Source organism: Ochotona curzoniae, unplaced genomic scaffold (genome assembly GCF_017591425.1).
Source record: "Ochotona curzoniae isolate NIBS_2020 unplaced genomic scaffold, NIBS_Ocur_1.0 contig_3622, whole genome shotgun sequence".
NCBI classification, from domain to species: domain Eukaryota; kingdom Metazoa; phylum Chordata; class Mammalia; order Lagomorpha; family Ochotonidae; genus Ochotona; species Ochotona curzoniae.
In genome coordinates this window covers 10,432,856-10,717,868 of record NW_024465926.1, presented here as the reverse complement: position 1 = coordinate 10,717,868, position 285,013 = coordinate 10,432,856, and the positions used below count along the sequence as shown (strand labels likewise).

Genomic DNA, 285,013 nt, shown 5'->3' with positions numbered 1-285,013 from the left:
TCTGTAATTGTACTTTTAATTTCTAAGAATTTCTTTTTATTCTTTTATTGCTCCTTTCTTACAGTATCTTGCCTTATTTATATAAATACAACAACCCCTCAAATCTGAGGATCTGAATTAGTGTTCTGAAAAATTCTTTCCTGATTGCTTAATTAGGTTTTTTATTCAGTATAAATTGCTCTTTTTATATACTTTGAGATTTCTCCTTCATTTTGTTGATTGTCTTCTAGCCAATATTCTTTTATTATCCATGCATCAATTTGGAATTGGGCTCATGGTTTCCTCTATGATTGATATTTCTATTCACTGGAAACCCTTTCCAATAATAAAAATAAAGACTTACTTCCCCTTCTGTCTGAACTACTGTGTATGTTTTAACAGACAAGCACGGAGAAGGTAGATTATTGACTTGACATGTTGTTAAAATCTCTGCAGTTATCCCCAGCATCCCTCTTTCTTCCTTACAATTTACTTGCTGAAGGACCTAACTTGTTTGGCCCATTAACTTTCACTGTTTGAATTTTTTAAAGATTTATTTTATTTTATTTTATTTTATTTTATTGTTAGAAAGACAGATATACAGAAAGAAGGAGACACAAAGAGAAAAATCCTCCATCCACTGGTGGTTCACCCTCCAAGCAACTGCAATGACAGAGCTGAGACAATCTGAAGCCAGGAGCCAAGAGCCTCTTCCAGGTATCCCACACGGGTTCAGGGTCCCAAGGCCCCGCACCATCCTCCACTGCTCTCCCAGGCCACAAACAGGGAGCTGGATGAAAAGTAGCCCACAAGGTGAGGATTTAGCCACTAGACTATCACAGTGGGCCCTATTGTTTGGATTTTGCTGACTACCAACTCACGGTTCATATCAATGTGTTCCTCTATCCTCTATCCTTAGTATTTTCTGTGTGTGGAAGCTAGATCTTAAGGATTGAGCTCTGGAAATTCAAATTTGTTGATAAATTGTAGGAAATTTGGGTTCTTCCATCAGCAGCCATATAATGATTGGGTTTTGTTCTTTATATTGTATATGAGCTACAATTAATATGCAATGCTTACATCCATTAATCTGTTGGACATTCCAAAATGGTGATGTCGCTATTCTATTTTGTTTTCATATACCAACCGGAATAATTGGCTATGTAGTGGAATAATGCCTATGAAAGGGCAAAGCAAAGGGTGATAGTATTGTCAAGATTATTAATTAGTTTCCTGTTACTCTCAGAAAGTGATCAATTGATTGTTTTAAAATATATGTAATTACTAATTCATGGTTTTAAATACATTTGAAATATTCTACTTCATTGCAATTCTTATAGCTATTTAAGCTCAAAATATTCTATGAAGCAAAGTCTCTTGATTTCTTACTGTTTAGATCCTAGCCATTTTAGTAACCTAAAATTATTCTGTAGTAGAGACCTCAGGAAGAATCCATTGAATCCATTTCTCCAGGATCTTACATATCAGTAACTGTTTCTCTATGTCCTCATTGTAAATTGAAGGTCAGTTTTGCTAAATATAACATTCTTGGTTTAAGTGTTCTTGCAGGAAACACTATAGAGTGCTATCATTGACAATGGATGCTAGATAATTCTTTATTGTGAAGGCTGCCCTATGCACTGAAGGGTATTTAATAGTACCTCTGACCCTCAAGTTCCCAGGTGCCATTAAGACCTTCTCCTTGACATCCATTACAGCAACCAAAAATTTCCCCAGATATTATCAAATGTGTTCTGGAGAGGCAAAATCTTTGCTGAACCAGTGCATCACAGAAATTCGTGTCAAATAAAAATGTAGTGAGAACTCCCCACCTTAGTAAATGATATTACTCAATTCCTTGGACCCAAAATATTGGAGTCATTTTTAACTCCTTTTTCTTTCACTCGCATGTCTAATTTATGAGCAGGTCCTGACTCACCAAGATGCATCCTGATTCTGATGCTTGCCACCACCTCTGCTCTTTCACCTCACTTCAGGTCATCACTTCTACCCCAATAACCCAGTACCCTCCTAATCAGCATCTTTCAACTTTTGCTTCCCTGCTCCTTTCTCTACCCAACAGCTAGAATTCACCTTGTATAGTGTATTTTGTGTAATGTCACTCTCTGCCCAAAATGCTCCAGTGATTTCTCATCACCCCTCATATAAAATAGAAGGCCTTATGATCTTACATTTTATGTAGATGGCATGCAGAGTTCCTGGCTACCTCTCTGAACTCTTTTTCTGCTGCTGTTTCCCTTATACATGGTACTTCCGCCACTCTAGCCTGCTTGCTGCTCCTTAAACATGTCAAGCATGCCCCCATCTTTAAGATTTGTACTTGCTAGTCTTGCAGCCAGGAATGCTCCTCTCTGATACTCCCAAAGCTCGCGCTTCTGCAACGAGGTCTCTGTGTAAATGTCACTTGCTCAGAAGACCCTTCTCTCACTGCCCTACCTCAAATAGCAATGCTGTCACTCTTTGTCCTCTAACCCTGTTTTATTTTTCGTCCGCATTGATTACTACTTGATTTTATAGTGTATATCCTTGTTCATTTGCTTATATCTCTTTTCAGGGCCAAAAACAAATCCTAGAACATGGTGAGTCCTCTGGTATCCTTACATAAATGAATGAATGAGGAAAAGTAAGAGAAGGAGAAGAAACCAAAAATGACAGCATCGTCACTGTTTCTTGCTGTGAGGAATCAGTCTACTTGAAAACATCAAGGACAGCTATTTTGGAGAGGATTGTAAGTTAACTAAATGTGAGGGAAGAAGAGGTATTGTGATGTGGCAAGAGGGGGGTGAGAAAATGGTTGTGATAGCCTTTCAAACAGAAGGTCAAATGTTTTAAATAGAGTTTTGTTTATACAGGGCAAATTTAAGGTATCTTTGAAACATCCAGCTTAACTTTGATGGCCATTTAATGACCAGATGGAGGACAAATAGAAAGGAGCCTGATAAAGAAAATGTATATGGAAGCGTGGTTGTAGAAACAAAGTGTGGGAAGAAAGTGTTAATCTAGGTGAGAAACTGGTGGTGTTTCTATGATGAGTAGTGTAGATATTGACCTATTTCCAACCCTGGATGTTAAAATGAAAGAGGCGGGTCAGTTTTATAGCTAAAGAATGGAAGATACCACACAAAATATATACTAGTAGTAAAAGTCAGAGATAACCAGATGGTCAGATCTGGTCTCCATTGTTCACCCATCCAGTTGTCCTCTGAACAACATCTTCCCTGAACACTCTACCTAAATGAAGAGCTGGCCTCCTACCCTTGAGGAGCTTATGGCCCACAGTGAAGTAATCTTCATACAGATAGAAAATTTTTTTAAAAAGATTTATTTATTTTTATTACAAAGTCAGATATACAGAGAGGAGGAGAGATAGAGAGGAAGATCTTCCATCCAATGATTGATTCACTTCCCAAGTGAGCGCAATGGCTAGTGCTGCAGTGATCCGAAGCCGGGAACCAGGAACATCTTTCAGGTCTCCCATGGGGTGCAGGGTCGCAAGGCTTTGGGCTGTCCTCAACTGCTTTCCCAGGCCACAAGCAGGGAGCTGGATGCGAAGTGGAGCTGCCGGGATTAGAACCGGCACCCATATGGGATCCCGGTGCATTCAAGGCGAGGACTTTAACCACTAGCTCACGCCGCCAGGCCCCAGATAGAAAATTAATTTCAAAGGTGATAGAGACCACATAGTTCAAGATTGGATTGTTAGCATAACATTTCCATAGGTAGTGACTTATGAAATAGACCCAATAACTGGGAAAGAAAATGTAACTGCTTTAGGTTCCTATCTATTCACCTATAAAGCAAAACTAATATTTTTACATTTTAGTTTATTTGAAAATCACATATACAGAGATCTACCGGCCACTGGTTCAGTTCACCAGATGCCCTCAACAGCCAAGTCAGACCAAGCTGAATCCAGGAACTAAAAACTCAGTCTGAGTCTCTCTCAAGATTGCAAGGATCTAAGTGCATGAGTCATCACCTGTTTACTTTCAAGGTGCTCATTAATAAGAAATCCAGAGTTAGAGCCATGAGTCAAATCCAGGCATCCTGCTCTGGGATGTGGCATCCCAAGCGCGGTCTTATCTGCTAGGCCAGATGTCTTCCCTGGAAAATAATGCTTTGGGACAGCCCAAAGGCCCACTGAGGTTTTGTTTTGTTTTATTTTGTTTCTTTAAGGATTAAATGAAAGGATATACATAAAGTACTTCGCAAAGCTCATGAGAGGAACACAACAAATGTTTACTTTAAAAAAACATTCCTCACAAAATTCTCACAACCTCCTTGGACTGTGCGCATCGGGAAGTCAAAGAGCACAGGGTTGATTCAGAGAAGGGCCACAGAGAGGGTTGGAGTGAGAACTCTAAGTTAGCTGACATTTTATTGAATGTGTTCTACCTGTTATGAAAAAAAAGGTGGGGGGAGATGTTGTTAAAAGCTAAAACAGACTTTGTGGGGGCTGGAACTCTGTCTCCTACTGTGTCCCTGGTGCCTATAAAAGAGAAGTAAGGCACGTAATGGTGAAACAAGCCTACCTTGTTGGGGAGTTGAGGAGAGTTCTGTAATTCCATCTGCAGACGCAAGGAGAGGAAGAAGGGAAACACTAAAACGTCAAAGCCTCTGTGTGTGTGTGTGTGTGTGTGTGTGTGTGTGTGTGTGTGTGTGTACACATTCCCAAGTGTGTTTCTAAAGGACAGTGACTTTGGCCATATGGATGCAGGCTAGAGCAGCAGAGGACATGGCGAACCCTTGCTTTCTATAGTAGAGTAAGCACAGGTAAATTCCTGTGGGAAGATTCCAGAGGAAGGAGGCTGCAAAAAAAAGGGAAGAGTAACCGCTTTGGAAAGCTAAGAAAGGATGATGTAAAACCCTTATCCTCCCAAAATACAGAATGTTTGCTCACACTGACATCCTCTATGGCTAGTTCATATAAACCCCTTGTATAAAACAGTGTGTGATCCCTAGATTAGTATAGACCAGAGGGAAGGGACAGGCCAGAAGAAGTTTAATATTAACCAGTGACATCACAGGCACAGGAGGAGCTAAACCTCCGCTAGTTCCACCCAGGAATTTTTTAAATATAATTTTATTTTGAATTTTGAATTATGTGGTACAATTTTGTATAGGCTGGGATTAGCCCCAAACTCCCACCCTCCGTTAGATTTTTTCCATTTTGTTACGATATTATAGTCTTTCATAAGGAATCATAATTCTATCAGTCTCTTATTTAAGTGTACCCCGACATTGTTGGTACAGACAATGTCAAGCAGTCCAGCATCCCATTGTCTATACATGTCCAACAGTTTCATTAGGAATCCATCTTTCGTCTGGATGCAGGGATGCATGTTCCATTTTACCCCCACGTCTGTATATGACAGACCCCAGTACCGCATCACTATATATTACCATAAGTGAGAAGCCATGAAACAGGGTCAACAACTCACCCAGGAATTTGTAAAAATTTGAAAAACAGTGTTGAAATTGCCATTTCATGAAGATTGAAAAGAACAAATCACTTGAAATCTGAAATGCAAAATGACCTTTTCTGTTTGAGGATTGTCCCTAGTACTTTGCTGGTCAGTTCTGATCCAGGGATCACCTGCTTTCCAGAAAGGGGACTCATGAGGTTTCTTCTTCTAGGCAGTTCATGCGCTCCTCCTGGGGACTCTCCCCTCACCTTGGCTTTACCGTTATCCTTCCTATATCCTGCATGGTAATTATCTTTGGCTTCCTGCTTCCCTATTAGACCAAGCATTCTGAGCAAAGTCTAAACCCATCATCATCAGAGCAGCTGGGACGATGCAGTTGGAGTTAGATGTGTTTATAAGAAACACCGAGGACCATTAGAGGAAGGATTCAGAGATAACAAATCATGCTAAAAACTACAAGAAGGCAGCAAACACATCAAAGGCATTTCGAGAGTTAAAATACAACACTGCGACATATTTGTGAGACCCTCCCACAAAATCCTATTAATCTCCAAACTGTTAAAATAAGCACTGTGGGGTTGTTCTTATTTGTTTTATTTTGCTTTTCACTTGATTACTCACTTTCATTTCCTGAAAACTGCAGAAGAAAAAATTGAAAAATTTTAAAATCACAATAGAAATAATATGTTAATTCCATTTCAGAAAAGATGTGTGTATTTGAATTTGTCCTGGAGAGGGTGGACATGATCTTCATTCACATAGTCTTGACTACTTAATCTACAAAAAAGAAAGAGAGAGTGAGAAAAATTACAAAAATGAGCACCGGTCTAAACACAAAGCCGAGAGGCTGCTGTGTGTCTTCCTGTTGATGACAGGATTTGTGAAGGTTTTTTTTTTTTTTCCACTATCTTTACTCTCCTGCCATCAAAGGAGAACCAATTAGGCGAAATAATAATATTTAAAACCTGACAGCCCTCAGGAGGCTGAAATGAAAATCTAAATCTGCCATGCGTATGCGTGAGAGCCTGTGTTCTGTGTGTGTGAGCAAGGACCCACCCCAGCCTGCAGCTGTGTACATTAGCAGCCCCTGGACCTAGCAGAACTAATTATAGAGTGAGTCCAAAATTTCTGTATCTAAATGTCACTCCTTATATTTGTTGATGCAGGTTAGAATCTCTCTTCCTGGCCCGTGCCATATGAAAACAAAACCAGAATAGCCTAGAACACAGTGAATAGTGTAGAAATACACAACTTATCCTTGCAGCCGCCTACACAAAGCGAAAAGGGTCTGAGAGGGTTTTAACTTGTGAAGTGTTTGTAGAGACCAAGACTTCTGTGACTACGTGTACAGAAGAATTAAACGACAAAAGCAATTTAAAGAATTTGTGTCTTTTGTTGCTGTGATTTCTTCTGTATCTGCCTTTTTTCTATTTTTGTTTTGAACTGTGGCTTTATCTTTTGGTATGAGAATAAAAATGTTAAGTCTCCTAGAAAAGAAGACACAAATAGAGCTTTTCACATAGGCCAAATATGATGCATTGCTTTTATTGCATTAGCTGAGGTGGGTAGTATTTTTCCCCCTTTGTTGCGGCAGCTCTGGATGCATGCACATTTATCAGGATTAAGCGCCACGTGAACGCTCTCCTGCATAGCCATCATGTGTGTGGCTGCCCTCACACAGCCATTTGTGCAAGTGTGTGTGTGTGCCTAAATGTGGCCGCACGCACAGCAAAGGACTTGTGCTCCTAACGTTATTGCAAGCAATTAAACCCCTACAGCACAGGGCTGGAGAGGAGGCCCTGATTTTCTCTTCCTTTGCAGTAATTGCCTCAGCAATCATCTTTGATCAGGGAAGAGCAGAGGAGGAGAGTCCTGCAAGTTGACATCCCTGATATAAATATATACATTTACATACGCAGGGGTAGCACAGCTCTGCAGCCTCCTCACTGACGTCTCTGACCTGAAACCGTTGTAGCTCCATTGACACCTCATTTAATTGAATCCTTGCCAAGCAGTGAAGAAGCCCCAGGACTTGAAAGGGGGAGGGAAGAGGGAGGAAGGGTAATCAAGGCAGACTTTTCTGCCTGAATGTCTAGAAATGACATGGAAGTAATTGCTTTTGAAAAGCAAAAAAACAGAAATAGCACAATTTGTTCTATTTAGCAAGATGCTAAAAGGGGATAAAGATATGGGGATTTTTGCCCCAAACAGACAAAATCCCAACTGCAGGGATGAAATTGATTAGGATTTCTATGCAAATAGGAATGAAAGGGGTGGTTAAGCAGAACAAAGAAATACAATAAAATCCTAAAAAAGAAAACTCCAGAGTCTTTCCTGGTTCAAAATGGGCAGAGACAACAGTAAGATGATTCTGAGCCCAGAGCCGCAGAACAGCCCCCTTTGTCAGCTTCAGATCAGCAAGTCAGAGGGTCGAATCAGTTTAACCTGCTTCTGTGACACATCACCCACTCGCTTGACCCGAGAGCAGCCTCATTTTTATGGATGCAGAGGCTCATGGTGTAATTCATTCCCTGGCACACCCCACTCATTCACTTGCCTGCCTTTGCCACAAAGGTACACTGAACATCCTCTGCTGGCTGCTCCGATGAGATACCGGTCTGCTTCCTGCTGAATGCGGGAGTCAGCGCGGTACAGCCAGAGCAGTATCTCTCTCACACACAGCGTCAGGCTGGCAGTCCAGATCACCCATGCAAATTAGCACACGTGCATAAACTCAGAGGCTTAGAGAAATCAACCTACACCTGGAAGAATGAGCAGGTTAAAGAAAACATAAAATCTAAAGAGGGTTGTATAACCTTTGTCTTTTCCATCATCAGTGCTCTGCTTTTTGTTCTTTGTGTGTTATTTTTGTTTTTGCCTCTTGTCTGTTAATGAAACATGAGAACACAGGTATAGCAGGCATCTGCTTTGCCCATCGGTCTTGTATGTGGTAAAATGGAACACACACACACACACACACAGTAGTTACATCACATTGCTAGCAGACAACATCTTCAGAAATCACTCTGACAGACTTGACTGGATGGGCTTAGATCTCTCAAGGACCACTTGCCATAGTAACAGCAGTGCTTCATAACCCCGCATGCAGACAGGGAAACTGAGTCTCATATGGCTCAAAGAACTAACACAAATTCTCACTGCTGACAAGCAGGAAAGCAGGAGTCCTGAAATACAACCACTTTGAGACTTATACCAGAGGGTGTTCAAAGACTTTATAGAACTGTTTGGAATACCTTAGGTAGATTACAACAGAAACTTAACTTTTCTAAGTGTATTATATAATCTATAGGTGTTTAGTATCAAATGGTAGGATGTGTGCAGATAACTAGATCCAGGGACTGTTCATTATGACAAACAGATGCTCAGCTATCCTGAAGCATATTGGCAGTTGTTAGAAAAGATTGGATAAATATTGGTGACAGAGGCCCCATCTTCATTGAGAACCGTTATTACTAGCTCTGTCATATTTGGGATATGAGTAAATCAATTTATTATTTTAAGTAGTGGAAGATAACACTGAAAGCATGGAAGAAACATGTTTTTGATGGGTTGATGTCACCACTAAAAGAATATAGTGATCAATGCAGGCCTAAGATACTAAGCTTATGGGAAAACATGATTAGGGAAGGGGTTCAGTTGTGTTTGAGGAATGGTAAGTTAGAAATATCTAGTAGGTAATTGGAACTATGGGAGCGTGAATGTGACAGATACATGTTTGGGGCAGAGATGATTGTGGAAGCTGTGAAGGTGGACACAGCCATGGAAACCTGGAAATCAGACACTCAGATCCCTCCTACTCATGAGCTTTGACTATACCACCTGTCTTGGATGTATTTCACACAACTATGCTGCCATTATTTATTAGTAAATATTTGTCATCCAACTAATATTTACCCTGTTCAGGTGTTTTAACAGCAAATGATATAAACAAAGGGTAAATTGAATGAGAAATAACAAAGTAAGCATAGGACCCAGCGTAATGGCTCAAATTGGCTAATCCACCTCTTACAAGCACCAGAATTCCATATGGATGCTGGCTCATGTCCCGGCTACTCCATTTCCCATCTACTCCCTGCTTGTGGCCTGGGAAAGCAGTTGAGGACGGCCTAAAACCTAGGGACCCTGCACCCACATGGGAGACCCAGAGGAAGCTCCTGGCTCCTGGCTTTGGATCAGCTTGGCTCCAGCTATCGTGGTCATTTGGGGAGTGAACCCGTAGATGGAAGAGCTTCCTCTGTCTCTCCTTCTCTTTGTAAATCTGCCTTTCCAATAAAAATAAATAGATAAATTTTAAAAAAAACCAAAGTAAACATATAAACAAGAATGCTTCAGGAATGGTAAGTTCGGTGAAGAAAATGAGATGGGATAAAGTGAAAACACATGAAGTTGAATGAATCCATGTCAGCTAGGCTGGTCAGAGGACCTGAATGGTGAGAAGGCAGCCATGCAAGTACCTGGGAATGGAGTGAGTGAGGTTCTTGAAAGAGAGGCCATCTTGCTTGCCTTTGAAGACACACCTTTGGTGTCTGTCCCCTAATAAATGCTTATTTAGCGAATGCATCTGTCATGAATGTCTGTACCCTGAGCCTAAGCAGACAGCTTCAAAAAATCCAAAATGATGTCCTCAAAAACTTAAACAAAGAATTATCATATAACCCAGCCATCTGATACATAGTCCTATATTCAAAATAATTGAAAACAGATATGCATACAAGAACATTAGTCACAATAGCCAAGAAGTATAGACAACACACATGCCCATCAGTGGATGAAAGGATAAACAAACTGTGATATGTCCGTATAATGCACTATAACCCAACCAGCAGAAGGAAGTTGATACATGCCACATAATAAATGACCCTCCAAACATTATGGCATCACAGATCACATGTATGTGGTTCAATGTATATGAACTACACGGAACAAGCAAATTCACAGAGGCACAAAGCAGATGAGTGGCTGCCAGGACCTTGCAGAAGGAAGAAATGAGAGGGATTTGTTAGTACGTGCAACGTTTCCTTTAGGAGGTAATGGAAATGTTTTGCAATGAAACAGGTGATAACTGGACAATTTTTTTTTAAAGTTTCATTTTCTATTAGAGTAAGAGAGAGAGAAGGAGATACAGAGAAAAAGATCTTCCATCCACTGGTTCACTCCCCAATTGGCAACAATGGCCAAACCTGAGCTGATCTAAAGCCAGGGGCCAAGTGCGTCTTCCCAATCTCCCACGCTGGTGCAGGGTCCCAAGGCTGTGGGGCATCCTCTTCTGCTTTTCCAGGCCACAAGCAGGGAGTAGATGGGATGTGGAGCAGCTGGGGCATGAACTGGTACTCATATGGGATCCTAGCAGTTGCAAGGTGAACATATAGCCACTAGGCTACTGTGCCAGACCCCTGATACTTGGACAATATTATGGAAATACTAAAAGCCATTGAATTATAACCTTTAAAATAGTTGGTTTTATAGTATGTGAATTCCCTTCAATGAGAGAAAAAGAGATACTAGTCACTTTAAATTACAAGGAGATTAATCCAGTGTTGAGGAATTCGACAGGAAAGGGGAACAGAGAAATATAGGAGGATTGATGGATAGAGCATTGGCTGGGGAGGAGGCAAAGAAGAAAAGGAGGGGTCTGAGGTGCCGAGGTCTTCCCAGGCCTTAGGAATGCAAAGCCTGAAAAAAAAAAAAAAAAGCCTGTAGCAAAGATGTGGCATATGCTTTCAAAAGGTTGCCACGGTTAGGCCACTCCCAAGGAGAAGTGTAACTGGAGGAACACTACATTCAACCTGGAGCATGCTTCCTTTTTACTAAAGCAGCAATGGGCCTGCAAACCCAGCAGTGGGAGCCAACTATTAGGAAGAAAGCCTGCGACTGTTGTTACTGTATCAAGCATCTGAAATTGTCCACCAACTTATCCTTTATTGTCCACTTGTCGCCGCTGCGTACCGGAAATTCAGAAGACGAGTCCCAGAATCCCTAACTGTAGAATATGAGCCATTTACTTGCCATTGCCAGATATAATATTGCCAAGCACCCGTGTGTTAGGGAGTCTAGATCTGAGATCTTAACAAAAGTGAAATTTGGTCATGGTATGTGTATGTGTATGAATGAGTCTTTTTCTATGCATTAGAGTTATTTTTTATTTATTGAACAATTCACTCTTAAAGAAAAAGATCAAAAAAATCATGATAAAAATACTGTTTCCCACCCACCTTCCCAGTTTTCAAATGATAATCCGTTATTGTTTTTAATGTGTCCTTTTAGACATTTATGCATATACAAGCAGACACGTATATGCAACATTCCCATTAGACAAATAACATATATTCTCTTCTACACCTTTTCATTTTTTCTAATCTGTCAAATTCTTAAAAATTATGATCTTTCTGAACCCTTCCCGTCATCTATTTTGTTTTCTGAAATTATCATGAAGGAAGAATTTTAGTGTAGTTAAGTCTTGTGTTTCTACAGCATCCTGGTTTCCTATTTTGTGGGAAAACGATTGTTTATTTTAACTGTCTCCTACTGATGGACATTTAGATGACTTCTAATTATTTACATGTAGCCTTTTCCTTTCTTTCACCTGCATGGAAGTCTCTCTGAGGGATCAAGTCATAGAGCTTGGTTTTCTAGGTCAATGGACATTTGCACATGATTTTAATAGAAAATTATGCTTCAGAACTTATGTAACTTTCCAATTCCAGCAGCAGAATATATAAAAATCTACTTTTCCATACTTTTACAAGTACGTTCTATTATTAGTAACTTGTGGGATTTCTAATATGTTAAGTATGGAGTTCATTTGCATTTCTTTTAGTGTGAGTAATATTGTTTCTTTTAATATGTTAAAAGTCATTTTATTTCTTTTCATATGAATTGTTTGTTTTCCATTAGGTTATTAGATTTTAAACATTGATTTATAGGGGCTTCTTACATATTAGCAAAATTAGCCTTTTGTCTGTTTTATGAATTATAAATTTTTCCCAGAGTGTCATCTCATTTCGCTTTACTCATGGTGGTTGTTTCCAAGCCCCAGCATTGTCGGCATTTGGAGAACGCGATGCTGGGTGGGAGCTCTCTGTCTCTTTGTCTCCCAAAAAAGTCACTTAAAATAAGAATATAAAGAAGTGCAGCTTTCTTGGAAGTCACATGAAGGAAGAAATTCCCTTTCAACCCCTATGCTTCTTGGGGCTCTGAAGGACTTTGCCTTCATGTAAATCTGTTAAGGACATTTATCCTACCCCAGATTTAAATGTAAGATGGGAATATTTGGGCAATTTGATTTTCCTAAGTCTTTCATCCAAGATACGGGGATTATTAATGCCCACTAAGCAGCAGTTTTCTGGCGCTAAAGTGAAATGAGATAATACTCTGTCAGGTAAGCATCAATAAAAGAGCAACAATGGTCAACATTTTATATGAAAAAAATGAAACCGACCTGATTTCATCTGACCTCAGGCTCATCTAGTATCGCCTAATATTTTCCAGTGCCTTCCCATGCAACTCCACCCTAGGCCAATGAAGAAGTGCCTTTAGTTCATGCAGAGCACCAGCTCAGATGATGTGGTACGCCACTGATATTAATCCAATATTTATTCTCAGTTCTGTGGTGGGGCACAAGAATAACTTTTGAAACAGTAGCAAGAAAAAAGGATTCTGATAAAATAATGAGCCTTCCTTATGTTGAGCTTTCCTTTGGTGCTTGCCACCTTCATCCCACTATGGCTTTTGTTGCTGTTGTTCACCACTGTAAAGGCCAGTGTCCTCAACTGGTGCCCAGCTGGAAAGAGAACATGGAGTTGAAGACTGCAAAGAAGCAAAGAAATCACACTGGGACGATGGTTTCCTTTATAAGGCATTTCAGAGAATGTCTTATGAGCTGACCATCAGTTTTAAATACGGAAAACATTTCCTGGCTCTGCACCAGTCATTATGCCTTTATATATTTGATGTCATTAGCAGAGCGCCGAGAGGTTTCTTCCATATAAACACCATATTTAACACAGAGAACAGAATAAAAGTATAGCTGCCTTCTAAATCCTACTGTTTGTCCAAATGTCCTGAACATTTGATTAAAAGTTACATCCTTGATCTTGATACATTACCTTTGCCCTCCTCCAGTTTATCTTTTGTCATAAAGCCTTGTTCTTTTTGCGTGGTTTTGCTAGCTTCTTGTATATCTTTCATTACTTTAAGCATACCAATTGATAGCTTCCACTTGATCTATTACCTGAAATTTTTACACAGTTTGTTTTCTCTCTTACTCTTTTCAGTCACAGGTTTTTAGTTTGTGTATGTGGTACACCATCAGCAAAATTTTACTGGCACAAATCTTAGGTGACCTACATGAAGGTGTAGCATTCCTGATTACTTTCTTGCATTTGCTCCTGCCAAATGCCACAGGGATATTTCTGGCCTGAGATGAAATTTTATTTTGAGTTGTTCAGTCTAAACTTGGTGAATGGTAAACATAAACCCTCAAACCCTATAAGGGATAGTCATCAGTCCCCAGGGAGACTTACTTCCCATTTAGGGGCCGGGAAAAGAATTGTTGTGATAATAGGTCATTTTTTTTTCCCTAAGCTCATCCTTTTCTTCAAAAATATTTCTATTAGAAAGACAGAGAGGCAGAGACAAATCTTCCATCTGCCTATTTACTCCCCAAATATCCACACCATCCTTTTAAGGGTCCCGGTTATGTGTGGGGATCTCAGCTCCGATCTGATGATGATTATGGGACCTTGTCCCCAGACAGGTCCTAAAACCTGAGACCTGGACCATGCTTCTCAAGGCAGATTCAAGTTCATTGCCTTACTTTTCTCACTTTAGGTCTGAACTTCACATTTGTGGAAACATTTGTAAACATAGCTTTTATTGGAAAGATTGTGTTTTGTACTTTATTCAGAGTTTCTTAACATTTTTAGTGGAAGGGCTTTGAGTGATCTTGTCTACCATATGGCTGGAAATAAAACTATTAAGTCATTCTTCATGTTGCGGCCAGAGAGGCCTTTCAACATACAAGTGTGATTTTGTATCAAAGTTACAAAAAAGCTTGGAATAGCTCCCAGTTATCTTAGAACAGAGATTGCAGTCAGTAAGCTCTAAGGCCCTGAGTGGATGAGCCCTTACCTCATGTTGTCTCGTATTCCTTCTCATTCTCTGTGTTCTACATATAATTGAGTTCTTCTGATTCCTTACCGTAGTAACTTTCCTCATTCTTTCTGTTCCCTCTTCCTGGAACTTTCATATTCCCTCCGTTCACTAACCCTTCGTATCTCAGTATGATTGTACAGGGGGCATTGTATGGGTCAGTTTTCTCTGACACATGGGTTCAGGCACCTCTATCTTATATTTATTGCACTTGTGCTTTTGCACTGTTTCTGTGATTTTATGAATAGCTCATGCACTGAGCTACAAGCTCTATGAAGGCAGGGGCCATGCAGGTTTTAGTCTGCCATCTTCACTAGTGAAAGTAACACTAGGTACTATACTGGAATTGGCACAAATAATCCTAAAATCTCAATCATGAATCAAACTTATTCTTCTTACCATAGGTCACAACACTAAGCAAATGTTATCTACCTAGTTCCTCAAATATCCAGATTGTACCTCCATATTCAATATGTCACCATCATCACATCTGAAAGAAAAAGTGAGTGAAGAATCGTGTGGGAGGTTTTTATGAGCCAGGCCAAGATCAGACTAGAACTTAGTCATGTGTCCCTTTGCAAAAGAGCTGTGAAATATAGTTTACCTGAGTGCTCAAGAACAAGAAGATAAAATAGTTTAAAATGAGCGCTCAAGCTTATGCAACATTGTTATTTTAGTAAAGTATAACTTCTAACCAGAGAATGTTCTTGATAAGTACAAAGGAATGAATCAACCAGCAGATGGTTGGGTGAGTGAGTGAATGGATGAATAGATGGTTTTGTTTTCAATGAGTGGCTGCTTGATGCAGGCAGTGACCATGTCTTCATGGCTTCTTATGATATCCTCAAGTGAACTTTTTCACTTGCACAAGTTTGTGCAGGAATGAATTATTACCACTCTTTAAGAGATTTCATGAAGTAAGTGGAATGTGGGGAGTCTTATAGAAGGACATGGAAAAAATTGGAAAAGTAATTTAAGACATGAATTTGTGGAGGCATGTGATAGATAAGAGAAGTAGAACCAGTTATATAGATCAGTGTGCAGAAGGTTGAGATAACCGAAAGAAACAATGGTGAGAATGGAGACCTATACAGGGGTAACAGCTCACCAAGCTGGTGTCATCTAAGCTGATATCTGCAAAGTTGCAAACACCATCATTTTTCTCTTTTGATGTAACCTTAGGTCTAGGAAAAGGGTATCTCTTCAGTGAAATAGCACCTTTCCTCCTCCATCTTCACCTTTAGTATTTAAAATTAGTAAATTGTGCACAGGAAGTCTGTGTTTGGATTGACTGAAAGTTGCTATTACAGAAGGCATGCAGAACGGAAAACCGCACTAGTTCCAGCCCAAGCTGTCAGGCCAGGATTTCGCCCTAACCCTTCTCCAATCAATACCTAGAAATGTCTGGCGCTATTGGGAGGGAGCTGCATTTTTAAAAAATGAGTCAAGTAGGACAGCCAAAATCTTTGCATTCTTTTTTCTCATCTCTGCAGCTTTCTGCCCAGGAATAGATGGAGACCATTGTGATTGCCACAGGCAGGCAGCTTAAGGGTGCCACCTCCCTTGCCTGTAGGATGAGGTCTGGACTACAAGAAGTAGCTGACCCTACTATACAGGCTTCCAGATTGCACTGTCAGAGTTAGTGACAAGGGAGCCGCTCTACCTCTGGGGCTACAGCGGTGCAGTGAGCTTTAGTGGATCAATACTTTAGTCTTGTCATGCTAATTGCTCATTGGTTGACATTCATGATCCTTCCTTGCTCCCTCCCTATGTAAACTCTTTACAGCTGGAACAGCGAGATGCAAAAATCCCGAGCTTTCAAAGCCAGCTCCTGCAGAAGAGAGAGGGCCTGGCAGCTGAGGTATGGTTCTTCTCATCCTCCCACCCCCCGACCCCCATTAAAAAACTTCATGTGTGTCTGCATGTGGTGGCTTGACAGGGAGACGCATGAAGAATGCCTGGGGTAACTCTGTTACAACACATAAATGGTATTACCTTTTCATAACAAAACAACATCACCTCCCTTTATACAAACCCATCCAGCCTCTCTCCTCCCCACTTCTCCCCCACCCCCCCCCCAAAAAAAAAACAGAAAACAAGAAAACATCCACCTGTTCTGTGAGGCTGCTTGCAGCCCTTCTTCCGTTTGGTAAACGTGTTATTCTCCACCAGGTCACAGTGAACAGGTACTTGCACTGTCCCTTTTGCTCCCAGACTAGGGCATGTCAGCCTAAGCTGCTGTGTGTGAGTGTTTGTGTGTGTGTGTGTGTGTGTGTGTGTGTGTGTGTGTGTGTGCGTGTGTGCGTGTGTGTGTGTTCACGCCTACCATATTGGCTTCCTGTCCCTGGAACATCAGCTTTGCTAGCTGGCCGAGCCTGTCCCCACAACCACTATTGCCTCTGAGACCACCCCAACTCCTATGCTATAAGCTTCAGGCCTGTGTTTCACAGGGTTTTGTGAAGCCGTTTAGTATTAATTGATTTTTTTTCCATTTTTTTTTTCTTTCTCTCCCTGGGCGGGTCAATAGCTGGATGCTTCAGGAGCAGAGGATCTATCAACTGCAGACCAAGCCCAGAGAGATGCAGACAAACCTGGAACAGTAACCCAGCCAGCTTCGTTTGCTCTGAAGGTACGCGGTGGCCAGACAGCAGCAGGACAAGTGGCACGAGCCAGGAGGCAACAAATCGACTCTGACCCAATCCTTGCGGTCTGGTAAGTTTCCTCACTTTCAGAAAGTGAGGCAAATAATGACCAAGTCTTTCTTTCCTTCCTCCAAAGAGTCGGCGGCATTTCGGTTCATTTGAGTTAATGAGCTAAAGATCAAAATCGCAAAGCCCCAGCAGATCTGGGAGGCCGGAGGGGCGGCGAGGAGGAATGGGGATCTTGTGGAACATACATGGGCTAACCAAACTCGATCCTAGGGTGAGCCACTGCAGTCCAGCAGATGTCCTGGCATCGATCCCTCAATCCGGTTATTGATTTCCTCTTGGGGCCAAGAATGGGCTGGACCTATGGAGGACTGGAGGGCGAGCGACACCCTCCCGGAGGGCCAGGCAGCCCTAATCGGTGATAACAGTGTTAAGTGGTCAGCCTGGAGATGAGGTTTGCTCAGATCTATTGATCTGTACTCCCCTAGGATATAAATCCTTCTGAATTTGCTTCCGTGGATATAAATATTTATAATTAAAAGAGCCTCAGAGCCTCTTATGGGCACAGACAGCAGGGCCCCTCCCAGGACAAGGCTTGCCATCAGTCCGTTCTGTCTCCCAACTTGGTCCACTCTTCTCACTCTTCTTGCATCTGTTTATACTTCCGTGTTCTCTGTTTTGAACCCTGTTTGGCTCACCCTCTGAGTGACAGACACAATGTCACAGACTACCAGAAACCAGAAAAAAAAAATCTATTCTTTCTGAAGGCAGCCAGCGGAGGGGGAGAGCTGCTCCCCGAGCCAAGGCCACCAGTTTCATATACATTCAGGAGCCTGGACTCAGAAAGGAATGGGTTACAAGTAATTTTGGAAGGATGAGGAGATTTTTTTTAATTTGTTGCTCTGTTTTTCTTTTTGTTTGGAAATCAGAGTGGATCCAGTAACAAACGGGCTTTGCGGTTTACATATGTTAACTGCTGCTGAGCCCCTCAACGCCCAGTTTGTAGTATTAAACCTAAGAGCAGCATGAAGGGCCTCACAATCTCGCATCTCAGCATCTGGTAAACCTAAGCTCCAGTGAAGTGAGCAGAGGATTCCTTAGCTGAGAGAACGGGGGAAAATAGGATTCTGAGAAACTGTCAGGAGGCTTGGGAGGGGCAGAGCCCTTGAACGCAGCTAGCAAGATGCAGACCGTGGACCACAGCTTTGTCGACTGAAAGGACAGTCTCATAGAGGATGGAAACCATTCATTCAGTGTCATTTTTTCCCTTTTTCTTTCTTTCCTTGTTTTGTTTTTGGGGTTTTTTTTGTTTGTTTGTTTGTTTTTCTTTTTAATTTTGGGTTGAAATTGGGTGGGAGGGAAACTAGTGTTTAAAGCCATTTACTGTGTTCACCAAATCCTCACCTGCCACTGTGTCCAGGAGCTTGAGACTGTTTTTATCAGGTGTCTGCCATGCTTGTATCGTAAGCTGAACGGTTTGGTATGTCTGTCCTTAGCCGGCTTCCTTAGTTGGTAATTTATACCTACACAACTGTTTCAGGACTTCCGGATCTTACCCCTGTCATGGTGTGTGAGAATGGGTGTGTATGCACTGTCCAGGATGTAGGGAAAATCCACTGATTTCTGTGTCTCCTCATTTTTAAATAGTCACTCTGATCTGTGTTCTCGAGAGATGCCAGGCTGTGTCTATCTGTGCAGGTGTCTGCACTTAGGAAGCAGTGAAAATAAGCAGGCTAGAGTAATGTTGCACGATTCTCTACTATTTGTACCAACTGTTGTGTTTCCCGGGTGCATATTAAACTTGGCTCTTTTTTCCCCCTTTTTATTCAGAGGTGGTAGCAGTGGAATTCAAATCTAGCTCATTTGTCTCTTTTAGCGCACAATTGAGGGTCAGGGACTATTCCAATTGGCAGGGAAGGGTCAGCATTTTGGACTCCATTTGGTTTAGATAATTTATATAGAATAAAGGTTTAACAGATATAATCACAATAGCCTTGGCTTAAGAATGTTTTCAAGCATACTTGAGGTTGAAAAACACTTGAAACTAAAAGTGGAAGAAGGTTCTGGTGAGTAACTTGTATGCTTCTGTAGTCATGGAAAGAATTAGAATGCAGTTCTCTTGGTTTGATTTATATGGTTTCACTCGGAATGTGAAAGGTGTATTTTACTGTAGAAATCAACTTTCAGCATTGACCTAGAGAATGGACGACCCAGACTGGTGCTTAAATCCTCCTCTGCTGGGTTATAATGAAAAAGTATAATTAGTAAGAATAATTTTTGTTCAGGAAAGAAAATCCTGAAATCTATGTCTTTCTCCTATTGTTTGCGATATTTGTCGATATTCTATGATTATGATTCTTCTATGATTCGTCTGAACTAGCTTATTTGCAGAAAGAGATCTAAATTTTAGAATTGAATACGTTCTACTAATTGAATGCATAAGTCCTGTGATCTTAGTGCCACTAAATCTAAATAGCAATGCATAAATTCCTAGCTGTCTTGCGTTACAGGACATTTTTGAAAGGTTGTTGCCAGCCAAAGGGGAAATGTTTTTATTATGGAATTACCTAGTCACTTAAGATAACAAGTTTTATTGTCTACAGTCTTGTCGAAATCTAACTCCTACATTGTAGCTATATTCATATGCTACATTTTATATTTTACATGCAGAGCTATATTTTTCAGTTCCATTTTTTCTAATGTTTTCTCTTCAATATATTTTATAATCCAAAGACAAAATTTCATTCTTATTTCTGTATTCATAGCACATGTAATGACATTGAAATCTGTTGTTTTCATATTAGTAATGTAAATATATTTAAAATCTTTCTAAGCATCTTCGCTTATTCATCTGTTCCTTAGCAAAAACCTTGTAAGTTAGAGAAAGAGTCATTATCTCTGTTGTACCATTAATAAAACCTGTACAAGATGACACAAATACTAGCGTCAGACTTAAGGGTAAGACCTGACTGCTGCACCACTGCCTTTTCCACTGCCACCAGCTGCCCCTGCCCATGTTCTATAACATTTTAGCATATTCTGCATTCTCAGACTCTATTACAACTGTTAAATAGCATACATAGCAAATATTGGTTGAACTCCAATGATGCTTAGCACTCGATCCACATAAGAAAGGGTAGCAAATAATGCATTTCCGATTTCTTTGGCCTTTATCATGCTACAACCTGCTGGAGTCTGATGTCATAACAGACATCTTTTGTTAGCTTCAGAAATTCTTTTTGAACTGTTAATGTGCCTAATACGTTTTTTTGTAAGAATATGTTCTTATGAAAGCATGGTACATGTATATTAATCACTGAATGTTACAAATCTATTAAGTACATATTTTTGTCTTCATCATTACCAACATTTGCCCTTACAGAAGTGCATAATTTGAAGCATCAAGATAAAGCACTTAAAATCGAATTTAGCTTTTTGTTCTCCTGGGAGTAATTTTATCCATTCCCCAAACTCCTCCCCTATTTCAGATGTTTTAGCTTTCATGGACACGTTCCCAAATTCCTCCCCTATTCCAGATATTTTGATCTTCATGGACAGTGTTGCCAGACTTGCTAGACCTGAAGCTCAAGAACACTTCCAACAATAATTCTTTTAAGTGTATAAGGTTTGGGAAATTATAAAGGAAACCAATATATGTATAGAAATTCAGTTGCCAACATATTGAATCAATTAAATGTTAAACCCAATTTCTGATATGAAAACATACTTTTATTAACAGATTGATGAAGTTTAGAGGTTGCTCTGCTACTGTAATTTCAAGGCAGTGGTGAGCACAAGCAATATTTTGAAATATCTATAATAATATCTGATATGGATATGATGAAAATATCCGGTATGGATGTGATGACAATCTGTGATTTCTGTTACTGATAGTGTCATTGGCACTTTTTTATGCTGTGAATTTTCCCTACATTTATAATGGAAGGAAATGCTAAAATTGTTGTTCAGTGTTAGTGAAAACCATGGTGTGTGATTTTGTTCCCATCCAAGTTCATAGACCCACCAGTCTCTATCCAGCTACTCCTTAGGAAAGAGTGGGTCCCAGGCGAAAGACTCCTACTCTCACTTTTTCAAAACTCAGCTTCAGTATATTCTAAAGAAGTTCTTCCCCCCAAGAGAGTCCTGTTGCTCTTCTGTGCAGCAAAAGCACCCTATATTCTTTCTGATACTTCACAAACCATAGAATCTGTAGCAGCCTAATTGTCCATTCCTTTCACAACAACACATTCTTGAGAACATGGGTTATGGCTTAGGGAATTCTGTATTACTACCACTTAGCACAGCATTTGGCATAGATCAAGGGCTCAGTAGTCACTGGGAGGAGGGGGAGAAATTCAAAGACAAGGAAACCCTAAGCTGGAAAGGATTTCTGCATATCTTGAAATTTTTAGTTTCATCAATCAAAAAGCTAGAACCATTCATTTTAGGGTATGTATGCTGTATGTTAATTCTGTGCACTTAAAAATTATTGTTGCTATGCTTGCTTATAAAATAGAGCACTAATGATAAAAGCCTCCTAAACCCTCAGCACAAATATTTTATGTAGGATAAACAGAGAGGCTTATACACAGAAGGTACGCTTTTAGACACTGGCTCCTCAATATTAATGTCACATAAAGCCTAGGATTTATTCATGCATACTGACTTAATTTTATACATTCCTCTTCCTTTCTAGTAATAAATACTTGTCATTTCTACCCAAATGAATGAATGTTCACATACCAGTGTGAGGTTGCATATCTTTTGGCCACAAGTTGATTTTGCTCTACAATGAACTTATTGCAGGAATATAAAGGTAGAGCTCAGAATGGAGATAAAGTTGGGAAAAATTATGGCCACATTTTATTATCTGCTGTCTTTAATTTTCAATATTCCTGTGCATGAATGAGTGTTAGACCAAAGCCTTTGATTAGCAGTTCAATGACATTTGATGGGTGTCTGTAGAATATCTTCCTGAAATATATCAGTGAACCTCAAGAATTTAAGTAAATAATTGAATCTGTTTTATTCAACCGTCTGGATCTTAACTTGGGCAAAGCTTGTTTCATTCTCACTTCCCAAGAAACTGGCATGTATACTGTGTATGTCCTGAGAGGAGGTATCTTATCAAGGTCTTTGGCAAGTATCCAGGAACGGTTGCTAAAATATCCTTCTGAAGCTACTCTTGTTTCAAAGCTCACAGCCCTCACTCGGCTGTAGCAGAAAGTTGAAATCAGTGTCATTTCCCCCTAACATTTCTCAATGAAGTACTGGCAAAATACAGGGGGAAAATGGCCAGTAATTGTTATGGCAAATAAGGAAAACTTGCTCACTGGGACTATAAACAGAAGGATTTATTTCAAAGGACCAATCCATATTTGAGCCCTATTACCTTTCCTTCAGGAAAACCCAAAAGGCTATAATTTATATTCTTATAACCAGATTTCTTATTTATTTGCTTGCTTGCTTTTTTTTTTTAAGGAAGAGAGAGAGAGAGAGAATATATGAATAAATTATGCTTTACTGGTTCATTCCCTAAAAGGCCACAACAATTAGGCTTCATTCAGCCCGAAACCAGGAGCCCAGAACTCCATGTGGATCTCAAGGACTTGGACCATCTTTTACTGCTTTCTCAGGTGCATTCGTAGGCAGCTGGATCAGAAGCAGAGCAGCTGGGACTCGAACTAGAGCTCCAACAAGGAATGATGGCATTGCAAGCAGTGGCTTAACCCACTGCACCACAATGCTTGCTCCTGTATTTTGGTTTCTAAAGGTTCATAATTTATTGCATACTCTCTTATTTGTTTGTGCCGCTGCTTTCTGACTTTCCATTCTTCCCTTTATTTTATCATTTCACTCATTCCTGTTCTTACTCTTTTGTACAAATCTTACATTTTAAATTTGCTATAACCCTAAACTGATAGATTTCATACATAACACTGAAGTCCTTAGGTGAAAAAAGTCAACCTAAATCTAAACTATGAGAAATGCTTTCAGAAAGGAGACAAAATGATTTATATGGACATGGAGAAACACTAAGACTTTTTGACAAATAAGCATAAGCATTCATAATGGAGATGGTAATATCAGTATTACAGGAAGAATGTGATATTTCTTATCACTTTTAATTTATGCAGTACAGTGTAGATCTTTCCCAGACAGAAGGGAGCCTGGGGTACTAAAAGCACAGTTCCAGTGAGCAGAACAGAAAAGACAACTGAAACACTGTATTATACATTTTAAGAAGATTATTTTAGCAGGTACCATGAAAAAAGCAAAATATGATATTTTCAAAACCATAGTTTGAAGATTGCATTCAAGAAATTTACTTATGAATTTCACCATCAGCAGAAGTTATTTCGAATCTAAATTTCACAGATTATTTAAAAGTTGTAAATGTTTTCTGAACAGGAAGACAAAAAAATGCTCCCAATAATTATCATCTATTGAAATTTCACCCTTGTGCCTAATCATATAATGGATCAAATGTTAAGAGAGGAAAGCTGAAAGGATCTAGAGGGTAATGGAGCCAGTGCACGAGGCGGCTTTGGGGATGGATAAAGGACAAATCATTCCAGACAAATGCGATCACTCTTTTAAATCACATTACAAGATTAATGGTTGGAGAGAATGCACTAGAGGTAATATATATGGATTTTACGAAAGCATTTGATACACTGCTCCATGAATTTCCACTTGTAAAATTAATTCAAATTGAGTAGAATATGTGCGTGGTCACATAGATTGAAAATTGGCTGAAGGACCATAAACAAAAAGCAGTGACAAATGTTGCTCCCTCACATTTAGGTGAAAGACAGCAACCGGTGCATCCGTGAGGGCCGGTGCCCATGTTGGTGTCACATAATCACTTCACTATTGGGCCAGTGAAGGGGCAAGAAATTGAAGAATTTACGGACTTTGATGTGGGAAGTATCATAACGCAAGGCAGGGTTACAGCACAAAAATAGCTAAAGATGATAATAGAAAGCAAAACTATATAGAGGTGATTTTAAGAACTAATACAAAAAAAAAGAACAGTTGAAAATTATGTGTAATTTTCAGTTTAATTATTAAAACACTGGGAAAGCACACTCAAAATCATGCTTTCAAGTAGAGATGTTCTTTAGTTAAAATCTAACATACTGTCCCCTATGTGCTACAAATTTGAATTATTCCAAATGAACCCATAGAAATGCTGAAGGGTCTGAAGGAGTTGGTTTATAAGGGAAACTTTAGTTAAATCTACCTAGATGAGTAATTACTGAGGTGGCAACAATTTTCCCTGTTTGTCCCAATGAGATGAAGACAGGGGAAATAATCATCCTAGGTGAACCTTGGTTTATTATAAAAATCTTTCTGCTTAAAATAGTCCCAGATGCCCCTTTAATAACTGCCAGACCAATCTTCTTATTTCTGATTTTGTTCTTGGACTTTCTGAAATGTAAAATTTTGTATGTTAGAACCAGAATGAACTCTTAAAAACATGAACTAGACAATTTTTTTATTTTCCTCTTATAGAGAGTGGGATCTTTTATAATCAAAGCCCTTCCACATTTCCCATGTCATCCAGTCTTCTCAGCCACCCTCTGAGGGAGGTATTGTCATCTGCAAACTACAGATGTGGAAACTGAGGCTGGAGGAAGTAATTACCTCACACAATACAAAACTGTTAATAAATGACAGTCATTACTAAAGCCCCAATTTTGTGAACATCTAGTCTTGGGGTATATGCCATGAAAGATATATCCTAAATAATATATGTAAGCCATAGACTGATAAATAGGTCATCTGATTGTATTTATTCATTATTTATTTTTATATACAAGATATATGCCATGGTGTAACCTTGACTTTGCTAATCCTGTATTGAATAAGATAAAGTAATGGAAAAGATCCAATATGAAATCTGTGACACACAGAGTATCTAACAATGTTAGCCCCTTTTCTTTGCTTTCACCTTATTTATAAGTTTCTTCCATCAGCTAATAGCTATCAAGTACTTAGTGAGTGCTGGACACTGTCCAGCTGTGCAGGTCAGTCCTTTTAGCTCTTTTTGAGTTCAGGGCTTCCCAGTTAGGCCAGAATGTCCACTGTAGAAGCCCCTTGTGCTTTCCTGATGACCACCTCTCCAAGACTGGACACATTCTCCAGTAACAACTCGGTGAGTTACAGAGAAAACATCAGGCCTAATCTCCCGAAGTTTCCTTGAGCTTTGGCCAAGTTAAAGCTTCCCGTGTCCCCAAAACTTCCTTCATGCTCAGCATCAAGTGAAATGACCCATGTGCCTCTGCAGAGTGGAAGACTTGGGGGGACAGTCCTGGACAGGGACACGAGGAAGCTAGATGGCTAGATGTTTTTCTGGTTTTTGTTTTTGTGTGATTTCCCCAAATCACTCCTGAAGCTTCTATTGCCCTGACTGATGACAAGCACCATCTACAGTATTCCACAGCTGGGTACTCTGTCTAAGGAAAGGAGACACACCTTCTACTTCTGTGCCCATGCAAAGAACACCTTGTAAAGGAGTGTTGAGAGCCCATGCGTTTGCAGCCTTTGAACAGCATCTTTTCCTGCAAATCTGGAAAGAAATGTGAGTAGGGAACACACAGACTAGACAAAAACTCAGATATCCTTTTGGCAGCTAGGTCAGGCAGTGACACGCAATGTAGCAGCCCCACGGGTAACAGCATAGCAGAGGTGAGGACCTGTGGTATGTCTCACTCATTTTCTCAGGCCTCACCCAGTTCACATTCCACAGAACAAAAGCAAATGTGAGCATCCTGCTTGGGAATATTTTACATCAAAGGTACCTCCACCTACGATTGAATTAGCTTATTATTTTCAAAAAGAATACTTTTGTTATTTTCAACCCTTTTCCCATGTATTGGGCTCATTGCAGTTGGGTGGGTACACCGTAAGTCCTCAGTGAAGTGTCAGGTATAATTTAGCACTGGGAGATGAATTATGGTATTGCCCTTTAGGAAAAGGCCAAGAGCTCAGCCCTGCCTGTCAAATAGGTCCCTGCCTTATGGCAAACTCTGCAGGTGAATGAATCAGTATTTGGCATATCAGCATTTCATAAAGCCTCCATGCTAATGCCTTTTTGAAATGAAACCGAGAAAGCTGTTAACCTCAGTTAGCCGGGTGTCCCCTCTGTGACCGGGATAAATCATCAATGCAGAGGCTAACTCTGTTGTGACTGCTTTGGGGAGTGAGAGCCACGGCTATGGGCGAGCTGATGGGAGGAACCTGCAAATATCAGAAAACTGAATCAGGATTTTTATCTCACATAGAAGATGATGTAGATATTACTTCTTGCCTTAGCTGTTATAAAAACATTCTGAATATTTTTATTCAGATAGATTTCATATCTCTACTTGTCCCTTTATCCAAGCCTTTGATCTCTCATACACATGTGAAGGCATATAGATACCGTACATAAAGAGCTTTCAAAAATTCATGGAAAATAAAATTAAAACGTAGGCTTATTTTGCGCAAAAATTAATTTAAAATCTGCATGTTTTCTTCAAAATACACAGAGCCATGTACTTTCTGAAGGTTCCTTGCAAGTATGTATGTGTTTGTAAACTTATGGAATATCTCACAACTGAAAAAAAAAATTTGTCTTAGCAGCAAGGGTAGTTATGGTCAGCTTACTAGGGCCTCTCTACCACTTTTGAATATTTTTTCAAGCTTAAATTCCACACAACATTCATATGAAATCCTTATTTCAATCTTTTGAAACGAAGTCATTATGTCTAGTTTCCCATTTGAAGATACTTAGTAGCAGAGAAGTTAAAGTAATGGAAAAACTTAGGGTTAACCCAAAACATTTTGTCAGTGTGTTCCTCAGTCAGTGGCTGTGTAAGCAGAACAGCCAGATGCAGTGTCAGGTCATGAAAACCTTTTCCTAAACAAATCCAGGCCAGACAGGTGCGTAGGACCTCGGCCAGCAGGCTCTTTGTCCCTGAAGGCTCTTGACCACTTCATCTCCCAGCTGTCCCTAACGAAAGGCTGTTTACACTCACATCTTCAGTCCTAGATATTTATAATAAGCTGTACAATTGCCTTTTGTTAGCTCCAATGTGCACTATGTATATTACTGTAATGTGCACGCTATTCAAGGAAGACTTGGAGAGTTTGAGAGGAAGATGGAGAAAAGCAATAGGATTCCCAATCAGCAAGAGAAGAGACTAGATAAAAATGGACAGCAAGATTTTTTTAAGTGATTACAAATTCATGGTAAAATTTGCTCTTCCCAATTTATTGCATCCTGGGGGAAAATTTTTTTTTTTTACTACATAAGCTACAGAAAAAGTCCAGTAGAGGGCCCACGGGCACTTCTGAGCTTGAAAAACCTTTCTTCTTAGTCATGCTCCTTTGACTGGAAGGAGGAGAGTAATCAGAGTGGGCAGGAAAACTAGTGACAGAATTCAATCGGCTATGGGATCTAAGATGGAAAGATCTGAAGACTACTAATAGGGCCAACCTGGATCATTTTGCAGACATGAACAAACTGGAACTCAGAAGGGTTAACCAACTTGCCTCAGGACACAAAGCATGTTAGGCTGAAGTAATATGACTTGAAGGTCAGCGTTCTTTGTAACACCTGAGATGTGTCTAAGTTCCATTCCTTTATTTAGAGTTCCAAGGGATATTCCAAAGGAAAGGGAAGAAAATGACCGGCCATTGTTACTCAGTTTTGAAAGAAGTCAGCCTTGACTTTGGCCTATTTTTCACTTTTGTTAAGCTGCACCCGGTCTCCCCAGTCCACTGCCATCAAGCCACCTTCCACCAGCCTTTCCTGACTTTCTCAGATCAATTTATGCTTTACTCACACTGCAACCATAATCATAAACATACTTGTGTAGTTTTCCTATGATACTTGTTCAAGGGACTCTGGTCTCTGTGGACATGAATTCCCCAGTCTCTTGCCACACCTGGCATGGTAGGTAGAAAATAGCAGTGCTTCCATAAAATATCGTTTGCCGTCCAGCAAAATGAAATGGTCAGGTAGTTCTGAACGGTACCTACCCCACAAGGATAAAGATCTTTGAAGTTGGAGGGCTTGTCACTGGTTTTCTCATCTCACCAACCTATGTTGACAGACTGATTTGATTACAAAGGCTATACTTGCGACTAACTAGATAGTATTTTTCATTGATTCAAAGACCACCCTTGTCCCCTTCACCAGCGTGTTTTCTCCTGGTGAATCCACAGGAATTATAATTAATTCTTTTTGTTTATACTTCTTGAATGGCAATAAATCAGAAATTCATGGCAACTTGGCTTTTTATATGTATGTATTTCCAGAAATGAAAGTACATACAGAATCAGAAATCATTTCTGAAACTCCCATCAAGGAGTTACAATTATCATAGCAGGTACTTTACTTTTGAACCTACATAAAGGAAAATTGCAGTTTTTCCAATTTGAACATCAAAATTAAATTCAAAAGAATTTAATGTTTTACATGTCCAAAACGTCATTTGTCTGTCAGAAGATGAGTGAGAAAAACTTCTCAGATCAAAAATGTCTTTCAATTGAATACTAGAAATGTATTCATGATAAATTAAGATTTCTTTTTAAACCAGCTTTGTCTTCCTCTTTAATATCGGAGGAAACAAATTAAACCACAGTTGATTCGCATTTCCTCTTATGAAGTATCCCTTAGAAAGAGAGCTAAGCAGAGCATATAATAATCTAGATCCGCATACCCCACCCCGCTTAAAAAAAAATCCCCAAATTAAATTTCAGCTAATGGCTCTGATCTCTGTGTACCCAGCCCTTTAACAGAAAGTAGAGTTGACAAATTGGATCTCCTTGGATTTCTTTGCTACCACTTGAACATGAAAGGACTAAAAGGAAGTAAGATAGGAACGAGAATGAGAGCAAATCCCTAATTTGTCTAGATCCCGACTTGTTGACATTTGATTATATTTACCAGATTGATAACAGTCACAGGTCTTTCACCATCACCTATGGTAGAAGCAAGTGGAAAAGCCCACCATGCTTGCCTGATCCTGTAAAGGAAACAAGATATCTCGTTCTCTCTCTCTCTCTCTCTTTCTCTCTCTCTCTCCACCAAGTATACAGTAGGGATATCCTTTTCCTAAGAACTGTGGTGTCTGATTTGGTTTTCAGAGAAGGACTGCCATCATTCTTTCCTACGGATCCCTCAAGTGAAGGAGATGAAAAGGGGAAAAGCAACTGACACACACTGTTAGAGGGAGGGAACGTGCAGGATTTTGAACAGTTTTTGCTTTCTCAGGTTTTACTAAGATTAGAGGTTAGCAAACCATAGCACACGGGTAAACTAACTTTTTGCTGTAATAAGCTTTATTGGATTCCAATCACACCCATTAAGTTGAATACTGTCTGTGGCTGCTTTCTTACTACAATAACAGAACTGAACAGAACTGACAAAAATTTAACTAGCCAGGTCAGTGCTGTGGCATGGTATATAAGGCAGCCATCTGTGACACTGGCATCTTATGTTTTATTAAAAAAAAAAAAAAGACTGTCTTACCTTTTACAGAAAAGTCAGATTACCTTTGCTAAGGTTATCCATCCTAAGCAAAGAAAATAAATAGAAATCTAAATGAAAACACAGTTCTCAATAGAATTTATTGCAGATGATGAAGGGCCAACAATTGAGATAGTATATACGACATTTGTAATCATAGAAAATGTCTTTTTTAACTAGTTGGGACTTTGTTCAGCTGCAAGTAAGAGCAACAATGATGGGCTAAAGAAATAGTCCCGATTGCCCTCATCTAAGAAGACTTGATGATATTGATACTTTCAAAAGTGTCTTGAAAGAACCAGCCTTTTCTGTCTATGATGTCACAGACAAACATGTTGAGTTTCATCGTATTGCCCTTTTGTACCATACAAATTCCATCATGTCCAGCTAAAGGAAGATAGGATGAAAAAAAGGAGAAGGATCATGCCTTCTGTGTCCACACTGCAAATGCTTTCCTCACAGCTCCCAAGCAGATACAGGCTTACATCTCATAGCCAGGCAAATTTCACAGCTGTTTGTCATCACCTGTGGAAAGGCTGTAAACGATAGGGGCTCAGAAATGGTTTGTGTGTAACCAATCAACAGTGTCCACCGTTTTTCTCTTATATACAGGGGCATGATCAATGAGTACTTCGTAAGTGACCAAATATTTTGGAGGTTAAGTTCAGTAGTTCCTTTTCTCTGTATCAAAGAGGTTATATCCAGATAGGAACTGCAACATATTATCTGAGGATTTCTTAAGGGTACAGTTGAGAAGAGCTTGGGACGGGGCAGGAAGATATTGCACATAACTAGGATCTCTCAAATGCAGATGACACCTGAGTTTTAGGAGATTTTTTTAAAAAGATGTATTTGCTTATTTAAAAAGGGGAGCTGTACCCCAGCTGTAGGCAAGTGTTACACTGCTGGGAGAAAAGCAGCTAATTGCTGGCAGGTATCATGGGCCTGGTTAATGCCAAATTTGTGTTAACTATACCAGTGTGTGAGCATAGTTGCCCATTCTATTTTTTTTTTTTAAGATATGTTGGGAGCAGATGCTGGCATGCCAACAGCCATGGTCTGGGGACCCACGAATAAGTATGCGGGGGCTCTGGGTAGACAGGTAGGGCTCCAGGCTGGCATGGTACACCGTCAGAAGACTGGGCATGGAGGACTATGAATTGCCCAGGAAAACGAGTTTTTGGAGATGTGTGGGAGCAAGGATTACTAAGGGAGAATGTGACAGGTAAGGAGTGACTTCTGGGGGACTTCTACCAGCCAGGCTACTGCATTTGCAGGTAAAAGAGGGGACTGAGACCGGGTGTTTTAGAAGAGGGAAACTGGAGGACCATTTGAGGTCAAACCAATACACCTGCCCATGTGGGAGACCTGAGATGGGATCGTTGATATGAACCACTGCCTACTGGTGCATATGACAGCCATGGCTGGGGGTCTACCTGGCAGGGCTTGACCACAGTACTCACCAGTGAGTATCAAGGCAGAGTGTAGACCCTGCTGTGTTGGGTCATAACACTAATCAGCTCATGACAGAACTGAGTCTGGGAGCAGGGGGATTTGTGGATTCACCCCTGTGGGACTGCCATACCAGCTGCTTTGCCTCAAGGTCTGGGATAGTGATGGGCTGAGCTAGACATGACCATGAAACTGACCAACACTCAGGGATACTAGGATGGGGACAGGCTAGGCTGGTGCAGACTGTATATCTGCAGGTACACCCGTGTATTGGGTGTGGGGTGGGCCAGGCTGCAACATCCAAAACAAACACAAATGCTGACACTGGGGGCAGGTTGCTGGGTCGGAGCCTAGTACCCACTGGCACATGTGAGATCTGGGTCTGGGTGTGGGCCTGTTGGGGGCTATCACTGCCCCTGGTGAGCATATGAGTCAAGGTTGAGTGCTGATCAGGCCAGGCAGGGCTGCTTTGCTTCACTTCTCAGTTGTGTGGGTTGGTTCTGTAGGGGGCAGCTTGGGCAGGGTGAGGCTAAACCATAGCACACTGGCATGCATGGGAGCCAGGATAGTGTGCGGGCCATGCCAGGCTAGGCTAGGCTATCACATCTGCTCATCTGCTTGAAAGCCAGGGATGAAGGCAGGCTGGGCTGGGCTAGGCTGCAGCACCCAACAGCAAGAGTTGGGATTAGAGGCAAACCAGGCCAGGCTGCAGCATCTGATGGCAAAAGCCATGCTGGGTGATGTATTACACCAGGCTGGGAGGGCTAAGAGGAAGCCCTGGCTGGGCTGCAGTTCCCACTGGTGAGCATGAGAGCTGGAATGGGGGTTGTGAACTGGGCTAGGCATGGCTTACAGCTGGCCATTGGCATAAATGTGGACTAGATCTGGGATGTACCAGACTGGGCTAGGCTCCAGCAACTGCTGAACCACATGAGAGCTGAGACTGAGGGTGGACTAGGTGTGGCTAGGCTGTAGCACCCAATAGTAAGAGCTGGAAGAGCTATAGCTGGTCAGGCAAGGCCACTGTTCCCGCCAAGACAGTAAGTGGGCCAACTCAGTGTAGGTCAAGGACCCACTTGTGTGCATGAGATCAGCCACTGGAGGTGACCCAATAGGGGAGCTTGAGAAACTCCTCTGTCAGGACATAGCCCCTGTAGGTAAGCAGGGGAGCAGGCTGACCAAGTTAGGTTTCAGTACCCACTGGCGTACATGTGGGTCAGGTCTGGGGGCAGGCCAGGCTGGGCCAGTCCATAAAACCTACGAGCAGATGTGAGAACCAGGACAGGACACGGGGCAGGTTGTATAGGCCATAACACCAGCCAGTTCACATTAGGGCTGGAACCAGGGGCTGGCTGGGCTGGGCTAGGCTGTAGCACCCACCAGCATGAGCTGGAACTGGGACCAGGTCAGGCTAAACCAGGCTGCAGCACCCGCTGATGGATGCCTAGATGAGGCGAGTCATGCCAGTCTGAGCCAAAGCTTCCTTCAGCATACACAAGACCAGTATAGGGAGTGGGCCCAGCAGGGGAGTTACAGGAGCTGCCTTGCTGGACCACTGCTTTTGCTGGTAAGTGTGAGGGCTGGGAATGGGGGAAGACCAGGCTGAGCAGGGCTATAACACCAGTTGTACTGCATGTGAGCTGGGTTAGGGGGACAGCTAGGCTGGGCTAAGTGACCATATTCACTGGTACATGCATGAGTCCTAGTATGGGCAGGCTGGTTGGGCTTTGCCACAGCATCAGCTGGCAGGTTCTGGGACTGGGGGAAAAATCTTGTCAGGCTAGACTATAAAACTACCTGGAAAGTACCAGATCTGGGCCTAGGAGAGGACTCATTTGGGAAACTATGGGCATCTCTCTAATGGGCTGCAACTCCCACTGGTGACCATGAGAACTGGGGCCAGGCCTGGCACCTACTGGCATGAGTGTGGGCTAAATAATGGAGTCAAGCTAGGCTCTAACACCCATTGATATATATGAAAACTGAATGGGATGTGGGGCAGACTGGACCAGTCTGCTGCACATACTGGCATGCACAGGAACCAAGGCTGAGGATGGACCTAGAGGGAATTACTGGGGGTCACTCCAACTAAGCTTCAGTTCCCACTGGTGTTATGTGAGGGCAAAGTGTGTGGCAGTCAGGGTTGAGCTGAGCTGCAGCATTCATTGGTGTGTGTATGAGATGGGGCTGGGGACAGAACTCACCAAGTGACTGCAACCACCAGTGTGTATATAGGCTGATGTGGGTGATGGACTCAGCTGGACCCCACAATGGTTGGCACATGCATGAGTCAGGTTGGGGTCACCTCTGGCAAAGTTTCTTTGGGAGACCCCCAGATGGATCACCGGACTCAGAACTCCAATGATTGTGAAAATCACAGGGTCTATGGTCTGACCATGGAGTGCCTGTGTCAGAACTGGGTCCCCACAGTTGCTGAGGCCTGTGTGGTGGATAGCATGCTCATGAGAGACATGACGACTAGTTCACTGAGGCCTGCAAAAGACATTTGTACAATGGAGGAAAGAACAAATTGAACAGTTCTCCCAGACAAGTATCTGGGCGAAGAGAGACTCTAAGGTGGACTGTGTCAGCCAGTAAACCTTGGAAGGATTTTCTCAACCTTAAAGCAATAAAACCAACTGCATTTTAGAACTATCAAAGCAGTATCTTAAGCAGTATCCTCAGAACATGCTCCACTTCGGGGACCCTGGGATGACATCAGGCTGGCCTCCCCCATTCCTGGTACTGATGTTTGGGCTGCTGAAAGTGGCCCTTTCCTTTTCTCTCTCCAATTTCACCACACACAGGAAGGAAACAAAAGGAGATTGGAGGCAGTTTACCACTTTCCCCCATACCTCAACCCTCCCCACTTCATTGGTGGTCCGAAATTATCATGCATCCCTCTCAACTTTGTAAACATCATCAAAAATAAAATAAATTTATTATTTTTTTGAAAAAGAAGAAAGTAGAGTTGCAGAGGGACAGACAGAGGGAGACCTTTCATCTGCTGGCTCACTCCCTAAATGGCCACAGTGACCAGGCCAGGAGCCCAACTTCCTCCGGTTCTCCCACATGGGTGGCAGGGGCCCACATACTTGGACCATCTCCAGCTGTTTTCCTGGGGATGCCAGTGCCACAGGCAGCAGCTGAATGTGCTATGCCACAATGCTGGCCCAGATGACACCTGTTCTGTCAGTTCACCAGATGGTTCTAACTGGACTGGCTCAGGATACACTTAATGGTTTATTTAACGGCTTTGTTTTGGAATTTGTATTGAGAATGAAGTGTTTGCACCATTTCCTAATGCAGTATGAATATACCTGCTTTTAGGATAAACATTAAAATAATCCCTTTAAATAGACCAATAAAATGATGATCCTATAGACCATAATCTATAGGATGAGTTAGTCCCGTTTTTGGTCTTTCTACTTTCAGAGCTATCATATCTGTGGCATATGTTCAGATCTTGTTCACAACAGAGAACTTCAGGTTTGAATCACATGACACCAGCAGTATCTTGGAGGCTTAATGCCATATTTGCAGTCGTGTCACCTTCATAAACTTGCTGCATGGGGCTGGATTTTACTTCCCAAGTTAACGAACAGAGGGGAAAAGGAACCATAGCTTGGCAGGGATTTCATTTTAGCATTTGGGATTTTCCATGGTTCTATTAGGATAATTAAAAAAAAAAAAAAGCAAACTAATTTCTTGTTCTTTTCGCAAGGAAAACAGAGGACTTGACAAATCTATCACAGAGGGAATTTAAGACAAGGAATTAAATGAAAAACTGAAAGGCCAGGAGGGGCTAGTGAGTAGTGAATTTACACAGTAGGAAGTCATTCTTTTCCCTGGCTGCAGGGACAAAGGGAGGAGATACTGCCACCAGACCCCAAAGACCAAAGCCACCTTACGGAGACTGGAATCACAGAAGGCCTAGGTGGTGGAGCTGGAGCGACTGAGGGAACACATTCTAAAGCAGGGTTTCTCCTTCCCACACACAACTTTTGCTCGAGCTCTTCCCATCTGCTGCACCTTTCTAAAAGACAGTGGACTTGTGGACCGGGAGATGTGGCTTCTAAGGGATCAGCTCCCCGTCATAAAGGGCAGAACACGAGAGTTGTAGAAGATGGGTTGGCAAACAAGCAGACCTAGAAACAGCACAAAACCCTTCTCCCCCTTCCATAGTTGAAGACCTAGACTTTGGTCCCTAGCTATTATTCAGTTGTGCTGCTCAGCTCTCTGGCTTGAGCTTTTTCCGATGTTGGTTGAGATGGTTGTATCAGGACATCAACAACATGTATTGCTTATCCAGTAGTTGGTAAACACTACTAGACTCTGTAGGTAAATCACAAAATACAAAGACAGAATTTTTTACTAGAAGACTATGAAGAAGATAGAACAGGTAAATACTAAATAAGATAGACAGTTTCCCCGCAGAGGAAATAGAAAGATCTCTTAGGAAAAGGGAATAACCTAAAGATGACGAAAAACATTTGTGCGACACACAGATACCTTTAACTGGAACACAATGTCAAGTGGGCTTGATAGAAAACTTAATGAAAAACCTTGGAAGTCCAATGGAGGACTTTTGAAATTTATCAATAGAGAACTGTAAGCCTATCATGTAAAAGATGCTGTTGACTTCAGCTGATGCTCAGGAAATATTGGTATAATAAGTCAGGCTATAAAGAAGCACGAGAGTGTGATCTTTGAGAATAAAGATTCTGAAGTGAAACAGCCTCAGTTCAAGCCTCAGCCCTACTGCTTGCCCGATCTTTCTCCAGAGGACAAAGATGATGAGAGCAACCACACCGCCCCCTTTGTGGGGTTCCAAGCATCAATTCCATGTCTGACACATGATAAATGTTAGCTATTATTAAAATCATATTAGAGGATGAGCTTACCAAGGAAGGAATAGAGAAAGAGTAAAATGCCCTTCAGGCAGCTCAGATGTGTATTTGGAACCGTTTGTAATCTAAATTGTAGTTGAAGCCACTATGAATGCATAAACTCCCTGCAAGATTGAGCTCAGAGGAAGGAAAAACGGAGGGCTCAGGACGGACAGAGGAAACAATAGAAAAAGCAGTCAGCATATTAAAACCTCAGAGAATAATAAAGCTTTACAAAACAGTGGTCTCTTGGCAGGATATTGAAAATTCTGGATGAATGTCCTCTGTTCAGTTTGCTGAGCTGGTTCTCTACTTGCTCTGGCCTAGGCATTACCATCATTTTTGCAGATTGCAACATTCTAAATAGTGTTACTGGAGTGCCGGCTGAATTGCATGTTAGATAAGTACCTGTCATCAGCGAGCATTAGAAAATGAAGTGATACATTTTTTAAATCATCTACAGAGATTCAAGTGTACATCTCGAAATCTTCCAAGGGGGCTAATTTGGCAACAGCAAGAGCACAGTGTCCTACCCTGGTATCAGGTTCGTGCTGTTGGTACCAATTTTCTTGTTCCTTCCCAAAGTCCACCTCCCGCAACCCCCTGGAAGCTGAAAATAGTAAGGAGTTCAGGACAGAGATGTTACCAATAGCCCCAGAAGAGCCAAAATTGCTGTGAATGGTCTGCCTGATACCAGCTGTAGCTAAAGTACATCTGTATGACGTGTGGTTATCATTTCTGAAGTTTGGAGTGAAAAGTAGAGTGCTGGCCTGAGGATACAGAAAAGGAAAGACCTGGGAAAAGAGAGAGGGCAAGACAGACTGGCTGTAGCAATGTTGTATTCAGCTCCTTTTACTACTTAAAAAAAGAAAGAAAGAAAAACATCTCCTCCTTTCAAAAGTGCAAACTCGTTTTTGTGTTTTCTCACCTGATTAATCTCCAAGTTACATCTCTTCTACTTTCACCCCCTCAAGCTCATCATTTCTTTTTGTTTTATTAATATAAAGAGCACTGATTTCATAGATTTCATAGATATAATTCTATAACAATCATACTTCTCTCCCTCAACCTCCCATCCAAACCCATCACTTTCTCTGAGCATTACCACTGTTTTGATGTCACCTCTGTGTCAGACTCTCCAACAGCCTACAAATACTTTTTCCCTTCTGTTTTTCCACATTGTGTCCCAAACCTCCCATTGTTCCATTTAGTAATAATGCTTCATATACTACAGGTGAAGGTTCCAAACTCCACAATTGGGACTCTCTACTTTTCCTAGAATTAATTACTACTAATCATCTTTCCATACACCATTTTCCACTTATTACAGAGTTCACTTTTTTTCAGAATAAATTCCACATTTCCCACTGCCTGAACCACATCTTGTCCCTTTTTATATAACTTCCTAATGCTGCCATAAAAAAGTACCACAAACTAGGATAGATGAAAATAATGTGAATGTATTATTTCACAGTTCTGGGTATTTGAAATTCAAAATCAAAGTGTCAGCAAGCCTACATCTCTGTGAAGGTTCCAAGAGCAGAATCATTCCCTGCCTCCTCTAACTTCTAGTGGTTTCTGGAAATCCTTCCTGATTCTTGCCTTCTAGGTATATTAATCCAAAGTCTGCATCTACCTCCACAATGGCTTCTCTCCTGGTGTCTGTGTCCAAGTTTCCTGCCCATATGGATACCTCATCCCATTTAGATCAGCCCTAATTCAGTTTTTCTGGTGACTGGGCGATATCTGTAGAACACTCTGCTTTGGATCCAATGTTTATGCCTCCATCCCACTCAAAGTTCATAGGCTTAAATTCTGTTCCCCTCTCCCAAGGTGATGGAACCTACAGGAATTCATCAGTTCATGAAAAGGAAACCCTCATGATGGGATTTATGGCCTGATGCTTCATGAGCATTCAAGAAAAGACAGTGCCCTTACAAGAACCCAATGGTGCTGGGAAAAGAAACCAAGGCCTGTTGCTTTCAGCCATCCCATCTGTGGTGTCCTATTCCTGATGCCCAAGCTGACAAGAGTCCAGGGCTTAGAACTTGAATGTATCTTTTTCGAGAATACAAAGCCACTCGCTGCCTTTCTCTGCAAAGATGGGCACCTCTCTCCATCCAACTTTGTCAATCAAAATCCTTCTCCTGCCTCAAGGTCGGCTGATTTTCACCTCTGTCGGGAATTTTCTCACAGTCTCTCCAAAAGGCTGCTGAGAGAACACCATCTTTTGTTCATTTTTTAGAGCATAGGTATTTTTATACATTTTCTTTCTGCTGTTGAATCCTCAACCCTTCAAGACATAGGCTTCTTCTTTTCATCCATCCCCTAAATGTTTGGCAAAGTGCCTTTTGCTCATGAACTTGCCTTGTTTAACCAAATTAAAATAAATTTTCTTGTAGATAAGAATTTTTATTACCTACAAGAAAAACCATTCTTCTATTTTTGTCAGTTTCTCAATTTCGTTATTGAGTGTAAATGTTGGTCAAGACTGAAGAAATTCAAATTAGACTTAATTTTCACTTAAACATTTCAATACTAATGACATCGCTCTTTTTTCTCCTTAAAAAAAAAAAACAACATTATAAAGTGACTCCAGTAAGTCAATTTTCTATTCATCAATTTCTTCCTCAAATTATTTTCAAATTAATTTTGAAGGTGCCCTGAATTCTGTTGGAAACTAATCATCTGACATCTAGAAAATGTGTCAGGTAGTGATCTAGGATCTTCAACTTGTTTTATAGATAACACATTGAGAATTGAGTCAGTATAGTCAGCTATGGACTCTCTGTGGCCTGGTATTATAAGCATGTAAATGACTCTTTATCATACAGTTGTTATAACTAATATGATATTCCCAATCCCATATTAATTTATTTTTTATTCCTGTAGGTTTTAATTTAGATAAAACTGAAATAACTTGGAATTCTTTTAGACATTCATTAGAATATATAGCCAGACTAGGTTTTCATCTAGAGTGTCTGCATGTGTGTGTATGTCGGGGGTGGGGGGTGTTTATTTGTAGAAAAGCTAGAATCTGATTAATCTCCTAAACAGATTGAACACACACACACAGCAAGACACTCCAGACTATTGGCTTTTAGTCAAGGACATGTTTCTCTTTTTAATGCTTATTTGGGACTGACAGACAGAATTACTAAGGATCAGCAGTTATGGGAAGAAAAGGAAAAACAAGTGAAATGGTAGGTTGAAATGGTGTTTAAGGGCCAGTTTCTCTGCATGTGCTCGCTGTACAGAAAGGGTCCTGGGGCTGTGAGGGAAATAGGCGGCCTCTGGGGCTGGCAGCTAATGTGGCACTGCTGCTGTTTGCATAGCTGCACAGCCCTAGGAGAGACCTGGGAAAGCGAGCTTGAATTCCAATGAATATTTACAATTACACTGCTCCGGAGCAGAATGCAATCACAACGCTCCAGTCTACAGGTTTTATGCATCAAAAGAAAATGAGAGGAGAGCAGCAAAAATGGAGTTGCCTTTGGAGAGACTTATAAACACAGATCTCACTGCTTGTGGCAGAACTAAAATGCTTTATTTCTGATAGGAGCAATTTATACTTCAGGCACCTTCCTTGATAGTAGAAAGCACCCAACTGGGTTTTGAAGTGAGAAAGTCTTCAGTAGATGGTTTTTAATTCCGTGCAAGAGAAAGGCACGGAAGGAATTGTACTGTGTCATTTTGGTTTTCTTTTCTGACAGTAGACCCTTGAGAAGGGTGAGAAAATCCTTAAGTCAGTTCACAAACTTCCTCTTCTTTCCATTTGTGTTTTTGTCCTACTCTCATAGATCGTCACTTTCCTAGGGTACCATCTTGTGTCCCCAGTGTAAAACCTATGGGTAATTGATTGTCAGTGATGTCCATTTTGCAGGCCCCTTGCTCGTTTTCTCTCATTAGCTGTCAGTCCAAAGATCTGGAGAGACTGGATGGTAAAAATTAATCCAAGCTACTTGGACTCAAAGAGGCAATTTTTAACTTTCAGAGGTGCCAAAGTGGATGAAATGGAATATTTTAAAAGGATTTCATCAGAACCTGGTTTTGTGGCTCAGCTGACTAATCTCTCAGACTATGAAGATTTATGTTGGATTACCATTTGCCAGCAGCTTGGGCTACCACACTGAGCAGAGACCCTCTTAGCCACTCACCTGTTCTTTGACCCACTTTCTCTTACCAAGGTCTCATCTGTCCACCTGATTGTTTACCCCTTCTATTTCATCTGTCTTTTTGTGTATCTGCACATCCACTTGCTTACATATATCCAAGCTTGGAACAAATGAGAGTTGTGTGGCCCTAGAATGTGATTGCATTTCCCTGAAGGAGGGATTTAGAGACAGCTTAGCACCAATGTATGGCTGAGAAAATAGAAATCATGCAGAACAAAGAAGAGAACAAAGTTGTTGGGTATCATGGTAAAAGTTTGCCCTTTCCCCAGCCTCTGGTTGGGCAAATCTACTATGTCTGTAACTGTCTGAGAAACTGAGAAAATAGAGTCTGAGAAGAAAACATATGCTCTAAAACCCACTAATGGCCAATCACACAAATACAGAAATACATCAGATAAAATAGAGTTACCACCTGTTTTGGTAAATTCTAGAATCCAGACCAAAAGGTAGAGGACAAATAGCACATTAGTGCTCAGAGAATACCTAGCAGGATGGCTAGTCAACAGAGACATGCATTCCCCCAGGTAAATTCTTTGGCAAATACTCCTCAAGATTTCTAAAACTGCTTTTGGCCAGTGAAAATAGCCAATGGTTATATAATTGTCTCAGCAGTAATTAATGCATTGTTATCACACACTACAGAGAGAAAACCATCTTCAGTTTTTCCCATAATTTCAGGGCCTCCATCGGTAACACTATAATTTTTATGAAGATCATTTCAACTGCCTCTTTCATCTGATGGTAGCTGATAATAATACAACAGGAGAGTATAAATGTTGGTAGCTTCTTTTTAAGTCTTGTCCATTTTGCTAATGATTTGTGGGCAAAGGGGCCATTTGTGTATTTCTATAGAATTATTCTAGGTTTTTGTCATTTTTCCCTGTGCCAAAAATGTGCTAAATAAGTAAAGTTATGATAACTAGCTAACTAATTTACTCCCCCATTGATGTACAACTTCTGTAGTAACTGGGTTTGAGTGGAAACTTAGCCAGAAAATGACTTTATGAACTCAAGTGAAACTCTAATGATACTACCACATAAGAGAAAAACTATCATCATATAAAATAAAGTCAACATAGAACAGATTTGACATCTAACAGAGATCCTTTCAACCCTGCAGGCAATGATGTTTTCAAAAGTTTGTAAGGCAGCCATTTCATCTGGTATTGTTTGAATGTTCAGATGTCCCTCAGAAGAACAGACAGGTTTTTTTTCTAACCTTGAAATAGACATGCAATGGAAATTGGAAATAATGAGATTTGCCTGTATATTTCTATTGCAATATCCATTTCAGTAGTGCCTGATATAACTGCAATGTAGGTCTTTGGTCAACTTCAATCACTAATCCACTTTCCAAAAATATGAGTTTGTATTGGTGACAGTTTAGCTTTTATTATTGAAAAAAAATCCATTTTGTTCTGAAAAGACTTATTTATTTTACTTGAAACAGTTACAGAGAGAGGGTGGTGGAAAAACAGAGAAAGATCTTCTATCCATTGGTTCACTGAACAAATGACCATGGTGGCCAGAGCTGGTCCAAAGTTTGGAGCCAAGAGCATCTTCTATGCTTCACATGGTACAGGGACGCACCCATGTCATCCTCTGCTGCTTTCCCAGGCATTAAACAGGAAGCTGGATCAGAAGCTGAGCAGCAGGATTCTAACTGGCACACACATGGGCTGCCAGTGCCTCAGATGGAGGATTAACCTGACAAGCCACCATGCAAGGCTGCAAAACTCTGAGTTTTGTATTTGTAGACTTAAAATCTACTTGGATTCTTATCTCTGTGACACTACAAGTCAATCACCTTATCTTTCTATTTCTATGCTTGTGTACATATACAAAACATATGTCAAATACATTATGTTGGAGAAATAAGGAAATGAATGTTTGTTGCAAATATGGCACATGCCAGATATGGTGTTTGGTTTTTTACAAACATGATCTCATTTTAATCCCCAAAATAAATATGTGTGATCAATGTGATTCCCATACTATAGATTTTAAAATGAAAGTTAAGATGGTCACTGAACATCTGCCCTTTGGCAAGCCTTCAAACTCAAAGAAAAACCAAAGTCTATAATGTTCAAGGTCTTGCATGTGTACATACCACTTTATTTCTTTCTTTATTTCTTGAAGTTGGCCTTCTGCTAGCTGACCTCCTTGACTCTGCCCCAACCCTGAAGGCCTGCTCCCACTTCCAGGCCTTTGCTCTTACAACTCCTTCAGGGCGAAACCCTCTTCCTCTCATATCTAAATGGTTTCAGGCCAGCACACTGTTTCCACTGGCTAATCCTCTGCCTGCAAGCATCAGCATTCCATATGGGCATTGAGTTATATCTCAACTGCTCCACCTTCAATCCAGTTCTCAGCTTGTGGCCTGGGAAAGAAGTAGAGGATGGCCTAAAGCCTTGGGACCCTGCACTCATGTGGGAAACCCAGAGGAAACTCTTGGCTTCAGTCAGCTCACTCTTACTGTTACAGTTATTCAGTGAGTGAACCAGCAGATGGATGAGCTTTCTCTCTGACTCTTTCTCCCTGTGAATCTACCTTTCCAATAAGAATAAACAAATCTTTAAAACAAAACACAAAAGAATTAAGCCCATTACACTTAGACAAGTGAGGGTTTTAATAAATGATGCATTCTCTCAAACTTCTCGTGATGTGACTTCAATATCATCCTCTTAGTGAGGCTTTTCCTGATCACCCTGTCTGAAGCCATGGTTCAAAACCCGCTCCACCCCCAATCCTTCTTGGCCTGCTCTTCTTTCCCCCCAGACATTTCGCCCTGTATTTTCTGTTCATTTTGATACAAGGTATGCTCCACCTAGATATACTTGCATATTTTTATTTGGTTTTTATTTCATCAGCAACTAGAACTGTGCCTAGCCCATAGAACTCCAAAGCTTATGCTTTTTTCTCACTGGACCCAGTAATGAACTTCTTGAAATTTACTCTTTCAGAATTATTCATCTGCATCTCTTCTGCTGCTCCCTGATTTACCCATTTCACCAAATGATGGAGAGAGAGAGCAAATTGTCCCATCAGGTAGGTGGCTGGTGTTGACATGATTGAGGGTTGGGAAGGGAGGTAGGATGTTATTTGTGTATTTGTATGTGTGTGTGTGTGTGTGCGGGGTGGAAGAATGACTTGCAGTTCTGAGTGATTTCAAGAGGTTAGAGCTGCCATCCTTCCAGTTACTTACAAAGGCAAGGGAAACTTCTTTGCTAGTGAGTCCAAAAGCAGCACGCTGGATGTGCCGAGTAAGGTTGCAGAGTGGAGCCTGTGAGGAAGACAAGTTCTCTAGCCGACTGGCTCTTCCTCCGCACCATGTCCTGGGCCTGAAGACAAGGCCTGTGCTCTGGGTGACATTTGCAGTCTTGAGGGAGGCAAAAGAAATTGGAGCCAGGATTACATTTGTAGGTGGTTGAAACTCAAACTTTCATAATGAAGAGTCACAAAACCCAATGGATTTTGTACTTTGTTCTCACTCTTGGGTATTTGTAGTAATTCACCATGAAACAAATTCATCTTTGAAGCCCTCTTAAACTTTCTAATAACCCATAAGCTTGATGGAAGAAAGGCAGTGACAGAAAACAGGGTCTTATCATTTCATTGGTGTAGCTCTTTGTAGGCCTGAAATGAACCTGCTTTTTTTCACTGTATTAAAAAAAAAATGCACTTATTGGCTTATTTTCCAGAAAAGAAGCTAGATAGAAAGCCTAGATCGAATTTTTTCAATACATATATACATACAAATGTAAATGGCAAGCTACATATCCACCTGTGTCCTTTCAGGCTTTTGTCAAAATGTGTGTCTATAAATAGGCTTGTAAAACTGGCAAGCTATTCAGTGCGGTGCTATTTGGTAACTGTAGGATTCAAGACATTAATTTTTTTGGTATGTCTGCATATTGTTCACATTTTTCTAGCCAATATATTTTGTTTTATTGCCATAAAAGTGATTAATTTATCAACAGTGATAGAATTTTACAGCTTTTATTTTGAAGACCTATAAAAGGCTTTCTCTGTGTTCACCCACTTGGTTTGGATCTGTTTGCTTTGTCTTAAATCCAATCACAAAACTTAAAATAATGGAAGTATTTAACTTCTTCAAAGTACCTCTGACTTTAAGAATTTAATTAGACTTTTAAAGTTTCCCACAATAAAATAATGTTTTAAAAATCATGAGCCCATTTAATCATTGACCTATTGGGATTGCTTAGTGGTTTTTTTTTTTAGAATAGGAAAATATTTATGAAGCAACAACTGAAATGTAGAGTTAATTTGGTTAACACCTTTGTGCCATTCTATACCATCATCCATAATTTCCTAGTTCTATAGCCATGAAAAAGTACATAACACATCATCACACATACCAACATGAAAAGGGGTTTATAACATACTCTTAAGCTGAAAAAAAGGTTATAAATAAGGATAATTGTGACTGCTCCTTCTATTTTTATATATGTAGTTGGAACAAGTCCAAAAGGATATGCATTACATTTCTTAGAATGTCTGTTCTTAGGATTAACGATTTGTCTTTTTCCTAAATTACTAGTAGTCTGCATGTTTTGAAATGCTAAAAGCTAAATGACATTACACTCCTACTTTAAATATGTCCAAAGCTGCTGACGGTATTTCCTCCCCTGGGACCCGGACCTCAGATTACGCTCACTTGTCCTCCCCAAAGTGTGCAGTGTACCTACCTGACATAGAGTAGGCATCTAATTAACAATTACTCAACAAGTACATCAGAATAGTATCTCCTTTTTAGATTGTTTTGAGAAGCAGAGAGACAGAAAGACGGATGGGTGGATGGTTGGATGTTTGGCTAGACAGAGCACTCTTATCCACTGGTTCATTCCGCAGATACACAGCACAAAGCTGGAAGCTGAGTGCCAGGACTCAGCCACTTGATCCATCCTCACTGCCTTCTGTTATTCTACCTTCGCAGGAAGCAGGAGTGCAGAGCTGGGTGTTAAACAGAGTACTGCACGTGAGCACCAGGCATACTAAAGTCCAGGCCACATGCCTGCCACAGGTGTGCTTCTTACAAAGGTTCAAACAACTTACTGAATTTTCCTTTATGGTTTGAGAAAAATACTCTTTGTCTGAAAGAACTAATGAAAATACACAGCACATTCTTAAAAAAAAATTAAAGGAATGAATCCATAACAAATATTTCCTATCTCCATCCCCCCATCTCCTCAAGCCTTCATCTGTGACATATTTTTTCCTGATTTGTTCATATATTTACTGAAGTTCGTAAGGTGACATCCAAACTGCAGGTCTCCTTAACTCCCAGAGAAAAAATAAGGACCAGTTGGAAGACAATAACATGGAAGCACCTACTTCCCAGCTCAGAATTTAAGACAAGGTAAAACCACATACCTAATTTTTCCTAATAGGTTCCAGAAAAAGAAAAAAGAAAGAAAAGGGGAATAAAATGATGAGATTTTCCTTGATCTTTTTTTTTTCTTGCACAAATCTAATACTTTGATCACTTACAACCAAACGCATTATTTAAAGAAACAGCACAGGTCATTTTTATTATATGCAGTTCCATTAGCAAGATACTACCAGGAGTAGCTGTTTAAAGGGATCACACTTCAAAAGGTAATTGACCTAAATTCTTCTTCCTGCTCCGCACTCTGACGAGTCCTCTCCATGTGCAGCCCTCCCGTGGATCTCACACATGGAAGAGATACAGTAGGGTCCTGGGGAGCATGAGAATCTAGGCCACTGTGATTAAAACTAATTCAAACATTATTTTAATGCCTGTGTTTAGTTTGCTTTAAAAAAAAAACCTCAGCTTTAGTAGGTGCCTGAGGCTGAGAGCGCTCCTCTGGAATGAACCAGGGGTTGATTTACAGAGAACACTTTAAAGTGATTACACCTGCCCTGCTCCAGTGCAGTTGGGATATGCTGAAATGGAAGTTCTATGTCTCTGCTTTCAAGCTGTTTTGATAAACATTCATGCAAAACGAAAAAAAACACATATCTGAAAGAAGAAGCTATACTATAATCATGAGTCCCATGAACAGGCTAATGGTATTTATTTTCTTTTGCTAATCTAATAAATACTTTTTTGGTGTATAGATTTTTTTTACTCTGTCCCATTATGCAGTGATATTCATGTTCAAGGACCATATAATTTTTTTTGCCATTTGTAAATGTAAATGATGTCTGCTAATGATATTCTTAGAATCCTTGGTTAAAGTCTTTTTGAGAGTTGTAGGACATGGATCTAAAGTTTTAAGTATCTAACACTTTTCTTGGTTGTAGAAATACCATCAGCATCAACTAACCAAGCATCACTCCATTAAGCATTATGCATCACAAACAAAAAGCATCTTTGGTACATGATCCTCATAGGATATCCTTTTTGGAGCAAGTCCAGAGGCCGATTTGGCCTTGAAGTTCTGATTCATTTGTAAAGCCATATGTTGCAAATCTTAGCTTTCTGTTCTGTAGAGGAGGGAGCAAACAGATGTTTGGTCAGACAATAATTATACCCCTGTATTACCTGAAATTGTTTGCTAGCAAAGAAACGTATGAGAAGTATTCAACTAACTCTCTTCTATTTGTTATGTAGCATCATGTGAGCGAGTTTATCCATTCTATCTTCCTTTAAAACATAGTTACTATGCTTTGAGTTTTATAATTAAGCATGATTTTAAAATAGATTCATGTAAAACTGATACATAAAAAAAGGAATAGTTAAGAAGAGAAAATAAAATAAAGCTGATTGGATCCTGAGTTATAGGAATATGAGCAAAAACCCATAAGAAGTCATTTAATAATGAGGTCAAGAATACTGAATAATTTAGCATACCCTGGGATCTTGATTTGTGATTGTCCAAAACTAATATTTCACAGGCCACATTGCAGCCTGTCACTGAGTCCTATTTCTACCTCAAGATAATGTCCAAGTATTAATTGACTCAATTTGGTGTAAATTACCTAATTGGCTGCAGTCACTTCAACTTGAATGTGACATTTTGGACTGCTCTGTTACAAGGCTACGTTAGAAGCTTGAGCAGCAGACTTGCTCTTTGTGATAATTGTGGCTGAAGCTTGTGTTATCACTGAAGCTTATTATTTTGCAAGTTGTACACTCAGCTTTTCGTAAAAACTGAACTGTAAGGAAAAATCCCTTAGGAGGCTTCTTTGCTCACCTAGCTTCTCTAAAACGCCCAGACAAAAATGACCAAACAAGATGCTATGGGATTGCGTTTAAGAGCAATTAGCCACACACCACCTGATAAAATATCTTAGTACTATGAATTAAACATAGTTCCTCGGGCCTCTGTGTTCTTTATATTTTGTGACTATTCAGCTAACCGTATTACTGCTAGCTAATGAGATTAGCTAAGGGCGCTCTTTCTATTTGGGGAAATTGCAAATCTCTTCATTAGACAGGTAAATGAAGAGTAAGAACTTTGCTACCTGCCAGCATTGCCTTTCCCTCTGTCTTGTGCCTAAGCACTGTGTGTGTGAAAACCCTAAGCTCATTCCTGCAGTGTGAGGGCAGCAAGCAGTGCAAGTCTTTCTCTTGTTAGCAATCCTCACGTTCTTTATTTTTCCCTCTCTGCTTTATTATCTTAATAAGTAAGATAACGCAGGCCCTGTGATAGGCAGTGGATATGTGAGATATAGTCTTGACCCTCAAAGAACTCCCTGGTTAAGAAGTGAAGAAAGTGGAATAACCAGTTACAATCCTGTCCCGGCTATGCTGTGGCACAGCAGCTACAGATGCTTGGGACCCCCACATCTCCTATGGGATTGTCCACTTGGAATCTCATCATCTCTGCTTCCAGTCAAGCTTCCTCCCAGTGTGCATCCTAGGAGGAGACAGTGATAGTTCAAGGTCTTGGGTCCCTGCCATTCACATGCGAGACTGAACCTTGGCCTGACCCGGCCCTGGCTGTTGTGGGCATTTGTGTGGAAGGAGACAGCAGATCAAAGATCTCTCTCTCTCCTCCTCCTCCTCTCTCCCAACCAAATAAAAAGAAAATAAATAAATCGCATATTTTGAGTGTTCTAAACTTTGTGTACTATAGAAATGTTACCTTGCAATTATACCTTGAGAGATGTATTTATAACTGCAGATGGAGGAGAGATGACAGGAGGCTAGAGGAATAGTCATTTCCAGGAGTAGGGACAGCAGATGTGAGGACAAAAGGATGTGAAATTTGTGGTTTAAATGACAGATGAGGTTTTGCCCAAGTGTCTGAAATTTGTCATGAGGCACATTTTTATTTCATCCCAGGTGCTTTTCATAGCAGCCTTAGGAGCCAGGGGTTTTTCCAGTGGCAAATTGCCTCCAGAGTCCTAAGGATGTGTTTTGTTTCTGTTGTTATCAAGTCCCTCCACTTAAGATTCTCAACTCTAGCCAAGTCACCAAGCCTCTTTGAACTTGGAGCGTACGTCATCTATTTAATACTTGTCTGTGTAATAGGGTTTTGATATTAGTGTTATTCTTTCAGAAATAATCATTACTAGATTGATATATATTTTAATTAACTATGCATATTCCTATCTTTCCTAGGCCCTGAGTGCTAGTGGCCAATGAAAGCTGGCGTGACAGATTGCGGTCTCTTTTATACCACTCTGCAACCGGCCTTACTCAGTAAGTGTTACCACACTGTCAAGCGTGGTCTTTTGCAATGCTGCTATTTGTCCTGCTGTATCTTTCTCCACTGCACTCTGCTCTCTCCCTCTCTCCATCTCTGCTTCTTCTCCTCTCCCCACGATCTTCTCTCTCTCCCTCCCTCTGCCATTTTTTTGATCCACAATGGCTAATAAAAGATGTTCAGATGCAGACATCAGAGCAAAGAAACAAAAGCACCATGCTGAGTGTTCTTGAATAAGTGTAATAGCAGCTCAAGTGAATTTCAAGGAAGTGGTCAGAGAGGGAGAGGAAGAGTCCATCACAGATTATTGGAAGGTGACTATAGTCCCACTTGGGGGAAAGTTGTTGTCTGCATCTGGAGAAGCAGATGGGCAGGAGAGAAGCTGTGAGCTTGGAGAACCTGGAGGGAGCCAAGCCACCACTGACAGCCATTGCCAAGGTTCTGGGAACACATCTCTGTAGGGTTTGTATTCTCAGGACCACCTGTAGCACTGTTGCAAGCACTGTACCCTTTTCCTAAAATAAATGTACCTGCTGAGCTCGTCAGCCCCTGCGTGCAGCCAGGCCATCCGGACTGGAAAAGCAGTTGCTCCACTCCACCGCGGATCTTTAGCTTTGCTGAACCTCAGTGTTCCCTCCCACAAAATGGGAATAACAGTACCGCCTACCTAGACGGGTAATTGACGATAACAGGATATTTGCAAAGTGCTTAGAATAGTGCTTCACACATATTAAATGCTAAAAAGAGCAGCTGTAATTATAACCACTATTGTTATCTAGTTCTCCTCCCATGAAATGCGGAAAACTGACTAAATAATGCCCAAGATCCTTTCCAGTTCTAACATTACATAAATTCATGCATTAACTGTATTTTATTTTTAAATACTTTTTAAGATTTATTTTTATTGGAAAGGCAGATTTATGAAAGAAGAAACTGAAAAAGACCTTTGTTTCTCTGCTTTACTCCCTTAGTGGCCACAACGGTCGGAGCTGACCTGATCTGAAGCCAGGAGTCAGGAGCATCCTTGAGGTCTCCCACACAGGTAGAGGATCCCAAGGCCTTGGGCCATCTTCTGCTTCCTTCCAAGGCCACAGGCAGGGAGCTGCATGGGAAGTAGAGCAGCTGGGACATGAACTGTTACCCATATGGCAAGGATTTAGCCACTGAGCTATTGCACTGGGCCCAGAATTCCCCTCATTTTAAAAGAAAATTGTTACCCTGAGGATTTGGCCACTTTCTGTAGGATTACATAGAGAGCAAGGAGTAAAATACAAAATTGGAACTGGAACCCAAGTCTGCCAGCCGTATGCTCGTGGCTGTTTTGTTTTGCCTTTTGTCGCACCCCAAAACAAGGAGGGCCGCTTGCTCCCTAATACCCAGTACCCCTGCAATCTCAGGTTATTTGTTTTCTTTGGCTTCTTAACCCTTTCCTCTCTTCTGAAAAATCTAGAAGCAAAGTGACAAGCGGGGTTTCTTGTACTGGAAGGAAGAAAATCTAGAAAGAAGCCTAAAGAATATTCTTCCTAGCATGTGCAGCTCAAGCCCCTGCTGTTGGTCCCTGGGCCATTAGGAGATGGATAATCCTTTCAGAGGAGTGAGAGGAAGACACAGCCCGTTGGGCGCAGCCCTTTGTCTTCAGTGCCCTTTGCTCTCCCTTTTTCACGGTGTGCCTGGAATCTTAGCCATATTTGTTTTCCTTCTGCTGCAATTATGGAAACTCTTCCAGGGCTCAGTGAAGATGGGAGGGGAGGAAGGAGAGGCAGGGGATGGGACAAAGTCCCAAGAAACTGACCTGCCGTTTGGTGGCAATTTGGGCCTTTTTTTTTTTTTTTTTTTTTTTGTATCCTCTCTTATAATTTACAGCCCATTTCCACAGAGCAGGGAGCCCTAGTCTTTGCTGGAAGTGTAGCTCTTCTCTTTTGTTTATTATCTCTCTTCTGTCTTGTCTCTGTGCATTTCAATATTAAAATAATCATTACCCTCTTAAATAGCTGAAATAGCTGTGCAGGGTTTTCCATTTCTTTTTTAGATAAGTATTTTTCATTTGACTGAACTGATTTCATCAGAGATTAATGTGATCACTTTCATTTGCAAAATTTCTACCTCCTGTTATTCCTTCTGCATTTGATTCTGAGTACACATTTAATGATTCTGATGGTTTGTGTTTCGGCATCGGCTGGGCATGCAGAATAGACTCTAGACAGACTCAGGATTTCATTATGACCAAGGAGTCACTATTCCATGAACACCAAGGATTGGAAATTATCTCCAGAGCTGTTTGTTAATGAAGCCGAAGGCTAACCTTTAGGGCTCATTGAAATTCCACTGATAAAAAACGCTCACACCGGTCTCTCTTTCACGAATCTATCCCTGTGGTACCAATGCTGGTGTGTGGAAATTGGTCCAGACCCTCCCCTCTTGCCCTCCCTGTTAATCTCTTGCTCAGGTTTAGGCAGAGAATTTTAAAGCTTATAGATTTCTTTTTTCCCTACTCAGAGTATGTGTTGTGAATTCAAACATGACTGACTACGTAACTATGATTGAGCCTGTTGGACCAACAAGTCTGGCTGGGTCTGCCTTTTTCTACCAATAAAGGAATGAAGTCCTTGGTTCCAGGAGTAATTAAGAGGGCAAAAAGAGGGATATGTTTTCATATCTGAGAGTAGACGTTAGCATGGAGGCAGGGCAAAAAAGGACAAAGCCCCAATATACCGCACGATCAGGAGAATGCAGTGAATGGCTTTAATGAAGCTATTGGCTAAATGACGGGTAGAACGCAGTCATTCTTATCAAGAGATCCCTGCCTGGAGACAGTGACCAGCGGCCATTCTCTTGTCCTGCCAGAAAATAAGATGTCCCCTCCCAAATCCTCTCAAGGTGCGGTAGCACCCTCATACAGCACAGCATGTGAATTCTGTTGGCGCATCTCTATAAAAGCAGGATGCCATGGATGGCGTACAGCAGCGCTGATATTATTGCTAAACAGATGGAAAATAATTGTTGATGTTGTGTTTTAATCGCATTAATGTGTTTGGCAGGAAGGTTCACCTAAGTACACAACTCAAAGCTCGTCTTTGATCCAGGCCCCTCTGGGGCATTTTCCATGACTGATAAACTGCTCCTCTGAGTTCATAGGCAAATGATGGAAATGATAAAAAGAAGAAGAAAAAAAAAAAAAGCCAAGCACTAACCTCCCATTTGGGTATTTTGTCTCCTTGGAGAATCAGACAAGCTGGCCAGGCTTGCAGTCAGGCTGGCAATTCAGCATCTATCTTACCCAGTTCTGCACCCACCCACGGCTCGGGAGTAATGCCCTCATCTCTCTCTCCTCCCCCCTTCTCCAGGTCCCTCCTTCGCTTTGCACACAAATACACATGCTTGATGCACGGATTCATGCGCTCTCTTTTCAAAGATCTCTACTGCCTTTTCATATGAGCCAGTTTAGATGCTTATAAAGCATTCATCGACAATAGCCCTCACACATGCTTTCCACTCTTCACCCATCACACGTTTCTTGGTTAATGTTAACAACATGACATGATAGAAATCAGAAGCTTGGGCTTTTTAATGAACATTGTAATTGTGAACTAGTTAATCCTCTAAATACTCTGCTGTAAATAGGACCGGGTCCAGATGTAGACAAGACCTAAGACTTTTAGACAATTTCTCTCCTATGAGACCGCCCCCTGAAAAAAAAACAGCAGCTACTGTAAAAATTTGATAACCACTAGAACATAATGGGTTCCATGGATTCCTGCTTCCACAGTGTAATCCCCATTTCTCTTCTCTTGAGGTGGTGAATCAGACATTTCCCTACCCTCTTTGAATAAAGGGATCTGAGGAGGTTTTAAATTCATGGATGGATTTTTGTTTGTTTGTTTGTTTGGAAGATTTTTCCATCTCATTCTTTCTCCTCCACAGAATACAACTAGTAAATGATTGGATCTTTGACAGAACAAAGGTATTTTTGATGGGCTCTGTAATCTAGTGCGTTAATGCGCCCAGTCCCCTCATTGTCTTGCTGTCTGATCCCATCCCTTCTGCCAGACAGTCACTGCGGGATGAGTCACTTTTAATGTCTGATAATCAAGGTGAATTTTCAAAAAGCTGCCATTTTGGAATTATGCACTATATCACGGAGTCAGGCACAAGAGGAGGAAGGATGAAGGAAAGGCTAAGAGAGACACCTACTGCGCGTTTGCAGAACTGCAGGACACAGCCAGCGCCTGTCAGACCATGTGTCCGGAGGGTACAAGTCGATCAAGGCACACATAATGAGAAGGAGACTATGTTAATTATAAATTAAAAATAACTTCTATGATAATGAAGATTATATGCACAGAAGAAAAACGTCTTAGTTAAAATAGACTGGAGGGATGGAATTAAGCACCAGTCATTTGGGGGTATGAATTCTGTACCTACTGAATAGATTGTGGTCTATTAAATAACCTAATATAAACTTCACATTTGGAAGAGAATAGAAGTGAATTGTAGCTGTCTCCGTGGATGCTGTATTGTCTGCTGTCCTTATTTAAATCAACATCAGCTGAGGGACATTACCTAGCAGATGAACACAGCCTCCCTTCAACAAGGGAGTCTAGATATTTCTACACTGCTTTAGAGGACTGAAGCTCTCCTCCCATCCCCTCCCCACTGGCACAAAGCAAGAGGCAGATATTGGAAACTCTATCACGTATTCGTATGAGGCTTTGAGTATTTAAATAAACAGTGGTCAGTTTCTTCTCCAAGGTGATTAAGTAAACCCACAGTTTGGAAGTATGGCTCTGACTCTATCTTCTTTTTTTTTTTTAATTATTGCCATTGTATTTAATAGTAGTGTAGTTGAAGGAAAATGATGCAATATGAAAATAGCCGGCTACTTCTGTTTATTATTCAGAGAAGTGAACACCTATAAATAGAATCGGGATGTTTTGACTAGGGAAATGCTGTCCTCATTACAGCTGAGAGATGCTGGGACGATTTAAAAGGGAAGCTTCAAAGCTTTGTCCTGTTCGACAAAGCACGAAGGTTTTCATGGCTCTGTCCGTGGCTGGCCAGGGTCTGCAGGTGTAGTCTCCATCCTGAGGAGGGAAGGGATGACTTTTCCGAGAAGACTATTATTGTAACCATGGTGAATGCTTACATATTTCCTCTAACAGGGGCATTTAAATACCTGCATATCTTCTTAAACACTGCTATGTTTCATAAATTATTATACCTTGCTATTGTCTACCAAGGGAGTCTGTTTTCTCCCTACCTCCCCTTACCTTTGTCTGCCTGTCTCTCTCACACGCACACACGTAAAATAAACAGAAAAAAATAATCATATACAGGCATATATTACTCATGTATATTTTGTAAAGATTCAGAATATAGAGAATGTTTGAGGTAAAACTGAGCTTACTCCTTAGAGATCTTTTGGTAAAGCCCCCATTTTTCTAACAAAACAGAAAAGTGACTGTTCCTGAGACACCCAACCAGAGTGGCAGATGCCAGGTGCCTCATGCAGGTGCCTCACCCCCAGCCTCCGGGCTCCCAGCTGCTGCCGCCTCGCTCCCATTCAAAAAAGCAAGCTTCTGCTAAACCATGATTCAAGCACAGGCGTTGTAACGGGGCGGGGAGAGGGGAGCCTGAGAAAAACAGAGATAAAAATCGTAGGCATTCCCTACCGTGGTACAAAAGAATAAAATCGAGTAGGAAATGAAGAAAAGCAGAATATTAATAGAGCATTATCTTTAAACATGATCTGCCTAGGTAGGAATCCTGTTGGAGGGTAGAATGGTTCTTAAAAAAAAGTGGAGGCATTTGGCACCGACTAAGCAAGAAAATGCTTCTTCCGAAAAATCCTCAAGCCTTATTTCTCTATGTGTATTTTCATCAGAAGTATTAGAGTAATTCGGTAATATTCAAGCATGTGATCATTGAGCTATTGTCTAGGCTTTTAAAATTAGTGACACAGCTAAATACAGGAAGGAACCAGCATTTCCTTTCTTCTAGAACTAGATTCTTAGAGGGTACAGCCTGCCTTGCTCGGTGATGTGACATGGTAGATACAGTTGCATCTCTGAGTATAATTTATATTCCCCTTTTAGTGTGTTTATCTGCTGTGGAACAAATGACCTATACATTTTTATTAAAATTTTCCCCTCACCTACTGCTTGAGGACCCTGATATCCAGGACCAGAAGCCCCTATACCCTCAAGTGTATCTCCTATTTTAGTGTTTTATCTCCTGGATTTTCTTCACAAATACCCAATGATAATAGGAACATTCTTGGAGGCACTAGATGATAATAAGGATAAACCACACATTATTATAAACCAGGAAGAGACCTCCCAGTAGCTCTGCTGTTCCTTCTAAAAGGATCTAAAGAAAGGCCTAGCTGAAGAATTAAAAAGTAAAATCCATATAAATTGAGAATGTGTTTTAGCATAATGGGGAATTTTTGGTAGATAAAGGAAGGGATCAAAAGATTGTACATTGTGTAAGAAATCTTAACAAATAAAATGGAGGATGGAAATGTGATAGTCAATAGACAGTGAAAGGATTACAGAAAAGCAGATTTTATTCCTTCAAGTATCAAAAAAAACAAAGGCCTTTTTGTCTTTCTGATCCTCATTCTTACTTCTGAGAAAGGGGAACAAATGTAGAATATACCTGTGGCTGGTGGAGTAAATATTGAAATGCACTGTCTTTATTTTTGCCCTGGAAACTGATCAGGAATATTAATGGAACTTCCTCTTTAAAAGATATGGTGAGGAACGTTTCTCAACGTCAACATTAACAGCATTTAGGTTGAATAATTCCCGATTGAGGCTTTGAAAAGAGATGGGGAATGCATTTTAGGATATTCAGTACTTTCTCTAGCATCTGTTCGCTAGATGCCAGAAACCCCTTTCCCCAATTTTGGCAACTGAGATGTTTTTCAGACTTTTCCCAATGTCTTCTGGAGAGCAAAGACACCCCAGGTTGAAAATCATTAAATTAGAAAGAATGATCCTCATCAGAAAATAGGCTTCGTTGTGGTGTCTCGGAGATTGTTTTTGTCCAAAACCTGTATTCCTGAGGATATACTCAAAGTATGACAGGCATTTCATGGCCCATGATGTCCAAATGGACAAACACTTAGGGCTCCAGATACGTACAGTCAAGCTCAGTCAGGATAGAGCTGTGAACTGGTGACGTGTAGAACAGAACAGGATCCAGAAGATACAATATCAACTACATTTCTGAGAAACATATAATCCCAACCAAGCATTTCGAATTGCATTAAAAACCTAAATAAATAGAAAGATACCACATGATCTTAGATTAGAAGTAAAAAAAAAACACAATACTATCAAGATAGCAATACTTTACAAATTGACCTAACAATTCAATACATTCCAGGATCTAAACTACCAGTTTTCAGAAATTTATAGAATGGTCCTAGTATGTGTATGGAAATGAAAGCAATCCAGAAAGGCAGTTGTAGGAGCTCAAGTGCTCTGGTTTCTGTCACCTAAATGAAAGACTTGGATTGAGTTTTCAGCTCCCGGTCAATGTGGGCATTTGGGGAATGGACCTGCAGATTGGTTTCTCTCTTCTCTCTCTCTCAAATAAGTAAAAAATTAAAAAGCTTTTCAAATAAATGTAAAAGCTTTTGTGTTTGAACTAATATCATAAAGTCAAAAGACAACCCAAAAAAGGGGAAAATATTTGCATATCATCTCTTTGATGAGAAAACTTTACCTAGAATATATTAAGAACTAGTAGAACTCAACAATAAAAAGACAACCCAACTTAAAAATGGACAAAGGATTTGAATAAAAACAGTGAAACACAAGTCCAAAATTGCAGTAAAATATTGTCTAATGCTCACTAAGATGGCTTAAATAAAAAGACAAAAGCAAGTGTTGGTTTTATGAGGATATAGAGAAATTAAAACCTTCACACATTGCTGATGGAATTTAAAATGAAAAACCACTTTGGAAAACAATATGTCTGTCGCTTCCTTAACATGTGAAAATACTCTTACCAATGACCCCAGAAATGTACTCTTAAGTATATACTCAAGAAAACTAAATATATATATATATATACATGAGAAATGGTACATCAAACTTCATAAGAAGATTAGTCATAATAACCAAAACCTAAAAGTACTTAAAATATATCGTGTGGCACATCCCATGTGAGTGCTAGTTTAGGAATTGGCTGCTCCACTTCTGATTCATCTTCCTGCTGATGCTCCTGGAAACCAGCAGAAAATGGCATGAGTGCTTGGGACCCTGCTACCCATGGGAGGCTAATTGCCATTCCAGGCTCTTGGCTGTTATGGCCATTTGGGGAAGGAACCAGCACATTGAAGATTCTCTCTCTCTCTCCTCTGCTTCTCTTTCTCTCTCTCCCACTCTTTCAAATAGATAAATAGATAGATCTTTTTAAAATTTTTTCAAGCAACTTATGTTGATAAACAAAATGTAGTGTACTCATACAATGGAATATTATTTGGCTGTGAAACTGAACGAAGTATTGACATATGTTACAAGATGGACAAACCTTGAAAATATGCTAAGTGAAATAAATCAAACACAAGGGCACATATTATATGATTCCAGTTATGTAAGATGTTAATCTGTACAAATAGAAAACAAAGTGATTAGTTTCCAGGGAATAAAGAATGACTGCCAATAGGTATAAGATTTCTTTCGGAGGAAATAAAAATATTCTAAAATTAGTAGTGATGGTTGTAGTTGTAGAAATATAGAAGTATACCAAAATCATTGAATTATACAATTTAAGTTATTAAATACTACATTGTATGGATTATAGCTCAATGTAGTTGTTACAAAAAACAGAAATGATGAAAGTTATTAGTATTGGTAGGCATTCTTTTTAGATACCAACTGGTCATAAAGATGTTTTATTCTATCCAATCTGTTTGAAGCGTTTATTGCATGTTACAAGAGTCTAAAATATCAGAGACCAACAAGGTTGTAGGGTGACTGCCTCTTCTGAAGGCTTAAATCAAGTCAAGCTTATTCTTTTTATGCATTATTATTTGCCTTTTTGATCCTTCTAGTGCTCACCCAGAATGTTTCATTCCGGGAGACTTGATTCTGTCCGAATGAGAGCTTTGCTAAGTAGTTTTAGCTCAGGAGTAAGGATGTAGGTATGTATACATATAATTTTTTAGAAGAAGGTTGTCCTAGTGGAGGGTTTTTAGCTTTACCAATGGAAGATTTACGTGCACACTTGACTTAAGGTGAATTAGAACTTGTTTTTTATTTTTTTCCTTTAGCAACTTACAGAAATTACTTATGTCGATATTTTGGGAGTCACAGTGTAAATTGTTTTATAAATGTTTATATTTTCTTATGATTCTTTGGTGTGAGCAACTCCTGTACCCTATATGAATTCCTATTTCTGCATATTTCCCACTACTGTGCAATCATTTGGAAATATGGCTGCCTCTGACACCAGACCATGTAAATAGAGAAGGAATTTTGTTAACTTTTATCCTGAGTGCCAAGGATATGATCAAAGTGCCTTTGTGTTTCAAAGGACATGTTTCAAAGTGCCCACTGCACATGGTTCTGTATTGTCCTGCTTGAAGGTGATCTGCCTAAAGTCTTCTCTTCTCTGACCTCTGCATGTCAGTCCTTCCAAATAATGGTTTGGCCTATAAATTAATGCTTGTCTTTCAGATGAATTATATTAATTACCTTATTTCTAAAGTTAGCCTAAACTGTAATTTTACTGCTGGCCACAATGATAAACAGCCTTTATGAGTCATGTTAAATATGCTTTGTGATGTGGTTTCAGGCTCCGGTGTGAGGCCAGATTATCTGTGAAGATTTTAAAGGTAAGGAAAAAAGGATCTCTTTCCATTCCTTCTGTTGACTAGCCTTACTCCATCAGTATTTCTTGGCCCATCTAAGCTAAAACAGTAGTGAATCCCGGACACTAAGATCTACCTTCTAATGTTTAAACACAGACAAGCCACATCTTTTCCAGAGAAAGACAGTTGCCCTTGTATTTAGAATAAGGACAACAAGAAGCCTGCATATAACTTGCACTTGATGGATATTTATTGTTCAATAAAGGCTAAAGAAACCTGCCCTATCACTTGTGTTTCTATCACAGTGACTGTCAGCCTATCAAATCAAACATCATGATAATTGATGGAAATCTGGTGAGGATGGAGGGACATTCTTAATGGTTGATTGACTGGAAAATCCATCACTAAACAATACAGTGTACATTAGAGTCACAGCTTCTGTATTCTCTGATAAGGAAATTTAATGCATACAACCATTGTTTTTCCAAAAGTTTACTTAGGCTCATAAGTTTGATAGGTATTTTTAATGGACATGGTATCAACTTGGCCTCACCAGAGATGGAAGTTTTCCCAGACCCTATCAGCCAAAATGTTTCCATCTTTGTGGGAAAGATTCACCAACATCAATTAACAGGTTGTTGTAGTACTAAGAATGTAACTTTGTAAGGACAGTCTTTTTTTTTTTTTCAGTTTTGAATAAATTCTTAAAAAATAGTGCTACTGAAATTATAGACCAGATATTGCCTTTGGATTATATGTTGGTGGTTTGTGATGAGATAAATATAAAAAACTTAAGAATGAGCACTGGGAAAATTTCATAGTAGCTTGAGAGTAATTTTTTTTTTATTTTTCACACTATCATTCCATTGACAATAATTTTGTCTGTGTAATCAAGTTCTTAAAGCCATGTGTTGGATTTTGTAATTATTTTATATTTCATTTCTCTAATAATAATTTGTTGTAAAGTATTAATTTAAACTTTTTTTTTGAAAACTGATTCTTTGCTACAATTTGAAAAATCTTAGTACAAAATGTCATTTCCCATTTCTACTTACTTAATCATCTTATTTACCTTGTTTCAATCTCCAGACTTCATTCCTGGTCTGTTTGTTGACATTTTCTCTGAATATGCTAAAATGTGAGATTGTCTCCACCATCACCCCCACTTTAACCTACAAACCATAGATGTGCCAAAAACTAGAGCAAACAGTATGCCCCCAGAAAGCCCCTCGTTTGTGTGAGGAGGAAGTGGACCATAAGAGTTGTGAATCTGAAGAAGCCCCCTTTCCGCTACGTTACCAATATATTTTTGCATTTGGACGGCAGAAGAGTTTGTTCCAACAAGTTTGTGACTTGTGCTCCTTAAATGCCCAGCAATAATAGGTTTTTGTCAACAATCCTCTCGCTGGCACATTCATAAAGACCACATGGTTCTTGAGATGCTGAGAAGTTCATCTTCATCTGCCATGCCCTTCCAGCATTATCTCCACATTATCTCTCACAATCCAATAAATGTCGGTTCTCCATGAGTATTTTTTCAAGTGAACTGATATATCGTTCATTGTTATATTTCATTTGAGTCTTGTGCCAAGCAGTCAACCTGTCTCCAGAAGAACTATGTCTAACTGATTATGTCTTAACCTATGACATCATATTTTTTAAAGAACATGACTTGAAGACATTGATATCTATTGCCGTTTACAGTTCCTTTTCATTCAGAATGATGTACGCATATGACAGGGATGTGAATGATGGAGTGGAAGGAGCAAGACAAGAATCACAGGGATCAGCTAGGAGGTTACAGCAATAATCCAGGCAAGAAATAATGAAAGGATGATCTGATAGTGACAATCCTGGGAAAGGGATGAGTAGTAAAGATGTCTAAGCATTAGAACAACAGAATGTGGTCAGTAGTTAGACATGAGGGTAAGAATACAGAGGAGTTAATGATGAGCCCAAATTCTTGCCTTAGAGTAACAGAGTGGTTGGCGATGGGCTAGAATGAGAGCATGAAGGAGACGTTTGGTGAAATACAGAGAGCAGAGTAATGGGTTCAACTTTGAGCACACTGAGTTCTCTATGTCTAGGTCTAAGAGGCAGTTGAATTTATGAGTCAGTTCAGGAAAGAGCTTTGGACAAAAGATTTGGATTTCTGAAGTTATGAACATATGAATAATTAAAACCATAGGACTAAATACATATCTTGAGTTGTCTAAGAGCCGTTTCAATTTATTCTCAGCTTTCCCTTAAAGTATGAGATTTCTATAGTTATGGCATCTCCACCGTGAGATATAATAATCTAGTTATCTCTTAAAAGCTTATGTATGGGGACTCCATGATTTTGTGATAAGTAAAGCCAGACAGAGATCAGTTTGAATGTTTCCTAAACTTGAAACTCTATTCTCTACTACAGCCCAGATTATCCCACCCCACTGCAACAAGCTCTCTTCATTAACAGTTTATAAAAGCACATCAGCATATGTCTCAGGATTTTCTGTGTCATTCCATTTGACTCCATTTAATCATCACGTGGCCCCCTAAGATGTATCATTAAACCGATTTACAAATGAGAAAATAGGCTCAGAAATCACATGACTTCAAGTAACTAAAGTCTCCATCTGTTTAGCCATGTGTCACCAACTAGTAATTGTGGGCTAATATTCTTTAGGGCCTCACTCTGTAGCAGTCACCCTAAATGATGTCTGCCTCAACTGAATGAGAAGGGATCAAAAACAACTAATGTTTGCAGTTCAAACGTTGGCTTCTTTAGTTGTATCTCCAGACACAATTTACAAATGCTAATAATGAACACTAGAGACAGTTGTTTCTCAAATGAGCAATACAGATTTCCTTTTTGTAATACCATCTTACCAAGAGCACAGGAAGAGGCCCTCATTCAATTTCTGTCCCTACTTTTTTGACAAGTAAAGAGAAAAAGAGATAGGGAGAGAAAGCCCATCGACTAGTTCACTTCCCAGATGCCCGGCTGGATGCCCAGCCAGAACTAAAGCTAAGAACCTCAACTCATGTCTCCCATGAGAGCCACCCCCTGTGAGGGTGGCAAGAGTCATCACTAATGTGTCCCAGGAACTGTCATAACAGGAGCTGGAGCCAGGACTTGACCTCATGTGCTCTTAAATGGACATGGGTGTCCTGATCGCCGGGCCAAATAGCCACCCCTCTGTCTTCCTTTTAAGGACATGCCATTCTGCCTTCCGAACTGTGGTAAATCCACATCAAAGACTGCATTACAACTCTTTAAAATTGCATTTTCAAAGACAATGCAATGGAGGACATGCAGGAAATATCTGTAGAATATTATCAAATCTTAAAACACAAATACAAAAATATACAAAATCATCTCAATGTTCTTAAGTACCCTAAAATGTTAAAAAAAAAAAAACACTTATCACTGGATGAGTGAATATAGATAATTTTCATTTTCTTTCTCATATTTTTCTTCAAAATTTTCTGGAATAAAACAAAATTTTTCAAACAAAAATTTATGAAAACAGCATCCAAGTGAATTGCTGCCATTTACCATTCTTAGCCCAGTCTAGGCAAGAAGGACCAGATGTTCAGCTTCTTTCAGAGAAACCACGCAGATGCAAGGGAAATCAGCCCATGCTGATTAGCAGCCATGGAACCTTGATGTTCACGTCTTGAGATCTCAGTTTCTTCACCACTGAAGGAGGAAGTTAAGCGAAATAGACTTTGTAATTCCTAGAACCACTGAGTTTAATAGGATTTTTTTTAGTACAAGTGTAATTGGGCAGAGAGGCATAAAGGAAACATCCTCTTCCTGCATTTGTTGCATTTGCATGGACGTAGGGAGCATAGCTTCTGTGACTAGGACTTAGCTAGCTGACCACATGCCCAGACACAGCCACCCTCCAAGCACATCCGGGTACATTGGCGAGCATGTTTCTCCTCTCTTCTTCGCGGAAGCCTTTTGAGGTAAGCGAAGTGTTACTATCTTCATTTTTGCTGATGTAAATCAAGTGATTAAAAAAGTTGCGTCTCTCATGACGTGTTGTAGCCAGATTCAAATCCAAGTGATTCTCTATGAATTTTGAGAATAAAGTATTGTTAGCACAGATGCAGAATTTTTGCTTATTTGTTTAAGCATTGGTTACAAAAAATAAACACCACCATTTGTGTCACGCTGTATTTTATATTCCTAGGAGAAACAGGGTTCTCATAAAGAAGATTCTAAAGTTAAAATTAAGAATCATGCATAAGGGACAAATGAGAGCTTTTGTCAATGTCTGTATATCCATTAGTGAGAAGCAAACAAGAGTATGTTATCATAAAATTGCAAATGGGGGCGGAAACAGTCAGTTATTGTTAGTGTCAGGGCTACTTTAATGAAAATTAACCCCAGAAATGCTTGACTAAGCAATGGAAGCAAGACACCATTTGGACCTGACAGAACCAGGGCAGTTAAATCTTTCCTACCTGCATATGAGTATAAGAGAACAAATCAGTCCAAAGTCACTGGCTGTGCTAATTGCCCTAATTATTAATCACAGACAGCACTGGGTGATACTTTTGAGGTATCAAAAGATAACCACAGGACAAGTTAATCTAATAAACAAAAATTTCTCAGAGGAATACTCAGGCACTGTTCACAAATTCCGCATCAGCCCAATTGGACAATAAAAAATAAAACTATGTAGTTTCACAGAACATATTCAGTGGCATAAGGAGCAGTCTCCACCTGGGAGTAGTCATGTTAGGAAAATACAACACTGCAATGAAATTGGGCAGAGCATTCCAAAGAGTCACAACATGTAAGTGTGGCCTTCAAATGAGAAAATAAAATGTTGTGATTTGTGCATCCTCTACTTGGGTTAATTTCTAGAACTGTTCCTAGTCAACTGTCATCCATAATATATAAAGCTCTATTAAGAGCTTCTTCTCAGGCTGGTGCATTGTCTTAACTGGCTATTCCTCTACCTGCAATGACATCCCATAAGGGCACCCATTCATGTCCCAGCTGCTCCACTTCCAATCCAACTCCCTGCTTATGGCCTGTGAAGACAGGGGAGGATGGCCCACAGCCTTAAAACCCTGCACCCACGTGAAAGACTTGGATCAGGCTTCTGGCTCCTGTCTTTGGATCAGCTCAGCTCTGGCTATTGCAGCAGTTTGGGAAGTGAGCTAAGGGATACATCTTTCTGTCTATCTTTCCTTCCCTCTGTTAATCTTCCTTTCCAACAGGAATGAAATATTTTAAACCTAAATAAATAAGAGCTTCTAGGATTTTGTGAGACACCATGAACTTCTTAGATTCTCTGCTGTCCAGTAATGTAGGAATAACCTAAGGTGATTTTGTGCTCAGAAGCTACGTGAGACAAGGAGTCTTAGATATGTCCAGTACTGATTTGACTTCCTGTGTGTTCTGAGGGTGTGGTTAAGGGTTAATGATTAATCCTGGTCTGATGTTAAGTGGCTTTACTGGAATGTCCTAATTCTTTTTAGAAACATTGATAACGTATGATGGATCAAAAACTACAGAAGCAGAAGTTCAGTGACCCCAGTTATACCACTGTGGCTTACAAGTAAGTGACAGATGCATATAGCAATGCTTTATGTTTATGTAATAATCCAGAATAAATGAAATAGTGTGTTGAAAGTACTTATATTTCATTGTAAATAAAGCATTGCAAAATTTAGAGGATGGTTTCAATTGGCAAGGTACAATTTCTGTGTGGAAGACACAAACAAGGGGTGGTTGAGGAGATTGGAAACTAGCGAATGATGGACCACTGAACGCACTGCAGCCAACTGAGGTGTAAGAGGCAATGTGATAATTGCTATGAGCAAGACAGTCATTCAACAAGTATTGGCAGGCACTGTGTAAAATCTAACAGTAAATTACTTCTCTTAGGTGTGGGGGATGTGGCTAAGTCATGGAAGCTTTACAGTGAAGAGCATTGGAGCTAGGCTGTGAAGGAGAGGCTATGTCAGATGAATGAGACAGGAATGACAAAGATAATGGGGGATTAAAAGGCATGGGAAAAGTGCAGAATGCTCTTGGGAACATGGTAGTCTGGTTGAGCAAGAGTCAGCAATGTACAATTGGAAAAGGAGAGGGCTCTGAAACATAAGCCAGAAAAGACAACTTGTAGCCAAATTTTAGTTGGCTAGGTTGAGAAGTTTCAGCCTTATTCTGTAGACATCAAAGGCTTAGGACAGAGGAGGGACATGGTAACATGTGAAGGCATTACCTCTGTTCCAAAGTAAAAGGAGGAGAGATTGGGAAAGAGGAAACTCACTGGAAGCTCTTTCAAGAGCCCAGACAAGAGAAAGCTAAACTAGGGAAGAGGATGATACTAAAGATAGATGCATGCAGAAGACATGGAGGATGTGGAAGTCACACATCATGGCACCTGTTTAGACACCAGGCCAATGAGGAGAGCAGTGAAGCCAAGACTTCTCAAACATTGCGTCAGAATCCTCACAGGTTTTTTTTTTAAGTGGGGCTTTCTATTTTACAGCTTTGGAAATATCAATGTGTTACCACTCTGCTCCGTGGTCCAGGCCCATTTGTGTGCTTACTTCTTCTCTACTCCCAGTCTGTCATCTAAAAGGGTGTGGAATTCATCCAATTGGTAAGAGTTTATATGGTGTCACCCTTCCCATGTGTTTACCCATCAACAAATATGTATCTCTAAGCTTCAGGTAAATATAGGAATCGATAAGGAAATTTCTAGTGTTAGCTAAAACATTTTACAATGTGTTTCTCTTCCTTTATTATAAATTTTGAAGTTTCCAGAGGTAGTTCCCATAGCCTAATTTCCCTAGTGTCTGTGAACATTTGGCAGACCTCCCACGACATGTCTTTGCTACTATGGTATAAGTCTTTCTGTTCAGGGTACTAGACAGACTAGACTAGCATGTTGGCCCTTGCTTAAAATCGGAGCAGGTGACCTACTAAATAGGAAATATTTCATTCTCATGGTTTATATACTTCAAACTATAACTTAGCCTGGCCTTGTTTAGTGCTAGGAATGATGTTCAGAATACTGAAAAAAAAATCTTTACAGAGCATCCATAGGAAGCACCAGCCATACACAACTGTTAAGACTGTATCAGAAAACCCAAGTCAGTTTAGAGATTGGCATCATCTGGGCTATTACATCTTTCAAGTAAGCATGAACAAACAGATGTGGAATCAAGAATTTTACCAGGTCTCTAAAAAGATAAAACAGAATGAAAACTAAACATGGAGCCCTCTGCCCTGCCACTGAATTTCCCAAGGCTGTAACACTAGCCACTAACTGCTTCCCAACTGAGGTGGGAAAGAGTCGTGGAAAGTCTGGGATGTGCTGCACTCCGTCTGCCTTCACTGCCCTTGCTTGCTCACAAAGGCTTTCTCTAGTGCCTTTGGGAGTCTGCAGGACTGTGAGCAAAGCCACCACTCCTGCCCTGCCCAGCTGTGCTCCTCCCCTAGTCACAGCCCATAGCGGAACTCCCTTGACCCAGCGAGGTCATTTGTCATCACAGGCTGGCCTGCCTCTTATTAATGCTCAAGATTGTCCACTCCCCCTTTCATTGGGAAGACCCAAATAAATAATTTTAAATACCACCTATAAGGCTACAGCTGTCCCCAGAAATGTAATTCCAATTGAATTCCTAACTGCTCCTTTAAGAGCCAACTTAAATGTCACCTCTAAATGATAACTGCTGACATTTACTCAGCAATTACTATGAGCCATGCACTTTGCTAAGGATTTCCCATGAATTTTCTCATTTATATCCCCCACCCACCCACCCAAAAAACTCCTCTGATGTAAGTGCTAGCATAGTCCCCATTTTACAGATGTGGAAACCAAGTTGTTTAACTTAACCAATGTCTCATGGTGGTAGTTCACAAGGCCAGTAGCCCGGTGACCGAGTCTGTGGAGTCATTCAGCCAGTGATCTGAGTGGCAGAGGGGCCAGCGCTCCGAGCATGTCCTCTAAGGTCACTCTCATGCTCATGCTGACCTATCCAGCACTTGTCTTCTCGGACTCAACAAGGAAACCGTCATATTCCCCGCTGGCTTATTGCCTGGCCTATAGCAGATGTGCCAATCATATCTGTGGAAGAGGAAAATACAAGGGAAAAGGTAAGAACCAGTCGGCTTTCTGGCTTAAGGTTTGAAAAATACAGTGACCCCTGCCCCGCCCTTTCTGCCCCCCAGCAAACGTATTTTTGAATGAAAGGAAGCAAAGTCTTCAGTTTAAACAGCAAGCTTGTAGTCCCAGTTCTGCCGTTTATTCATCAAGTGACTCCCATGCACCTCATCTGACTGGGAGCCTCGGTTTCCACACCTTATAACATGGTTTTCTTTTCTTTTTATTTATTTATTCATTTATTCTTTGGAGTTAAGGAAGTTAAATGAGATGATGTATGTGAATAAGTCCAGCAAAGTACCTGCTGTTTAGTAATTGTTCATGGTGGGTTTCTGTTAAAGATGTACAGAGAAGAGGCTGACATATTTCGTATCATATAGAGGCATGTGTAGTCATCACTGAGATATATGTATAAAACCAAAATCTGTTTTGAGTGATTAGGCCAAATGGTTCTATGTCTAAACATTAAAGTATGACATATGCAAGCATCATCGGGAACATCTATTTTATGCCTCACTGCCAGCTTTGGTGAGACGTGTATCTGTTTATATTTATGATGCAAATACATGGCGCTGCTCCTGGTCAGAACGATTCAAATGTCTGTTCTTTTCTCCTCCCTCCTCCCTCCATCCTGAGAGGCTGTATTTCTTCCCATGCCATCCCTCCAACACCCTCCACCTGCCTGTCACCGTTCAAAGACAAGCCCCTCAGAATGAAACCTCTGCTTCCTTTGTTTTCCTGGTTTCCATTTTGTATCCTAAAATATTCACTCCAAGTTCCGCCTGACAGACGTCCCTAATCTAATCTCCACGTCTGCTTTCTAATTTTCACAGTCAGGATAAAACAAATAGGTTGGAGTTAATTGCCGGAGCAGCGGGCCGGAGCTCTGAGCTGTGATTTATGAGCTGAGTGCAGGCTCTCTGCAACACATTTTTCTTAATTTATTTTTAATGAGTCTCTCAATTAATTTTCTTGGAAACATCTTAATGATGTTGGAGGCGGGTGTTAATGAGGTCTGCACCAGCTCCTAATTTTGCATATTTTAAAATGCCTAATGTCATGTCGCACCCTTTCTTTCTATTTTAAAAGGAGGGGCAGTGAGAGATGTTGTTGAATGGAGAATTTCCCCTCTTCGTGCCTCAGACTTTTGCTTAACATTTCAGATTTTCTGGGCTGGTGAGCATCTCCCAGCTCTTGACACCTTCTACCCCGTCCACTCACCTTCCGCTCTCTTAGTCTGAGAAGCTGCCACAGGCACGTGAGAGGCACAGTCCCCAGGAAGTGGACACTTCTGGGGAACACACTGTAGCCCTGAGTGAACTGAACCAGAGAGTACTCTTCTGGATGATGTCTCCCTTCTCAGAGCAATGCAAGTAGAGGAAAGAGCATGAGGGGTGTCTTGCTGCATCTGTGCAGCCTGGGCGCCAGATTTCTAGGACTCCAGCCTGTCTAAGCTGCAGCCTGAGGACCGTCCCTGAGCCCTCTCCCACTTTCCGGTTCCCAAACCAGTCTGCACTGGGTCTTCACTGCTCTTCATTCTGTATTTTCTAGTTAGAGCTCATTTTTTCTAATTAAATTATCACTAAATGATACAGAGAGAAAACTTAGGAAATACAAAAGAATGCGTTAGATAAGGGGAAACCAAATACTGACAAAGTTGACAATTATTGAAATCATGGCATCACTCCTTGTAGATATTTTCACTTCTTATTCATGGGCACTTGATTTTAGTTTATGAACTTTTGCTGCTGAATATTACTTTTTCCACTTAGCATTACAACGTAAATAACAAACTTCTTTCAAACATCAGTTTTAACAGTTGTTTAATATTCCATTGAACAAATGTGTCATAATTTACTAAACCAGTTGAATATAGCTGGGTATCTAAGCTAATTCTCAAATTGCTCTCACAAGTACTTTCTGATGAATATCTCTATATAGAAAGATCTTTTTTTAAAAAATTTTATGGTTTTTTTTGGAAAGCCAGATCATATTTCAGAGACCAGAAGAAACACAGGGAAAATCTTCCATCTGCTCTCTGGTTCACTCCCCAAGTGGTGGCAACAGCCAGAGTTGAGCTGATTTAAAACCAGGAACCAGGAGCTTCCTCCAGGTCTCCCATGTGGGTGCAAGTTTCCAATGCTTTGATTCATCCTCTACTACTTTCTCAGGCCATAATCAGGGAGCTGGTTGGGAAATGCAGCAGCCAAGACATGAACTGGCACCCATATAGGATCCCAGTGCTTGCAAAATGAGGATTTAGCCACTGAGCCATTGCACCAGGCCCAAAAGACCTTATTAACAACAACAACAAAAAATCAGTTCCTTTGTAATAGCCTAGGAAATTACTGATTTAAACAGTATAATTCTTATTAAGGTTCTTCCTCTAGATTTCCAAGCTACTTTTCAAGAAGTTGTGCCAGTTTACTTCCAACAGTGTAGCCAAGTGCTTCTTCAATCTTGGCAGAGCATGAAGTACTACAATTGTGAAAAGTATTTGCTACTTTTGTTGGCAGATATAAATGTATTTCTTTAATTTCTCCACTGGACCCCCTGCTTGAGTAATGTTTCATTTACACTGAAGGCTGCTTTTGCTATAAAACTTCCAAGGTGAAGGAGCCCAGCACGGCCAAGACCTGCTTGCTCTCCTGCTGTGTAGAAGAGGCTCAATGAACATATGTTAAACTGACTTAGCCATGAAATGGGAAATTGAGGATGTATCTCTCCCTTGTATGATTGAGAGATGAGACATGAGAACAGTGTCTTAGTGGCGTGCTGGAACTGACTCGTTGCAGCTTCCAAGATAGTTTTTTTGTTTTGTTTTTAATTTTCAAGCATTTTCAAACTGATTGTTAAATATAAACATTACAGATTGAGGTGTTTTGTTTGTTTGTTTGTGGGTTTTTTTTTTTTTTTGCAAAATGCTTGAGACCAGAAGTATTTCAGATTTTGGAGCGTTTTTGATTATTGAATATTTGCATAGACTTTCTGGGTTGAGTATTGCTCAAAAAGTTTCTAGTTTCAGAACAATTTGGGTTTTCAGATTAAGGATGCTCCACTGGTGTTCAAAAGTTAAATTATTGAAAATATTACTAAATAGAAGCCAAAGTAATACTTATACAAACTTTATCACTTCATATTTTAGTACATTTTACTATTATTGTATTTGAAGTGATTTATGTCTTATATCTGTAAGAGAAAGATTATATAATCTGGGATACTGTGCAGCTCTTTCTTACTCCATATTTGATGACATAATGTTGGCAGTTTGAAATCAAGTGTTTATACCATGAAATTGGTGAACACTGCCAATCAGGACTTTGTTTATTGTCAATTTTGTAGAAGACTTTGTAAGTTATAAAGCATTAATAATCCAGATAATTAAAAGCATGTTGCATCTGTAGTCATTACATTTTGATTAGTCCAAATTGTTGAGGAAGTATTCTTCCAATATTTGAAAACTATTAACTGATCCAACAAAGAAACATTCCACATCACCGGTAAACAAGTAAGTTCTGGTATGTGTCTTCATTATTTTATTTATTCATTAAGGTAAAAGAATATTTCAACTACTATTCACATGAGTATATTCATTTATCTACACTTACTAATAAACCATATCCATGTATGCATTCCTAAAGAATAAATCAACTATGCATTATAACTTTAATATAACGGTTGTATTCAAATTAGTTGTAAAGAATGTGCTATGCATCCCTTATATCAACCAATATATGATGAACTGACTACATATGCATGTGTTATTTTTGGGGAGTTAGTTGTTAAACCGTTTGCCAGCACCCCGTTACCTTAACTGTACTCCCATTGCCCTGAACTTGATCTCACACAGATGCAGTAATTAGTTTAGCCCTGAATCCTAGAAAGAAAGCTAGATGTTAGTGAGTTCCAGCAGGTCTTTCCAGGGTCTACCTTTTGGTCGCTGAATATTAGTTTTGTTCTTCTTCCCCCACATAGAACATACATATCTCTCCCCGTAGGCAATAGCCCTGAGTCCTTCCAGTCACTACATCCCAAATCATAGTCAGGATCTCCAGGTAATGTAAAGATCGTTCTGTCATGTCAGATGTGGCTCTTCCTGGCATGGCAACTAATGAACTGAATGAATTTAGCTTATTTCCCCTCAACCTATATACTGTAGTGATAACTACAATAATTGCAATTACAAATTCCTTTTCAAAAAAAAAGAAGAAATGGAAATGGGATATGCTTCAGTCCTTCATTCGATACAAATGCTGGAATCCTATGGGGCATAAAGTGTGAGGGTCTCCTACCCTGAGAAGGACTCAGATCTTCTCTTTGAGAAGAAATCCTGTCAATAGGTTACAACTGAAGTGTGTATTGGAAAGTTTGTCCCTATTGGGGAGCCATATAGATTTAACAGCCTTTGGCTAAACGAGTTTTGTTGCTCAATAGACAAAGGCTTATTTAGTCCAGACTGCTGGTTTCCCTAATAGAACAGTTCTCTCAGAAATCAGTATAGGCTTTGACTCTGTTTGCTTCTCAGTTAGTTCTATGTGTCCTTAAGGACAACCAAAGATATAGCCCAAATATGGCTCTTAACCCTGTCTCGTATGTTTCACCAGACCTTTGTCATTTATCCTGTACTCTTTAGGGGTCTAGAAGCTGAGAGTTTTTTCAACCCTTTGACTCTGCAAATGTCTGAACTCTTTTTTGTTCCCATTTATTTCTACTTACACACCTGCTAATTTTCTGAGTCCATCTCCTTAATAGCTCAGCAAAGGCTGCCAATAAAAGCCAACAGGTAATACTAATAGTGTGCTTTCTAGATTCTCCCTCTGGAGCTGCAAACCTGAAAGGAGATATAACCACTGGATGGTCACAGTTTTACTGCTGTGTGTCATGAGTTTCCTCTTTGATCTTCTAACAATATCTTTGACACTCACTGCCTGACCACAAAATCACCGCCCCATAGTTTAGATTTTCACTGGGGTCATCATCCCATTTCAAGATTCTAATTTCTGTACTAGTCAGATAGGATGGGCTAACTGTGGAAACAAAGAAATTCTAGCAGCATAACATAAAAGAAGGAGTTTCAACACCGTAGAGTTGTTCATATCTAATGCCAGGAAGCTTACTGCAGATCTCTCAGCACCAGGTTAAATCCTGGGCCTTACAGCACAAATTCTTTATAGTTACTCCTGCAAGCTATATTGCTTCATCACATGTTATAAGCTCTTTGATTTATAACATCTGAAATATTAATTTTTTCTAATTCAATTTTGTCTAAGGTAGATGGTATTTAAATTTGTATTTAGTACAGCATTTCTTTATTTTGCTATAGCATTCTAGTTGGCCAAGCTGACATCAAACTGATGTATGCAATTAAATACTCAATGGTAACAAAAGCTTATAATAAAAACAATTTCCTTCTTGCCTCTCTCCTACATGATCCTAAATTGACTTCACAAAGGCAGCCACTGCCAACTCACTTAGCTGTTCCTTCTGAGAGTTACCTCCATGCCTGTAGATAATGGTTTAAGCTGTTTATATTGGCAAAGTTAGAAATTACCTGGCAACTTCATTTTATGATAAATGAGAATTTAGTTATCCCACCTCACTTTGCTCCTCCTTCAACTAATATATTCAATACTTATGCCAATAAAATAGTGTTAAACTTCTGCTGACTGCTGACTCACCAAGTGAGTTGTGCTTGTATTTTCTTTCCTCTGCAACTTAGGAAGTTTCGGTAAGCTTCAGTTTGCTCTTTACTTATGTGCGAGTTTGCAATGTGCTTTTCTTTGACCTTTCCCCCTAAATCTCTATCACATCAGTTTTTCATTCAACTCCTTTGTGTTACGTTATCTATGTGTGACGTATGAGTCCTAAATTGTGCAGTTTAAACAATCATTTATTGTCTCACAATTTCTTAAGAAAAGAATCAGTCTTACACCCCTTGAGTCTTCTGGCTCAGTCTCTCACAGAGCTGAAAGTCTAGTGTCAACCAGGGCTTTAGTTATCCTGACATTCATCTTGGAAAGAATCCACTTCCAAGATCATTTCAGGAATCGTTGGCAGGACTCAGGTCCTCACAGTTTGGCCAAGGATCTCCCTCATTTTTCTGTTGAGTGGACCTTTCCATGAAACAGTCCACAGTGTGATAGCTGGCCTTCGTCATAGCAAGCAAGTGGCAGAGGAGAAGAGGATAGGCAAGGTGGAAGTCAGAGTCTTTTAAACTCCTTTTTATGGAATTGACATCCCGTCACTTTTAACTATCTTCTATTTATTAGAAGTAAATCAGTAATTCCAGCTCAACAGGAGGAAATTATATAAGACATGATTACCAAGAGTTTGAGATCATTAGAATTTATTTTAGGAAATTCCCAGCATACCTTTAAAAAAAAAAAAAACACAGCCTTCTCATTCTTTCTCTTGCACTCATCTGAGCTGTCTTGCTTTCAGCTGACATTCCGAGAGTTCCCTTCACCATTCCTGGGCAGGAGTCTATTCCTTGGATCCAATGCCTTCTTTTATGTTTTTCATTTATTTGAAAGGCAAAGGGAAACTGGAAGGATGGGATGGATTAAAATAAGGAAAGATAAGGAAACATAAGAGTCCATCTGCTGGTTCACTTCCCACATACACAGCTTGGATGAGCCCAGGGCATGCCAAAGTTAGCAGCCAGGAGCTCCATTTGGGTCTGCCATATGTGTGCCAGGAACCCGAGGACTTGAAGCAAAAGCTGTTGCCTCCCGAGGTGCACATTATCAGGACGCTGGGATAGAAATGAACTTGAACACAAAGACTCTGACATGGGATGCAGGTATCCCACACAGCATCTTAACTGCAGTGCCATGTTCTTTTCTTGGATTTCTCTTTCTCATTTTGAAGAAGCACATTTGCAGCCAGTGCTTTATAACAAAGGTAACAGGAAGGTAAATTTTCTAAGAATTTTCTTAGAGATTTTCTTAGAAATATTCTTATAATAATATCCCTACACACCTGGCCAAGTACAAACTCAAAAGTAAAATCACTTTGTAAGAGAATATGTAAGGATGGCTCTACTTTATCCTAGCATGAAGTATAAGTGTTGAGATAAATTGTTTCTTATTTCTTTCTAAGTGACCTGTTCTTATATGTTGTCTGAAACTTTTAGGAGCTGCTTGTTCTGGATATTCTCAAATTTAACAATGATATTCTTTGGTCCAGTCTCCTTATTCATTCATTTTGCTAGATACTCCAGACACACTCCAAACTAAGAATCCTATCCTTATATATTGAGAATTGTTCTTATATATTTAATAACTTCCTTTTTCCATTTGACCACTTTTTTCAAAAAGTCTGATTAACTGGCTATTGGAACTTCTAAATCAGGGTTAAGCAAAATCTGAGGAAAAGGACCTCAGATGCTGAACAATTTAAGTTTTGTAGGTTGTGTGTGCTCTTTGTCAGGCATTTTTCCTTTTTTTTTTTTTTAAATGCAACCCTTTCCAAATTTAAAGGGTCATAACCAATTTCTTCTAGATAGATTTATCCTCTTTTATCTTTATTTTTCAGTACAATTTACTTGATTGAAGAGAATAAATATCTCATGGTACTGTCTGTATAAAAACATTCGTTAAAGTTACAAAACCACTATATCCTTAATAAATTCACTTAATAAACTTTCGGTACCTGCTATGCTGTAAGCACTAGTGTGCACTTTGCTGAGTCAGCAGTGAACAAAACAGACACAGCCTCATCCTTCGCAGGGTGTATATTCTCATTGGGGAAGACAAATAATAAACTAATAAGCATTTTCATATGCATCAGGTGATTTTAATGGTCACGAGAGAAATGAGGCTGAGTAAGATGAGGTGAATGGCAGGATGCCGTTTCATAGGGTGGCAAGGCATTTCTGATGTGTGGCACTTGAATCTTGGTTGTAGGTTCACCAGTCTGCCCGTTTACACCAAAAAACGTTCCTTGGTCAGCGCTGCTCAGTGTCACTTGTGTCTGTGGTTCTTGAGACTGATGTCCTCCCCAGGTTTTCATCTATGTCATTCGTTTCTGTTTTCAAACCAGATGGTTTGGTTCTTGTTGTGCAGTAATTGTTATTTCCTGACATAAGCTGAACTTTCCATGCAAAGGAATCAAAGCAGTTAAAGTGATCATCTCTTAACAATGAGGGTTAGGCACCTTGTTTCTATTGTTATGGGAGGAAACTGAGGCACAGCAACCTAAAAGCACAAAAAATCTCTGGTAAAACTATCAAAATCCAGCTGGCTTCAGAAAACCTTAAGTCACAATGTTGCTGTGGGGATTGGATAGGACCGCTTCTCTGGAAGTGCCCAGCTCAGCTTTAAATACACTACAGAATTTTTGCTTCTTCGTCCTCTTCCTTATTTCTGACCACGTGGGTGATATAAGCACCCCTTACCACCATTCAGTACCTGGAAAATAACTTGCCTCCCTTAGCAGACATTTTCTTTCTCCTGTGATTGTTGATAATCCCTTCCAGCATATGTGGCATGTGTCTTGGCCGTCTTGGGCTATTGAGGAGTTGCCTTCTGGGTCATGTTAGTGATCACTTAGGTGACCATGGACAACTTTTCATTCATCCTGCGAAGTCCTGGCAAGCATTGCGCCAACTGCCCTAGGGAAGACTTCACTTCCTCAACACTTTTCCTTTTGCTTTGAGTCATTAGTGACCCAGTATCCATAGGAGTGAAATTGCCCCAGTTTCCTCAGTCTGTCAATCTCTGTTAACTCAAAGAAGGCTGAAAAATGAATTCTTTTTTGTCCCTATCCAAATGTGGCAGCTGTTTAATTTCAATTAGCAAAGCTTGAAAAAGAACATTATGTCGTGAGTAATGAACGCAGGAGGGCTTTTCTTGCTCACTTCCACCCTCCCTCCCAAGTGAGGTTCCATGTTTACCCCTAGCAAGGCTGTGAAGTTGGATTCTAGGGGATCCTGGTGCTTGGGCTTTGATGTATACCTCTCTTCAAACAAGTAACAGGAGAGGAAGCCCACGCCTCCAGGAAGTATTCATTTAACTTTTCAAATCTCAAAGTTAGCTGCACAGATCAGACTTGTCTAAACCAAAGTGCCAACTTGTTTACCTCAAGCCCTTGCTTTTTCCTCTCTGGAAGTCGGCCTGCTTTCAAAGCTCCTCCCTCCTGCTGGGGCAGGCCAATGCCTTTCTCCTCTATCAAACAAGTATTTGTGCTGATTGATACATTAGAATATCTACAAGCCTGCGTTCCCGTGCATCAGCAAGGGTCCCAGCGGGAAACGGAATTCACTCCTTCTCACAGTTTCAGATGAAGACTTGAGGAAAGAGGATACTGACTGAAGTGAGAAACTAAGCAAGGAAGGGTACCAGAGACAAGCAAAATCAGGAAGCTGTTGCTATCCCCTAGATTAGAAGGAATAGCAGGAAGAACGAGTAAGGACTCAAGGAATGGCCAGTAAAAAAAAACACGGAGTCGTGAAAAAAACATGAGTTTTACAAAAAGGCTGATGCAGAGTAAGAACATGGAAGAAAACGCCCTCCTGCCTCCCGGTCTCCCACATGCGCCTTCCATGACCCTCCCAACCAGGACAAATCACTATTACATCCTGTTGATGGGTCTTATTTCCCTTGCTGTGTGTGAACATTGTATCACCCTAAGGGTGAGTACTATTTTGGCTTTGTAGCCCCTGGAGCTTAGCCTAGTATCAAGGGCATGGCGCTCAGTAATGCTCCTGTTACATTATTTGAACATAATTAGCTCTTAAATTAAGACAAAAGATATCACTATATGTTATATTGCATCTATGGACTTGGGACTGTTGCTGAAGGACCATGCTATTGTAATAATATATGGGAAAATAGTCGGGGGGGCAGGGATGGAAGGGTGGAAAGGGGAATCCCTGTGCCCATGGAAACATTTCAGGAAAATTTCTGAAAAATAATAATAAAGAAAAGCCTTCTTTAAGAGGTTTAATGAAGATTTTTAGGAAGAAGAATCACCAGGGCTAAATGCCCTGGGGCCCAAGAGGTTAAATGGCATCTAAGAGCAGAAGTGTGTTGAAATGGGAGTAGCAATGAAACCAGGATTCTAGTGAGATATTTACAAGGTTGGAACAGATTTCATCACTATTTGCCCCTAATATTTCACAATCCTAATGTTTTCCTTGTGAATAAATCCTCCTGTCCCCTCTTTGAGCTGCCGGATTGATCAAATGAGGACCAGTACAGGACGTGTCATTGTAGCTTAGCCAACTCACCACCTGATCCAGCTAACAAAACTTCACGGCCCTTTGCTCCTTCTGACCCATTTGGCACCCATACCTTAAAAGTATACATCCCCATATTTTTTTAAACAAATGCTAAGGTGATTAACATGCTGGAAGAAATAGATCCATCTTGCATGAGTAACAAAAAGCTCTGAATACAGAACAATTAACTTGGACTAACTGTGTCAGCACTGTGTGTTTATCCCAGGGCATTTCAGATAATAAACTGGATTTTTCCTTTGCCCCAGATCCTTTCTGGCTACCTATTTCTACAGAATTATCTTAAGCTTACCATTGGGATAGAAAATGTGTTCAGTTAAATAAACTTCTTGGGTAAATGGGGTAAGGAGAGAGACAGAACAGAGGTTGCTGTGGCGTACCAAGTCTCCTTTGTCATTCAAAGACGTGTCAGTTGATCCTACTGCCCCTCTGAATTAGGGTGTGATTTTTATTCCTATTTTCCTTCCTCTTTTAGTCTCCGTGGGTGAATCATGTCTTCCTGCCTCTGTTTGCCTATCATACACTTCTTCTTTGGCCCCTAAAAAGCTGATTCAATGGTACTATTGGTGGTTACTTGACACAGAGTGCCTAAACATTTGGTCAGACATTATTCTAGTTATGTCTGAGAGTGTATTTTTAAGTTTTAGGCTTGTTTTGTTTTGTTTTGTTTTGCTTTGTTTTGTTTTGTTTTGTTTTGTTTATGAGCCTCACTGAATTGCCATTCCATGCTGGCTATCAAGACAAAATGGCACTCTAGGGAAATGAAGACATTCTGCATAGGGCTACTTTCTCCACATAGCTTGTATTTCTAGTAACACTAGAAAAACATAATGTAAGGAACTCATACCTTCCTATGCAAAAAATCCTACCAGCATGGATTTAAACATGTGGTGCTTTCTTCGTTGGTTTTTTGTTTGGTTGTTTTGTTTTGTTTTAGTTTAGTGGGGAGGCAGAGAAATAGCTCCCATCTCCGGCTCATTCCCCAGATACTCAGATGGACATTGGTTGGGCTGGACTGAATCCAGACTGCAGCCAGGAACGCCATTCAGGTCTCCCCTGGGGCTGACAGGTGGGAAGCCACCACACTGCCTCCCAGGGTCGCCATTACCAGAAAGCTGGAGTCAGGAACTAGAGCCAGGAATCTACCCCATGCACTCCAGTGAGTGCCATGGGTGTCTTAACCACTAGGCTAACTTGATTTTTTGGTTTTTGTTTGATTTGGTTTCCATTTTAGACATCACATATTTTCTGACTGAAATCCTGATTCACATAAAACCCACTATAAAGTTATCAGAAAGGTAAACATTTCCTAGCCCCCTTTACTGCTGTTAGTATTAGCTATAGCCATCATCACTTTGTTGTGCTCAGCTGAAAGCAGTACTATAGGAGGCCATGTTGAACACTAATTCTACTGGCAGTGTGGCCTTGAGTAAGTCACCTAACTCTTGGGACCACAAGGTCACTATAAAATGGAAATACCAGTAGTTACACCCACAGGCCTAGAAAGTGGTTAGAGCAGTGTCAATGCTCATATAAAGGTTGGTGGATCTTAACTATTATCACTTCCAACTCACTTCCACCTTCCCTGCTTCCCCTGGGTGCCTCTAACTAGCTGAGCATAAACTACATCCAGACCCCTGGGTGAAGATACATTTGGCCTGGTTTTCAAGGTTCCCCATCCTCATATGTTCTTGTCCCACCCTTCACCAGGGTTGGGAAATGAGGTGCCCAGCTGTATTCCAGAGTGACTAGAGCAACTTTCAAAAGACAGAACTTCAGGCCTTTTCTGCTAAAATCGAATAATAAAAGTGTTGAGGGGTGGGGTAGGGAGAGAACACTCATAGTGACATTAACAAGGGAGAAAAGATCCAGAAAATATGTGAAGGAGACTGGATATCCTTTATAAATCAAGGGCATAGAACCGTGCCATCTCTTTGCTTCAGTGCAGCCACTGTGATTTCCAACTTTTTGCAAAGGACTGCAGGAATCAGTGGGCTAGAGAACATCCCACCCAGCCACATGCTGATGAAGACTGAGGGAGGCTATTTTGAGGGTGAATTTCCATGTCTGAAAAATGCGAGGAAAGCAAAAAAAAAAAAAAACATATGCTGGTTTAAGCTTTCTGGAGTGACTCAGAAAGTTGGCACCCAGCTCCTGGTTTTGTTTGTCAGATCAGTCCCTGCTGAGGAAAGCAAACAGCAGGTTACTGTAGAACACACCTGTCTTAGAGCAGCTGTTTGATGTTAGCTGGCTTTGATTGTCAACCAAGCAATTTGCTTAGGATTTGGAAACAAAGGAAGGAGATTGTCAAAAGCTGGAGGAGCAGGTGACATGCAGCATGCCTGTGTGCTCCCAGCAGTCAAGAGGAGGATGTGTGAGCAAGAAGGAGAGATTGGCGCCAGGGGTGGTGCGCTTTGGGACAATGACAGCCTCCTGCGGGGCAGTAATGGGATCTCTGAAACAAAATGCCAACTCTCTATCCCAATAAAGTCTTGATGTTGCCAAGGCCCATACCAGCAAATGAGTCTCTAGCCAGTGTCAAGGTGGGACTTGGGGAGCAAAAGTGTTCGGTTCTTATTATGATTAGAGGAAGAACATCAGCAAGGGTGCCATAAAGGACGCCAGGCAGGTGGTTTATAATTACAGTGACTGATAGATTACTGACAAGTCTACCTCTCCTTCAAGATCCAGCTCCAGTTCATGTCAACTCATTCATTCCTTCACTCATGCAAGGGTATCCATTCAGCACCTTCTAGGTACAAGACGGTGAAGTGTCAGACGTGGTATCCGTACGGAGATAAGCGATAAGGGTGAGCTTCTCAAAGGTCATCGTCTCTGATAGAAAGACATGAATAACTCTAGCACAAGGCAGCAGGTGAAATAAAGTGATGTGAAAGTTCCAGTACAGGAGGATTTCTTTGCTTCGATGCAGAGGCATGAGAAGGACCTAGTCCTGCCTGGATGCATGCTCTTATAGTCTGCATGCAGTCCGTACCTCCTTCTATGGTTGTCATTCAATAGATCTGATCTCATTTCTATGGAACTTCAATAATAAGCTTTTGGAAAGTATTTTTCATGAATTAAGATAATGCAAGTTAGTTAATAATGTTGTTACTGAGTAATTAATAAGTATTAGTCCTTTTTCTGAGATGGAGATTGGTCCTGGGGAAAGATAAGCATTGTATAATAATAATTGATCTGGAAATACTGTGCAATCTCCTGATTAACCTCAATGTTAAAGGAGTGGAATTGGCAGGTCTGCTTGAATTCCTTGTTATTTGTTTTAGAGCCAGACCTTTTTGTATTCTGGGAAATATTCATTGTCACGTGTGGGAAAATTACTCTGAAAAATCGCTGTTTCTAATTAGGATATTCAAAAGAGACATGTGTGATTTCATCTGAATTAAAAACCAGTTGTAATACAGGAAATGTTGAAGTTTTTTCTAGCACCTGTTGAAAATGGGGGGGGGGGGAACCTGTAATGTAAATATAGGCACAATTCCTAACTCTCAAACTCCAATTTATCATTAAATCCAAACCAAATTATTCTGAGGATAATTGTTTAGCATAAAATTATGAACTCAGATTAGCATCCCATCGGGCTCTCAGGGGAAGTCTTGAGAACTGTTGGCATAGAAACAACTCTTAGCTTTCCCATCAGACACCTCCAGGCCAACATTAAACCAAAACTAGAGAAAGGGATGGAAAACCAATGAGGAAGTCACAAATTGTGCACATATGGTAGTCCAGAGAGCTTTGAAAATCTGTTGTGTTAGAAGAGTGGGGACCCTGGGAAGAGTGGGGACAATGAGCTATTTAAGCCATGAAGCAGTAAATGAAGGAACAGTTTTCTAGACGACAGGGTGGTAACTGAACTAAAGCACCCAGAGACCCCACTAAGAACAATCTTGTCACTAGTATGTCACCAGTAGCTTACAGCATCAGAGCCCTTAGCTAGTTCACCTCCCAAGGCAGTCTGCTCTCCCCGGCTCTGATATGCAAGGCCCAAGAAGACTTGAGTTACTTCCTTCAAGTAGAGCCCTTCACTCGGTGGATCGTTACCTTGCCTCGCTGATGTAGAGGAGGCATGGAAGAAAGCGCCAGATATTATGGGAAGCTCTAGAGAAGTAACCAATGTTTATAGAGACTCAACTAAGTCAAAGCCTTGTGCTCCTAGAGTGTGAGTCTTTATAGCTCAGAGGAAGGTCCCACACAACTTCTGAAGACAGCCAACATCACCAGCTTTCAAATGAACACCTACAGGTGGAAGTTGTAGTACAGGAAGTTAAGCTATGGTTTGGGATGCCTGCATCGCATATCAGAGACCCAGTTCAGGTCCTGGTTCCACCACTTCCAATCCATCTTCTTGCTCATATAGTGAACAAGATGATTTGCTCCTGTAACCTCTTGGGAGACTCAGATGGAGGTTCCAGCTCCTGGCTTCTGCTTGATTCAGCTCTTTAGGGAAAGAAATGGCAGACAGACCACGTTTCTTTCTCTCTTTTTTCCTTCCTTTCTCTCTCTTTCTCTGTCTCTCTCTCTCTCTCTCTCTCTCTCTCTCTCTCTCTTTGCAATGGATGAAAATAGAATGAACGCTTTTAAAATAAATAAAATACTCCACCTACTTTTGTCAATTCAGAAAGTCTCCAATTGAACAATGTTTATCAAATACCAGAGCATTTGTATTATAGGAGATATAGAACGCCTTAGGATAAAGTGTGATCTCTAGGGGTTTTCTCCCTGACTTAAATAAAGGAAAATGGTGCCATAGTAAGGTCTTATAACAAAAGAAGTATGGACATTGGGGAGCAGGAGGTTTGAGTTCAAATGCTGGCTCTGCTATTTTTTAATGTGTGACTTTTAGCAAAGTTCGCTTCTTGGTGCGTCAGTATCCTCATCTTTAACATGAGGTTACTTTATTGGGTAACAGTAAAGACTAAGTGACTCTCCACATTCCGTGTATGCTTAGAATGGAGCCTGGCACCCAGTGAGTACCACCAAAGAGTTAAACATCATAACTATTACTATTACTATTACTATTACTATTGCTATTACTGTTGTCATTGTCTCTGCCATCTGGTTCCTGTAAGCAACTGAGTTCCCCTGCCCTAGAATAGTGGGTTTCAACTTGGAACAATTTGATCCCCAGTAGATATCGGACAATGTCTGGAGACATTTCTAGTTGTGATGATTGGTGAGGGCGTACAGCTACTAGCTGCTCGAGGGTAGAGATCCAGAGATGCTGCTAAACATCTTGGAGTGCACCGGACAGCCCTGCAGCAGAGTTAACTCAGCAGTGTCAGTACTGAGCCACTCTGGCCTAAATATATCATATTTGCCTTTCACTCTAAATTCTTGCCACTCACCTACACATGTTGTTGGTTGTTGGGGTGCAAATGGCCTCTGTAGTCAGAAAGTCCAGGCTGCTTCTCTATCCTCTTTTTTTCTTCTTCTCTTCCCCTTTCTTTCTTTCCAACTCCTAGAAATCTCTGGGGGAAATCTTCTACCTTCATCTTTCTTTAAGATGTTAAACTAGGCTCCCAAATCCTATCCAAAGGCATCTGGGGCTAGAAAAGTTTGCAGTGCAGGCATGTCCAGTCACTGTTAAATATTTAGCAACCTCAGCCCTTGAAGAGTGAAATGCTGACAGGACCTTCCATTCACTCAAACTACTGAGTAAACCCACGGTGCACGTTTCCAAACACGGTGGGGGATTGTGATACCCCACTGGAACCATTGTCCCAAAGATTTAAGTTTAGTCCCTTAAAAAACAGAAAGATTTTTGACATTTCCAGCTACAGTTATCAACCAAAGGACTTGTTTCTAGGAAAAGAAGAAACACATTAAAATAGAGAAAGGAAAAATTAGACTGAAATCTCCAAACGTTCTCCAGCCTAACTCAGCTTACGTTCTGTAACAGAGGTGCATGCGGGAGCCTACAGAAACTTGAAGCAGCGCAGGGATTTTTCTTCCCATAAGCCAATAACCCTCAAGCTGCGGCTCTTCACGGGGCCATTTCCAGGCAGCTCTGTCCACATCCCAACAGCCAACATCACAACAGTCCTGCTCATTGCTAGTTAACAGAGTCTGTTAAACATCGCTAACTCTCAACCTGTTCCTAACTCCACCCCCGTCCCTCCAGGACAAGTGGGAAGAGGGTCTGGAATGGAGCAAGGCACAGGAAGACGTAAAGATGTCACTTCCTTCCGTTACACAGCAACTGAAAATGCAAAGGCTTTTGTTTGAGCAGAGTCAACAGGGCTACATATGAATTTATAATGTCACCTTCACTCAGAATCCCACCTCTTCCAAGGCAGATCTGTGCAGCTGGAGAACCGGCCTGCCTTCTCATCTGTCTGCAGGATCCACACTTTTCATGAGAATATATCAAATTTGATTAGGTTGTTTCTATTTGCTCTGAAAAAAGCTCTGTTGAATCTGCATCAGAATCTGTTCAGAGGCCGTTTGTGGTTCCTTCATGCCCAAACCTCTGGTTGACTTCTGCTCAGACACAGACCTGCTCCCCTGCACCATGGACTGTTTCTTAGAACCATCGTAAAAGAGAATATTGTGCAGGGAAAAGCCTCTTTGGGCCATTTTTCTAAGAAGGGGCCAGGTAAGTGACATGCACGTTAGCCCTCAGCCTGTCCAGTGCTTCGTAGGCAGTGGAGAAAACACTGGACCACAGTGTCCTGGGAAGTGTCCTTGTGCTGAGACTTTGTTCTACCCCCAACCTTTTGAGATCTCAATCTTTTTTGCTATAATATGAACTCTACCCAAATCATGGAGTTGCTGTGTAGTTTAAATAAGATAACAGTTACAAAAGTATTCCGAAAAGCTGTAAGAATTGTGATAATGTTATTCCTTGACTATAGATTAACGAATGCAATAAAATTGCCCTTGCTGGCATTAGCATAATAGCATGGATTGTCCTTCCTTTTAATGGAATTCATCATGGATAAAAAACTCCAGCCCCTTCCTGACGTTCCTCCATCATCTTTCTCCAGTAAGGAGCAGTGAGGTTCAATGGTCTCAAGACACGTACCTTCACCTCTGGTGAAGGTTCCACAAGGCCATTCTATCTACAGGGACATTGCGTGCATTTAGGTTAGACCTTTTCCAGTGCCTTTAGGTTAGACCTTTTCCTGACCAGCTCCAATAAGAGGAGCAGCAAGTGCCTTAGCCTAGGAAACTGGAAATGATGCTCCAGCATAAATCAAACCAACCTTGATTATAAAATGTGCTACCTTTTGTGGATAGTTAGGACAACTTGCTAGTCAAGGACAGCACTTCTCCATCCTAGCCACAGGGAGCTCGCACTGCTTTCAAGTCTCCAAAAGGCTCTAGCAGACTAGCGCTGTCTGGGGGTGTCCTGCTGTCCCACTCTGTGCATGGGCACGTATGTGGAGAGGCCATCTGACAAAGGGCCTTCCAAAGAACCTATTGTGGCAGACAGGGCAGGCACAGAGCTGCCTGTGCTTCCCACAGCTTGGCCTGTGGTTTTCCCTCTCCAGAGCCAAATGTCACACTGCTGATAGAAAATGCATTGCAGCACTTCATTTCCTCCCCGGCTGCTTCTGTCTCATCGGCTCCATGAAGATTTCCATAGTTACCAGGCTCTCTCTGCATACAGTCAGCACTGCCCGCCAGCAGCCTGTCCTAATTCCACACTGCCATTTCTTTTCTTCTTGATTTGGCTCCACAAACCCCATCACAGCACAGAGCAAGAACAATGGCCTGGTACTAGCTGAGTAAGTCATTTGCAGCTACATTTTCTCCCTTATTAAAGGAAGGCACTGCTGCAACTAGCTCTTTTGTCTCAAAAGACCATTCCAATAATCTCCCCGTGTTTTTAGGGTTCCTTTAGCTTAACCTTTAATACGGACTCTCTCAGCCTTGTCACCACTTAGCTATTCAAGCAGGCTTTACATCTTTTTAAAAGTGACATTCATAAGGGCAGAGAGGCAGAGTCATTGGAGGGCAAGGACCTCGCAAAGGCTGCCATCCAGAGAGACCACTGCCTCCTGCCTTGGAACACAGGCAGACTGCTGACAACACCTGAACCGACGGGAGAGAGGTGACCTTGGAGTGGAAACAAAGGGTTTAGCCCTGGAAGCTTGCTTCCTAGTATCCTGCCATAACACAGCAACTCACCCTGGGCAGCACAGGAGTGCAGAAAACAAAGGCTCATTTGGCATCTCTGATATCATCTCTGGAAGTGAACAAGACAAATAACTTAAAAGGGGCAGGGGAGATGGATGACGTTGCTAACTTGAGACTGTCCATATGAGAAACTCTGATTTATCAGCCTTCATAGAAGCTGATAAGCTCTCGAAATGAGTGTTCTATGATGGGCAGCTATACCTCCTGGTAGCTGTGTGGTTTTCCTGGTCAGGGCTGGGGGAGGTAACCGTGTCAGGGACTGAAAGTACACACTCTGAACCCACCAGTTACTGGCCCATAGGCTTCGCGTGTTGTGGCAGGGCTGTTAATTGTGGCTTTCCAAGATGCAATCCAAGGCTTTTGGGAATTATAATTCAGGATAGGTTTGGGATGGAGGGAAAAAAACTACTGCTGAAGGTGGAGACCTGTCTTTTTTTTTTGTCCACATGATTATGAGAGCTGTGTTTCTTGCAACAGCAGAGTCAGAGAAATCATGCAGCCAGTTGGAAAAGAGGGGGGCAGTTCTCCCCAGGGCAGGGGGATGTGCAGGATCCAACAGGGAGAGGGAAGCTATTATTGAAAATAAGAATAAGAAAATAGAGCTGTAAAGTGAGCGTGTAGTGGGGCTGCATATTGGTGCTGAATGGTATCTGAGCACTGGCTGGAGCTGCCTGAGCAAGATTAAAATCTGCAGGGAAATTTTGTTCCTTAGCACTGGCAGAAATTAGGAATAAATTCAATTGCATTCTGCACAATAGCTGGAAGCGATTGAGGTTAAGTGGCCTTGCTCTCTGATGTGTTAGTATTACTGAGCACTCTCTGTTCACGTGACTCGGTGCGATCTGCTCTTGGAACACATCGCCATGGCAACTGATGATTTCTATTACAGTACATTCAAGTTCACATTCTAGGCCTGTCATACGCTTGGAAATTTCCAGTTAAAATATTTATTTATGAAAAAAGGAAACAAAGAAAGAGAGAAAGAAAGACAGACAGACAAGGCCACCCCCAGACTCTTTCACAGATAGAAAACAAAAATATGCTACCGATACAAAACGATTTCTATGCAGACAAGCAGAGAATGCTGCATTTCCATTTAGCTGTTACCACCAAACAACAACAACAACAACAAAATTTCCCTGGGGTGACCAACTTGGCAGGAAGGAGGCAAGTTGGAATGTCACCTACTGTGGCTTGATGTGCAGGTGTGTTGTCACACTGAACGCGGAGCAACAGGAAAGGCTGAAAGACCTGCAGGTCAGGGTTTCCAATGGATTTTCCAAGGCACATGGTTCCCATCTCAACCTCCCACTCAGGTGTTGCACCAGTCAACCCTCAACTGGGAAAACTGTCCTCTCCCCTCAGGCATGAAGCCAAGGTGGGAAGATCTCTAATTGCATGGGACAGGATTCTGGTGTCCCCAGGGATGCTCAAAGCTGACCCTGCCAGAGGAAGGGGATAGCCTGGAACATAACATGACAGACTGCTCTCTCACCAAAGCCAAAACTGTTCCATGATGGAGCTCCCAGGCACGGCCCAGGAAGTTTCAGAGAACCAATCCGTTTAGGAAGACGCTGCGTAGGCCTATTTATATCTAATGGCTTCTCCCCAGAGAGTGGCAGCCAAGGGCTAAGCATTGCTTCTTGGCCATGCACTACATAGGGACAAATTGCTAACAAGACCTCCTGGCTTTAAACTTTTTCCCTTAGTCAAGCACATTAAATATGGTGAATAAAAGACTCCCCAGTGGTTTTTCCATCAGAAGCTTCCAGGTGGCTGCAGTGACCTTGGGTGCCCAATTACCTGTGAGGGCATCCCACAACTCACAGATGGTTCTCTGTCTAGCTATTACAATCTCTCTCGCGCGTGCGCGTGCACACACATACTCTCTCTCTCTCTCTCTCTCTCTCTCTCTCTGTCTCTCTCTCTCTCTCTCGGTCTGTGGCTTCTGCTGAGTCTGATCAGAATCATATGGTAGTTCATAACTAGCTCCTAGTGAGACAGGGTTTTCTGAATTTGCCTGATCACAAGAGCCCCCTCAGGACTTTGATTAAAATACGTATTCCTGAACAAAATCTCCAGGGAGAGAGGCCTGGAAATCAGTATTCTTGCAATCGAACAAATTTGAGTAGCTTTGTACTTGTATTGTAGAGGCTTTCAGCAACATTAGGGCTATTTTTCAAAAACTATTTTGATCTATGTTTCACTGTAAGGTACTGGGTCAGAGATCATATAGAAAAATTCCTAAGCATTATTGATATAGAATAGGACAAAATCAGCTTGAGCAAAATTACAAAAATATAAGGGGTGGATTGGTGGCAGTAGTGGTTCTGGGGATTCCCCAATGGAAGAACAAATAAATTCAATCCTATTCATGTAAGTGTGGTTTCTTTTCTTTTTTTTTTTTTTAAGATTTATTTATTTATTATTGGTAAGGTAGATTTACACAGAGAAGGAGAGACAGAGAGGAAGATCTTCCATTCACTGATTCACTCCCCACATGGCCACAATGGTTGGAGCTGAGTTTATCCAAAGCCAGGATCCAGAAGTTTCTTCCAGGTCTCCCAGATGGGTGCAGGGTCCCAAGGCTTTGGGCCGTCCTCGACTGCTTTCCCAGATCACAAGCAGGAAGCTGGATGGGAAGTAGAGCAACTGGAATTAGAGCCAGCACCCATATGGGATCCCGGTACATGCAAGGCTAGGACTTCAGCCACTAGGCTACTGCGCCAGGCCTGTAGGTGTGGTTTCTACGCAAACAAATAGGCAGCCCATGTGTAAGAATACAACTTTTTAAAACTCAGTTTAACCAATATGCTAGACCAGCTCCTCTAAGAAAAGAACACTGTGCATGTAGAACAAATACCGCTGACTGGGGGTTAGGGTGCATTGAAGGGATACATTTTTAGTCTCACTCAGCAACTTTGTCTTTGATGATTTACAAGACAGGTGTCATGTTTAGAGATTGCTGACTGTGCATATAAAAGGGATGGGGAAAGAATGTGTCAATGATGGCAGCATTAAAGCCAGAGAGCCGGCCGGGGACGTGCCAGGGTGCTGTGTTCATCTGCGAAGGCAACAAGTAGAGCAGAAGCCCACGTACTCTGTACTCTTCATTTCCCTATGCTCGTTACACGAGTGAAGCAGCTCTTTTGGAGATGTTCTAAATCAAGCCTTTGATGTGAGTACTTCTCAAATTGATCTTTCTCCATAGCTGGGGGCAGAGGTTAGGGCTGCTGAATGAAAGTTCGGAACAGTGGGAACATTGTTCTGTTGACCCAAATGTGTGAGTGCTTGTGTAAGGTGGACTCGTGGGCACATAGAGAAATTAGGGTAACCAGCGTTAGTTTCCAAATCGAGTTCCCCCGAAAACTTCCACACAGGGAGATTTTTCTAAGCTCAGAGAGAGAATCAGACCTTTGTAAAATGAATCATGAATCTGCAAAGTACTTTTTCAGATTGTACAGTGCATGGCAGATCTGTAGGCCATTCCAGCCGGGGATAGGCAGGACCCCAGCCCGGAAGGCTCTGGCCAAGCATAGCTCAGGCAGGCGCCGTTGCATGGGGCAGCAGCATCACCTAGTGATTCTGTTGTTTAAGTACAAGCTCTTTTCCTGAGAACTGTCCAATTTGATCAGACCATAATGAGGTCATTTATCCATGTTAATAAACGACAGTTTTAGTATGTATAATCCCAAACTGAAGATGACCCCCAGTTCCATTTTTATTTAGCTGTGGATTTGTTCTGTGACCGAGTAGTCCTGGAGTTTTTCCACAAAGTGACATAAAAGAGCATGTGGCTGAGCTCATGCCAGGCAGGACGGATAGGGGAGGCAGGAGCAGTTAGCATGGTTAAAAGGAGGCTGGGTTCTCGTGCAGTTCAGGTCCTCCAAGAAGCAGATGCTGAGATGGTGTTAGAAGTGCAAGGGAAGTAGCGGGAGATAAAGGGGAGAGAGAACAGGGTAGGCAGGGAGAGCCTTCAGACTGTGTGCAGGTCTAATGTCTGTCAAAAGGGGCAGAAAGAAAGGAAAATGAGGTAGGAGGTGTCCCAGACTGCAGTGCAGCTTGGAGAACAGCTTGGTCAGCCCCACAGGACAACCCAGTATAAAGATCACCTTTAGGGCCTGGCACAGTAGCCTAGTGGCTTAAGTCCTTGCCTTGTGCACACCAGGATCCCATGTGGGCGCCAGTTCTATTCCCAGCGGCCCTGCTTCCCATCCAGCTCCCTGCTAGTGTCCTAGAAAAGCAGTCAAGGATGGCCCAAGGCCTTGAGACCCTGCACCCATCTGGGAGACCCAGAAGAGGCTGCTGGCTCCTGGCTTTGGATTGGCACAGCTCCAGCCATTGTGGCCACTGTGGGAGTGAATTGTCGGACGGAAGATCTTCCTCTTTGTATATCTGACTTTCTAATAAAAATAAATCTTAAAAAAAAAAAAAAAAAAAGATCACCTTTGGAGCAGGCCCGCACTGGGACCCTGATACCACTGCTGGTCCCAGTCATAGGCCAGAAGCTGTCCTGGGGATGCTCACAGCTGGAGGCTGCCAGCTAACTGCACTCACTGTGGCAGGTGCTCCCTTGAAGGAGTCTGTCCAGTGTGCCTCGTGGTTGCTGCAGAACTCGGACAGATGCTGAAATCACACACCGTCCTGCCGAGGATCGGTGTGCATTGTTGCCGTTAAATTTACAAGTGGAAAATCGAGTATTTGTTTTCAGTCCATCCACTAATGTAAACTAAAAAGTAGAACTCCTGAGGAAGAGTTTATGAATCTCGCCTTTCTAAATAGCAAGCCACCTGCCTTCCACAATGTGTTTTCTGCCCAGGAAACGCCAGCTTCTTTGCTGAGGATGGCTTTGTGTCTGCAGATGTCTATATCCTGTCCAAGGCACAAATGGCAACTTCACAGCTCTCCTGATGCTGTCCCTCACGTCAGCAGTCTTTTTTCTTTTTTTCTTTTTTAAGATTTATTTTTATTACAAAGTCAGATATACAGAGAGGAGGAGAGACAGAGAGGAAGATCTTCCGTCCAATGATTCACTCCCCAAGTGACCGCAGCAGCCGGTGCTGCGCCGATCCAAAGCCGGGAACCAGGAACCTCTTCCAGGTCTCCCACATGGGTGTAGGGTCCCAAGGCTTTGGGCCGTCCTCGACTGCTTTCCCAGGCCACAAGCAGGGAGCTGGATGGGAAGTGGAGCTGCCGGGATTAGAACTGATGCCCATATGGGATCCCGGCGGGTTCAAGACGAGAAGTTTAGCCACTAGGCCACGCCGCCAAGCCCCCGTCAGCAGTCTTTGATACTGCTGGCCACAAGATGCCACTGCCCAAGTCAGATGACCTCACCTCCATGTTTAAAAGCCTTAAAGAAGTTGCTCAAGTGCAAAGATTTTCAAAAATCCAATTTAGGTGCATTAAGAAGTCCAGCTAGCCCTACAGGCCAGGCACAGTTTTAAAATCACAGTCAAGCCCCAAGAACCTAGGATGCCTTGCATAAAAATTACAAGAAATCACTTGACAAAGAACCTTGAAAAGATCCAAGGAAGGAGGAAACCCCACTATGGGTTTAGAGAAATGAGGAGGAGGAGGAGAAGTACCACCTCTTCCTAAGGCTTATCCCTCCAGGAAAGAAATGAGAAATAGCAGAGAAAGCAGAAAGGCAGAATGAGTTAACGCTGCTGTGGAAGGTAAAGGCACAGTGAACGGGCTGGCGAGCAGGAAGCATGAGCAATAAAGTGGCTGAACTAATAAACGAGAATGAGAGTGAAATTAATGATGACTCTGAGTGACAGAGAGACCGAGCTGCTCTTTTAAATTGGTCTTTAACAAGAAAAATAAAGAAAGGGAGCATAGATAATTAGGAAGTAATGAAGACCTTTAAATATAGATGTTGAAATAAACCAGGTAAGGGAATACTTGAAAACATGGTCCAATATGTAAATCATCAGGCCCAGACAGCGCACATTCCCCAACGTTAAGGGAATTAGTTAATGAACTTGCTGAACTACTGGCCATTATTTTCAAAGGCTCCAAGAGACCAAGGGCTATAAAATGAAAATGTTTGACCAGTTTTTTTTTTTTTACCAAGTTAAAAATAATGTGGCCTTGGTAATTACTATACCTGACACTGTGTACACTCCCCCGTCTCGTGGGAAAGTTGCAATGACAAGTGGAGTTAGAAGCACCAGCCTTCCCGGAGGGGAACATGGGCGCTGGACAGTGGTAGAAAGTTTGCTCCGTACAGATAGCCTAGAACTGGCACAAACTTTTATGTAAGGCATTTCAAAATGTTCATAGCAAAAAAAGAAAAAAAAAAAGGTCCTAAAAAATTTGCTTATTTAGGTGGGGAAAAAAAATTGTTGAAATCCACTTGAATGAGAGAGTCTTTAAAAAGTTCATGGAAATGCATACTAGGGAAAAATACTATGTATGGATTCAAAACATTTTTTTTTTTTTGCACCAGTAAACTTTTCTTCTAATTCAGTTTCCACCAACTTTTTTGGAGTCTCCTTGCATGATAAGGAATAATATACATTTGACTTTTTACTCAGTGAACTATATTAAGAGGGACTGTCTGATCATATATCTGGTTTTTCAAGCTGATATAAAATCAGTTTACACCCCTAGAGAGCACAGAGAGGGGGGAAGAAGTCTTCATCATAAATACCAATCTATGATGTTAAATTTTCCAAAAATAATCTATAGATGAAAAATAGAATCTAGCAACATCAGAGATCACCAGATTGTCTCTCTCTGTTCTTATAGCAAGTCAGTAATAATAATCACCTTAATCATGCACTGTGTATACGGTACATTTGCAGCCACAATTATTCCCATTACTATAAATACAGAAGTTATTTTTATAAAAATTATATGGTCCGACACATAGCATAGTCCATATACGTATTCTATAACTGATCTTTTCCCCACTTGTCATAACAGCTGTCTCCTCCCGTTGCAGTAAATTTTCTTTGTCATTTTTAGGTTTTTTTCCTCTTTTGCTTTTGCTATGAACAGTAACTCTGCAGTTCACAATTTTAAACACATTTATGTACTTATTCTATTCTTCTTCAGAATAAAATCTTGTAAGGGGAATTGCCGAGTCAATCGTGATTTTTTAGGACCTTTGTTCCAACTGGCTAAGTTATTCTCGAGGCAGAGGACAATTAAGACACTGCAAACAAGCAGCGAACCGCCACTCCCCTCGTGCGCTCACCAACTGGATGTAGTAAACTTTCTAATCTTCCAATACAGTAACACTCTTAGCAAACTGTAACAGTTGAATTTGGATCATTAGATAGGATGAGACACCTGAGGAAATGTGGATACTCTCTAAACAGAATATAAAGTTGGGACTCTCTCCTCTCCCCCTCCTTCCTCTCCTGTTCTCCCTCTCTTCTCCTTCTTCCTTCTTTTTCCATCCTTCCCTCCCTCCACATCTGTTTCTATTTCTCCTTCCCCTTAGGGTGAGAGATATGCATATGTATTAGTGTATTTTCTCCATCAGATAAATCATAAAATTTAGCATGACGGTTACCTCTAAGGGGGAGACAGTAATAAGAGAAATGAGGACACTTGGGTGCTGTCCATATCTTAGCTCCGGGAGGGATCACACACACCCAGCTGTGCTTCTGTGCACTGACGCACGTGCTGTGGGTGTCTGAAGGAATCGGCGACAGAAGCGGGATTCGGCACCACACACTCAGTACCAAGCAGATCCCACTTTCTAATAGGTCAGACAGTGCCCTCACATCCCCAGAGATGGAAACAAGTTTTCACTGCCAAAGCCCAGCCTTCCCAGGGTCTCACTGGCTGGGAGCCTGCCTTTGAGAACACTTTACTAATGCCCTGCAGAGAATCCCACAATCCCCTAGAGAAGCAACTGGGCCCTGAGTACCTCCAGTAGAGAATTCCTCCCCCCCAGAGAACCAGGACATGCAACAGACACAACTTTTGGAAGAAGTCCCTAAAGGCTCAAGGTGATGACCTTAGCTAGTCTGGTGTATTTGTCTAAAAATAGATCCCCAATTGTGGTAAACTATTAGAGGAAAAATAGCCTATTTTTATTTTTTTTAAAGATTTATTTTTATTATTTTTTCATTGGAAAGGCGGATATACAGAGAGGAGAGACAGAGAGGAAGATCTTCCGTCCGATGATTCACTCCCCAAGTGAGCGCAACGGGCCGATACTATGCCGATCCGAAGCCAGGAGCCTCTTCCGGGTCTCCCACACGGGTGCAGGTTCCCAAAGCTTTGGGCCGTCCTCGACTGCTTTCCCAGGCCACAGGCAGGGAGCTGGAAGGGAAGCGGGGCTGCCGGGATTAGAACCGGCGCCCATATGGGATCCCGGGGGTGCAAGGCGAGGACCTTTTAACCACTTGCGCCACCGCGCCGGGCCCAAAATAGCCTATTTTTAAAAGAGAGGACCTAAATGGCTACATCATTTTGCTTAAGCAATGAGCCAAGTCGTTTCTAATGAGGTTGTAACATTACTGGAAATAAGAGATGTATTTAAATAAATAGTCCATACATTAGTCTCAATAAATCACTTGAAAAAATATTCTCCGTTGTACTAAATGTATTTTTAGTGGCATGTGCTTAACCTTTCTGGAAGAACAAAGATAATGCTGGTACATTTTGAGAATAAACATTTACCCAAATTAGTAGTCAAGACACTAGTAAAATTGTTTTACATTTTCTTAACACCTTTATCTTGTGCCTTGGAAACTACTTTTTCCTATCTCTAATAAAATACAGAATGCATCCGTAAATTAGAAGGGATATGAGAGCAGAACAGAAACTTTCTTGATGACCCAGTGAGGAATCCTGTAAAGGTCCTGTTACCGCAAGGCCTCAGGCAAGATTGGAGGGTATATTTGCAACATTTCCAAAAATGACTCACAGACCATAAAATTTTAGATTTTTTATGACTGTATTTCCAAGTGTTTTTGAAATCAGTACCTTGGTATCTGTTTATAATATTCACAATAAAAATGTAAAAAAGGCCCATTTATTCAGTCAACAAACATGCTGGGAAAGTGCTACGTGCCTGGTACTTTGTTGGGGACACCCAGGTCTTCCCTTAACATCTTCACAGTCAGGCTATGTTATACATTTCCCTGTATTCAATCTGCATCTGGATGTTTGCTGCCATGCTCTGCTATCTGGAGGAAACAGTCACCCCTGTGTGCTGCAGGGGGTACAGGAGAGAAATGCCATGCCTCTCTTGAACTCCTACAGGCAACTCCCCCGCCCCATCCTCTCTCTCCCCTTGCTTCTCCCCCAGCTAATGATCCTTAGCTAACTCACCACCTTCCCTCTGCTTCTATTCCTTCTTTCTCCCTCCCTTTCTCTTCCTTTCTCTCAATCTCTTCTTCTCTTTACTGTGAATCTTCTAAGAAAACCTTCACATCATTCTCACCTTCCAGAAACTCTCCAGCCACTACAGCATAGCTTCACCTGTCTGTCCCACCCACCCTGTGTCCACTAAGGCCTGTCATGCCTTCTGGCGACGCAGGTAATGGCTCAGATCTCCTCCTACTACTCACCCTTCATAGCAGTAGCTCCCCCTAGACCATGCTGTCACCTCCTTCTGCTTTCTCCTCTTGGCAGAAGCGCCTCTTCCTGTCCTCCTTCTGGGGCTGCTTCTTAGCTCTCTGCCAGCCACCATTCTCCACCCATCCCTTCGGGATTGATACTCAGATCCCAACCCACCTGCCCTCCTTCCCCACTACTCTCAGGCCTCTGGAGTTCTCTCATGAGTCACATGTCATTCAGTGTCCTAAGAATGCTGTTGCTGCTGCCCTTGCCTCCCCCATCCCTCTATTCTTCCGAGATCAGACGAGATAGGGCGCGTTCAGGGTGGTATGGCCGTAGACATCCCTCTATTCTTTATCTGCTTCAATCCCATGCACCATCCAGAGATTGGCTTCAAGAGCAAAATGTAGTGATTGAGGGCTTGGACTCTGGACCCAGATGATGCGGGTTGATGAGCTATTTAATGTTGGGAAAATTATTTAACCTCTCTGTGCCTTAGTTTCCTGAACTATGGACTGAGGATGACAAAAATGTCTGACTCCAAGATTGTTAGAAAAACGAACAAGATAATATTCGTGAAGTCTGTGGAGTGTCAGCATTAAAAATGTTATCCAAATGCCCAAGCTTTAATCACCTTTGACTAGCCCATTTATCATGCTGTACATCTTAGCTAAGCATCTCTGTGCTGTACTCTCAGTGCATTTAGTCAGTGATCCTGTCCCAGTCACCTCCGTATCCTAGCCTGGAACAAGACATTCTCATAAGGGATGAGTTTTCCAGGGCAAATTACAGATTGTGGGCCTGGAATTTCCTTGCAAAGTATCTTGGCAGGGGTGAGGTTGGGGTATTGTTGGGTACCAATGCGTTGTTTTCAGCCCAGTAAACTGGTCAGGTGGCAAGAACCGTAAGAGTGCCAAGCCCAATTAATCCAAACCAGAGTGGCATACCCTATTACATTTCTGCATCACCAAAATTTATTTTCCATCTTCTTTGTGTGTAATTAATCAGCCTCATATTTAAAATGTGAAAAGCAAAAAAAAAAAACAAAAACAAACAAATAAAAAAACATGAAAACCACATATCCACAGTTCAAGAATATCCTATTTAATTAGGAAACCTTCCAAAGTAGAGCACCCAAAGCACCTGCCTGGTGCCAGGTGCTTTAGAGGATGACTAGAGAACACGTAGAGAGCAAAGCTTGCCCCCTGCCTTTGGGGGCATGGTGTCAGGGCTCCCAATGCCATCTGTGGTTAGACCATGTGGTCCCTGTCCTCCGCAAACAACTTTAGAGACCAAAGATGTTCTCATATCCCACTAACACATCTGAACCTTTAATTAGCTCAATCGAGCATATAACTTGGTAAAATCTCTCACCTCTTTTGCTCCTTTCAACTATTCTCTGAACACTTCATTCTCTAGTAAGCTCTCGCTGTATAACAAGCAGTAATGAAATGACCGATATGAACCCATTGTTAGATTAAACAAAGTACCTCATTGGCTGATGGCATTCTATATCATTGAGGTTTGAAATGGGTCCCATCTTATGATGAAAACATTTGGCATTTGCCTAATGAGACCATTCTTGTATCTACTGAGGAAAAAAGACATTGTATTAAAACACTTCTTGTTAACGACAACATGTTCAGCACTTTCTGCTCACAGTCACATCTGTGGGTGAGGCAGCTTTCTTAATATTAAATGCTGCACTTGGGCCCATATTCTTAGGAGATGTCTGATTGGCTACTCCCCAAATATAACTTAAATTGGCTTAAAATAGAACAATCACATGCTAACCCGGTAGCATTAGCAACTCTATTAACAGCCAATTTCACATCCACACCAGAGGGAGTAAAAGGTAATTTGCTCATTATCAACACCCTCTGGCAGTGGAAGGAAATGACTGTTCATCAAAAAGTATTTTCCAACATAACAATAGCAGCACCCATATGTAACCACCTCCCTCTCCCTTCCCTTCCACCACATCATCACCGAAGTATAGCTACAGGAAAAGTGGTTTGAAGAATAAACAGGTTTGATAGAAGTATGTCTAACCACCTCTCTCCAAAACCAGCCCTGCCACCATCTCACCCTCTGGGGTTACCAAGGAAATGTGCAGTGAGTCATCCTTCAGGGTTCAGAGTGGGTCCCCGTACAACAGAAATTGCTTAGACTGGAAAGATTTCCAAATCCTAACTACTAAACTAGTACTTCAACTAACTTTAACCCAACCAGTTGACTGCAGGCCATTGTCAGAGCCCACTGTAACCAGTACTTCAACTGACTTTAACCCAACCAGTTGACTGCAGGCCATTGTCAGAGCCCACTGTAACCAGTACCTCAACTGACTTTAACCCAACCAATTGACTGCAGGCCATTGTCAGAGCCCACTGTAACCAGTACTTCAACTGACTTTAACCCAACCAGTTGACTGCAGGCCATTGTCAGAGCCCACTGTAACCAGTACCTCAACTGACTTTAACCCAACCAGTTGACTGCAGGCCATTGTCAGAGCCCACTGTAACCAGTACTTCAACTGACTTTAACCCAACCAGTTGACTGCAGGCCAAGGTCAGAGCCCACTGTAACCAAGTCTCATCTGCAGATGCATCTAATGATACCAGAAAATAAACCTTCAGAACCACATTGTCCCATGAATGGCTTTAAATGTCACCTACCAACAGACTTCATTTCTTTCTTCCTTGTTCCTGCTTCTGTCTACCTTGTCTCATAACATAAAAGTCCAATGCTCCTGAAGCAACTCTTAATGTATCATTCCTCAGCTCAAAAACTTCCCATAGCTCCCCAATCCGGGTTCTAAATCCTAGCTTCTAAAGCTCTTCACAACCTGACCCTCCTACTCTTCCAGCAATAATTGGGAATTGTTATTTCTCCCTCTGAATCTCAAATACAGTCCATCTTCATTTATCAGAATCAAAGTCAAGATCAAATCCTTCTTGATCATTCCAGAATAATCCACTGAACCTCTGAACAGCAGTAACCCTTTGGGACATGCTGAAACCTCAAAGTGGATCACAAAGGGTGTTCCTCCAAACTTGAAAATGGGAGAAATGTTATTCTGGGAAAGATGAACCACACCCAAAGTCACCTACGACAGATAGAACGGCTCTCAGATCTGTAAAGTCCAGCTGGACCAGAGCTGACTGTGGAAGAACAGAACTTCTAATTCTCATGATGCAGGGGAGAAGGGAAGATCTTGTCACAGAGGAAAGGACTGATACTGGACCCCTGCTTGGCCAACAGGATGAGCATCTGTCCCATTGGACAGATCTTAGCTGTTGGTAATAGCTCCCTGATGCCATCCTAGGGAGTGGCCATTCATCATTGGATCACTTCAGTGCTCCTTCCTTCTGATTCTTTCACTTAAAATCGTTTTTGGTTTCTCGCTTTGGTCTGTAGACAGAGAGAGTGTGAGTGTGTGTGTGTGTGTGTGTGTGTGTGTGTGTCCTGGCCCTGTGGACCTAAAGTTTTCCAAATCCCATAACTGTGGTTTTTTTTTTTTTAAACACTAAATTAATTATACTGTTTTGTTTTTGTTTGCTTGTTTCAGTAAGCACTATTGAGCATCTACTCTGTGCCAGATAACTGTCTACTCACTTGAGGTAGGATAGTTAACCAAGACAATCTCTTGATAGCATAGTAGACTTTACAATCAAGGATCAGAATTTACAATTCTAATATGGTATGACGACTCACCTGCTAGGATGTCCAGGGAATCAGGATAGGAAGACATATGTGGAGGAACATAGACTTAGGGAGCCAGAGGATGCTTTAGAGAAAATAGTTTTTACCCTGGGTTCTCAGGGATCAGCTGACGTTAGCCCAGACATGGTGAGAGGAGAGGAATGTAGCACAAGAACCATGGACTGGACCAGCACAGTATCCTAGTGGCTGAAGTCCTCGCCTTGCATGCACTGGGATCCCGTATGGGCACTGGTTCATATCCCATCTACTCCACTTCAATCCTGCTCCCTGCCTGTGGCCTGAGACAGCAGTAGAGGACGGCCCAAAGCCTTGGGACCCTGCACCCACGCAGGAGACCCAGAAGAAGCTCCAGACTCCTGGCTTCAGATCGGCTCAACTCCAGCCATTGCAGCCACTTGGGGAGTGAATCAATGGATGGAAGATCTTCCTCTCTGTATCTCCTTCTCTGTGTAAACCTGAATTTCCAATAAAAAATAAATAAATCTTTAAAAAAAGGAACCATTGACCAAATGCTAGTGATAGATATATGTAAAAAACTGGAGTTAAATCAGTAAAGCTGTGTAGGATAGTGTAAAAATGCCAGGGATGGGGGTAAAAAAAAAAAAACGGCAAAAATCAAGGAAGACCCCACAAAATATTTTCAAAAAAAATTTTTATAAAAACAATTCTTTCAAGAGTGTAAGCAAGTCAGTAACATCATCATTTCAAGTTTCTAAAGAAATTGATATGACATTGGAAATGAAGAGGGCCAATAAAAAATGTATTTGGAGTGTGCAGTAGGCAGGACTTGGGAAGAGCTAAGGCAATTAGGAGTTGAAGTGAGTGAGAAACAAAGAGAAAAATCAAGATGGCACTTGGATCTGGGCTTGAAGAAGTGGAGTGAGTGGTAGTACATTGCTCTGAGATGGCAATTAGGAATAGTTAAAACCAACTACAGAATTAGACTGCCTGAGTTTAGATCATTGCTTTACTATGTAATCGTGGATGGATTGTTTAATCTTGCTGTGCCTTTGTCACTCATCAATAATGAAAACAGGGGCTGGTGCCATGGTATAGTGATTAAAGCCACCTCTTGTGGTGCTGGCATCCCATATGGGCACCAGTTCAAGTTCGGCTGCTTCCCTTTTGATGTGGCTCCCTGCTGGTGGTCTTGGAAAGCACCAGAGGAGGACCAAGTGCTTGGCAGCCTGCACCAACATGAGGGATGCAGAGAACACTCCCGGCTCCTAGCTTCAGACTGACCCAGCTCTAGTGATTGTGGCCTTTTGGGGAGTGGACCAGCAAATAGAGGATCTTTCTCTCTCTCTGTAGCTCTGCCTCTCAAATAAATAAATGTTTTTTAATAATGAAATTAATCAAAGCACCTTTATCACACAGTTGTTACACAGATTACATGAGTTGATAGTAAAGTGTTGAGTCTGGTATACAATAAATATTATATGCATTTCTTAGATGAAATTGATGACACATGAGGGGAAACAAATTTGGGAAATTGCATTATGCGCTTGGTTTTTTAAGATTTTTTTTTTTTATTGGAAAGGCTGATGTACAGAGAGGAGGAGACACAGAGAGCAAGATCTTCCATCCGATGATTCACTCCCCAAGTGGCTGTAGTGGCCAAACCACAGAGGCAGAGGGCAGGAATGCCGGTTGGCACAGAGCAGCAGTCTGCCTCACCTGACGACACAGTGCTATGAGCAATAAAGAGGAATCTAGCCCGAGGCCTGCCTCACACTTTGGAACCACGTGACTGCATGATGTATGTTAAACCTTTTGGTTAAAACGTGAGTGAGAAGGCAGGGAAGAGAAAGGAGAGCTGCCGCTGCAGGACAGCTCGCTGTGAGCACTGTCCTGCAGGAGGGAGGTGGACCAAGCTCCAGCCCCAGTGTTCTTGTGGTTATGTTTGTCATGGTACATTTCAGCCTCACCTAATGCATGTTGAGTTCTTACTGTTTTCAAATTTTTGAATAGATTCATATTTATAGCCTGTATTTCTCTTCTTTTATCTTTTGAGAGATATGTTCCCTACTAACACCTAGCTTCTGGGCTTTTGAAGTGACCATAATGCATCTCTCCTCTCTCTTCTCCTAGGCCACCTTCAAGGTGTGCTGAGGACCATAAGGAGAACAGATGTGCATCAAAGCATGGGATCCCGAGAGGCAGAAAGTCACCCCAGGATAAGCTTCTATTTATAGCACGATTGGTAAGAGTTGCTTCTTTTATCTAATAACTATGTAATGAACCTACTGTGAAATATTATAACAGCTAAATTAATACATGTGGATGTTGTCTTTTTTAATATGCTTTCACACTAAACTTAGCTAATGTGTTATAGAAGTTAGCACAATATCGTTGATAAAAGCAGCAAACTTCTTGCAATTAAGGCTGGCATTCACATATTTATAACAGTTAACCTTGGGGCTTTACAACCTCAATACTTTTTTAATTCACACAAAAAGGAGTGGCTTTATGACCACCGTTTTACCCTCGAATGACAGTGAGGAGTTGTTTTGTGATAGTCCATGTCAGAAGTCTTCAGCTTAAAGACAAGTGGGGGAGAGGGAGGGAGGAGGGAAATGTCATTGGGTTCTCAAAATTGTATGTGATTTCTTAAATATTAACTAAAAAGTAAAAATTTTAAGGTTAAAAAAAACGTCATCTTAAGCTTGTCATCCCATAATTGGGGCTATAATCCATCGGTCTCCCTGCTCTTGAAACAAAAAGATCAGATTTGGAAGTTAGCCCAGCCCGTGTGACTATCTCCACACTGTATTATTTATCTCTGGTGGATAAAAGGGATGCAATAAAACGCAGAAATTTTCATAAGAGGAGGAGAAGGCTGCTCATGGATAAATCATTTGAGAAAAATCAGCATTGAGCTTTGACCCAATTTCTCCTTCACATGAGCAATGGGATCAGGAGAAAGAGATAAAACAGGCTTCAGAGAGCATCCACAGTGCAAATAAGGAAAGCGGGTGAGTCTGACATGACTGCATTGAGGTGACAGGTGATCCAGAGATGCTGAGTTCAGAATCTTCTCAGGAGACATTTGAGGGTGGATGGCATTATGGGAAGAAAGAAAATGCTAAAAAAAAAAAAAAAAATAGAAAACAGGAAAGCTGGAGACAGATGGAGATCAAGTGCGGAGGGCCGCAAGGTCCTGCTTTCCAATGCAGTGCCCTTCCATGATGCTCAGTCCTCCTGACTAAGGAGTTCTGATTTTTATTTTTCAAACCACACCCACATGCCGCAGTGCCCAGCCATCTTCTCATTGCTTCCATCCATTTTGGGGACAGAAGTTCCTTTTGAAGCCCGCTTGTTGTCACACGGAGAGAGCACTGGGGTTTCCTCCCGCGTTGCCACTTGCAAGGTTGATGTGCGCTTAGTTACAGAGCTCAGGACTGCTGCTGCCTTCCGTCAATCCGTTTAGCCGAAGGCCTCTGATTTGTTCACGTTTACTACAACACATACAGAGGGCTGGAGGATTCCTTTTTTTTTTTTTTTTTACTATTGATCTGATGCTTTAAGAGGGGAAAAAATCTCCTTGGCTGTCTAAACACTATCGATCCCTGCTTGGGAGTCACAGCAGAAGTGTAGAAAGGGCGTGGATGAATTGAAATTTCATTTCCGACAACTTGTTCCTGTTATTTTTACCCTTTTGGATGGGGAGAAACACGTTGCCGCGGCTTCAGTCAATGTGGTCGATAGCTCCACTGAGAGACTCAACACGGCTCCTGCCAGAGGTTTGGCAATGAGACATGATGTTGGATTTCGAGTGTGTGAAACTGAAGGATGCCTGCGAAATGCGTGAGGTCGCAACACCAACCAGAGGCAGAGAACACGTGGCGCTCACCTCACTGCGACCTGCTGGAGCTGTGGCTTTGCAGGAAAGCGGAATCACAGAGACTGACATCCCTGCTGTGTTGGAAAGGGCCTTGAGCGTCGACGCGGGAGACAGCACCGGGCGCAGGTGCCTGGGATCTGGCTCTCAGCCGCTAAGAGAGAATGATGCCATCCAGCCAAAGCTAAGGCTCAGGCTTCAAGGAGAGGCCTGTGTGAGCCCTCACAGGAGAGCACTCATCAGTGGTCTGGGAAAGGACCACTGCGGAGAGGAGCCCTCAGGGATCCAGTAGCGGCACCAGGCACATAGGTGTGCACCTGCAGCCAGAGGCAGCAGGAAGCTCTCCCATTCCCTTAAGCACATGGACTTGGAGATGGGGCTTGGTGCCAGCAGCACCAGCTTTGTTCTTTTTAAAAATGTTCAAAGACTTTAGGCGAGAAGCAGCCACCCCCCCCCCCCTCCTAACGAACATCTGGCGTTTCTGTAGCCGTGTACCTTTGATCCTTAAGGATCCCAAAGCACTTTACAACCTGCTCTAGTGCTAATGGCCGTGCTGCTCAATTCTCCCCCCATACCAGTGCCCTCTTCTGAGCTTTACAATGTTCTTTCTGGAAGGAAACATTCCATCTTGCATCCCGAACTCTCCTTTTACTTGTCAAAAAAAAATTTTTTTTTTTTTGCACAAAGTTTGTGCGGGACTTTTTCTTTTACTAAAAGCATTTCATAATCATTTCTTAATACACAGTATTTCATTTACATTTCCAATTATCTCATAGCCCCATTTGTGCCCTCGCTCCCATCCCTCCCATTCCAGAGAGATGGAAACGCCCCGACTCTCCGGGGAGCCAAGAATCTGCATTGCGCATGAGGTTGCAAATTCAGACACAATAAACAGAATTAAGAAAAACTGAGCTGGCATTTGACAGAAATTGTAAAATGACAGTCAGAAATGTTGCTCTTGTGGAAATTACTGATATTAAAATATAAATCAGTGTCTTGTGTTTCCCGTAGCACCAGGGGCTCTATTAGGTTATGCAGTTTGATTGCTGAGCTGAACCTAAGAGACTAGGCAGTTCAGCGCTGAAATTATCACAAAATATTTAACCCTTATCCTGCTGGAGATCAGGCATCTAAGCAAATATCAGCTGATCAAACTGCCTCAAAAAGGCCTTGATGTAAATCTTCTCAAGATAAGAGTTTTGGGGCCTGGCACAGTAGCCTAGTGGCTAAATCCTTACCTTGTGATTGGCACGATCCCATGTGGGTGCCAATTCAAATCCGAGCTGTTCCACTTCCCATCCAGCTCCCTGCTTGTGGCCTGGGAGAGCAGTTGAGGATGGCCCAAAGCCTTGGGACCCTGCACCCATGTGGGATACTCAGAAGAAGCTCCTGGCTCCTGGCTTCGGATCAGCTCAGCTCTGGCCATTGTGGCCACTTGGGGAGTGAACCAGTGAGCAGATCTTGCTCTCTGTGTCTCCTTCTTTCTGTGAATCTACCTTTCCAATAAAAAAAATCTTAAAAAAAGAAGATAAGAGTTTTGATGCATAGCGTGAGGCAGAGAACAGCAAAGGGCACCTCAAGAAGCAGATTCTGCTTTAGAGGGTAAAGCCCATCACAAAGTTGAAAATATGACCCTGTCATCCCTGTGTTATTTGTTCCATTCCCACCCCAACCTGCAAATGGGCAATGTTATCGCAGTTGTGCCAAAGTGACGAAACTGAACCACAGAGAAGTTAATTTGCCCGCGGCCACATGGCTGCCGTCCTGGTTTCCTGAAGAAGTCGCTGGGGCAAGGAAAGTACAAAGCAAGCCCGGAGCACCTTGTGACACCAGACAGTAAAGTGCTCACGGAGGAATGAGGGCTCATGGGAAAGGGCACAGGCATCAACACGGAAGAGCCCCTAGTGACCGAAGCTGGAACATTCAAATGACACACTGGTACCAGATTGTAACCCGCAAAACAGATACCCATGTGCTCACGTTTATGCAAACAAATAATTAAACTGGGACTAGGAAACAAGCTCTTCCTTACCAAAGACTTCTAGAGGACAAATGATGAAGGAATATGTGGAAACAAAGTGGAAAATCTCCTGGAGAACACCAAAGTGGTAATTATTTCAAGTGAGATTGGCTTACAGTAATGAAAGAGTCTGAAGAAAGCCAGGATACTTACAATCCCTCATAGTTTCTTCCTCTGATAATTTTTTAAATTAATTTTTTATTGGAAAGTAAGATATACAAAGAGGAAGAGAGATAGAAAGATCTTCCATCCAATGATTCACTCCCCAAGTGGCCACAATGGCTGAAGTTGAGCCAATTTAAAGCCAAGAGCCAAGAGCCTCCTCCTGGTCTCCCGCCCTGGGTGCAGGGACCCAAGGCTTTGGGCCGTCCTCGATCGCTTTCCCAGGCCACAAGCAGGGAGCTAATGGGAAGCAGGGCCACCAGGACTAGAACGAGCACTCGTATTCGATCCAGGCACATGCAAGGTGAGGACCTTAGCCACTAGGCTACCACACCAGGCCCCAAGAAATTTTTCAGTAGAGATAAGCATACCCAAATGCAAAGGTTATCAGTCATAGATCCCCTGGAATAATCCGTGAAGACAGTGGCCTAAAAGGCATAGCTTCAGCCTAAGCATAACAAATTTTCAGGAAAATCCACACTGAAGAACATTGTTAAAATAAATAGTCAGCACTCTTTGAAAATATCAAGATCATGAAATATGAGCAAAGACTGAAGAATAAGTTGGAGAAATCTAAAGAGAATAGAACTATTAGGTGCAATGTGGGATCCTGGGTGGACCCTAGGATACAAATAGGACATTGATGGAACAGTTGGTGATGATCTAATAGATGCTTTAGTTCTGGCAAAACTTGTTCATTTCTTACACTGGTTATATTATCATCATTGTTTACCATGCTAATGTTAGGAAAAGCCATCTGCAAGAACACTTTGTGTTGTGCAACTTTTCTGGAAATTCAAAATTACTTTTAAAAGATCTACAAGTCCCTGTTCCTTCACTAGATGAGATGACTGCTATCTTTGTGGAGAGAAAAGACAGATCACAAAGAGGCATAATACAGCCAATGACTGTTTAAAAGATGCAAATCAACAGTGACATAAACAAGCTGGAAGTTACTCCACATCCAGGGATGACATGATGGCTCCACATCATAGGAACCTAGGCACCTTTCCTTTCTCTCAGCATCTCTTAGTATGCTTAGGAACACTAGCCGTCGAATCAGCATTGCAAGCAATTAGGAACAAATGAGAAGGAACAAGGAGCTATCTCTGTTAAAGATTTCCCAAAGGAAATCCCAGTACTTCCTTGTCCATTCTGTCGGCCAGTACGCACAGCCACACTTAGTGGCAAGATAGACCAGGAAATGCAGTTTTTGAGATGAGTGCAAAGACGTTGCAATACAATCAGGGTTCTGTCACCAGGGAAGATAAAGAATAAAGGTGTTGTAATAGGCAACCAACAACCTCTGTGAAAGTGCCCCAGGTAGCTCTCCATAGAGAGATTTTCACCTGCAGCAGTGGGTGTTATATACCCTACAACTCCTGCTCTTATTCTTCATGGCCCTTCATTTCTTCTTTCCACCTAAATTCTCCTTTCTGGCCCTACTTTCTCTCCAAAAGTGCAAGATTCTGCTTCCTATCCCCTGTTTCAATGGAAAGCATCTAATACTGATAAGAAGTGTCTTTGACCATTCTTCTGTGGCTGCATCAGGAGCACGGAGAAATGTCTTTGGGGGTCAGAAAGGACCGCAGGATGTGGAGGATAGCTGTATGCATCAGAGTAAAGGCATTGCTGCATACTAGAGACAAATGCTCATGACCTTGCATCAGAAAGTGTTCAGAAAGCCAGGATTCAGACCAGGACCTCAGAGATTAGGCACACCTGACAAGTCCTTAAAGATATTAAAGGAATTAAAACCTAACTAATTTTAGCTTAAAAATGACAGTACTTTCTCAGAAATAACTAAGATTAAGTTTCCTGCCTTTTTTTTTTTTTGTAAAAGAGGCTCACCAAACCGTAATAGGAAGAGTAATAGAAAAGTTACTTTTCTTTGGCCATCTGAATTCAGACTTGTCCAGCTAGCCACCTAAATGGGGTATGGCATTGGATGTCTCCGTGAAATCTGTAAGCTATTTCAAGAATGGAGTGAGAGGAACTGAGAAACATCACCAGATGCTCTGCCAAGGACTTATTTTGATTATATCATTCTGTTCTCAGCAGGATTGTCCTGGAGGGAAGGCCTGCTTTGACAGGCATAGAGCAGAACGTTTTGGAGACAAGAAAGCAGTTCTCTGTGCAGATATAGCAATGGGACAGCGCTGTGTAGATTCGTGTGCTGATTTGATAAAACATTTGATGCTCTCTCAAGGTACTCTCCTTTATCCATCTGGTAAGCATTACTGTCAAATGCATCTAAAATTTGTCACATAACTCTTCCATTTTTTCCCACCATAAACATTTCCAAATTGCTCATGACTCACATGATTCCTGTGTCTCCTTCAGGGAACAATATTCAGCTCTGTGTTTTTCCTCCAGTTTGTTTTTGCTCAGTTACTTAATATATTTTCATGCAATTTTTTTGTGACACCCGCGATTCAAATCTTAAGAATCAATGCTTTCCCTTCCAAATCCACTTCTAATCCACTTTCCCTTCAAAATGCCCTTGGCCGTTGCAGCTGTAGTTGTGTAACTCCATAGTGGGTGAAGCCATCACCATCTAGAAAATCATTTGTTCCACCTTTTGTACAAGATGTCATTAGATCTAAGAACTGTCTCCTGGCCTCACAGCTGGTTTGCCCATGCAGAAATGATGTTCTCAAGGATGTGTGTGTACCTTACAATGTTTTGTAAGATATCTGAACTCAATTCATACTTCCTACTAAAGATATCTGTCAAGTTAGCACACTGAATCTGTAAGACTCAGAACTACACAGACCCTTAAACCATTTAGTATGGCCCTGGCCCTCCTTCCTTAGTTGACAGAGACAGAAATAAGGGCTCTCAGAGAGGAGGGCTTTCTGAGTGTCTGCTCCTCAGAGGAGATGTTGAACCAGGTGTAGACACTTGGTGACCTACAGTCCTGTCTAGTACTCTTTCATGCCACATTATTTTCTATCTTCTTGGTTGCCTTGTGTAGAAGTCATTTGTGAGGCTCACCAATATTTCTTTGGGGAAACAAAGGCAATGAGGATGGCCATTTTGATTTGTTTTGGTCAATGATACGTGAACAGAGTGAAGTATGTGACTTCCACTTTAAGAAGCAATATGGGATTCACCAAGTTGCCTTTCTGCTGCCATGGCAACAGGCAACCTACTAGATAATAGAGGTTCCAACAGCTAAGGACAATGAGGAGCACAGTGAGGACAACATGGAGTGGAGCCCCAGGTGACTCATAAATGACTGGCAGTGTGAGTGCAAAATAAGCCTTCATAGCTTTAAGCCACTGGGATTTGGGGGTTGTTTGTTACTGCGACATTACCTGTCCTGTCCCTACCAGGTAAGAGTAAACTACATCATCATTCCCATGATGCATTTCTGTGCTTGAGACTTAAGAAGGTATACAATGCAGAAAATCAGAATACAACTCCAAAAGACATTCCAAATTCCATGTGTCACCAGAATTTTTTCTTCTTCTTCCTGTCTTATGTTAAGGGTTGGGGATGTGGTTCTCTACAAAGAATGAGTATTTTGATAGCTTCTCATTCTTAGAACTATTCTGCAGGTAAGTGCCTGGTGTCTTGGATTTTCTTTGGTCTTAGAGTTTAAAAACATGATGAGTTAGATTATCTTAATAAGTTCAGTGCATTATGACCTCAAATGCATCATCCTTTGGTTTCCTTGGTAGCTTTTTAATCTACGTAACTCTCAGCACTTTACAAATTTCCCAACTTCATGAGTGTCAACATTATGGCATGTTGATGCTTCAGAAACTTCATGTCATTGGCTATTCCCAAGTAATAGCTCTAAACTTAGAGGAAGCTCTTCGTGGTGTGGTAAGAGCCTGTGTGACCTTGGGTAAGTGACTTAGCTTCTCTTGGTCTCCCTTTTCCTTCATTATGAAGTGAAGACCATCATAGTTGCTGCCCTGCAAGTGAAACTGAGTCATGCACATCTTGCCTAGCTCATAGTAAGTGTATGATGAGCCATAGAATATTAAAGATTAGGCAAATGAGCCCAGTTTGGACATTGTGCTTTCCAAAAAGGGTGAATTCAGAAATTGATCCAACTAGTAGTAATTTTCTGGAAAAGATGTCAGCCTTGGTCCTACCTCCCTGGTGACATTTCAACAAAAACCTTTGAAAACACGGATAGACAAGTTGGTACTTCCAGAAGTCCAGGAAATTTTTCCCACCCCACTCCCCTTACTGGAAGTCTAGATCCAGCTGGGGAAATTTTTTTTTTAGAATTAGTTTTTTTTTTTAAAGATTTATTTAGTATTATTGCAAAGTCGGGTATACAGAAAGGAGGAGAGACAGAAAGGAAGATCTTCCATCCCAAGATTCATTCCCCAAGTGACCACAACGGCCAGTGCTGTGCCAATCTGAAGCCAGGAGCCCAGATCCTCCTCTGGGTCTCCCACATGGATACAGGGTCCCAAGGCCTCAGGCCATCCTCGACTGCTTTCTCAGGCCACAAGCAGGGAGCTGGATGGGAAGTGGAACTGCCAGGATTAGAACCAGCACCCATATGGGATCCCAGCAGGTTCAAGACAAGGAATTTAGCTGCTAATCCACGACGCTGGGCCCAGCTGGGGAAATCTTTAAAGGGTCAGACTCAATACTTCCCCCATGTTCATATGGCTTTTCCAGGTTTATAACAAAGCTCAGAAAATGCTGAAGCTTAAAGGAGAATTGAGAGCTGCCAAAGACCTGAAAAATGAGGTAAGACTTCTACCTTGTCTGCTTAACAAGAATCTTTGTGCAAAGAACTTTTTGATTCATGACTCAAAACTTCAGTCATAAGCATCAGAGATTCACAGAGGCAAAAGTGGACAGCAGAGCGTAGTGTTAAAGAGCCCAAGTTTGAGTAGGCTGTGTCCGTTATGTAACAGCTACGTAATACATAGCACGATGACCTGCTTTCTCTGAGCTTCCTTTGCCCTACCTAAAAAACCGTATGAATGAAGAACACATAGTTCATTGGCTTGCTATGAGAATTGAAGATGATACTGCCTATAAAAGTACTTCATAAATATTTGCCATTACCAGCATCCTCTTCTCCTCTGGACTGATTTAGGAGTGTTCTGGTTAGTCTGGGTCATACTGAATCTACAGATGCCCTAGCTGTTCCAGAAAGGTTTGAAGGGAGCTGTTTGGATGAGAACACAGTCGTCGCACCCAAAAGGCTTCTAAACCAGACTCCCCTGCTCTTTGCCTGCTGAAATGCTGGAGCTGTGTGAGACTTGCTTCCAGATCTGTAAGGAACAAGGATCGGGTATAGATTTCCCTTTCTTAAACTTTGGAACACCTTTGCTGGGCCAGGCATTGTTAACAGGGCTAGGGATAAAGAGCAAACAAAATGTACAGGTACTCCCTCGCTCATGAAGCTCAGCTTCTAATCCTGTGGACTGATTGCTCCAAGGATATGATGGCGAAAGCCATGGCAATTCTCCAAGTGCCATAGGTGGCTGATACCTGCTATGTGCCATTTGTCTCCTAAACTGTATTCTTACGCGTATCATGTGCCCATGTTTAAAGAATTTAGAACACAATAAATTGGACCCATTCAATATCTGAACATAATTCTTTCCAAAACTTTTGCTCATAGGCAAACCTTGTCAATTTTCATCATAAGTAAATCAAAAAATTATATCTGTAGGTGGAAAAGGAAACCCAAGGAATCTAATTACTGATGTCTATATCAATGTTTGAGATTACTGTAGATAACTGTGACCTTAACTATAATGTGTGAAAATTCTTGAAATGTGTGTATTTTTAAAGTTTCATGCTCTTAAGCATGTAACTTGCACATTAAATTGACTTATATTGAATTGTTGTGATATTAGTAGTGATTAAAAGTAGTTTCCAGCAATTATTGAATATTTGTTCTTACACCGATAATTTCCCTAAAATTATGGCCTTGAAAGTATTGTTGGTTGACTGCAAAATTGTGCTGGAATCTGCCACACGAATTTCACCATGCTTTCTTGCTCAAGTGCCAAATCCATGGAAATGATGCCATTTTGAGATTTTGTAATACTCCTACATGCTGAAAGTGCTACTACATTTCAAGCTGCAATTTAGCATCAGATTCCCCTCCAGAAGAATCATGGGACTACCTGTCAATTCTTGAAAGTCCAGATCAAGTCTCCTCCCCTCCCACCACCTTTGGAAATATACATTCAAAAAAACAATGTGCTCTTTGACAAGAAAAAAAATCTTTTTAATCAATACTGAAAGTGTCTGTTGATAACCTATTTCCCAATAATGGCCATGAAGATGGTCACAGTTGGACTATCAGCACTCACCATTTTGCCTATAGGTTGGGAGCTCTGCTGTTGTCATATACTTCTAAACAGAATGATCCGTTCCTAACTTCATATAAGCAGCAAAACTGAGTGTCTGAGTACATGGCTCGTGTAAATGAAAACTCACCTAACCACACAGGCTTGTGATTTCTGCTGTCATGAACAAGTTCAGATCCAGGGCGGGATCCACTGGTGCCTGAGGGTCAGCACACATGACTCTCAGTTAAGCTCCTGCCCAGTACCAGTTCCAGAGCTGTGATTGATGAAATGACAGATTAGATACATTCCTACTGTGTGTGGATACTCAAAAGGCATCTGTCTATAAGAGAATCTTCATAGACAGGATTAAAGCAGTTGATGACTAATGTCTGTACAGGACACTAGCAAGAAATTAGATTTACTAGGACCCCAGAAATACTTACCTGGCTGGGGTGCTAAGGGGAGTCTAGCCTTTCTCACATGGTCTGTAGATTAAAAGGAAACATAGTTCATGAAAAATCATTTTGTTGCTCGCCCAGCATTTTCACACCTGTGCATCAAAGCCAATTTATGATTTGGTCCTTAGGGGTAAGTGGTTTGTTTTAGATTTGAAGAACAAATTTCACTTGGAGCAAAAAAAAAATCTTTATTATTCAACTAGTTTAGAATTTCCTAAACTAGTTGATTATAAGCTATAATAATTATTGATAAGCCATAATAATAAATTAATAAACTATGATTTATTCTAAGCATTTATTCTAAGATTTATTCTAATTGAATGAAAAAATTGCCTCAGAGACTGAAAATCCCATGCTAAGTGTCCAAATTAAATGAGATTTACTACATATGACCCAGTTCTGAGATCTTGGAGATGCAGAAGAAATGGACTTAGCAAGTCTGTGATCAGGAGTGAGAATGTTGATGTCTTATTGGCTTGAGAATGAGCACTTACATTTCACTGAGATGAACTCGTGCTCATGTATATCATTAATATACATTGGTATATCATTGATGTTTTCTTGGTGAGCCCTCAATGGGCTGGGCTCTGTGTGGAACAATCTAATGACATTGTCCTTGCCTCGAGACCCATGATTCAGCACCAAAGGTCCCCTGTAGAGCAGAGATCACGTGGCGTCTAATCTCATAGACGCCAGAAAAGCTAGTCCTGTGACAGAGAGGAAGGAATCCTCACGGTCCCCCTCGCTAGGGACACTGCAAACCCTATTCCTTGCATAGCAGCCAGAGAAAGCATGAGAATCAATGTGCTGCATCAGGCAAAGATTTTTTTTTCCAAGTTAGAAACCAGTCTCAGTACAACCATTTTGTTAGCTGCTCTACACATATTCTCTTAAGAGAGTTTCTAGTAATTGTCTTAATGGTAATTACATGCTTGGGGCAGTTGACATCCACTGTTATTTTTCTGAAAGTGAGGAACAAGGGATAGGAGCAAGAGAGGAGGAGGGAGAGTTTTGAGATAATGAAATCCTTTTAATGACTGAGCCATGCCGTTAACCTAATTAAACTGTAAAGTGGTAAAAAAAAAAAAAAAAATCCAGGTACTAAATGGAAATGAAGGAATAAATCAGCTGAGACAGCAGCATTTCTGGGAAACCTTTTGAATTCCGAATACTCTGACATTGCAGTGTCCGATCCTTGCATTGTCCTCTGGCCCCTCTCAGACTTGTGCAGAGGTTTCTTAAACTGACCTGTCCACTACGGTTTGATTTACGATGTCCAGTTATGGTCACCCTGAGGCTCCTACACTTCTTATGCCAGTGCAGTCCCAGGGGCGGGGACCACAGTGCTGACACAAGGTCAGGAAGAATTCGCTCTGTTGGCTCTGTTGCTAAGTATGGGTGCTTGGGCACTGTGGCTTAGATCCCCTTGCCACATCTGTGCACCCAACCTCTGTCCTCTGCTTTTGCAGTTGCACCTCTGTTAGATGACTGCCTTTGGATTACTGAGGTCACTTCGCCTGTAGAGAGCTGGAAGTCCTAGGGAGCAGCCCTTGGCCGTTGACTGGCCGATGCCGAGTTTGACAGCCCGACTTTCATGTCGCCAACCAGGACAGACACTAAGGTGTAACTTGTACCGTAGTGTTGCCTGTGAGGTCAGGCAAAAGCTCCTACACACAAAACTTTGAAATCCTGCCCTTGCTTGGCTTCTTCCCCTTTTCTGCTTCTGCTTCTACCTTGCTGGTTTCTCTTGAGTGCATTATTTAATATATATGCCACAAATCCTCACTTAAGAACCTGCTTCAGGGCAGTCTAACCTGAGAGGCAGACCCCTTCCATAAAAGACAGCCTTAATTTAAAGACCTAAAACACTGCGCTCCCTAGAGTTGTAAGAAGCCAGCACAACAATTGGACTGAGACATTTCACAGGTTTATAGGGAACTTCTTCCTAACTCCTTTTTCACACAGTTGCCATTCACAACAAGGGAGTAGAAGATGACATCCTGATTGATGGAGTCCCCACTGGCCTACCACTGGCCTGCACCCCCACCTCCACCCTCCTACTGCAGGCCTGCACCCCCACCTCCACCCTCCTACTGCAGGCCTGCACCCCCACCTCCACCCTCCTACCAGCCAGGCCTGCACCCCCACCTCCACCCTCCTACTGCAGGCCTGCACCCCCACCTCCACCCTCCTACCAGCCAGGCCTGCACCCCCTCCTCCACCCTCCTACCACAAGCCTGCAGGCCTGCACCCTGCCTCCACCCGAGATGCTGTGCTGCACACTGTGTTTTGATCTCTGCCTCTGCTTTCCACTCTGACAATTAACTAATCCTTTTCAATCATAGTCAAAGGCAAGGATTTTACACACAATCAGTCCAGGAATCTTGCTTTTATTCCCATTGAACACCTTCAAAGAAAGCATCAAGGTTTATAGGTGATGGAGACTTTGGTGGGTAGAGGAGAAGTTAAGAGACTTCAGAATCCCACATCAACTCCATCACTGATTCATAATAGTCTTGACAAGCTCATTTGACATCTCAATACTCATCTGTTCATTTCATCAGTGACAGAACCATTAATATTTATAGACAGTCCACTAGTGCCTGGAATTATTCTAGACATTGATTTCATCTTAAGAAAAAAAAAAACAGGAATTGTCTGTGATGTACCCACAGTGGTGTGGTGAAGATTAATTAATATAAATAAGTAATTCAATAATGCAGGGCACTCAGACACCTCGCAAATGGATACTATGTAAATGTTATACAGGATGAGTAATAACAGCTACAGCTTGATGGACAAATTTCCAGCAAATTTAAAATCTCTGTCAACCTGTTAAATGAATGGAAGTAAGCACTTTCTTGATAGTTTATAATTGATGCTTTTGTGTTTCCCACTGCCTAGGCTGGAGAGAGAGATAGAGAAGTGAACAGCCTGAACAGCAAGCTCTTGAGCCTACAACTTGACATCAAGAATCTGCATGATGTCTGCAAGAGACAAGGGAAGACCTTGCAGGAAAATCAACTCTGTGTGGAAGAGGCAATGATCAACAACCATGTAAGGGACCCAGCAGCTGCCCCTCCCTCAGCTCCCTTGGGCAGGAATGGTAGAAGGTTTCTCCATTGGTCATTCAAGAGTACTAACTGGGAAAGCAGTGAGAGAGAATTCAACACACACAACACACACACACACACACACACACACACACACACACACAGAGCATCGCCGGCCACAGGATTTTTCAGCCTAGCCATCTGCAAGGTCATCTAACACCTGAGGTGTTGATTTTCCTTTATCTGGCCTTTCATACCTTGTTTTATAGTCTATAGCTCTGAAAATACCAGAAAGTAACATCTCCTAATGGGTCTAAGACAAACATCTAAATCAACCACAAAAATGAAAACCATCATATCTGCTCTAAGTGATTGTTCTTCATCAATGCTACAGGTGTTCTTTATTGCCACACCTGCGTCTCAAGGCCTGAGAGCATTTCTTCTTGGTGCCAGAACCCAGACAGGACATAAACCGAGGAGAGATAGGGCCCTTAAAAGCAGCCTCAACCAACAATAAATGGGAAAACTATCAGCTGAATCACCTGTACTTTTCCCTTAGTGCCTGATCACGAAGCATCCTTTGTCCTCTGTCCCAGAGTTCCTCAGAGGTAAACCACACCAGGTGCCAAATGGTGCACAGCTTCCTTCCCTTCCTTGTCTGGGTTCCCCCATACCGCTACCTAAGTTTCCTGAGATTATCCCCTCCAACAACTACCACTCAACATTTAGTTTCTCATCACAGAGCATGCCTTCCATGATGCCTGAGCCCAGATGCTCAGCAACACTTGCCTTTGTGTGTGTGTGAGCAGTAGCTGAGCCTCTTCACGGTGTGATCCTCTCTCTTCAGACTGTGATTTGGAACTAGTACTTACCTGGAGCCCAAGAAGTTCAAGAGCTGAGGCAACTTCTTTCAGCTGCAGAGTTTGTCTCTCACTTTCAGAAGTCTTTAAAATAGTCCCCAAACTTATCTACACAAGCTGGGGAGCTGCTGGCAGGAATTTTGCCTCGGATCTTGAAAATGTTGGGATTTACAGAAATACCTTACTTGCCTTCTTCATTTCTGCTTAGTCACCTGGGTTGTGTGTGGACACAAAGCAGGTGTTAGCTGTGTGGACCTGTGGCTAGAAGCCCTGTTCAGCCTCTCAGCTGCTGAGTACACAATCGCTGTGTTCTTCATTGTTTGTGGTCAGGGATCTACTCACTTTGTGTCAGGGTTCTCCGAGGTCTTACCACCTCACTACGGTGACAGGCTGTTTCTCTGCAATGCTGCCAACAAAGAAACTCTAGCTCATTTTACCAAATATCGCTGGCCTTTCCCCAGGAAGTCACAAATACAGGGGGAAGAAAATCTATTGGGTTTCCTAAATGGATCTCAGGAAGAAGATTATCGTAATTTACTTTTTCTAAATATTAACATTTTTAGGATATTTTCACCACTGCTGACCTGAGTTCTCCATCAGGGAAAGCCATGTGGCTTATAAATGTACCTGGCAACTTGGAAGCAGAAAGGTATTAAATCGCATTTTATTATTCTAATTGCCCAGAAGAAGGTCTAACAGCTTGAAACAAGCTCTTTTTTCCCCTAGCACTTAGTGCAGAATTTAAATTGCAGACCATGCATACAAATACACAATTAGATGTAGACTTACACTCATTCACTCAGAAAATCCCTTTAAAATCTGCCTTCCACAAGGCAATGAAACACTGGAATAAAGGAGAAACCCAAGACTTTTTTGAAATTTTGGCTAATATCTAACAAGGAGCTGAGGAAATAAGCAGAAGGTCATGGTTCAGGATCACAGATATCAGAAAAAATTAAAATATTACATCAAATGATATGTATAACCACAGGAGTAGGAGGGACGGAGGGACGGAGGGAGGAAGGGAGGGTATACTAAGAGAGAAAAAGACCTGACCTTATAAAATAATAATAGATTATGCTCCAAAGCCCAGGCATGGAACAGGGGCTTTGGTGAAGCAAGTGAAATGCCTGGGATGCAGAATTTATGGGCACTCAGTCTTCCTGTGCCAGCCTGCACGTGCCTGAAGCCGAGACGGGCAGCTGCTTCAAAGGGTGCTCCTCATTTCCCTCATCCTCGTGCTGGTCCTGCTTGGGAGCCAAAAGGTATCTCCCTTAAAGTGAAAGGAGGCAAGAACAACAGAGACATCATAAGGAAATGATCAAACCAGAAAAGGAAAGTCCTTTCTGAGCCAAGTTCACAGGCTCCCCTTCCTAGGAGAGCATTGAGGAACAAACCTTGATATTCCGGGCAGCTCAGAGTGTCTAACTGATCTTTGAAGTGTATGCAGGGCATTATTTTTAGCATAAAACTACACAAGGCAAATTTGATTCCTGCAGATAGCAGTCACTTGAAGGATACATAGAGATTAGCAAGGCCTTGATGGGCATTATCATACAGAACCATTAGAAATGAAATATATATATATGAATCCCTTGAATACTGTGTAGGATTTTGAATCCTGGAATAGAAAAAAAAGTACATTAATGGGGGAAAAAAAGATGAAACTCAAAACAAATATTTTAACTAGTTCATACTAATCTACCAGTACTAATTTCCTAGTTGGGACAATTATACCAAATTATGGAAGTACTTAACCCTAGGGGAAGCTGACTCAACAATTTTAAGACTGTGTGCTATTCTTGCTATTTTTCTGTAAGTTAAAATTCATCCCCAAATAGTTCATTTTAAGAGAATCTCAGGTAAGCTTAGGTCTCTGGTGAAAACAATATAGAAGTCATGAAGCTCTGACCAGAGTAAATGCGTGTCACTTCCAAGCACAGCTCCACGCTCCACCAGCACAAGTATGATGTTTGCAGAAGACACAAAAGGCAGTGGGCAAACCTGACTGATTATATAAGGCTAAACTAGCATTCCAAGAAATATCACGTAATACTACACAGATAGGAAAAAGAAGTTCATGAAAATGACTGAAAGAGAAAACTATAGGTTCTTCTTTAGATTCTTAAAGGGAAAAAAAAGGAAAGAAAGGAAAAAAAATCGTCAGGGATCCAGTTATCAGAACAATGCTAACCGGCGATGGAATAGAGTCGGCCCCAAGTAGAATAGGGAATAAAATGGTTAAAATGTATTTTGAAAAGCTGGCTTTAGGCAAATCAGCAGGGCCTGATGGCATACTTCTAAGAGTACTTAAGGAATTGGCAGGTGTTATTACATAGCTGCTGGTGATTATTTTTGAGAACTCAAGAGCATAAAGAAAGTCCCTGTAGACTGAAAAAGGGTAAATGAAGTGCTCATCTTTTTTAAAAGGAAAAGGGACAATCCTGGTAATTATAGACCTGTCAGCTTAACTTCAATATGAGGGAAAATATAGAACTTAACATCAATCAATTAGCATCAACTTGAAAAGCACAAAGTATTGGGTGGAAACCAATGTGACTTTTCAAAAGGCAAATCACGCCAGGCCAATTAATTTCCTTCTGTGATCAAGTGGCCACATAGACAAGGAAAAAGCAATAGCTGTAATCTCTTTGACCGCAAGTCAGGCTGAAAGGTTGACAAAATATGGGAACAGGTCCCCCGGGATGGCCAGGGCTCCCCACAAAAGCCTGGGTGGGAATCTAGGCGAGAAACCTGGTGTATAGAATGGCTCCTGCCATCATGTCCTCCTCTGCACGGTCATTTTCAGAACCGGTCCTACCTCCATAAAATCACCTTCAACTTGCTCATTTTCTTCAATTTTCAGTTTATAAACCAAACAAGAATATGATCAAATAAATTCATGTATTTGCTAGATGGAAAAATTACTTTAGAAAGAGAAGGGACAAAAAATATGTCTGTACCTTTAAGGTACTCCCTTCGGCATATGTATAAGTAAATGTAGATCTAAACTATGACATGTCATTTTCTATTCATTCATTTTGGAATTAATAAAAAAAAAAAAGTAAATTATGCTAAATAGCTGTGTCAAATAAGCCTAGGCATTTGTCCAAGTCTTTGAAATCTGATTCCTCTACACCTACAGGAAGCCAAAGTGTGCAGATGTTTAAAATATATATCCAAAAAAACTCTAGTTTCTCAGAAGATGTAAGAAGTTCTTGCATCTTTAGAACCAAATTAGGTCACATGCTCTCTCCATCCTGCACTGGAAGAATCAAGAGAGCGCTCATCACCTGTGTGCTTTGGCATGGTCCTTTAGACCAAACACAACCTCAGAGCAGCAAGGAGACATCATGAACAGGACACTGTGTCGCAGCCAGCGTGCTGGGCTTATACACGTCAGTCAGGGAAGCCATTCTCAGCCACAGGAAGTTTTAAAGCCCAAGACCAGTGCTGAACACATCTAAACAGAGATGGAGCGGCAGATACTAGCAAGGGAAGCCCAAAACAAAGACTTTAGCCTCTTTTACAAGGAGAGTATTTCTCTCATTAAGTAATGAGGAGTAAAACAAACGCGCAAATGGAAAGCAGGGGAAGTCAAGACATAATACAGAGCGAGGAGGCCACAGTTGGTTCCCAGAGAGTCACACAGATTCTGCAGTGCAGAGGCAGTTCCGGATCAATAGTTAACCCCCAAGCATTCAAAGTGGGAACCCCATTCCTTAATTCTCAGAGATCACGTCACCTTCAACAAAGCCAAAACATGGGAATTTTGACAAGATTCCATAGGAATTTTTGTGGCATGTTTGTTTCAATAAAAATAAGCCTTGCTGAATTAACCCTGCTCCCACAATGTCCTTTCTATGACTTTAATTCTGTCTACGTTAGTCACTTACTGTTTATAATCACTCCCCCTGCGGCCCCCGTAGCTTCCTACACACCCTCCCCATCCTGCCTGTGGATGTAGGGCAACTTGGGATCTCGAGAGTCACCCTCTGTGCATGTGTGCCTGTGTGTACATGCATGTACACGCTCAGACGTACTCACATATTCCCAGGTCCCCCCTCTCCTGATGAGTTGTAATTCTGGTCTGCCTTGGCCATTGCAGGCATTTGGGAAGTGATTCAGCAGAGGAAAGCTCTCTTTCTCTCTCGCTCTCTGTTCCTTTTTTATAGTATTGTCAATGGGACTAAGGACACAAACTCAAACTCCTGGGAGCCAACCAAAGAGATTACTTGGGCTTTATTTTCATTTCATTCATTCAATACGTATGTGTGTGTGAATCTGTAATCTAGACCCTATAAGAGCAGGCACCCCCTTGCCATCTCCAGGATTTATAATCAAATAGGAAGATAAGACACAGACAGGCAGGCATTGAGTGTTTACTTTAAGGATACGGCAGTAATGTCCACAACACTGGTGTGAAGACAGCTTTGCTGGAAGAATTTGGACAGGGGCTAACACGATAAATAAGGGAATAGTGAGCAGAGAGGGCAGCCAAGAATTGCCCCTGGCCTTCCCTTCTCCTCTACTTGACTTTCATATGAATGACATAAGGGATGATGAGCCACAAGATGTGGAATTACCAGTGTGAAAAACCCCAATTATGCTAGAAAAACAACTTAGGAACATGCACCACCAGCAGCAGATTACTTGATACAAAGTATGTACTTTTGTGGAATCATATTAGCAACCTGTCAGGTAGATTGTATATTGTGAGGGTGAGAACACACACACACACCCTCCACAAGGTCACTTCTTCTTTCAGGAAAAGGAGAGTCAATGCCCAGATCTGGTTAGCATTGGCTTAGCCACCTGTTTTCCAGGTTTCCAAAATCACCAAGATTTACCCCCAACTTCTTTGAACACTCCTTTTCACAGATGTTTTTTAATACCAAGTTTATACCAAGAACATGAGCAGAAATCTATTTTCTTCCAGGTCAATTGTGTTGTCTTTATATATGAGGGCCCTGGGGCCAGTGTTGTGGTGCAGCAAGTTAAGCCACCACTTAGGACACCAGCATCCCTTAACGGTGTCGGTTTGAGTTCCAGCTACTCCACTTCTGAACCAGCTTTGTGCTAATGTGCCTGGGAAAGCAGCAGAAGAGGGCCCAAATGTTTGGACCCCAGCCATCCATGTGAGAGACCCAGATGAAGCTCCTGGCTCCTAGCTTCTGCCTTGCCCGGCGCTGGTTGCTGTGGCCATTGAGTGAACTAGCAGCTAGAAGATAGTTCCTCTCTCTCTCTCTTCATGTATTCCTCTGCATCTTTCATGTGTATTGCTTTCTTATTACTAAAATAAGCTTCTAATGGGAGAGAACCATTTTTATTTTTTAATTTTTTTTAAGATTTATTTATTTTTATTGGAAAGGCGAATATACAGAAAGGAGGAGAGACAGAGAGGAAGATCCTCCATCCGATGATTCACTCCCCAAGTGACCACAATGGCTGGAGCTGAGCCAATCCAAAGCTAGGAGCCAGGAGCCTCATCCAGGTCTCCCACACAGGTGCAGGGTCCCAAAGCTCTGGGCTGTCCTCGACTGCTTTCCCAGGCCACAAGCAGGGAGCTGGGTGGGAAGCAGGGCTGCGGGAGCAGAACCGGTGCCCATATGGGATCCTGGGCGCGTTCAAGGCGAGGACCCTAATCGCTACGCCACCGCGCCAGGCCCCTATTTTTCTTCTTTTAAATACTTCTTTCAGAGTTGGAATGCAAAGTGATTTATTTTCTAGTGAATAATATGAAATAGTATGTTCTCTGTAAACAAAACGATAAAAGGATAGATACCTAAACATGCATGTTCAAACAGAATAATGGACTCCTTACTGATGAACCCTTTTCTGGGCATTAAAACTTTATTGCAGAGCAAGCAGCAAGCACAGGGCTTAGTATTTGAAGAGTCGCAGATGGAGTTTGGGTCCAGTAAGCAGTGTCACCTGAGACAACTCCAGCAGTTGAAGAAAAAATTGCTGGCCCTGCAGCAGGAGCTGGAGTTCCGCACAGAAGAGCTTCAGGCGACATACTGTTCCCTCCTGCAGTACCAGTCCATCCTGAAGAAGGAGACTTCAGACCTGGTCCTCCTCCACCACCACTGCAAGCTCAAAGAGGACGAGGTATGGCTAGACTAAGCAGACACGTCGAGCATGCTCCAGTTCCTGCAGAAATCAGGCTCACTCCATGACAGCACAAAACTGCTCTTAAAGACAAAGCCTCACAACATCTGAGCAGACTTTATAAACTTTCCTTCTGTGATTCTTGGTCTTTTTGAAGCTGAGAAGGAGAAAAAAATGAGTGGCATTCATTGGGTGAGAGCTCAATTAATGTGGAGTGTGTGCATGTGTGTGCAAGTACATATTCTCTATGCTACTATCACGGCAATTTAAATGCAAACGACTCTTAAGTCTCTGAGGGCTATAAAAGAATCATAAAGTCCATTAAATCAACTATTTTTAGAAAAATTAGGCTTTGATAATATATACATTTCCTAGCACCTGCACAGTGGCTAAGATTGCCAGACATGAGTGAGTCAATCACAAATAGTAGCAGACCGTTTTTTCAGACCAGAGTTTTAGATTGCACAGACTTAAGTATATTCAGGACATTCATTGCTATTTATATTACAGAGAAGTATTTTTAAACCAAGGATATAGTTTCCCTTTACAATCCCGGTTAACTTTCAAAAACTCAGAGCTACAGATCTAAATCCAGTTGGACAGTAGTAACACTACCAATAATATTCCATGGATTCTGAGTAACAGAACAGGAGACTCCTAATACCCGAGGGTTTCCCATGGCATTTTTCTTCTTCAACATTTAAAGATAAAATCCCACAAGGCATTTTGGATGGTGCTCTTGCTGGAGGACTAACTCCAGGGACTTTATGATTGGACTAAAAAAAAGAACACAGAAAAAATTTTTAAGTGAATGTCTTAGCATAATAAGAATTTGCCGAAAAGAATTGAGAGGGTTATCCCAAAAAATACAATCTAGGATAGAGCCTGTGAGTAGGAACCGTGGCCCAACAAAATGAATGTTTAGCTCTGTTAATTTAGACAAAACCATCCATCCAGGATAAAGTGACCCTACACCAGCTGCATATATTATTTCTACACCATGTAAAAGCCAGTTGGGAGCCAGCAGTCTTCTGCTGCTAAGACAACTGCCTGCCTGAGCACATAGCTGGTTTCCCATCCCTTGCATCTTCCATCATCAGTTCAAGGCATCTACTTCCTAGGTCACCTGTGGCAGCTGCTAGTGCACCAGCCATGATATCTTTGTTCCAAACAATCAGATGAAGGGTGGGAGTGAGTGAAGAGAAGCACGTTGTGTCCCTTTAAGGACACTGCATAAACCCCACACAGGATTTTCATTCATATGTTGCTGGCCAGAATTAATCACCTGACTTACTGCTACTTCCTAAGAGGCCTGGGAAATGAGGTGTTTAAGAGATATGTTGTTGTCCCCCAAGCCAAGGTTTTGTTGCTAAGGAGTGGGGAAATAGGCATAGGATTTGGCAAGTAGCAATCACTGTTATTGATGCTAAAGGATCAGAGAAAGCACTGGAAAAATTATTTTTGACATTCTGCTGATCTCACCCAACGCAGCATCAAACTTCTCTTTAATATTGGATTCTGCAAACAAACCCCAAGAAAGGAATGCAAACACATGTGTGTACTGAATTCACAGTGTTATTCCAGAAAGTATATGAGGAGGTGGGCCAAGGAAGGACAAGAAACTATGATAAGAAATCCCTGTTGAGCATTGGGTAACCCTGGAAGGCAATGTGGGACATACCTTAGATTGACTCCTCCAACCCACCTCAGTCATTGCTTGAAGGATGCTCCCGCACTTCTAACCTACCCTGTCCAGCCCCTCTGGTTGAGTGTGTTCGCAGGGCTAGTGAAGGCCCCGGGCAAAGAGTTTGCAGTTAGCATGGTTTACAATGCAAAGAAAATAGTGAGAGCTAAGGGGAGATGAACAGATCCCCAATGACCTCTGCTATAAACGTTTGAATTTAAAATAGTCTCCTTTCCTTGCTAATACACCTTGAACTAAATCATCCTTTCCTAAGAAGAACCTCCAAAGATAGGCAGCAAGTATAATTAGTTTAAACTAATGGAATAGGTTCTATCAGCATTTTGTACTGAGCTATTTGAACAAATCTGAAGTCTTCTTAACTCCTTCAACACCTATAATTCAAGCCATAAAATTTAACACACTCAATTACATACAGAAGCATGCTCATCTTAAGTCTTGTCTCCTCAAGACTTTAAGAGTTTTAGATTCTGCACAGCTATGAATATTTGGGAATTGTTAGGAACGCATGGAAAAGTATGTTTTGAGCTATCCAGGAAATATTTATTTTTATTACTCCATGGTAAGTCTGATTCTATTCCCTCACATTCGGTTCTAATGTCTCTTCAAAATAAGGAATCAGAGCTCAGAGCAAGAACATAGATGGTAGTTAAATGTCCACATTTTATACTTTAAAAAGCATAGTTAGTAGATTTTAAATCGCAATTGTGCCAGACTATATATTAGTGGGGGGGAGGGGTTGTATTAAGAACATTTTTAAGAGAATAGATTAAAAGAGTGTCATCATTTTTTTAAAGTTTAAGTTTTATGAGACTGAGCCAATGACTTTTACATGTTTATCCTGTCTGTATCGAACACAACACTCAGGAATATCCAATAATTATTCCTGAGTTCAGAAACTAATCCATTGATTAGGAAAAAGGAATCTAAATGAGGATCATGTAACAGATGAACTTCGGGTCCTGCCTTCCCACTCAGCCATGGGGATTCTGCCAATATGGACCTGTGGCCAGCAGGGACTCTCTCTACTTCCTGAACACAACCTTTTGAGAATGCCTGTGAAAGCCCTGGCATTTGAAGTCCTCAAAAAACAGACCTCTGCAAAGGCATTCCCACTAATCAGCTAGCAAGCAGTCCTTAGCCCGTGCCAGCAGAATGAGTAATAGACGTAATCCCTGTCTTTACCGTGCTTGTCTCCAAAGAGGACGAACTTTTTATTCCTAACCACTGACATCCCAGTATTGAGTATTTATAGCATTCAGGTATGTGTTGTATCTGTTATGCTTATTAGGGTTTCCTTGTTGTATGTAAGACTGCTCCACTTATGTCGTTCCCTCACTAAATGCTTCCATGAGTTCAGCATGGTCTCCTTTCTACACTAACAGGTGATTCTCTATGAGGAAGAAATGGGAAGTCATAATGAGAACACAGGAGAAAAGCTCCACTTGGCCCAGGAGCAGCTTGCCTTGGCTGAGCACAAGATTGTCTCCCTGGAGAGGAGCTTAAACCTTTACAGGGACAAATACCAGACTTCCCTGAGCAACATCGAGTTACTGGAGTGCCAAGTGAAGATGCTGGAAGGAGAGCTTAGCGGGCTCATCAGTCAGGTAGGACTTCAAGCAGATCGCTCAGCTAAGATGGGTCCCTGTAATAGGTCCAGCCTCTTCCACTGGAAACACAAACCCAAGCAGGTTGCTTGCATTGTGTAGACCTAAGCTTCTGAATTCCCAACCTCCTCATCTCCGTGAAGATTACTCCTCAGCAGCTTTGAGGCACCGTTCGAATAGAGCAGAAAGAGAATGATCAAATGAGTGTGCCAGCCTTCCATGTCCTCACCGAGATTCAGTAACGGTCCTTACACATCACAGGGCTCAGGAACACCACACCTTCAGCATCATACTGCAGGAAAAAGCCATGAAACGGGGGACAGAAGCACCAAGATGCCTGAATTCCTCTTTTATTTTTAATTTTTTAATTGCGTGTATGACTTTCTCAAGACAAAAGTATAACAATTAAATATGAAACTCAATCTGGCCTTCTCCCTTCTACTCTACCCAGTTAAATTATCATTTCAATCATGTTTTTGGAATCTTCCCAGGGCTTTTCACATACAGTTACACATATACAAGGTTAAGGATAGCATCAGGAAATCATAAAGATTCAATTGTAAGAAAAGAAAGAAGAGGTCATACCCTGAATTCCTGTGTGACAGGTACTTCCAAAATAGCTAGTAGTTTGGTTCTTCAAAGATTTCTGATTCATGTGCAATTCCTAAAGAGAGTGGGTCAGGACCCTGTCGTGAGACAGGTAAAAGGGAAAAATCTAATCGCAATGTTTTCCCTATCTACAAGTGAGATGTGGCACTCATTTGTATACCAAATGGATAATGTCCATCAACAGGCAACATGGCACAGAATGTCAGTATGCTAGCCAAGCATCAGAGATGTGACATGTCTGCACATAGAGAAGATCTCAAGCATATGTGAAAGGGAAAGTAGACTGAAGTGAATACATGGATAAAAAATAATGTGGGGAAAAAAATTGCTGGTGATGTTCTGTTTCTGAGAGACCAGACATAGAATAGATGATTCTTCCTTGCTCTTTGGTAGTTTCTTTTCCAAAATAACGAATGTCCTTTATAGTTCTAAAGATGTGAATCAAAATGTTCTTTTATATTTCGAAAAAAGAGTGGCTAGAGGCTCCTTTTATATAAGTGCATAACATTATAAATGTGGTTTTATACAACTTGCTTTTAGAGTGTGTACATTAACAACTTCTTGTAATTGCTGCTTTGCATTCTATGGTATGCCTGGCCACTATGGCTATTCTTCTGATTTTTTTATTTTTTGCTCTCTGTGTCATGAACAAGCTGTAACAGACATCCTCCCTTTTTACTGGCTAATTCCTGAAGGAGGGTTGCTATGTCAAAAGATATGCTCATTTGTAAAATTTTAAGATACTTCTGAAATGTATTCCAAAAAGAATCTACCAGTGTGGTTTCTACCTTCACTAACAATAACGAAGGGAGTTTTATTTCCTCACACTCACTGCATTAGATGTTTTTTCATCTAAGTTGTGCTAAAGTAGTTGGTGAAAACAGAAATATTTTCCCATTACAGTTTTCATGTTCTTCATTGGATTCCCTGAATAGCAGACTCTAAAAGCAGAATGGTCCGCTGGACTTATCTAGGGAAACTGTTGGTATTCACTGTAAAAGGAAGGAAACAAGATTGCGCAGAAAGAGAAATAGAACTATGATGCAGTCTTAACTGTTTTTTGTTTGTTTTTATTTGAAAGAAAGAGAGAAAGGGGCAGAGAGGGCTCTTCGGTCCACTGTGTAACTCCCCAAAGTGGCCCCAACAGCTGGGCCAGGCCAAGCTAGGAATCTAGAACTCCTTCCGAGTCCCTGATGTGGATGACAGGCACCCAAGTGCTTGAAGGCATCATTCTAGGGAATGAATGCATTAGCAGGAAGCTGGCATTAAAAACTGAGCCAGACCTTGAACCCAAGCCCTCCAATATGGGATGCAGGCATCTCAAGGCAGCTTTTTACATGTAATGCCAAAGAACTTCCCTCTAATGCAGTCTTTTTCTTTTTTGAAGACCTTTTTTTTTCCCATTGGAAAGTAAGATTTACAGAGAGAAGATAAAAAGATCTTCCATCCGCTGGTTCACTCCCCAAGTGGCCACAATGCCCAGAGCTCAGCTGATCCAAAGCCAGGAGCCAGGAGCTTCTTCTGGTTCTCCCACATGGATGCAGAGTCCCAAGGCTTTGGGCCATCCTCAACTGCTTTTCCAGGTCACAGACAGGAAGCTGGATGGGAAGTGGAGCAGCCAGGACCAAAACCAGTTGGGATGCTGATGCCTGCAGGTGGAGGATTATTAGCCTATTGAGCTACAACACAGGCCCCTCAAATCCTGTTTTAATAAAGGCCTCAGCTGAACCATGGGGAGCTGTGAGGTTGGTTCATCCTTCAGAATAGCCCTAAACTGAGAAAAGAGAGCTGACCTCTGTACCTCCTTGTCGAACAGTTACTAAATGTTGACTGCCTCCCGGGAGAAGTGTCACCTCAGGCAAGGCAGAAAGGGCTGACAGGTGAGAGTAGCGCTTCCAGCAATAAGTCTCGCATGGCCAAGCAAGGGATCTGGACGGCACATCTCGGTCTCCACCACTCTGAGTGTGGAGGACTGTTCACATCCACCACGTGAATTTTCATGTTGTGAATTACTAACTCATGTTTGTTAGGTTATTAGTCTTGTCTGTATTGATTTATAGGAACTTCTCGTTACATATGTGGCAGATATTTTCTCACTGTCTGTAATTTTTCATCTTACTTTATAAATGGTTATTTTTCACCATGTTGAAGTTCTTGGTTGTCCTGGAGTACAAAACATCAGTCTGTCTCTGTATTTTCTAGATTTTATATCTGGCTTTAGAAGTCCTCCTCTATGCCCAAGATTGTAAAAAAAATTTAATTTAGATTTTAAGTATTTTTCTATTTTTTTCCACTTTTGTGTTTTTATCTTCAGTCCATCTAGAATAGAGATTTAAGTTTTATGTATATAGCAAGATAAGGCTCTTATCTCATGTCAGTCAAAATGGATTTCCAGTTGTCTCCACGCCACTTACTGAACGTCCCCACCTCTGCTGCCTGCTTCCCTGGCCCCGATCCCCCGTGCACGGGGCTCCTGCTGGATTCTGGATGTGTGATGTCTTCTGATCTGCTTCCAGGTCAGAGGTTTTCATGACTCTTACTAACACCAGGTTCTGACAGCTCCTTCCAGAACAGATCTGCCTTCGGCATTCTATACTTCCACATTTTTTTCTTCACCCTTTTTGTATGCTTTTCCTGGATGAAATTTAGGTTTATGTTGACTGACTTTAAAATAATATATTAATTTGGGAAAAATTAGCATGTCCTTTGGAACGTGACATTCTTCAACTTCTATTCAAATGTTCGTATGTTTTCCTCAGTAATCTCATGTATTCCCCTGGTAATTCTTTTCCTAGATATATTATAGTTGCTATTGGGTTTATGAATGAGATCTTTAATGCTTTTAAATGTATTAAGTCTTACTGATTTGTTAGAAGACTTATCTCTTTTCCTGCCACCTTAATCAGGCTCTCTTATCAGGTTTCCAGTTGAAAAATCTTTGATTTTTTTCTAAATTGCTTTCCCTTTCAAAAATTGTACAACGACTCTCCATCTTATCACATCGACCAGAATTTCCAGAGCAATGTAGAATCATAGCGTCTTGTCTTGTTGCTCATTTTCAAGGAAATGTTCCTGGTATTTCACTATTAAGTATGACAGTTTCCTGTTATACTTGGTTGCTTAACATCCTATTCAACTTGAATTGTGATTGTCCATATCTAGCACATGAAGAATTTTCTTAAGCAGGAATGAATATTGAATTTGAACATGTCTTTGTGAGCACCGAGATAATCACAAAACTTCTTTAAGGAGCAAATTGTATCAGTCTGTTTTCATACACAAAACACCCACCCCCTGTGTTCCAATAAGCTCTACTAGAACATGATATGTTATTTAATAATCTGCTTACAACATTTATGAACATTTTATTTTTTGCATCTGTTTTCAGAAATGAAATCCTCTGATGGCTTGTATTTTTGTATTCTTTTTTTTTTTAAGATTCTTTTTTTTTATTGGAAAGGCAGATATACAGAGAGGAGAGACAGAGAGGAAGATCTTCCATCTGATGATTCACTCCCCAAGTGAGCGCACCGGTGCTATGCCGATCCGAAGCCAGGAGACTCTTCCGGGTCTCCCACACAGGTGCAGAGTCCCAAAGCCTTGGGCCGTCCTCGACTGCTTTTCCGGGCCACAGGCAGGGAGCTGGAAGGGAAGCGGGGCTGCCGGGATTAGAACCGGTGCCCATATGGGATCCTGGGCGTGCAAGGGGAGGACCTTAACCACTTGCGCCACCGCGCCAGGCCCTTGTATTTTTGTATTCTTATACTGGTGTTTAAATTATGTTGTCCTATGATGATGAGCTAGAAAGTTTTTCACCTTTTTTTTTTTAAAGCAAGTTTTGTTTTTAATTGAAAGGTTGAAAGGCAGATTTATAGAGAGAAGGAAAAACAGAGACCGATCTTCCATCCTCTGATTCACTCCTCAAACGGCTGCAATGGCCAGAACTGAGCTGATCTAAAGCCAGGAGCTAGAAGTTTCTGCCGAGTCTTCCACTTAAGTGCAGGGACCCAAGGACTTGGGCCTTCCTGCACTGCTTTCCCAGGCCATAAACAGAGAGCTGGATGGGAAGTGGGTCAGCCGGGACACAAAGCAGTCCCCATATGAAATACCAGTGGAGGCTAATCTCTCAAAATGTTTACATAACATAGAGTATTTGTTTCTAAGATTACAATTTTCCTCATTCATGTACTCAATGGTAATATTTTTATATCTTCTGCATTCTTGGGTTTTTCCTTCTGTTGGAATAATTTCTTAATTTCTTTAAAAGCAATTATAGATGCAACTTTTTTTATTTTGCCATCATCCTGGAATGCCATTCTGGTTATATATTTACAAGCTTGGAAAAGCACCTTCACTTAAATGTAGGAAGCTACTGCTGTGTTGTCTGTGTCAGTATTTAAGATGAGCGCAGTGGCCTTCCAACTGCTCTGTAACTTTTGCCAATCACTTACTTTATCTCTCTGAAGTCTGGAGCAGTTAGCTCAGGGTGTTCTTTGTTTTTCATTAAACCTCTCAACACTTAACTGACTCTTTCAAGCATCTACATTTTTCTCCCATTCAGGGAATTATTCTTCTGTTACTTTTAACATCCATTTCCATTTTTCAATCCTTATTGGAGCCTACAGATATCGTCTTCCTGTTCCTCAACTTTTCTATTACGTTTTTCATTTCTTTGCTCGCTTATACACTGAATTATTTATGTGGACATGATTTGTGGTCAGTTTTAGATTCTGACTGACCTTTCTGCAATTGGATCATAGGTAGCTTTCATGCTCAGTGAACATGGACTATTTCTAACTCGGCCCAAAAAGCCCAGTTAAGGAGACAAGTCTAATGGGGAAAGAATCTAGAACTCTTTGCTCTTTTTGTTTGTAACTATGTGCATGACTTCACCCCATGATTAGTACAGACCAAAGAGAGGAGAATAACCTTCAGGCATGATTTCACACGATCTGGAGGAGGACTTTTTATATAAATTTTATTTTTGATAATGTTTACATCTTTTATTTGGGTGCGAAGAGTCAAGGGCTAGAGAAAAGTGGGTGAGACCATTGTTTTCACATTCCCTTCTTTCCTTCCACTACCTGGGGGGAGGGGAAAGATAAGCAGAGAAGCCACACCCAGCCTCCCAGCCATCCCAGGGTCTCCAATGTGCAACATGATCCAAGGGTCCTGCTCAAGTGGCTTTGATAGTTCAACAGTTCTGTATTGCAGCCAATCTTGCACTCCAATCACGATGAAATCTCTCCAGAATCCACTGGCTGACATAGTCCACCTTAGAGTCTCCATTTGCCCAGATATTCACTGCCAACTCTTGGCTGGGGCAGTTGATCTAGCTCATACATGCACCAGTCGATTAGCCCAGCCTGGTAGTCCCGGTAATCCAACTCCCATGCAGGCCAATGGGTGTTGTAACCATGCCCAGTCTAATTGGCTCCCATTTCCAGCTCTCATGCTCACAAGAGGGAGCAGTGGCACAGCAGATGAACCTCCGCAGCTCCTCTTCTGGGCTTGCTCCCAGTTCCAACTCATGCTGGTGGGTGCTATAGCCCAGCTGAGCCTGACCTACCCCGAGACATGAGCCACTCATAAGCCAGTAGATGTTGTAACCTGACCTGGTCTGAGCTGCTCCCAGCCTTGATTCTTATGCTCACCTTCAGGGATTGTGTCCTGACAGAGGAGTTCCCTAAGCTCCTCTATCATGTAACATCCCGGTGCCAGATCTCACACACACACAGGTAGATTCTTGGCTCGGCCTGACCTGGCCCACCTCCTGCCCTGGAGGTACAGCAGCCTTGCCAAACCAGCTCACACTCGTTTTGGCTCTTACTGTTGGGCGCTACAGCCCAGCCCTCCCTGTTCTACCCTCAGACCCTAATCTCATATTGTTCAGCAGGTGCCAAGACCAAGTCCAGCCTATCCTACACCCACACTGACTCTTGTGAGTAGCAATGGTTGCTGGAGCGTAACCCCATCTAGCATGCCCCATGCCAACAGCTTCTGTAGTCATGTCCAGCCCAGTCCACTGCCCCCATTCTGGCTCTCATGCTAACTGCTGGAAAAGGCAACACAGACAGGGTATCCCCTTAGCTCCCCAACCAGGCTCGCTCCCAGCCACAGAACTTGGCATGCTAATAGTTGTTTTGACCCAGCCCAGCATAACCTATCACCTGTCTTGGCCCTTGTCATCAAATGCTGCAGCCTAACCTAACCTGGCCCTCTCCCCATCCCAACTCTCGCTGGTAGGTGCTGCAGTTTAGCCCTACATAGCCTGCCCCCATCTCTGGCTTTCATGCAGATGGGTAGGTGTGACAGCCTAGCCTGGCTCTGCATGACCCACACTCCATCCTGGCTCCCATACATGGCGGTGTGCTGTGGTTTAGCCTGGCCCAAGCCCAGTCTTGCCCCCTACAGAGCCAACCCACACACCTAACAAGTGACGCAGCCCTGCCCAGCCTGACCAACACCCAGCCCTGACTCACATACTCACCAGTAGGAACAATGGCCCACTGGGGAAGTTTCCCAAATTCCCCCAACGGGCCCACTCTAGGACCCAGATCTCACATGTGCCCGTGGGTACTAGGCCGTTACCCAACAACCTTCCTCCCAGTGTCAGACTTTGTGCTTATTACTGGATGTTGCAGCCTGGCCCAACCCACACCCAACACTTGCGTGTACCTGCAGGTGCTATAGCCTAAACTAGCCTAGCCTGTGCCCAATCCCAATACCCCTAAAGTATTTGTGAGTTCCATGGTCATGCCTAGCTCAGCTCATCACCTCATCCAGCCCTTGAGCAAACCAGCTGGTATGGCAGTCCCACAGGGGTGAATCCACAATCCCCACAGAACCTGCTCCCAGACTCAGTTCTGTCATGAGCTGATTAGTGTCATGGCCCAGCATAACAGGGTCCACACTCTGCCTTGACACTCACTGGTAAGTACTGTGGTCAAGCCCTGCCAGGTAGACCCCCAGCCATGGCTTTCATATGCACTGGTAGGCAGTGGTTGATGTCAGCAAGCTCAGCTCAGGTCTCCTACATGGGCAAGTGTATTGGTTTGGCCTCAAAAGGTCCTCCAGTTTCCCTCCTCTAAACTACCTGGTCTCAGCTCCTTCATTTACCTGCAAATGCAGTAGCCTGGTTGTGGAGATCCCCCAGAAATCACTTCTTAACTGTCACGTTCTCCTTCAGCAGTCCTTGTTCCCTCACATCTCCAGACCCATTCTCTGAGCAATCCACGGACTCCTATGCCCACTGGCATGCATATCCCCAAGCCAGGTCCTCTGGCAGTTACCATACCAGCCTGGAACCCTGCCTGCCTTCCCAGAGCCCCACATGCTCAGACCCTGTCTGCTGGCATGCAGGCATCTGCCCCCCACACATCTTTAAATATTTATATAGACAACTATGCTGGTACACAGGTATAGCTAACACAAAGTTGGCATTAACCAGGACCAGGATGCCCGCCAATTATTAGCTGCTTTTCTCCCAGCAATGTTACATTTGCCTAGGCATAATACAACCTATGCAGTTGCCTACAGCTGGGGTAAGCTTCATTTTAAAGGGGGAAAAAAAAGGCCTGGAAGCAACCTACATCCCCATTAATAAGAAACTAGATAAATATGTAAAAGAACAAAATAAAAGTGGATGTGTTTATATGGACAAATCACTAAGATGTTTTAATAAGCAAAAAATAATGATTGTTGTTTTAAGAAAGTAGCATAATCAATATTTTGTGTGTTCCTTTATATGCTGTAAGAGTATAAAGTTCTAGAGTGACATGCACAATTTATCATCTCTTGAGAGTGACGAGAATATGAGATTTGAGAAGATAACCAAAAAATGTATACCTGCCCATAATGTTACAATGTATAGTAAGCACAGCATAGGCAGGAGCACTTGTATAATATGAAATTAAAAAAAAAAAAAACTAGATCTATAAATAATAAATTAAAAGCTCTCCTAAATTGCAAGGTGAAAACATGATGTTTACAACATTCGTAGGAAACTCTTACTTATGTAATGGAAAGAAGTGTTAAATAAACACATATATATACCCCTGCAAATGTGTGTGAATTATGCCCGCAAGGATAGCAAGAATGCTGGTAGCAGGCTGTCACGGAGGAGCTGGCCTGATCCGTGGACCGTTATGCGTTCTCTTGTGAGTCGTTTGGATCTGCTTACCGTGTGCATGCACTAGTTAGTGTGTCTTTTATTAAGGAAGCCATGCCTCTCTTATACAAGCAGGTTTTGGGAATGTAGAGCTAGAGATGTTTCCACGCTTACGGAACCTGAAGTTGTAACTCACAAAATATACACAAAACCAACCCATTGTTTACGTCCATCGCAGGAGCCGGAGAACAAGGGTGACCACTCCAAGGTGCGTATCTACACATCCTCCTGCATGATTCAAGAGCATCAGGAAACCCTGAAACGACTCTCCGAAGTCTGGCAGAAGGTTTCTGAGCAGGACGACCTCATCCAGGAGCTTCGAAACAAGCTGGCCTGCAGCAATGCTTTGGTGAGTACCTTCTTCTAGAACGGTCTTCTGGGAGATTCCCACCAAAGCTGCCAGGAAGCAAAACCTGGGGCAAGAGTCACCGAAAGGACTCACCAAGGACTTTCCTCCAAAACCCGTCATGTACTCGCCCATTTATTGCCCTTGTTCTCTGGTGTGCATCACCCCTGGCCATGTGAAGTGACAACACCACCCACTAATCAACCTCCGTGCCACCAGCAGGCAAATGACTAAAGCGATTAAGAAAAATGGTGAAGAAGGTACGCCTGTTACAGAATCCTATGCAGCCAGAAAAAGGATGGCAGTATTTCTGACAGGGTTGCGAGCAGCTTGCAGAGTCTCACACATAGTTCACTTCCAGCCCTGTGTTTTAAAATCTCCACCCATAATATAGAATTACATATGACAAATTTTTTTAATGGTGTCTTTTCCCAACTTGGTGGACATGAAAGAGGAGAGAATAAGACATTTTGACTTACTTCTGATGATTGAGTTTATTTGAATTATTTTCAAAAACAAGTTCAGAATAACATGAAAATGAAACAAATTTTTCACTTTTTTTAATTTTCAAAAAAAAAAAATGCACACATACATACACTCTCCCAAGAAACTGCCTGCCTTAATTCTCCATTTGTGAATCACACCCTCTGACTGTTTCATAGCCTCCAAAGGACTTTGTTCTGCCTCATACACTGGACCCCACCAGAGATCTGGTCTCCAAGAGACTTGAGACAATGTGCCATCTGTGTCTAAGAGGACAGTGACACCAGACCGAGAGAGCGTTCCTTCTCCCTGCCCACCACACAGGGCGCGTGTGACGAGTCATAACCCAACAGACTCACGCTACGAAGACACCAGTAGGCAGCAGCATGCTGCTTGAGCGCTCGGCCTAACTGACTTGTGCTCATCTACAGGTGCTGGAACGTGAAGAGGCTTTAATAAAATTACAAGCCGACTTTGCTTCCTACACAGCCACCCACAGACATCCTCCCAGCTCCTCCGAAGACTGTGAAGACATCAAAAAGGTGGGAGACCATGCTTTGGGCTAGTGATAGCATATCTTCATGCCCCAAGATGGTGTGCTGCCTGGTGCCAAGGTGGTTGTGAACAGCACATCTCTGCTCTCCAAGAACCCTGTAGTGGGAGAGACAGAGATTTCTGTCTCCAGGCACTGCCATTCCCAGAAAGTTGAATCAGCAGTGAACTTGATAGTCCCCACCTCCCCTTGGACATAATTCGATATTTATTCTAAAGGTCTGTTTACTTATACCCACATCCTACCCTACAGCAGGACTCCTCGCCTTTCCACTGTTTTAAATGATAGATTTTCCCAAGACAAAGAACATGCTCTTACTCACCATTTTGTTTCTCCCTAACAAAGCCTTCCTGCTACCCACATGTTCTGTGAGAACTTGGATATCCCTACCTCGTTTCTTCCAGTGATTCTGTCCTCCTCTCTATTGGCACAGCCTTGTGTGGGCCCTTGAGGCCACGCGGTGTCCACATCTGGGTCACGTGGGGATTGTCCTGTGTTTCTCCAGCCATTACCTCCAGACTTCATAGTATTGCTCTCCCTTCTGTCAACTCTGAAATCACACAAACACCTTTTCCAGCATCCACTGCTGCGCAGGTAGCAAACTCTCTCTCCTTGGCCACCTGTGTCTGCCTCTTCTGTATCAGGGAAGCATTACCTTCTTTGAAGTGGAAGCCAAAGATCTTGCATAGGGTCTGCAAACTATACACTGTGGCCACTCAGAACACCCCTACCTCATCTCCTAATTGCCCCATTCTCAGCATATTCTACCTGCATCCTCCTCTGGGTCCTTCCTTGCCCTCAGGTGTTGTCAGTGGCTAGTCCCTCAGCATCCAGCTCTGACACCTGCAACATGCCTCACTTCTCAACATGCAGCAAATCCCCACTCGGAGGCCACCTTTCCAGTGAAACCTGAGTCTGACCTGCCACTTAAAACTGCAGCACACACCAACACATGCACCTCCCTTTCTCTCTTCCTACTGTAGCACTTACCAGTGTTTGACGTTTTCCCTGAGTCACTACTTGTTACGCTGTGTCACCTACTAAATGGTCAGCTCCGTAGAGCCATGATTTGTGTCTGCTTTCTGCACCACTCTTCCAAAAACCTTGAATAGTGCCTGGCACATAGCAGGTGCTCCATAAGTGACACCATTACAAGGAAAGAGGGATTTATTTCTCTTGTCCACAGTTTAATGAACATGAAAAGTCTGCCATATCTTTGGGTTTCATTACCTACAAATGCTTAAGATATAATTGACAAACCATAAAATCCACCATTGTTTTTTAGCATCCTCCTGATGTTTGGAGTCAGTTATCAATTTCAGAACATTCATCATCCCAGAAAGAAACTCATTAGCAGTCGTCTGGCTCCCCCACCCCCAGCCTCTGGCCACCACTGCTACCTGCGTCTGCATTGTCATATTCTGGACCTGGCCAGTTTAGAAAGCCTTCTTTCCCTGTCCTCAGCCTGCCCTGTTCTTCTCTCACCTGGCAGATACTAAAGCACTTGCAGGAGCAGAAGGACAGCCAGTGCCTGCATGTGGAGGAGTACCAGAACCTTGTGAAGGACCTGCGCATGGAGCTAGAAGCTGTGTCAGAGCAGAAGAAAAACATCATGAAGGGTAGAACAGAGGCTGATTGACTGGGGGCGGGGGGGACACATAAGGGCAGAGCCCCCTCTGACAGGCAACACCCCGTATCACTGCCTTCAGACATGATGAAGCTGGAGCTGGACTTGCACGGACTGCGGGAAGAGACATCTGCACACATTGAGCGGAAAGACAAGGAGGCTCTCCTCCTGCAACACCGACTGCAGGAGCTGCAGTTGCAGTTCACGGAGAACCAAAAGCTGGCTTTGAAGAAAGACAAGGTAAAGGAAAGGACACTGGTTCGAGCCACCAACAGGGCAGGGGTGAGGCTACATGACAGGGCAGGTGTGAGACCATAGGACAAGGCAGGTATGAGACCACAGGACAGGGCAGAGGTGAGGCCACGTGACAGGACAGGTATAGGCCACGTGACAGGGCAGGTGTGAGATCAAAGGACAGGGCAGGGGGGAGGCCACATGACAGGGCAGGAGTGAGACCACAGATCAGGGCAGGGGTGAGGTCACTTGACAGGGCAGATGTGAGACCACAGGACAGGGCAGGGGTGAGGCCAAGCCTCCACATGAGTGGCTTTCTCTTACTTCTCCTCTATGATGGTTTTGGGAAGCTCCGTGCATACACAAGGAGGCTGAGGGCTCCAGGCCCATTGGGAGAACTTCCTTGATCGTTCTTGTGGTACACAGTAATGACTTTATGAGGAAGAGGTTCTTCCCTAGCTCTGCAGTGTAGCAGTGGGATACACTTCACTGTCCCCCTCTGCTTTTTCAATGCTTGACAGCACAAGGAAATGCTGTAAAATAACATGTAGCCTTATTGAAAGTTTCGAGTGAATTTCAGTTTTATATTACAAATACCTTATGAATATGCAAGTCAGGCAGTCTGGAAGCACTGAAAGAACCTGTAATATCTGTAGTTCTTGAGGAAGCATAGAAACAGAACTAAGAACAGAAGTGCTGTAAAACCAGTGCAAGCTTTATAGTCAGTGCCATTCTCCCTCTGCACTATCAAAACTATCAAAAACGATCTAGCTGATTGGCTGGTCACTAACAGCACCTGCCGCATGATACAGAGGAAACCTACCAATGAGAATGGAGGTGCTTAGAGAGGGTGAGGAGAAGCAGGGAGTCATCCAGTCATTGTTTACTCAGCAAGTCTTTTTGAGCACCTGGAGCTACTAAGCGTTGTTCCAGGCACCAAGAATGTAACAAAAATTTGCAGGGTCCCTTTCTCATGGAGCTTCATTCCAGTACAGGGAGACAGAGGATGAATAAATGACAAAACTCTGTGTAATACTGATACATTCCTGTCAAATCAGTTCCTGAATTAGCTTGGTAGCTGTTTTATACAGCTAGTCAAGTATGGCCTCTCAGATAACGGTGGTATTTGGACAAAGTTTGAATGACTAAAGGAGAATCGAGATTGTGGCCTTGAGGAAGAATATTCTAGGCAGAGGAGCAAGTGCGATGACCTAAGGTAGAGTCTATTTGGAGAGTCCCCAGAGATCACCTGGCACAGAGAGAGGCAGGGCTTAGCAGGAGGTGAGGTCAGATGGAACCAGATCATGAAGCATCCCAAGAAGTCATTTTCCAAGGGAGATGTTTGCCAATGGAGGGTTTTCAGCAGAGATATAACGTCTCCCCCCTCCGCCCCGCCTGCCGGCTGCTGCATGAGGAGAATAGCCTGAGAGGAACAGATATGGAGGAAGGAAGAGTGGATAGGAGGCTATTGCAACATCCAGGCAAGATGAGGCAGTCTCCCAGGAGGGCTCAACCAATCTCACACTGACCTTACCCACCACTCCTCTGGCCTCTCTGAGCATTCACACTTTGCTCCCCTCTCAGTTACTCCAAGAGAAAGATGAAATGCTACATGAACTAGAGAGGAAACTGACTCAGATTCAAAACAATGTCATGAAAAAAGAGATGGAGCTGGAGAAGCAGCTAGCTCGAACAACAGAGCTCGAAGTGACCGTTAAGGAGGCAAAGCAAAACAACTCCAAGGCGGAGTGTGGGGCCCTGCGGGCTGAGGTGGAGAAGCTGAAGGACAGTCTCGAAGAGGCCAAACAGCAGCAGAAGCTGGCAGGTAAGGCCACCAACAGGCACTGTCCCCACCGTGCTTCAGTCCCCTGGGCTCCAACAGTCCCCTATTCACTCCCTAAGTGGCCATCTCAGCTGGTCCTCCAGCATCCTATTCCAGGCCTTTCTCACAGTCTCATCTTGCTTCTCAGTGGTGACCACCACCCTCTCCAACACCTGCATGCGTCCCCACCGTCGCTTCCGCTCTGAAGTGTTCCCCACCTAGCAGGGCCTCCACTTGGGAAGGTGAGCTCACACACCCAGCCACCTCTCAGCAGCTTTGATGAGGAGCCTGTCCCTTCCTGGTCCCAAGGATGACACAGCCCTGGGCTGGGCCCCACACGACATTCCCCTCTGCCTTCTCTAGGCCTTTTGCGACACAGTTCACATCTCTGCCCCCTGGGTTTGGAGGCCTTCTCTCCTTCAACCTCAGCATGCATTCCCTGGGCATTGTGCCTTGACCCTCTGCAGCATGGCTTCCGCAGAGGTCACCAGGAATCTTGCCTTGGGTACAGAATTTCTTTGTATGAGATAACAGCAATAAGTGCAGAAAACCACAGAAGTGTTCACCTTTTAAAAGGGGAGATTTTTGTGAATTATAGTTATCAGTATTTTTAAACCACACACAGCTTGATATCCCCCTTTTCACCCACCTATCACTCTGTAGCTTCACACCAAACCAATCTTGGAGACATGGTGGGTGCCGTGTTCTTCCACAAATCTCATCTTTACTTTCCTGCCTGCTCTGACCACGGCTACCCATGAGCTAAGACTGTGCCCTGTACTCATGTCTTCACCCTCTGAGTTGTTCGCCTCTTCCTTATAGCTACAGGTATTTGCACAGAGCTCCGAAACGTACACCCCCCCTACTGACTGACAGCTGAGGTCAGACTCTTTCATGATGCGCTCCCTAAGCAACACATCTCTTCTGACTCAACATTTCCAAAACTGGACATGTTCTCTTCCCCTTAACCACTGCCTTGAAAACAGAATTTTCCTCCCTCCTTCTTCGTATCATCACTTCCATAGGAAAATATCTTTTTCTATTGTCCCAGGCCCAAGTACCTGCAGGAGGGAATGAGAGGAACCATGCTTTCCCTTCAAATCCAGTGAAGGCTGGGTGTGGGCTAAAAGCGAATTGCCGTCTTTGTCTACTCTAACATGTTCCACTTGTCCTTAACTATCTTTATTTCAGGTCCATTCCCAGGAACCCACATATCAAGACTAAACCACTTTTGGCTTGCAAAGTCCCCCCAAATTGCCTCCATGCATCCCATTGACCCAACTCTGCTGTCTGCCGTCCCCTAACCCCACGCTCCTTTCCACTCCATCTGGCCTCTTTCTCTGTGCCACCTTCCTGTTCCATTCCCTCGCCATTCAGCTGCTCTGAGATCCTCCCTCTCCATCGCCTAAAAACTGCTTTCCTCCAAGACAACCCCAAGCTCTGTTCCTATATGCGTCCATCTCCAACTGTTCTAACCCACCTTGCCCTCTCTCCTAGCTTACCACCAGTAGCAATTCCACAGTTCAGTTTTCCATGTGACTGATGAGGAGGTTAGAGTTCCCTCTGCAGACTCTCTAGACCAGGAATTGTCCCTCATGACAGATGAGTCAAGCTGGAGATACTGTGCAATTCCTACAAATCTGTTTAACTTTCGTAATGAAGGAGTTAGTGGCTGGAGGGCAGCTGAGGACAGATAACTTAGTGGACTCCTGAAGACTGGTAACAAAATGGTGAGAAATGAGGACAGTTGGAGGATTGAAGTAGGCCCCCAAAATGAAAGAACTTTATAGCTAGTCTCCTCTGAGAGTCGGATCTTCACACATACACTCGCTTCTTAAACGAGTATCCCCTGGCTCATTTTTTGGCTTCTGCAGCTCAGCAGGTAACCCAGTATAAGGAAGAAGCCAGGCTGGCCCAGGTCAGCCTGGAGGATGCTCAGAGGAAACTGCAAAGCTGCATTTTCCTGGACAAACAGAAGGCAGAAACCATCCAGGAACTACAGAAAAACCTCCAGAAGCTGCAGAAGGAATTCACCATGGCTGAGGAGGAGCTCACAGTCAACAGGTACCACAGGCCCATGGCCAGAAGAAGCTGTGCCAGGACCACTGTGGGTGGCTACCCGGGGGCGGGAGCAAGGGCTCCCTTTAGACCCAGCTCCACTAAAGTCCATCTTCCTGTTGTCATTTTGCTTAAGGAAACGGGTAGAGGAGCTGACATTTGAGTTCTCTGAGGCCCTGAGGAAGAATGAAAGTTGTGAGAAAGAGAACAGGCAGCTTCGTAAGACAGCAGAGGAACAAGAGATGAAAATAAATGACATGTTAGATCGTATCCAACTCATTCAGCACCAGGTATGAACCTCAGGGAGGCAGCGACCAGCTCAAGTGTTTGTTCTGCTTACAGTTAAATACACTAGCCTCTGTTTGGGTAGGTGTCGCCACAAAAATCCATACAAATTAATTGTACAGAATCTCTATTGGCATGCTAATGACCAACAGTAAGTGCTTTCTAGAGTTAGACCTAAATGTAGTAAAAAGATAGTGTTATCCTTTGCAGAATTTAAAAGTTATTCTTGTCGATCTAGAATTCTTGATTTCTAAATTATCCATTTTTATGCTTTTGTAAGATTTTCTAAAAGTATACTCAAAGAGGTCTTATGTGGACAAAATTGATAACTAGGCAAGAAGGCTAATGCTGTGGGAACTAGATCTATAAATAAGATAAATGGCTAAATCTAGTTGAACAAACAAAAACACACAACCTTGTAGGACACTTTTTTAAAATCAGATTTACTTATTTGAAAGGTATAGAGGAAGAGGCAAAGAGAAAGATATCTAAGGTATCACATTCGCTAGTTCACACCCCAAATGACTACAGTGTCTGGGGCTGGCTCAGGTCCAAAGCCAAAGGCCTAGACAGAACTCCATCCGAGTCTCACCATGGATAGCAGGGAGCAAACTACCTGGGGTAGCTTCAACTGTTTTCCTAGATACATTAGTAGGAAGCTGGATCAGAAATAAAACAGCCAGGACTCAACCTGGCATTCCAGTGTGGGATGCCCGTGTCTGAAGTAGTGGTTTAACCTGCTGTGTCTCAACACAAACCTGGACCTTTTATTATTATTATATTATTATTATTATTATTATTACCGATGTTATATAAACATGGAGCTGTCCTCGTATTCATTTCCAGCCATTCCCTGTATGTATTTGTCTGGATCTCTTTTCTCAAATTGCACACAGTCCAAGACTGTCTTTCAAGCCAATCTTATTTTCAGCAAAGGGAGCTGGCCGCTGCCAAAAGCAAGCTGGAAGATGATCTCCAGGAGGCAACAAAGTCGCTGGAGGAGAAACGGGAGCAACTGAAAAAGAGCAAAGATCGGGAGAAGTTGCTGGAGGAGGAACTTGAGGCTTTGCGAGAGGAAGAGAAGAAGAAAGAGAAAATGGTGAGAGGGTAACATGGAAAGAGGCAGGGTGATGAATCCAGCCCTGGTCCTGGACGGAGGCAGAGGCTGCAGGTTCAGACCTCAGAGAAAAGAGGAAAGGTGGGGGAGGAAAAGTGACTGGGCGAGCCACAAAGCCTGCAGTCCTGAGGGGGGCAGAGGAGAGCCCGGGGTGAGAGCGAGAGTCTTGGAGCTTTTGAAGTAGCCTGGCACCAACACTTCTTTTCTGGATTTTGCTCTTTAATGGGAGAGTAGTTGAAGGAGAATTTGAGAAAGATGGAAGAGGAAAATGAGAATATCCGAAAAGAGGTGATGCGTTACTCTACACAACTGGAAGCCACCATCAGCAAATACAATGCCAGCAAGCAAGTCATCGAGGAGTTGAATATAGAGGTAAGGACCGTGACCTTGGAACCCTTGTCCTGGAATCTGTGTCTCTCTCCTCCTCCACCACAGCAATGTAACCAACTGTTCAACCACCTGTGTGTCCTGTGGTGCCAGCAGCTCACTTCTGTTATGAAACTCAGGGTTAACCTTCAGTATCTGGCTGCTGATAAAAACAAAACAAAGTAAAACATTGCTTCCCAAGCGCGGAAGGTTTATTTCTTTATGAAGTGTGTACCCCATGGCACGCCATGTCTTCAGAGTTAGCATCACCATTGCCTTTTACACCAGAGCTGAGTGAAGGTGGGAACAGCTTGTTGGGGAGACTTGCAAACCAGTCACCAAGCAGAGAAGGAGAACGCAACAGCAGGCAGTTATTTTCTCCCCGTAAGTAAATATGACAGAAGGGAGAAAATGGCCTTGGAAGCATGCTAGCACTGTGTTTGAATCCAGTTATCAGTATAGATATTTTTTGAGATTTATTTTTATTTGAAGGGCAGATTTTACAGAGAACGTAAGACAGAGAGAGATCTCTCACTTACTGGTTCACTCCCCAAAATGCTGCAGCAGCAGAGCTGAGCTGATCCAAAGCCAGCACCAGGAGCTTCTTCCAGGTCTCCCACACGGTTACAGGGTCCCAAGAACTTGAGCCATCCTCCGCTGCTTTTCCAGGCCATAAGCAGAGCGCTGGATGAGAAGTGAAGGAGCCAGGACATGAACCAACACCCACATGAGATGCTGGCACTAGTAGATGGAGGATTAATTTACTACACCACCATGCAGGTCCCTTCAGTATAGAATATCTATTTCACATGCATTAAGATTTTATTCAGAGGCCACCACCCTAGCAGAGAAGGCCTAAGCTTCTCTCTGAGGCACCAGCATTCCGTGTGAATGCCAGTTCAAGTTCCAGCTGTTCCACTTCCGATTCAGTTCCCTGCTTGTAGCCTGGGAAAGCAGAAGAGAATGGCCCAAGTCATTGTGCCCTTACACTCACGTGCAAAACCCGAAGAAGCTCTTGGCTCCTGACTTCAGATCGTCTCACCTCCAGCCACTTGGGGAGTGAACCAGTGGATGGAAGATCTCCCTCTCTCTCTCTCTCGCCCTTCTCTCTGTGACTCTGCCTTTCAAATACAAATAAAAATAATCTAACTTAAGGCAAAGTTACAGAAATGGAGAGAGAAAGAAACTTTCATCAGCCAGTTCATTCCCCAAGTGACTACAAAGGCAAGGGGACAGTCAAGCCGAAAGCAGGAACCTGAAATCCCATTGAATCTACCACATGATGTGGAGGTCCAAGTACTCAGGCCGCCTTCTACTACTTTCCCAAGTGCATTGTTAGGGTGCTGGATCCAAAGTGAATCAGCCAGGACTGGAGCCAGCAATCATTTGAGATGCCAGCCATGCAGGCAGCAGCTTAACCCCCTGCACCACAATTACGGGCGTTAGCAAATGCATTTTTTTGTTTTGTTTTATTAATTTTTATTGGAAAGGCAGATCTACAGAGAAGGGAAACAGAAAGATCCTCCATCCACTAGTTCACTCCCCAAGTGGCAGCAATGGCCGCAACTGAGCTGATCTAAGCCAGGAGTCAGGAGCTTCCTCTATGTCGCCCACACGGGTATAGGGTCCCGAAGCCTCCACTGCCTCCCCAGACCACAAGCAAAAAGCTAGAAGGGAAGTGGAGAAGCCAAGACACAAACCAGCACCCATATGGGATCCCAGTGCATGCAAGGATTGAGCCGCTGAGCTATCACACCGGGCCCTAATGCATTTTTAAACCATTGAGATGGTGATATCATCATCTTAAATCAGTACTTTGGTGAGTCAGATTTATTCGTTTGGGCCAACCTTTGCATTCCAACTGGAGTCCTTATTGTGGACCATGTATCACTGAGTGCAACGCTTGGCACATTCTAAGGAGTGAAGGAAAGCCAGGTGCCTGGAGTATACTGATCAGTGGAGACACAGTTACAGGATTAGGTTAGGAGGCAGGCTGGAGCAGACATCACAGCCTCTGTGAAGAGACAGAAAGTTTTCTTACAGCAATAGAAAGCCTTTGATACAATTCCCTCCAGGGACAAGAGAATGGACTGTTTTCAAAATACAATTCTAACTAATGTGTGGAAATGACTTATGAGGGAGGGTTGCAGAGCAAGTGAGGAGCCTAATGAGGAGGCCAGCTCTGTGCAACCTGGACCAGTGTCAATACAGGCAGAAGGGGACAAGCTGGAGATGTGTTTTGGCGATAGAATGGCCAGACTCCTTGATGAGATGAATGTGAGGTGGAAAGTGATGAATCAAAGATGACTTGCAGAAATTCAACTTATAAAACCAGATAGACCTACTACCTTTATTTAGCAAAGGAGAATGTAGGGTTTCGTGGTTTTTTTTGTTTTTGTTTTTGTTTTTTTACTAGAACTTGCATTGGAAGCATGCTTTCACTCTGTAATTTGCATAAATTCTTAGAATCTTTCCCCAAATTAAACCACTCATGTTAGCAGGTTTTAAGATTACTCTTCCATTTTACCTCCTATCACCACCATGATCTTCCCCATCACCTTTCCTTTGTTAAAAAGTCTGTTCTCTGTGGCGTCATTTCTCAATCAGCCACCATCCCTCAAGCAAACGATTGTTTCTCCAGTGACACCCCCAGCTGAGTGGGCAAGCTCAGCTGACCCCATGTTTTGTAAAATTGCCCAGAAAGGATGCACTTCTGTTTCCAGAAGACAGTTATTTCGTCTTTAGGAATCGTTGCACCATTAGAGCATTAATGTGTAGACTTCGAAGTCCCATCTAACGCTTTCAACTCTCTTATTGCTAGAGTTCAAAGATACCTAGAATTCCATCTGAAAAAGTAAAATATTTCAAGTACTGAATAGTTAGTAGTTTTAGAAAAAAACAAAAAGCCCAAAAGAGTACATTTGTATGTGACCAGTGACATGAAGATGCAAGGAACAGAAGGCAGGTATATGCATTTCTGCTTCCAGACTTAGCTGCCTCCTGGGGGTGAAGTGCACAGCAAGCTGGCTCAGTGTGTCCACGCTGAGAGCGCGTAGGCACCTGGGGAGCCCTGTCTACGTCTGTCATCCCAGCACCATGGCAAACACCTGAGGGTATTCAGATTTATGGAAGAAGAAACTGAAGTTAGTGACAGAACTGGGACCTCAGCCAGCTCCCCGACTCCTCATCTCAGAGCCTCTTGATTGGAATGTTCATTGCCAAGTTGAAAGCACAGACTTTAAAAAAGAAAAAGTATTCTTTATTTATTTGAATAAATAAGTTACAGAAAAAGGAAGCGAGGAGAATCGTCCATCCGCTGGTTCACTCCCCAAATGGCTGCAGTGGCCAGAGCTAGGCAAGTCTGGCACCAGGAGCCAGGAGCTTCTTCTGGACTTCCGACATGGATGCAGGGGCCTCAAACTCTTGAGTCATCTTACGTTGCTTTCCTGGATACATTAGAGGCAACTGGATTATAAGTGGTACAGCCAAGACCAGAACCATTCCCCATAGGGATGCCAGCACTGAAGATGGTGGCTTAAGTCACGATGCCACAACACTAGTCCCACAGACTTGTTGTGAAGCACATTTTTGCCTGCATTATATACGCTCTTGATCCTTAACTCTAAACAATGAAATGTTTCACTCAAAGTATTTACCATTTATGAAGCCCTACTGTGTGCCCTGCCCTGAGATTTAGCATAGGAAAATAGCAATTAACACACATTATATGTGGTCCTATATATTTTTTGAAATGTTTATTTTTATTGGAAAGGCAGAGTTATGGAGAGAAAGATCTTCCATCCACTGGTTCACTCCCCAAATGGCTGCAACAGCCAAAGCTGAGCCAATCCAAGGCCAGGAGCCAGGAGCCTCTTCCAGGTCTCCCACATGGGTGCAGGGTCCCAAGGCCTTGAGCTGCTCTTCTATTTCCCAGGCCATATGCAGGGAACTGGAAGGGAATTGGAGCAACCAGGACACTAACCAGCACCCATTTGGGATCCTGGTGCCTGTAAGAGGAGGAGTAGCCAATTGAGCCATCCCACCGGGCCCAACGTGTTCCTATTTTTATGGTAAATCAAGTCTAGTGAATTGCATCAGGGACTAAGTAAGGCATGAAAATTTGCAAAGTGCTTGCCCACCTAGAATTATCTTTCTCTCTCTTTAAGACTTGCATATTTACTTGAATGGTAGAACAATAGAGACAGATATCTTTTATCTATTGGTTCCCTACTCAAATGGCTACAACAGCCACATCTGGGCCAGGACAAAACCAGGAGCCAGGAACTCCATCTGGGTCTCCACGAAGATGTGGATTGGGGCCATCTTTCTCTGCCTTCTCGGGCACATCAGCAGGAAACTGAATGAGAAGCCAAGTAGCTGGATTTGAAACTCCCACTCAGAGAGAGGCTGTTAGTGCAGCTTAACCCACTGTGCCACAACAATGTTTCCCCAGGATCATTTTTTTTTAAGATTTATTCATTTTTATTGGAAAGGCAGATTTACAGAGAAAGCTCTTCCATCCACTGGGTCACTCCCCAATTGCTGCAATGGCTGGAGATGAGCCTGTCTGAAGCCAGGAGCCAGGAGTATCTTTCTGAGTCTCCCACATGGGTGCAGGGACTTGAGCCATCCTCAACTGTCTTTCCAGCAGAGAACTGGATCGTAAGTCATATGAACACATGCCAGCACCACAGGCAGGCCTGTAACACCATAGTGCTGCCCCCCAGCCCCTATCTTTAAAAAAAAAAAAAAAGTACAAACTTTTATTTATTTGAGAGAGACAGTGCTATTCGCTGGTTCATTTTCCAAATGTCTGCAAGTCAGGACCATGGGGGCTAAACCCAGCTCTCAGCGCAGGTTTCCCATGTGAGAATTAGGGATCCAGTTACTTTTGCTATCACTGTTGCTTCCCACAGTTTCATTAGCAGGAAACTAGGATCAAGAACAGAGATCAATCCAGACACTAGAACCCAGGCACTCTACAATGACATGCAGGCATCGCAACCAAGTGTGTTCCCTGTAGCACCAAATGTCCACCCTGGGATTCCAAACCCGCATCAGAGACTGCCGAGTCTGGAAGAGGAGGGACGGACGCGATGTGCCTGTTGTCTCATGATGCAGCGTCCCCAGCACTGCCTCTGATTGGTGCATACACTAACTAAAAGGGAAAACATGGATGGGTGGGGTGTGGGAGTGCCTGGAATGACATCTGTAGCTTTTAAACAAGATTGAGGTTATCTCCCCGCCCCGGCCCACTTCCTGTGGTCACCAAGAGTGCCTGTGAGATCCTTGACACTGATGTTGTCCCTCCCTAAAGATAAACCGCCAGAAGGAGAACATTGCCAGCCTGAAGACCCAGCTGGAGAAGGCGGAGGAGAAAGAGAGGCACTTACTTCAGACCATGGTGACAAGAGAGACCTATGAGGAGTTATCCCGGAAGTCGGGTGCCTGCCAGGATGACCTGACGCAAGCCCTGGAGAAGGTGAGGCCATGCCTGGAGACAGGACGCTTGGGGACCAGGCAGTGACGCACCAGAGCCAGGCTCCTGACTGCCTGGTGTCATCAGCTTCAGGAGCCCTCTGCTTTGCTATCCAGAGAGAGTCTGCTTTCTCTTTAGGAAGCTTGGTGGGGTCAAAGATACAGGCCCAATGTCCTGAGCCTTTTCTGCCCAAAGCATGGGCTGCCAGGGGAATTCACACCCCATCCCTCTGCCAAGCCTGCCTGGCTGATCCACTCATCTGCCTGGAAAGAAAACAAATGGAGATGAGGAATGAGGGGCAGCCAGAGGTAGAGTGTGTACAGAAAAATCAACCCCTGTCTATTCCTTTCCCTCTGGGACCCTAGGAAAGATGGGCCAGGGAGCGGGAGGAATGGGGGGTCCTTCCCCACTCAGGGGTGACCATTTTCATCCCCTTTCTTTTCCCTGGAAGCTCAACCATGCGACCTCAGAGACAAAGAGCCTGCAACGAAGCTTGCTGCAGGCGCAAGACAAGAAGGCTCACCTGGAAGATGAAATCCTCGCCTATGAGGACAGGATGAAAAAGCTCAATATGGAATTGAAAAAACTGCAGGGCTTCCACCAGCAGAGTGAGCTAGAGGTGAGAGCAGCCAGAGGCTCTGGCTGTCTTCCTGTTAGGGCTCTGAAAGGTCACCTCCTGCTTCCAAAATTATTCAGCACTAAATCATTCCCCTTGGCTAATGGTTCCCTGCACTTTTGTGCGCTTCCTGGAGACAAAGATCAGTGCAGGGGTGCCCTCTGCTGGCTGCTGGAAATAAAATATCTCCGCCCCCTCACCACCAGTTCACTCCCCCTGGATCTCCAGGTTCTAGAGGAGCTGGAGTTCCCTCCCCCTCACTTTAGACTCCCAAGCAGGTGAACACCTTTGACAAGAAGCTAGAGGAGATGAGCAACCAAGTGCTGCAGTGGCAGAAGCAGCACCAAAATGACCTCAAGATGCTGGCAGCCAAAGAGCAGCAGCTCAGGGAGTTCCAGGAGGAGATGACCACGCTCAAAGAGAACCTCCTTGCAGACGAGAAGGAGGTAGGCATGCCTCCTGCCTCCCAGCACCTCCCTGGCCCACCCCCATGCCAGGCAGTGCCTGGCATGGGCAGGGGCCCCTGGGAGCAAGCCAAGGACATGTCTGCATGCATCATGAAGCAGGGCTGGGCACTTGGGGACCACAGCAGCCATCTCACCCCAACTGTCTGCTTGTGGAAAGCTACCGAAGCAGTACGGAGGCCCCAATCCAGAAAATGTACCTCTAGGTTCCTCAACCAGGCCACAGCACAGGCCCCCTGCAGAGCACATCCTGACCCTCCCAGGAGCCCCTGACCCTATGGGAGCGCTGGCTGAGTAACCACCTGGGCACATCCATGCCAGGCTCGCATGCAGTGAAGTTCATGGCCAGAGGCCACAGGACATCTTGGGGTGGCCACAGGGCCTTTGTGTACATTAGAAGGAAGGTGTCTTTTCCTCCAGACCTCTTGCTTTCATCTGTTAGCAGATGGACATAGCCTGCTCCCTTTCTCTCTCTCTCTCTCTCTCTCTCTCTCTCTCTCTCAAATGACTTTAGTGCCTTTGCCCTGACATTTGGATCATTCTCAGTGGTCAGATCTACTCCATGTCTGCCATAAATTGTGTCCCTGAGAGATGTTTCCTTTGCGTGGGATGCAGCCCACACAGCTGCAGAGGGCCCGGGGTGACTCTAGGCCGGGTAACAGTCATCGTGTCCCCTCTTCTTCCAGGCAGAGAGAAGAGGCCTGAGTTTGGGGGAGGGAGGTGGCCGACCTCAGCTTCCCACTCTGACCGTTTCATTTTCTCCTTTACACCAAAGACCTGCTGCCTGCCTCAGCGCTCCGTGCCCAAAGACACCTGCAGGCTCCACCGAGAGAATGATCAGATTATGTGTAACATGGAGCAGTGGGCCAAAGAGCAGAAGTAAGTAAGGGAGAAGAAAATAAGACCAGTTCCCCTGGCCTGGGCTGAGCTAACAAATGACACACGTGCCAAAGAAAAGACCACACACACACACAGAAAGACAAGCTGCTATTGAGAGAATCAATGCAGTCTGCCCAAGCCCAATGGCTGCAGTAAGACACAAGGCATGAGCCTCTTCAGGCAAATTTGAAAGCCCTCCTGACTCAGAGTGGGTCCTAGGTGGGACAACTGCCATGCTAGGACACACACTTGCTCTTCTGAAAGCAGGATCCAGCTTCGCCCGGGCCCCTGGAAGCTCACCTGGGAGTCACGATGTTGTGTAGGCGGCTTTTAGTCACCAGGTGCTAGAAAGCTGCTAAGCTAAACACAAGTCAACATGTGGGTGGTCCAGAATCCAGTGCACGTCATGCCAAGAACACCCAGTGTCCCACCCAGCCAGTCTCATCCTCACTGAGGACTTGGGGGAACTGGCCACACTTCTGACAATTTTTCTCACAGGGTTGCCAATGAGAAACTCGGAAACAAGCTCCGGGAGCAGGTCAAATACATTGCCAAGCTGACTGGTGAAAAGGAGTAAGTCATCCCACACCATCCTGGCTGCTCCCCTTGTGCCCCAGTGACAAGGTTTGGCATGGAGCCAGGGCTGCCTGAACCACTAATGTGCACCCATGAACCCTTGGGGGCATCACGTGGCCTCTCTGGGCCTTGGTTCCCGCAATAAGACAAAGGTGGTAGTCTCTCTGCTGCTTTCCATGGTCACCTTTGGTGACCGTCCAAGGTCAAGGTCCTGAGAGGCAGTCTGGATTCCCAGCTGGGGAGAGTTGCTGTAACAGAGACTCCCAGATGAAGGAGCACACAGCAGCTGTGTTGGGAGTCTAGCGAGGGCAGTCCAGGTTGGCTGGGGCAGGCAGCACCCCTGTCCCATCTACTCATCTGGGGGCCTAGGTCCCTCCCCCCTGTGACTTCACTCCCCACCCACCCCCGTCTTGCCTCTTGCACATAGTCAAAGTTGAGTCAGCTGAGAGTAAGGTGCTGGGGAGCACTGGAAGTTTAAGAAGAGGTGAAGTAGTGAACATCCACACCTAGCAATTGGAGGTGGTGAAGTACCAGGTGACAGCAAGGCTGGAGACAGTGCATCCACCCTCATTCCAGGTCCACAATGTAGAAGAGGTCTTGGAGGGGTCTGCCTGAGATGGAGGACTGAGAGCTAGGATCCAGTGCCACTGCCCAGCTTCCCAAGGCAGGGTTGGTTCACTGTAGCATGGGCCAGGCCAGAGCCAGCAGCTGAGAACTCCATCAGGTCTCCCAAGCGGCTGGTAGGACCTGACAGCCCTTGAGCTATCCCCTGCTGCCTCCCAGGGTGCACGTGAGCAGGAATCAGGAGTGGGGAACTGCAACTTTCAACCAGGCCTCTAATACAGAATGCAAGCATTCCAAGCAATGTCCAATGCCTGCCCCAGGCCTCTCTCCCCAAGCATAGAAGCTCAGCTCTGAGAAGAACTGAGCAGCCGTGCCGTTTCCCATGGCAGCTCGTATCTGGAACCAAGCTGACCAAACACCCACCCTTCCCTCCTGTGCCTGCCCACAGCCACCTCCACAACGTAATGATCCATCTGCAGCAAGAAAACAAGAAGCTAAAGAATGAGATTGAAGACAAGAAGATAAAAGCCGGGCATCAGAAGCTTTGCAGCAAAGCGATATGCCCTAGCAAAGTGGAGCCCACACAGAAGGGCAAAGTGTGTGGTATGCTGGGCTGGAGAGGCACGCCCCAGGATCTGAGCCCCAGGCTGGACTTCACCAAGTACCTCGGGCTGCCCCACTGCTCAGGTACACCTGGCACCCTTTCTGTGGCTGTTGGAATGTCTTCTTTTGTGGTCCCATAGGCCACACTATTTTTGTAAAAATCACTACATTAGGGATCCAGTTAAGGAAAAGAAGTCTACGTGACCTTGAGTCATTCTTTGACTTAGTCCGAAACAGACAGTTGCTTCTGCTTCTGTAGAAGAAGAAGGCAAACTAAGGCCTGTTCTGATGTAAGAACCTTTCACGACACCCACGTACCCCATCTTTCAGGCTGTCCCCTCCCCTGACCCGGTCCCTTTCAGAGAGTAGAGATAGATGAGGACCAGATACAGCCAGCATGTTCTCCCTGCTATGTACTCAGAAAGCCCCCAGACTCCCCCAGCACCCATCCCACCTGGGCCCATGATCACCCTTCTTGCTGCCCATGAGGCCAGCCCTTGAGGAATCACCCCTTTAATCTCTACTCTCACTTCCTCCCTGTCCCCTCAGGTTCCTCATATTGCTAGACTCAGCATCTTGGCCTGAGCATCATAAGCATGCGTGAGTTTCAGAGGATGGTGAGTTGCTACCCCTGTCCTCCTGACCTGAATCAGCTCTTCAGGAACGTAACAAGGCCCCAACCTATTTTGCAAGATGCTAGCATTGAGTTTTGTCCAATTCCCTGCAATGGAGCAAGCTTTGGAACCATTCCACCACCCCAGGCCCAAATGGCAAAATAAAGACATGAACACAAAGTCTGGGTGAGCTCTGGTGTCCTGCAGCATATACCAGCCGCCGCGAGCACCCATTGCCGCAACCATGCCCGTTTGTCCGGGTTCTAAGACACTAGTTTGGTCTCTCCCACTTACAAAATAGAGCTCATTCGCAAAACAAGCTTCCAGTGTTTTAAAAACACTGGGAGATGATTAGCTTTCTTTTCTCTGTCTGGAATTTAAAAAGAATATAACCGAAAAACCTCAAGTAACCCTGAGATCTGAAAGAAAGGACGAAAAATAAAAGATGCTTTTTCCACACGGGGCAGTGGGAGAACCATCTGCTACCTCTCTGGCCACATTCCATTCTTTCTCTTAATGATTTTATTTTTCTCCCTAGCTACCTCAATACAAGTAAAATTCCATTATAGCAAACTCCAAGGACAGCTAAACGATTTTATTGGGGGAGAATTTTGTTAAACTCAGTTCATGTCTAGAATTTATAGTTCTATCCTGTAGAAAATGAGAAGTAGCCACTAAAGTAAAGAGAATGAAAATAAAAGAGCTGCTATTTCTGACGGGGGTGGGCAGGAAAAGAAAAGGAAGAAATACATTGGTGGGCCATGAGTCTGCAGGATCACTGCCTCCCCCCTCCCCCAGCCAAATAAACACCAAGAATCGCCCCCTGCTCCCACATGCCCGTTCCACAGGCTGCTCCTGCCAGGGCCCAGCAGTGCGGGCTCAGTGGGGGAGACGGGCATCTTATGCAGTGGTCTCACTGTTGACTACGTTCCCCAAACTGACCTAGAGGAGTGGATTTGCTAGAGAAAACAAGAGACTCAAAGATGTGATTCTGTCCTGAAACTGCTTTCTAGTTCTAGCTGTGGCCCTTGACACAAACCAAAGTTCAGAAATCATTGAAACTGGAAAAAAAAAAAAAAGGTCTATAATTTACAAACTGATTTTGTGTACCCGGACGAAAAGGACAACCCTAGATACTCTGAATGCTGTAGTTGCTCAGTGAGTTGTCAGTGGCCTTTCTGGAGTGCTCACATCAGAGGAAAGCAGGTGGTGAGTTAAGGGAGCAGTCAGGGCAGGACATCCCCTGTGTCACCCAGCCAGCTGGCTCAGAGACAGCAGCAGGCAGAAGACCTAACTGAAGAGGGGCGCATTGAGAATGTCCTTTCTCTAAACACAAGAGGAAGGTCAGGGAAGCTGAGTGCTGACTGCCTGTAATTCCTTAAGAAATAACCATGGGGAAAATCAGTGAGGGGGTAGGAGTTGGGGCAGGGCGAGAATCCCAGACTCTACAGAATTGTACCATAAAATTCAAACTTTAAAATAAAATAAATAACCAAAGAAGTACGACTTACAAAAGTAACACGGAGGGCCCAGCGCGGTGGCGCAGTGGTTAAGGTCCTCGCCTTGCACGCCCGGGATCCCATATGGGCACCGGTTCTAATCCCGGCGGCCCCTCTTCCCTTCCAGTTCCCTGCCTGTGGCCTGGGAAAACATAGCATCAGCCGTTGTGCACACTTGGGGAGTGAATCTTCGGACGGAAGATCTTCCTCTCTGTCTCTCCTCTCTGTATATCCGCCTTTCCAATAAAAATAAAATAAATCTTTAAAAAAAAAAAAAAAAAAAGAAAGTTTATAAAAAAAAAAAAAAGAGTAACACGGAAACAGCTGATAATAAAGAGAAATTATTGATACTCATTTATGATTTAAAAAAAAGCAAACTAGGTTTAGAAACTACCTCAACATGATAAAAGCTACATGAAAAACCCACTGCAAACGTCACATTGACAGTGAAAGACTGAAAGCTTTTCCTCTAAGATTGAGAAGAAAGACCCACTTTAACCACTTCTCTTCTGCAGGGTCCTGGAAGATCCAGCCAAAGCAATTACACAAGGAAACAAATATAAAAAGGCATGCAAATTAGAAAGGAAGTAACATTATATATGTTCACAAATGACTTATACACATAAAACCCTAAGAAGGTTATTTAAAAAAATGGAGAGCTAAGCAGCCAGAAGCAAAGCCAACACATCTCAGTAGCATTCTCACATGTGCCTACTGACAATGGACAGAATGAAAAGGAAGTTACAAAAACAACACTGACAATAGCATGAAAAAGAACCACATGCTTGGGAATTAACCAAAGAGGTGAAAAACTTGCACATGGAAAACTACCAAATTGCTGAAAGAAGACATAAACAAATGAAAACATACCCCACGTTCATTGTTTGAAGATCTAGTATTAAGATGGCAATATTACCCAAAGTGGTTTACAGATACAACGCAATCCCTATCAAAATCTCAACGTATTCAAAAGAAAAAGCCATCCTAAAATTAGGGCAAAGCAAAAAGAAAGTGAGAAATGCAATCACATTTTACAAATGATAAATTTATTTCCAAATTCTGCACTATAACCAAATTACAATTACCTCTAGGTCTGTTTCGCTACTTTACATAAGGAGTAAAAAAAGACATGCTCACAGCCCAGTCGCTCATACATCCAGCAGCTCAGAATGGCCTTTGTCCCAAGATGGACCCAGCCACCTCCTGCTGTCCACTTGGCAGCTGGGGCTGCTTCCCAGCTCCCACCCTGAGGAGCATCTCCCCATCGTGTGGCAAAGCCCAGCCCGCCAGCAATGGCCCGGGGACAATGCCATCTCCAGATGAGAGAGCGTTGTCATGCTGGAGCACGCAGGACCCAACGTGGCTGCCATTATCTCCTGCGTGGCCTCCGCTCAGAGCCCAAAGCGGGCTGGTGTGCGGCGAGGGGTCATGGGCTCCCCCTGCTCTTTCCGACCCGGTGTGTAGATCTTTGTAGACCTAGAAGCACAGACAGGGGTTAGGAACACTGCTCCTCGGCCCAGCAAGGTGCTCAGCAGTACAAAGCATCTGGCCTCGCCACGTCCGGCCCATGCGGGAGGTTGTGGGCTCAAGATTCTTACCCCCAACCCACTCCCACCTCCTGCCTTCCACCTTTTGGACTGAGTTGGTACTAAAGGAAAGTTACCTCATTCTGATGGCTGTCTGGGAATATTTAAGACAGATGTTTCTTTGTTTTACTTCTTTTTATTTATTTGAAAAGCGGAGCAATAGAGAGAGACTCAATGGTTCACTCCCCAAATGGCCACAACAGCCAGGGCTGGGCGAGGCCGAAGCCAAAAGCCAGGAGCTCCACCCAGGTCTCCAATGAGTTAGCTCATGGCAAGATCCCTCAACAATTAAAACTAACAAATGACTTGAAACAAGCCAAACTGGCCAAAAAGATCCAACGAGTATCAGCTAGAGCTTGAAGCCATGTGTGTGAGCCTGATCTCACAGGGGCCAGAGAAGTTCCACCTCTAGCCCATGATTCAGCCATCCAGGCTTTGTTATAAAGCCCCAACAGATACCCTGGATGCCAACACTACAGTGAACTCTACTGGCTGGCAGTGTCCAGAACACACTGTCACACACCAGTGGATGAGACGGTCCCTTGGCCCTGGTGACACAGGAAGCTTCTCACTGGGGGCCTTTCCCTGTGGTCATTCTGATCTGTTTTGTGCTATACCGAGATTAACGGTCAAGTACGGTGCTTTCCTCGGTTCTCCAAGGCCTTCTAGTAAACTATTGAGCCTGAAGGAGTCCGAAAGATCTCTAAATTTCTAACAAGTTGGACAGAAGTAAGAGCCACCTGCTATCTGGCAAGTAGTGTTGAAGTGGACTGTCCCCGTAACCTGTCAGGTGTGGCTAAACTCTGGGCTCAGCCCAGAGGCTGAAAGGCACACCACTCAGGAGATCTCAAGGGCAGCGCACAGAGAGCGGCACCTGCACCCATCCGACGGCAGGAGATGCCCTGCACTGCAGCCCATGGCAGGGCTTAGCACATGGCAGCGACCTGCAGCTGCGTGTTTCTAACTGCACCTTTTAAGCTGCCTGGAATGCCCCATGGGCCTCCACAGGTGACTACCCAGCGCAGAAGCCACTTCTGCCACCAGCTCATCCTCATACATCCCACTCCTCTTATAATCATGACCATGTGTCAGGGCTCCTCCCTGGGCAGGCTCCCGCCCAGCATCCTGAGACCAGAGCTCACCTGGCACTGCCCAAGGGGCTGCGCTTCTCCTGCTCCTGCCGCCGTGCCCGCAACTGCTCCTCGGCCAGCGCCATCTCCTCCTCCATGGCAGAGACTTCCTCCTTGGCCCGACGGCGGTTCTCCTAGAGAGGGGGCACCGTCAGGAGGCCCTGTCCTCGCGTGTGCCTCGGCTCAGGCACCGTACCGCCCCGGCCAGCTCCGGAGGAAGCGGTCACACAGCTCCTGCCGCAGCACCATGGCCATCTTTTCTTCTGCAGCTATCTGCTTTTTTCACTGACTTGGGACAGAGGCAGGATGATTCAGGCTAACCAGTCATGTCCCAGCAATCCATTCAATTAAGTACTCAGTACTTTTTCATCAACTTTATAACAGTGTCAGGAAGTACAGGAAACGACATTATATCCTGTCAGGAAAGGACAGACAGAGGGGAGACGCGTCCAGGCCTGCAGTGCTAGAAAGGGCATAAGCAACAGCCCAGCAGCACTTGGCAACTCTAAATAATGGATCCAGGCAGCAGTCGTCAATGGGCATGGCAATCTCGGGATGCAGTGGCAGAGACCAAGAACGCAGGGAGGAGGCTGGCACCGCTGGGGCCACTCAGCACCCTGCATGCCTCCTAATGGCATCTGAAGGAAAAGCATCCCATCACACACACCCGTCTTTGCTTGAGCACTGAGCTCCAACCTTTGCAAGCCTTCACGTTCACTATTAGGTCATAGAAAGTACATGAAGTAGAGGTACAAGTTAAACACCACCATGAAGAAGCCACTGACCAAAAACATCACATGAGGTATTCTACTTGATAAATGACCTGGCTGCTCCAATAAATGTCATTTTTTAAAAAAAAAAGGATGGGAGGAAGCCTGTCCTAGATCAAAGAGCTACCATGCACAACAATGGCAATGTTTGGATGCCAACTCAAGCAACAACGCTACAGAAAAGGGAAGTCGGAATAAGGAGCACTGAGGACACCGAGGACGCATCAGGAGTGCCAACGTCCTTCCTGCCAGACACACACTCAAGTACTTAGGGATTAAATAACACAAGTCTGAGATGAGCCTTAAAACACTCCAGGGGAAAACTGGACAAGGGTGGGAGTGAGAACAGAACACAAAGTGACAGAATCGGAGTCACTCCTTCCACAGCTTTCTCTACTTTGGGGGCTAATTGGACTTCAGCCAACTGCGCCCCTGGAGGAGGGGAGCAGGAACCAGTCCCACCAGGCTGGCTGATCCACAGCTTTCAGAGGGAAGGAAGGAGGTCAGAGATGATGAGCTAAGGGGCAAACAGCGCCTCCCTGGCAAGCCCAGGGTCCTCACCTGCCGCGACTTGCCCGCCTGTTTCACACTGTAGAACATGGGGCCCAGCTCCGCCAGCCACTCCCCGTCCACAGCCGTCACGCACTGCATGTACTCCTGCACGCACAAGGACAGAAGAGGGGAGGTCACGAGAAGGCCAGTGTCCCTCCTAGAACCGCTCCACGAGGAGAAGCCACGAGAAGGGGCCTGCAAGGCTGAAAAGGGCAGGAGGAAGCCCCAGAGAGTGGAATTTTAATCCCTTTTCCCACCCCAATTCCTGCACTCCCAGGACAGGCCTTCCCTCAGCAAACCCTGCTGATGACACCCACGGGGGAGGCCTGCCCCGAGGACCAAGCAGGACAGAATCCTGCTAGCTCTGCATCCGACAGGCCCCTCTGTGTACAGATCCCCAACCCCCAGCTGGAAACCAACCCCAAATGCACTGAGGTGCCCAGGCCTCAAGCCTCCCAAGCCCAAAGCGCCTACCAGGAGGCAAGGAAGGGTCACCGCGACCTGGCCAGGCAGGTGGGCCTATGCTATGCAAACACCTGGAAAAGCCTCACCTTGGTGGTCATGACCAGCTCGTGATAGACTATGTAGTCCGGGGTGTAGCCCATTCCAAAGAGGGAGCTGGTGGGATGCAAGTGGCAGGGCATCCCCGTGCGGATATTCACGTACTCCCCAATTCCCTAGGAAAGACAGACAACAGGTGGCCATGTCAACAACGAGTGGCCTGAGAGGACTACCCCGTCACTTAACACCAGACCTGCAGAAATGCAGAGACAATGGAAGAACTTGGTCCTCGTGCAGGTATCACGCGGACGCTGCCACAGCTCCACCACACGGCCAGGGCTCACCTTGAGCTTGGCTGCCTGGTGGAAGTAGGCAGCACAGATGCACTTCCTGACTATGTCCCAGTCAGTGCCACACGAAGCCAGACTCATCCGTTGCTGCACCATGATGTCCTTGAGCTGGGCCCTCACCTCCCGGACCTTCCGCATGGCCTTGGCGTGGATGAAATGGTCGTTACACCAGATGGTGGAGTAATTATTGTTCTTCCACTGCAGGTACACATTCAGGTAGGTCAGATGATCACTCTCGGGGACAGCAAACTTCTCTCGGATCTGATCGCTCTCCTCCTCTCGGCCCTGGCAAAATAAAGGCCCTTGACCTTGAGCACGGGGAGCCCGGCCTACTCGGCGCATCCCAGAACTTTCCCCACTCCCTGACCCAGCACCCAAGCATGTTAACACACTGCCTTAGTCAGGACAGGTAAAAAGAATTTACAATACAGTTATGTGTTCTCACACATGATGGCTCAGGCAGAGCCCAAACTGGAAGACAAAAGATGCTCTTGCAGAGTTCCAGATCGCTCACCAATCCAGCCTGTCCTTCCCTCCCCAACCCTGCTTAACAGAAGGTGGCAAACTCAACCCTGGAAACTAACTCCTGCCTCCCACTCTATCTCCAAGACACAGGGAGAAGCTCTCCACTCTGAACCCTGGCTGGACCTTCCAGGCAGACAGCAGAGATGCCCCACCTTGGGCCTGTAGAAGATGGCGGGAACCGAGAGCATGGAGACGATGAGCAGGATCTCAGAGCTGCAGCCCATGTCACAGGACACAATGAGCATCTTGGACAGGGCCGGGTCCAGTGGGAACTCCACCATCAGCCGCCCTGTGGAGGTCAGACCGCCTGGAGAGGAGCACAGCCAGATTCAGTGCACAGCAGGGAGACAGGCTGGCACCAGTGCCCACAAGGCCCCACTCGCTCCCAGGGCACAGCACCTGTGTTGTCCAAGGCGCCTAGGATCCAGAGCTGGTACATGGAGTTGAGCATGTTGTCCTCTGGTGGTGGGTCCATGAAGTGGAACTGCAGCAGGTCCTGCACCCCGAGGGACTTGAGCAGCAGCACCACGTTGGCCAGGTTTGTCCTCTGGATCTCGGGCACGGTGGTGGTCAGGAGCTCATTCTTGTAGGCACTCTGGGTGTAGAGCCTGCGAGGGACAAGACCAAGTTCTGCTGCACCTGTTACCACGCTGCCTGCTCAGCCCAACCCACACCCAGCTGCCTGAGCATCACCACCATCCCTGCTCTCTGCCTGTGTGCCCCACAACAGCTGGCAGGGATGAACTACCAAAGGGAGAATGTGCAGCTCCTCTCCCTCCTCCTACTTCTTTCAGTCATTTTTGCCAAGACAAAACTCCACCCCACAATGCAACACTTGTGACATGCTCATTTCATTTCTGGAACCAGAATTATGGCAAGATGTTCTTATTATCTGATCCTATATGTTATTTTTGAAAATTCTATATGTTATTTTTGAAAATCAAAACAGAAGAAGGGACAGCCAGATGATACAGAAATTGAGGCACACCTAGAATGTCACATGCCTAGCAGCGAGCCTGGAAACCAACCCCAGCTCCATGCCCAGTCTACCCTTCTGCTCACGGGAACCCCCCACAGGCAGCAGAAGGTACAGGAGGCCTCAGTGGAGCTCTGGTCTCACAGGTCAGCCCTGCCTATCACAGGCATTTAGGGAAAGTGAAAAAATCAACGGTAGGATCATCTTCTGTCTACCTCTATGCTTTTCAAATGAAAATTGAAGATAAAAATAAAGGAAAATTAAAGAAAAAAAGAGAACCAACGTTGTCCCTTGTTCAAATCCACCCTCAGGGAACTACAGGCTGTACTGACCATTGCAGCAGCAGCCCACCAGGGCCTGCCTTGGACCCCAGAGCTCTCAGGATGGCTACTCAGCTGCCCAAGATGAGCAGCCTGCAGCCTGGGTTCACCTCCAGGCCTGCCAGCACCCCAGGTGCTGCCTGGCCTGGGCTCTCCCCAGCAATCCCAGTGCTGCCCAGGACTCCTACCTGAAACACTGACCTGGGCCCGTCCGGCCAGCTCGCCCTGACCTCTGGTTGGCATTGGCCTGGCTGATGGGGTAGATCTGTAGGGCATCCATGCCAATCCTGGGGTTGAAGACCTAGGAGGGGCAGCAAGGAGCTGATGAAGGGCCGAGTAGGGAAGGGAAGGCGGCATCAGAGCAAGGGAGCCCTCCTTCAGCAATCAGGTACCTCAAGCAACATCCTCATCAAAACCAGAAGAGGCTTCTTCTGCAAACTTCAGCTCCTGACCATCTTTCAGGTCGCGTTCTCACAAAGATTAACTGAACCACATGCATGGCAACATCCGTCCCCAGTGCCACCCTCCTCGCAGCACCACCACCACTTCCAGCTGTGGTTCCCAAGTGCGCCTCAAGGACTAGGGCCTGGCCTCCCACCGCTATGCTGAGTCGGCTCTGATGAAGCACCCAGGGCTGCTCTCTTACCTTTAATTTGCAATAACCAGAATCGATAACAAACATGATGCCATCAACAGTCAGAGAGGTCTCAGCGATGTTGGTAGCCACGATACACTTGCGAACGCCATCTGGAGCCTAAGCCAGCAGGACACGCAGGAAGAACAAGTCAAGGCCATCAGGACACTGAGAACCACAGGCAGGAGGCCGCCCGCACCCCAGCCCCTCCCAGGAAGGGAGCACTCTCTCTACTCGCTCTCCTGTTCTTGCTCAGGGGAAGTGGAGGAGACCCCAAGATGAGCACCCAGAAGAGATGCTCCCGCTGTCATACCTTCTGGAAGATTTTGGCCTGGAGGTCAGAGGGCAGCTGGGAGTAAATGGGCAGCACAGCCAAGGCAGGTGCATTCTCCAGCTCCTCCAGATGCTCCACAATCTGGTCGGAGGTGACCTGCGGACAGGGGAGCCTCAGGATCAGGGAGCCCAGCACTCACTGCAGGCCCCAACTGCTCCACCCAGTCAGGACCCAGGCACACACCTCGATGTCCTCTTGGCCAGGCATGAAGATAAGGATGTCCCCAGGGGCCCCGGACAGGTGTACTTGCAAGGACTGCTTCACGGCGGCCTCCACGTAATCCTCCTGTGGGGTCTGCACCAGCAGTCGGCAGTCAGCAGGACTCACGGAAACCTGGGCAGGACATCCCCCCAGGCACCCCGTGGCCCTGGCTCTGGTCTGGGTTCAGTGGCTCTGTCACCCTAGGAAAGGTCTGCCTGGGAGAGGACACTGCACAAGTTCCAGTGTCCCCAGGGCCTGTGCTGCCCGAAGGGCTCAGTGCAGCCCACCACCCTTAGCACTGTCGGGTGTCCTGGGAACCTGGCACTACAGGCTGCCCCTCGGGCCCCATGCCACACTGCACCTCCCCCAGCTGAGCACCCTAACCCACCCCCATCCCCAGGCCCAGCTGGCTTCTCATCAGAAAAGTGCACGGCACAGACGGTCATGCTCAGTACCTTGCTGAAGAGGATGTCAACAGGGAAGGTACGACCAGGGATGTGGAAGATGGGAACATTTCCAAAAAAGGCAGCAAATTTATCTGCATCCATAGTGGCTGAGGTGACAATCAGCTTCAAGTCTGAGCGCCGAGCCACAACCTACGAGAAGAGGTTACTCATGTATCCTGACCCCTCAGTGCTACTTCCAGATAGAACAAGGGCTGGGCAGCCTGGTATGGCAGAATCTTCACAGTCCTGAAGGCAGAGCAGCAGAGCCACAGCTGAGACAACCTCAAGCCACTCAATGGAAAAAGAATAAAGTATGCCAGGGTTCCAGGTCTCACCCGGCAACTCAGAGGCCTCACAGGAAACCCAGGCCTGACAAAGGCCCCTTGGCATCCCCAGACTAGCCCCCACCCCGGGGCACCCCCAGGCACCAAGCATCCAAGCCACAGCCCTCACCTCCCGGAGCAGCCCAAAGAGCACGTCGGTGTTGAGGGAGCGCTCGTGGGCCTCGTCCATGATGATGGCGCTGTAGTGGTCCAGGTCAGCCTCGCGTAGAGACTCTCGCAGCAGGATCCCGTCAGTCATGTACTTGATCAGGGTGTTCTCAGAAGTGCAGTCTTCGAAGCGAATAGCGTAGCCCACCTGGGAATCAGATGGCTCAGAAGGCCTGGCACACCCCCCACATGATGCAGGCCTTAGCAGACCACACCCTTCAGGAGCAACATGCAAAAGCTGCACAGTTTGGCACTTGCACACACTCACCTCCTCGCCCAGGTTTCCCCCCATCTCTTCGCTGACCCTCTTGGCCACAGACATGGCAGCCACACGCCGGGGTTGGGTGCACCCGATCATCCCGTAGTCCGTGTAACCGTCTTCATGCAGGTACTGGGTCAGCTGTGTGGTCTTGCCACTCCCTGTCTCGCCTACCACGATCACAATACTGTTGTCGCTAAAGGGAAGAGCAAGCACAGCGCGATCAGTCTGAGCAAGACAGTCTGAGCTCTGACAAGCTCTGCCCACAGCCTCCCCACAGCCCCTTTAGTGAGCCAGGAATCCTGCTTCCTGACCAGCCTTGTCACCGAGACAACAGCCTCTAAGAGGGATGCCACCTCTGATGCCTGAAGCCAGGGCAGCCCAGTGCCCGCGGCGCCCCCGGCCCCAGCCCAGCCCCGGCGGACTCACCGGATGATAGTGAGCAGCTCCTGCTGCACAGCGAAGATGGGCAGGTACTGCCTCTGCTCCAGGATCGACTTCTTCTTGGCAAACTCGCTGCTGGCTTCACTCTTCTTCTTCATGTGATTCGCAAACTTCTGCTCTGTCCTGAAACACATGGCAGCCTAAGCACCTGCTCAGTGCCCACCCTGGGCCTCCTGACTGGGGGTGCCATCAGCGTGAGGCCCATGTTGGCCAGAGCAGTGAGGGAGACACCACGGCAGCCAGGGAACTGGAGACATTGCCCGTTTGACCTGAGGACTGGAAATGCCATGTGGGACTGTGTCATTCACAACAACAAAGAAGAGATAGGGATGGAAGGAGAGAGACCTTAAGGACCAAGAGTGAGAGCTCACTGCTTCCTTAGTCATGAGCGCAAGAGACTGCCCAGGTCCCAACCTATGGATCAAGCCCATTGCCAGCAGAGACTGCCACCCACCTGTAGTCCACCTTCCCATCTTCTGTCAGAGCTTTATCTGGCTCCTCCTCTTTCTTGACACCCATAATATCTCCCAGTTTGGTCCCAGCCAGTTCCCAGTGTTTGTGCTGAGCCTGAGAAAAGACAAGAAAGAAAACCAAGTTGCCTCCATTCTGTGATATGACATCAGCCAATGGATACTCAGCCCCAGTTGACGTCAGCTTTACCTAGCAGCTGGTCAACCCCCACAAGGAACCAGTGCACTGAGCCACACATCCCAATCCTCAAACCTGCAGCCCTCAGACACCAAACAGTGGCTGTTGTACCCTGGGACCACAAAGAAAAGCAACGCCCTCTTCCGAGAGCGGTCCCTGATCTGTGGGTGTCCTAACTTCCACCAGAAACCCTATGGAGAGATGTCCCCACTCCAGGCAAAAAGAAACCAACCTTTTTGCGCTCCTTTTGCTCTCTGTGCTTCCGTACCGTTTGGCTGCCTTTCCGAGCAATGATGGCAAGGTCCGAGGTGGCGTCCTTGACTGGAATCACGGGCTCTGGCTGTGGAAGGTGAGAGAGAAAAAGAAATCCCCTCTCAACAGGCCAATCAACACGAGGAGCCCATTCAAAATGAAACAGGCTGCTCCTCCCCACAGATCCAGTGTGGCCCCTTCTCCCGTCTTAGAGCTTTCTCCGCTGGGGCCAGGGCCCACTCACCTGCTTGGTGAAGACGATGCGCCCATCCAGAAAGGGCGGCACCAGGTTGTGCACCATCAGATGCACCTTGGCCGCGTTGTCCTCCTCAAAGTCCTCGTCCACCTCCAGCCGGTGCACCACCCCGCTGGTGAGCATGCGGTTCGTCTCCCAGCGCTCGTTATCCTGGGAGGACACAAAAGACATCGCTCAGGCTACACCCGGAAAGAGCCCGAGGCAAGTCCACACTTCATGCCCACACAGAAGGGCCATGGGAAGCTGCCAAGATATATGAGAGGGCCTTCGACAGGGAGTCACTTTGTTCTCAGAGGCAGTGTCATCGAGCTAAGTCAGGGCCCCTAGACAGACACCTGAGTGGGGACCGTCCCTGGCTGGAGCTGAGGGCTTTCCAAGTCACGAAAAGACTCCCCCTACCCCTCTCCTCCAGGAGCCCACAGACCCGGTTACCTTGGCAACAGGGACCCAAGCATCTCATCACTTAGACAGGACCTGCTGCTGCTCCCACATGCCCTGACTCCCCCTCGGACCCCGCACCAACCGCGACGGTCACCTCATTGATCTGTCTCCGCTGAGCCGAAATGCGCTTCTGCTTCTGCTTATGCAGATGCTGCTCGCGCCTGCGCACGTAGTCCTCGGAGGAGTAGGCCAGGGGGTTGTGGAACTCGTCATAGCCCTCGTCCATCATGTACCAGTCCCGGTCGGCTTGCTGTGGGGCCCAGAGAACAGCTCAGTTTATGCAGGAGACAAGGTCGGGAGTAGGGGGCTAGCAGGGAGAGGGGGAGAGGGAGCTGTGAAGCAACCCTGAGGAGAGGCCACTGCGCTGCCAGTGGGGAGCTCTGCCATGCTGGCAGCCATCACGATACCACAGGATGGCGCCAACACACAGGCACAGGAGGCCTGAGGGGTGGACCCCAGTGCCGTGCCATACTTACCCGCTGGTCGTCCTCCCACTGCTGCCGCTCCTCTTCTGTGTCAAAGGAGATTCCCTCCTCACCATCCTCGCGCCTTCCTGGAAGAGGACAGGTGCCAGAGTTGTGCTGTGCCCAGCTGCCCAAGCGCAGCCTCTGCCGGGCCTCACCAGCACAAGCCCTTACCTCGGCCCCTGGACAGACGTGGGGTAGACCCCAGGTGTCTCCTGTCGTCAGCCCACTCATTGTATTTGTAGGAGGGGGTTGGCAGAGGCGTGTCGTCTGAGTACTTGCTCCTCACAGACCTGAAAGACAGACAACACCCCGGCATCATGCAGCGGCCAGAGCTGAGCCGCACTTCCCGCTCCTGACCACTCTCCTCACACGGATCCCCTTCGCCACCCGGAGCATCACCTGTCTCGATCCCGGGAGGACGGCCGATGGCTCCGCTCGGAATCCCGGTAGGAGGGCGTCGGGGAGGGCGATTCCCACTGCGAGCGCCTGGAAGAGCCGTAGCCGCTGTCCTCCTCCTCCCAGGTGGACCTGGAAGGGGTGGCTGCGTCTGTGTCCCCAGAGACCCAGCCACGGGAAACACGGAGGTCAGGCTGCAGGATCGTCCCCCTGCGTGATGTCTCCACTACCCATAATCGCGGCTCCTACCCCGTAACAGGTAAGGCGGTTTGACAGTTTGCAAAGACACCTGAAGCCCCACTTTCTTTCTGTGCTTATAACATTTTCAGCAATGTTATAGTGTTCTTGGTTATACTATTTGCCAGAGTGACAAAGACAAAGGGATTTACTTCCCAAATGCGTTTAACAGCCAGGGCTGGACCAGGCTGAAGCCAGGAGCCAGGAGCTCCAGCCAGGGCTCCCATTGGGTGGCACAGACCCAAGCAACATCTGCTGCTTCCCAGTCACACGGGCTGGAAGCTGGATCAGAAGCACGGGAGGCAGAACATGAACCAGCACTCTGATACGGGATGCAGGCACTGTAAACAGAGGCTTAACCAGCTATGCCACACTGCCAGCCCCTACAGTAACATTTTCCATTTACTTCTGCAAACACACTCTTCCTGGTTATAAATACAAACACTTCTCAATACACCTGCTCCCAGCTACCCATTCTTTTCTGTTGTTTGAAAAACTAACCATGCAGCAAACTGCATCTCACCTTCAAGGGGCACATCCCTGTCCCTTCCAACAGAGGGGGCAGGGTGGGGCCCAGCTGCCTCAGACCTGGCATCCCAAGAGGATCATGGTGGAACAGAGGGTCATGGTACCGCCTCAGCAGCCACATGGTGGGCACGAGCCCCCCTTTCTGTGTTGGATCCACTCGGCTCCTCACAAGCACCACAGAAAACAGCGTGGCCTACCTTTAGGTCGATGCCGTGGGCTCTCTGGTTCGTTCCTTCTGCTGCTGCGCTCTGACCCGCCCTCTCGCTCCGATCTGCTGCTGTGCCTGCTTCGATCCCGCTCATCTACAAAAGTCACACTCCGAGGTTAAAATCGGAGTCCACCATCAGGGTGCCCAAATGCATCCTCCCCGCTCACTCACAGGTACAACCTGCAGTGGTCTTACGCCACCCGTGGCTTCCTGAAACTCCCATACTCCCATTCTCTCAAGGGGCCAAACTTAAGTTACTGGCTACAAAGTTCAAAATTTACAGTAAGTTTTTTCCTGCAAGAATTCACAAAAATAGTTTCACATCTGCAATGAATGGACTTCCGGCAGTTACGAGTCTAAGCTGTAAGAGTCACACAAGTGAGCCAGTGATGGATGTCACCTGCAGCTTTGTTGCCCAGCGGCAGCACTCCTGCCAACCCTGGCTTCTTATACATATCGCCCATTCCCACTGTCATCACAGTGTCCATAATAAAACAAGGACCACGACTCAAGCAGAGCGGCTGGCTACATTTTTTAGAAGAGCAACAGCTATTTTTTTCCCCTAAAAATTTACTTATTTTTATTAGAAAGTCAACTTTTACAGAAAAAAGGTGAGACAGAGTTCTTCCATTTGCTGGATCATTCCCCAAGTGGCCACAATGGCCAGAGCTGGACTAGTCTAAAGCCAGGAACCAGAACTTCTTCTGATATTCCCACAAGGGTGCAGGGGCCCAACGACTTGACATCCCCGCTCATGAGCAGGGAGCTGGATGAGAAGTTGAGCAGCCAGGACACAAACCAAACGATGGAGGATTCACCAATAGAGCCATCGCTCCTGTTCCAAGCAACAGTTCTTCTTAAACTGCCTGAACCCCAATCCTGACAGGCCACAACCAACCAGGCTGACATTATGCACTTACATCTTACAATGCCCAACTGGCAGATAGTATAGAAACCCTGGCCACAGGAAAAAGGCTGAAGTACAAATGGACAACAGCAACCCCAGGGGACAGCTCACCTCTGTCTCTCTTGCGGTCATAGTCTCGATCCCGCGATTTCTCCTTCTTCCGATCCTTTTCTTCTTTGGATGAGGCGTAGACCCCATGTTCCCGCCGGTCCCGCTCTCTCTGCCGGCTGCGTTCCCAAAACTCCTCACTCACACCGCCGGGGTGGGATGGCGTCTCTACCCGAGCAGAGCGGTAGTGTCTGAAACGGGAAGAGCTGGGTGGGTTTTCTGTCCTCTTTCCTGCCTCTGCACATTGACCATTTAGGGAGAGCAGGTGGTAAAGGCCCTCCCTAGGAAAAAAGCTTCTGGCTGTGCTGGACGGTCATCTGTGCTTTTCTGCTCTCTCTGCCAGATACTGCAGGCTTACACATCCCAACCCAGCCCTATCCGACCTCTATCATCTACGCTTTAGTTGCCTTTGAATTTCGCCCAGAAATCTCAGGCAAAGGCTGATGCCTACCTGCTCTCAGCCATAAACTTGTAAGATCAGAAAGCTGTCAGCGCCCAACAGGAGCAGGCAGCTGGCCTGGGCACTAAATGGGCAGCAGGAGCACCAACGGTGGACACTCGGGCTGCTCGAGTGCAGCTTCCATCTCTCCCCCTTACCTGTCCTTCCGGCTGCTCCGGCCAGCCTGCTCGCTGCCTTCCTCCTCGGCACCCTTCTGCTCATCCTTGCTCTCTTCCCAGTCCTTGTAAGAAGAGATCCGGGACTTCTTCTTGTCCTCGCCGTCATCCTTCTCCTCTCGCTCTTTTCGTTTCAGGGAGGCCAGCAGGTCCAGCCCCAGCCGTGAAGGGCGAGGGGCGGGCGCCTTGAAGACATGCTGCTCGCTGGCTGCGTTTTTGGTCTTGCAGATGAGGCCGCCCACCTGCGAGTCCAGGTCAGTGCCTTCCAAGCGATGGATTGAGGCATCCTCGCCGGCGTCCTCCATCTCGGGAAGGAAGACAGACTACTTGGTACCAGACAGAGATGGGAGAGGGGTCAGCCATCCCCAGGAACCACAGGAATGGGCACCCTGGGGTGGTTAACATACACCCCGCCCCCCGCCAAGCCCAGGACTGCCTTGGCCATCCAAGGTTGTCAAGGCCTGTGCATCGCATCCGAGGCTCCTCTGGTGCCCACACTAACACACCACATGCTCCCACATAGCCTTGCATACCCAGTCCGAGTGGACATCCACCCAGGCAGGATGGCCCTCTCTGAGGGACAGTCACAATGGCAACAGGACCTGTCACGTGTGCAGAGGGGAGATGCCACCAGGCCTGACGTCGGGGGTTAACCTGACTGTCAATTACTCTTAGGTTACCTCTGACTTCCCCTCTCACATATACTTGAGAACATTTTATGAGGGAGCCACATTACACTGCAGCAGATGAAGCTGCCACCTGTGACAGCATTCCCTTAGGTGCACCTGTTTGTGTCCTGGCTGTCTCACTTCGGATCCAGCTTCCGGCTGATGGCCCGGAAGCAGCAGCAGAGGATGGTCCAGGTGCCTGGGCCTCGCCCCCCACATGGGAGAGACCAGGACGGCTCCTGGCTTCAGCCCGGGACAGCAGGCTCCTGGCTTCAGCCCGGGCCAGCACTGGCCGTGGCAGCTGGGCAGTCAATCAGCAGAGGAGCCTGTCCCTCCCTCGCTTTCTGTAACTCTGACTTTCAAAATCACAATTGTAAGAAGTTGGCAGAGAAGGAACACGCCCATCTGCTGGCTCACTTTCTAATGCCCCGGAGCCATGCCCCAGGACTCAGTGCAGGCCCACACCACCAGCAGGAACGGAGCTGTCACCATTGCCTCTGAGGGTCCAGATGATCAGAACTCGGAGGTCAGGAGCTGGAGCCAGGGATTGAACCCAGCCAGGCACTGCAATGTCGTGAGACCTGTGCCAGCCAGCATCTTAACCAACAGACCAAATGCCTACCTTCTCCATAATTTCCGTATCTGTAAATGAAAACAATCTTTGCTTTATCTAACAGAGTTGTTATAAAAACGAAATAAAACAACGGGTCATGTGACCACAAAGAGTCACAGAAACATCACTACTATATTTCCTTGTAGTGCTCTGTTACTGTACACCGATTAGGTCCCTCACTACTTTTGGGATTTTTTTGTGTGAGTTTTCTTACCTATCTTTCCCTTTAGCCGACTGACGCCCCACAACACAGCAGGGATGCTGGGTGCGAGCCTGGGTGTCCTTAGAAAAACTCGCCTCAAAAGCAGTCAAAACTGGTCGAATAACAATCTACGGCACCAAAAGTCTTTATGAGAAACACTGGGTGAGAACATGGTTTTTCTGAAAATATCTCTGTGGCCCCAAGGCTTGGTGGCAAGCGACTTGTCACCAATTCCTTGCAACTCTTCCCAGCACTCGGTTCCTAGTTAGAAAGTGTCTGGATAAACTCCCATAATTTCGGCAGGTGGCGGATCAGCAGGCTGCTGATCCCTGTAGTAGGAACGAGGTGGCCACAATACGCTGTGCCCCAGGAGATCCCGGGAGGCCAGCCCACGCAGCCGGGAGAACCCTGTCCGTCCTGATCCCGCCTGACAAGCGCTCAAGTGCATAAGTGAACTTAATAAAGGAAAGCCGGTACCCGCCCAGCGTTTCTACACAAATCTGACAGGCGGGACTTGACCGGTCCCTGTTAGGGCAAGGCCACACGGGGCAACAGGACTCAGCCACTGAGCAACAATTCCCTGGGCGCCTCTGCGAGCCAACCGGGAAGGAGAGAGGGCAAACCCGACGAGAACCCCCGGGCACCGACCTGCATGCCGGAGCCCTGCCGGAGCCCCCGGCTCGCACCCGGGGGCCAGCCGAAGGGGAAGGGCCGGGGATCGCGGGCTGACCGCAGCGTCCCCAAAGGCAGGACAGCTGAGGGACCTCACGCACCAGACTTCGCCAACCCGGACCAAGGATGGAGACCAACCGCCGGGAGCCGCCACGACGGGCCAAGGGCCGGACGGAAAGGAAGAAGAGACACTCACCTCCTGGAGCCCCAAGGGCAGGGTCGGGCGCGCGGGCGGCGCTGAGACTACCTCAAAGAGCCAAAACCCGCAGCCTGAAAGCGGCCATCACTGTCCCAGCATACTCTGCGCAGCCCCCTCTAGCCATCCAAGATCACCGAGAGTAGCCTGGAAAAGGCCGGTTCCTGCATCCAGGTGTGGAACCGAACGCGGCCAGTGGCTTCCTCTACCAAGTTGAGCAGAGAGACTTCCGAGTCTCCTGGCGGCCAATCAGGCTCAGCCTAAGAGGCGAAATCCAGCCTCTAGCCTGGAAGCGCGGAAAGGAAGGCCAGTGAACCATGGTTGATAAGGGCGGAAGTGACGTACATCCCGGTCACGCTCATTGGGCCATTGACCCCGCAGGATGCGCGATCCTGCGTTCAATTTCTGCGCCCGTGCGCCTTGCATTTCCGCTTTCTTCCCACTCGGAGGGACAAGGGTTGCTAGGCAACACAGTTCGGCTGGAGGGTCGGGGTTCTTCGTTCTGGACAAAGTGGCCGCGCCGGCGCCCCTGGAGCAGAGGGGCACCCGCCCGAGTAAGTCGCGTCGTCCGGTGCGTTGGGGGCCGGGAGGAGCCCCGCCGCAGGCCGCGGGCAGAGTCCTGGGCACCGTACCCGCCTCTGGCTGCTGACCCCCGACTCCCGGCCGGCGGCTGACCCTCGAGTCCTGGGGTCCCCGCCACCCCCGGGGAAGAGCAGCATGGGCTCCGGCTCCCGGACCCTAGCGGCCCTGTGGGGGCAGTGAACCCATGGGTGGAAGGCGGCGCGCGGGTCCCCCGCTCCTTCTCTCTTAATCCTCCTCTTTCTCCCTTTAGGGAAAAAAAAAAAAGGTGGGGGGAGCACATTTTTTTAATATACGTGTAGGTATTGGGGGAAGTAGCAGTGAGCTCTCCCGTGTAAATGCGAATCTCCCGTGTGCCCACACGCAGGGAGACCCAGGGATGTTGATGTAAATGCCGGTTCTGGCAGCCGGGATTGTTGGTCAGGAGTATCCATGTATCCATCTGGTCGGCCGTCCTTGCAGCGGGTGTAGCATCAGCGTCCCCGTGGGAGCTGTGACCGCCCGCCCCGCGTCCACGCTCTCTCTGCGTGTTACTGTCCTGCTCAATCTTTGCCAATGTAGTGATTTTTTTTAAATATACATATATAAAATCTCAGTTTTGTCACTAATAAAAGCTTAACTTTTGCAGATGTATTTCCTGTCCGTTTGTACTTCTTTTGTGATTCTTCGTTGCTATTCTTTGCTACAGGCATTCTCTTTTCTTTTTACATGTATTTGTTTGGAAGGGTTACACAGACAGAAGGGGGTCGTGTCTTCCTGTGGTTCACTCCTCCGCGTGGCCACGTGGCCAAAGCTGGACCAGGCCAAAGCCAGGGCTCTGAGCTGCCTCTGAATCTCCCACATGGGACGGGAGCCCAAGCAGCTTGGGATCCGAACCTGTGCCAGCACGGATGCTGGCGCCACAGGCAGCAGCTTTGCCCACCCCGTCACAGCGCCAGCCCCCAGACATTTTCTTGAATGTGGTGGCACTGTCCCTGCCCTCCTCCCCGCAGTCGTGCAGGCGTGCCCCGTCTGACAGTGTTAACCCCCATTTACTTCTGCCGTGTATTCTTTACTGCCCTCATTAACAATTTGCTGTGTCTCTCACATCCAACAGCTTAGCTTCTATTTTTCAGTCTGACCTCTTACTACAGCAGTTGTGTTTCCTGGGTGAATCTGTACCCTCACTGCACGTGGCACTGGGCTGGCGTAGCCGGGGCAGGGGGACAGTCAGTAAGGCCCTGCTGGCAGCGGTGGCATGCAGAGCCCAGCTCCATCTGCTCCACTGCCGGTCCAGCTCACGTACCTGGGAAAGCTGTGGAAGATGTCACAGGTGCTTGGGTTCCTGTTGCCCTCAGGAATGATGGAGAGTACCAGGTTCCTGGCTTCGGGCGGCTGTGGCCACTTGGCACATGTGAACAGCACATGGGAGATTTCTCCCTGTCTTCCCTGCCCTGTTCCCCGTTTCTGTGTGGTACTCTGTCTCTGAAATAACCCAGTCTTTTTTTTTTTTAATACAACATGTGACCAAAAAATATATTAAGAATTTTCCATTTTTGTTGCCTAAGCAAACTTTGGAAGTGAATACCAAGTGTCAGGTGTCTCCATGGAATCTCTCATGCATGCCCTTGTTCCCAGAAATTAAGCCTCTTCCAGTGAGAAAATGGGCAGCATATTGTTTCAGAGGGAACACTGGACTAGAAATTGGGTGGCCCAGGTGCGAGTCCCTGGAAGAGGCAGTGAAGCACGTGTGTGGTGCGTATCAGCCCTGGCCCCTCCACGGCTGTTCTCGCTGCTCCCCTAGACTCTCCAGGACCGGAGGCTCCTGACCTGGGCAGCTTCCCCAACCCTGATTGCAGCTGCATCCAGCCGGTGGGAGCCGTAGGGGAGGTTGCAGGAAGGGAGGACCGCAGCTGTCAGCTGTACATGCCAACTGACCCGCAGAGCAGCCTGGCCCACATGCCAGCCAAACTGCAGAGCAGCTGGACCCCTGTGCAGCACACAGTTCTGGCACCGTCGGGCATCACAGATGTTGACCCTACGACACAGCTTTCCTTCTCCTGCCTTAATTAGTCTTCACTTTGCCAGTGTTGGGAGCATTCTCTCCTGTTGGGACACTAACACACTCCACTGCCTTTTGGGCAAAAAAAAAAAAAAGGAACAAAATCTAGGAACACATTTGTATCCCCTGGTAAGTATATGGCAAAGCTTGAAAGGCACTTGAGAACGTAAAGAAAGTAGTCACGTGACAGGAGTGGGAAGAAGGCCTGGGGTCTGGCCCCAGTTGGGGTTCTAAGGAGAAAGAGCCTTTCCCCAGCACGCCTTCCTGGGTCGCTTGGCACATTTGTGGAGTTTTAAACTGGGACTCGTGTACCAAGTCTACACTGTCTGTTTCAGGATTGACAGTGAGGAGCAACACCGGGATTGTTTCAAGATGAGCTTCCTGCTGCCCAAGCTGTCTAGCAAAAAAGAAGTGGACCAGGCGATAAAAAGCACTGCCGAGAAGGTGTTGGTTCTCAGATTTGGGAGAGACGACGATCCCGGCTGCCTGCAGCTGGATGACACTGTGAGTGTTCCCAGGAAGAGGTGTTTGCTAAAGGGTGTGTATTTTCACTTGCACCTCTGCAAAATGCATGGAAAACAGCAGGCAGGGTGGGGATCTCGCTGTTCACTTCCCCAGCAGCTGGCCACGGGGCTGCGCTGAGGGACCCTGCATCTGGGCCTACGCTGCCTCGGCTGCGCTTGCTGGCTAGACAACGGGACAGCAGGAGTGCAGAGCAGATGTCTGTGAACATGGCCGTTTTTGATGCCGACAACAGTAAAGGGAAGCAAATGCCCTGGAAGCCGAGGAACTTCCCCCAGGCACAGAGCCACTAGGTTGCATGGCTGGGACTTGAACTGTTTGCTCCAACTGTGGATTCCCTTCTCCGGTTCGCTGCCCTCAGTCTGTACCTGCTCATCATCTCTGGTCTTGTAGTGCATCTTCCCACTCTGACGAGCGAGCTGAGAAAGTGTGGGGCAGAGCAGATGTTAGTTCTCGCTCAGCCCAGGGAGAGTACCGTGTACCGTTTCTGTGGCTGCCATCTCCTCTCTGGGAATCAAGTTCAAGTGTGGTTAAAACTCAGAGAGGGGTGTGTAACCTGGAGTAGAAAGGACCAGAAGGTTCCCAGCTATAGGAACGTGGACGTCTCAGAACAGCGAGAGTAGGTGCTGGAGTCAGGCTGAGCATGCGCAGATTCAGGCTGAGCATGCGCAGATCCAGCCCTCCTGCTTGGCAGCCACATGGCCTGGAACAAATCCACTCAGCTCCCTGGGCCTCCACTTCCATTCATAGCGTGGGGCTACGAGGGACAGTTACAGTGATGCTGCAAGGATTAAATGAGTTAACAATGTTGATCACTTACGACACTTTTGTATAGGAAGTAGCTTGTAAGTGTTGGCTGTTACTGTAATTGTCTGGGAAGATTGAGATAAAAGAGTTTGGAGAGATTAAAGTGTCTGCATGACACATTTCAAAATCGTTTAAAATGAACAGGTCTGCTTATGAAAAAGTCAGAGGTGGGAGAAATTAAATTTACCCGTGACCCTCTTAAATGCCAACCATGATTCAGGCTCCAGTATTAAGGTTCTGTATGTCTAATGTAGAATCCACACAGATTCTAGAATCTTTTTTTTTTTTTTTTAAGATTTTTATTGGGAAGTCAGATACACACAGAGGAGGAGAGACAGAGGAAGATCTCCCATCCAATGATTCACTCCCCAAGCAGACTCAGGGGCCAGCGCTCAGCCGATCCGGAGCCAGCAGCCCAGAGCTTCTTCCTGGTCTCCCGCGGAGGTTCAGGGTCCCACGGCCTTGGGTCATCCTTGAGTGCTTTCCCAGGCCACAAGCAGGGAGCTGGATGGGAAATGGGGCCGCTGAAACTAAAACTGGTGCCCATATGGGATCCTGGTGCTTGCAAGACAAGGACGTTAGCAACTAGGCTACCATGCCGGGCTCAGGTTCTAGATTCTTTTTTTTTTTTTTCTCATGGATTTTGGTGTTTTTGTATTTTAATTTCTTAAAAACAGTTTTTTCCTCATATTAAATTTTTCATTGAGTCAGAAGTCATGCAGTAGCATCATTGTCTTCAAGAATATGTCTTCAGTGACACATTAGTCATTCAGTAACATGGCATTTAACTTCATGTTGTTATAAATTTCTGTTTATCTTCCTGTTGTTGACTTTGTTTTGTGACTTTTTCATTTAAAGGGATGTATAGTAACTGTGTAATGGAGATTACCATATACAACGTGAGGACACAGTGCAATATGCATCTCCACCTCCAGATCAAAGATGAGCTGCCAATGAAAATGTGAAATATATCTTGGCAGTAGGATGCCAGACTGCCTTCCGTTGCGCATGCCTGTGAAGATCTGAGTGTTTTGTAATGAAAGTTTCAAGCAGTATTAGGGAAATATACAGGGGTCTTGATTCAAGAAAAGCACTGATGCTTTCTAAGAACGTAAGAAAGGTTGTTACATGCAGCTGATTCCCACAGCCAAGTCCTCTTTGCACAATTAGTTTACCACAAGCCAAAATCCCAGTTCAGCAAGGTGCTTGGTAGGTCCCTTATTCCAGCAGGGTAGGAACGGGAGAGGACTGGAAGGGACACATCTCCTTCCAGGAGTGACAGGGTCGGGGCTGCCAGGGCAGGGGAAGGGACAAGATGGAGCAGGACAGGGAACAGGGTTCTAGATTCTAAACTCAGGACTTTCTCAAACAAAATATTCTTGCAGTAAAAACTTACCCTCAAAAACAGTGTTTACCTCTCATATGCTACCCGGCATTTCTCTTGTCATTTGCAGCTTGCTAAGACTTCTTCTGACTTGAGTAAAATGGCTGCGATCTACCTGGTGGATGTGGACAAAACTCCAGTCTATACGCAGTATTTTGACATCAGCTATATTCCATCCACAGTATTTTTCTTCAATGGACAGCATATGAAAGTGGATTACGGGTAAGTTAGACTGGCTGAAAGTCGTGGCCATCTGCAGAGTGGCTTTGTGCCTGGTTGCGTGTGACACTGGCTCTGTGAGCCGCCTCCTCGTGTTCTCGTGTCTGATATAGTCCCTAATTTTTAATGTAAATTTTTGGTACAGAATAAGAGTGCTTCAGGTACAACTGACTATTTTAAATTTTCAGCTTAAGTGGGAAAGCGTAATACCATTTTTCTCAAAGTCTAGGAAACATGGAACAACTTTGTTAGCTAAACATAGAATTTTTTTAAAAGGTTCCCAAGAACTTCATTGACCTTTTGGGACTGGAAGGTGACTCTGGTAGAAGTAACATTCCTTCCAGTGAATTCAGCGGACTGCTTTCCTGCCTCTGCCACTCCAGGAGTTCAGAAGTCAGCCTCCCATTAGCATCCCGACCCAGAACATTCACATGGAATGTGTCCTTCCTGCTCATTCCTTCATAGTGGGATGGAGGTGTCCCCTCATCTCCATCCGTGCACCTGCTGTGCTGACGTGTGGATAGTGTAGTCTCTGTTTTCAATCTGTCAGGTCTCGTGGACCACAGCTGATAGAATAATTTGGCACATCCTTTTTTTTTCTTTTTTTAAATTGCAAAGTCAGATATACAAAGAGGACAAGAGACACAGAGAAAGAGCTTCCATCTGATTATTCACTCCCCAAGTGGCCACAGTGGCCAGAAATGAGCCGATCCAAAGCCAGGAGCCAGGAACTTCTTCCCGACTTCCCAGATGGGTGCAGGGTCTGAAGGCTTTAAGCCATCCTCCACTGCCTTCTCAGGTCACAAGCAGGGAGCTGGATGGGAAGCAGGGCTGCCAGGATTAGAACCATTGCCCGTATGGGATCCTGGCATGTGCAAGGTGAGGACTTTAGCTGCTAAGCTACCTGGACAGGCCCTGGCACATCCTTTTTAAAAGACAGTTTAAAATACTATGTATCAAATACCTAACAAGTGCTTTGAGTATGAACTCAGTAATTGCTTTTCAGGGAATTTCATGTGATGCTGTAAATGTGATTTAATGAGTTTAAAAGAAGCATGTATTGATTGATGAAAAAAGCACTGTACTGCTTTGTGTGATTCTCGTTGTGAAAAGCAGGTTTGGAAGGGTGTATGCTAAAAGGCGGTCTCTCGAGCCTCACTGGTTACCTTTGTTTGGTTTTTTTTTTTCTGAAAATGTTTCATGACAAAGGTACATGTTTAGAGGCCAGTGTTGTGTCCTGGCCAGCATCCCGTAGAAGCAGTGTTTTGTGTCCTGGCTGCTCCACGTCTGATCCAGCTCTCTGCCTGCGTGGCTGGGAGGGCAGCAGAGGATGGCCCAGGTGCTTGGACGCCTGCATCTACATGGGAGATAAGGAAGAAGTTTCTCGCTCCTGGCTTCAGCCTAGCCTAGGCCAGGCCATTACAACCATCTGGGGAGTGAACCAGCAAATTGAAACTTATTAAATATAACTCTAACTTTGAATAAACAAATGATGTTAAAAAAACAAAAAACTTTTGAAACAGCATTTAGTTCCGTGACTCAGAAATACAGGTGACTTTAGAGACCATGACTATCCGTGAGCTTTATACAGCGCCGCTAAACAGCAAGTGGGCAAGTTACACCCAATCCAGCACTCGGGGAATTCTGCTTGATAATGGTTTAAAATGTTGTTCAAATAGATTTTTATGCAGAATCCTTTTTACGTGACAGGGTTTCTGTGCCAGTGGCTACAGCACTGGGGTTACATACAAAGTGGGGAAAATAGTATCAGGCTTAAGGTCTGAAGTGCGCTTGGGGTAAGCCACCACTCGCAGCGCCAGCATCCCGCGTTGGAACACTGCTTGAGTCCCAGCTGCTCTGCTTCTGACGCAGCTGCCTGCTGACGCCCTGAAAAGGCACCAGGTGATGATGCCCCACCACCCGCGTGGGAGACGCGCGTGGGAGACCCACCACACCTCGCTGTTGTGGCCATTTAGGGAGTCTGCTCACCAAGAGGAAACTAACCAAGCTACTGTTGATGTGGTTTCTCCTAAAAATCTTGAGCAAATGCTTACTGAAGGTTCTGAGAGCAGTTGTTTCTCTCCTGTGCTGCCTAGATCCCCAGACCACACTAAGTTTGTGGGAAGCTTCAGAACGAAGCAGGACTTCATAGACTTGATTGAAGTCATCTATCGAGGAGCCATGAGGGGAAAACTGATTGTCCAAAGCCCTATTGATCCCAAGACTATTCCCAAGTATGACCTTCTCTATCAAGACATTTAGCTTGACAGCGCTGCTGTCAGCACTGAAGAGAAAAGCACCTCCCGCAGCGGCGCCTGGACCCAGCCGTGCTGTGTTCCTGGAGTCTTTCGGAACTGTGGTCAGTGCCCATGAGGAAGAAGAGCACAGCGGTGCCATGTTGACCTGGAGCCCCTAATATCTACCGTTGCAAGCTCAGTCAGGTAACGGCGTCAGCTCTCCAGGGCAGCTTTTTAGACTTCTCTATAGATGCTTCTCTTTAGCACTTGAGCTGAGACAGAAATACTGCTAAACATTGGATGGTACTGTGGGTGCAGCCACGTTTATTTGACCACAATTACGATGAAATATCATTTCCTAGAGGAGCAGGAATACTTACTGTCTTAGCTGTGTGCCTGTTTAAATGCAGCCAGTCCCCCACCCTTGCCGATGCTTCCCTCGTCCGGTAAGCACTCCTTTCTCCAGGCCTGGTCACCAGTTTATCTTGGAATAAATAAGCTTGTATGATAGCCAGCGAATTTGTTTTATTTTGGACCCCTTCTGACACAAACTGTAAAAATTCTGATTGGTTCATTTTGAAACTTTTGTGTTACATTGTGAAGGAATGAGAATTTGAGCGTTTACCATGTAGTGCTAATTGTGGGCTACTAGAGGATTAACTGGGAAGGATGGGAATAGACTCCAGACGTCAGGGTCACGGCTCCCTGAGGCAGAGTGGCGCTTTAGCGTCTCCTGCACACATACAAGGGCCCAAGGACGTGGGACATCCTCCACTGCTTCCACAAGCACATTAGCAGGAAGCTGGATCAGAAGTGGAGCAGCCAGGACATGAACCTGCACCCTTTTTGGTTGCTGGCACTGCAGGTGAAGGCTTAATGTGCACTGCAGTGCTGGCATAACATCAGTGGCATTTTATACTTAAAAAAAAAAAAAAGGTCATTACTTTTGAAGGTATACCACAGGTGGTCATTACTTTTGAAGGTATACCACAGGTCTTGCAAAAAAGCTCATGGCAAAAGTGTGTTAAGAGAAACCATGAGTTTCAAAGAAATTGCACCAAAATTCATCTTTCTAGCATTTTTCCACAAAATTCTTGTAAGTATGAGTATTAACGAAGTCTCATTGCAAGGAGTTGAGTTAGAAGAGCTTTCTAGGGCCCAACATGGTAGCCTGGTGGTTAAATCCTCACCTTGCATGCACTGACATCCCATATGGGTGCCAGTTCATGTCCCAGCTGCTCCACTTCCCATCCAGCTCCCTGTTTGTGGCCTGGGAAAGCAGCAGAGGAAGGCCCAAAGCCTGCACCCACTAGGGAGGCCCAGAAGAAGCTCCTGGCTCAAAAGGGCTAAGCTCCAGCTTGCTGTGGCCACTTGGGGGTGAACTGGTAGATGGAAGATCTTTATTTCCCCTCTCTCTGTAAATCTGCCTTTCCCCTTTCCAATAAAAATAACGTTTTCAGAAGAAGAGCTTTCCATGTATAGGGGCTCTGAAACTTTTGGGGACCCTCTTCACAGCAAGACCTTTATCTTGGTGGGGTGGGAGGCATGTCGGTGGCCTGCTCTACGTGGGTGGGATTCCTGCCTGTCAGAAAAGCAGCTGCTCTGGAGGAGAAGACCTGAAACCCTTCACAGAGTTCCAGAATGTTACTGCTGGCGGAGATGTTAGGTTCTGGTACAAGCCCCTCCTGTGGGAGATCAGAAAAGTCACCCAGGAAGCTCACAGCACCCAGCACAGACAGCGGCCACACTTAGGATTTGGACCAAGTCCAGAGATGCTGCCTTTACACCATCTCACTTTGTTTTCTGGAAAATGAACAATAGCACTGTCCCACTTTGGGCTAGCTTGTTCCTTACCAGGCCTATGCCCTTCTTCTAATCCACTTCAGAAAGATAACTGTTTGGGCAGATACTTGACCTAGCAGCCAAGCCTCCAGTTGGAATGGCCATACTCCACTCTGGAATAGCTGGTTCAATAAGCAGCTCCCACTTCCGACTCCAGCTTCCAGCAGTAATGGCATCAAGGATTTCCTGACCAGCTGCCCCCAAAATCACTGAGGCAATGAGGCGGTAGTGGTATTTTCTCACCACCAGAGACAGAGTGGTCAAGCCTGTCTGTTTATTGTTAGTGAAATATAAACTTACATAGGCTAAGAAAGGGGAGGGTGGAAGGGCATCTTCCAGCAGTCCTCCCATCCAGCAGTGACACTATAAATGGCTAAAAAGGCATGTCTATCTCTATGGACCCTCCTGTTAAGTCACAGGTCACATACAGCAAGCATAGTTGGCAGATATGCTGCAGGTCAAGTTCACCATGTGTGGCTGTGGGTCAGCTGAAGGTCACACACACCATGTCTGGCTGGCAGGCAACGTAGGCCACGCCGACTTCTCAGAGTTGCTTATCAAGGAAGTCCCAGCACAGCTCATCCACGGGCAGAGGAGACTGGGGTGCAACCCCACCGCTCTCGGTATATGACCAATGATCAGGCCAGGTTGAGGTCTCAGTGAATCAAGACCATTGTCAGGGGTTCCCTCAGGGACATGGCATGCCGTGTGCTTGTGAGCTCCCATGTGGGCCAAGCAGGCAGAGATCCAGGTGCAATCTCTCTCAATGGCTCATGGATATGACTTTCAGCCATCCATACGGAAAACCTAAATTGAGTTCCTAGGCCCCAGCTTTGACCAGGCCCAGCCCCTCGTCATGTGGGAAGTGAACCAACAGTGAAAGCCACTTCTCCTGACTCTCTTCTCCCTGTTTCCCACCATCCCTCGATTTTTTTTAAGCCAGCAAGTAAAAATGGCTATGGCTCAAGAATTGTTATTCAGACAGCTTCACTACTAATGTAGGCTTGAACAATCCCATAACTTCTTGGAGCCTCCATTTCCATGTGTGTAAAACATGATAAACAGTCACGCCTCTGGGCATTGGCATTCAGCAACCACACAGTGAGTGTGCTCCCCAAGTAAGAGCAGGGTGTTTCACCTTGGGTGCTTTTGATTGATTGTTTCCTGCCATATGCCCAGTAATCGCTATGCCACTTGGCTGCCCAATACCATAAACGAGACAACAACAGAAATAGGTCCAGTGCTAAAAACAGAAACAAATCAAAAATTGTGTAAAAGCTATTTATTGATTGACCCAGCCATGCAGGGCTGGCAGCCAGCAGCTTCAGCCCCTGGTCCTGTCTGCTCCTACCCACCACTCCCTCTCCAGGATAAAATCCTGCTCTCAGCCAAGGGCCTCCAGGCTGCCTTGCATTAGTTGTCAGCCATGGTTCTGTGAATCCAGTCCAGAATGGTGGACACCTTCACATACACACCGAACTCAGCAACAGCGCAGCTCTTATCGAAGCTCAGGATCCCCGCAGCGTACCAGGTGTCGTCTTCCAGGTCGCGAATGGCAAAGGCACTGCCAGCATCACCATAGCAGGTGTCTTCCTGGTACTTGGACATGCCAGCACAGAAGGTGTGCTCATTGAGGATGGGCTGCACCCCTACAGGGCTCTTTGGACTCTTCTCCTCAGGCACTGTGCTGTTTTCATAGTGCTGGACACATTTGTCCTGGTCAGCCACAGGCAGCATGACATACTTCAGACGGTCAGTGAATCTGAAGTTGACGTTGCGCCCCCAGCCAGACACGTACCCCACACGCCCCACTTCTGCATAATCCTTTGAAGGTAGGCAAATGGGCATCACTCTTGCACTAATGGGTACCTTGTGTTTGAGTTTAATGAGCCCGATGTCTACCGTGGAGTAGTTAGGATGGAGAACCACCTTCTCAATTTCCACCTGTTGCCTCCTGCCCAAGTACAGGGTTAGAGTAGGGGCGATGTCTTCAGCAGTTGCACTCTCGGTGTGATTTAGGAAAAGATTTTTAGCTGTGGTCAGCAACCACTGTTCGCTGATGAGTGTGGCTCCTGTGATGAGGTCGTGGCGGGAGACCATCTTAGCCTGCCAGGGGAAGCTGCCTTTGGCATCCAGATATCCACCAATGATCCGCTGTACCTGATCCACAGGGTTCTTGGGCTTTCCACAGACTGTCAAGGAGAGCAGGCAACATGTGAGCAGAAATGGGGCAGTTTCCCATTGCAGGAAAGGTGGGCGCACACACACTGGCTGTGGCTGCTGTCTGAATAATCATTGCCTGATTTTTCAGAACATGATACACTCAAAGGCTTCTCCCATACTGTTTGCTCACCTCATGTCCAATATTTGCTGACTTGAATTTATGGGTTTTTGTTTTCATTGTTTACATTCGCAAAGCAGGATTCTGCTTCCTGCTTCTCTAACTCACGAATGGCCTATGTAACACTGAGATTTTTTTAACTCTGTCAAAGGAACTGTGTGTACTTGTACACTGAAATGATTTATCACGACAAAGCAATTTCCACAACTCCTGAAACCTCATGGGCAAGACTAGGATTTGTGATAATCCATTATCTCTAGATAAGGAGGGATCATAACAGCACTGGCATATGGATGTTACAGTTAGTACAAGACAGTTGGCTGTTCCACACCAGTAAGAGCAGAAGATGAGGGGGCTGGCAGACTAATCCTACTCCTGCAAGCACTGGCATCCTATAAGGGTGCCAGTTTGAGTCCCAGCTGCTGCACTTCCAATCCAGCTCCCTGTTAATGTGCCTGGAATAGTAGTGGAGGATAACCCAAAGCTTTGGGACCCAGCACCCACTTGGCAGACCTGGAAGAAGCTCCTGGCTCCTGGTTTCGGATCAGCTCACATCTGACCGTTGCGGCCATTTGGGGTGTGACTCAGAGGGTGGAAGATCTTTCTGTCTATCTCTCCTCTGTAAATCTGCCTTTCCAATAGAAATTAATTTAGAAAAGAAAACAGGATGATATTCGAAATGCTCTTCTTTCAAGACAGAAAAGGAGAGAGCAGAGCAGTAGTTCTTGTGAGCCGCCGAAGCTGAAAGTGCAGCCGGTCTCCAGCCTACTCCACATGTCCAGGGTTAAGGACTGCTATTCTTTGGTCTTGGCTCAGAGCTCCCTGGGCAGGCAGCCTGAACAAACATCACCTCCCTAATCTGGAAACACTCCATGCAGTGGATTCAGCCATTGCACTTCAGGCCCAGCTAAACGAAGGCCCTCAGCGAGCTGTAACTGGGAGCAGTGAGCACTGCTGAGGACTAGCCGGACCCCACCATGACTTTCTCTGGGTTCTCGGGCACTCAAGGGAAGCCCCGCAGAGAGGACTTGCCTTGGGGGGCATTTCAACTAGAACACCCACCTGCTTCACATTCAGGAAGCTGCTCCCCAACGACGCTGTTCACCCACTGCTTCTCATGGTTCAAGGTGTACACTCCTGAAGTGCAAGGAAAGAAACAAAAGAGAAGTCAAGTCCCGGCCTGGTGTGCAGTGCACGTGAGAATGTATTTTAAGAGAAGAACTAAAGATTAAAGAGGAAGGGAGAAGAAGGAGGAAGGGGAGTGCTGGGGGCATCACTAAAGCTCAGCAAGATGGATGGACCATGGTCACGGTGGCTGTGGGAAAGCAGGGCAGGTGAGGTTAGAGTTCAAATCCCCACTCTGCTCCTCTCAGGTTAACAAATCCTCCTCAGCGGCAGAATGAGTGAGAGCCCAGTGAGTCTGAGATGGTTACAAAGTGCTGGGAATAGTGGCAGGAATGGAACAGTCTACCATCACCACCTGTCCTCTTACTATACCTCGTTTTTTAGAGGCAGCTCTTCCTCCAAGACAGGAAGACTACCTTGCATTGCCTCCCCTTAACGAAAGAGAGAACTTGAGGGCCCATTCCATGATGATAGAACCCTTGTTAGGATCTAAATCTCCTGGCTGCAAGGAGGAGAGCAAGAGAGCTTCCTGGCCAATCACCCCAGCCCCATCCATTTTGGCAATGCCAGGCGGGGACATGGGTGGGGCACAGAGACACCTGCTTGGGTCTTACCGTCTCCTGCAGTGCGCAGCCTGTAGTTTTCATTACACCGATAGCGAACCAAGTGTTCCACATAGCCATTTGCAATCCCCGGGGGCTTTGGACAGATGTCATCTACAAAGAAACAGAAGAAGCTGCTCAGACATGACTTACAGAGCCCGAGAGAGAGGAGTCCTCTACTCGGGAGTCAAGGGAAGGACTCCTCATCACAGGCAACATCTGGCGTTCCTTATGGTGCCAGAAGCCCAGCTGTTACAATGGGAAGAGGGAACAAATGGGGTCTTCCCACAAAGTACAAATTAGGCTGTGTGAAAGTGGGGTGCAGTGGTGCTGGGAACACCACGCGCTGTCCCCAGGACCAAAGGCCTACCTGCCGTATCTGTGACCTCATTGCCAACATTCGCTGCCAAGAGCTGTCCCCACAGCAGGATGGTGATGGCAGTTCCCAAAGCTCTGCAGGGGAGACAGGGCCGAGTGTGAGGCTGACCTCCCTGCTTCACAGCACGCACACACACACCACACGCCCCACCACACACATAGAGACAGTGCTCCATCCCACACTGCCCATACCACACACACACACACACACACACCCCGCATCCCTACCATTTAGTACCCAGAAAAAAACAGGCGTGGATATGCCAGGATCAAAAAGTTGCCCCACCCGTCCACTTAGACTTCAGCAGCTTCTGAGCACACACAGCTTGCAGCAGGCTGTGTGCTGCTAGGAATTCCGGATTAGCTGCAGAGAGGGACCGGCAGGGTAGGCAGCCTCTGCCTCTGGCTATCAGTGGTTACCTACATTTGGAGAACAACAGGATAGGAGCTCCCCAGCAAAGAGAACTTCTTCAGCACTGGCAATGCCCCAGGCTGCATGGGCACATGGTTGATAAAATGCAGGCAACTTGGGCGTCGATGCCCAGGTCACACTGCCCAGCGAACCATCTCACCAACAGGAGATGATTATTCAAGGATTTTGAGGTTATGTAAGCTCCTACTCATGCTACTCTAACAGTTGTAAAAAGTCTGTTCATTTTAATAAAATTCCCAGTGCCCTAATTGTGTCAAACATCACTATTGATCTTTCTTATTATGCATTTTTAAAAAAGAAGAAAATACTAATAAGTAAATTCAAGATTCCAAGAAACCTGCCGTTGGAGCAGCTGGCACTCCTTCCGAAAATGAGAAGTTTGTGATCTCCCAAGAAAAACATGTTCAAAAGCACCGTCTTTTATGGATGCAAGGAAAGGCAAAAACCTGACACACGAGCCCTTTAATTCACTATGAAGTCGCCCGTTTGCCCTGTCTCATTGTCAGAGTTTTGCTGCTCTCCCGTAGGCTGCTTCTATACCAAAGAATACAAAGAAGAATGACATAAAGAACAAGGGAAGAGGGTTCCGACTGGGCTCACCTCATCCTGGCTTGGCTTGGCTGGCGGCTGGACGGGCGGTGCTGAGGAGGCAGCCGCTGAGCCTTTTATGCTGCCTGCGCTCGCCCCGCCCCTCCTTCATTGGTAATTCCTGTGTGGATGCAACTTTGGCTTTACTAAGGTCATCAGGAAGTTCCAGTAACAAAACCACAAACAACACCCCTGCTAGGGGCTGAACTCTTGCTTCATCCTGGCTCTGCCCGGGCATTCTGTAACAAACCCAGAAGAACTCTGGCAGCTTCACCAGCCTATGCACTTTTGCCAGTGTGTTTCCCAGAATCCCTCAGCTGGGAAAGACCAGGGGCAGGCGGGAAGGGTGCTGTCGACCTGTGGCTCTGCTCCGGCAAGCTTTCAGCACTGAAAATCTTCTCCCCGAGTTTTCTCAAGCCACTTGTCCACACTCACAGGGCTATAACAAAAGCACTTCCTCCTCAGGGTCATGCTCCCCTTCCTGTGTGGACATCTCCCTGTTGCTTCAAAGCTCTCCAACCTGAAATCAGAAAATGGGTTTACTGTGTCCTCTCTGATTGCTGTCTGCAAGAAATGGGAGTGGGCACAGCAACATGTAGATGGACACAAGCCATCCTCCGTCACAATGCTTCTCACACTTTAATGGTCCAGTTATTAGTCCAAGTGCGCACATGAGAAAAATCAATATATTTTAATCAGACATCTCCATTTCTGTAGCCCAAATGCTGTTCAATTAGGTTAAAAGCAACTCCATAAAATATTGCTCTATTAATTTTTTTTAAGAGACTCTATGATGGACTACGTCAATCAGTGGATTCTTCAAAGACCTCATAGTGCTTGGAGTGGCAAGATTGGCAGTGATTCATAATTGTTGAAATATCAAAACCACTTGAGCAAGAACCTGAGAGCATACCCTACATCCGAGACCTGGGGAGGATGGGAAGTTGGGTGGGCCTTCTCCCTTAATATCCCCCTTTAAACATGAAGGAAACAATATGGAAAAAATAATAGTCTTACCCGCTTTCCTGTAGCCCTTGAACCTTTTTACCCTAATTAACTATGTAAAGATTGTCAAAAATAATAAAAAAAAAAAAAAAGATTTTTTTTTTCTTGGACCCGGCATGATAGCGTAATGGTTAAGGTCCTCGCCTTGAACGTGCCGTGATCCCATAAGGGTGCTGGTTCTAATCCTAGCAGCTCCGTTTCCCATCCAGCTTGTGGCCTGGGAAAGCAGTGAAGGACAGCCCAAAGCTTTGGGACTCTGCACCCACGTGGGAGACCTGGAAGTTCCTGGCTTTTGACTTCAGATCATCATAGCACCGGCTGTTGTGCTCACTTAGGGAGTGAATCATCGGACGGAGGATCTTTATCTCTCTCTCCTCCTCTCTGTATATCTGACTTTCTAATAAAAAATAAATAAATCTTAAAAAAAAAAAACTAAGCAAAGGATTTGAATAGACATTTGTCCAAAGCAGTTGAAATCAGAGACTCAGAGAGAGTCTTGATAGGCCAAAAATCTTTGCAGCATTTTTACTGTTGTCAAAATGTGGAAACAACCCAGGTGTCCACACATAGATGAAGAAATAAACAAAATGTGGTGCATACTTAGAATAGAAATTATTCATCTGCTTAAAAAATGGCATTGATGCATGCTGCAACATGAATAAACCTTGAGAACATCGGCAGTGAAAGAAGACAAAGACTAATATTTACAGAATTCCATGAATTTGAAATATACAGCGTAAGCGAACTCAGAATTGCAAAGAAGGCTAGAAGCTTCCAGAAGCAGGGGGAAAACAGTAGGGCTTTATTGCATAACATGGACAGAGTTTCTGTTTGGGGTGATGAAAATGTTTTTGAAACAGCAGTAACAGTTACACAACACTGCTAGTGTAATTGATTTTGTTTAGTTGTTAAAAAAAGTAGTTAAAAATCATAAATTAACATTTTATCCACAAAATTTTCAGGAAATGTTATTTTAGAGGGTGTTCCTTTTTATGTCTATATATGTGTGTGTGTGTGTGTGTGTATATATACATTTTTTTAAACTGTAGAACAGTAAACTTTTTTGGAGGCAAAATTATCAGGTATCTCATATTTACTGAGTCCCTTGTCCCAAGAGACCAGATATATGTCTGTCTGTGGATGTCACATTTCTCCAAAAGTATTTCCGTTATAAAGTGGCACATAACTGTTTATCAAAGTTTCTATTCCTCCGTGTTATTTACCTACACTTTATGAATTTAGCCATTCTGGTGTGGTTTCAGTAAAATATAATGATAGCTTTCCTTTGCATTTCCCCATTATCAAATTAAGTAGGATACTTTGTGTGTTCTTTTTTGATCCTATAAAATATTCTTTATATTCTTATTGGTTACCCTTTTTTTAAAAAAAAGATTTCTCTTGGAAAGGCAGGTTTTTACAGTGAGATGAGAAACAAAGGAGAGCGATCTTCCATCCTTTGGTTCGTTCCCAGTTGGCTATCATAGCCAGAGCTGGGCTGATCCAAAGTGGGTGCAGGGTCCCGAGGCCTTGGTCTACCCTGCGCTACTTTCCCAGACCGCAAGCAGAGAGCTGGGTGGGAAGTGGAGCAGCCAGGACACCTAAGGGAGGCTGGCAGTTGCAGGTAGAGGCTTAGCTTACTGCCATTATGCCAGCACCCTTATTGGTTACTTTTATGAAATGTACTTTTACTGCAAAATTGCAGCAATTTTTTGTTTTGTTTTGTGTTTTTTTTTTTAAGATTTATTTATTTATTGGAAAGTCAGATATACAGAGAGGAGGAGAGACAGTAAGAAAGATCATCCGTCCAATGATTCACTCCCCAGGTGAGAGCAATGGCCGGTGCTATGCCAATCTGAAGCCAGGAGCCAGGAACCTCTTCCAGGTCTCCCACACGGGTGCAGGGTCCCAAAGCTTTGGGCCGTCCTCGACTGCCTTCCCAGGCCACAAGCAGGGAGCTGAATGGAAAGTGGAGCTGCCGGGACTAGAACCGGCGCCCATATGGGATCCCGGGGCGTTCAAGGAGAAGACTTTAGCCGCTAGACCACGCCACCGGGCCCTTGTTTTGTGTTTTAGAGATAACCTAGATGCTGGTCTTTTGTTTATTTTTTGTTTGTTTGTTTTATTTTGTTGTTGTGTACATTTATTGTAAGCAATTCCCAATCTAGTGCTTGTCTTTTTACTCTCTTTAAAAAAAAAATTTTTTTAATTCATTCATTCATTCAAAAGAGAGGCAGAGACATCCTGCACCTGCTGGTTTATTCCCCAGGTGGCTGCACTGGCTGGGGCTGGGCCAGGCCAAAGCCAGGAGTCACGAGCTGCTTTTAGGACTCCCACATGAATGCAGGGGCCCAGGCGCTTGGGCCGTCTTGTGTTTCTCTTAGGCCATTAGCAGGAAGCTGGATCATAAGTGGAGCACCTATAATGTGAAACACTACATCACTATACCAGCCCTTAGGTAGAAGATCTGATAGATGTAATGTCCAACCTGTGTATACAAATGCTAATTTAAGATGAGCAATGTGTGTTTGTTAAGCCCTGTGTCATACACATTATATGGATTAGATTGCTTACATCTCATAAAGACCAGGTTATGATACTTCCCTGGCAGGGGAGATACCATGCTCATGAAGGTGGGTCTCCCAGGGCAAGGCTCACCCATTACACTCGAGGTGTGCACTCCCTGCGATTTCCCCAAATGCGGGAAACTCAGCTGCATAATTTGTGGTAGTGGGAGATTGCATTTGCGCTCTCTCCTGTAAAAACATCACACTTTTCTTTCAATAAAGTTCTTGCATTCAAAAAAAAAAACAGATTATGGGGTGGGTTTTTTTTTTGCATATTTGCTTGTTTCAATGAAACTGTCAAATTTATTGACATGAAGCTGTTCCCAGCACGACTTGTTCTCCCTGTCAATAGGCTTGATAGTACTGTCCATCCTTCCTTCCTATCACAAATAATCTGTGTGACTTTCTTTTTTATCTTGAACAATCTTCTCAAAGGGTTGTTGATTTTATTAGCCTTTTACACAATTCAAATCACTGCCCTTACATGATTTTCTATTTCATTGATTCCCACTTTATCTTTATTTTATCCTCAATTTTGAACTTGGTTTAGGTCTTTTCCTCTTTTCTATGTTTCTTACAGTAGAAAAAAAAATTTTAAGATCTATTCATTTTATTGGAAAGGCAGATGTACAGAGAGGAGAGACAGAGAGGAAAATCTTCTGTCTGATGATTCACTCCCCAAGTGAGCACAATGGCCGATGCTATGCCAATCCGAAGTCAGGAGCCAGGAACCTCTTTCCGGATCTCCCACATGGGTGCAGGGTCCTAAGGCTTTGGGCCGTCCTCGACTGCTTTCCCGGGCCACAAGCAGGGAGCTGGATGGGAAATGGAGCTGCCGGGGTCAGAACTGGCGCCCATATGGGATCCCGGCGCATTCAAGGCGAGGACCTTAACCATTACACTGTCGTACCAGGCCCTCTTATGCTCCTGATAAATGGGTTTGCACAACTGTCTTTCCCCATACATCTTACTTTCCTATATTCCATAAGTTTTAGCATATTGTCTTTTTATGAACCATTTTACTATATTTTAAGTTCATTTGTGTCATGTTTGTTCACAATTTATTTGTTAAGTGTGTTGCTAAACTCCTAAGCATTTGGAGATTTTAAAATCATGATTGAATGATTTCCAGGTTAACTCCCAGAGACAAGAGTGTGTCCGTGGTACCAGTGCCTGTTACAGTAGATGGCCTGTGTGGGTAAGTGCACCAAGTGACTGAAGACAGCAGTTCTTGAGTGTGTTCTGTTTATGCCAGTTAGGTCAAGGTGAATCGTCCTCCTATAATCAATATTCTTATAGACTTCTTGTTACGCTTTTTTTTTTTAAACATTTATTTATTTATTAGAAAGTCAGATATACAGAGAGGAGGAGAGACAGTGAGAAAGATCTTCCATCCGATGATTCACTCCCCAAGTGAGCGCAAAGGCCGATGCTATACCGATCCAAACCCAGGAACCAGGAACTTCTTCCAGGTCTCCCACACGGGTGCAGGGTCCCAAGGCTTTGGGCCATCCTGGACTGCTTTCCCAGGCCACAAGCAGGGAGCTGGATGGGAAGTGGAGCTGCCGGGATTAGAACCGGCGCCCATATGGGATCCCGGGGTGTTCAAGGAGAGGACTTTAGCCACTAGGCCATGCCACCGGGCCCTTGTTATGCTTTTTTAATTGTATTTACGGAGAGAAGCCTTGTGGATTTTCTTCCAGTTCTGTTATCAGGTGCATCCAAATTTAGGCTTGTTGTTTATTCCTGTTGCTCGTTTATCTTTATGAAATGCCCTTTTTAAATTGTGTACATTTTATTTTTGATAATTTTTACATGTTTGAATAGTGTGTGAAGGGTCAAGGACTAGAGGAAAGTGGATGAGACCGTTGTTGTGACATTCTCTTTTTTCCTTCCTGTACCTGGGGGGAGGGGAAAGATACGTGGAGAAGTCACACCCAGCCTCCCAACCATCCTAGGGTCCCCAATGTGCGGTATGCTACAAGGGTCCCGCTCAACTGGTTTTGATACTTCAACAGTTCTATATTGCTGCCGATCTTGCACTCCAATCATAATGAAATCTCTCCAGAATCCACTGGCTGACATAGTCCACCTTGGAGCTCCATTTGTGCAAGTATTCACTGCCAACTCTTGCCGGGAATAGTTGATCGATTTGTTCTGGCCTCCATTATGGTGCCAGGTGTCCTCTGCAGGCTCCAGTGTACTGCCATATCCTCCATGTGCACCTGGATATGCTGTCCACTGTTCCATCGAAGCCACTGAGGAGGCTCAGCTGTGACACATTCATGGAAACTGCAATTTCCTCCATGGTTGGAGTTCTAAGTCCAGCGGTTAAGTTGGGGGAATTCACGAAGAAATTTCATCTGAGGTGATCCCAGATCTGATTCTTGTGTATGCATGCCAATACAGGATTCGGCACAGTCTGTCATGCAGATCAACCTACATGCATGCTGTTAATTGCAATTGCTGGGTCAGTTTTCTCCAGCCCTTTCCTCCATGCCCCCAGTCCCGGCCCTAGAGTGAACTGGCTGGTATTGTGGCCTGACTAGGCATGACCCACACACCGTTCTGGCTCTCAGATTTGCTAGCAGTTGATATGGACTGGCCCAGCCTTACTTGCCCCAGACCTGAGCCAATGGTAAGCCCATGGGTGCCGTAACCTGGCCTGGTCTGGACCTGACCTGGTCTGAGCTGTTCCCCTTCTTGGATCTGGCACTCACCTGGAGGGACAGGAGCACCCCAAGCTCCTCCATCAGAACCTCTCCCAATGCCAGATCTCTCACTCACTGGTGAGTCCATGGCACAGCCATACTTAGTCTACCTTCTGTCCTAGCAGGAATAATGGCCTTTCCTGACTGGTCCTCACCCATTCCAGTTCTTCTTGTTGGGTGCTACAGCCCAGCCAAGCCTGGTCCACGGCTCACACATGGCTCAGCAGGGACAGAGACCTAGCCTAGTCAATCTTATACCCATCCTTGTTCTCATGAGCTCCAATGGGTGCTGGAGTCTAGCCTAGTCTTGCACACCCAAGACCCAGTCCACACCTATGCTGAGGGAAACTACAGTCATGTCCATACCAGACCACTGCCCCAACTCTGGCCTCCACATTCATTAGTGGGACCCATAACCCAGCTAGGGTGTCCGCTTAGCTCCCCAAGCAGACCTGATCCCAACCACAGATCTCGCACATGCCTGTGGTTGCTCTGACCTGGCTTGGCATAATCCCTCCTTTGTCTTGGTCTTTGCCTTCCAATGCTGTAGTCTGGCCTGACCTGGCCTGCCCCAAGTCCCAGCTCTCACTGGCAGGTGCTGCAACCTGGCCCTGCTCAGTCTGCTCCCATCCCTGGCTCATGCAAACCAGTAGGTATGGTAGCCTATCCTGGCATGACCTATACTATCCTGGCATGACCTGTACTCCATTCTGGTTTCCTCACTTGCCAGTAGGCTATGGTTTGCTTGATCCTGCCAAGTCTGCACCCTTCCAAAACCAACTCACACATTTGCTGTCAGATGGAGCTACCCTCCCAGCCTGCCCAACACTCAGGCCTGGATCACAGCTGGAGCTCTGACCCACTAGGGGAGTTTCCCAGCTTCCCCCACTCATGCCACTCCCAGACCAGGTCTCATGCATACCAGCAGGTGCTTGGCCCTTACCCAGCATGGACTACGCCATCCATCCCAGCCTTTGTATGAGCCAGTGCGGCCTGGCCTGCCCCACACCCTGTTTTAGGGTGCTCATGCAGGTGCTACAGCCTGGACCTGTCCCACTTGTTCCCAGCCCCAGTAACAGTGAGCATCAGTGAGTTCCATAGTTATGCCTAGCTCGGCCCATCACCATCCCAACTCTCAAGCTAACCAGCGGGACTTGTAGTTCCTTAGGGTTGGGCCCACATATCCCCCACAAAATCCAACCCCAGACCTAGTTCTCTTGCATGCTGGTTGGTATCATGGCCCAGTCTAATGTGACCCATCCCCTGATCCGACACTCACTGTCAGGTACTGGGATCTAGCCCTGCCAGATAGGCCCCCAGCCATAGCTTGCGTGAGTGCTGGTGTGTTGTGGTCGGTCATGTTGCATGCTAATAAGTCCAACCCAGCACTCCCACATGGGCTGGTGCATCTGTCTGACCCATAAAAATCTTCAGGTCTCTCCCCTCCAAACCACCAGGTGTCAGTTGCCTCGCTCACCTGCAAATACAGTGGCCATAATGTTGTGTGTCCCTCAGGATTCATTCCTCACCTACACGTACAGTGGCCTGATCCATGGATGACCTACACAGTAATTCCGTATCCCCAAGACCCCAGAGCTTGCTGCTGGGTAGTCAGCAGGCAAAGCCTAGCGCCAGTTGGTGCTCTGGTCACCCACAAGCCCAGGACTCTCCCCTGGCCCGGCAGTGGTGGATGGGGAGCTGGGTTCCCCAGCAGGAAGCCTGGGCCAGCACGGGTACTCCAGACACCCATGCCACTGCTCTGAAATGTCCTTATTTATCTTGTTACAAAATCTCTCATGACACACAAAATTTTCTTTCAGTTAGTGTTTTTGTGATATATAATTTTTCCCTGTTTGCTTGTATGGGAATATCTGAAAAGGTTAATAGAAAATATAGCTAAGGAATTAATCAATTTTGATACAAAAAGATTTTGAAAGCGATGCAGTTTTTCAGTAATATTCATTTTCCATGAACTTGTTTTAAAAAGATTAATTTTGCTTCTTTGAAAGGCAGGGTTACAGAGAGACTGAGAGAGAGAGAGAGAATCTTTTCTGCACTGGTTCACTATGGCTAGAGCTGGGGCCAACCTAAAGACAGGAGCCAGGAGCTTCTTCCGGCTGTCCATGTGAGTGCAAAGACCCAAACAATTGGGTCATCCTCCACCTCTTTCCCAGGTACATTAACAAGGAGTTGGATCAGAAATGGAGTAGCCAGGACTCAAACCGGCACCCGCAGGGGATGTCAGCATTACATGTGGAAGCTTTACCCAGCATGCCACAGTGCCAGCTCCTTCCTTGAAACTTTTGAAGTGCCTTTTTATAATTAGCCCTCAATTTTTATCCATCCTCTTAACCTTTGTCTTTTAATTGAAATATTTATTTATACATAATTATTAATAGAGTTGATTTTCAGTCTATCATTGTACTTTGTCTTATACTTGATCAATACATTTTTTTCTTTTATTTTTCCTTTATTTTTTAAGATATATTTATTTATTTGAAAGGTAGAGTTGAGGAGAGAGGGGGAGAGAGCAAGAGACAGGGAGGTCTTCCATCCACTGGTCCACTCTCCCAGATGGCCACAATAGCCAGAGTTCACCCAGGCTGAAGTCAGAAACCAGGAGCTTCATTCAGGTCTCCCACACAGTGCGGGAGCCCACACACATGGGCTGAGCCCCACTGCTTCCCCAGGCCTTTAGTAGGAAGCTTAGATTGCAAGTGAAGCACCTGGTACTCAAACTGGCACGCACATCTGAGATGCTGGCTCTGCCGGTACTGAGTTAAATCTGTGCACCAGAGCAGCAGACCCAGGAACTGAATGTAAAATGGGAAATATTCATTCATTCATTCATCTGCTGTTTATCAAATGTCTACACCGTGCCTGTGTGTTCTAGGTGACGAGGATAGAAACAGAGAATACATTTGATTGATCCCTGCCCTCTGGGAGCTGACATTGTAATGACCACAGACAAGTGAATGACAGATGGAGTTGAAAAGACATCACTGAAAAAAAAAAGACATCACTAATTGAAACAGACAAGAACACAGTCTATGAGAAGCAGAATCTATAAAGATTCTACACTCGGATAATACAGACCTGCTGTATCTCAACAGCTCCTAAACTTCAATACACCTTAAAAATGTCCTGGGGAATTTTTAAAAGTCCTGCTGCCCATGACATATTCTATCCTTTTCATGTCAGAATGCATGAGGTGGGCACCAGGCATCAGTCATTCACAAAGGGAGCTGGGTAATGCCCAGTGCTGCAAGGACTGAGAACCACTGCCGTATTGCATGGAACTTCATGTGTTACATGTTACAAGAAAAGAGCAAATTCTGCCAGTTAAACTCTGACAGTCGGCTCAATTCCATCAACGCACAGTGTCTCAGGCCTGATAGAGTGCAAGGTCCCGAGCACACAAGCTCCCCTGTAGGGTGATGGACCATCGAGTGTTGAGTTTGCAATGATTCATGTTATTCAACAGAGCAATCTATCTCAACATGATTAAGAAAAAACTTCCTGGGGCCCGGCGCGGTGGCGCAAGTGGTTAAGGTCCTCGCCTTGCACGCCCGGGATCCCATATGGGCGCCGGTTCTAATCCCGGCAGCCCCGCTTCCCTTCCAGCTCCCTGCCTGTGGCCCGGGAAAGCAGTCCAGGACAGCCCAAAGGCTTAAAGCTTTGGGACCCTGCACCCACGTGGGAGACCCGGAAGAGGCTCCTGGCTTCGGATCGGCATAGTATCGGCCGTTGTGCTCACTTGGGGAGTGAATCATCGGACGGAAGATCTTCCTCTCTGTTTCTCCTCTCTGTACATCTGCCTTTCCAATAAACAAAATAATAAAAATAAATCTTTAAAAAAAAAAAACTTCCTCATCAACATGCCAGTTTGCAGGCTGTCTCCCTTTTCCTGTGAGTAGCCACCAAGGATCTGCTGTGCTGGGACACAGGCATTGGTTGCTGCTTGGTGCCAGCAGTTCTCTTGAGCGCCAGGCCACCGGCAGACCTGTCTGTTGATGTTCTGAGCCAGACTCTGAGATCTGAAACTCTGTCAAAGGCCTCTCACAGGGAGCAGCCATTCTAGCTCCTGTAAGTGGAGAACCTCCAAGATCCAAGCTGCAGTCAGGCACCTTCACATCAGCCTCTCAGCCAGACAGCCAAGCAGAGGGGTAAGCCACGGGCTGTCACAACTGCCAGTGAGACTGGCCAGAGGTCAAAGACATGGGGATATTTTCCTGTCTGTACTCAGAATTGCCGTCAGCTTTCCTCACCCTCCAGCTGTGGGACAGACATTCTCCCAGGTGCTGGGAATCGGTGCAGGGCCGTGCTGGTCTCGAATTACTCTCACCACTCTGCCCAGCAATGCCTGGCACCCAACCCTCAGTTCAGTTTGCTTAAATGAGTGGATGACAAATATAACCTCCGTCCTCAGAGGGGAGACGGGAGGGGAAGCGTGAACTCCAGCCTGCTTAGTGCCGCCTGTCTGCCTAAGGAAGGTCTGGCCCTCTGAAGCGTAGAAGCTGCCCGCAGCCTCAGTCCTTGGCCCAAAAGGGCACCCACCCGTAACAGCAGCAAGAAACCTCGTGAGACTGCTGGCCATGGGCCAGACACTGTGTCCTTACTTCCTTAACTCTTCAACAGCCCCAAGCCATTGCTGCTCTTATTATCTAGTGAATTGTACAAAAGGAACACAGAGAAATTAAGGAACTTGCTTGGGCAGCACAGCTAGTAGCTACAAAAGGCAGAATTCAAACCCTGGATGAGCCCTTGATCACCCTGGGTGTGTCCCCTCCTGCCTGTGGGCATCACAGGATTTTCCAGGATCCCCTCACATAATCAGCCTCAAGTTTGTACCATCAAAGTGACTTCTATAAGTCAACTTGAGTCACGTACATGGGTTAAGATGTACTTACCTGGATGGGATTACAAACCTGCTGGTTTATTACATTAGCCAGGCTAGGGCCATCAGTTCTTTTTTGTGGGTGGAGGAGGGAACAGGGACAGGATTAGTTCTAAGTGGTCATGGAAGCTTCTGTACCTAAACACAACCAAGGTGGTGATCCCCCCACCAGCAAAGAGGATGAGGAAGACCCTAAAGCAGTGGCACCCAGAGCTATGAAGAGGTGGAGGCTCTTTCCCGAAAGGAGGCTCTCTCTGTCCCAACCCCAGGGCACAACAGCAGGGAGCTGCAAGGGGCTGGCCAAGACCACATGGGCCACATCTGGGAAATATGTTAGGAAACTGTCTGGCAATGCCCTTGGGCCGCAGTGTCCCTTGGGCAGCAGCCAGACACCAAGAGGAGTTGGCTAGCAACCCAATCTCACCAGGATAAAACGGTATTAAAATGGGCCTCTGCTTTAAAGTCAGTACAAGAATGCAGGCACTTGCATCAGTTGCTCAGTTTCAGGGTTGGCCCCCCTCTGCAGCCTGAAAGCTTTGGGCTTCCTCCTCTGTGATAGGCTGGGATTCACTGGCTTCCGGCCAGTTGTGTTTGTGTTTGTCACTTCCGAGAGACAGGAATGCTGCCAACTCAGCACAGCCACCAGCACTACGTATGGTCACAGTGAGAGCTTGAAAGGATGAGGAAAGGACACAGTGTATAAGGTGTATGTATATGTACCTATCCATTTGTATGTTTATCTTAGTGCTTATTTCAGATTCCCAAATATAGTTAAAATCCTGACTAAAGCAGAGTGGTGTCACATCTAGGACCTCAGGCCCAGGACCCAACCATTCGCTCTGTTACCTAGAAAGGTGTCAAGAGGTCCCCTAAGAGCTTCACTTCTCAAGATCAGGGATGAAGCAGCAGCCCCGAGGTTACCCAAGCGCCTGGGGCAGGAAGGGAGCATTCCTGCCCTGTGTTCAACCGCATGAACTTGATGTCCCACATGTACAACCACAAGGCTCTTAGGGAAATTTTCCCTGCCTGCCAAGACTCATTGTACACAAGATGAGAGGTGAGGTAATGTGAGAGTCTGACCACATTCTCACGGGCCACTCGCCCCAGAGGGCTGCACCCAGAGGAAGGGGATGCTCTGAGGAGTGTCTCACCCAGTGAAAAGCAGACAGCTGCTTATTGCCCATGTGCCCTCACACCAACAGCAGGCCTTTACCTGACTTCTTTAGGAGTGCACACTCAATTTGACCTGGTATGAGAGAATGTCCAAATTAATAGGCAGTCAGCACTCACAGTTTTATTTTCTTGAGTAAAAGAGGTCGGGGAGTAGGCAGTCAGTGCTGGTCAGATGTTCCATGAAGCTTTCCCCGCTTTACTTCTGTTACCCCCAGGGAGTGGCCTGACCCTCTGACCTGGGATGGCTGCCAGGGCTCCAACTGCCCACAGTCCAGGCAGCAGAACGCTTCTCAGAAATTCCACCCAACACTTTCATATAAATCTCTCGGAATTCACCTTGATCATATGACTACACCCAACTCTGACAGGTGTCAAGAAATGGATTATTTATTCTGGGAACCCAGAACACTGTCTCCAAGACAAACCATGGAGCTGATGTCTTCAAATGTTAGCATTCTAGAATAAATAAAGCTAAGGAGATATGTAGGCAAGTCTTGGTTGGCCAATGAAGAGACTCGGGACACCAGGAGGCATGTGAATATGGGCTAAATATTCAAGATATGCAATAATCATGCTTGCTTTTCTTATGATTCCATGGAGAACACACACAGGCTGTGAAGTAATTAGAAGTGATTCAGAACACAGCATAGGTAAAGGCAGGTGGAGACAGCAAACAAAAATAATGACTGACTATTTACTATTTCAGATTGTCTAATTGGCTAACATGTCTTATAATAGAAGTTGGAGAAATGCAGCTCACTGTTTGCATTGACCGTCCCCCTCATCCTGCCCATCCTTGTGTCAGCCACCTAGAGGCGGGCGGCGCAGACTGCAGCTCGGGGACAGAGCTTGGGACACTACACCCATCTTAGGGTAAGATGCTGCAAGGGGGATTACATCCCAAATGGGAGTGCTGCTTCAAGAACCAACCCCACTCACTGTCGAGTTCACCGCAGACACATATCCTGGGAAGCAACAAATGATCACTCAAGTACCTGGGTCCCCGCCATCAGTGTAAAAGACTCAAATGATTCTTGGCCTCTGGCCTTGGCCAGGCTCAGCCCTAGCTACTGCAGGCATTTAGGGGATGAGCCGGTGATCGGACCACCTTTATCTCTTTGCCTTTCAAATAAAGTAAAATAAAAATGTTCAGAAAGAACGTTGCACCTTGGCCCTCAGCTTCTCTGAGTCTTCCTCTGTCTCCCAGATACAGCCCAGCAGCAGGAACCTGCACACCCTGTCACATGCCTGAGAGAACATGAATTTACTTCAGAGAGGCATCCATAGTGGGTGAGAACGCTCTGGCTAGAGCAGAACAATTGCCAGCCGTGCAAGGAAGACTTGGTCCTCCCTCGGCCAGCTGCCCACGCTGCCCTGGATAAGCACTGACCTTACTCGCATCTGTCCAGGGGCTAATCACTGCCACGGCACCTGCCTTACAGGACTGTGTCTACAAGTTCTTCAACAATCTTCCCTTAAAAAGTGGGAGCTATGGTGGATACTGTGGACCCGATAAGTAAGGAGTTCCTGATTCCAGTCCCGACTCCTCCAGGCTTCCAGCTAACATTCCCAAAAGGCAGCAGGCGATGGCCGAGTACCTGGGTTCTTGCCACCCATGTACGAGAGCCAGATAGATATCTTGGCTCATGGCTTTGTCCTGCCCTAGCCCTGGTTATTACGGGCATTTGGGGAGTGAACCAGCACACAAAAGATCTCTGTCTCTCCTTTTCAAGTAATTAAAAATAAATGGAGGGATAAGTGTTGTGGAAGAGAAGGCTAAGCTGCCACTTAGGACACTCAGATTCTTTTTTTTTTTTTTAAAGATTTATTTTTATTATTTTTTTTTTATTGGAGAGGCGGATATACAGAGAGGAGAGACAGAGAGGAAGATCTTCCGTCCGATGATTCACTCCCCAAGTGAGCGCAACGGGCCGATACTATGCCGATCCGAAGCCAGGAGCCTCTTCTGGGTCTCCCACGCGGGTGCAGGTTCCCAAAGCTTTGGGCCGTCCTCGACTGCTTTCCCAGGCCACAGGCAGGGAGCTGGAAGGGAAGCAGGGCTGCCGGGATTAGAACCGGCGCCCATATGGGATCCCGGGCGTGCAAGGCGAGGACCTTTAACCACTTGCGCCACCGCGCCGGGCCCAGGACACTCAGATTCTATACTGGAGATTCTATACTGAAGTGCCCATTTGAGTTCAGGCTACTCTCTGATCCAGTTTCTTGCTAATACATCCTGAGTGGCAGGGATGTGGGAGACCCGGATGAACTTCTGAGCTTTTGACTTCAGCCTGTCTATCTACAGAATCTCTGTGATGGTTAAAAACACAAAAGGAAAAGCAAAACTAGGGGCTAGAGTGTGGCATAGTGTCCCGACCTGCAGGACATGACACTAAAACCCTGAGGGTGGACTGGGAATGCCGGGCTGCTAGCCTCCGGGCTGCTGGCCCAAGAAACACACGGACACATGTACTTGGTGGAAAAGAGTGCTTCTCCCTCTTTATTTTACTCCTCATATATATACCTTCTTCTCTAGGGGAGGGGGAGAAGGGGAGGGGTTTCCTGGAACTAATTATCTTCATTGAAGCAGGGAAGGAACTAACCATTTATATTGAAACAGGGGAGGAACTGAGTTATAAGGATGTCATTAGGTGAGACCTAACCCAGTGTGTACTCACAGGGAGATGTCACCCACTAGCTGACAGATGCCAGGAACCGTCCTTCCTTCATGGCCTTTAGAAAGACCCAGCCCTGCTGCCAGCCTGGGGGTCTTGGGGTCTGTGTTTGGATCACCTCATGTGCTGTCGCAGGAGAGCCCAGCAAATTAATCCAACTACCAAAGCCACGACAATGTGTTCCCATTCCTGACAGCAGAAAATATTTCATTGCTGGAAACACCATTGTTAAACACAAGCTACAGCAGGCCACTGTTCTGGGCCAACCTTCCACACTAGGCCCCGACAGCCCAAGCTAGAAACCAAAATGGAATCACACTAAAGTCCCAGTCACCAAGCTGAACTGTTCACCTGATACTCAGAAAGACCATGAGACGTTACAGGTCAGCTTCCCAAATAGGCCAGTTTCAACTGGCAATGACAATGTTTTTTCTGCTTTCATTCTTACGCAGTCTCCTAAGATAACCTGATGTTAGCCATCAGTTACTTTATCATTGCTAAACCCGGATCTTTGCTAACTTTGAGAACCTTTTGTTCTTTCACCTTGGCTTTCCTTAAGCTGCAGTTGCCTACAAAACCAGGCTCTCTTGTTCACCCCGTCATGGCACTTATCTAATTGCCTAATTCTAGAAACAAAAATAAAGCCAACCCAGATTTTTGTTTCCTTAAGATTTATTTATTTTTACTGGAAAGGCAGATTTACAAAGAAGAGGAGATACCGAAAGATCCATGTGCTGACTCACTCCCTAGGTAGTTGCTATAGCTGGAGCTGAGCCTATCCAAAGTCAGGAGCCAGAAGCTTCTTTCAGGTCTCCTATGTAGGTACAGGGTTCCCAAGGATTTTGTTCATTTTCTGCTGCTTTCCCAGGTCACAGGCAGGGAGCTGAATGGCAAGTGGAGCAGCCAGGACACGAATCAACATCCATATGGGATCCTAGCACTTGCAAGACAAGGATTTAGCCAAAGCCATTGTGCCAGGACCCCAACCCAGATTCTTAAACCACTGTAACTCTTTTAAAACTGTTACATTTCAAAGACAGTCACTCCACAGCAGACTCTGCAGGACAACAGTCAGTGTGGCTCTGACTACGACTCAGAGCAGCCCCATCAAGTTCAGGTCCTTTCTTTCACCCATTCCTGTTTCTCCTTCAAGGAACTGATGTTTCTTGAATAGAGAATTAATATGGGGACCCAGAGAAGGCAATTAGCCAGCTGTGACAGCTTGCTGCTGGCCAAGGAACATGACAAAACAAGTTAGCAGCCTCCCTGCTTCCTTACCATGAACAGGAGCACTGAGCCGCGGGCCCAGTGTCCGACCCAAGTCACTGTCACCGTGATGAGGCTTTAGGTATCACGGGGGGCTTTGAATAGGCCCAGCCCCAGGGGATGGGGAAGATCCCTCCGTTGTACCATACTGCCGTTATGGTAGGAAGTGAGAGGCCAGTCTGAAGCCAGGAGCCAGGAGCTTCTTCCAGGTCTCGCACACGGGTGCAGGGTCTCAAGGCTTCAGGCCGGCCTCAATTTCTTTCCCAGGCCACAAGCAGGGAGCTGGATGGGAAGTGGTGCTGCCAGAACATGAGCCAGCACCCACATGGGATTCTGGCGTGTGCTAGGAGAGCACCTTGGCCACTAGGCTACTGCACCAGGCCTTGTCTCCACTTTGAATTTCAGCACCCTGGTAGACGGCAGCAGGTCATGGCCCAAGGATTGGCTCTGAGCCATCCACAGGGGAGACCCAGACTGAGTTGGGTCCAGCTGACCCAGTGTCCAGCTTCCACCCTGGCCAATGCCAGAGGGGGAACCAGTGAGTAACAGAGCGCTGTTTCTACATCTGCCTGTGAGTGTGTGTCTGCCTCTCAAAAACAGAATTAGCATCAGTGTACATAGGAAATACAAACGGAAGCACACACATATGAAAGGTCATGATGGTTGCAACTGACCCTCAAATGCTCTGGCAATAATAAATGTATAAATAATGTAAATATTTTATCTACATGTTATATAAAGAAACCAAGTATGAAAATTTTAATGGTAGGTAAATCAAAGCGAAGCATACACACAGATTCATTGTACAAGTCTTGTATGCTTGCCTCTTCTTGGAGTGTTTTCAAAGTAAAGTTAGACACTTAAATAAAAATAAAGAGTGAAAGACAGGCAAGTTCCTATGAAGCCCACCGCAGACCCAGCAGGCAGCAGCCTGCAAGGACCTGCATGGTGTGGGTGAGGCCTGCGGCTCTCAGCAAAGGCCAGGGGTTATTTTCAGGTTTCAATGGCTTTATTTTTTCCAATGATTTTTCTCTCCAGATGTCCAGTATCCTTGCCATAATGGCTGAAGTTCGTGGTCTGACCAAGCGACTGGAGAATGCCTTCTGCTCAGCTGGGTGATCCCATGACTGGCCTTCACAGCCCGGTCAGCCACAGTTTCAGGGACAAGACGTACGACAGCCCCTCCTCTGTGGTCTGGCCACAAAGGCTCATCTGAGTTTACACAAAGGTCCCAGGCTGGACTTCGTCGGTCAACTTCCTCACCTCCGGTGATCCACTCCAATGGCATCTGTGACTCTGTGAAAACCCTGCTCTCTGGAAGCACAGAAAACAAACAAGTCCGGCCGATGGGCCTGCTCTAACAGGACGCCCCAGGCATGGTGACATCTGCCCTGCCCCATCCCAGGGGCATCGCATGGGTGTTCTCTGCAGTCTTCACCCAGCCATGGCTTCTGTGTAGGACGGGAACCAAGTACCAACAACCCCCTCACTTTGGAACCTAGGTAACCATCTATGCAGGGCTGGGGGCGTTTGGCCTAAGGCTGCCCTTGAAATCACATGGCCTGGCAAATGCAGGCAGGGCTCAAAACTCAGTTAACACAGAGCAGGCTAATTTTTTTAAGCAGGCTGATTCTCAAGCTGGTGATTTTGTGTGGCCCATGAATCATGTTCTATTCAAATGGCCTTTGGCAGAAAAAGGTTCCCTGGCTGGACTTATTTCTACCAGGCGTCCTCAGGCCTGCCCTGGGTGTGAATTCTGAATTCCCGTGGCACTGCTTGTCCTTTATGAGAATAGTAACGTGATTCCCCCCATGTCCTGAATATACCCCTCAAGGCCCTCCTGAATGAGGAACACAGAGACATCTCAGTGCATCCTCTGTATTCAAGGCACCGGAAGCGACTCCCAGGTCCCCAGTCAAGCCATGCTCAGTCACACTCACTTCAAAAGGGCCTCCAGCTCGCGCTTGACTCTGCCCACCACGGGTGGCCCACCGTAGGTGAGGGCCGTGTACAGCTGCACCAGGGAGGCCCCGGCCTGGATCTTCTCCAGCGCATCCTGCCCACTGCTGACTCCACCCACTCCAATGATGGGGATCCTGCCTGCAGGGGAGCACAGGGAAACATGGAGACAAGGGGCGTGAGGCCCTGCACTCCACGGGTTCCAGGTACAGCCCAGGAGCCCATCCCATAACCCAGACCCCAGAAGGCTTGCCTTCAGTGAGTGTGTACATGTCTCGAATGGTTTGAGTGGATAAATCCCGCAGTGGCTTCCCGCTCAGCCCTCCGGCCTCAGAGGACAGGGCGCCCCGCAGGCAGGCGGGACGGCTCACTGTGGTGTTGGTGATGATCAGTCCATCGACGCCCACCTGCAAGAGACAGAGCAAAGCCAGCAGTCATGGCGGACGTGCTCAGAGAAACCTCCCAGGACGGCTGAGGCAACAGCCGGGGATTCCTGCAGCCCACAGGTGCCCCAGCCCTCATCCTGCTGGCCTTCCTCAGCTCAGCGTGACACCAGCTGCCACCATCCTGAGCCCCTGGAACATGCCACGAGCACCGCGTCTGATCCTTATAACCACCCACCTAACAGTGTGCTGGGCCAGGTTCCAGGAAAGAAGTGGTGGGACTGGGGTTTGAACCCACGACTGCTGGGCTCAGTCTGTTTCCACTGCCCTCCTATGCCCTAGAGGCCTGGGGAGGGAGACACCGAAGGAAGCAGGTCACCACATCATCACAGGCACCAACAGCCTTCTCATCATGCAGGCAACCACAGACGCTGCCATCGTGACGCCAGCCCGCCGGCCAGGGGCCACCCCACACGGACCTCTCTCACCACGCTGGCGATGTCCTCCTTGTCCTGGGCCGTGAGGTCAGGGGCGATCTTCACCAGCACCGCTGGATGGTGTGGCCCCTTCAGGGCATCCCTCTCCTGCAGCACCTAGGGCCACAAAAGGTCCAGAGGTGAGGACCCCCAGCGGGCAGCCAGGCAGGGAACCTCAGCCCTCGGTGGTCTCACAGCCCCCATCACGTGGACCTTGTTCAAGTGTGCGGAATCAAGGGATTCCCACTGGCATCACCTCTACCTCAAGGTTGCACAGGTCACTTTCCCCCTAGAGTCCAACAAGGAAATACCTGTCCCTACTACCACGCAGTTCCCTCACTGGGCTGGCTGTGGGACAGCGACAGGCGGCAGTCAAGGTCCCTGCTCTCTGGACTCCAGGGCTGGCAGCCACAGACACAGGTCACTGGGCAGTTATATGACAGCACGTGAGCAACTGCCAGCAGGGGCCCTAGGGTGCTCCGGAAGGGCAGAGTGGGCCCAGGGTTAAGGACGGCCAGTGATGCTAAGCTTCCACTGCAGGAGGGGACAGGTGGGGGAATGAACACACAGAAAAGCAACTACCCACCTTGGTCAGCAGGCAGCGCAGCTCAGCCTTGCCCTGCAGCCGCCGCAGCCCAGCCGTGTTGGGACTGGACACATTCACCACCAGGTAGTCGGCCAGCGGGCCCAGGACCCGGACGCCCTCGGTGTAGTCCGCAGCAGCATCCACCGAAGTCTTGTTCTTCCCCAGGTTTATGCCCAGTGGCATCCCTTCTGCAAGTGGCACAGGCCCCGCACCTGTCCTTAGGCGCCAGCACTGACAGCACAAGTCACTAACCACCTCCCAACCTGAGCCTGCCCACACCTGCCGACACTGTGAACCACGGCATGGCACTGCCACCTGCTGCCCAAACAGCAGCACACTGCCCGTGGATCACAAGGTCGGGGCAACTGCAAGGACGTCCTACCACGTCTCGCCCTTTTCGCTGTTAAATCTAACCAGCACTAGAGAAGCCAAAAGAACAAAGAACTGGTGATCTGAAATGAATGCTGTTTGCACTGTGCACCTTACACTTGCCTCTGCTTGGAAGTCTTGTCTCGGCAGAGCGCAGGTCCTGCATTAAAAGGGCCCACTTATCAACAGGATGGCCCGGTGATTCTGAAAAGTGTCTCATTTTACACCTATGTTAGCACAGCCAGCCTCCTTACCTAAAAATCCACAGATTTCAACTGCTTTTGCACCCAAATAAATTCATCTTAACGCCATCTTTCTTTTTTTTTTTTTTGCAGTTATCCTTGAGTGAGACTGCATGTGAGAACTTTTGCTTTATGCTGCTCTCCATTTCCTAACCCTTCTGGAATTAATGTTATCTTTACAGTGGACAGGACACCAGAGCAGGACACGGGAAAACGGCATTCAGCTCTGCTCACATCCTCACTGTCCATGCATGGCTCTGCCCTCCCGAGCCAGGTAAGCCATGATAACATATTACAAAATGAGTTAAAAGGCTGAGCCCTTGCTGGACTGTACATCTCCATGACAACCTCAGAGGCTGTGGTGGAGCCAGGCCCATCCCCCCAGGTCAGGCTCCCGGGTCCCTGGTGGTTTCCATGTATCACCCAGGCGCGTTTCTTTGGCTAGGATTGTTCCCAACATTTCTCCCACTTTCCCTCCTGGACAGTGAAGAAAGCTCCCCCAGCACAGCCGCACTTTACCTGCTGTGAGCATGGCCTGCACCTGCCGCCTGGCCTGTAACCTGTGCTCCACCACCGAGAGCCCGTGACTGTTAAATCCGTACCTGCATCACACAGAGGAAAAGGCAAGATGAGCAGGCCGAGTGCTGCAGAGCCAGCACCGCCAGGGCCATTTCCACCATGTATTTACGACAGGGAAACAGAAGCAGGGTGAGACGCTGCTTGGGACGCCCACGTTCCGAACTGGAGTGCCCGGGTTCCAGTCACAGCTCTGCTGCAATTCCAGATTCCTGTTAATGCCTGGGAGGTACCAGGCAAAGGCTCAGGTACCCGAGACCCTACCATCCACACAGGGGATCTGGCTGGAGTGCTAGGCTCCTGGAGGCAGCCACTGTGGGCATTTGGAGAGTAAACCAACAGATAGAAGAACCCACTTTCCCTTCCTCATACTGTCTCTCTGAACACATACACACACTAGAATTAGTTCATTCACTTCCAGTCTCAGCATCCCTGGGACTCCCAGAGAACTTTCCAGAGCATGATCAAGCACAAAGGGAAGACTAAAATGTGCAGACAAGCTGCTCAGCCCTAGTAGTACAAACAGCTGGCACCCCTCAGCAGGAGCTGCCCTGCCCAGATCCCACTTCCCGAGCCATATTCCTTCCTCTGGTGACTGTGCACTTCCCCAGCTGGCCTCCTGACACCCTTCCTGTGCCCTCAGATGGCCCCCTTCCTGGCCTAGATACAGTGCTCCCTTCTGTCCCAGCCCCAGGCTTCCCCGTGCAGTGGCACAGCTGCCTTGATACCCTCCTCCTGCTCAGGATGTACGCGAGGTGCTTCAAAAACAGAATTACATGTTTATTTTGGTGCACAGATCCATGCACAGCTTTTTCGTGATAAACGCTGTACACAGATTGTGTTTCAAAGGCCCCCTCCTGTAGTGTGCCTGGCCAGTTCTGAAGGTATCAATTCTCTCTAACACTGGAAAACTGCCCTGAAACAAGCACAGTAGAGCAGCAGGCTCTCCCAACAGCTCAGGCTCCCCAAAGGCCTCGCAGCGCCCCGAGGAGGAGGAGGAGGGCATGTGGTGTAGCCAGTAAGGCACCTTGGTGCTGTAGAGCCCCCGGGGTTCACGCCCACCCGTGCCTGAGTCCAGCCACCTGCTAATGCAGACCATGGGGTCAGCCAGGAAGCTCAAGTAATCAGGCCCCTGTCCTGGACGTGGGGCTCCTGAAGGGCATTCCCAGCTTCGGCCTGGTACGCTCCCAGCCATTTGTTGGCCTTTTTGGGGTAAGCTAACACATCAGAGCATGGTCTGTCTTCCCCCTTTCTGGGTCTCCTGTCCTGTCCCCTCACCCACAAGAACAGGTGCTTTCAAACTCTTACCAAAGAGGGTCTGGTCTCCTTTCTTGGTTTGCTGCAATCAGACCTGCCCAGGGAGGACAAGGGACAGACACTACACCTGCAAGGACTTCTCTCACTGAAAGTGGCTGTGTGTCCTCACTGTGGGATTGCCCTGTCCCCTGAAGGCCGGGCTACCTGTCCAACACGAGAGATGCTAGGGGATCGGACACTGGCTTTGGAAGATTGGTGCAGGTAAAAGTAGAGAAGTCGGTTCTTTGTCTGGTCCTACACTAAAATGCTGACTTTTAGGGTTCAGTGTGATAGGCCAGCGGCTAGGGTCCTCACTTTTAGCGCACCGGGATCCCATATGGGCACCAGTTCTAATCCCGGCGGCCCTGCTTCCCATCCAGCTCCCTGTTTGTGACCTGGGAAAGCAGTCGAGGACGACCCAAAGCCTTAGGACCCTGTACCATGTGGGAGACCCAGAGGAGGCTCCGAGCTCCTGGCTTCGGATCAGCTTGGCTCTGGCTGTTATGGCCACTAGGGGAGTGAATCAGAGGATGGAAGATCTTCCTCTCTGTCTCTCCTCCTCTCTGTATATCTGACCTCCCAATAAAAATAAAATAAATCTTTTTAAAAATCCTAACTTTTAAATATATATTACATGTCCATAAAACACAATAATTGCAAATAATGGTTAATATAATTTATTAAAATTAATTCCATGTTATTTCTTTTTTCTGTTTCAATGTAGTCACTAGAATTACTGTACATACATTGCAGGGCCAGCCTTGGGGAGGGACACAGGAGCTGCCGGCCTGGAGAAGGGGCAGGGTACTTCCGACAGGCACAGCTCCACCAGGCGGTGGCTCCAGGACTGCAGCTAAGCCGCTCAGCTCTGTGTGCAATGCAAGTAAGCCAGCCTGACCGGCACTGGGCAGACACCCCAAAGGGGCTCCTGAACATTCCAAATGACAGAAAAACATCCTTCCAACCCCATACTAGAAACAAGCCTGGCTGGCGAGAAGGACCCCTGGTTAACTGGGCACCCACGGGCCTACCTGTTGATGACAGCCTGGTCCTCAGGGAGGCGGAAGACGCGGGGTTTTGGGTTTCCTTCCTGAGGCTTTGGGGTCACACTTCCAACCTCGACAAAGCCGAAGCCCATCTTATACAGGCCGTCCACGGCTTCCCCATGCTTGTCAAATCCAGCAGCAATGCCTATCGGGTTTCGGAATTTGTGGCCTAGGACTCTCACTTCCTGGGAAGGAAAGACAGGAGGCTATCCCAGCGTGTCCCAGGGTGCGGTCCCTGGTACCCCAGCTCACTCCAGAATGTCCTTGGGGAGCTTATGAAGCACCTCAAAACTCAGATCCGGAGAGTGGGCGTGGCAGGGGCAGGTGGCTTGCTGCCTGTTAGGGTTGGTGAACCCCAACACTGTGTTACCCCAAGGCTCAGGGGAGCTGTCTCCACCGTGGACTGGACAGGAGACCAGGAGAACTCCAGTCACGGTTCACGGCATGCCTTCAAGTCTCCTAGCAGGGCTGCTAGGAATCCACAGAGCTAAACCTTTAATCAGCTGAAGCAAGCCCTAGCTACGCTCCCCAGCTGCCGCCCCTCAGCCTAGCTGATAAAAGGCCCCTTTGGGCGTGGCGAGGAGACAGCTCCTGCAGCCAAGGGCAGCGCGGGCAGCACCGGGGAAGCCAGCGAAGAGCTCCAAAGCGATGCCAGAGGTAAGGGCTGCGAAGGCGGACCGTACGCACAAAGGCAGGAGAAAGCTCGGGTGTGGCCAGGCAGGTACCAGGAAGCTGGCAGGAGGGGCTCTGTGGGGACGGAGCGGGCCACGGGACAGGCTGCCCTGGCGGCGAGCAGGCCCCACCCTGAGACCCGGCAAGCACGACTGTAGCAGACAGCCAGGGCTCCTGGCCGCACCAGAGGTGACCGCAGGCTCCAACACCCAGCTGTGACTGCGGGGCAGGACCCCAGAGAAGAGCTGGGGGGCTACAACCAGAAGGCTGGGTTGGGTGAGAGTTGCCAGGGGGCCAGGGTGTGCCCTGGCAAGCTTGGACTCTGCCCGGATGCACTGCTGCCAGCCAGGGCTACGCACACACAGGTGCCTAGGGCCGGCTCAGAGGAAGCAGGGCCTTCCCACCACCAAGGCGAGGCAGAACCTGGGTGTCTGCACCCCACACTGGTCCCAGGGCTTCCCCAGGAGCAGTCTGGGGTAAGGAAAGTGGTGCTTTGTCCGCCTGCAGCGCCTTTACCTCAGGGGCTCAGCGGGGGTCAGAGACAGGGACCACAGTCTAAGGGAGAAAGTAGATGGGACCCATTGCTGGCGACCTTGAGTGCTTCCTAACCGTCACCCCAGGACCCATGGTCCCCACTGAGGGGCTCACTGTATGCAGCCAGGGCATGCCTGAGGACACCGTGGGGGGGGGGGGGGCCCCCACCCCCGCCTTCCATGCTGCTCAACTCCAGGGCACCGCAAGGCCCACACCTGGAGCTGGCTGGCGGAGGCGCAGGTGTGGACTGTTGAGCTGATGGGCCAAGGCAGGTGTCTGCGCCTTGCGTCCCGGGCAGGCTCAGCCCAGCTGCACCCCTTAGAGGGCTGAGGGCTGCCCTACTCGGCAGAGGGGCAAGTAAGCCACCCAGAACCTCAGCAAGGCTGGAGCACGGCTGCTGGCCTGCTTGCCAGATCCAGCCACCATTGTCCAAGTCTGTCCTGCCAGTCATGGGTGACCCTGGGCAGTGCCTGAACTCCCTAAGGCAGGACCCCAGCTCCCTGGCGCCCGACCTAACGTGTGCTGGTAGCACCTACCAGCATCTCGGAGTCCTGCTGCTTGGCTGGAGGCAGGAGTCCCAGGGAGGTGACGCGCACGGCCAGCCGGTGTGCTGTCTCGGGGTCCAGCAGCCGCTGCAGGGCCGGCATCAGGTGCTCTGCGTAGAAGTGCTCATCCCCAGTGGCCGTCAGGTAGGAGGTGAAGAGCAGGCCTCCACCCCCCAGGATGACCGCGGCGTCCAGGGCCCGCCTCTGGAAGACAGGGAGCCAGTCAGGGGACTGCCCACCAGCCCAGGCCCTGCACCCTCCGGTGTGGAAGCGCCTACCCTGGGCCCCAAGCTTCTGAGAGGGCAGTGCTTCCCCCTGGGGGAGCTGGCTGCAGTGCCGGCAATGCCAACCGCCCCAGTGGACAGGGAGCTGGCAGTTCCTGAGACAGGTGGGCAGCCTGGGGGACAGCCTGGGGGACAGCCTGGCCCTGCAGGCCACCTCCCGGTGTCTGACGCTGCACCACTCGGCCTGATTGACTAAGCCCCGCGGGAACGGCGAGGCGTCCAGCCTGACACTGACATAAATGTTATTTTCTTTTACTATAAATTCATTTTTATATCCCAAATAGGATATTGTGACTTGGAACGAAAATGTAATCTTCGTGTTTTTCTTATTTCTAATAAAGGTAAATCGGTGGCCATGCAAATATAACAGCTGTAAAGAAAAAATTTTTTAAAGACCCAAGTTAATTCCCAGAGAGAACGAAGCCCGAGAAAGCCGGGGGGAGCCCGGCCAGGGGCGGCTGGAGCAGTCAGGGCACGGGATCAGGCTAGCCGGGACCCCTGCGGTGCCGATCGGCACCGGGCACCCGCTCCGTGCCGGGGCCCACCCAGCCCGCCACGCCGGCCAGAACCCTCCGCCCGCGCGCCGAGCCCACGGCCCCGCTCACCCTCAGCTGTCTCCACGCCATGCTGCCTCGTGCCGGGGGCCTGCTCCGAGTGCGCCGCCATTGGTGGAGACGGGCCGGCCCCGCCCACATCGCCGACGCGGCACCGGTCCACCAATAGCGGGACAGGAGAGAGAAGCGGGCGTCGCGGGGGGGAACATCCGGCTCCGCCCCCGGAGGTTCTGATTGGTCGGGAACGCGCCTGCGCAGCCTGAGGGACGCGAGGTGGCTGCGCGCCGGGGCTCCTCCGAGATGCCCGGACGACTCCGAGGTTGCCTAGGGGGCTTCCGGACCTGGGGCCGCGGGAGGGACTGTTAGGCAACTTCAGGCCGCCACGTCCGTGTGGCCAAGGCCCCATCCTTTCCAAAGGAACGTGTTTTAAAGTATGGTTTCAGATCCTGTTGTATCATATATACCTACAGTTCTTATTTGCCAGCTTGAAATACTTTACTATGTTGGTATGATGAATATACACTAGGGGTATGTTTTAGTTAAGCCTTTATTTTCTGCTTGCAAGCTCAAGTTAATTCAGATTTTAAGAGAAATGTACACATTTTCTTAGGCCCTGAGTGTCTGAGTGTCTGGTGGATGACAACCCCAGTTTCGCCACTTTTGAGAGAGTGCTTGTTTACTTCCTAAATACCCAGCAGTGCCTGGCCTGGGGCAGAAGCTTGAAACTCGATCCCTCTGTCCCAGGAAGAACTGGGAAGGGAGTGCGCTGGTGGGATTCTGGCATTCCGGCTGGCATCCCAATGCAGCACCAAACAGAGCACCTGTTCTTCCAACCAGGATGCTGGCGAGGCAGTGAGCTTGGGCTTGGGTGTGCTGACCGAGTGTGTCCTGCCCAGAGCGGTGGCCCGGTCAGCAGCGTTGGTCGCTTAGTCAGCAGTGCCCTGGCTGGAGTACTAGTTCAGTGGAGGCACTGGGCATGAATGGCTTCAGTCGCATCTTCCTGGCTTGCTTGATCACGCCTCACCTGCAGTAGTTGCTTCCTGGCTGCTGTTGCAGCAGGTGAAATACTTGCAGAGCTGTGGTGAGAGTTACAGCGGATGGTGGGGGCAAGCACCTTGGCACAATTAGCTAATCAAGCACTAGGATCAGGTATGGGCACAGGTTCGCTCCCTTTCCCGTGTGGCTCTGTGCTTGTAGCCTGGGAAAGCAGTCCTGGGCAGCCCAAAGCCTTGGGACCCTGTGCCCGCATGGGAGACCGGAAAGAAGCTCCTGGCCCTTGACTTTGCATTGGCTCCGCTCCTGCTGTTGTGTCCACTTGAGAGTGAACCAGCAAATTAAACATCTTTGTCTTGTCTCTCCCTCTATCTGCGAATCTGCCTTTCCAATAAATTTTTTTTAAATAAGACGGGGGTGGGGGCGGGAGTTAACAGGAGCATTTTTGATGTCACAGTCGGTGTCTTCAGTTTTCTCCCCTGCACAGAAGTATCTGATCGGACGATATGTGCGGACGCGGTGACGTTTTGAGAAGCGTCTGTGATAATTTACATGCTCGATGTGCGACCGAGTAGTTGTGCTTAGGAACTTAGCCCTGCTTTCACACTTTGGAGTAAATCCATTCAATCGACTCGCATCCCATCCTGACAAGGTGTTGCCTCAGTGTTTGTTCTCAGCACATTCTCACCGAGGGCGGCTGGGTGGGTAGGTGTATTGGTTTGTTTCATTTGAGCTGCTTGTGCTCTACATGGAAAGGACTGAGGCACGTGTGGGTACGGGCCTGGGTGGGCTTTGCAGGTGACATCACTACGAGATTGCCTTAGCAGAAGGCAACTAGCAAAGCCTCCTGATGGTACGCTGAGGGAGGCAGCCAGCGAGGTTCCCTTGCTGGGTTCCTGCTTCCCTTGTGGGAGTCCTGGATGGGGAGTTCAGCTCAGAGCTTTATTTCTGGCTGTGGAGAGACTGGGAGCCAGGTGGACTTTATAAATGAATGAATAAATGGAACTTGTGACTCTGAAAAGTCCCTCTGTTTTTAAGATTTTATTTTTGGGTCCAATGCGGTAGCCTAGTGGCTAACGTCCTCACGTTGTATGTGCTGGGATCCCATGCGAGCACCAGTTTGTATCCTGGCTGCTCTACTTCCCTTCTAGCTCCCAGCTGTGGTCTGGGAAAGCAGCAGAGGATGGCTTAAAACCTTGAGACCCTGCACCAAAATGGAAGACCAAGAAGAGGCTCCTGGTTCCTGGCTTCAGCTCCAGCTGTTACGTCCCCTTGGGGAATAAATCAGACATGATCCTTCTGCCTCTTCTTCTCTCTGTAAATCTAAATTTCCAATGTAAAAACATTTTCATTTGAAAGGTAGATTTTGCAGAGAAGGAGTGACACAAAAAGATCTTCTGTCCACTAGGTCACTTCCCAGATGGTCACAATGGCCAAAGCTCTGCCACTCCGAAGCCAGCAGCCAGGAGCCTCTTCTGGGTCTCCCGTGTGGGTGCAGGGTCCCCAGGCTGTGGGTCATCCCTATTGCCTTCCCAGGCCACAAGCAGGGAGCTGCGTGGGAAGTGGAGCAGTCAGGTCATGAACCAGCCCCCACACGGGATCGCTGTGCTGTAGGCAGAGGATTAGTTTGCTATGCCACCACAGCAGCTCCCTCCCCTTGAGGAGGGGCAGGGATGGGGGAGACTTCGGAAGAGTGAGCCAACAAGTGAGACGTTGTTTTCTCTCCCTCCCTGTGTGCCTTTAAAAGTTCTGTTTTATGAAACATGCATTACGTGTTTGTGCATTAGGGACAGATACTGTAAGGTTTGAACGCATAAAAAGCATCCCTCGGGCCCAGCGCAATAGCATGGCAGTTAAAGTCCTCGCCTTGAATGCTATAGGATCCCATATGGGCACCAGTTCTAATCCTGAAGGCCCCCCAAAGGCCCCGCTTCCCATCCAGCTCCCTGCTTGTGGCCTGGGAAGGCAGTTGAGGACGGCCCAAAACTTTGGGACCCTGCACCTGCACGGGAGACTTGAAAGAAGCTCTTGGCTCCTGGCTCCGGGTTGGCTCAGCTCCAGCCATTGTGGCCACTTGAGGAGTGAACCATCTGACAGAAGATCTTGCTCTCTCTCTCTCTCCTCTGTATATCCGCCTTTCCAATGAAAAAAAGAAAAGGCACCCCTCATCAAGTGGTGGCCTAGTGCTGGTCAGGGTCGGCGCTCCTCCGAAACCTTGCAAGCAAAATGTGCTCTTCACAGAGCAGCTTCCGGCTCCTGCAGCCTTCCTCCCGAGCCCCATCTCTGTCTCCCTTTCGAATCTGTGGGGCAGTCACTTCTTCCTCAACTGGCCCTTGGCAGTTCTGGCAGTATCGCTCTGATGGCCTGTCTCACCATCTTCCTTCATTGCATCTTTTATTTCCAAATGATAGATTTTTTGCTGTTTATCTTTGATGATGTTTACATAGTTGAGAAGGATGTATGCCCATGTGGACCACTGGGAAAGGTGGGAAAGGTGAGGGAATTGGGGCAGGTGAATGAGACAACTGCCTCCGCTTTTTTTCCTTTCTGTACTGGGCAGAGGGGATGGGATCGTAAAAGGGCCCCTCCCAGCAGCCCCGCCGCATCAGGATCCGGGATGGGGACCAGCCACTCGGTGTCATCCGAGGGTGTTGAGCTTTTTGGACATTTAAGGTTTGTACCGCATTGTTCTGGCAGCTGGCTCTTGCACTCTTAGTCAAACAGGGACCCGGGCTTCAGAGACCTTTTTCATTTTGGTGTCCATGTCCGGGATGGCATGAAGAAGCTGCGTGAGCTCCATGTGGGCAGATGTGCTGACGGGAAACTGCCCAGCAGTCTGTGGTTGCATTTGTAAAGACTTTCCCCAAGGAAGCGAGCAAGCTGTGCCACCAGATGGCAGGTGTGTCCCAGGTAAAGACCAAAGGCTATGCTGTGAGAACAAAGGCTTTGCGGCATAGAAAGCAAGCCACATGCTGCAGCCAAAGGGTCCCAAGCCCGAACTGTGTGTGTCCACTGTTGAGTCGGTAGAAGGTGCATTGTGTTGGCTTTGGTTTTGTTGATGTTGACCTTGTGTTGTTCATTGTTGCATTGAGCGGGGCGCCTCTGGCCGTCACGGCTGTGTGAGAACTGCACGGCACACTGCACACAGGATTGTACGCGTGGAAGCAGCACAGTGCAGTGAGCATCCCGGGGATGGGGCGTGGGGGATGCCTGGGACTAGAGGCAGAAGTCCACGGGAGGACCGGGGGCTGCACTGTCCCCTACAGGGGACCCGGCCAAACCCGTGGATGTGCAGGCTCTGGGCAAAAACCCAAACCCCTGAGAGGAAGGCTACACAGGTCTCCATTTTTTAGTGTGTGTGGCAGTTCTGTCACTCACTCTTTTTTAAGATTTATTTTATTTATTTATTTGGAAAGGCAAAAAGAGAAGAGGAGAGACAGAGAGGAAGATCTTCCGTCCGGTGGTTCACTCCCCAACCAGCCACAATGGCCAGAGCTGAGCCAACCCAAAGCCAGGAGCCCCCTCCAGGTCTCCCACATGGGTGCAGGATCCCAAAGCCTTGGGCTGTCCTCGACTGCTTTCCCGAGCCACAAGCAGGGAGTTGGATGGGAAGCGGGGCCTTTGGGATAGCAGCGTGTGCAAGGCTAGGACTTTAGCCACTAGGCTACCACGCTGGGCCCTGTCATTCACTTCTGTACACAAAGACACCGATCTTTGAAAACTCTTGTTAGTCTGTAAGCATATTTTCTTTGAAATAAATAAATAAATGTATCAGTTTGCCAGCCATTCAGGCTGTCTGGGCTTGATGCTGTGGTTGGTGTCTCTAGCTGGTTTGTAGACACAGGTGCCGCCGGCGCAGCTGTCCAGGCCCATGTCTTGTTGAACTCTGCTGTTTGCATTCAGCTTGCAGATCTCCATGTGGGTCCTTGGGAGGAATCAGAGCAGAACTCTTTTGTACCCTTGGCAGACGATTCCCTATTCAAAAGGATAGCGAGGAGCGAGACACACCCTCGAGCAGAGAGCTATGTAAAGGATTAGGCAGCTGCGATGTCCCACACGCGCTTTCCCGCTCCTTGTCCACGGAGAAAATGCTGCCCACACCAAGGAGCTGGCTTTGGTTCTGCATCAGCACAGCTCTGGTCCTGGGGCATGGCGGGGAGAGGGAGTGTTACCAGCTCCACAGATTGAAGGTCACCCTAGAGGGAGCTGAAAGTTACTGTCGTAACCGTAACCGTGGGGGACACCTCCCTGATGACTGGAACCAGAACACTCCCGGCTTCATCCAGGACTCCCTGGAAGAAGGGACCAAATGGTGGATCGGGCAAAAGTCGGTGCCCCTGAGCGAGCCGCAGGAAAAGCACTCAGGTAAGGCTCCAGGGTTTGTGAAGGAAACTTCCTCAAGTTTTATTATGGGAGGGGAGCAGAAAAACAAGCTTAACCAAAAATGGGTCCCTTTGTCTCATCCCCCTCGTGGCCCTGTTATATCCTTTGCTTTGTGTAGCAAAGGGGAGGGGAAGCTTCTACATCTTAATAGAGGCATTGTATAGGATCCTAAAGGGGAAAAGGGATTTTTAAGTTTTATTTATGAAAGGGAGAAAGAGATTTTCCACCTGCTGGTTCAGTTTCCAAGTGCCTCCAAGCCAAATCCAGGAGCCATTAACTTAATTCACATGGCCCACGTGGCCGGCAGGCACCCAATTCCTTGACCTACCACCTGCTGCCTCCCAAGGCCTACACTGGCAGGAAACTGGAATCCGGAGCCAGTGCCAGTGCTCAGAGGCAGGCACGCAGATGTCTGGGCCTGTAGACCTAACATCTGGCCCAGGGAAGGAAGTTTGACAGGTTTTTTTCTTCAGGGTAACTGTCTCATTATATTTGGCTCCAATTTTCCTAATGCAAAAATGAGAAATATCTTTGATCTTTGCTACCTAAATAGAAGCAAAATGCTGTGCAGTGGTTTTGCTTTTGAAGAACCCAAGTGCTATTTATCACTCGTAACATCTTTAACATCAGGCTTACATCCATCCTGATATTTGTGACAGAAAAAAACAAACAACCAGCTAAAGGCGGGAGCAGGCAGGGACGGCCTGTTTTCCGTCTGTTGAAGCCAGTCAGGTGTGGTTTCCGTATTCGTGAGGCTCATCTGGGTGTCTTTCCACAGACAGCGTTGCCCGCCCACTGCTGGTCAACTGCACTCTGGTGTCCAAGACGTCGGGGCGGACCAGGCTGGAAGAGGACTCGTGCACCAGTAGACATTACCTCATCTGCAAAGTTGGTGAGTGACAGCTAGTGCCACCAAAGACCCCAAGTTTTAGAGGTCACCCTAAAGAGAGGGCCCGTGTGGGATAGGAGTGAGATGGGCCGGATCGGGACTCCTTGGTTGTGATACTGATGAGAGAGGGAGGCTGTGTGTGCTTGCGGAGACATCTTCGTGCGCCCCATACAGAGCCTCGCTGTCCCACTGGTGTCTTGACCGGGACAGAGTTGGGGGGCCATGGAAAAGCTGACTGTCTTCTGGGGGGGGCCACACCCCCGCACTCACAGGGAAGAATGGGAGAGGGAGGGAGGATGTGGCATCCCGGGAAACAGGTGAGGAGGTGTGCCTGGCGCGGTGGTGACCTTGTTGCAGAAGCCTTGCTTCTGCGGGCGGGGGTTCAGCTCTCATCTTTGCAGAGTTTCTGTCTCTTTCGCTCCGGGGTGCTCAGGGATGCTATGGAGTTATATTCTCACTGAACTATGAAGCATCTGCAGACAACTGCAGCGGAGTGTACGGTGGTTTGCTCTGCTCTAGGAACTGGCGGCAAGCAGGTTCCCAGCATCTCAGAGGGTCAGTGGTGACGCTCCTCGCCCGCCCACTAGAGCTTGATGGTCTTTAGGGTGTATTTGGCAGTGATGGGATGCCTTCCCCCCCCCCCAAGGGCCACAGCCAGGAGCAAGGAGACCAAGGCGTGAGGGGAGTGGCCGTGAATTCCATCCCCATGAAAGGCTTCCCTATGGCCAGCCGCCTTGCAGCTACGTCCCTCAGATCTGGTCATTCTAGGAGTTTCCTCTGTCCTGCCTACTTCCAGCTGGAAGAGTGACTTCTAAAGAGCCTTATTGATGATGTTTGGCATCTGTTTTTCACTCTTAGTTACTTAAATTTTTTTTAAATTTGCTAGATATTTTCTACTTTCTGGGTCACTCCCAAAAAGCCAGTAAAGACCAGAGCTGGGCTAGGCCAAAGCCAGGAGCCTGGAATTTGACCCAGGTGCCCCACATGGGTAGGAGGGACCCCAGTAACTGAGCCATCAGGTGCTGCTCCCTCAGGTCCGTGTCCACAGGGAACTAGCTAGAATCCTGGGGCCACAGTGCGAGATCGGGGGCGTCACACCGAGACCATGTAAGCCACGACACGGGCATCCTGAACCGGACCTTACCTCATGGCTCAGTGCCCACCCCTGGTTGGCAGTTTCTTGACCTAAATGCTTAGCCCAGTGATTGCACCCCTGGGTGTTGGTGGCAGAGAGTGACACCCTGTGCTCGCACGGTGTATCTGTGAGTATTCCCAACCATTTTTCTCAGACTCGGGCGAGCTGGAAGCGCAGAGTGGTGACTGGTTGCGGGTCATCCGTGCAGGGAGCACAGCTGGCCATGAAAGGGACAGGCCGCTGAGGCGCACCGCACCCAAATCTCCGAGTCACACCGGGGGACAGAACAGTCCAGAAGGCAGTGCTGTGTGGATTGTGATTTTTGCATGTCCTTCACATGGCAGAGTTACAGGAAAGGAGAGCGAAGGAGAGGTTGGCAAGGTTGAAGATGGAGGTGGGCCTGGTCACAGAGGGCAGTGCCAAGGATTGAGGGGATCCTGGGAGAATCTCTGCATCCAAAATATCAGTGTTAACACCCTGGCAATACCGTAGCACCCCAGATGTCACCCTGCAGGGAACTGGATAAGAGTGCATGGTATTGGGGCCAGCCCGGTGGTGTTGCCAGCTAATCCTCCTATGCATCCCATATTGGCACCAATTCAAGTCCCAACTGCTTCAGTTTTTTTCTCTTAATTTATTGAAAACACAAGGCAGTGCCATTGTGTTCCTATTAAAATTTTTCACTAGAAACAATTTTAAGGGACATGCCTTTATTTTTTCTTTAAGATTGACTTATTTTTTTTAAAGATTATTTTTATTGCAGTCAGATATACAGAGAGGAGGAGAGGCAGGGAAGATCTTCTGTCTGATAATTCACTCCCCAAGTGAGCATAACGGCTGTTGCTGTACCGATCTGGAGCCAGGAGCCAGGAACTCCCTCCAGGTCTCCCACCACAAGGGTGCAGGATCCCAAAGCCTTGGGCCATCCTCGACTGCTTTCCCAGGCCACAAGTAGGGAGCTGGATGGGAAGCGGAGCTGCCAGGACTAGAACCAGCACCCATATGGAATCCCAGCACATTCAAGGCGAGGACTTTAGCCACTAGGCCATGGTACTGGGCCCCATATTCCCATTTTTAAAAAGATTTTGTTTACTTTTCTCAGAAAGGCAGACTTACAGAAGAGAAGAGACACTGAAAGAACTTCCATCTGCTGGTTGACTGCTCAAGTGGCCACATTGGCCAGAGCTGAGCCAGTCTAGAGCCAGGAGCTGCTTCTGGGTCTCCCCCATGGATGCGCGGTCCTGAGGCTTTGGGCCATTCTCTACTGCCAAGCCACAAGCAGGGAGCTGGAAGGGAAGTGGAATAGCCAGGACATGAACTGGTGCCCATATGGGATCCCAGTATGTGAAGGAAGAGGATTAACCAATTGAACCAAGCCCACCCTCTGCCCTCAACCTTGATTTTGATTTTGGGCTTCCAACCTCCAGATGTGAGAAGTAGATATTTGTTCTCCCCATTACCCCACCTGTACTAATCTGATATAGCAGCATAAGGCAGACTAAAACAAGAATACAAGCGTAAATCAAAATGTGGAGCGATCCGGGGTCAGCGTTTGTGGCTTAGTGGTTCAGATCCCAGCTGTTGCACTTCCGCTCCAGCTCCCTGATGGCCTGGGATAACAGGAAGGACAGCCCAGGCCCCTGGGCCTCTTGCCCAGGATCAAGCTCGTATTAAGCTGTGTGGGATTTTCTTTCTTAGGAACACTAGTGACGCTGGGACGATGCAGCTGATCTGAGCTCTGCACAGACCAGCTGGGCACGTGTGGGTAGGACCGTGGGGATCTGCAGGGGTGGGAGAGCAGGTGCACCATCTCTAGGAGCAGGCAGATGCTGCGAAGGGGCTGTTTGGCAACAGAAGCCGGAAGGGCTCCAAATGCTGTCCGCGTCTCCATGGGTTGGAGAGCAAGGTCACCGCTTGACCGGAACGTGAAGATTCTGGATGTTTAGTAGACAGGAGAGCCACACGGAAGAATGGGAGAGTTGAGTTGAAAGGAGCAGCGGTGCACCAGGGAGCATACTACAGGAAGGGAGCATACTACAGGAAGGGAGCATACTACAGGGAGCCACAGGAAGTTGGTGGTTCTGATCCTGGATAGGGATGGAGCCAACATGGCTGCGACCTCCCACGGCACGAGTGAGAAAATCGGACACAGGGCCAACAAGGGTACATGCGCAAGGGCACGCCCAGCCCCTGAGCTCCAGCAGGACTCCCAGGAGAATGTCCTGCCTCGTGGGTCGTTTCTCCAGGGCAGCACGAGTGCCCGACAACGCTGACCCATGAGGTAGCTCTCCCCCGAGCTGCTGTCTGGCATAAGGTGATGTGACTACAGGCAGGAGCTTAGCCAGCTGTGCCACGATGCTGGCTCCCCTCTCCAGTATGTCCTACATCTGTTTGCAATCACTTCCTGTTGCTGCTGCCATTTAAAAACTGGTAGTCAACTTTCTGTCTTTGTGAATATTTTGTAAAGCTGCCAGTTAGACCTGTGACCTCTAAGTTAACTTCTGCTTTGACCTCCAAACACATTCCTTTGTAGGTGAAGATGACAATCAAGGGAATGAAAATAACTCAAGTTCCAGGAAAACAGAGAAAGAAGTTAAGAGAGGACAAGGACAAGACTCAGGTGATCTGCCACTCCTCTCGCCACCTCGGTGTCAGACACCAGCCCCTGTCTGACAGGTGCACAGGCGAGAACGATGCTGGAATGCGGTACCTGGACATGCACCTGCCGGAGCGCTGCCCGCCTTCCCTTGTGGCTGATCTTTGGCCTTTGCTTTTGTTTTTCTCGAAATGTCCTTAATCGTCTTCTTTGCATATATGCCCATTAAAGAAAAGATAATTCTCAACAAAATTTTTCAGTCCAGAAGGAGAAGGTTCTCTAACCTTCTCTTCCTCCCTTTCTCTCTCTCTCTCTCCCTGATCCCTCCTTCTCCCACCCTGCACTAACTGGGGAAAAGGCGTTAGCCTGGAATGACTTCAAGGAAAGTCAGAGTTGATCAGGAAATGCCCTGACAGACCTTGGAAGTGGATCTGCTGGTCAATGCCAAGGGCCACCCTCACTGCTATGAGTGTCGTCCATCCTGGCCAGCAAGCTCTTGGCATACAACCCTCGAGAACTCTTTGGAAAGTGTCAGGCCACAGCCCTGGAGAGTGGGGAATCTCTGAATGTGAAGGGTGTCTTTAGTCGTGACAGATGGCAAGGCCTGGGTCCCCACGCGGGTTCCCATGCTCCCTGCAGCAGCGTGGCATAAGCAGCTGCCCACATTCTAGGGCCAGACCCGAGAGCATTTGCTGGTGACGCTCAGGGAAGGGAAGTTGAGCAGCAAATGGCTGCACACCAGAGGGGCAGGACGGGCGACAGGCGGACAGCCTGCTGGGAGAAGCGCCTGCTGTGCCTCTTGGAGGGCACACGCAGAGGGAGTCGGTGCCTCTAAGTGTCTGTCTACTTTGTATGTCCTTGGGGATAAATAGACCCATTTTTCAAACTAGGTAGGTTGTCATTGGTTCAAGTCCTCCGAGTTGGAGGCAAAACCAGCTCTTCCATCTCTGTCTTCTGCCCTTGGTAACATCTGCCTTGGCAGACAGGTGTGAGGATGAATGACAGGCATGTGTCAGAACCCCGTCCCCTCCTCTCCCTGGGCAGCAACAGCTTGTTGTTGCGGTCGCTTGTGTGAAAACACGTTTGATTTGGAGCCAAGAATAAGATATCCTCACATAAGACAGAAATACACATTTCTGTGTGACACTTTCAATTGAACTTCGTCTGTTTTTCTCTCTCTTGCAGTGACTCGCCCTGCACCTGCAGGCCAACCGTCCACTTCCTCTCAGGTAACTTCTTACTCTCACACCAGGCATTACTGTTACTCCCGTGGGTCACCCCCGAACTCTGTCTTGCGGATGGCTCTGGTACAGTGTTCTAATTAGGAAACTACTTGAACGTAGAAAAGAATCGGACTGAACAGGTGCTTCATTATGTATTTTCATTCCTTTGGGAGGCAAGGCCCCTACCCACTGTTGTGTTCTCCAGATACCAGCCTTTCCTGGTCCTGGGTCAGAACTCAGTCTGAGCCTCCCGTGGGAAGGGCAGGGACCTGGCCGTCTGTGCCATCCCCCTCCCTCCCCAGCCAGCTGGAATTAGGTTTGTAGCCCAGACTTCACTGCAGGCCCTCCGATGAGGAAACAGGTACCCCACCCAGTGCTTCATCCCAAGGACCCTGTCCATCCCTTGGCTTTCAAGAAAGATGTGTGAACACCCATTGTTGGTGTTTGTGTCTGTTGGTTGGCTGCTCTCTGCTTGAAAATGACTCAGCACCTAATGAAAATATGGTATAATAAAACCTAGAAAGGGAAGAAGCCTCGAGGTAGAAACAGTGTGCATAACATGTTAAACTTGTCCGTGTTCTTGGCCTTGCGTCCCGCACACGAGCCTCTTGGTGGGCATCTGGAACTGCGCGAGCATGTTCCCTTGCGACCAGCATGCTCAGCCCGTGTGAGAGGCAGCAGGATGAAGGTTCTCTAAGCTGGACCCCTGAAATGGGCCCAGAAAAGAAGAAAGCAGAGGGTTTTGCTGGCAGAACACTTCACTCAGAGGCTGTCTTAAGGCCCAAGCTAATCTCCTCCCCTTCCATCCCTCCAGGCTCAGCCTGTCCAGCCCCCCACTGCAGCGTCTGTGTCCTGTCCCTACTCCTGGGACTCCTATAGGATCATCCTGCTCATCTGCTTGCTCCCTGTGCGTGCAAGCTGGTAGCAGACACATCCTTCACAGCAGCAGGCAGCTCAGGTCCAGCCCCCAGGCTCCCTCCATCTGCTCCCTGCACTCCCCCACGGGCCTGACCTGAGACACAACCCTTACCCCTAACCCCGCCCCTGCCCTACCACCCCAGCTTACTCAGTCTCCTTTGCCACCCTGCTGTGCCCATCTCGACTTACTGGCAGTTTTCTCTGCCTTTATTCAGCTCTCTCTCACACTAGGAGCCTGGCCAGTGTCTCCCAACCACTTGTTTTCCGAGTGCCCAGACAGCTTCCCCCAGGGCGCTTACTCAGGCCCTGGCTTAGTTGATCAGTCTGTCCCAGGAGGAACTTGCCTTCCCTTGTTTGCTGCTGTACTCTCTGGTTCTCCAGAAATGGCGAGGGCAGTTTGCTGTCTTAGGACAACTTGACAGTAAACCTGCTCCAGGCCACTGTATCTCAAAGAGCTAGAGCCACCAGCTGCCTCCGAGAGAGGTTACCCGTTCACATGCCAGAGGACCAGGAGTTTTGGAGTGGTGTTGGAAACTTGGGTTGGTTAGTTATTGGCTGACCAAGTCATTTTTAGCTTTTCTCATACTTGAACCTTTTATCTCGAGATCCTGTGCCAGCCGGTCAGCCCGTCCCTTCTCACGGAAATCAGGCCACAGGTGACGGCGGGCACCTCCACGACACCTCGCCCCAGCTCCGGGGCGATAGCACATACTGGGCGATCTACAGCACGAAGGCCTCCGAGGCCGAAGACCCCCTCATACTCAACAGTCTTCAAGGATGCTGGGCAACCTTCGCGTCCTAGCACTGCTGACCAGGTAAACGAGGAACTGGAAGTCGTGGTGGGGAAGTTGTGTGCGCTGTGCAGGCTACCTTGTCCTGTCCCCGGGTCAGGGCGGTTTCTCCAGGACAGTGATGGCCAGCAGCCCGGCTTGCTCCTGTCCCTAACCAGGTCTGATAGATGATCAGTTCTCCTAGTGAAAAGCAAACTCAACTCCCTGAAAATATTCCACAGCAGATCTCATGCCCATTTCAGTATCTTGTTACATGAAGATTGGTTGCTTGTAATGCAGAGTTAGACCAACAGACATGCTGAGGTTTTCCATCTGCTTCCCAAATGGCCACAGTGGTTGGAACTGCGCCAGGCAGAAGCCAGCAGCCAGGAACCCCTTGCTGGGCACTCACATGGGATGGCAGGGGCCCAAGCATTCAGATCTCTTCTGCCTTCCCAGGTGCACTGGCAGGGAGCTGGATCTGAATAGGAGCTGGGATACCAGCTTGCAGTCCACCAAGGGATGCTAGCTCATGGTGCAGTGAGTGAGGCTACCACCTGGGACACCTATGCCAGTTAGTTCTGGCTGCTCCACTTCCAGTGCAGTTACCTGCTAATGCACCTGGGAAAAGAGCCATCTGCTTGGGCCTGCCACTCACATGGGAAGTCTGGATGGAGTTCCACACTCCTGGCTTCAGCTTGGCCCAGCTGCTACAGCCATTAGAGGATTGACCCAGAGGAGGGGAGATTGATCATTCTGTATCTCAACCTCTCCTTCTCCTGTAACTGGATCATTCAAAAGAATCTTTTTTAAAAAAATAATAAACCATTGTACAGCAATGCCAGCCACTTCACATTTCAGTATTTCAAGACTTACAAGTTAATGCTATAATTTTTTCACTTGGGAATTGGAGACAAGCAGCTCTACGGAGAGCAGCCCATCTGTTGGTCCATGGTCAGGCTTGGGCCAGACAGAAGCTGAGAGCCAGGAGTGTGGTTCGGGTCTCCTACCTGAGCCATCACCGCTGCCTCCTGTGGTCTGCATTAGCAGGAAGCTGGCAGCAGGAGCCAGTGCTGGACACTGACCGTGGGCACTCTGGGTACGAAACGGGCATCTTCACCACTGGCCTCCTGCTGAGAAAAGGCTTGTTTTGTCTAAAGAATTTTTTTTGGAAAGTCAGATTCATAGAGAAAGATCTTCCATTTATTAGTTCACTCTCCAAGTGGCTACAACAGCTGCAGCTGAGCTGATCAAAAGCCAGGGGCTTCCTCCGGGTCTCCCACGCAGGTACAGAGTCCCAAGGCTTTGGGCCGTCCTCTGCTGCTTTCCCAGGCCACAGGCAGGGAGCTGGATGGGAAGAGGAGCAGCTGGACACGAATTGGCACCTGTATGGGACTGCAACACCACAGCGTTGTGTCTGCTGCTTTCCCGTGTCTGTCAGTCTCCAGGTGCCCCTCTGCTGTTGTTCTGTCCTCCCCTATTTCCTGGAATGTGCCCATTCTCATTGGTGTTAGGTGGAACATCAATGTGGCTTTTATTTGCACTTTCTTAATAGCCAGGGAGCCTAAGCATTTTTTAAAATGTCTATCAGCCATTTGAATTCGTTCCTTTGAAAAAAATGCCTGTTCACTCCCTTACCCACTTTTCAAACAAGACTGCTTAAAGATGAAATACGAAAGAGGAAATAAATGGTGGGGCCAGCACCACGGAGTGGCAGGACTGTCCTATGCCCGTGACACTGGCATCCCCTACAGGCACTGGTTCGAATTGCAACTACCCCACTTGCAAAGCAGCTCCCTGTTAGTGGACTAGGGAAGGCAGAGGAGCATGGCTGAGTTCTTGAGCCCCTGCACCAATGTGGAAGATCCAGAAGAAACTCTTGGCTTAAGACCAGCGCAGTTTCTGTCGTTGTGGCCATTTGGGGAGTGAACTAGCAGGTGAAAAATCTGTTTCTCCCTCTTTCTATAAATGTTTCTTTTCAGTAAAAGGCAAATCTGATATTAAGCAGGCAGTTTACAGAAAGAAGAGACAGAAAAAGGTCTTCCATATACTGGTTCAAGCCCCAAATGGCCACAATAGCTGCAGCTAAGCCAATCTAAAGCCAGGAGCCAGGAGCCTCTTTTGGGTCTCCCACACAGGGCAGGGTCCCAAGGTTTAGGGCTGTCCTCCCAGATCATAAACAGGGAGCTGGATGGGAAACAGCAGCGCAGATACAAACACATCCATATGGGATGCCAGTGCCCACAGGCAGATGATTAGCCAATTGAGCCATCGTACTGGTCCTTTCCCCTCCCCTATCCTCCCACCCCTCAAAAAAAAAGACTCTGGCCCACCGACAGGGCTGCTCTAAAACACTGACCATGACGTCCCCACCTTTGGGACCCTTCTGGCATGATGAAGATGTGTTCTCTGGTCGTCCGGTGGTTAGTGACAAGTCTGTCTCCCCCGGGTCTTCATCCTTGCTCAGGAACACCTCATCCCGAACATGAAAAATTCAAACTGTGTGGGCCTCGGTCTCCTACAAGCCCTCTGAGTCAGGAATAAGCCCGCTGGTCTGAGTGGTCCAGCACATCACCCAGCAGGCACAGTAGGTATCTAGCCAGGACCCCATGAGCATGTGACTGAGCAGGCTTTGGGTGGGCAGCTGTCGGCCAGCGTGGGAGTTGGCATCCAGCAGCCCTTCCAGCCCCTGCCCCGGTCCACTTTGCTCAGACTGTTTCCTGCAGAGGGAGTTGTCGGCTTGCTCCTTGTGGTAGCTCAGCTACCTGCCTCTGAAGTCCTTAAGGACAACAGACGTGGTAGAACAGAATCGGGGACAGAGAGCACGTTTTACCACTGAGATCAGGCTTTGCTGTTCTGCCTTCCACGTTTCCCTCATCCTGAAAATCTCATTTCCTGAATCTCTTGGTCATTATGTCAGTCGCTGCTTAACCTCGTCATTTACTGCGTCCGCTGGACAGAGCAGGTGCCGGAGGCTCTGCGCCCTGGCGCGAAGCTCCCGAGAGCTGCAGCTGTCCCTGTCCCGAGAGCCTTGTGGCTCACCGAGCTCCCTGCTGTTGTCCCAGGCCGCCTCTGGCTCAGCCGGCGTCTCAGACGGCAATGGTGACTTGCGAGAAAGCCCGACAGGTGCCCTTGGTTCCCGGCAGATCACAAGCGAGATGGCACGGAATGTGAGCAGAGCCGCGCAGGGTGTGCCAGGTCCCAGGGAACTGCAGGAAGCCTGTCAGGTGCTCCAGGGGCTGAGGACCTTGGGCTCCAGGGTCTCTCAGCCCGCGCAGGTAAGCCGGGGGGTGGGGGGAGTGATGTGGCTGGTGCCTCAGATGCCCATGTTGGGAGGTGTTCAGACGGCAGGTTCCTAACTCTGCCAAAGCATTTAGAGGTGCTGGGTCTGAGAGGTGACTGGAGAAGTTGAGAGAGGCCCCTGTGTGGGATCCTGTGGCCCCGTGAGAAGAGGAGACCGGGCAGGCATGGGGGTACAGCATGGGATGTGCACCCCCAGCTCCTCTCCACATGTCACAAGTGGGTGAGTTCCTGCCCTCCATGTGGGAACCTGCCTGAGTTCCCAGCTTCCAGCTCTGCCTCTGGCCCGTCCTGGCCCTTACAGGCATCTGGGGGAAGGAAGCGGAGACCAGGTCACAGGCACGTTTTTATGCCAGCACACCTAAGTGAACATAGCGTTACATTCCCTGGATATTTTCCACTCGTCTGCTCTTGCAGCCAGCATAGCCCTGAGCATCCCTGTGCCTGTCTTTGCAAGGATTTCCTGGGGATACAGTGCTGGAGGTAGAAGGGACGGGCCATTGTGCCTGCAGGAGGCAGGCCAAATCGCCCAACATCCATCCCTCTCCACTCACACCTTTGCCCGTTCCAAAGTCAAGGTCACAAGCAGGGAAAGGACATTCCATTGGTTGCCAGGGAGGCTGAGCGTCCTGTGCCTCCCCTCAGTCGCTTCCTGGTGCCGCTGGTTCACCCAGAGTCGGGCCAGGACTCCCTCGTGGGTGTCGGAGACCCAGGAATTAGTGCCTCCGCCTGCGCCCTAGCAGAAAGCTGGAACTGAAGTCCAGGCACTCTGATCTCATAACCCCTGCTCCGGGCACCGCCTCCCACTCTGACGCGCCCTCAGGTGTCTGCCTTGTGATGTCCCCAGGCCAGGATTATCCATGCACTGATTGATCTGCATGAGCAGTTGCTGGAGGACCCAGACCCCTTCCAGAACAGCAGTCTGGCTGTCTCGATGCCTGCGACCTCCTGTCCATTTCAGCAGGAAATGAGGGAAGCCGGAGAAGGAAGTTGGCAAGGACATGGACAGCTGGTGCGTACAGGGTCTGCAGGTTGCCAACTCTGTGCAGAAAATTTTTTCCACAAGAGATTTTTTTTTAAACAGCGTGTAAGGGTAGACAGAGCTCCTGCCTGCCAGTTCTCTCCCTGCGCTCTCACCAAAGCTGACCTGAGACAGCTGACTGGCCCGGAACCAAAAGCTTATGCCAGCTCTCATCTGGATGACAGGGACCTGGCAGCATAATACTGCACTTGTCCACATCCCGTGCAGGTGGAGGACGTCCTGGAGATGGCCCTGATGGCTCTTGGGAAGCTCCAGCAAGCATTTGTCCAGCAGAACCAGGTGTCCGGGTCTGCTGTCACCTTGACCACCTCCTCTGCTGCTGTGATGCTGAGCAGGTGAAGGGGAAGGGCGAGGGCTGCACCTTAGGCTTTGGTCTTCAGAGGAGCCTGCCATTCCACTCCCGCACTCCCCCCGTGTCCGCAGCCACAACGCGTCCACGTTGCCTCTGAGCTCCTTCGCTCTGGGCGGCCCGGCACCGGTGAGGCTGGGCTTTCCCTCGGCCGCGGCTCTGGAGGAGCTCCTGGAGAGGCACCCAGGCGTGGACGTCCAGGTGAGGGCATGTGTCCGTCAACTGATTTGACCAGACCAAGGGGGAGGGGGTAGGATCTTCTGGAAAGACCCGGTGTGGAGCTCAGAGTGTTAAATCTTTCTGGACTTGACGGTGTCTGCACTGCAACTTGAGTTTACGCAAAGCTGGGACTGCCTGCTTGACTCGGAGAGCACACCAGCTGCTTGCAGTGCTTTCAGCAGTTACCTACAAGATAGGGAGTTTTGTTGTCTAATGCTGAAGAGTTAGTTGCTAGCAAAACAGTAGTAGAAACCTGTTAAATAATTCTGAGGGTTCTAACATACGCCTGTAACCGTTGCTCATTTATGTTATCATGCAAAATGCTTCATCTGAGACGTTCAGGAAAATCTGTTTTAAATTCTGACCCCTGCTACCTTGCTGTCTATTGGGGTCATATCTAATGTGTAGTGACGGATGGAACTGGGCTTGTCCCTGTCTCAGGTCACAGGTCTGGCGTTCAATCCCTTCGAGGATTTAGATGACAAGAACATCGTTGGGAGCGTGGGAACAGTGTTGCTAAGCTCTGATCATAAATTACTCCATGTCCATGGCTTGATGGAAGACATTGAGGTACGAACTGAATCCTAGAGAACAGGATGGTCTGGAAAGCGAGCTGATGGGTTCATGGCGGTGCCATCGTGTTCCCATTAATGTTGTTAACGAAGAACTTACATAGAGATAAGCCTTTACCCTTTCCAAAAGGTGTTCTCGGTCTGAGACTTAATGTAACTCACATCGCAGCTAATCCCTGACACTGTTACCTGCTGATATTCAAACAGGAAGACCTCAGGCCCACATGGTGGCAGAGCACGCTAACCCTCTGTCTGCTAGTGCCAGGATCCCACATGGGTGCTGGGTTGTGTCCAGCTGCTCCACTTCCCATCCAGCTCCCTGCTTGTGGCCTGGGAAAGCAGCAGAGGATGGCCCAAAGCCTTGGGACCCTGCACCTGTATTAGAGACCCAGATGAAGCCCCTGCCTTTGGAGCTCAGCTCTGGTCTTTGTGGGCATTGGAGGAGTGAACCAACAGATGGAAGACCTCTTTCTGTCCCTCTTTATGTAAAAACCTGTGTTTCCAATAAAAATAAATTGATGAACAACAGGAAGGCTTGGGAAGCGTCCTGACTTCTCCCTCCGACGTGGCAGGAAGCCATCGCTGATGAACCCCTGGTTCCCCGCACCTTGTCTTGCCCTACCTAGATCATGCTCTGGAGAAACAGCAGCCTGGAAACCCACCCCACCAGCCTCAACCTCAGCAGCAGCCGCTTCGTGATCGCGCTGAACGTCACCTCCACGGACAAGACCCTGCTCGTGAGCCTGCAGCCCGAGGCGCCCCTCTCCGTGTCGCTCCACCTGGGCTTCCAGCAGCCGCCCGAGCCCACCAACTCCCCCCACAACATCACCCTGCCCAGGGACCAGGTGTGGCAGGAAGGTAAAGCCCCAGCCAGATGCTGGACATCCGTGTGGACGTGCGTGGGGGCGCCATTTTCATTTAGCTTGATAAATGTTCGTTTATCAAAAGAACGATTCTGGAGCCAACACCATGGCCCCTTGCGGCGCTGGTTCAAGTCCTGACTTCTTTGCTTCCAGTCCAGCGTGCTGCTAAAGCACCTGGGGAAGCGGCAGGTAACCCCAGTGCTCGGGCCCCTGTGCCCACTGGGGAGACCAGACGGAACTCCAGGCTCCTGGCTTCAGCCTGGCCCAGCCCTGGTCATTGTAGCAATTTGGGGAATGAACCAGAGGATGAAAGCTCTCTGTCTCTCCTTCCCTCTTTGTAACTCTGCTCTAAAATAAACATGATTTAAAAATAAAAAGAATTCTTCACATTTCCTTTTATGGGGGAAGCGAAATCTTTCATTTGTGCTTTCAGGTTTATTTACTTGAAAGGCAGAGTTACAGAGAGCGAGAGAGAGAGATCTTCCATCCAACGGTTCAGTCCCCCGATGGCCGTGACAGCCGGGTGAGCCAGGACTCGCAGCCTCATCTCTCACATGGGCGCAGGGGCCCCAGCACCTGGGCCATCTGCTGCTGCTTTCCCAGGCACGTTGAGATTCAGCATTGTAGGTGGCTTATCCTGCCGCACTGCCATGTCAGCCTTCTCATCTTGCATTTTAAAAAATTAAAACAGTGCATCAACATGAAGCAGTCCAAACACGGCCTTGCGAATGAAAGGGGGAAAATGTGCAGTGTTGTTCAGTGAGAAAAGTACGATCCAAATTCTAACCATGAAAAGCAAACTAGGAACAGGAATACTGCACCGGGAGGACTCCAGGCAAACCCTCTTTGTTGTCCCCAGATGAGGAGTACACTTGGGTGCTGACCCCCGAGAGCCTGCAGTACGGGACAGGCACCTACTACATAACCGCCGTGTTGGAGGGGGACACACAGGGCACCCTGGTCTCCGTGGTGACAGCCGTCACCCAGTGTTACTTCTGGAACAGCCACGAGAGGGCGTGGAAGAGCAGCGGGTGCCAGGTAAGGGGCTGGGCTGAAGGGCTGCTAAACGCAATACCCCTGCCGTCCCCCAGGGGGCAGCCCAGAGGCTCAGCCGGGGAAAGGGGGAAAGAGCCGCATTGCGAGGGTCGTGCTGCAGGGGGCGCCGGCGTGCGCCGTGGCTTTGCAAGGGCGAACGTGGTAGTTGTAGGTGCGGTGAGCAAGCCGGCATGGAAGCTTAATGTCTGCAAGCACTCAGTAAAACGAGGGGACCAGCATTATGGCGTAGAGGGCTAAGCCAGCACCTGCAACCCACACAGCCCCTGTGGGTCCTGGTTTGAGTCCCAGTTGCTCCACTACTGTCCCAGCTCCACTTGGGTTCCTGTACTCCACGTGGGAGACGTGGAGGAAGCTCCTGGCGTCAGCCTGGCCCGGCCGTCTGGGGAGTGAGGCAGTGCATGGCAGCTCTCTGACACTCTCCCTCTCCCCCTTGTTGAAGTATCCCCCCCTGAACTGGGCGCCCACGGGTTAACCTGGTGCCTACGAAAGGAATCGTCATAATGACGGTATCTTGCACCACTTTTCCACAAAACCACAGAATTGGTGGCTTTCGTTTATTCACTGAGATTTATTAAGTGCCAGCCTCCATCTGCCAGTGAATTCCACGGACTCCCCCGGGGGCCAGGGTTCGGCCAGCACCAAAGAAGGCGGGAGCCAAGAAAGCAGCCCAGGTCCGTGGGCCGGTGTGAGGGGCTGAGCGCTGCCTCGCAGAGGGGCCCATCAGGAACATGGAGTTGGGGCCCGGAGATAGGAACTGAACCAAGGTCCTCCCAGGAACCAGCAGCCTGACATCGTGCCTGCTCTCCCACTGACATTCTTTTAAAAAGATTTGTTTTTATTGAAAATGCAGATTTTTGGGCCCGGCGTGGTGGTGCAAGTGGTTAAGGCCTTGCACACCCGGGATCCCATATGGGCGCCGGTTCTAATCCCGGCAGACCCTCTTCCCTTCCAGCTCCCTGCCTGTGGCCTGGGAAAGCAGTCGAGGACAGCCCAAAGCTTTGGGACCCTGCACCCACGTGGGAGACCCGGAAGAGGCTCCTGGCTTCGGATCGGCATAGCATTGGCCGTTGTGCTCACTTGGGGAGTGAATCATCGGACGGAAGATCTTCCTCTCTGTCTCTCCTCTCTGTATATCCGCCTTTCCAATGAAAAAAATAATAAAAATAAATCTTAAAAAAAAAAAAAAAGAAAATGCAGATTTTTTTTGGGGGGGGGGAGGAAGGAGAGACAGAAAGATCTTCTGTCTGCTGGTTCTCTCCCCAAGAACCACAACAACCAGAGTTGAGCTGATCTGAAGTCAGGAGCCAGGAGCTTTCTCTGGGTCTCCCACACGGGTGCAGGGTCCCAAGGCTTTGGGCCGTCCTCTGCTGCTCTCCCAGACCACAGGCAGGGAGCTGGATGGGAAACAAGGCCTTCTAAGGATTAGAACCAGCAACCATTTGGCACATGCAAGGCTAGGACTTTAGCCACTAGGCTAGCAGGCCGGGCCCAGGTTGTCTCCCGTTGGGACAGACATGACTGACGAAACGGTCTTCCTCACACACCCCTCCACGCGTGTGCGTGTTAACGTAGAGCCGGAATCGCAGGAGGCAGAGGCGGCTGCTGCAACTTTGCTGAGCATTATCCGGTTGCTCTTGTCATTGGCTAACCCAGTGGTCACAGCCACCAGCCGCTGGGCAGCCTGTTTGCCGCATGCCTGTCCCCCGTGTGGCACTGCCCAGCTGTGACGTCCCGGATCTGATTGCAGGTCGGGCCGCGGAGCACCGTTCGCAGGACGCAGTGCCTCTGTAACCACCTGACCTTCTTCGGCAGTGACTTCTTCATCCTGCCCAGGACGGTGAACGTCCAAGACACCGTCCAGCTGTTCCTGCGCGTGAGCAGCAACCCTGTCGGGGTGTCGCTGCTGGCCGGTGTGCTGGCCTTCTACGCGACCCTGGCTCTGTGGGCTTGGAGAGAGGACCGAGCGGACGCACGGAAGGTGCTGGCGCTGGGCTCCCAGAGCCTTTGCCACGGGGGCGGAGTGTGTTACCTAAGATGCCAGCAGACAGCATCACCCCAGGGAACAGAAATGTGGCAAGATAGTCCTTTAAAATTGTTTGTCATTTGAAAGGCAATATTAGAGGGATCTTCCATCCACTGATTCACTGTCCAGATGGCTGCCATGGCTGGTGCTGGGTCATCCTGCAGCCAGGAGCCAGGCGCTTTCCCTGGGTCTCTCGTGGGTGTGGAGGCCCAGTACTTTCCCTGATACAGTAGCAGATCAAAAGTGGAGCAGCCAGGACTCCGACCAGCGCCCGTATGGGCTGCTGGCAGTGCAGGTGGTGGCTTACCCAGCTGTGTGCCTCTGCACCAGTGCCTAGGATATCTCTTAAAGCTCTCTTTGTATCTTCTCTCTGAAGACCCAAGAACGTAAATCTTGGTTTCTATTTTTTAATTTTAGCCAGGACCTCCATGAGGCTCACGTAGCCTGGGGATGACCCAACAGAGCACAGTTAGGGAGTGCAGCTCGCAAATCCAGTGCAAGTGTTTGTCACTTCACACATCAGACAATTCAAATTGTTCCGTGTAAGCAGCAATACACTGGAGCCCTCTAAGGAACAGTTCAGCCACAGAATTCCTTTGATGACATTTCTCGATGCTTGTAATGTGTGTTTAAGTTGCCTGTCGGAAATTCTGGAAAACACCAAGTGCCCGTTTCTCTGGAGCCCTGGACTGAGGGCTGCCAGTCTCTGTGAAGTTTGCACTCTGGGCAAATGGCCAATGCGTCTTTAGTCCAAGGCCGCCCCAGATTATCTGCTGTCCATCAGAAACTCCAGCCAGGCCACCTGTATTACCCGGGGAGGGGGAAGCATTTAGCACCCAAGACTGCAGCCACCAAGCCGGTCACTCCGGGGCTCCCCGCTTCTCTGTGCTGCTCCGTGGGCTCCCGGCAGCAGCACCTGGGAGCACAGACTCCTGTACCCCACAGCTGGACTGAGACCCGGGAAATGGCCAGTTCTGCTTTTCCTGCAGGTGAAGGTCACCGTGTTGGCCGACAGTGACCCTGGCGGGCGCTTCCACTACTTGATCCAAGTCTACACGGGCTATCGCAGAAGGGCTGCTACGACGGCAAAGGTTAGTGGCACGCGTGTTGCCTGTGTGTCACCCGAGTCTTCCACTGTGTCAGATGCACCCGGGCTGGGTGGCAGCGCGGGGTGCCCTAGTAATTCACCAGGTTTGTCAGAGTCAATCCTCCCTAATTCTAGGTTCTATAGAGCAGCTCACAGTCTCGGATGTCAAGGGCTTCCTCTAAGTCTTCATCTTTATTCTTCAGGGCTGACTCAGAGTCAACTTAATCAGTCCTGTATTTCCATCCCAAGGTGGTCCTCACCCTGTATGGCTCCGAGGGACGGAGTGAGCCCCACCACCTGGCGGATCCCCACAAGCCTGCGTTTGAACGAGGGGCCCTGGACGTCTTCCTGCTTGCCACCCGGAGGCCTCTAGGGGAGCTGCACAGCCTGCGGCTCTGGCACGACAATTCCGGCGCCAGCCCTGCTTGGTGAGTGCCCATCTCTGCCCCCTGGTGGTTCATCCCTCGTAGACGTTGGTATCTCAGAGTGAGACCAAAGCGTCATCCCAGCAGCTTGGGGAAGGCCGTTGGCAGGGATAGGCGTGTGGCCTAGTGGTTAAGACACCTGCTTCCTGTATCCACACCATACCAGTGAGTGGCTCCTGACTTCAGTTTCCTGCTGTGACAGGATGGCCCATCACTGGGTTCTGCAAGGCTGTCGTTCTGCCTCCCAGGCACTCCTGTAGAGGGCGCTGAGTGCCTCTTCCGTGTCTAACCGGAAACATGGCAAGTCCATGCCTGGTTGTTTGCCAATCAAAATGGTCTTCCTCCTCGTTTAGTTTTTCTACTTTTATTACACTTTACTCTTTTTTTTTAAAGATTAATTTACTTTTATTGGAAAGGTAGAGTCATAGGGAGAAGGAGAAGGAGAGACAAAGATTTTCCCTCCACTGATTCACTCCCCAAATGGCTGCAACGGCCAGAGCTGAGCTGATCCAGAGCCAGGAGCTTCTTCTGGGTTTCCCAAATGGGTGCAGGGTCCCAAGGCTTTGGGCCATCCTCAACTGCTTTCCCAGGCCCCAAGCAGGGAGCTGGATGGGAAGTGGAGCAGCTGGAACTAGAACCAGCACCCTGGTTCTGGGATCCTGCGACGTGCAAGGCGAGGATTTAGCCACTGAGCCTTCATGCCGGGCCCTGCGCTTTGCTCCTGCAGGACTCTAGCATGATGCAGTGCACCAGCTGGCTTGAACCAGTTAGCCACCTCAATCAGGGTCCTCTGGACTGTCTGCCCTTGGAGGGGAGTCTTTGGTTCTCTCCTTGCAAGTGAAGTCTCTTCTGATGTCTAACCACGATTCGGGTCCGTCATGTCAGTGGGTTTGTGGTAGGAAAAGTTGCATCAAGAGTTAGAGGTCACTGGAAGTCTCGTGAGCTGCAGGGTCAGGCGCCGGAGGGCACGTGTGCAGGTGGCTGGAGCTCAGGGAGAAGGTGGCAGAGGATCGGATGCGCCACACCACGTCTGGAGTCTGTGAGATCAAGAGGCCACTGCCCCCGGCCAGGCAGGAAGCCACGGGTCATTGAAGCCGCGCCCTGCACCCCAGTTTGCACCTCTGATGACACAAGCTAGAGACACACGGGGCAAGGCTTTGTCAAGTACACAGCCAAGACAACAACTGTGAAATACACGCAGGCACTTCCGATGTCATCCCCAGGGACTGGAGTTAGCAGCCAGATGCCAGACGGGCGACAGGCACTCCCTCGGTGGCGTCAGCTCTGGCTGCACCTTCGTTGCCTTGCCATAAAACCATCCACTAGCATGGGGTCACTCTGCCCACACAGCGGCCCTGATGCGAGTCTCTGTCACCTTCCAGGTACGTGACCCGGGTCGTGGTCAGTGACCTGACACTTCAGAGGAAGTGGCACTTCCTGTGCCACTGCTGGCTGGCCGTGGACTTGGGGGACTGTGAGCTGGACCGGATCTTCCTTCCAGCGTCCCGCGGCGAGCTGCTGTCCTTCAGGTACCGCTGGGCAGGCTGGGGACAGGGACCGGGGCTGTAGGTGTACCGCCCAGCCATGTCGGGCCCTTGGCTCTTTCCTCGTGAGAATGAGAAGGCCAAGCACCAGGTCCTTCTAGAAACCCCTGACCGATGCCCCCAGGGCCTCGCTCAGTGCGCCACTTTCTTCCCACCAATGCCCCGTTGTGTCGTCCTCTCGTGTGCCTGAGTCAGGACTTAGAGACTGTCGAGCAGTGTTTTTATTAAGAACTTTTCCAGTGGCTACGGCTGCTTAATATCTTGCCCTGAAATCAACAGCTGCGTTAGTTTTCTCATGTTTCCTTTTAAAGATTTATTCTTTGAAAAGCAACTTTAGAGGACAGGAGACAGAGGATCTTGCATCTGCTGGTTTACTTTCCAAATGAGCCCAACACTCAGCTCTGAACCAGGCCAAAACCAGGAGCTTCTTCCAGGTCTCCCCCATGAGCGCAGGGGCCCAAGGACCTAGACCATCCTCTGCTTCCTTCCTAGGATATTAGCAGGAAGCTGGATGGGAAGTGGACAGCCAGAACTTGAACCATTGCTCCTATGGGATGCCAGTGCAGCATGCAGAGGATGGACTTGCTACGCCATCACACCGATCCCAGTCCTGGCACTTTTAACACATACGTCACGATTTGCCACCCTAACCAGTTCAGTAGTATTCAGTATATTGTGCAACAGCACTTCAGATATTTCATTTTGCAAAACAAATTGTGCTCACTAACCAACTCTTGCTTTTTCCTGCCCCCTCCCCCACACCTATCTGATACTTTTTATTTCTGTGGGATTTTTTTTTTAAGATTTATTTATTTTTATTGCAATGGCAAATTTACAGAGAGAAGGACAGACAGAAAGATCTTCTGTCTGCTGGTTCACTCCCCAAGTGACTGCAATGGCCGGAGCCATGCTCACCAGAAGCCAGGAGCTTCTTCCGGGTCTCCCACACAGGTGCAGGGTCCCCAGGCTGTCCTCCGTCCTCTGTTACATCCGGGGAGGCGTCATACTCGGTTGTTTTTCTCTAGTGTTGTAGATACAGCTGTCTCTGGCTCTTCCAACACTTGTAAAATATAATGTTTACCTAGTAAATCAATGTCTTAGTTTCCTCAGAGAGAACGTGTCTGTTAAATTGGTTTAGGTCACTGTTTTTTCTGCTTAGTCATATCTATACAGCCTATTTTTTTTTCTTGATCAAATTTTTTTTAGTTCCAAATTTAATTTATAAAGTGATTATTTAAAATAATGTTTTTTTAATTATCTTAGATAACATTTACTTACTATCCTTAAGTAAATATTTTTTCTGCTTATATAAGTGTTTCAAACAGATTTTGGAAAACAATGAAATAATAAGTTTGGGGCAAAAAGGAATTTGAAATTCGTGCATGCTTTTTCATGTTCTGGCTCTCCTCGGGAGTCAGCGGAGCTGTGTTCTCAGCTGTACAGTTGATGCTGTGGCACAGCATGTTAAGCCCCCGCTGGCCGTAACCCTATCGGAGTGCTGGCTCCAGTCCTGAGAACGCCCATCTCAGCCCTGGCTGCTGCGCTTCCCCTGCGGCTTCCTGTTGGCATGCCTGGGAAGGCAGTAAATGGTGGCCACAATGCTTGGGTTCCTGGCACCCACCAGGGAGACGCAGGTGGAGTTCTGGCCACTGGCGTCAGCCTGGCCCAGCCCTGGCTGTCATGGCCCTTAAACGAGTAACCGGAGGCAGGTTTTTATTTTGCTGAATTCCCCTTCCCTGAGCTCCAGCTGCAGCCTGACTGTGAGCAGTGGAAGCGGCTGTGTCCTCATCTTCCCCAGTCTGGGGACACTTTAGTTGCCGTTACGCTGGAGAGCCGTGTGAGCCTGCAGCCCGGCCATTCTCTGCAGCTTCAGCCGCACGCCCCACCTGCTGTGCTCGCTCCATTTCTCTTCGTCCAAAAGGCTTGTAAGCCCACTCGAGTCTTTTTTGCTCTGTTTATGTGTCATTTATAATTCCTCCACGTTTGGAGCAGGGAAGGTCCGGGGCATCTGGCACAGCAGCTGAGTTGTCTTTGGGGGACCCCACACTCAATCTCAGAGTGGCTGGGTTGCAGTCGTAGCTCCCGGCTGACCAGGGGAGGCTCCGGGTGGAGGCAGTGACCGCGCTGCTCACGTGGGAGACCTGGTTGGAGTACTGGGCTCGGCTTCAGCGTGGCCCAAGCACAGCAGTCACTAGCATTTTGGGAAGGGAACCGATGGATGGACAATTGATTCATTCTCTTGTCCCGCCCTCTCCCAGCCCGTGCCATGCAAAGAAATAAAAAATACGTTTTAACCTTCTTAACTCATGTAAAGCTGAAATGGTAGCTTGAAATTTTAAATTCTCATGCATTTTAACCGCCCTCCCCACAGAAGAGGGGCTGAGCGGTACCCGGCGGGCTCCATTGCCGGCCCGCAAGGCCTGCAGCGTGAAACCGTGTCTTTGATTTCTCTCCCCAGACACCTGTTTCCCTCCGTGATGGTGGAGAAGTTTACCCAGGATTACCTGTGGCTCTCGGTGGCCACCCGGCACCCCTGGAGCCCGTTCACGCGGGTGCAGCGGCTGAGCTGCTGCGTGACGCTGCTGCTTTGCAACATGCTCATCAACGTCATGTTCTGGAAGGCCAACGCCGCCGTGGCTGGGCGGGAGGCGCCAAGTACGTACACGCTACACGCTGGGCGGGAGGCGCCAAGTTCAGAGGTACCACGCGGCTGGGCAGAAGGTGACGGCTGCGGGCTGTGGCCTTCGGTCCATCTCCTCTCCCCCCACCCGAGTTTGGCCATAGACTTGGGGCGTGCCTGCCCTGGTTTGGGGGCTAGCCATCTAGGAAGGCAGTGAGGGCTGCCCTGTGACCTGGCCTGCCACTGGGGATGCACATTGACCTTGATTGGTCTTCGTACCCCTGGGGGGACCTCTGACCTGCTCACCGTGTCCCCTCCGAGGCTGAGCGAGGGTTTCCTTCCAGTGGGCCCGCTGGCTGTGACCTGGTCCGAGCTGCGCATCAGCCTCCAGACGGCCGTCATCCTTTTCCCCATCAACCTGGTGGTGGGGCGGCTCTTCCCGCTGACACAGCCTCAGGAGACCCTGCCTCCCGTCCCCCAAGCCTGGGCCCCCTGCCTCTCAGATGCACCTGCTGAGCCCCCCTCTCTCACAGAGGTCATTGAGGTGAGCTGGGCAGCAGGTGGTACGGGTGTATCACCTCCCTTGCTGTGCAGGTGGCAGTGGAGAGGGCATGGGATGCCTGGGAGGTCTGGGGAGGCGCTTCTGACCCCCTGAGGTCCTCCCCATCCCTGTCTGTGTGTGGCCAGCCGGACCTCTGCTTTCCTCTGGTCACAAAGGGCTGTGAGGGTTAAATATGAGTGGAGTGGGTCCAGCTCTTGCTGTTTGAGCCAGCTGTCCCTCCACCTTTGATTCTGTTAACTCTCATAAAAGCGGCCAGACGGTGGCTGCTTTCCGAATGTGATTAGAACAGAAGTGGCACATGGAGGCTGTCGACACTCAGCCAAATTCCCTCTGAGTAAAGGAGCTAGGCCCAGCCCAGCTCTGCTCCCAGGCCCAGCGGGGTGGGGTGGGGCTTGCTGGCCATTCTCATGTTGCTTCTCCTTTCAGGAGCTGAGGGAGACAGTGGGGTTCCTGCTCAGGAGATCGGGGAACATGCTCCCGGAGTGTGCACACCCCCCAGCGGGTACCCGGGACGTGAGCGAGCTGGTGAAGTTACTGTCAAGCCTCGTGTGCTTGCACCTCAAGGAGCAAGGCAGCTGCCGGCCAGCCGGGCCTCGCAGGGCCAGTGGTAAGGCCCCTGCCGTCCCCTCCCCTGCTCCCCTCTCATTTTCCCACTCATGGTCCCCTCTTGGTGGAGCCAGCGGGCAGACTCCCGCTTCCTGTTGGGATTCCCTGCGGACCCGGCCCCTCTGATGGCTCCCAGGTTCCAGGTGGCCGAGACCCAGGGCTGCGTCCTCCCTGGCAGACCCCCAGAACACTGGCTGTTGGGCTTTGGGTTTTATGGGATGGGCAGACGACATGATTGCATGCATCCTGAGATGCACGGAGCCGACACGCACGGTGCTTCCGGTGAAAATGCCTGGTAAGGTTTGCAGAGTCTGCAGGTCAAAGCCCAGAATGTTTCAGCTGCTGCCAACTCGCCGGCACACCCAGGAAGGATGGCACTGCTGTCGGAGTTGAGTCCACTCTCCCTTAGGGCTGGGAAAACAGCCTTGACGCTGCTAAGCTCTGCCACTGGTGCGGCATGCGGATGCCCCACCGGGATGTCAAGCCGAAGCGTGTTGCTTTCAGCAGCTCCCGAGAACCAACGCCTTCTCAGCTGCTACCTGCTCGGAGTGGTGGAGAGGCTGGAGTCCTGTCTGGGCGCGCCGAGCCCGTCCCAGGCGCCCCATCCCCGCGACGTCCAGGAGGCGACCGGCCAACTGCGCAGACTCCGGGACCTCCTGCGCACCCGGGCAGTGCCGGCGGAGCAGGATGTGCCCAGGTAATGAGTGTGTCACGGGGCCCTCTGCGTCATGGCCTCTTGCCAGCTGCTGGGGCAGGGGTTACTGTCTGGTCCTCTGCCTGCAGGGAGGTGACCTGCTTCCCCCTGCTGAGCCCGGAAGCTGAGCGGAACCCCAGTGCTGCTGGCCGGCGCCAATGGCTGTCCTGCGCCTCCTGGGCCCTCCTGGGCATCGCTGGCCTGGCTGCTGCCTTTTTCACCGCCCTCTACAGCTTGGACTTGAACAAGGACCAAGCCAGCAGCTGGGTCGTTTCGATGATGCTGTCGGTGCTGCAGAACATCTTCATCAGCCAGCCGGTGAAGGTGGGTGGGAGACGGGGAGGGGGCTCGGGCCCCGAGGTCCGTGGGTATCTGTCCACAAAGTCCCATGGCCCTGACAAAGTGAGGGTGCACGTGAGAAGGACAGGGAAATGGGTGTCACTGATGAACTGCAGACTCGCAGAACCGCGGCAGAGGAGGGTTGCGGAGCGGAGGAATGGCGGTTAATTGCCGTAACAATGAGAAAGTAATACAGTAACTAAACAGCATTGCAGGAAGTGAAACCCGAACAGAAAGCAAAGGGAGTCGCAGGAGGGACAGGCAGTGGCGGGGACACCCACTCCGGCTCTGCATGGGCAGCAGTGCCCCTGGGCACAGGGCGAGAAGGTGGTCCAGGCCCGGGAGGAGGGGCCTGTAGGTGGATGGGAAGGCACTACGCAGCCCTGGACCATCGGGGAGCAGCCCAGGCTTGCGGAGAAGGGACAGTCCTCCGCGGCCAGGGGAGGTGACCCCCGCACGGCAGGGCTCCCCTCGAAAGGAGGAAGGGCTGGTGAGGAAGCATCCTGGTGAGCGTTTCCGAAGACACACTGCAGCTGCTAGGCCCCCACTGTCTGAGGTTACAGCGACTGGAGAACTTGTACACTTCACTGAGGTTTTTTTTTTTTTTTTTTTCCTTGCATGTTTATAAACAACAGTAAGAGATTTTATTGGTTTGGGAAATATTTTTGTCCGAGAACATTTTCCTATTGATAAGATCCCCGGGTGCAGTTTCGGCTCTTTGCGGGCTGGTTTGTTCTGCAGTATTTAGTATTCCTCCCGTGGCCATTCAGGTGCACAACTGCCTCGTGGTGTCTGCTGCTCTCACATGTGGAAGGGAAGTAAAACAAATGGAGCAAAGTGTTAACTTTCATATCTTCCAGTTTTTCTGTGTTTGAAAAAGTGAATAGGAAAACATTGTCAGGGATCATTTCACGATGTAAACCTGTAGAACTGAAGGTAAAAGAATTTTTTAAACATTTATTTATTTTTATTGGAAATTGAGATATACAGAGGGGAGAGATGGAGAAAGAACTTTCATCTGCTAGTTCACTCCCCAAGTGGCTGCAGTGGCTGGAGCTGAGCCAATCGAAAGCTAGGAGCCAGGATCTTCCTTTGGGTCTCCCATGTGGGTACAGGGTCTCAAGGCCTTGGGCCGTCCTCAACTGCATTCCCAGGCCACAAGCAGGGAGCTGGGTGGTGAGTGGGGGCTGCCAGGACAAAAAGTGGCACCCATATAGGTGCAGGCAAGGTGAGGACTTTAGCCACTAGGCTACTGCGCGAGGCCCAAAACATTTGTTTCTTAAGGTTTATTTGTTTATTTGAAAGGCAGAGTTACCCAGAGAAAGAGAACTTCTTAGAGAATGGACTGGTTGGAGGTTGCCATGGAAGGGAGTGGTTCACTACAAAGGGACTCCTGAGGAGTAATAAAGCTATTGGGTATCTTTTTTTTTTTTAAGATTTATGTATTTCAAAGATAGAATTTCAGTGTTTTAAGCTGCCACCTGTAACAGGTTCGAGTCCTGGCTGCTCTAATTCTGATCCAGCTTCCTGCTAATGTCCTGGGGAGATCGTGAGTGTCCCTAGAACTGGGGTCCCTGCCACCCCTGTAGGACACCAAGATGGAGATCCTGGCTCCTGGCTCCAACTGGTCCAGCCCTGGCTGCTGCAGCCACCTGGGGGAGTGAGCCGGAGGATGGCAGTTCTGTATGTCTCTCCCTTCTCCCTGTGGATCTTTCCAATAAATCTTTTATTGGAAGGTCAGATATACAGAGAGGAGGAAAGACAGGAAGATCTTCCATCCAATGATTCACTCCCCAAGTGAGCGCAATGGCCGGTGCTATGCCGATCCGAAGCCAGGATCCAGGAACTTCTTCCGGGTCTCCCACACAGGTGCAGGGTCCCAAGGCTTTGGGCTATCCTCAAGTGCTCTCCCAGGCCACAAGCAGGGAGCTGGATGGGAAGTGGAGCTGCCGGGATTAGAACCGGCGTCCATATGGGATCCTGTATCTCTCTCCCTCCCTCTTTTACTTTCCCTCTTTCTCTCCCCCAGCCACCCTGCCTCCTTATCTCCTTCCCTTTTCTGTTCCTCTCCCCATCTCTCCCTTCCAAACTAAATTTTAAAGTAAATCAATAGACACAAGTCTAGCTTTGGGTCAAATTTCTTCCAAAGAGGCTTATATATATATATAATATATATACACACACATATAAATTATTTTTGATGGTTGATTAGGGTGATTAGGGCCAGGGGCTACAGGAAGGTGCGTGAGATCACCATTTCCACGTTCCAAGGGACGTTTCTGAACCTCAGTCATTAGAAACATTGAAGGTTCTTTTTTTTTTTTTTTTCTGGACACCCAGAATAAAACCTGTGGGCCGACTATTCGTATTAACATAAACCCTTTCCCATCCCTGCGATCAGACCGTTTCACAGTTCCGTTCATTCTCAGTTCCCATGGGAACAAAGGGCCCAGTCACGCAACTACCCCTTAATATGTGCCTGCCCCACCTGGGAGGTTGGAGGTCTTCTGGGCTTCAGTTGCTTCTCCCTGACTTCCCTGCACAGGTGGTCATTCTCGCCTTCGGGCTGTCACTGCTGATGAAGAGGGTGCCGTGGCTCAACAGAGAGAGCGGACAGCAGACAAGAAGGATCCTGGCCCTCGCCGGTGAGTTCCAAGACCTGGGTGCGTGAGTCCACTGGGAGATCCGTGGGCACGCAGCTGCCGGCACCACCGCCTCTGCCCAGGGCTGATCTGTGCACCTGCTCCCCACCCTCCAGTCCTGCCCTGTGTTTGGAGCTCCGTCTGTGTGCCACCCTCCCTCTCTCTCCTGAGGCCCCAGGACCTCTGTGCCTGCAGGTGCCTCAGGGTAGAATACATTGGCTCCACAGTCCACCTACCCACTGAATCCTTTCCAGGGGTAGATTACTGTTCTCTAAAAAATGCTGGAGGCATCCTAAATCCCTCCTACCCCAGTATTGAGTTCACACCTAAGGGTGTCTTGTCCTCTACATAACTGACCAGAACTGCTTGAAGCACAGTGTTAGGCAAAAAAGTGACAAAAAACAAATTAGCACAGTTGTTTTGTTCAGAGGCACAGAATGCACACACCCTGCCCAGCCATTGGTTCACTTCTTAAGTGCCCACACTGGCTAGGAAGTAAAACTGGGGTCCAAGAGCTCACTGCTGCGCAGATGGCAGGCACCCCATCATGCCTCTGGGGATGTCCTGCACAGGACGCTGGAGTCGGGCCTGGGTACTTGAGGCAGGTGTCTTCACTGCCAGGCCCAGCAGCAGCCCCAAGGACATGCTGAAATCCTGTGAGGATGTATGGCAATGTCGTTTACATTGTGAAATAGGAAACCACGCCTGGAAGGAATGTTGGCCACAGCAGCTAAGGTGCCGCTTGAAGGTCCAATCCCGTGTGAGAGTGGCTGAGTTTATCTCAGCTCTGGTCGCAATCCCAGCTTCCCACTGCCATGTGTCTCAAGGTACATCAGGCATTGGCTCAAGAAGCCGGGCCGTAGTTTGAGTTCCGGCTCCTGGCTCAGCCTGGCCTAGTCTCTGTGGGCTTCTGGGGCGCGAACCAGGGGATGGAGGATCAGTCTGGTTTGTTTGTCTTGCTGCCTTTAGTCAGAACCAGGATGGGTATTTGGCTCAGGGGTTAAGTCCTGTATCCCGAGCGGAGAGCCTGACTTTGGGGTCCCAGCTCCGGCGTCTGCTTCCAGCTCCCTGCGATGCCCTGGGAGGCAGCTGTGCTGACCCCCATCCTCGGGCCCCTGCCGCCCACACAGGAGGTCCAGGTGGAGTTCAACTGGACAGTTACTTACAAGGAGGCCTCACAAAGTTGTAGTAAAAGTGGAACTGAAGATAAATGTATGTTGGTACAAATTTGAAATCCTTGCATGGATTTATTTTTTCCAGAAAGCGCACAGAAAAAAGCTCGTAGAATGATGGAAACAATCTCAGGTCTCACCCAGAGAATCCATGCTCATTGGGATTCCTGGGGGTCCCTACCCACGCTGCAGCATGCAGAACTGTGCGGTCGGCCCCCTGTGTCCACAGTGCAGGCCAGTGAGCAGCACCAGGCATGCCCAGTCCAAGAGAAGCATGGAGCTGGAGGGGAAGCATCTAGAAAATTGTAATATAACCTGATTTTATGCCTGTAGAATCTAGTTTCCAAAACGGGCTTGTCTTACATATCTTTAATTCTCTTAGTAACTCTTTAACATTTATTTTTCATTTATTTGAAAGGCAGAGTTACACAGAGAGGAGAAACAGATGTTCCATTCACTGGTTCACTCCCCAGAGGGCCACAGCTGCCAGATCTGGCAGCCAGGAGCTGCTTCTGGGTCTCCCATATGGAAACAGGGGCCCAAGGACGTGGACCATTCTCTACTGTTTTCCCAGGCCGTTAGCAGGAAGCTGGATGGGAAGTGGAACACTGGAGCAGGAACCAGCACCCACTAACCACAGTGCTGGCCCCTCTGATGACTGATTTGCGTTGTCTTCCGTGGATGAGCTCAGCCCTGCAGGGGTGGAAGGTTTCTAGAAGTGGGTCCTTCACTGTGGACAGCGGGGAAAGCGGGGCTTGTGGGAGCCTGGTGCTGTGTTGCTCTAGCGCTTCTGAGAAGGCACCCGTGGGAGAGAGCTACCCGTGTTGACTGCTGCCTGGAGCCTAACGCTTCCCAAATCCATTTTTGGCTTCCTGGCAGTAAAGTGCTCGTCCTCCTCGCTGGCTTCAAGAGACCGAAACAACCCCGTCTACGTGGCCCCCGCCATGCATGGCCCAGCCAGGTGCCCAGCGGGAGCCGTGGGAAGGAGGAGGCTCTGCAGGATATCCGCAGGCATTGTGGGTATGCAGGGCCACGCGGGAGGGCAGCAGGCAAGGAAAGGAATGCAGTCAATGGAGAAGGAGCTGAAAATGCCCGGGAAGATCTTGGCCCCGTCAAAGCCAGCATGGCGGCGGACCAAAGTGGCCCGGCTGAACTTGGCGTCTAGGTTTCTTCCTGTAGTTGAGGCACTTGGGCAGCCTGTGCTGAGAGGATGCAGTCTGCAGGCCTCGCGGGCTGGAGGGAGGACTGTAAGACTTTGAGAAAATGGTAGCGCTGGCCATGCTGGGCTCTCAGGACCCCAGTGTACAGGGGGCTCCTTGGAACCAAGAAGACATGGTGTCCTTGTGGTCACTGGGCACAAGAGCCAGAGAGAGGAACCCTGGGTTCCAAAAACCAAAGTAAAATGAGTTGAAGTTTTGTTTAGTTGTTGTTGTTTGTTTGTTTTATTTTGAGGATTTGTGTAATTTTTTTTGAAGATATATTTGAAAGGCAAAGTGGCCAAGAGGGACAGACAGAAAGTAACTTGTTTTAAATAGAATGTCAGGTGAGTGGTAGAAAAGAAGGCCAGTGAGGAATAATACAGACGAGGGGCTTGTGGGAAATGCAGTTAGAAGAGAGGATACATTTGTTCCTGAGATTTTTGAACCCATACCTTACAACAGAACCGCAAGAAACGGCTAGTTCTTGGCTGGCTTTGACCTGCAGAGTGACAGCTTAGGGGCAGGGAGGAAGGCTCGGGGCGAGCCGACCCCTCACCCCTCGAGCTGACTGAATGCTTCTTCCCGTGTCTTGAACCAGTACAAACCCTCTTCCTCGTCCTGCTGATGACAAGAACCTACTCTGCGCAGAACTCCAGCCGATTTTACCTCCACCAGGCCATCCGGAAGAGCTTAGCCCCTGCCTTTGCCAAGATCCGACTGCTGGAGGAGTTCTACCCTTGGGCCAGGCACACTCTCCTTCCGCACCTGTATGGTGATGGCAGAGGTGAGCGGTTGCCGCGAGAACATGGGCCACAGCCCGTGACCCAGACACTCCCCCAGGACCATGAGCCGTCGTTTAAGATCTGTTCATTGATTTATTTATGCATTGATTTGGCGGAGAGAGCAAGACGGATTTTCCATGGGCTGGTTCACTCCCCAGATGTCTCCAGCATCCAGCAGCTCCAGCCAGGTCTCCAGTCCCCGCTGCCACCTGCTGTGGTTGTATCAGCAGGAAGCTGGGTTAGAGCGGAGGAACTGGCACGCAAAGCAGCAGGCACTCAGATGGCGCTTTTACCCGCCTGGCCAGAGCGGCTGCCCTCTAGTGGCCTTTTCATCACGCCACACTTCTGTGGGCATCAGGGGTGCATTCCTTGGGCCGCCTCCAAATCGCATTAGCTTGTTGCTCCCCTAGATGTGATCAGCCTGCCAGCATGATAGCGTGGGACACCGGGAGTGTGCTGGGAACTGCCCCAGGGCCCGTGATTGACAGATGTCACAGCCCAGCGTATTCCCTCCGCAATCCTCCACAGAGAAAAGCGAGGGTGTCCCGCCTTGTACAGTGTTGGGGGAGAGCTCCCAGGTGGCCTGCCCTGGGCAGGCATCGAGGCACAGGACCTCAGCCTCCTCTCGGATGCCCACGTCCAAGGGCCTGGGATTGAGTGCCGGCTGCTCAGTTTCCAGTCTGGCCTCCTGCTGTAGCCCCAGGAGGCAGGAGAGGGTCGCTCAGAGGCGTGGCCACGTGGGAGCCCCACGGACCTCGGCCTCGTGCCTTCTTGCTTCCTCCTCGTCCTGGCTGTTGCAGGTGCTAGGAGAGCAAACCAGCTGATGGAAGGTTCTTTCTCCCTCTTGCCCTCTCCCTGCCTTTCAAGTAGACCATACTAAGCAAGCAAACAATGTGTTTTCTTGAAAGACTTCCTATGCAGGATTTTTCACGAATTATCAGTGCTTTGTCAATGTGTAACTTCGTGTTTTGGTAGTTAAGCTGTATTCTGGACATTGTTGCTTTCCTTTAATCTGGCACTGGCGACTTTCTAATGAGCTGTGCACATTTCCCAGGTTGCAGAGGAGAGCTGAAGGTGCTGTCCTCTCCCTGAACACCCGCACGCCCTTTGTAAGGTTGTGTTTAGGGCTGCGGACTCACGGGGGCAGCTCCTGCGTACTGCTGGTTTGTTCCTTCTCTGTTCTGTTTGAGATGGTGACCGCTGCAGGCTCAGGACACTGTTTAGAAGACTAATTCTGTCTGCTGAGCAGTGCACTGACTAACTCGGAGTGGCTCACAGGCTTGCTGAGGTCTTTGGCGTCCCCCTGGGTGCCCTCCTCCTGATCGCCCTGCCCTACGGGCTCAGCCTGTACCCCAGGAGGTAGCCTGGCCCTGGGCTTGGGCTGTGTGCCTGGGACCTTGGTTTCCCCATGTGCACAGTGGGTGTCATGTTAGGATGTGATGTCGAGATTGAAAGATGAGTAAATGGAGGGGCTTAGAGCAGCACCTGGCACCCAGCATTCCCTGGAGAAGTGGGAAGCGGTTCCTACTGGGGCAGTTGCCGTGCCAGCCCACCTAGCAGAACCACTAGCTCTGTCCTCCCTACCTGGACGTACCAAGATCAGCAAGAACAGATCTGCAGATACAGATGGACAAAAACAACAGAATCCTGGGCCCGGCGCGGTGGTGCAAATGGTTGGGGTCCTCGCCTTGCACGCCCAGGATCCCATGTGGGCGCCGGTTCTAGTCCCGGCAGCCCCGCTTCCCTTCCAGCTCCCTGCCTGTGGCCCGGGAAAGCAGTCGAGGACGGCCCAAAGCTTTGGGACCCTGCACCCGCGTGGGAGACCTGGAAGAGGCTCCTGGCTTCGGATCGGCATAGTATCGACCCGTGGCGCTCACTTGGGGAGTGAATCATCGGACGGAAGATCTTCCTCTCTCTCCTCTCTGTATATCTGCCTTTCCAATAAATAATAATAATAATAATAATAATAAAAACAGAATCCAGTGACAAGTGGAGTAGAAAGCCATTAAAGAAAAAAAAAAAGACACTGAGCTGGAGTATCTCGGTAGCTTCTGCGTGTTTCCCTGCGTGTTGATGTGCCTCGGTGCCATTGACCCGGGTACGCCTTGCCGTTTGTGGAGGTAACTGTTAGCGTGTGACTATAGAGCCTTCTAGAACAGCCTAGCAGTAAGGGAAGCACTGTTCTTGATAGGGTTTGTTTTCAATGTTCCTTTTTAACTTTACTTTTACTGGAAAGGCAGATTTACAAAGAGGAGAAGCATCTACCGGTCCACTCCCCAATGGCTGCACTGTCTGGAGCTGAGCCGATCAGGAGCCAGGAGCCTCTTCCAGGTCTCCCATGTGGGTGCAGGGTCCCAAGGCGTTGGACCATCCTCCACTGCTTTGTCAGACCATAAGCAGGGCGCAGGATGGGAAGTGGAGCAGCCAGGACACAAACCGGCACTAGTAAGGGATCCTGGCGCTTGAAGGGGGAGGATTAACTAACTGAGCCACTGTGCTGGGCCCACACCATTTTTTACAGCACTTTCAGTTCACTTTGCCGCTTTTGGCTTTCCTATGAGAAAGCAGGTGTTCACAATCGTACGTATTTTCCTCATGGAAGAGTAATGTCTCACCCTGTATCTTTGAGCATTCAGGCACGCCTCCCTTCTATAGAACCCAGTCCTCCTTTACCAGCTAGGCTCTCCTGGCAGCTGCTGTACCCTCTTTGCTTTCTCACGGCAGGACTCACCTGCAATGAGAAGGTGAATGTGGAGGCAGTGCGCATGCGTGACGGCGTGGGCCATGCAGCCGCGTCCCCACATGCCCCGGCTCCCGCTTCCCTCCTGCCCGGAGCGGCTGCTTTGCTGACCCTCGTGCACCTGACAGCCAGGGGCTGCGTCCCTGCTCCTGCAGCTTGCCTCTCTCCATCTTTCTGGGCGTTGTCCCGTCAGCCGCTCCCCTGTGTTCGCCCCCTGCCCCGTGGTAGTACATCGCATGTTTGCACCCTGGACCACGTCACCAGTCCCCTAGTGATAGCCATGTAATTCCACAACGCGAGCATCTGTGTCCTGATATCTGATTAGCATCCCTGTAAGATAAATGCCTTGGACCAGACCGAGTACGTATGGAGTTGGAATTTAGAAAAATATCTCCAAATTACTCTTCCTAGTTATTATTCTTTTAAACCAGAAACACTCCTGTTAGCAAGTCAAAGGGAGTCTGCCCATTTCTCTGGCTGCCCAGTGAGGCCTGCGCAGCCGCCCCAGCTACGTCTGTGCCTCCCCTGTTCCCCTCCACCCTCGCCCAGCCACCTTCAGCTGCTCTATCAGGAGCCTGTGCAGTGGCAGGATAGGCGTGTATAGACAGACTAAGCAGTTAGACGAATTTACAGGGTGCGACACTCAGTGCTCCTGTTATCTGGGATCACAGCGTGCTTAGTTGTTCCCATCCCCTTTGTGTCCCTTAGTAAGAGCCGTGGGCGGCACACAGGCCTCCCGGGCCCTGCTCACCTCTGGCTTTGCCTTACCCTTGGGGCTGGTGGTTCAAGCGATGCTTGTTATGTTAGCATTGTGTGGAAACATGAAGTCAGTCTTCCTGCTTTATTCAGCACCCTGCCGCTTGGCTGAATTAGATTTTTGTAGTAATTCCTCAGCTGATTCTCTCAATTTAGTTACAGAATCCTTTACAAAGTGTGATAGCTTCACTGCCAGTTTTAAGTATGTATACCTCAGTCCTTATTCCTTTCCCCCAAGGTTTATTTACTTTTTTAAAAGATTCATTTTATTTTTATTGGAAAGTCAGATATACAGAGAGGAGGAGAAGACAGAGAGGAAGATCTTCCGTCCGATGATTCACTCCCCAAATGGCTGCAACAGCTGGTGCTATGCCGATCCGAAGCCAGGAACTTCCTCCAGATCTCCCATGTGGGTGCAGGGTCCCAAGGCTTTGGGCCATCCTTGACTGCTTTCCCAGGCTACAAGCAGGGAGCTGGATGGGAAGTGGAACAGCTGGGATTAGAACCTGTGCCCATATGGGATCCTGGTGCGTTCAAGGCGAGGACTTTAGCCGCTAGGCCACCGCGCCGGACCCTATTTACTTATCTTGAAAGGCAGGGTTACAGGAAGAGGCAGAGATCATCCATCTGCTGGGTCGCTTACCAAATGGCCACCATGAGCAGAGCTAGGCCCAGCCAAGCCGGGAGCCAGGAGCTGCTTCTGAGTCTCCTTCGTGGGTGCAAGGGCCCATGCACTCGAGCCATTCTCCACTACTTTCCCAGGCCGTAAGTAGGAACTGGATCAGAAGTGGACCAGACGAGCGCTCCACAGAGGGTTAGCCTGATGCACCACTGCACCAGGTCCCCTCTTCCTGTCTAATTCTATTAGCTAGCACTTAAAAAAAATTTTTTTTACAGGAAGCATAGATTTATAGGGAGGAGAGACTGAACAATCTCTCGTCCTCTGGTTCACTCCCCAAGCGGCACAACAGCCAGAGCTGAACTGATCAGGATCCAGGAGCTTCCTCCAGGTCTCCCACACGGGCGCAGGGTCCCAAGGCTTTGGGCCATCCTCAACTGCTGTCCTGGTCCACGTGCAGGGAACTAGATGGGAGGTTGAGCCTGGACATGAATTGCTGCCGTATGGAATCCCAGTACGTGTAAGGAGAGGATTTAGCCACTGAGCCCTCAATCACACCAGACCCTTAAAATGTGTGTGTTTTTTAGTGGTGACATGCGGGGCCAGTGTTGCGATGCGGTGAGTTAAGCTGCCACTGTCTTCCCTTGTCAGAGCACCAGCTGGAGTCCTGGCTGCTCTACTTCCAGCCCTGCTAACGCACCTGGGAAGGCCAGCGAACATGCCTCAAGTGCTTAGGTGTCTGCCATGCAGGTGGGAGACCCAGATGGAGCTTCTAGCTTCAGCCTGGCTCCCCCCTGTTCACTGTGACTGGAGAGTGAACCAGCAGATGGCAGGAGCCCAATCTCTCTCTCACACACACGCACACACACAGTCACTCTGTCTTTCAAGTAAAACAAACTCAACCCACAGTGGCCGTGTGCCCCCTCTCCCGCTGTGGCTCACTGAAGGTAATGCCCCTCTCCCTAGGCTGCGTCACCGACGGGAACTGCTTCCTCCTGGGCAGCATCCTGCTCCGTCAGATCCGCACCCCCGGCGCTCCTCCCTGTGACCCTGGGGCAGCCTCCCAGCAGCAACCAGCGGGTACAGAGGGCTGCAGTGTCAGCTGGGGGCCTCCCGAGGCCAACAACACGGCGCCCGGGAGCCCATGGCACCCTCAGGATAAGGAGAGCCAGCAGGACCATCCCATCCAGGGGGAGTTTGCCACTTACTCGGGAGGCAGCTACGCCGTGAGGCTGGGGAGAAACTCCACGGCTGCAGCCAGGTGAGCCAGCCTGAGCCCGAGGCCCCGGATGGTGGCTTCAGGACACGGCTGATAAGTGTGGCAGCTGCTGGGAGGGCCTTGTAGTCTTGGAGATCTCTGACCTAAAACTCCTAAAGAAATCTACCATTTCTTTGAAAAGCAATTCCTTGCTCAGCTTCAAACTGCAGTCATATGTAGGTCTGGGAATTTACCAAACTTCATTTTTAAAAAACATATTGTAAAGGAAGATTTACAAAGAGAAGGAAAGAGCTCTTCCATCCGTTGATTCACTCCCCAACAGCTGCCGCAGCTGGAGCCGAGCCAGAACCAGGAACTTCTTCCAGGTCTCCCATGCACATGCAGGCGCCCAGTGACTTGGGTCCTTCTCGGCTGCTTTCCCAGGACATGAGCAGGGAGCTGGATGGGAAGAGGAGCACCCAGGACACAAACACATCCACATGGGATGCTAATACTCTCACATGGAGGATTAGCCCACCTGGCCACTGCCCTGGTCCTCATTCCATATTTTATCTGGGAAAATGCATGCCAGCGTAAATCCTTACAGTGGTTAGAACTTGGCTACTGCTGGCTTGAACATTCTGTAACCTTCCAACATAGAAATAAACAGCTGAGAAGCAGCCCAAGGTCAGGGTGCCCTGGTTGCACTGCCAGAGACCCGAGGTGGCCCGTGTCATGGGAATGAGTGTCTGAGCTCACATGACCTCTCCGTCCAGTGACAGCCGGAGCCCCGCAGAGTACCCTGCACGCGTCGTGAGGGCAGTTAGCACCGCGGAGGAAGCAGCTGACGCGGCGTAGGGAGCTGAGGCGGCCTCGGAGCTTGAACACAGGGGTGCTTCCCGCGCGTCTGTCCCTGGTGAGAAACGCTGTGTTCTCCCTCCCCAGGGTCCTGCAGCACCTCCAGCAGTGGCACTGGCTGGACCGGCGCACCAGGGTCCTCTGCATGGAGTTTGTGGTCTTCAATGCCAACGTGAACCTGTTCTGCGCGGTGACCCTGATCCTGGAGTCCAGTGACGTGGGTAGGAAGGCCTTTCCCCTCCTCTTCCTCCTGGACCTGACCCCATTCACTGAGATGCCTTCAGGTCATTACATACAAACACCTCAAAAGTCCAACCACGCGAGCAGGCGCCTGACACAGTGCGTAAGCTGCCGCCTGGGCTGTGCCCAGCTGGAGTGCCAGCTTCTCCACTTGGAGCCTGAGGAGAGGCAGTGAGTGAGGGCCCGAGTACTTGGGTCCCTGCCGCCCACGCTGGGGGATCCATGATGGAGCTCCTGGCCCCAGCCTTGACTGCTGGGGATCTGGGGAGCAAACCAGAAGAGAGGCACTCTCTCTGCCTTCCAAATAAAACGTCAAGAGTTTCCTAACAACCCCATTGCTCAGGTAGCAGCCCGACAGTCCTGTCGGAGCGGGTGTTGCCGCACACACACTGCACGGAGCCGCTTTTCTCCCTCCGCTTCATCTTCAGGGTGATGTGTCCCTGTCCCTGTCCCCATGGTGGTGTTTGTGAGGCACCCCCCCCCCCTTAGAGGGAAGGTCATCCTAATCCCGTGTCCTCTCCCCTCCTCTGGCAGGCAGCTAACCTGGCCAGCAGGCGGCAGCCTACCAAGGTCTCCCCGAGGCTCGCCGGGCCACCGCACCTCCTCAGCCCTGCACTGAAGAGGCCGACCTGGGAGCTCCTTTCTGTCCACTCCCCAGCCGGAGTCCACAATAGCCAGGACTGGGCCAGGTCAAAGTTAGAGATGAGAACAGAGCCCAGGTCTCCCCTGGGGGTGGGAGAAGTGGCAGGACCCCGTTAAACGAGCCGTCATCACTGCCCACCAGGCTCTGTACTGGCAAGGGGCTGAAGTGAGGAGTTGCAGCTGGGAGTTGCACCCCCCCCCCCCACTGCTGTGGGACAAAGGCAGCTCAGCCACACCAGGAGCCTGGAGCTCATTCAAGGTCTCCCACGTGGGTGGCAAAGATGCAGCTGGTTGAGCCATCACCCCTGCTGCCAGGGAGAAGCCAGAATCAGGAGTGAAGCCACGACTTGAACCTTAACTCCAAGCGGCCTTCTCAGTGAGGGGGCGAGGACCAGGGTCTGCAGAGGGCTCTGTTAGGGAATATCAGCACGGAGACAGCCGTCCTGGGAGCGCCTAGCCCTGGTGCGGCCAACAGCCCTGATCCAAGAGCTTTGTGCGTGTGACCTTGGTGTTGGCTGGTCAGTGCTGGCCACAGCACCCACTGCTGCACTGAGGGGCACAGAAGGACTAGGGAGTGACTTGGTGTCGGGGCAGGTGGAGGCGGAAGTCTGAAGCAGGCAAGAGGCCTTGTCTCCAGGTGTTGCTTTTTTCCCAGGTGCTTTATTCAGCTCTGTAAGAGTGGACAGTCTGCCTGCCCTGCAGGCCTCCCAGATGGGCCTTGGCTGGGACGTCGTCTCCCAGGTCCTGTATCACCTGCTGGTCTGTTACTACGCCTTTGTCCAGGTGAGCTGAAAATGCAGTGACTGAGTTCTGGATGCTTCACTGACTGATTTGAAAGGCAAGACTATAGAGAGCTTAGGGCAGAGTTTCCATCTGCTCGCTCGGTCTCCAAATGGCCACAGGGCCAGGCAGGAGCCAGCAGCTTTGTCTGGGTCCACCACATGGGTGCAGGGGCCCAAGCACTCACGCCGTCTCCTCTTGCTTTCCCATTTGCATTAACAGGGAGCTAGATGAGACATCTAGCTGCTGAGACATCAGCTGGCACCCTCATGCTGATGTTGCAGGCAGAACCTTAACCTGCAATGCCCCAAGGCTAGCCCAGGCTGTTACAGTCCCATCAAGCTCCCTGCTAGCATGCCTGGGAAAACAGCAAAGATGGCCCCATCTTGTGTCCCTGCCACCTGCGTGGGAGACCTGGATGAAGCTCCAGGTTCCTGATCACCACCTGGCCAGCCGTGGCTGTTGCAGCCACCTAGGAAGTGACCTAGTCAGCGGATGATGTCCCAACACTCCATTCCAGTAGCCCTGCCTTTCAAATAGGTCATTACTGTCTTAATTAGTGCCAATGGTTGGCAGAGTGCAGTGAGTCACACTGAGACCTCTTCCTACCCGACTGCCTTCTCACACAGCCTGAGCCGGAGGCAGCCTGCTCTCGGCCTGCTCGTGTAGGAATTCTGGCGTAACTAGTACAGCCACCACTGTCTCGCCAGCATCCCAATGTGGGCACTTCTGATCTAGCTCCCTGCTAATGCATCTGGGGAAGGAGCAGGAGATGGCCCACGTGTCGGGGAGACCCAGAACAAGCCCCAGGCTCCTTGCCTGGACCTGGCCCAGCGCTGAGTATTTGCATCATTTGAGGACTGAGCCAGAGTATGGAAGATCAGTCTTCCTGTAACTCCGCCTTTCAAATAATCTTAAAGTTCTGTGGAAATGGTATTTGATACCTTCAGTGCCGATTCCAAGTCCTATCAAGAAAGCGTGCTGAACAGAGAACTGGTGCTTAAGCACAACCGATGGCGCTGGAAGACCGCATCTGAGGCCGAAGGGCAGCCCCTCCAGTCTCATTAGCTTATTTGAAAGGCAGCGCTGGTTCACTCCCTGGGTCCCTCCATGGAGGTGGCGGGAACCCAAATGCCTAGGTCTTGCCCTGCTGCCTCTCTGGGTGCACATGAACCAAAAGCAAAAACAACCGAGTGGAGACCCTGATCCTGGGATGCGGGAGGCAGCCAGCCCAGGCACCCCAAGATCGCCACAGCTGATTTAGAAAACTATTAGGCCCGTGCTGTACGTGAGAACGCATGCAGCCCACAGCAGTGCCGTCGGGGGCCGTCACGGTGCCCAGCGAGCACAGAGCTTGTGTGAGGCATGGGCTCTCAGGACCTTGCACCTGCTGCTGGCCCGCGTGACCACACCCTCTGCGCCCAGGGCTGGAGGCTCAAACGCCAGGGCTGGAGGTTCCTCACACAGAAGAGAAACGTACTGGACACCAGTGTGGTCCTCATCAGCTTTGTCATCTTGGCGCTTGACATGACGCGGATTTCTCTGCACCAGAAGCACATGGCCCAGCACCGGCAGGACCCGGATGGGTAGGCAGGGGCCTGGGTGGGAGCAGGGGCTTTTGATGGGAACAAGGGCCTGGTGTGGCAGCCTCCCATCCCCTTCCAGGTCACCTACCCCAGGCTGTTTTTAGCAGAGCTCCTGTTGAGAAGTCATCCCGGGGTGTCAGTGTGTTGAGGTGAAGGCTGACGCAGGTGCAAGGGGTTTGCGTGGTGGCTTGCCTGAAGCGGAGCCCGCCAGCTCAGGCCTGTGCCGACTGCCTGGCTCTTACCTGATGCAGGAGGGTGCCAACTTGCTTGGAGCTTTGTGCTGTCTTCCAAACCTAGTTACTGCAGCACCAAATGGTGGTTCCCCTCTCCTCAGCAGTGCCTGCTAGTCAGTTACTGCCCGAGAGCAGCACCCGGGCTGGCGCACCTCACAGGCTGGCGCACCTCACCGGCCACTCCACCACAGTCTGTCTCCTCCTGGACAGAGAGCAGGTCAGGGGAAGGGGGTGAACTGGGCACCGTCAGCTGGAGGGCACACATGGCTTTTCCATGTGCTCGGCGTAAGTACACAGTGGTGTAAAAACAGGTGGGTCAACATTGTGATGCCACAGCCTAAGTCACTGCTTAGGATCCCAGCACCGTGGGCACGTGCCAGGTGCTCTCCTCCTGCTGGGGCTCCCGCCTGGCACACCTGGGAAAGTAGCAGATGTGAGGGCTCGGTGGATACCTGCATGGAATTCCTGCCCTCTGGCTTCAGGGTGGCCCAGTCCCGTCTGTCCTAGCCATTTGGGAAACAAGTCAGTAAATGGGAAACCTGTCACTTGGCCTCTCGATAAAGCTTAAAAATGTTTTAAAATTTTAAGATTTAAAAAATTTTGTTTCACTTGAAAGACAGAAATATCTCCTGTACATTGATCCACTCCCGCAGTGCCCACAACACTGAAGGCTAGGCCAACAGAAGCTGGCAGCTCATGTGGCTGGCAGTGCCCCCTCATATCTGCCACCTCTGAGGACTTGTAACCCACCTTCCGGCCAGACAAGTGGAGGCAGCGGCACTGGCACTGTGTGCCCCAGACATCTCCATCTGGTGCTGGGCCCAGAAGCTCACAAGCTTTTTCAAATAAAATACACATCCCTTGTGTAAGCTTCCGGGGCCTCCCAGCACACAGCTGGTTGTGAGGGTCCTCACGGTGCAGCGCTTCTGCCTGGAAAGCAGTTCTGACGGCAAGCATCCAACCTAGCAGGCCTCAACAGGGGCCGGGGTGGGTGGAGGGAGCCCCCGCCATCCCCGGCCATGCGAGGGCCCCACGGCACACTGGATAACTGGCAGCCTTCCCCGGCACAGGTTCGTCAGCTTCTCCGAGGCGCTGAGTGTGAACTCCGCCGCCACCTACCTGGTGGGCATCCTTGTGCTCCTGGCAACACTGCAGCTCTGGCACCTGCTGCACCACGAAGCCAGGCTGCAGGTCATCAGCAGGACACTGAGCAAAGCCTGGGATGAGGTGACAGGCTTTCTGCTCATCATCCTGGTCCTGCTGACCGGCTACGCCATGGCTGTAAGCCCCGTGCTGTGCCTTGTCTGTCGGGTTGCCCCCACTAGAAAGGGTGCCAGAGGGAACAGTGGCTGCTTCGAATCTGACTTAACTAGCAGGGTTTGCACCCGTCCTGTGTCTCCTTACCTCAAAAATCGGGACAGAATTTAATTCCATAGATGTGAAGTCAAACACCTTAGTTACGAATGCAACCTTCACAGGCTGGGGGGAAGCATCGTGCGCAGCCCCCACTAACAGCGTCTCTCCCTCCCAGTTCAACCTGCTGTTCGGATGGAGCATATCCAACTACCGGACGTTTGTCAGCTCAGTGGTGACCGTTGTGGGGCTCCTCATGGGAGGTTCTCAGCACAAAGAGGTAAGGACAGGTCCTCAGCCCCGGCCGGGGGCAAAGGGCTCATCAAGGCTTCCCTCATGTATCGCCTTTGCCGTAAAAGTCTACCACAGAGGGGCCTGCTTAAAGCAGCCGTGTCTGCAGTGCTCTGAGCACACACAGCCTAGAAGCAGCTTCGCTTGCAGGACACTGACCTTTCCGAAGCACTTAGTCCTGTCTTCCTCACTGCCTGCAGACTTGTAGAGGGTAGACACATCTTCCAACCCAAGCAGCCGTAACAGCCAGAGCTGAGCCGACACAAAACCAGGAGCCAGGAGCTTCTTCAGGGTCTGCCACGCAGATGCAGGGTCCCAAGGCTTTGGGCCATTCTTGACTGCTTTCCCAGGCCACAGGCAGGGAGCTGGATGGGAAGTGGGGGCAAAGGGACGGGAACCAGTGCCTATAAAGGATATAGGCACTTACAGGCAAAAGATTAGCCAATTAAGCCATGTGCCAGTACCCTGCAGTTTGCACTTACTAAATGATTGTTCCTGCTCCCTGCTCAGCAGCCTGGGAAGGCGTCAGGCCCCTGCACCAATGTGGGAGACCTGGAAGAAGGGCCTAGCTCCCAGCTTCAGACTGGCCTGGCTCTGGCAACTATAGCCATTTGGGAAGTTTAACCAGCAGATGGGAGATCTTCAAAAAAATTTTTAAAGGCAGTTTCAGGAAGAACAGCATGGTTTGTGGGCCTGTTATTTTCCCCCAGGATCTAACAATTCCCTATCATCTTGTTTAACAAGAGAAGCCCACGTGGTGCACTGGGCCCAGACCCGTTTGCCCAGGGTAGGAAACACGTGAAGTGCACGCTGCGGCAAAGGCTGGTCTGCCGGAGGCTGCCGCCGCCCGTGGCTCCCGCTGGGACAGGCTCCTTCAGGAATGAAGCCGCAGTCTGGGTAGGACACTGACAGTTCCGGCCCCAGGACGAAGGGCTCATTCCTGACGTGCTCCGAGGGCACAGCCGCGGTACTAATGCTGCCTCGGGGCGGAGGAAACCTGCCACGCTTTGGCACTGACTGGACCACTGGAAGGGAAAATGGAGCAAGCTTACTGGTGGAGTTTTGCCACCAGAGTCCAACTGCCCTAACCACCTGGTGCGCAGGACCTGGCAGCTAAGCACCTAACAAGCTAGTGCCTCGAGATCCCATCCTGCACAGAGGGAGGCATCCCAAGCAGCATCCTCTGAACTGCTGGGTTTCTTTAAAACAGTACCCCAAAGACCACGAGTAGGCCAGTCCCCAGAGAAAATAAACAAACTGAAACCTTAATGTTATGGAAGCCACTGTAGTAGGCCTGGAATTTGAGAAATCTACACACAAGTCAACAAAGACGGAGAGCTCATTGTTTATACCTTCAGTTTAAACACTTAGCATACCTGCGTGTGGTTCTCTGCTCCGGCCCCGCTGAGGGAGAATGGGACACGGTTCTCAGCTTCGGCCCTCCGCTGGCCACTAAGGGCTGCAGGGAGTGACCCAGCAGGTGGAGCGTGTACGCCGGTGTCCAGTCAGCCAGTTGGATTTTACGGAGATGCCGCTGTGTAGACAAGCTGAATGCATCTCCTCTCAGTGCATCTGGTACCGTCCCCCCCTTGAAGCTTCCATAGTTTCCAGAACTATGTCTTTTCCAGAACTGTTACAACTCAAGGGATCTCATTTATGATTCCACAGCAATTCACCTTTTTCTTCTTTTCAAAGTCCTTCACTGCTGTTCTCATTCTCTCACTGCCTCCCTCCCTGGTGTCCAGTGGATATCACACGTTTTCCTGGGGATCCCTCCCTAGCCATGGCATCCGCCTGTTGGTGGCACAGGCTGTCAGCTCCTTGTCCTCTGCCCTCTAGGTTATTGCTTTAGACCCAGTGCTGGGCGGCTTCCTCACCCTCACCAGCGTCGTCCTGATGGTGCTAGTGATCATCAACCTGTTTGTTTCTGCTATCCTCATGGCCTTTGGACGAGAAAGGAAGTCCCTTAAGGTAGGCACTGCTGGCACAGTAATATCGTACCACTGGAGGGGACCAACCGCGTGTGCCCCTGGGATACACACAACCACCATGCTTCCAATCTCCACAGCTCGGCCAAATCGACCTTCCTAAGAAACCAGTTTACCCTGGCCTATGTTCTAAGGCCACTGTCCACAGAACCCCAATGACTCCTGAGCAGTGAAGACTCTCCCAACGCTCGACAGTAAATCACTGGGAAAAATTTAATTAAATGCAGTAACAGTGAACACTATCTTTGATACTGTATTTCCCGCCAACATGCAGCCTTCTGTTCGCAGAGGGAAACGACCCTAATGGACGAGCTGCTGCACAGGCTCTCGGGTCTGCTCGGAATCCGGCGGCACCAGCAGCCCCGCCCCACGACGGAGCACCAGAAGGTAAGCCACCTTGGCCTGTTACTGTTGAACATGCTACCTTTGCATGGTACCACGCAGAAAAGTATCAGTGTATATAAAATACTTTAAATCTGTAAGTTAGCAAGGAGTCAAAATTACTGATTCCAAGTTCCTGCCCGTGGACACTGCAGGACAGCTGCGGACAGGGAAGCAGCAGCCCGGGCCCGGTGGCTGCAGAGGCCCCACAGGGAGCAGACCGACGGTGCTGTCGGCCTGAGCCCACACTGGCCACGTTCTGAACTCTACTCCACTGTCTGACCAGATGGTAAAGAAAGCGGGTCATGGATCTTTAACTTTATTAGCAGCTACTGAGCTATGAGCTACAAACCAATCAAAACCATTAAGGAAAAGCCACTCGAAACAGGTCTGTATGGAGTCCTGCCCGTGAATCCCACAGCCAGCCTGCACAGAGATGGGCTCAGCGAGGAGGGCAAGCCGCAGGCAGCCCCACCCACCCAGGAGAGTAGTGACTCACAGCCCCACGGGCACCAGCCATTCATCTCAGTTCACCAGTTTTCAAGTGAAAACAGGTATCCCTCTCCTGGGGGCTTTCCATCTCACCCCCAGACGCCTGAGCACATCATTAAGGCAGCCAGAAGCCCACCGTGGGGCCTGCCTCTCCTGCCAGTGTCGCAGTCACCAGAACCCGCGGGGTGTGGGAGGGAACGGCTTGGGCTAGCACAGTGCTGTCCCAGGCCAAAGGGGAGCAGAAGGCCACCGAGGGCTCCCTGAGAATCCAGTAGGACTGAGAGAGGGCTCCAGCTTTCCCAGACCAACGCTGCCATGGATCCAGGAGGAAGAGTGCCCTGCACGAGGAGCGCCGCCCTGCCTGCGAGAGCCCAGCTCCAGGAGCCGCCCCAGTGCTTCCGGCGTCAGCCTCTCTCCCACTCCCACTCTCCCCACCAGTTCAGCAGACACTTCCTGAGCTGCTCTCCGCACCACCACCTCCGGCAACTCCCCTCCAGGGGATGGGCCAGGAGCCCCGCGCGTCTAGCCCGTCTCCTCTTAGTCTCGGGATCAGAGAACTGGAAAGCAACAGAATTTGGTAGAAGAAAGCCCCGAGAAGGTGTGCTCAGTGCGGTTACCAGATGAAACGGAATTTCATGGAGGGTCTTGGTTACTGGGAGGAGCTGTTCAGTCTCAACTCCCAGAACACGGAAGCGGCCTGCCTAAAGAGGCCTAGGTTTTCTTTTTCAGCTCCTCAAATCTCCGGGAAAGATCATCAAAGTCAATGTCTTCCGAGGCCGAGGTGTTGGCACCAGCGGACGCAGCGGGCAGTGTATCTGGCACTGATGGCAATTCTGGTAGCACAAAGTTGTCGTAGCTCTCCACCGGTCGAGAAGGGGGCTTGGCAGAGGGCTCTGGCTTGGGTCCAGGACCTAATCAGGACAAGAGGTGTGAGTTACACATGCAGGGAAACGGTGCCCAGCCCTGGTGACCAAGCAGGGAGCACAAGCCAACTTTTCAAAAAATAACATTTACCTCAAAGGTCAGTAATTAATTAAAAGGCAATTAACATTTATATTTTCTCTCTGAATCCAATCTATTTCACATTCCTGCAGCAAGAGAAACAGCAGAGGGAGCGCCGAGCACGAGCAGGAGGCCGGGGTGGTCCTGGGGCCCACAGGCTGCTTCCTTAGCAAGGAACACTCCTTTAAGGCGTGGGGGGGGGGGATATAGTAATGCAAATGTATTATTGGATTCAATCCTCCAATCTGTGTGACGTTCAAAGTCCTCCCCTTACCTGACTTACAGCTCTAACTTGAAGAAAACCACAACAAAAAATCAACTGCTTGGCTGGGGCAAGTGTGGAGTGGACTCCACAGGAAGAGAAGAGAACCTTCTGGGAAGGAACACTGTACCCGAGTGGAGTATGTGTATACACATCAAACCACACACTACGTCCACGAGCTGCAATAACACTGTGTCACAGCGACGCTTAGTGAGTGCTTGCCCTTGGATGCCCACGGCCGCGTTAGTGCCGCTGTGCGTTCCAGGAGCGGGAGAGACCGGTCCGATTCCTCCCTCCTAGCCTGGGCCTGACCAACCTGTTTACTGCAGGACAGCAAGAGTCCAGGCAAATAGAAAGGTGCACATTCTGTCTCAAACAGTTAAAATAAGGAAAATTAAGCATTAAACTATTCAAGGAATATTGAGAACTGCAAAACACTACTAAAAAGAAAGCTCTGAGCAACGCAGCTTCATGTCAGTTATGTGTACTTCACAAACTTGTGACAGAAGAGGAAGCACAGAGCAGTCAGCCAAGAGAGGGAAAGGCAGGAGACAGACTGAGTTCCTGACCCCATCCGGGTGACTGCAGGCAGCTGGCTCTGAGCCAGCAAATAGAGGGGTACATTTTCTCTGCCCCATAAATCCTGACATACTCATTTTAAGGAATTTATACAAGAAATTTTACAAACTGCAAAACCCTACTAGAAGGTTGTATTATAGAGAAAAGTTCGTAGAAACACAGCTTCATGTCAACAAACTGCTTTGCAAACTCGAGGCCGAAGGACCTGTGTTTCTTTCACAAAGGCAAAAGGAGAGAAAGCGAGCACCTGCCTCCTGGCTGGGCCGTCCTTGCTGCAGGAAGTCAGAGCCACTAAACGGAAAGCTGCAGATTCTCTAGCTCATATTCAAATTTTAAAAATAATAAGGAAGGGCCTGGCACAGTAGCCCAGCAGCTAAAGTCCTCACCTTGAATGCACTGGGATCCCATATGGGCGCCGGTTCTAATCCCAGTGGCCCTGCTTCCCATCTAGCTCCCTACCTGTGGCCTGGGTAAACAGTCGAGGACGGCCCAAAGCCACATGGGAGACCTGGAAGAGGCTCTGGGCTCCTGGCTTCAGGTCGGTGCAGTTCCGACCATGGCAGCTGCTTGGGGAGTAAATCAGAGGATCTTCCTCTGACTTTCCAATAAAAATAAGTAAATCCTAAAAAAAACCTTCCTTAAATAATGAAAATGTTACCTTAGAAACTCATTAAGCAATAATTTATACAAGCAATATTAAACTGCAAAACACTACCAAAAATGTTATTGTAGAGAGCTGTGTTTATGATCTCACAGAGAGAGAGAACAGAGACAGGGTAGGGAAGAGTGAGGAGACGAAGGACAAGACACATGACGGCGAGATGGGAGGCTGGGGAGGAAACTGGATCGAGTGCACACTCCTGGCTTGGCAAGGAGTAACCCAGGAAACAGGAAGGTGCCCTTTGCCTCAAACAAAATTAAAAAATAAAGTAATGCTACCTAAGAAACTCACTTTAAGCAGTAATTTATACAAGCAACATTGAAAACTGCAAAATATCAACAAGCTTCATGTGAATTCAAAGTGCTCTGCAAACCTGAGACTGGAGAAGCCGTGTTCCTATTAGACAAAGTCACTAAGGGAGGAATGAGGGCCCACAAGCAGCAGGGGCTCGGTTCTCAGCCACAACATCTTTTCTCACTCACCTACAATCTGTGCAGAAGGAACATTCTTGTTAGCAGCATTGATGTCATCAACCTGAAACACACAGAGTGTAACCACAGGAAGGGGACAGATACTGGTGTTTCCCATAACTTGCTCCCCAAAAAAGCAGCAGAACTTGCTCCAAAGAAACTTTCCCTCCAGCCCCTGGCAACTGTCCCCCTGCCTGGAAAAAGGTAGGGAAAACTTAACAACCAAGCAAAGAAAAACTTCTTACCCTTAAAACAAAACACCCTATACTTTCAAACCTCTGAATCCTGTCCAAGAACCAAGCTATCGAACACAGGTGAAGATCCTCCAACCTCATCCTTCCTACAGACAGTTGTAGGCCACGCTTTAATGCATGCAAGACTGAAGCTTAAGAAACATCCAGGCCCACCATGAAACACATCAGTTAGGGAGAAAAAGCGAAAGAACAGCAGGCAAGCTCAGGAACAGGGAGATCACCCGAGATGCGTGGTTCTGGTGCTCACGCAGCAATGCTGTGACGGTTTGTTTCTCAGTAAATCTCAGGTATGAATGAGGCATATGCGGAGGAAACCGGGATGGCAGATTCCACGTAATGGAAGTCTGAACTGAAGTTGTTAGAATCACAACTCATGGCAGCATTACCCTGTCAGTTACTTAAAGCAAATTCCAATCTCATGACTGACGCGTGAAATCAATGCTAGAGGCTGAAATTTACTAACTGGACATGTCATATAAATAAAAATCACTGTTTCTTTATATCAGTATTAACAGAACTGAAATTTTAACTGATATTCTAGCACTAAGACTGTAGCAGCTTACCATGATTCTGTGTAGTCCAAAGTGGTCAGGCAGCAGGAATCTAGCATGCCAGTTAAATGCCACTTCAGAGCGCATGTCCCGTCGGGCTGCTTGGGGTTGGAGGCCCAGCTCTGCCTGCTGCAGCAGGCGAGTGCCTAGACAACTGGCTTTCTGCCACCCTCTGAGAACCACACTACACTCTGGACTTCCGGCTTCCACCTGGCCCGGTCCCTGCTATGAGGAGCATCTGGGGAATGAACCAATGGATGGAAGACCCTGTCGCCCGGCTTTGTAAATGTAAATTAATACCACCACAAGGCGTCCTTGTAGGGCAGTACAACGCGCCAAGGAGCTGCAGATCCTTCCTGATTCCCGGCTCGAACACACACAAAGCGCCGCCCCCACAAGGCTGCTGTTACCAGTCCATTCCAGGCTTGAAGCAACTCAAGAATCCCAAAGCAGAAGCAGTGCTAGCACTAGAATTTGATCAAAACTCGGCCTTCCCTGTAGTCATTATTTGCTTTCTCTTCAGGGCATTCACTCGCCTGTTGCTTATAGGAGGCCCAGGCACTTACAGATTCATACGTTGGGGGAGTTGCTGGTATCTGAGGTGGATGAATATTGGGAAAGGCCTGATAAGTCCCCACAGGCAATCCATTGAAATCCGACTGTAAGAGGAGAGAGTACCATCAGAGAGGCTGCCTCCGATGCACAAGCCTGAGGGCTGCACATGAGCTCGGCTTTTTCAAGCTCATAAAGAAAAAAAAAAGGCAGAGATGCCCAAAGGATGTATGGTCAGGATTCTCAAGTTTCAAAGACCTACCTACAGCCAAACCTTATTCTTAAAACTACTTAATATAATTCATTGCCTACTAGAGAAAATTCTAATCAGACTTTATACCCAGATATGACCTGTATCTTCTTCTTGACAAAGGTTTCTCAACTAATAATGAGTGGTCACTACTTTTAGAAAAAGCTATAGCCCCGGCGGTGTGGCCTAGCAGCTAAAGTCCTCACCTAGAACGCGCTGGGATCCCATATGGGCGCCGGTTCTAATCCCAGCAGCTCCACTTCCCATCCAGCTCCCTGCTTGTGGCCTGGGAATGCAGTCAAGGACGGCCCAAAGCCTTGGGACCCTGCACCCGTGTGGGAGACCTGGAGGAAATTCCTGGTTCCCGACTTCGGATTGGCGCAGCACCAGTTGTTGCGCTCACTTGGGGAGTGAATCATCAGATGGAAGATCTTCCTCTCTGTCTCTCCTCCTCTCTGTATATCTGACTTTACAATGAAAATAAGTAAATCTTTATTAAAAAAAAAAAAAAAGAAAAGAAAAAAAGAAAAAGCTACGACAGCAACAGGCCCCTAAATAGCCAGCGAGCCCCGACGGAAGGGGCTGTTCTAGCAGCACCTCTCTAGACTAGGCGGGTGCAGCCCACGAGCTGCCCAAGGTTGGTTGAAGCCTTTGTCCCGCCAAAGGAGCTTCAGGGAGGACTTAAAATTAAGTTGAAAACAGGCTGATACATAAATGAATAATTTTGTACAGCCCACAGATTTTGTTACAAATATCCAAATGGCCCCTGAAAGACAAAAAAGGTTTCCCACCCCTGCTCTCAATTTTCCCACTTCATTACCTACCAAAACTTCTGGATCCCCTCATTTTTTCCCTGAGCTAATACTGCATGTTCTTACTGTCAAAACATTCCTTTCAATCTACAACTCCTGAGTATGTTCCCAGAACTCATCTGTGACCTGCGAGATTTCTGAGGTTTCCGTGAAGCTACTTTCTTGAGGCGATCACTTACTGGGCCCTGTGGCAGTGGGTATGAGAAAGGAGGGTTTGGATTTGGCATCGGCATTGGCATCGGCATGGGCAGGGGCAGTGTCCCATCAGGTCCACCAACTGCTGTGGTGAAACCCCCTCCTCCTCCTCCTCTTCCGGGGCCACCTTTCTTCACATCATCTGTGAATCCAACATCAATGAGATCTGTCTCAATCCCAGGAGGAGCTTCTGCCTGAAAAGAGAGGCAATGTCATGAACCCATGCACATGGCCCTGTTCCCAGGAGATGTAGCAACAGGAAGAGCCCCGGGGGAGTGCACTGGGGAACACCTGCGGCAGGAGATGCAGGTCCTGCAGCGCCTGGTCACGGAGGCCCTGTGACTGGAGCCAAGGGGCACAGGCCAGGAACGCCCGCACTGTCCAGTGCCCAGACCCGGGCAGAGAGTTCAACTCAGCAGTCATGGGAGCGCCCAGGCTCCAGGACTCTGGAGAGCTGGGGAATGAATGCTTCCATCCGGGTATGGCTGGTGCTGGACCGCTCACCCACTAACGGTTCAGTGAGTCCTGCCCGTATTTGTATCTTTACACTGCAATCCTTTCTCTGCACTGGTTGCGGAGGCCCTGTGACTGGAGCCAAGGGGAACATGGTGGGTACCCAATGAATGCTTATGAACCACTTAGGTCTCAGAGAAATGAGAATGATTTTCAGAGGGATACAATTCTCTCAAATTCAAAAACTGCAGACACAATACCACTTTCTATTTGCATCACGGCTTTAGCTTCTCGAAGTGCTGGGAATCATTCAGCTAATCTGATCTTTGAGCAGCCTGCGGCGCACACAGGCATATTTAGCATCAGAAAGGCACCAAATGGACAAGACTTAACCTTAAACCACAGTCATCAGTTAACATAAAGAACACGGCAAGTTCTCAAAGGTCGCAACACAGCCTCACTTCCTTTGTACTCCATAAAACTTACCATGACCACGGAGTCAGGCTCATAGGGAACGTTGTAATTCTTGGCAATTTCAATCAGGTATCTCTCCACCAGGATTTTAGGTGGGGCTTCCACACTCAGTTTGTGCATCAGCTACAAGCCAATGACAGAAGGGTTAACAGGCACATGTACTAACCAACCTAATCCTAGCCTGTCAGACTATTCAAACTTACTCTCATCTTAGTAAGAAAATAAAACTGAAGATGAGATTCAGAAGTTCAATGATTTTTCCAGTCAGAGGACACCACAGACCCAGCGTCTCCCTAGCACTCCCAGTGACACATGTCCCGGCTGTCGCTACAAGCCACACGCTGCTTTCCTCATCCGACCTTTCTCCTCAGCTTACTTTCTGCCCTCAAAAAGTGCAAGGATGGGCCCAGTGCAACAGCCTAGCGCCTAGAGTCCTTGCCTTGCAAACACCAGGATCCCATATGGGCACCGGTTCTAATCCCAGCAGGCCCCACTTCCCATCCAGCTCTCTGCTTGTGGCCTGGGAAAGCAGTTGAGGACAGCCCAAAGCCTTGAGACCCTGCACCCGTGCGGACTGGCTCAGCCCCAGCCATTGCAGCCACTTGGGGAGTGAATCAACAGATGGAAAGTCTTCCTCTCTGTATATCTGATTTTGCAATTACAATAAATCTTAAGGAAAAAAAAAGATTTTAACCTTCCATTAAAAAAAAAAGCCCAAGGGTGCCAAGGGCAGGAGGGCAGAGGGCAGTAGCTGACCGCAGGGCCAGCTACCCAGATTTTCTCTTCATTTTCACCATGAAATGTGTACCCCTAGATGAACTCAACCCGGCTATGACACCCTAAAAACATGAGAGAAGCACCCCCACAGCTTCCCTTTTACCACACGTGTTCATTACCCGGTCGTTGACAGTGCCAATCTGGTTCGTCCTACACAACTTGCCATATTCCTTGCTATACTTGGCACAGAGCTGATCAGCAACCTACACAGGAAAAGCATCAATAGGTGAAAATGGAAACCACTCCTACAGCATGTCCCAAGCTTTGGCCTGGAACAGTAAGCATTTTCCTACTACAGAATTTCAAAATCTGAGGGGTGTAAAAACCTGGCAGTATGCAGTCATCAACTTATCCACCTGTCAAATGACGACTGAGTGACACACACTATTACAAGCATCGTGGGGGTCAACGCTACGGTGTAGTGAGTTAAGCCCCCACCTGCAATGATGGCATTCCATATGGGATGACATTACAGCCATGAAACAAACACTTGGATAAACACAGAAAACAACATAGAAGGTGGGAGGTTACACTGACAACCTTCAGGAAAATGAAAACAAACAGCAGACACACAAAACTCCTGTTGAATCTGCATTCCAGCAGTCACAACCACGTTTATGTGGCGGTGAGCATTTCTTGGTGATGTCTGCCTCTTCGGCCAAGCGCCAAGCTGCCAGAGGCGGCCGGTGGCACACACTGCTCATGGCCATCAGCGTGTCCTCAAGTAGCTCCTAACAGCCACTTACCACACACTTAGGAATTAGTGAATGAAACAAAGCATCTGTCACACTGATGTTCACTGCACTAGTTTACAGATAAAAAGCCTTTCTATTTGTATGAAGTTTAACAATAACATAAGAGGACTGGATGTATACAAACTTCATTCCTTAAAAACAACAAAACAAACAAAAAAAACCATAATTACAAGCCTGCTCCATTTTTATGATATAAAGCCAGAAAAGGAGGAAGGTATATTTATAAATTTCAAAAGAGGTGGGAAACAGGAGCGAGTGCAGTGAGCTGATCCTCTGCCTACAAGCACCGATATCCCACAGGGCGCTGGTTCGTGTCCCAGCTGCTCCACTTCCCACCCAGCTCCCTGCTTGTGACCTGTGGAAGCAGTGGAGGAAGGCGTAAGCCCTCGCGACCTTGCACCCACATCCAAATTCAGAAGCTCCTGGCACTCAGCTTCGGGTCGGCTTCGCTCTGGCTCTCTCAGCCATTTGGGGAGTGAGCCCGTGCTGACTCTCTGCCTCTCCCTCTCTCTGTAAATCTGCCTTTCCAATGAACAGATCTTCAAAAACAAAAGAACTACAGAAACACCTAATCAAACGTGCAGAAACAACAGATAGAAATTTTTCCAATAACTAAAACCTGCAAACCTAACTGAACTGGTTGTACTCACGATTTTCAACTCAGCTACTTCAGACTGGAGTCGAGGAGCAGCCCAGATCAGAGTGGACACAGATTCTGCCAGCCCAGAGTCTAGCTCCCTAATTGGGGGGGAGGGGGGGAGGGGGAGACTTAGATTTTGAAAACAAGCCAACAAAAACTCTCTTCTACCCTTTATATCTTACACTCATTAGTCACTAAAGCTATTTCACAAATCTCACTAGATGTTCATGGTAATTCTATACTTCCAACCATTTCCAATCCTTATTTTATCTGTGGGGAAACTAAGTAATAGGCTCACATCTGCAAAGTAAGGAGACGTTCAAGCCCAGATTCAAACTCAGACCCCGTACTGTCAAGTTATCACCACTGGGATGAGTTCTTCACAGGGGAAGGAGACACCCCTGGAGTACGCCCAAGACTCCCCACTGCTAACCCCACCTGTATACACTGACCGACATGAACACCTTTTAAATTCCAAAGGTGACTTAGTTTTTGATCCAGAATATCTTACTTCATGGACTGGATGAGACCAAACCGGGCCAGCAGCAGGTCGCAGTACAGCTCCAGGATCTCCATGGCCTCCACCAGGTAGTCCTCCCGGATGATGTGCTCCACGCGGATGCGGGCTCGCTCATCCTTCCCCGCAGCCAGGTAGTCAGCGATCTCCTTCCTTGCTTTCTGGGCCAGTTCCGCTAAGACACAAAGCCCACGCAGTGACTCAGCAGCAGCGGACCACAGCCTGCCTGGCGGTGGAAGAACTCAAACTCCTACACATGCGAGGCAGTAATCCCAGAGCGGATCCGTGCCACCTCACCTGCTCTAGAAGCTCACTGACCCACAGCACCACCCGACAGGTCCAGCTGAGCAGCCAGAACTACGGAGGGCAGCACTGCCTTGCTAACCACAGCACTGGCTCCAGAGCCCCCACCCACGGAAACCAAACTGCACACGCTCAAATTCCTCATTTGGATGCAAAAAAAAAGTATTATAAAAACTATGCATGAATTTCAAAATATCCATCTTTTTTCATGAACTTTTTAAAGTACCCATGTATAAACTTGCACAGTATCACATGAAACCCGTGAATCCATACATATCTTCATCTACTTCAAAATCTCATCTCCAGGTTACCTATAACACAAATGCTAAATAAACAGTTGCTATGATGTATTCATTAGGAAAAATGAGAAACACCTGTATGTTCAGCACTAATGCAGCTTCTTTGTTCCAAATAGTCTCGAGCCACAGCTGGCTCAACAGTTGAGCACATGTTGCTTTTGCTCCAACAAAGAGATTCAGTCCAACTGACCAGTCCCAGGAGGTGGGCCGAGACACCACAGGGACAGCCTGAAAAGTCTAGCTGTGGGGGGCTAGCACCCCGCGATGGACTGGGGGAGGAAAGGCAAACAGCCATGCACTACTCACTTTTTTTTTTCTCCAACAGTTTCAGGCGATTTATGACTAATCTCAAATTGACTCGTAGACGCTCAGCTTTAAATCCAGAACCCAGCATGCTGTGCTGCTCTTCCTGGAAAGAGACAACAATGTTTTCAAATCAAAACAAGTTCTTGAACCAACACCATTCAAAGCCACATTATCTGACCTAATACACCAGAGTGCAGTGTTCTAACACAGGAAAATGACCCATCCATTTCACAACGGTACACATCACTTTGGCTGTCTAGCAAACTAACTGCAGGAGGATAATCCTGGGAGGCGACCACTGTGCTCCAGCAAGGAGACAGCTGCAGCTCAGACCAGGATGCTTATCTGCGGTGCTGCTAGAGGCACTGAATTGACAATCTGCTGTGAAGGCAGACCTGAAAAACCTTAGCAGCAAAAAAAAAAAAAGGATACCCAAGTACTGGCCATGGAACAGAGTGCACAAGAGATACTTTCTAGGCCCAGCAAAGTAGCCTAATAGCTAAAGTCCGCGCTTTGCACACACCGGGATCCTATGTGGGCACCGGTTCTAATCCCGGTGGCCCAACTTCCCATCCAGCTCCCTGCTTGTGGCCTGGGAAAGCAGTTGGAGGACGGCCCAAAGCCTTGAGAACCTGAACCCGCGTGGGAGACCCAGAACAAGTGCCTGGGCTCCTGGCCTCAGATATGCCTGGCTCCAACCATTGTGGTCACTTGGGGAATGAATCAGTGGATAGAAGATCTTCCTCTATTTTTCCTTCTTTCTGTAAATCTGACTTACCAATTAAAAATAAATTAAAATAAAAATCTCAGGGGAAAAAAAAGGCAGCCTTCTGCTTCTACCAAAAAAGTCAACAGGATGGTTATCAAAACATTATCAATATGGTTGACACTAATGGCCCAGCTTGCTAGTCTTCCGTCTGCAGTGTCAGCATTCCATATAACACAGGCTTGAGTCCCAGCTGCTCCACTTTTTCGTTTCCAAACTTTTTTTTTTATTATTTGAATGGCATATTTACAAAGACAAAGAGAGCAAAAACTCTTCCCTCTGCTGGTTCACTCACCAATTACCAATGGTCAGAACTGAGCTGATCCAAAGACAGGAACCAGAAGCTTCTGGATCTCAAACACGGTATAGGGCTTCCGAAGCTCCAGCGGCCTTTCCGCCAGTGAACGAGCAGATGGAAGCTCTCCCCAATCTCTTAGTAATTCTGACTTTTAAGTAACAAATTTTAAAAACAAAAGTGGAAGGAAAGAGACAGAGAGGGAGTGTGTGTGTGAGAGAGAGATAGAGAAAAAAGAAAAATTAAACAAAAGGGGAGGGGACCAATGCAAATTTACCTATTTATTTTAATATATTTTTATTTTGAATTTTAAATTAAGTGGTACAATTTCGTATAGGCTGGGATTCCCTCCCAAACTCCCACCCCGCCAATGCAAATTCAGACCTGAAGTCAAGATAATCTTATCTTTTTAATTCTTCAAGTCCTGCTAGGCCTCAGTTTGGGGAAATGATAATGCCCAATATCACACAATTAATATCTAAGCATGTACAAAGAGGAACACAAAAGAGTGAGAAGTTCAAGAAAAAAATACTCTATAAAACTGTCCAACAGGGCCCCAGCACAGTAGCCTAGTGGATAAAGTCCTAGCCTTGCAAACACCGGGATTCCATACAGCGCCTGCTCTAATCCCCCACTTCCCATCCAGCTCCCTGCCTGTGGCCTGGGAAAGCAGCTGAGGAACCTGCACCCGCGTGGGAGACCCGGATTGGATCAGCTCTGGCCACTGCGTATCTACATTCCCAAAAGCAAACATGCATACATAAGGTAAACAAACATGCCTTACTTAAGGTAAAGCCTCTGTTTTCTAAGGAATATATAATTTATCTGAAGAAACAGAAGAATCCAGCAACCACAATGCTGTGTAAGAACTGTAACTTGAGAGCAAGCAATTCTCGTGCACAAGTGGACGTCTGACAATGACTTTGGCAGGGAGGCTCCCGACACCTGGTGGGAGAGCCTGGGACGCTGTGAGCAGCCACCGTGAGCAGGGCATCACCCTCCAACAGAAAGAAGATCCTGTCTCCAAAAGTGTGAGATCCTTCCTAAGGAAGTGACCCAGTAGTGTTACAAATCATGGAAGGCATGGTTTTCCAGAAGAAGAAGGAAGAGCCTAAGTCAGTCCTGAAGGACAAGCAAGGTCTCTGAAGAGAGGCTGTGACTGCCTCAGACACAGGAAGCACCAAAGCCAGCAGGAGCCTGGCAGAGCCACAAGCTCAGGACTGGCCAAGCACCGCCCCGATGACAGTCCCTCCTGGTCTCAGCCAGGTCTCCCGCTCGGTGGGCACGAGCGATGTCAAGCACAACAGGCCTGGGGCAGCTGGACCGAGACAACATGCTTGTTCCGAAGTCATCCCTCACCAGAGGTGGACCACAACTGCAACGATGGGCAGAAAAACCACCACTACTGCCATCTCCGCCACAGGGAGCTGCTCGGATGCCAGCCTGCAGCCAGATAGTAGAATCTAAGTGCAGGGGGTGAAATTCTGATGCTTGCAATGCCCACATCCTATTCTGGCATGCTGGTTCAAGTCCCAGCTCAACTTCCAATCCAGCTTCCTACTAATGCACTTGGGCCCCAGCCACCCATGTGGGAGACCCAGATGGAGCTCCTGGCACCTGTCTTCAGCCTGGCCCAGCACTGGCTACCACAGCCATTTGAGACTGAATAAGTTTGCCTTGCTTTTTCAGTCAAATGAATAATTTGGTGAATAAATCTTTTCTCAAAAACCTAAGCACATTAAATTCAAAGGCCAAGCAGTCTTAATCACACTTATTCCTTTCGGCACGAGTATTTACTGAATGGCTACCACCTGAGACATGCACGGCAGAAGTACTGGTATGGAAAGAGACAAAGCTGAAACTAGCACCGTGATGTAGTAGGTTAAGCATCCTCCCACAGCGCCAGCGTCGCATGCAGGCTCCGATTCAAGTTCTGCCTGTAGCACCTTAGACCCAGCTCCCTGGTGACAGGCCTGGGAAAGTAGCTGACAGCCCAATTCCCTGGTCTCCTGAACCAAAGGAGATCCAGAGGAAGTTCCTGGATTTAAAGCCACCAAGTTTTTCTCCTCTCTGTATATCTAACTTTCTAAGAAAAATAAATCTTAAAAAAAAAGCGTGCGGGGGGGGGGGGGCGGGGGGGGCAGCATGGTAGCCTAATACACTACATACACTGGGATCCCATATGGGTGCCAGTTCATATTCCAGCTGTTCCACTTCCCATCCAGCTCCCTGCTTGTGGCCTGGGAATGCAGTCAAGGACAGCCCAAAGCCATGGGACCCTGCACCCATGTGGGAGACCTGGAGGAAGTTCCTGGCTCCTGGCTTCGGATCAGCACATCTCCAGCCATTGTGGCCATTTGGGGAGTGACTCAGTGGACGGAAGACCTTCCTCTCTGTCACTCCCTCTTTCCAATAAAAATAACTAAATTAAAAAAAAAAAAAAGCCATCAAGCTCTGGCCACTGTCGCCATCTGGGGAGTAAACCAACAAATGCAAAATCTTTTTATCTTCCTTCCCCCAAACCCACTTTGTAACTTCACCTTTCAAAAAGGGAGGGGGGCCAAAAATAAATAAATAAAACCCACAAAGTTATGCTGTTCTTACAGAAATAATACTCCGTTCCTCTCACCAGGAAATAACTGCAGTCAGTGCACACCCGCCCCCTGTGTGTGCCTCAGCAGGAGGCCAGGACACAGAGCTGCAGTGCCAGCTACAGGTGCCCTGAGTGCTGCCTGTGCCAGCTACCGGCGACCAAGGCCTCCTCAGCTGTTAGCTCCAAGCTATCTCAAACAGAGCCAATCAAAGGTCTAACTCAGAGCCACAATGCAGGGATGACAGAAACACATCAGCACTTTGTGTGGCCTGCCAACGCTGGGGTATCAGTTCTGTGTGGTATCTACCTAAAGACAAAATTTTACTCCTGTCTAAACTTCATTTTTTTAAAAACCTCAATTATTTTTTGCTTTTTTATAAATCACTGTATTTATTCTCCAGCACCTTTCATGTCATCAACATAAACGACTACAGACAACCATGTATTACACACTGAGAAAACCTTGTCCCTGTTTGTTTCATCAGGCTTGAACAGAACTGAATTTTTCCTCAACATTTTACTTTCTTAGCAATGTTAGGAAAAAACACATAAAATGTATTTGTAATGCATTCAATAATATAACATCTCAAATCACAAGTAAACAAATGCACCCCAAAATTCCTATTATTTCATTTCAATGAAAGCAGCTAGTGGACATGCTCCTGCTATTTGCCCCAAATGCAGGTGTCTGTCTGCAATGAAAGGAAAGTTTCACTGAAATAAAACCTCGTAAGATGCTGTATTAAGGATTAACACATCATAGCCTACTCCGGGGTCCCAGTTCTGGGGACATACACACCCCCCCAATCATTAACGTAGCAAGAGGGCAGGTTGAAGACATGCACTCAGCACAATGTCTACCTGCTGATCTGCCACAAACTCTGTAAAGATGAACAGTCTATGTAAAGACTGTCAAAAATAAAGGGGAAAAATAGCAACGACTGGAACTACTAAATTAATGGAATGACATGTAGTTAGAAAACAGTTTTCAAGTATGACCTCAAATTCCAAAAAACACAAATAAATAGACTAGACTTTTAAAAAAAGGGTGGGGGGGCCCGGCGCGGTGGCGCAAGTGGTTAAAGGTCCTTGCCTTGCACGCCCAGGATCCCATATGGGCGCCGGTTCTAATCCCGGCAGCCCCGCTTCCCTTCCAGCTCCCTGCTTGTAGCCCGGGAAAGCAGTCGAGGACGGCCCAAAGCTTTGGGACCCTGCACCCGCGTGGGAGACCCGGAAGAGGCTCCTGGCTTCAGATCGGCATAGCATCGGCCGTTGCGCTCACTTGGGGAGTGAATCATCGGACGGAAGATCTTCCTCTCTGTCTCTCCTCTCTGTATATCCGCCTTTTCAATAAAAAAAAAATAATAAAAATAAATCTTTAAAAAAAAAAAAGAAGTATAGAGTACTAACCTTGAAATAGTCCCTGACTCCCTCAATTAAAAAAAAAAAAAAAGGGTGGGGGAGGCGGGAAAAAAGCATGATGGCTCATTGCACAGGCTGAAATCCCATACGGGCGTTGTTTTGGAGTTCCAGCTGCTCTACTTCCCATTCAGCTCCCTGCTTTGTGGTCTGGGAAAGCAGTCCAGGACGGCCCAAAGCCTTGGGACCCTGCACTCACATGGGAGACCTGGAAGAGACTCCTGGCTCCTGAGTTCAGATCAGCTCAGTTCCAGCCACTGCAGCTACTTGGAGTGAAACAGTGGATGGAGGACCTTTTCCTCTGTTTTGACTTCTACCTTTAGATCTACCTTTCCAATAAGTAGATCTTTTTTTTCTTAACTTGTTTTATTGGAAAGGTAGAGCTATAGAGAGGAGGAGAGACAGAACCCATGCACTGGTTCACTCCCTAGGCTGCATTGAGCACAGCTGAGCTGATCCAAAGCCAAGAGCCTCTCCCCAGGTCTCCCACACGGCTGGAGGGTCCCAAGGATTTGAGCCATCCCCTATTGCTTTCCCAGGCCATAAACAGAGTTGGAAGGACACAGATCGGCACCCATATGGGATGCCAGCACTGAAGGCAAAGGATGAGTCAGTTGAGCTACCATGCAACCCCCTACTTGTTCCAATTTAAGATAATCTATCCACCTACCTACCTATCTATATCTTCATTTATTTATGGAGTGGGACCAGCAGGGAAACAGTGGGCACCTCTGATGGGCTGCAACTCCCACTGGCGGGCGTGAGAATCAGGGCTGGAGGAGGGCTTGGCTAGACAGGCCTTGGCACAAACGTGTGTGGTCTGGACAGTGTGGTCAGTTGGGTTGAGCTAGGCTTCAATGCCCACTGACATATATGAGAGCTGAATGGGACCCTGCACCCATGTGGGAGACCCGGAAGGAGGTTCCTGACTCCTGGCTTTGGATCAGCTCAGCACCAGCCATTGCGCTCACTTGAGGAATGAATCATCGGACGGAAGATCTTTCTCTGTCTCTCCTCCTCTCTGTATATCTGACTGTTCAATAAGAATAAATAAATCTTAAAAAAAAATTACACAAACTGCAAATATCTGGGCAAACACAACAGGTGGCTCAAGTCCCTTCTAACAGCCACTGGTTTTAAGTGTGTGGAAAAGTAAATGTAAGACAACCACAACACAATGAAGAGATGCAAAAAGCAGCTATAGAACAGGAAGGCTAGCAGTGTTCCAAGAAGTACAAAAGGGGCCCGGCGCGGTGGCGCAAGTGGCTAAGTCCTCGCCTAGCACGCCCGGGATCCCATATGGGCGCCGGTTCTAATCCCGGCAGCCCCGCTTCCCTTCCAGCTCCCTGCCTGTGGCCTGGGAAAGCAGTCGAGGACGGCCCAAAGCTTTGGGACCCTGCACCCGCGCGGGAGACCCGGAAGAGGCTCCTGGCTTCGGATCGGCATAGTATCGGCCCGTTGCGCTCACTTGGGGAGTGAATCATCGGACGGAAGATCTTCCTCTCTGTCTCTCCTCTCTGTATATCCGCCTTTCCAATGAAAAAATAATAAAAATAAATCTTTAAAAAAAAAAAAGAAATGAAAACACAAAAGCCTATTTAAAAAAAAAAAAAAAAAAAAAGAAGTACAAAAGTACAACAACAAAAGTTGAGAGGGTGGTGTTCTAGTGTAGCAGCTAGGGCAGTTTATAATTCCCACATTCCTATTACAGTGACTATGATGGAGTGCCGCCTCTGGTTCTGATCCAGTTGGGGTGCACTTCAGGAAACAGATGATGGCTTAAGCACATGGGCTGGGCCACCCATGGGGGAGGCCTGGACGGAGTTCCTGCCTCCTAGCCCCAGCCCGGCCTCAGCTGTGGGCTGTAGAGAAAGAATCATCATTCCTCTTTGTAACTCTGCCTTTCTAATAAATACATTTTTAAGAAGGGGTGGAGCAAATTCACCAAGAAAATATTAACAATCCTATTGTGAATACACCCAATCACAGATCTTCTAAATGCAAGCAGCAAAAAGCCAAATCTCCTTACAGCTGGAGACTTCAACATACCCCCTCGGTAACTGGTCACTCCAGCAGAGACATGCCAGAAAGGATACGGAAGTGACACCACCAGCAACAGACACTGACCGAACACTGCACCCAACAATAGAATGAACATGTATAAAACACACCATAAAACAAATCTCAGCAAATTAAGAACTGAATTCAGACCAAAAAATGTCTATACCCACGTGGAATTTAAAAAGAAATATGAAAGAAAACAGAAAATCTCCTAGCTCTTGGAAACTGAACAACAGACTCTGAAACATTCCGAGAATGAAAGGCAAAGTCTCAGGGGACGCGCACTGGAATCACAGACACCTGGGGGGCAGCTCAAGCAGCGCCTGGGAGCCACCTGCCCAGAAAAGGCAAGCTTCAAGTCAGTCAGCTAAATTTCCACATCAAGCAACCAAAAAGGACAAAAATCAACAACAAAGTAAACAAGGCACAAATGCAAATGAAGACAACAAAAAAAATACTAAAAGCAAACGCAAGCTTCTCAAAAGATCAAGTTAATTAGCATATATAACAAAGTAACCAAGAAAAACACTTAACTATCATGAACGAAACAGAATATCACTACAAATCAACAGATATTAAAAAGCAACATAATCAACTTTATAAATGGACAAACCATTGAAACTTAATTTACCAAAACTGACACAAACTATAACTGCTACTATGGGGAGTGAACCATTGGACAGAAAATGTTCCTCTCTGTGTATCTGATTTTTCAACATTTTTAAAGATTTTTTTTATTTTTATTGCAAAGTCAGATATACAGAGAGGAGGAAATGACAGAGAGGAAGATCTTCTAATGATTCACTCCCCAAGTGGCCAAAACTGCTAGAGCTGAGCCGACCTGAAGCCAGGAGCCAGGAACTTCCTCCAGGTCTCCCCTTTGGGTGCAGGGTCCCAAGGCTTTGGGCCGTCCTCAATTGCTTTCCCAGGCCACAAGCAGAGAGCTGGATGGGAAGTGGAGTTCCCGGGATTAGAACCAGTGCCCATATGGAATCCCAGTGCGTGCAAGGTGAGGACTTTATCTGCTAAGCCACCATGCTGGACCCCCAAAACAAATTTTTAAAATTAAATCTTTAAACAAAAATCTCCCAAAGAAAATCCATCAATCTGGAAAAGCAGTTGAGGATGACCCAAAGCCTTGGGACCCTGCACCCACGTGGGGGACCTGGAAAGAAGTTCGTAGTACCCAGCTTCGGATCGGCACAGCACCGGCCATTGTGGTCACTTTGGGGAGTGAATCATCGGACGGAAGATCTTCCTCTCTGTCTCTCCTCCTCTCTGTATATCTGACTTTGTTAAAAAAAAAAAAAAAAAAAAAGACTCAGGTTCCAGCTTCCCTCAGATGGTGATGTCAAGGCGACCCAGTCCTGGTTGTGACCAGCATTTGGGGAGAGAATGAAGGGATGGAAAATCTGCCTTTCCAAGTAATGAAAACAAATCTTTAAAAGTGAAAATATTCAAGAAAATGGACAACTGTACACTGTAACACCAACACTAGGCTTTCAAAGCACCCTCATGTTTGTTAACACTCCTCTCACACCTTCCTATCCCAGCATACATAGTTCCGAGAAAGTTCCCCAGGCACGATGCACTAGCAGACACAAGGGTCAAAAAGGCTTTTACTTGGGGTTGGGGAGGATGACAAATACATAAACATAAGCCAACGACTATTTCAGTAAACCTCAAGCACACATAATGAGAAGTGGTTAGGAAGGATTTCAATACACAAATATACATATATATGTATACTCACACACACATATGAATATATACGCGCTTACTTTGTAAAAACAAAATTGCAATTGTCCCGAAGAGCTATTTGAGACCAGACATGAAGCTCCTCACTTCGCAGAGCGAAGTTGGCTTTTATTCTCCTAATTACCCTGTTCCCTAATAATGAAAGGCTGGTCCCGTGCCGGGTGAAAGTCCCGCAGGTGAGTTCCAAGCCCTCTTCCTGTACCTCCAACACCCCCGAAGTAAGGTGAGCGCTGGGAAAACCAAACGAAGGGGCCTCACCGCCTACTTGGGGGGTCCGCCGAAGCGGCAGGAGCTGTCACCTCTTTGGCAAACAATACAAGGGGTCAGTAAATGCCTCCAGCCAAAGGAGGCCCACGTCCGGGTCGGGTCTCCCCCCAAAAAACAGCCCAGGAGGCCCCGGACTCTCTGGTGGGACGGCAAACACCGAATTTGCCGAAAAGCCTCCTCTGGTCGGACCCCGGGGAGAGCCCCGCCGCGGTGCGGCGTTCCCGCCCCAGGGAAGAGACGCTCTGGGCAAGGAGGACACAGGAAAGGTTGCGTGGCCCCGAGGGAGCAGGACCAGCCGTAGCCAGGCCGCCGCCGGCCCTGCCACACCCCCTCAGGCCCAGCCTGGGGTCCCCCCGGGGCTAACGCCACCCCCGTACTTCCAAGAACCGTCCCTTCTCTCATTTGACACATCCAGGACGCTCTGAACTCCGATATCTCGCGCTAGCTGAGACCGCTACATCCAGGAGGCAGTTCGAAGAAGCGGATAAGAGACCCAAGCCACTGAGGATGCCACACTCACCGGGACGACTCGATCAGGAACTGCGGCAGGCGCGGACTTCTGGAACACCGCTCAGCATCCAAAATGGCGGCTCGTGGGCCTCAGTACCGCAAAGTCCTGGCGGAAGGATCCAAGAGGCCGAACTAGCCGCGCCTTCCAGCCCAGGGATTGGCTGCGCCCGGCTGCTGCCGGAAGCCACGCGCCAAGAATTTCGGGCTTCCTCCCTGGGCTCTCGGGGGATCCGACGCGGCCCGGGACTACTTCCTGCGGCGGAGGCAAATGCCGTCACGCGCCGCTGGTCGCGCCCACTGAGTCATCTGCTTGCGGGCACACCCTGAACTTCACCCTGGGCGCGGGCAAAGGTGGGCGGGGATGGCTTTTGATCCCACTCTGTCCCGTGCCCCGGAAATGCCAGCTCTAATGATGACCTCTCTAACGCCGGGAGTTCCTCCTGAGATGTGTTCCCTTTGGCTCTCACTGCTTCACCTGCGCCGGGGCTCGGACGCGATTGGCTGGCCCCGGAGCGGAGCAGCCCCGGGGGTGTCGACCGTTCGCCCCGCTTTACCCGGCGTTCCTTCCACGTCAGTCTCTCGTTTTCCGGCCTGCAGACTTGATTCACCTGGTCTTCCTCTAAACCTTGATGAATGCTTTTAGCCGGAATCCCTCCAGCCTGTGGCGAAACTTGAAAACCGCTCTCTGGGCTTAGCTTGGAAGGGGCTTCCTAGAGCAGGTGAAATTGGTTTGCTAAATTATGCTGTGGAGCCTTAGGATAAGAACATAGCGAGCTACACATTCCTATAGGTTAACGTGAAATTACAAATATTCTTTATAACCGATTGCACCAGGTCCTAGAACCTCGCAATTCTAAGCTTTTGTAAAATGTGCAGACTTTTTGTTTTCCCCAGTAAGTTTTTGGCCTGGCACGATGGCTCAATTGGCTGAACCGACTAAATCCTCCCCTTGCCAGCGCCGGGATCCCACATGGGTCCCAGTTCCTATTTCAGCGACCTCACTTATGGCCGTGAGAAAGCAGTTGAGGATGGCCCAAAGCCTTGCAACCCTGCACTCCTGTGGGAGACCCGGAATAGGCTCCTGGCTTCAGATGAACTCAGCAACACTGTAATATGTGCAGATCTTGTTGAGATGTTCTCACATACTCACAAGTTTTCAAACTTTTTTTTTTTTAATAATGGGGAAATCAGATAATGGATGAGGTATCATAACTCCAGAAACACCTAAGGGTGGAATAGTAGCTATCCCTTTTTCTCTACTTGTGTATTTTAAAATGTTCATAGTCAAAACGTGAAAACAACATCATGCCTATCAAGGGATGAATGTATAAACAGAATTTGGCATTTATGGACAATGGGATATCACACAGCTTTTCAAAGTATGATCTCATATGTGGTGCAACTTAGATAAACCTCAAGGACATTGTGCTAAGTGAAATGCATTTGCCACAAAAGGGCAAGAACCGTTTGATTCCACTTACAAAGTCCCTGTGGTTGTCAAGTTTGTAGACAGCAAGTTTAAAGGCAGCAGCTGAGTGGGTTGAGAAACTGAAGAAAGTTCTAGATCCAGATGGTGGTGATGACTGTGCATGACCATGTGAAATGGTGGCTGGCGTGATGTGCATTATGTATCACACCTGATCCAGATTGGCCTGTAAAAGGGGAAATCTGAAGTCAGGCAGCTGACCTAGTAGTTAAGCTGCAGGTTGGCATAGCCACCTCTCAAAGTATGTGGTTCAAGTCTGGGTACTGCTCCCACTTCTGCTTCCCTCTATTGCGTGCCCTGGTAGGCAACTGGTAATGATGGCCCATGCCCTTGGGTGGCTTGAGTTCCTGACTCCTGCCTTCAGCCTGGCCCACTTCTGACCAGGAGGGCACCTGCAGAGTGAACCAGTATCTAGCACACTCCCCCTCAGGCCTGTGAAACCACACATTCTGCATGGCCCTTGGCCTCCCCCTCCTAGTTGGTGCTACACTGTTACCTGTGACCAGAGGTCCTGCCCAGAAAGCTCTACCGTTTCTCCCCCAGTCCTGCTGTAGGAGACTGCCCGGTTCCTCATACTCCCATACATGCGCACTAGCGATCGGTCCAGCCCTTCCCAAGCTGCGGTTCTTGAACATGACTCTCATGAACGCTGTGTTCCCAACAGTCTTAGGCCATCTTTTTAAAGATACAAAACACTTAGGAAAATAAAAATTTTAAGTACTGCATAAACACAACAACCGCACATGCAGCTGAGATGATGAACAGTGACACCAAGTCTCACCTCTGCCCCTTTGTCTTTCGGTGCCCCTGCATGACTACAACAGTCATTGTCATTGGTCCTGGGCCTCTGTGGACGCTGCACCTCTCTTGCCTTCATTTCTTCAACTGGACAATGAGAATACCACCTACCTACTACATTTGGTGTGAGGATTAAATGTGATAACTTATGAAAAACTCTTAGAAAATTGTCATCATGTTCAATGCTATTTTTTAAAAGGTTTATTTTTATTGGAGAGGCAGATTCATAGAAAGGACAGACAGAGAAAACAATTCTCCATCTGCTGGTTCAGTCCTCAACGGCCTCAACGGCTGGGCTGAGCCAGCCCGAAACCAGGAGCCAGGAGCTTCTTCTGGGTGCCTCAAAACGGATACAGGGTCCCAAGGCTTTGGGCTCTCCTCCACTGCCTTCCCAGGGAGCTGGATGGGAAGTGGAGCAGCTAAGACATGAACTGGCACCCATATGGAATCCCAACAGTTGCAAAGCAAGGATTTAGCCACTAGGCAATGGCACTGGGCCCAGTTCAATGACATTAAGATCTTTCCAGTAATGTCCACATGTAAAACAAGTACCTGCCTTTTAAAAAACAAAACAAAACCGCAAAGTTGCATACTAGGTTCTGAGGCTAAAATTGCCTCCACGTCTCATATGAATGGTTATCAGACATTCTCATTCTTTAAGAGGGCTTAATATTCCATTGTTCAGGTCTATGGTACCCCAATTTCTTTTTAAAGAATTATTTTCATTACAAAGTCAGATATATACAAAGACAGAGAGGAAGATCTTTCGTCTGATGATTCACTCCCCAAGTGACCACAACAGCCGGAGCTGTGCTGATCCAAAGCCAGGAACCAGAAACTTCTTCTGGGTGTCTCATATGGGTACAGGGTCCCAAGGCTTTGGGCCGTCCTCGACTGCTTTCCCAGGCCACAAGCAGGGAGCTGGATGGGAAGTGGGATTGCCAGGATTAGAACCGGTGCCCATTTGGTATCCCTGGGTGTGTTCAAGGTGAGGACTTTGGCCACCAGGCCACAGCGCCAGGCCCATGTACCCTAATTTTTAAGATTCTGTTCTACTGATGGATATGTAGTTTTATTTATTTCTTGATTCTGTGAACCACGTAATGATGACTAGTATTAGCCTACATGAATTTTACCCATTGCACAAATTCCCAGAAGTAGATCTGGGTCAAAGACTAAGTACATTTTTTGATTCTTACAGATATTGCTACATCTCCCTTCAAAGAGGAAGTATCCATTTACACAACTGACTATTACGAATTTCTCTTTCCTCATTCCATCAGGAGCACAGCAAGTTCAGGTGACACAGGGGGTCCTGTGACATTTTTCAAACTCTGTTCAAACCATGAAAGATCA

At 47.0% G+C, this 285,013-nt stretch overlaps 7 protein-coding genes, 1 long non-coding RNA gene and 1 other non-coding gene across 15 annotated transcripts; 5 read left to right on the top strand and 4 right to left on the bottom strand.

Annotated features, from left to right (window-relative positions):
* The first annotated feature begins 109,217 nt into the window (after positions 1–109,217).
* On the top strand, positions 109,218–152,269 carry PMFBP1 (polyamine modulated factor 1 binding protein 1). The gene is made up of 20 exons (XM_040982047.1): positions 109,218–109,268; positions 114,196–114,348; positions 121,067–121,315; positions 124,403–124,624; positions 133,582–133,752; positions 134,664–134,774; positions 136,278–136,404; positions 136,495–136,652; positions 138,231–138,471; positions 140,343–140,532; positions 140,663–140,816; positions 141,743–141,910; positions 142,163–142,300; positions 147,612–147,776; positions 148,225–148,392; positions 148,668–148,835; positions 149,629–149,732; positions 150,231–150,305; positions 151,321–151,559; positions 152,025–152,269. Exons 1-20 carry the CDS (start codon positions 109,218–109,220, stop codon positions 152,039–152,041), a joined length of 3,069 nt encoding a protein of 1,022 aa, XP_040837981.1. The 3' UTR covers positions 152,042–152,269.
* A 2,343-nt stretch (positions 152,270–154,612) lies between these two features.
* On the bottom strand, positions 154,613–170,728 carry DHX38 (DEAH-box helicase 38). Of its 2 annotated transcripts, XM_040982427.1 has the most exons (26): positions 170,522–170,728; positions 168,153–168,475; positions 167,559–167,746; positions 166,530–166,634; positions 165,571–165,718; positions 165,343–165,461; positions 165,181–165,257; positions 164,799–164,954; positions 164,252–164,413; positions 163,988–164,095; positions 163,562–163,674; positions 163,093–163,230; positions 162,673–162,859; positions 162,367–162,552; positions 161,923–162,063; positions 161,450–161,560; positions 161,246–161,362; positions 160,945–161,052; positions 160,487–160,599; positions 159,402–159,610; positions 159,155–159,309; positions 158,472–158,762; positions 158,178–158,303; positions 157,636–157,731; positions 156,317–156,438; positions 154,613–155,064 (listed from the first exon to the last, which is right to left on the bottom strand). In XM_040982427.1, the coding sequence occupies exons 2-26, from the start codon at positions 168,473–168,475 to the stop codon at positions 154,980–154,982; spliced, it is 3,684 nt and encodes a 1,227-aa protein (XP_040838361.1). In that variant the 5' UTR covers positions 170,522–170,728; the 3' UTR covers positions 154,613–154,979. The 2 variants fall into 2 exon arrangements, with proteins under 2 accessions (XP_040838361.1, XP_040838360.1); XM_040982426.1 differs by lacking the exon at positions 170,522–170,728 and having other exon boundaries at positions 168,153–168,836.
* Positions 170,729–170,950: 222 nt separating this feature from the next.
* On the top strand, positions 170,951–203,484 carry TXNL4B (thioredoxin like 4B). 3 transcript variants are annotated; one of them, XM_040982425.1, is made up of 5 exons: positions 170,951–171,075; positions 173,477–173,645; positions 175,925–176,076; positions 190,321–190,386; positions 202,949–203,484. In XM_040982425.1, the coding sequence occupies exons 2-5, from the start codon at positions 173,514–173,516 to the stop codon at positions 202,968–202,970; spliced, it is 372 nt and encodes a 123-aa protein (XP_040838359.1). In that variant the 5' UTR covers positions 170,951–171,075; positions 173,477–173,513; the 3' UTR covers positions 202,971–203,484. The 3 variants fall into 3 exon arrangements, with proteins under 3 accessions (XP_040838359.1, XP_040838356.1, XP_040838357.1); XM_040982422.1 differs by lacking the exons at positions 190,321–190,386; positions 202,949–203,484 and adding an exon at positions 178,170–178,862; XM_040982423.1 differs by lacking the exons at positions 190,321–190,386; positions 202,949–203,484 and adding an exon at positions 176,350–176,727.
* Positions 181,423–185,718, bottom strand: LOC121157945 (haptoglobin). The gene is made up of 5 exons (XM_040982421.1): positions 185,632–185,718; positions 184,591–184,673; positions 184,233–184,334; positions 183,556–183,630; positions 181,423–182,344 (listed from the first exon to the last, which is right to left on the bottom strand). Exons 1-5 carry the CDS (start codon positions 185,634–185,636, stop codon positions 181,566–181,568), a joined length of 1,044 nt encoding a protein of 347 aa, XP_040838355.1. The 5' UTR covers positions 185,637–185,718; the 3' UTR covers positions 181,423–181,565.
* LOC121158116 lies at positions 189,218–189,380 on the top strand. The gene has a single exon (XR_005884143.1). It is a non-coding gene; the product is annotated as a U1 spliceosomal RNA (small nuclear RNA).
* DHODH (dihydroorotate dehydrogenase (quinone)) lies at positions 202,906–211,514 on the bottom strand. Its single transcript, XM_040982417.1, has 9 exons — positions 211,484–211,514; positions 210,586–210,798; positions 208,829–209,028; positions 206,445–206,527; positions 205,315–205,502; positions 204,732–204,845; positions 204,123–204,276; positions 203,851–204,010; positions 202,906–203,224 (listed from the first exon to the last, which is right to left on the bottom strand). The coding sequence occupies exons 1-9, from the start codon at positions 211,502–211,504 to the stop codon at positions 203,170–203,172; spliced, it is 1,188 nt and encodes a 395-aa protein (XP_040838351.1). The 5' UTR covers positions 211,505–211,514; the 3' UTR covers positions 202,906–203,169.
* On the top strand, positions 207,817–221,739 carry LOC121157947. Of its 2 annotated transcripts, none has more exons than XR_005884124.1 (3): positions 207,817–208,019; positions 217,587–217,700; positions 221,366–221,739. It is a non-coding gene; the product is annotated as an uncharacterized LOC121157947 (long non-coding RNA). The 2 variants fall into 2 exon arrangements; XR_005884123.1 differs by lacking the exon at positions 207,817–208,019 and adding an exon at positions 216,562–216,790.
* A 4,960-nt stretch (positions 221,740–226,699) lies between these two features.
* PKD1L3 (polycystin 1 like 3, transient receptor potential channel interacting) lies at positions 226,700–255,564 on the top strand. The gene is made up of 24 exons (XM_040982165.1): positions 226,700–226,762; positions 227,405–227,509; positions 228,478–228,651; positions 228,889–229,016; positions 229,105–229,231; positions 229,691–229,819; positions 230,448–230,679; positions 231,544–231,722; positions 233,488–233,718; positions 234,753–234,854; positions 235,100–235,278; positions 236,658–236,804; positions 239,278–239,460; positions 239,767–239,983; positions 240,428–240,608; positions 241,115–241,304; positions 241,391–241,625; positions 244,186–244,285; positions 247,252–247,437; positions 252,517–252,811; positions 253,525–253,602; positions 253,694–253,827; positions 255,144–255,271; positions 255,553–255,564. Exons 1-24 carry the CDS (start codon positions 226,700–226,702, stop codon positions 255,562–255,564), a joined length of 3,735 nt encoding a protein of 1,244 aa, XP_040838099.1.
* A 5,842-nt stretch (positions 255,565–261,406) lies between these two features.
* IST1 (IST1 factor associated with ESCRT-III) lies at positions 261,407–281,802 on the bottom strand. 3 transcript variants are annotated; one of them, XM_040982418.1, is made up of 10 exons: positions 281,384–281,801; positions 271,705–271,807; positions 270,791–270,971; positions 270,290–270,377; positions 269,004–269,087; positions 268,120–268,230; positions 267,165–267,374; positions 265,938–266,030; positions 264,579–264,630; positions 261,407–262,503 (listed from the first exon to the last, which is right to left on the bottom strand). In XM_040982418.1, exons 2-10 carry the CDS (start codon positions 271,790–271,792, stop codon positions 262,304–262,306), a joined length of 1,107 nt encoding a protein of 368 aa, XP_040838352.1. In that variant the 5' UTR covers positions 271,793–271,807; positions 281,384–281,801; the 3' UTR covers positions 261,407–262,303. The 3 variants fall into 3 exon arrangements, 2 of the variants coding, with proteins under 2 accessions (XP_040838352.1, XP_040838354.1); XR_005884122.1 differs by having other exon boundaries at positions 262,468–262,503; positions 264,579–264,988; positions 281,384–281,802; XM_040982420.1 differs by lacking the exon at positions 281,384–281,801 and having other exon boundaries at positions 271,701–271,761.
* Positions 281,803–285,013: the final 3,211 nt, after the last annotated feature.

Bases quoted from the DNA above. Each gene is read 5' to 3' on its own strand.
- DHODH (XM_040982417.1), bottom strand. From the start codon at position 211,504: ATGGCGTGGAGACAGCTGAGG. The intron at 206,528-208,828 runs GTAGGCCCGTGG...TGTGTGATGCAG, and splicing joins GACCAGGCTGTCATCAACAG to GTACGGATTTAACAGTCACG. The intron at 204,011-204,122 runs GCAAGCCTTCTG...GCTCCCCTGCAG, and splicing joins CATGTACACACTCACTGAAG to GCAGGATCCCCATCATTGGA.
- IST1 (XM_040982418.1), bottom strand. From the start codon at position 271,792: ATGCTGGGTTCTGGATTTAAAGCTGAGCGTCTACGAGTCAATTTGAGA. The intron at 270,972-271,704 runs GTGAGTAGTGCA...TTTGTGTCTTAG, and splicing joins ACTGTTGGAGAAAAAAAAAA to CGGAACTGGCCCAGAAAGCA. The intron at 269,088-270,289 runs GTGAGTACAACC...TTTCCTGTGTAG, and splicing joins AAGTAGCTGAGTTGAAAATC to GTTGCTGATCAGCTCTGTGC.
- PKD1L3 (XM_040982165.1), top strand. From the start codon at position 226,700: ATGACGTCCCCACCTTTGGGACCCTTCTGGCATGATGAAGATGTGTTC. The intron at 239,461-239,766 runs GCGGGAGGCGCC...TCCGAGGCTGAG, and splicing joins GCCAACGCCGCCGTGGCTGG to CGAGGGTTTCCTTCCAGTGG. The intron at 239,984-240,427 runs GTGAGCTGGGCA...TTCTCCTTTCAG, and splicing joins CTCTCACAGAGGTCATTGAG to GAGCTGAGGGAGACAGTGGG.
- TXNL4B (XM_040982422.1), top strand. From the start codon at position 173,514: ATGAGCTTCCTGCTGCCCAAGCTGTCTAGCAAAAAAGAAGTGGACCAG. The intron at 173,646-175,924 runs GTGAGTGTTCCC...TGTCATTTGCAG, and splicing joins GCCTGCAGCTGGATGACACT to CTTGCTAAGACTTCTTCTGA. The intron at 176,077-178,169 runs GTAAGTTAGACT...TGTGCTGCCTAG, and splicing joins CATATGAAAGTGGATTACGG to ATCCCCAGACCACACTAAGT.
- DHX38 (XM_040982427.1), bottom strand. From the start codon at position 168,475: ATGGAGGACGCCGGCGAGGATGCCTCAATCCATCGCTTGGAAGGCACT. The intron at 162,064-162,366 runs GTGAGGGCTGTG...CTCTTCTCGTAG, and splicing joins TCTTTGGGCTGCTCCGGGAG to GTTGTGGCTCGGCGCTCAGA. The intron at 161,053-161,245 runs GTATGACAGCGG...CTGCTGGCTTAG, and splicing joins AGGCCAAAATCTTCCAGAAG to GCTCCAGATGGCGTTCGCAA.
- PMFBP1 (XM_040982047.1), top strand. From the start codon at position 109,218: ATGCTGAAGCTTAAAGGAGAATTGAGAGCTGCCAAAGACCTGAAAAAT. The intron at 134,775-136,277 runs GTGGGAGACCAT...CTCACCTGGCAG, and splicing joins ACTGTGAAGACATCAAAAAG to ATACTAAAGCACTTGCAGGA. The intron at 142,301-147,611 runs GTAAGGACCGTG...CCCTCCCTAAAG, and splicing joins TCGAGGAGTTGAATATAGAG to ATAAACCGCCAGAAGGAGAA.
- LOC121157945 (XM_040982421.1), bottom strand. The intron at 184,335-184,590 runs GTAGGCCTTTGG...GTTTCTTTGTAG, and splicing joins TGAGGTCACAGATACGGCAG to ATGACATCTGTCCAAAGCCC. The intron at 182,345-183,555 runs GTGGGTGTTCTA...TCTCCTTGACAG, and splicing joins GCTTCCTGAATGTGAAGCAG to TCTGTGGAAAGCCCAAGAAC.